This window comes from Lytechinus pictus, chromosome 3 (genome assembly GCF_037042905.1).
Source record: "Lytechinus pictus isolate F3 Inbred chromosome 3, Lp3.0, whole genome shotgun sequence".
Classification (NCBI taxonomy): Eukaryota; Metazoa; Echinodermata; class Echinoidea; order Temnopleuroida; family Toxopneustidae; genus Lytechinus; species Lytechinus pictus.
The window spans coordinates 7,354,173-7,582,197 of record NC_087247.1 but is presented as its reverse complement, the minus strand read 5'-3'; the positions used below and the strand labels follow the sequence as shown (position 1 = coordinate 7,582,197).

The 228,025-nt window shown below is 35.9% G+C and overlaps 8 protein-coding genes across 10 annotated transcripts; 4 read left to right on the top strand and 4 right to left on the bottom strand.

The window, feature by feature from the left end:
* Nucleotides 1–10,772: 10,772 nt before the first annotated feature.
* On the bottom strand, nucleotides 10,773–11,513 carry LOC129255956 (allatostatin-A receptor-like). The gene has a single exon (XM_064097931.1). The coding sequence runs from the start codon at nucleotides 11,511–11,513 to the stop codon at nucleotides 10,773–10,775; it is 741 nt and encodes a 246-aa protein (XP_063954001.1).
* Nucleotides 11,514–13,006: 1,493 nt separating this feature from the next.
* Nucleotides 13,007–14,041, bottom strand: LOC129255958 (trissin receptor-like). The gene has a single exon (XM_054894272.2). The coding sequence runs from the start codon at nucleotides 14,039–14,041 to the stop codon at nucleotides 13,007–13,009; it is 1,035 nt and encodes a 344-aa protein (XP_054750247.2).
* Nucleotides 14,042–47,193: 33,152 nt separating this feature from the next.
* Nucleotides 47,194–62,889, top strand: LOC135153790 (uncharacterized). The gene is made up of 4 exons (XM_064097930.1): nucleotides 47,194–47,199; nucleotides 48,738–48,780; nucleotides 54,070–54,282; nucleotides 55,075–62,889. Exons 1-4 carry the CDS (start codon nucleotides 47,194–47,196, stop codon nucleotides 55,200–55,202), a joined length of 390 nt encoding a protein of 129 aa, XP_063954000.1. The 3' UTR covers nucleotides 55,203–62,889.
* A 3,584-nt stretch (nucleotides 62,890–66,473) lies between these two features.
* On the bottom strand, nucleotides 66,474–70,565 carry LOC135153789 (uncharacterized protein K02A2.6-like). Its single transcript, XM_064097929.1, has one exon. The coding sequence runs from the start codon at nucleotides 70,563–70,565 to the stop codon at nucleotides 66,474–66,476; it is 4,092 nt and encodes a 1,363-aa protein (XP_063953999.1).
* A 695-nt stretch (nucleotides 70,566–71,260) lies between these two features.
* Nucleotides 71,261–88,280, top strand: LOC129255961 (uncharacterized). The gene is made up of 10 exons (XM_064097928.1): nucleotides 71,261–71,275; nucleotides 75,299–75,431; nucleotides 75,762–75,907; nucleotides 76,706–76,795; nucleotides 77,337–77,394; nucleotides 79,402–79,662; nucleotides 79,887–80,147; nucleotides 80,842–81,105; nucleotides 82,538–82,660; nucleotides 84,785–88,280. The coding sequence occupies exons 1-10, from the start codon at nucleotides 71,261–71,263 to the stop codon at nucleotides 85,162–85,164; spliced, it is 1,731 nt and encodes a 576-aa protein (XP_063953998.1). The 3' UTR covers nucleotides 85,165–88,280.
* Nucleotides 88,281–95,552: 7,272 nt separating this feature from the next.
* LOC129257907 (rootletin-like) lies at nucleotides 95,553–173,099 on the top strand. 3 transcript variants are annotated; one of them, XM_064096259.1, is made up of 56 exons: nucleotides 95,553–96,009; nucleotides 99,670–99,784; nucleotides 102,213–102,386; nucleotides 103,064–103,170; nucleotides 103,840–103,977; nucleotides 104,934–105,082; nucleotides 105,711–105,741; nucleotides 111,380–111,452; nucleotides 113,643–114,014; nucleotides 114,515–114,577; nucleotides 115,195–115,225; nucleotides 115,743–115,867; nucleotides 116,695–116,743; nucleotides 117,664–117,683; nucleotides 118,698–118,734; nucleotides 119,840–120,027; nucleotides 120,919–122,873; nucleotides 123,529–123,610; nucleotides 124,187–124,361; nucleotides 125,137–125,269; nucleotides 126,216–126,296; nucleotides 126,794–126,892; nucleotides 127,494–127,578; nucleotides 128,331–128,444; nucleotides 128,917–128,943; nucleotides 129,228–129,323; nucleotides 129,793–129,897; nucleotides 130,700–130,834; nucleotides 131,454–131,533; nucleotides 132,018–132,102; nucleotides 140,379–140,435; nucleotides 142,051–142,170; nucleotides 142,749–142,795; nucleotides 143,273–143,372; nucleotides 146,586–146,600; nucleotides 147,277–147,402; nucleotides 147,761–147,823; nucleotides 148,749–148,952; nucleotides 153,360–153,479; nucleotides 158,556–158,627; nucleotides 159,501–159,599; nucleotides 159,937–159,987; nucleotides 160,961–161,034; nucleotides 162,318–162,387; nucleotides 162,778–162,876; nucleotides 163,682–163,763; nucleotides 164,270–164,298; nucleotides 165,309–165,368; nucleotides 166,790–166,858; nucleotides 167,449–167,505; nucleotides 168,058–168,147; nucleotides 169,625–169,708; nucleotides 169,985–170,079; nucleotides 170,413–170,533; nucleotides 171,965–172,010; nucleotides 172,398–173,099. In XM_064096259.1, exons 1-56 carry the CDS (start codon nucleotides 95,795–95,797, stop codon nucleotides 172,535–172,537), a joined length of 7,329 nt encoding a protein of 2,442 aa, XP_063952329.1. In that variant the 5' UTR covers nucleotides 95,553–95,794; the 3' UTR covers nucleotides 172,538–173,099. The 3 variants fall into 3 exon arrangements, with proteins under 3 accessions (XP_063952329.1, XP_063952327.1, XP_063952330.1); XM_064096257.1 differs by lacking the exon at nucleotides 146,586–146,600 and adding an exon at nucleotides 144,993–145,040; XM_064096260.1 differs by lacking the exon at nucleotides 146,586–146,600.
* On the bottom strand, nucleotides 169,976–206,193 carry LOC129257908 (tRNA (guanine(6)-N2)-methyltransferase THUMP3-like). The gene is made up of 9 exons (XM_054896345.2): nucleotides 205,912–206,193; nucleotides 196,739–196,816; nucleotides 192,812–193,392; nucleotides 191,003–191,072; nucleotides 188,396–188,517; nucleotides 187,121–187,208; nucleotides 183,042–183,055; nucleotides 177,269–177,392; nucleotides 169,976–173,981 (listed from the first exon to the last, which is right to left on the bottom strand). The coding sequence occupies exons 1-9, from the start codon at nucleotides 206,191–206,193 to the stop codon at nucleotides 173,778–173,780; spliced, it is 1,563 nt and encodes a 520-aa protein (XP_054752320.2). The 3' UTR covers nucleotides 169,976–173,777.
* A 2,582-nt stretch (nucleotides 206,194–208,775) lies between these two features.
* On the top strand, nucleotides 208,776–226,526 carry LOC129256565 (uncharacterized). The gene is made up of 11 exons (XM_054894736.2): nucleotides 208,776–209,077; nucleotides 215,860–215,911; nucleotides 218,204–218,341; nucleotides 218,751–218,872; nucleotides 219,763–219,892; nucleotides 220,655–220,693; nucleotides 221,161–221,342; nucleotides 222,009–222,071; nucleotides 223,008–223,077; nucleotides 223,575–223,847; nucleotides 224,404–226,526. Exons 1-11 carry the CDS (start codon nucleotides 208,934–208,936, stop codon nucleotides 224,784–224,786), a joined length of 1,596 nt encoding a protein of 531 aa, XP_054750711.2. The 5' UTR covers nucleotides 208,776–208,933; the 3' UTR covers nucleotides 224,787–226,526.
* Nucleotides 226,527–228,025: the final 1,499 nt, after the last annotated feature.

The following is a 228,025-nucleotide window of genomic DNA, read 5'->3' as shown; positions in this document are numbered from 1 at the left end:
TGACATTGATTGATTTTTAAAGAAAAAAAATATTGAAGAAATGAATGTCAACTGTTTCTGTACTTTACTTTTGAATAGAAGTGAATTACACATTTTGATAGCACAAGTAGCTCTCTCAAATTTTCTTTCTTTTGGTTTTTATTTGACCAGAAAACCCTTTGTCAAGCCTGTCAGCAAGGGGTACACTGTAGTGCTATGAAAACTCCCCCCCCCAAAAAAAAAAAAAAAATAAATAAATAAAATGAATAAATAAATAAAAGTAATAAAATAGAATAGAATTAAATAAATGAATAAATAAATAAAATAAATAAATAATGAAAAAAGGAAAAAATCTAAGAAAAAAATTGACAAAAAAAGAAATAAAAATGAAATGAAAAATTATTAAAAAAATAAAATAAAATAAAAATACAAAAAAAATGAAAATAATGGAAAAAACTTGAATAATGAATAAAAAATTAAAACAAACAAAACAGCAAGAACATAAAAAACAACAAAAAACTAAATAAAAAAAATAATGTAATTTCAATTTTATCTTTTTGTCATCATGTGGACATATTTGATGTAGAATTAACATTCATACATTATCTTTTTTAAGTGCTTGGTGTAATAAAATATAACTCTTTTTATATTGTTTCAAAAAGGATATTTGTATATTTAATTCAACAAGGAGAGATATTTCTGAATCGGATATTTTGATGAATGATCATTTAATTCACCTTGCATGTCGATATGCCGTAAGTTCTTCTTTGAAAGTCAGAGAATTGACATTCAGTATACATATTTCATTTAGGTATGGATTGTTAAATAGATGTAAAGAGCACTTGTGAATATATAGGTGTGTTTTTTTAAGTCATGAATGTGTGGAAGGTTTTCATCATAGCACACAGTAGCAGTAGAAATGTAGTTGGACCTACTCTTATGTTTATATGTCAGGATTATTTTCAAAATTTGTTCAAATTTATTTGATTTTTTCTGTTCTTACTTTGTTCATACAAAATTCCTATTTGTGTTTTGTGTTAGTGTTTGGTAGTGCATTTGATCTTTGATTCTTCTATTGTAGTTTTGATTATTCTTATTCATGATAAATTTATAATAGTTGGCAGTAGTTGTAGCAGTTGAAGAAGAAAAAGTAGAAGTTGTTTTGAAATTTAATTGTTACAGTTTTTTTTTTTTTACATTTGTTCACCCCTTTTGAAGAAAAGTCAAAGCAACGGATCCTTCCACGATCAGATAAATAGAAAAAAGGGCATCCTGTATTTGCTTGTCATCCTTCTGCTGAAATATATAGCATTGCGATGTGAAAAGGCATTATGAAATACTAATCTGCTGGCACAGACAGTTGATGTGACCCATGTGTGTTCTTTAATGGACTATGATATCATTCCGTTTTCTCCAAGGGATTCGTGTCGAACTAAAAAGGAGTTGTGCTGGCCACTAGAATCTTGTTTGATTTTATTTCACTGCTGCTGGATGGCTTTAATACATGTGTAAATGCATCTCCTGTATCAGCTTGATCGCATTTCACAGTTGAATACATGCTTGCATGAATTCATATTTTATTTGAATGCATTCTTTCCTTGAATGCTTGCTTGAATGCATGTTTGATACATACGTTTTCTGCTAACAAGCCTAAATTGCAAAGCATTTGAAATGCATGCCTGACTGAATTTTTGAGTCACACTTTAGAATGCAGATGAATGCATTCTGTATTGATTGCATACATGATATGATTGCATAAAAGAGATCTTACTTGAATGCATGTCTGAATACATGCATGATATGATTGCATAAAAGATTTGCATGTCTGAATGCATGCAATCCAAACGTACATCAGTATTAGCCAGTGGCACTCTTTTCCTCTTCAACCTGTAATCAAATTTGTGCTGGTCACTTCGCATACACAGGTAGAAATGACATTCTATCTCTTGTCTTGCCTAAAAAATGTGTTCTTGATCACATGACAAATATACACTTTAGTATATTATGTTACAAGTTATAACGACATTCTTTTTTTAGATTCAAGTTTGGTTGATGTTATCTCTTATGGGATATTCTTTGTTTGTTAATTTGTATGTTTGTTTTGAACAAAAATAAAGTATTAAAAAAAAGAAATCTGAAACCTATATTGTTTTATTATTATCACTGGAAAGGATGTTTATTCCCCTGAAGATTGCGACACCTTTGTTACAATATACATAGAATATAGAATGCTCAAGGGGACTGGTACACAAAACTTTAGTGATTAATTGCACTGTTGATTTGTACACTTGACTGCAGATAACAATCGATGCAATCAATCATAAAATGCAACCCTATGATCAATCACAATGCTTTGTTTTACAGGGCCTAGAATAAGAGGTATTGTTCAAGATGAAGGAGAATTGAAAAATGTAAGAAATTGCTGATGGGCACTTGGTGTCACAGGTGTAATACAGAAAACTGTATATGCAGGAGCCATACACTTTGGAAGTTGCAACTTGGTGTGCACCCACTTTGTTTACCTGGTTCCATGACATTTGCTCCGGCGGCAATTGCTCCGCTGTTAATTCCACACACTAATGGAATGGCCAACTTCAACCCTGGTGGGTGTTTCATAAAGCTGTTTGTAACTGAAGAGCGACTTTAAGAACGACTGGTGAACCTTTCTTACGTGCGAAATAATCACAAATGAACATTTAAAGGTCAAGTCCACCTCAGAAAAATGTTGCTTTAAATCAATAGAGAAAAATCAGACAAGCACAATGCTGAAAATTCCATCAAAATCGGATGTAAAATAAGAAAGTTATGACATTTCAAAGTTTCGCTTATTTTAAACAAAATAGTTATATGAACGAGCCAGTTACATCCAAATGAGAGAGTCGATGATGTCACTCACTCACTATTTCTTTTCTTTTTTATTGTTTGAATTATACAGTATTTCAATTTTTACGAATTTGATGATTAGGACCTCCTTGCCTGAAGCACAAAATGTTAAAATAATGGAATTCCACGTGCTCAGGGTGGAATGAAACTTCATTTCACATGACAATGATGAGAAAATAAAAATATTTCATATTTCATATAATAAAATACAAAAGAAATAGTGAGTGAGTGATGTCATCAGTTCCCTCATTTGCATACCGACCGAGATGTGCATATAACTGTTTTGTGAAATGAAGCAAAACTTTAAAATGTCATAACTTTCTTATTTTACATCCGATTTTGATGAAATTTTCAGTGTTATTCGTGTTGAATTTTTTTTCTTTTTATTCAAATCAAGTTTTTGTTGGGGTGGACTTGTCCTTTAATGGTGAAGATCCTTGACCACAATAAAGGATCACCAGTCGTTCAAATGTACAAAAAATATTTATGAAACGGCCCCCTGGATTTGTATACCCTATCCTAAACCTAACCCTTACATGAAACCCTATTTAACCCTCGCCCCAACCCCATACCTTAGAAAAAATTAAGCCCTGAGCAAATACGGTGTCACCATCCAATTTCCCTTTGGTTACAATCTCACATGGTGTAATCCTAGTTCATCTACAACCTGTTCTTCAACTAACCATTTGGTCGAGTGACACTCGTCCTATTGTTCTATCACCACTTAGTGTATATAATTAGATGAACTAAAATATCATTTGACAAAGAGCAGAAAAGTGAGCACATGTATAGACGGAGTAGAAACAAGACCGTTCGGGCATTATACTAAATGAGAGCGCAAGGGAGTAGTAATAAACATAGATAGATAGAGAGAAAGAGAGAGAGAGATAGATAGATAGATAGATAGAGAGAGAAAGAGAGAGAGAAATAGATAGATAGAGAGGGAGAGAGAGAGAGAAATAAATGGATAGATAGATAGATAGATAGATAGATAGATAGATAGATAGATAGATAGATAGAGAGAGAGAGAGATAGATAGATAGATAGATAGATAGATAGATAGATATAAATCATAAGAGAAAGCCCAAACAAGCCTAACACAATATCAAAATAATAAGATCTAAAATAGGAAACTTATGACATTTCTAAGTTTCGTTTGATGATGTCACTAATTTATTTAAATTTTCAAAGCTTTTTTTAAGCCGTTCTTCACTGATTCGCAGTAAACTGAGCAACAATGACTAGACATGTTCCATGAAGAATCAAACCTGATTTTACCATTATTGGAAGAACAATAAATATTTGTATTCATACATGTGTGACATCATTAATTGTATACTCATTAGAATAATTATTTGCATATCACTATTTTGTGCAAATTTAATGAGCACAACTGATATATGTCATAACTTTTTATGAAATTCCCAGTGTTCTGCTAGCTTTCTCCATCTTCCTTTCTTCAAACCTTTTTTTTTTGCATGGACCTAGCCTTAGATACTGAAATGAAAAGACGCACATAAATAATTCGTTTCAATATCTGATTATTTAATCACCATAAGTTTGTGTTTCTGCATATGCTGATACGTGCAAATTATACAAATTTCTTTAAATAAAATAACAATACGTTTCTTACAGTATTGAGCACACCTTATACAATACATAGTGAAATTGAATCAACATGGGTCTTTTGAAAATGTAAACCGATTCGTCTTGCAAGCTGTTTTTTGCGTAAAAGAAGATAATTTATGCACTGACGAATCAGCGCTCTCAAGTGTTTGCATTTATCTATTGAAAGTATATTTTGTTCTTCTTTGGTAACCCCACACAAGTATATTGCAGCGCACTGAAATAAGATTCATCTATAATATAATATTGGACTATAATTGCTGAGAGCATTCACTCGACATAAAGGAGAGGGTAATTATAATAATTTAAAAATAAATCAAACTGTCGCGTTGTATCAAGACACGACATCAAACAATCATTGACCACTCACGTCACCAATTCCACGCCTTCAATCAAACAGCGAGCGTGGAACGAAATGTGTTTTTGAATTGAAGCGTGTGTGTCTCAGCCAGTTTGACCAAAATAAATCATAGTTTGCTTTCCTTCATGATAAAGACAGGCCTTTCTCATCTTCGCCCCCAGTTCTGTCAATTTAATTTTCTCATCAATCACCAGTCTTTTATTGTCGATATGCATGATATGTGTCTATCAAATATGACTGCTCTTTTATCACAGACGGTGTATAATAAACAGGGGGAACGATCTATCACGCCTATCGAGTTTTTCTTACAAGAATATATAAAATGATATCAAAGAAGATCTGCATTATTACTCAAAAGTTTCGGCGATCAACATCAAACGCAATTTTACTTCCTTCAATCCAATAAAATACCACTTAAAATTATACTTTGTGTTTGAGCCTCGTCGCCTCATTAAGCATGGGCAAGGTGCACTTAGCAAGCTGGACGTGTAATCATTACATCCATAGTGTTTATTAATCTTACTCTCTTTTAAAATCAAGAAAATAACTCAATATGGTTGATGACGCAAACCCATGCATGGACATTAAACATAATGTGAGAGGCTTTCTTTTATTTGATTTCAATATATGTATTTTTCATATATATATATATATATATATGTTTATAATCATTAATGTCCGAGTGATCACAAATAATGATTACCAATATTATTCTTACATTTGCACGTTCAATCACAAATACTTGGAGTGTTAATAAGAGCGCTTTTGTTTCCTTGAAACATTGTTAAACAAATTTATGGTTTAGAATTTTAGACACTCGATATATTTATGGTTTTAGCATCTCATGAAGAAAACTATAAAAAAAAACTAATAATATTACTATTACAGCTCACTTCCCATTATTCCGAAGCACAATGAAAGCCAATAAAATCAAGTAAGGCATATGTCGTATTTTCACTTCTAATTTCACTTTTAAATTGATCAAAGGTATTATTAAACCTAATCCACTTCAGGTGAATTACTTAATTCGATTAATTAATTCATATTGTATTGATCTTATTTCAACCAAATGGGATTATTAGTGATTTTAATCACAAAATTATTTCGTGCATTGAAAAAAAAGATATACATCCATTAATTCAATCACCTTCTGAAAGATATATGTCTGCAAATTTCAAGGTAATTCACTTGTATTTGGAGGTTTCTTGGCTTTACTAAAATCTAATAAGGATTTAGAATATTTCATAGCCAAGAAAAAGAACAAACTTCCTCTACATTTCAAAAAATGGAGATTTGATTTCAATGATTGAAATACCTTTGTTCTCTCTTTGTACATTTTTAATGCTGCTTTGTGTAATCGTGTAAATACATTGTAAATATTGTATATATTGTTTTGATTTCTGTAACTATGTTTAATTCATCAATAAAAATTGAAAGAAAAAAAAAGATTCCTAGCTGTAATATTATTCTTCATTTGTACACACTGATTGCATGAGCTCTACATATACTTTATGCCCACGCATTACAATATTCATACATTTTTAAATCATAGAATGAAATAGAAAAAATCGACTATTTACTAAAAACTTAAGACAAAGCGGGTGTACAACAATCAGCAATTTTTATAGCGAAGAAAATGAATAGGTCTAATGTGGTTATATACAGTAAAGCCGTGCAGGAGTGAAGCCTTGCAGTAGGCCTATATGGCAGAGCCTGGTTGGTCACGAAAGTCACTTCCAAGAACTGTAAATTACCCTTACTTCTTCCAGTTCTTACTGTGGTAGATCGAGGGGCACGAAATCGACCATTCCTGCCTCAAAATGCAGGCGCGGTTCTGAAATTTTTCTATATAGGCGGGGGAGCTTTGGGGACTGTAGCCATCCCCCCACAAATTTTCGACCACAAAGAAAAAAAAGGACATCTTTAGGCCCTATTTGCGTATATATGTAAATAATAATAATAATAACACATATGGTTTATATAGCGTCTTTTCCATTTTGATTAAAATAATGCTCAAGGCGCTTAAAATATAGCAAAACATAAAAGTAATGAGAGCTAAGAGAAGTACAAGAAAGGGTTAATTACAAATGAGGAAGAATGTATTGAGTAATGCAATATTTCATTCAAATGTCGTCAAGAGCTTTAACATTTAAGCTTTTACTATTTAATTTCGAACATTTTCTCGCTCGGTAGCTACAAGCTACCTCGCAAAATAATGGGGGGGGGGGTGAAAAAAATCAAAATCTTGAAGTGCGTTCAAAACTTGCAAATTTTGTATGCCTGATGGGTGTTAATCATGTAAATGAAATAGTTATGATGAAGATTCTAAGCATTTTGAATATGTGTTCCTGTTTTATTTTAGTTTTTGTTTTTTGCTTGGTCGCTTTGGAGCCAGGGATGGGGGACTAGCTGCTTAGTCAGATGAGTATAGTCTCCCACTAACACATATATTGCCCAAGATTTCCATTGTATTGAAAAAACCAACGTCGAAAAATTATCAAGCCCCCATGCAGAAGCTCCCTCAAAGTTTTCAGTCTTGAATCGCGCCTGCTATAAGGGATGAGAGAATTCGGAGAAAAAAAAAATATAGGATGAAGAAAAAGGGTCGAGGGAAAATACTAATTTAAAAAAGCTGCAGTTGTTACCCCCCCCCCCCCCCGTTGCATACGGTCATGATGAAAGCTTATAGATATCAAGACAAACGACGTGATCATTCATCTGTAAAGATGTGCCAAATTCGTGACGAGGCCTTGCGACTTTAGATTTGTCTAGTTACAGAGATGTTTTCGCTTCTGTCTGAGAAATCTTCTAAAAATGATGGAGCCTCCGAGGAGCCGCAAGAATATCGAACATGCTCGAGTTTTATAGACTTTTTAGAGACTCTACAAGTCTTCGTGATGTCTCCGACGAGACATCTCCATCGGATGCAAAGATAATTATAGCGGAGATCGGCACGGGACCAGGGGCCCGTTTCATAAAGGACTTGCAACTGTTGTAACTTTGCCATTATGGCAACTACCATGGTAACCTTGATTCTGATTGGCTGATGAGCCCTGTTTCCATGGTACTTGCCATAATGGCAAAGTTACAACAGTTGCAAGTCCTTTATGAAACGGGCCACTGGAGAGCGTTTCATCAACATTGTCATGTGACAAGTTGTCAGATCTGACAACTTTCTTGATTCTGATTGGCTGAGACGCACTGTTACTATGGTATCTGTCGGATGAAACATCCGACAAGTTCTTTGATGAAACACTCCCCAGAAATCCTAATGAGACGTTGTGTAGACGTATTAGAGACATTCGATCGCGGCGACGTCTCCAGCTGTTATTTCGGCCTAAAGGAGATCGACGTCCCAGACGCGGTGAAAAGCCCTCTGTCCGACAGCCACGGATGTTGCTGTAAAGTCTCAACATAGCTAGTCTTTGCGACGTCTTGGAATCATCTCTGCAGACGTCGCTAAAACAACTTGGAGACTTTGTAGCAATTACCGAGACTGTCAGGTGAAGTGCTTTTTACCTTTGTCTGGATACTTCATGGAAACGTCTCGTTGATTAGGCCGAAGAAACTTTTATGTTGGAGACGTCTACGCGACTGTAGTTTCTGAGACAGCACAGGGAACTTCTGTTTTGGCGCGATTAGGCCCCGGATTAGGCCTCTATGCCTATTTCCAAAACTCATTTACTTTGTATAGAACCAGTCTGAGTGACACTCACCAAATTCATATCCCTTGAAACTAGTGTCCTGACCCCTTTTTTAACTTTCGGTATTGAAAAGTGTAAATAAGATGATTACAGCACATAAAAAAAGCCATGGCAACAGTAATAGTGTAGAACATTCCTGAAAAACCAACACGGCCTGCTAAGTTATAGACAAGGTAGATGATTTGATTCGGAGTCCAACAGACGGCAAAAGTGATGGTAACCTTAAACAGGCTCTTGATGATGTTCTTTCTTGCGCGGTCCTTGTAACTTGGTACTGGCACCGCCTGTCGTTCGACTTCATTGCTCGCCTGTCCTTCTGTTTGGTTTTCTTGAGGACGATCCGGCTCGTCTCCGACACTGCTCTTCATGGCTAAAGCGATTCAGCATGGACGGAAAACAAAAGTATCAGGGGAAAGAGATATACTGACTAAGAAACGCGATCACGTGATGGCAAGTCTTTCAGACGCCGAAAACAACATTTGACAAGTCGCGCCCACGATACGAGTTGTAAACCAAGTATAGATCTGAAATCCGTATCCAATAACCCAGGATAGAATCCCGGGGATCTACACTCGCCTATTGGTGGTGATGTTGAGCTTGTATTTAATGGGATGCAAGACTGCATATAGTACCGCTCAAGGTTAATGAACACCACATTGAAGGTCGCGCGACTACTTACCCCAAGAAGACGTACCTGTTTTTTTTTCAACCACACAGATGATGAGGCTGTTTTCACTCATGGGTATATAGTGGAGGTACCCACGAACGGAACACAAGAAGAGATGACGTACAGCAAGTCGACCAGAGACCGAATTGCGATGAGAAGATTGGCGACACCCCGAAGTTCTTTGACACTGCCTATGACAACAATAACCAATAAGTTTCCGACTACACCTACTGCAGCCAAGATGGCCCACACCACGTCTAAGACAAATGCCCTTCTCTCAGCAGCGATGGGCGATGGCGTCGGAGACACCTGGTTGTACCAATAAGATGAATTCATTGTATCTTACCAATTCAGAGAAGTACAATTGAAGAAATATTTTATGAGAGGGGGTGTTTTTACAACAATGGTATAAAGGATTGTTAATAGATAAATTCTCTTAAATGAGATATATAGGTGAAAGTAGTCACAATCGGCAACGGTCCAAATTCATTAATTGAAATGCAATGTAAACGAAATCCTCCAATATTTTAGTGTCCTGACTTTATATATATGTCGGTTCAGCTACATCGCATCTCCCTGCTGGGGTGATGCCAAGTATTAAGCGCAATATAGAATTACTTAATACTCGCCAGTAACTAATATGTTGGTGAATCGATATCCGACCCAGCCCCCTCCCAGATAATTATGAAGTCCAAAATCAACCAAGATTCAAACCTATAAATGGGCAGGTTTCCCCATTATCTTTCGTCAGACTAATCATGGACCTACTATTCCATGGACTAATGTTCACGTAAGCTTAAAATTGATCATCCTTTTTTTTTAAGAGCGTATTTATCAATCAGGTATCATTCGGGGTATCATTGTGTGCATATGTATATATTCGATTGAATGCATCAGTCTATACGTAGGCTTACAATGAAAGTAACGTTTATGTCAAGGTCATTGCAAAAGGACTTTCAATCTAATGTTGAAATCTATCATTAGACTCTTCTTGCTTTCCAGAGGATAATTTTGATTTTTGATTTGACTTTATTTTACATATTTCACAAGTACAAAACAATATGAAAACAATATCAGAAAACTCATGAGAATACAAATCAGACAAGGCATATCAATTAATTCAAATTAAAGAAAATAGCGATTTGGAATTAAAGACAATTTAAAAGAGTGAAATATGAGGGAACCTGCATAAAAAAAGCAAAGCTTGTTAAGTCTGCAGGATCCAGAAAAAAATATCAGTCTTAATGAGTAGGAGAGGACAGGTAAGTAAATTAATTATAATAAAGTAATGCCAAAATGTGACAATTGTGGATATGTAAGGAATACAATAAGGAATACAATACAATAATTGTAATAATGATAAATATTGTGAATCAAATTAAGAAGAACCAATGTCCAACAGATGAGGAGTTTAATCTAATCATAGACATTAAAACAGTTATACTAATGGCAACACGATCTTTCATTATTGAAAATCTGCCTACGTTTGGATGATGTAACCACGATGGATTACGATCTAACCATTTCAGATTCTCCGGGATAATTCAGAAGCTCAATTACTTTGGGGAGAACCATTCTGATCATTAACACTCGCCAGATCTACACCTTTTGAAATCAGTGCCCTAACTCCTCTCTGAAATTTGCGATACTGGAAAGTGTAAATGAGAGGATTACAGCACATATTAAAAAATGCCATGGCAACAGTAATATTGTAGAACGCTCCAGAGAAATCAACATGGCCTCCTAAGTTGTAGACCAGGTAGATGATTTGATTCGGGGTCCAACAGACGGCAAAGGTAATGGTAACCGTCAAAAGGCTCTTGATGATGTTCTTTCTTGCGCGGTCCCTGTAACTTGGTACTGGCACCGCCTGTTGTTCGACTTCATTGCTCGCCTGTCCTTCTGTTTGGTTTTCTGGAGGACGTTCCGCCACATCTCCGATCCTGGTTCCCATGGCTGCGGCAATTCGAGCATGGACGAACAACATGAGTATCAGGGGAAAGAGATACTGACTAATAAATACAATCACTCCAAGTGCAAGTTCTCCAGATCTCGAAATCACCCTTTCACACGTTGTGCCCACGACACGATACATGAACCAAGTATATATCTGGAATCCGAATCCAATCACCCAGGGTAGAATAGCTATCTGCACTCCCCTCTTAGTGGTGATATTGATCTTGTATTTAATGGGATGCAAGACTGCATAGTACCGCTCGAGATTGATGAACACCAGATTGAAGGTCGACGCAAGTACTATCCCCCAGAAGAAGTACCTGTGTTCGAAAGTCATGCAGATGAGCTTGGAACGGATTAATCTGTCCTCGCTTAAGGGTAGTGGAGGTACCCACCAAAGGAACACAAGAAGAGATGACAGCAGGTCGATGAGAGACTGATTTGCGATGAGAAAATTGGTGATACCCCGAAGTTCTTTGACACTCCCTATGACAACAATGACGAATAAGTTTCCGACCACACCCAGTGCCCCCAAGATGGCCCACACCACATCTAATATAAATGCCCTTCTCTCAGCAGCGATTGGCGATGGCGTCGGAGACACCTGGTTGTACCACTAAGAGGAATTCATTGTATCTTACCAATTCAGAGAAGTACAATTGAAGAAATATTTTATAAGAGGGTTTTTTTTTACAACAATGGTATAAAGGATTGTTAATAGATAAATTCTCTTAAATGAGATATATAGGTGAAAGAAGTTACAATCGGCAACGGTCCAAATTAATTGATTGAAATGCAATGCAAACGAAATCCTCCAATATTTTAGTGTCCTGACTTTATATATATGTCGGTTCAGCTACATCGCGGCTCCCTGCTGGGGTGATGCCAAGTATTAAGCGCAATATAGAATTACTTAATACTCGCCAGTAACTAATATGTTGGTGAATCGATATCCGACCCAGCCCCCTCCCAGATAATTATGAAGTCCAAAATCAACCAAGATTCAAACCTATAAATGGGCAGGTTTCCCCATTATCTTTCGTCAGACTAATCATGGACCTACTATTCCATGGACTAATGTTCACGTAAGCTTAAAATTGATCATCCTTTTTTTTAAGAGCGTATTTATCAATCAGGTATCATTCGGGGTATCATTGTGTGCATATGTATATATTTGATTGAATGCCTCTAGACGTAGGCTTACAATGAAAGTAACGTTTATGTCAAGGTCATTGCAAAAGGACTTTCAATCTAATGTTGAAATCTATCATTAGACTCTTCTTGCTTTCCAGAGGATAATTTTGATTTTTGATTTGACTTTATTTTACATATTTCACAAGTACAAAACAATATGAAAACAATATCAGAAAACTCATGAGAATACAAATCAGACAAGGCATATCAATTAATTCAAATTAAAGAAAATAGCGATTTGGAATTAAAGACAATTTAAAAGAGTGAAATATGAGGGAACCTGCATAAAAAAAGCAAAGCTTGTTAAGTCTGCAGGATCCAGAAAAAAATATCAGTCTTAATGAGTAGGAGAGGACAGGTAAGTAAATTAATTATAATAAAGTAATGACAAAATGTGACAATTGTGGATATGTAAGGAATACAATACAATAATTGTAATAATGATAAATATTGTGAATCAAATTAAGAAGAACCAATGTCCAACAGATGAGGAGTTTAATCTAATCATAGACATTAAAACAGTTATACTAATGGCAACACGATCTTTCATTATTGAAAATCTGCCTACGTTTGGATGATGTAACCACGATGGGTTGCGATCTAACCATTTCAGATTCTCCGGGATAATTTAGAAGCTCAATTACTTTGGGTAGAACCTGTCTGATCATTAACACTCACTAGATCTACACCTTTTGAAATCAGTGCCCTAACCCCTTTTTGAAATTTGCGATACTGGAAAGTGTAAATGAGAGGATTACAGCACATATTAAAAAATGCCATGGCAACAGTAATATTGTAGAACACTCCAGAGAAATCAACATGGCCTCCTAAGTTGTAGACCAGGTAGATGATTTGATTCGGGGTCCAACAGACGGCAAAGGTAATGGTAACCGTCAAAAGGCTCTTGATGATGTTCTTTCTTGCGCGGTCCCTGTAACTTGGTACTGGCACCGCCTGTTGTTCGACTTCATTGCTCGCCTGTCCTTCTGTTTGGTTTTCTCGAGGACGCTCCGCCATATCTCCGATCCTGGTTCCCATGGCTGCGGCAATTCGAGCATGGACGAACAACATGAGTATCAGGGGAAAGAGATACTGACTAATAAATACAATCACTCCAAGTGCAAGTTCTCCAGATCTCGAAATCACCCTTTCACACGTTGTGCCCACGACACGATATATGAACCAAGTATATATCTGAAATCCGAATCCAATCACCCAGGGTAGAATAGCTATCTGCACTCCCCTCTTTGTGGTGATATTGATCTTGTATTTAATGGGATGCAAGACTGCATAGTACCGCTCGAGATTGATGAACACCAGATTGAAGGTCGACGCAAGTACTGACCCCCAGAAGAAGTACCTGTGTTCGAAAGTCATGCAGATGAGCTTGGAACGGATTAATCTGTCCTCGTTTAAGGGTGGTGGAGGTACCCACCAAAGGAACACAAGAAGAGATGACAGCAGGTCGATGAGAGACTGATTTGCGATGAGAAGATTGGTGATACCCCGAAGTTCTTTGACACTCCCTATGACGACAATGACGAATAAGTTTCCGACCACACCCAGTGCCCCCAAGATGGCCCACACCACATCTAAGATGAATGCCCTTCTCTCAGCAGCGATGGTCGATGGCGTAGGAGGAACCCGGTCGTACCACAAAGAGGAATTCATTGTCCGATGATTGTCCGATGAGTGTGTAACCAATTTAGAAAAGAACAATTTTAGGAAATACCTGTAAGATGTTAATTAATTACAGTCGGAGTAAAGATACTTGACTGGATGAATTCTCAGGAAAGAATCTATCAGAGTAAGAACTTTCATTCGGCAACGTTTAAGATTGATTGATGGATTTATCAAAATGCAATGAAGATCAATGTGCAACAGTTCGATGATTTATATACACCCAAAGACAAAGCACTCTTTTCTTTTAGCTAGTTTCTTAATTCTTTCACTTTCGTTGAGGATTACTGATCAAAATGCGTCATCAGTTTATACACCCGGAATGTAATAACCTGTACATCCTCTAACGTTCACAGCATAAGTCATACAAAACCCTCACTACATCCATAGCAACCATCGCGTATACACCAAACAAAACCCAAAGTACACATTATTTTGGGATTAAGCTGCCAAGCTACTAGCACAATTTGGCCTGCGAGGTCTTTATTCAATGTCGAATATTCATTAATATATTTGAAACCACTTTGTCATACAAATAAAATGTTTCACAAACATAAATATCTTTATCAGGATTTTTAAGATCATCTTCATCTGCTACACTTGCTTGACTTTGCCGACGTTGCCGTATGAACAAGATTTACCCGCTCTTATCCGTAACGCTGGAAAATAAATACAATAGAGGCAAAGGGTTTCCCTATATCTTGAGAACTTGCTTTTGAAATGGGCTGTATTATTCGTCCGCCGTCGCTTTACTTTGATTCTTTAAAACCACGAATTAACGTTCTGTAAACCTTTTACTTTTGTGAATTTCATCTATTTATCTTTAATCGGCATGTTGTAAATATTAATGGGTACGGACAAAGGTATTCCTGAGTCAAAGGAAACTCAAATTCTTTAATACGTTTATTCTACAGAATGAAAGCTCATACGATGTTATTACAAGGCAAATTGTACACACCATCCTCTCTTGTAAGACGATGGAATTCTTAAGTAAGTAGCAAAACAATATTTATTCAATATATGATTATTAATAAAGACTTCGCACAGGAGGTTTCTTATGAGAAACATCTATTATAGTAGACCTAAGTTTTGATATAGAATACTGTAATCACATTTTCGTGCATTTGCTTTGTTACATTGTACTTCATGAATTGTTGTAAATTGACCATTTCAGCGTGTGCTGCTGATCCATTTTTATGTGCATATATACCAATAAATAAATAAGTGAATAAATAAAAAAATGAATAAATAAAATCACTCCAAAGGTGACGAACATCACAGGTCCTTCATTTTAAAGTTTTACTTATTTATTTAGGCCCTATTCAATTACTTTGGTTTAAATTTTCACCAAAAAAATAGAAGTGACCTATGGTCTGACTCTCGCCTTGTAATCAGAATCTCACCACGGCACCATGTTACGGCACATTTTGGTAAATTACCAAAATGTGCCGTACACCAGGGCCCGTCTTACAAAAAGTTACGATTGATCCAATCAATCGTAACTCTATGGAAATCCATCAGTGTCATAATTTTTTTCTATAGGAGATTGGTACAATGTCCTTTGTAAACAAAGAGAAGCACAGTGAATTTTCAAGAAAACAATGAATGCATGAATATACATCATAGTAAGAAAATATTTTGAACAAACATGCATAATTCATGATGACATTGCTGGTCGTCCATAGTTACGACTGATCGGATCAATCGTAACTCTTTGTAAGACAGGGCCCAGTATAACTTTGTACTATCTCCCAGGGCAGACGAGAACATGAAGTCCCTGGGATGTCGATGTCGTTGGCTTATAAACTGCCTTGGGGACTCATTGCTAGAATACTCGCCGAGGTGTAGAATATGGATACGGGCAGGTCCATGATAAGGGCAAGCCAGAATCTGACGTTCGGAGTAATATCTGTAAAGCACATGACAGGTCGCGTGGTCCAGTGGTTAGAGCATTGGACTCATAATCGCAAGGTTGTGAGTTCGAATCATCACTCTGCCATTGTCTCCACTCTGATAAAAAGGCCCGAGAGTAATATCTGTCGTCTATAAGGTCAGCCACTATGACTGATTAACATAGACGTAAAAATGTTTCCTATAGGTAATTGGTTATATACCAGCTTGGCGTTTACCAGCAAAAATGCTGTCCTGCCGAGTTCCTACGGGAGTTACCATAAACAGAAACAGAAACATTATTACACTGTGTTAATTGATATTGAATAACGGAATATATACTATTGCAGCCCTCCACTGGCTTTCTGATAATTGTAAAATATAATTGTAATAAGTATCAAGTGTCAGTAGGCGGGTTCATGAAACGATGTTAGTGTGTTAATTAAGAGCCATTCCTTTTCTGAAATCAATGAAGTGAAGTAGAGAGATGCACCACCACACCCCTCTGATGATAGCTGAAGCTGTCACCTGAAAATGGCAGGGTCCTTATTTGAGGTGTGCGGCCCATGGGCAGTGGACGAGTACGGGGATACAGGCGTCCCTCATCGATTCTACTGCTGCCTTGAGACCAGCGGACAGATTCATTTTATAAACCAAAGACTGCAGCCCAATCATAGATTGGACGTGATTAATGCGTGACGGTTTCGTTAGATTTTTTTGTCCGTCGGAGGGGAGGGGGGGGGGGAGACAAGACCACACTCTTCCATATATATTTACACAATGGTCAGGGAACGTACCCGAACAAACGCAGGGAAGCAGGAGCTGTCTCCTTCGTCTAGAGTTCTTGAGTCCCTCCTATACGATGTGTTAAAGGGTTAAGATCTTACGATTTTGAAATATTTTGTATAGCTCTGCACTAAACAAAGTCTATCGATACAAATCGTACGATCATCGTAATAATACATCATATGATTAGCAGGATGTATTCACCCTATACGGGCATTATACGATGGTCATAGAGACGTATACTTAGGGGGCATTAGTGCTATTTTCAATGTTCAATTAGAATGGGTAGAACTCGTCTGCCCGTTCACACTCACCAAATCCATACCCCTTGAAACTAGGGTCCTGACACCTTTCTGAAACTTACGATACTGGAACGTGTATATAAAAGGATTACAGCACATATTACAAGTCGCCATGGCAACTGTAATATTGTAGAACACTCCTAAGAAATTAACACGGCCTCCTAAGTTGTAGACCAGGTAGGTGATTTGATTCGGGGTCCAACAGACAGCAAATATGACGGTAACAGTAAAGAGGCTCTTGATGATGTTCTTCCGTGCGCGGACCCTGTAATTTGGTACTGGCGCCTGTCGTTCAACTTCAATCCTCACGTCCTGATGATCCCTTTGGATATCTTGAGTCTGTTCTTGCCCGTTTCCAACCCTGTTCTTCATGGTTGCAGCGATTCGAGTATGGACATACAACATGATTACTAGAGGAAAGAGATACTGGCTAAGAAACACGATCACGCCTAGGACCATTCTTCCAGATCTTTGAAACCTCCTTTGGCAATCCATGCCCACTAGGCGAGTGCTGAAAAATGAATATATCTGGAATCCATACCCCGTCACCCAGGGTAGAATAGCTATCTGTACCCCTCTCTTAGAGGTGATATTGATCTTGTATTTAATGGGGTGCAAGACTGCGTAGTACCGCTCGAGATTGATGAACACCAGATTGAAGGTCGACGCAAGTACTGACCCCCAGAAGAGGTACCTGCTTTTGAAAAACACGCAGATGAGTTTGGAACGGATAAAGTGTTCTTCGCTGATTGGTAGTGGAGGTACCCACGAAAGGAACACTAGGAGAGATGACAGCAAGTCGATCAGGGACTGATTTGCGATGAGAAGATTGGTGACACCCCGAAGTTCTTTGACACTACCTATGACAACCAAGACAAATAAGTTTCCGACTACACCTACAACTGCCAAGAAGGTCCACACCACATCCAAGATGTATCTTTTGTCAGCCAGAGATGGTGTCGAAGGCATCGGGTCGTACATTAACGTAGAATTCATTTTCAGTTTATTTGCTCTATACAATTTGAGTCTAAGGAGCTACAGAAAGAGTTTTTTCTATCTCGAGCCAAATAGGTTCTTGGAAGAGAATGGCCAGATTAATTTCAGTTGACGTTCTTTACGCAAGGACGATGGCCATGATGATCATGATGCTTGTAATATAGACGCTCTTCGACAATATTGATTTTTCTTTCTCCTCCCATTTCCTTCCCTTTCTCCTTCTCTCTGTCTCTTTCTCTATATCTGACTCTATCTCTCTCCCCTTTAATTATATATATATCTCTCTCCATCTACCTCACTCTATATAGTATTTTTGTATTTCTCTGTATTAGTCTCCTTAACAACCCGCATAGAGTGGTAGACCTAATAAAGCAAATATATTAACCATTGTGTTTTCATTTCTTATATCTCATTTATTCTTCGCGATACCCTCAAACGAAGTACCAGGCGGTTCTTCGATTTCATTAGCTCCATTGTTCATTCATGATTATTCACATTGCTACATTGAAACTGAGTTTGCTCTGTAATTTTCAGAATTAACAAAAAGCAACTGCAATTATTTGAAAATGAAATCGATGTGCAACTAGCTTTCACCGCAGAAATTGTATGAATAAAGTAAAAGTATAATACTTTCGTAAAATCGTTGCGTCTATTGCACCCAGGGGTGTTGCTACAGGGGACAAGGTATGACCCCCTTTCACTCTTTTTTTCAAAATAAAGGAGAAAAGGTAAACTAAGAGAAGAGGGGGTAGGGAAAACAGGAAGAAAAAAAAAGATAGAAGCAAAGAGAGCATGAAAGGAGATATTGTAACCCTACGATAACAAAAAAGGCATCATCTTCCCACTCTCCCCTTAAATATTCCCTGGCGCTGCCCCTTACTGTATCTTTGAAACCTTGTCGTATAATGCAGATTACTTTACAAGGGGCCGCGGAACGGTTTTCAAAGTGGGGGGCTGAGCCAAAAGTGGGGGGGCTGACCATGCAAAAAATCACAATCATATGGTCATTTTTACGTTTTTGTACACGGTTTTGGAAAAAAAGTGGGGGGCTGAAGCGCCCCCCCCCCCTCCCCAGCCCCCCCCCCCCCGCTTCCGCGGCCCCTGTTAACAGCATTTCGATATTAAAATTCGAACTAATATCTCAGATAACAATTATTTTTATTTTAATATCTATGATTACTATATCAATAAAATAAAAATAAAACCAGGCATGTGCATGTATTTGTATTTTACTTGCAAGAAGTAGCTGAAATCACCCAATGACCGCAGTGACGTCTATCAGTAGACCTATTAAATGAAATTGTCTGAAAGAGTTGAAGCAAATTAGGTTTTTATTTCACCAGATGGATTCAATGCGCAAAAATTAAAGTATATGGAATAATTATTCCGATGTCTCATACTGTCAAGGGGAGTTTCTATTTTTGTTTCTCTTCTTCATTTTTCTTAGATGAAGCGAAGTTGAAACTGGATTGCAGACATGATACACAGCAGGCTACATCTTTCAATACCATTCAAAACACTCAAAGCAATCAACAGAGTTTCTTTAAAAATAGACCTTGAATTGTGTATCACCCATTATTTACAGCGAAGCGTCAATATCATTACACTTGTTGTGTTCGATGCTCTATTTGCTCTCTGTAAAGAGCTTATAATACTTCATTTACCTTCATTTTGGGTTAGAATTTAAATACATCTCATTGGCGGTGTTAGACGGTGCTTGGCTTGGCGGTGCTAGACTACACTGATAGACTTCATGTATTCCCTATAGCTTCTGTCGTAGCGCTTATCTGAATTTATGACATAAACTCAGAGAGGAGTCGCATTTGCATGTCCACTTCCTGAACAGTTCTTTAAACCCCTTCTGAAATCTCCGATATTTAAAAGAGTAAATGAAAGGGTTAACACACATATTGCAGAATGCCATAGTCACAGTACAGTAGTACAACGACCCCTGAAGTTCAACTGGACCACCGAGATTAAAGATCAAGAACACTATTTGATTGGGGGTCCAACATATGAAGAAGGTTATTGATACGATCAAGAGCGTATTGATGATGTTTTTTCGCGCTCTATTTCTGTAAGACGGAAGGGCATTCCCCGGGGCATTCCCATTATTGTACATTTGCTTAGTCTTCTGACGTCCAAAATTAAAAGTTCTTTGGAGTGTGTTCCCGGTAGATTCGTCACTTGCAACGGTACCAGACGACGTGGTTGGACCGGAAGTCGTCACATTAGACTCCATCGTAGAATGTGCGTGTCCTGATGACTGCAAGGTAGTATCTTCTGTCCGCTGCTGGTTGACTCCATTTGGCAAAGACACATCTCCAACACGAGTACGTAGCGATATACAGATACGTACGTAGGCAAAGATGATGCAAACCAGAGGAATTATATACTGTATCAAGAACGACACGGTCCCGACAATAGCATACTCGCGGGCGCTGTAGATGGATTTACAAGTACCGTCCTCAACCTTGAAGGAGAAAATTAGATATACGTGGTTCGCAAACCCGAGGATCCAGGGGACAATTGCAACAAGAACTGACCTTTGGATGGTCGCGCTCTTTCGGTAGTGAAGAGGATAGATAATGGCGTAATAACGCTCGAATGTGATCAAGACCAAATTGAAGGTTGATGAAACGATCGTAGACCAGAAGAGAACTTTGCTGTCGAAGAAGATGCAGATAAAAGCGCCTCGTACAGGTTGATTTTCATGGACAGGCATCTGCGGAACAACGCGGAATATCAGCAGCATGATCGAGGCCATGAGATCGATCAAGGATTGGTTGGCAATCAGTAGATTGGTGATGCCGCGGAGGTCTTTGACGCATCCGATAACGGCCAACACCAGGGCATTGCCTATGACACCAACAATGCCCACAGTGCTGAAAACTACACGAGGAACCAGGATATCTACAAGACTGGTGCCCTGGGGTTGGGAATAGTTACTTCCAAAATCGAGAGTTGTATTCATCGTGGAAACTGTACGTTCACACCTTGAATGAGAATAATTTCTATAGGGTTATGTTGATATCAATCAAGACATGGAAAGACAATGCGTCTCCAAACAATCTATCCTCAATCGAGATAAGAGTTAGAGAGTCGCCAAATTATCGATGAGAGGGTTTCCCTCGAACACTTTCAGTTGCGGTGGACAACTATCCGACGACCTTCTGAAGGAACATTGAACCCCCTCCGAAGCTAACAGGATTTATATATCGAGTCGTATCATGAGACAACACTTCAGTATTCATAAATGCATTTTGTGGGGTTGATCATTTTAATGGGTGATTATGAAAGGCGAGACACGCCTCCGGTATGAGATTGTCTTTCAGCAAACATGAAAATTTATATGATCGTGCATCTCTTGCTCAGGCTTTCCGGGGAGATGTTAGTTCAGATAGCTGAATGATATGTGCTAGGGAAACGAAATGCAATTAACATGCTCTTGGGTTATTACTTGATCGAATATTTCAATGCGTCCAAATCTACCGAGATTAAAAATACATTCGTTTGCTCATGTATATATTCTCTCTCATCATACATGTCATACATTGGAGATTAATATCACTAGACATATTGGTATCTCCTTTTTTAAAGCTGTCTGCATGAAAGCAGAAGAAAATGAACTGAACGTCATGAGTTCAATCTCTCACAATCTCCTTTAAATTTCCATTTTATTGAATGTATGATGTGTGTAACAATTGCATGTATTAGCATGATTAATGTCTTTGACATCTTGCCATTATTCAAATAAAAACAATTTAACAGAGAAGGCACACACTTCCTACAATTTCTTTTCTCCAGAAATATAGTTTTTGTCTCGCCTGCATAGCAGAGCGAGACTGAAGGCGCCGCTTTTCCGACGGCGGCGGCGTCGTCAACATGAAATCTTAACCGAATGTTAAGTTTGTGAAATGTCATCATAGAGTATATGGGCCTAAGTTCATGAAACTTGGACATGATGCTTATCAGGTATAGTTTGATGTCACATGACCAAGGTTAAAGGTCATTAGAGTCAACGAACCTAGACCATGCATGTTGGGGGAATCAAAATCTTAACCGAAGGTTAGGTTTTTGAAATGTCATCATAACTTAAATAGTATATAGGCCAAGTTCATGAAACTTGAACGTAAAGGTAATTATTACCAAACACCCTGCCTGAGATTCAGGTCACATGACCAAGGTCAAAGGTCATTTAGGGTCAATTAACTTTGGCCACGTTGGGGGTATTTGTTGATTTCCATCATAACTTTGGAAATTTGTGGATGTGGTTCATGAAACTTGCGCATAAGAGTAATCAAGTATCACTGAACTTCCTTTGTGAGTTTCAGGTCACACGACCAAGGTCAAAGGTCCTTTAGGGTAAATTAACTTTGGCCATGTTGGGAGGGGGGTTGTTGATTTCCATCATAACTGAAAGTTTATGGATCTAGTTCATGAAATGTGGATATTAAGGGTTATCAAGTATCACTGATGGTGTTTAACAAGTCTTTGGTCATACGATCGAGGTCAAATGTTATTTAGAGTCAGTCATCATACTATTTAATCATCAGATGAATGTGTTTTTTTGGTGAATGATTATTCTACAGTCGTTTTCAAAGTCAACACTTCTGCTGATATTGAATCGCGTATTTATGCAGGCGAGACAGCCAGAGGCTCTCCACTAATTGTTTAATTGATCCATTGTCCATGTTATGGTAGTTGGTATACTTTCTTTAATCTCCCTTTTAAAAAATGAATTTGACATAAAAATATGAAAATGGTTGAGGGGTGATATCAAATGGAGTGGTGACATGCCGGGTGAGTCCATGGGCGGAAATCCCAGGGGGGACAGAGGGGACGTGTCCCCCCTACTCAAAATAGTAGGGGGGACACAATATCAAATGTCCCCCCTATTATTTTTGGTCTTTTATGACGGTAAGAAATACATCATTCAAAATCGAAATAAAACATGTTTTTTAGGACGAAATGACCTGACTTTTGGAATAATAACCTTTTTTTTTTTTGGCTTGTCAAATCTATTTTCGTCGAAATTACCTTTAATTTGGGGTGATAACCTTTTTTTTTTGCTTGTCAAATTTTCCAGCCCCTTGTCCCCCTACCTTTTGGGAGAGATTTCCGCCCCTGCGGGTGACATGTCACTGCGGCGCCTCTCACGTTGGATATGCATTTCTTTCTCAAACTTTACTAAAATATTCGTTCTAATATGTTTGAAATAAGTATCTCAATCAGGTTTTTCACTGGAAATTAAATTTCCCTGTCTCATCCGAATCTACTGTAACATAATAGGGAGTTTTCGCGCCGAAAATAGAAAATGTATTGTCAAACCGTTCATGAAAAAAAAGCAACCAAAAAGTCTTTGTCGAAAATTGGTGAATCAACACAGCAGTTTCGTCCTGGGCCCCGTCTTACAAAGAGTTACGACTGATCCGATCAATCATGCCTCTATGTTAAATCAATCAGTGTCATAATTTTTTTTCTACGAAAAACTTGCACAATGTCCTTTGTATGCAAAGAGAAGCGCAGTGAATTTTAAAGAAAACAATGAATGCATGAATATACATCACAGCTAGCAAATATTTTGAACAAACATGCATAATAGATGTTGGCGTTGCTGGCCGTCCATAGTTGCGATTGATCGGATCCATCGTATTAACTCTTTGTAATTCGGGGCCCTGGACTCTGGAAAAAATGACATATTTTCAATTTTCCGACACTGAGGACGAAACTGCTGTTCCGGTTTATCGATTTTCGACAAAGACCTCTCAGCTATTCATTGGGATTTGACTTGCATTTTCAATATATTTACTGTGTCCTTGAATTCGTTCTGCGAAAACTCCCAAATTACTTCTTTTTTTTTAAAGCTCAGACCCTTCAAAATAATGTCCATCCATCAAGTTCTCAGCGCCCGATCATACATGCATTATTCAAGTAAATGTGCACAGGTCAATCCAGAAATAAATAATTATCATCCACCCTCTATCCCCCCCCCCCACCTCCCCCTCCCCCCCCCCCCCCAAAAAAAAAAAGAGCTAAAATTTAAAAGGGAGTTTCAGTCTTAACAAAAAAATAGGCCCTTTAACTAGACAAAATAAATAAAAAGCGGAAACAACCAATATTGAAGAATTCCGCATCTTAAACAGTTTCGTTTATAGAACCTCCATATCAATGATGTTTTCACTTGTATCAATTATTCATTCATTATTGTGATATTTATATGTTTGTTTGTTATTTATTTATTACTAGATGGATATAGCCATAAAGCTGCCCCACGTGTACATATGTTAATTTTTGAATTCATAAATTCGATAAAGTTTATATTCTTTTTGTATGATATTGATTACAATTCACTACTGTTTATATGCAAAACGGTCCAATATCCTATCACGATTTATAAGAGATCAGGCAATTGCAGTTTGGCACTGCATGAACCCTGGATTTCATGCATTTGAAATAAATCCAGATCGGTTTTAGTGACTAGCCAAATACTGGATTTATTTTCAATCATAAAAGATTGAAATTTAAAGCTTAAAGATTTGATTTTAAATCGTTTGAGATATGAAAATAAATCTTAACGATTCACATTGCATCCAGAATTCATCTGGTGAAAGCATTAGCCGCAAAACTTGTTAGATTTATTTAAATCTTTGCATAATTAAAAATATATATTTCAGCGCTGGTTGTCAACTCTGACAATTTTAGTTCTTAGTTTTGATTTACTGAAAAGCACTTCTCCACGACTGCCATAATAAGCATACTGTCGAAGAATGACAGCTGAGCCGACAAGCTTCATGAAACCATGGAAACGATCGATGCCCAGATTTACCGCCGCGCCGTTATTTGTTTCGTTTCTTCTTATCGGTCTTTATATAGTGCATTTATCTTCGTTTGACACCATCCATATGAACAAACTAATAAATTTTCACAATTATCTCTTGACGATCATAATTTCTCTCCTTGTGTATATAGACAGGCGTGCTCTACTAGGGTCGGTGCAATGACAGTGGCAGATCTACGGGGGCCCCTTGGGCTGCCAAGTAAAAAATAATAATAATGTGCTTGATTATCAAAGGTGGTAAGAGTGTCGAGTTTTCAAGATGGAAAATCAAAATTTTTAGCTTAGCGCTCGCATCGATTGTTGAGTTATATACCCATCCTGCATGTTCATCATGATTTCAAACATACTTAGAATGTCCAGTTTTAGGATTAAATCTAATCTAAGTATAAAAAACAGTTCGCGCTTCGCGCTTGCATAAATTGTTTGATTAGATACCCGTCCTATTTATGATTGGAAAAAGTGGTTAACCTTTCCAGTTTTCGATCAGAATCTCAAAAACTTTCTACTCGCGCTTCGCGCTCGCATTATTTGATTGGTTATTTTATTTTTTTTATTACAGGGGTAATAGAGAGTTACATATCTCAGCTTCATCTTCTTTTTGCACTTCTTCCTTATTTAACCCCTTTTTTCATGATCTATTTCTCCCCCCCCCCCCCCCCACCCTTCCTGCTCTTTTTAACTTCTCCCACAAAATTTCTCGAAAAAATTAATCACAGGGGTCACGCCCTCTGTTCCCATGTGAGCACGGCCACCGATGGAACTCGCAGAAAGCAACTTATTAATTAAATTGATAGCGTACTTTAGGCCTATCGATTTCAAAGTAAAGGAAGATTTAATAGACGGTTGAGGGTGCTTAAATAACACGTGAAGGTAAATTGATTCAATGCACTAGATACGTGCAAAAAGTAGATAAAATGCAATGAAGTTTTGTGATTCCTTATTACAACATATAACTTTTTTGATCTTCGTGGTTGGAGAAGTTGAAAGGTAATTGATACCCACTCGTGTCATGAGTGAACATTTGCGTATTAAGTAGGCATTGAAATTAAAGAATGATTAATAAAAGGCTAAATTTTCCTCTTTTCTTTTGAAACCTCATACATATTTGTAACAGAAAGAATATCATATTTCTCATTTGATAAAAGAAAATATGTATACGGCGCGCCGTTTCTTCCGCCTTTTTAACTCTCCTGCTTCGAGAACTCATGACCTTATACGATGAATATTGATTTCCATATTGTCTTCGGAAGAGCATGCGGAAAACAAAATGGATGAAAATGACTCGATTGGATTTGTTTTGATTGAAAAGTTGAAATAGAAGTAAGACAATTAATGTTTCAGGCCATAACAGGCAGGATAAAAGGCTTCCTTTTTTAAGTGCATAAGCCATTTAGGGGATCAGACACAATTCAATACAAAATCAATACTTGTCTACAAAAAAAATGACTGGAAAAAACTTTTATTTCTACGGGTTAATTTTTTTTGTTTTTTTAATAGGAGTAAGCGAGAGAGCAAAGCGACCGAGCTGGTCACAGAAGCACTTGTTATTATCATTCCCTTATAAGATTGCTTTTCGATAGACATTGGCTTTATTGTTCAGCGATGTATTATATGTAAATAGCTTTTGTTGTTGTTCTGCTCTGAAGCGCCTTGAGCATCTTATCAATTCAATTCAATTCAATTCAATTCTTTTATTTCATTTCCATTCAAAAAACATAATACAAAGTAATATAAAGTAATACAAATCAAGTACAATTTTACAGAAGGGCATTCTTACTTCGTAAAAAAAAAAAACAGTATAATATAGAGCATAAATGGAAATGAGGGGGATCCACTAAAAAGCAAAGCTTGTAAAGTGTGGATCCCCCTTGGAAATGAAAAAAGTATAGTCGACTTATTCTGATATGCGTACATAATTATATGTATTACAGGAAAGAAAAAGAGAACAAAAGAAATCATACGGATGCAAATATAATTACTGAACTAATGCAAAGCTTTTCACACAAAGAGGTCTTCGTAGTAAAGGATGTGTTGCGCAAGACAGAAGAAAGGAAAGAAAGAAAAAAAAACAGAAAGAGAGAGAGGGGATGACAAGACATATAAGACAAGACAAAACAAAAGACAGGACAGTACAAGACAAGATAACTACTTTATAAAAGGAGGAATACTAAGAATGGGAAAGGGCTGACCACGAACCAGCTTGATCTGGTGAAATGACAAAAGATGATATAACTGGACAATATCAGATGAAAAAAGATAAAACAATAAAAGTGAAAAATGTAATGATTAAAATCAAGATAATGAAGTGTTAGTTCCGTTGCGAAGAATTATAGGAATTAAGCAGGATAAGTTTGAGTTTATGTTTGAATGAATTTAAGGAGACACTGTCTTTAATATTATTAGCTAGTGAGTTCCAGAATTTAGGACCGTTGAAAAGGAATGTATTTTTGGCCAGTAAAGTTCTGTAAAGTGGAATGTGAAGTTCGTCAGAGTGTCTCGTGGGGTAGTTATGATAAAGATGGAAAGTGCGCTATACAAATCTCTTGTATTATTATTATTATTATGAAAAATAACGTTCTTGTGCATTTCACATGGATTTTTTTTTAATAATGAAATAATGATAATAAAAACAATATATTTTTTAATTTGATACTTGCTTTACATGAAGGAATGATTCTCATAAAATTGCTCAAGGCCCGGTCCCACTGCACTTACGGATGCAAAGCGGATGAAAAAACGTTTAAAAAATCCTGCCATCCGTTGTGTACTCATTGCATGTACGCTCTATCCATCGAGCATCCGTCCAGTGTGATTTCATCCGCGCAAAAAGTGTTGAGCTGCGCAAAACTTTTAGAACGGATGAACTTCCCGCTGTGTACGGTGTCAATCCGCAACATAAACGAGCAACAAACGTCCCATGTCCGTTACCATCCGTTAAACGTCCGCTGTATCCTCTCTGCATCCTCTGGGCATCCTTGCCCCCCCCCCCCCCCTAAAAAAAATACCGCGGCTGAACAACGGAAGGGGGATACGGTACATGAAACGTCAGGCTTAAGGCCTGGCTGAGGCTCAATCACACCTCTGCGTCCTCCGTTGAGTCCGAAAAAAAGTAAATTTTCCTGCAGATTCGCGCGGATCTCCGCGGATCCCTTTCCATCACCATTTTTTTAATTATATACCTATGGAAAAAGATGCGGACAATTACGTATATATACGTCTAGATGCGGATTCTTGCGTCCACTTGCGGATAATCTTCCGAATTGATGCGTTATTTGTTCTTTCGACTTGCGTATAATCTTCCGGATGCTACTGAACACTTGCGGATATTTACGGACAGGTGCGGAAGGTTACGGATTTATACGAATAATTACGAACAAGGCTCGGAACATACCCTGCCCAAACAAAGTATATGAGAAAATAACATTGTACCTCCATGACCCTTCAAACGCAATATTTTAATAAAATTCTGAACTAACTAAAAACAAGGTAAACATTATTTCCAGTTCAAATTTAAAAAAATGGCAAAAATAAAATCACAAATTGACAAATATGTAAAATATTACAGTTAAAAAGGAGGAAATTTAAGTGTAGAAATATGCATTTTCACATAAAAGAAAGAAAATTAAAAGGACAATTTTTAGTCAAAATATATTATGCACGTTTTTTTTAAGAAATGGTATGTTGGATATGTCGTAAAGGTATTTTTAATGCAAAAACGTACATAAGAATAGTAACTCAAGTACATTTCTTATTTTGTTTTGGTCAACAAACTATTGATAAATCTAGCCTTTGCCAAACACCTACATCCACAGACAGCATATTGGTCTTAACTTTTTCCTGCCGTCATTAATATTGATTTTGCTTGTTTTTACTGTTTTCCTTTTATTGTTCATAATATTAATTCTTTAACATTTTTCAATGGATGTGAATGAGATGAATTTCAACTTAAATTTGAAAATTTCCCCAAGAAGCAAGGTGGTAGGGCTAGGGGAAGGCAGAACGGGGGGGGGGGGGGGTGGGGCCTCCCTTCGGCCGTAAACGGACGCGATTGCCCGCAGCATCCGTACCTGTCCGTTAACAATTCAATTTCAAATCAATTTAAAATGGACGTACGTGTTTGTATACGAGTATTTGCGGGTAATTGCGAATACTTACGGTGGACGCAAATGGATGCAATGCAAACATTTTCACGGATAGTCTGTGTCCAAGCTGTACGTAAGTCCAGTTAGAGGGGCGGATCCAGCTTCCGCTAATAGGGGGGGGGGGCCGAAATATTTTTCACCAAATATTTTCCCCGATCGGCCGCTCAAAGTTGATTTTTGTTTGTTTATTTGAAGGAGTTGTCCCAGTGGCGTAATCAGCCAAAAATTTTGAGGGGGCTCGATACGGCGTATTGCGCAAAATTAAAGGACAAGTCCACCCAACAAAATGTTCATTTGAATAAAAAGAGAAAAATACAACAAGCATAATACTAAAAATTTCATCAAAATCGGATGTAAAATACAAAAGTTGTGACATTTTTAAGTTTCGCTTAATTCACAAAAGAGTTATATGCACATCCTGGTCTGTATGCAAATGAGGAGACTGATGACATCATCCACTCACTATTTCTTTTGTATTTTATTATATGAAATATGAAATAATCTAATTTCTCCTCTTTGTCAAGTGAAACAACTATTAATTCCTCCATGAACATGTGGAATTAGCATTGTTTAGTACTATATGGTTCAGTCAAGTTGGTCCTTATTGTCAAATCTGTAAAAAATGAAATATTGTATATTTCAAACAATAGAAAACAAAAGAAAAAGTGAGTGAGGGACATCATCGACCGTCTCATTTGCATGTCACTGAGATGTGGATATCACTGTTTTGTGAAAAATAAGCGAAACTTTAAAATGTCATAACTTTCTTATTTTACGTTCGATTTTGATGAAATTTTCCGCATTATACTAGTTTGATTTTTCTCATTTTATTCAAATCAATATTTTTCTGGGGTGGACTTGACCTTTAATAAGAAGTTATGAGCGAGCAAAAATTTTGACATTTTTATTACAAAAATCAAAGTTTGTGATAGAGTTTTACATAACAATTGGAAAAAAGGCCTATATTTCTTTTTTATCCCTTTCTTTATCCCTTTCTTTTCTTGGTCTTGACAAATTAGGAGGGGGGGGGGTGGCAAAACGCCCATGTCTTAACAGTACTTTCTTAGCTTTATTCTTATAAAACAACATAAAAGTGTAATAATCTCATAAGCCCTTTTTAGATAGAGCGAGCGCGAAGCGCGAGCTAAACATTTTTGGAGTTTCATGTATTTTGTCCTGAAAATTTAAGATTCTGGGCAATGTTTGTAAACCTGGACAAGATGCGTATGTAACTAGATAATTTTGAATATTGGTTCTGGCTTGATAGAAAAGGGACCTGTTAAGGACGTTTTGCAGGTAGCCATTAAGACGATGCATATTTTAACTATTAAATAATGCGAGCGCGAAGAGCGAGCTGAAAATTTTTGACATTCCGACCTAAAAAACAACATTCTAAGCACTTTTTGTAATCATTAACGGTATAGGTAAATAACCAAACAATTGATGCGAGCGCGGAGTGCGGCGAGCGGAAAAAAAATGAGATTTCAGAACTGGGACACCCTATTCATGTTTTATAAATCATGAAAAGGGATGGGTAATTTGGTATCTTCCTACATTAGTAATGCGAGCGCAAAGCGCGAGCAGAATTTTTTTTAATGTTCTGATCTGAAACTGGATGATTTTAGCACGTTTTGAATAAAGATCAAGCTGCGTAAGTCAATAAACATGTGTGCGCGTGTTTTAGAGTTAAACGGAATTTGTTTAGGAGAATTGTGAATTGGATGTGGATAGCACTTAAAAAATGATGCGAGTGCGAAGCGCGAGCTGACATTTTTATTTTTATTTTGACCTAGGACCTGGACATTCTAGGCCTAAGGACATTTTGTAATCATATGAAAATGATGACTATTCCTCTCCCTAAGCGCGATATGAAACTTGTCGATATTCCTTTCTGAAAAAAGGACAATTTAGTTATTAGGAATTCATGAAAATGTTGTTATCATATTCATTAATAATAATAATAATAATAACGGCATATTTACCCAGGGTAGCCACTTCAGTTCCGAAAACTGTTCTCCCAGCGGGCCCTGCTATTATTATTATTATTAATGTAATAAGCATAATGAGTGAGTAAATTTTTTGACATTGAGGCCTGAAAACTGGATATTCTAAGCACTTTTGTAATCATGAATAGGATTCATGAGTTGATATATTTGTAAAAATTAATGCGAGCGCAAATCGTGAGACGAAATCTTTGATAAACTGTCATACAAGGGGATTTTAACTAGTTTGATATAGAATTAATATTTAGAGAATCTTATAAACAAAGACAATAATTATGTAGGCCTTCTTGGCAAATCAAATAATGCGAGCGCACAGCGCAAAAAGCTGCAAATGATATTCACAACATAAAACGGACATAAATCAATTTATAAATCAAACAAAATAATGAAAGCTCGATGTCCGAGCTAAAATATGCTTTGTATAGTGACTTCAAAACTTGATATTTCAAGCTACATATCTGCCTATTGAGCATGATGGGTATCTCATCGAACCGGCAATGCGAGCGCGAAGCGCGAGCGAAAATTTAATATGGTTGCATGAAATGTTTTTTAAAATCATTTTACAAGACTTCCCCTGACCTTATTTCATTCACTCGTCTCCCATCTCTTATTTTTTCTTCTTCTTTTTCCTCCTTTTTCCCCTTCTTTTTCTTTTTTTCTTTCTTTCCCCTTTTTTCCATTTTTTATTTGCTCCGCCAATAGGGGGGGGGGGGGCCCTCGGCCCCTTGGATCCGCCTATGCAGTTACAATGACTTGCGGAAGTCAACATCCTGGCGTGGCGACTCCCTGCGAAAATGTGAACATTTTAAAGTTTCGCAGGGTTGGCGCCGTAAGTCTGCGTCTCGATCACTACGGATCAGCTACGAATAGTTACGTCTACCTACGACCCTGCACTGCAAAAACTCCGGTGTTGATTTAACACCAGCCCGGAATCTATATATGTCCACACCAGAGAAGTGTTAAACAACACCAGTTTTGTGTTGGTCTAACACCAGATAGGTGTTTATACAACACCAATTAGTATTAAATTAGCATCGGTTTGATTCCAAACTGGTGATGTTTCAATATTTCTCTGGTGTGGACATATATAGATTCCGGGCTGGTGTTAAATCAACACCGGAGTTTTTGCAGTGTGCGGATAGCTGCGTCCATGTCGCGTCCACTAATCCGTATCTATTCGCGACGGACGTAACTCAACGTAAGTGACTGTGGCTTTACTTGGTTTTGCGTCCATTCTTCCTATATTCCTAGTCATGCCTGCGGAAAGGGTGATAAACATGCAAGAGAGATAATTTCGGCCCGGGCCCCGGTTAGGCGACTCATGTTTTATAATTTACATAAAAAAGGGAGATAATTTTCTGACTGTTCTACAGTTGTTAAACTTTTTTTACAGTCTTGCAAACCGAAATGATACATGCGTTTTCTTTTATCATGATAAACGTACATTATTTTAAGTGCCGTGCAATTGGTGAACATGGTGAAGCACAATCACAATTTGGCTTCTTCAAACACAGATTTGTTATACCGAGGTTTTTACCTGACTGCTTAGAAAGCACGAATGCATGTGAGCAAGCAACCAGGGGACCGACGGCTTAAAGTCCTCTCCGAGGGACCTGGCAATGAGGATAAATGCCTTACCAAAGGGCACTATAGCGCACCACTTGGGAATCGAACCCGGGTCACCGGAATCCGAAACCCCCGCTCTACCGACTGAGCTATCGATCATATCAATATTTTATTTTTTATGTTGATCTTTTTATAACTTCAAATTAGTTTTTATTTGTATTATTCCATGCACTTGAATTTTTTTCGTAAGGTTTCAGATTGGTTGGATCATACCGTTTCCCTCGTTTGCATTATTCTTGCAGAGCAATATGATATTATACACTAAAAAAAATAATGAGGACACAAGTCATTCGAACACTTTTGCTTCTATTAGACGTAAATGAATATAGCTGCAGAAATGACATTTATATACACCTTTTTGGCCAAAAAGGGAATCAATGACTGTATCGTTCCCTATGAAATTTTTTTTTAGATACTTCTACCTTCATCCTTTGAATTTTCGCATATCTATATTCTATTCATGTGCACATTTATTGTTGGAATATACAATTGGGATTTTTTTGAAGCCTCTCTTGCCTTTTAAGAGTTATATGTTAATAAAATAACCATAACTCTTACCAGACGGACTCCCAGGCCCCTATTGATATTTGAGTGACCTTATTCATTATGACTCCTGAACTTCGACTTGACTATTTTAACTGAGAAGCCTAATTATTTGAAGTTCGTATTATTTTGGGATTATTTTCTAATTTACTATATTTACGGGGTTTTGAGCTGTAACATTCCCTTTATCGAGAGAGGGCACTCGACATAATTACAGTTGATCTCCCACCACCTGTTGTCCGGATTTGGCAGCGAAGTGGTAAAATTTTGGAGCTTCTGGCAAAGTAAGTTTGAGTTGATAGGCAGAAACAGTCGCTGGTGCGCGCGGTGAAGTCCTTCGACTTCACATTTATTTCCTTTTTAACTTAGTAAGCTCGGTGGAATTCTATTAAGTTGAAAATACGATGAACTGTCTATTACTGGCCGACATCACTTTGATCAGGATGTGAAGTTTTGAGAGATATAGAAAAGTCTCTGGATCTGAACGACACCAAAAATCTTCGGTTCTCGGTTCTCCATCTGCCATCATGCGGCTTCCCCTTACGCCGGGACCACCGGGGTGGAGCCGCTCGTGTTCCGTGGTTCTTCTTCTGCTGGTGTTGGTATTTTGTTCGTCAGGGGATGCTTGCTGTCTCGAGGAACAAGGCCCAACAACGGATTGTTCTTTTTCACATGGCCAGGTTTGTGCCTTCTTCTACCGTTTTTTTTGATGGAGTAGATCTATTTGATTTTTTTTATTAAGAATTATGAGACCTAATTTCTCATTGCAGCAAGTAAGTGAAAAGAAAACGCTAATTTAAGAGTGAGATGAAAATAAGACTCCATATTTATTTGTAATAAATAACCAATAAAATAATACCAAATTTTATGTATAGGCCTATAATACCACAATTTTTATTTTTGTCCAGGACCAGGTTATTTAAGAAAATTAAATTGAATAATGAGGCTCTGAGCATTTATTTCTAAGAGTAAGAGGAATCCACTGTGAGGTGTTTGTCACAAAGGGATGGATACTTTCTTGTTCTTTGAAAATGATAGATTTTGAGAAGTGTTAATATATTTTTGAAAAAAAAAGTTATTTTAATTTCCCTGACATTTCTTGATGAATACTTTTGCAAAAAGTAATACATCAAAATTTAAATGTAGGCCCCCGATTTCTAATTTCCATGCAGTCAGTGGAGGTTAAAAATCACAACAAAAATCAAATCAATTATAGTCATCAATGACAACTTAAAGAAGATAAGTCTTATTATTTCTTTGTTTTAATTCAGTTTGCAGTAGCACTTTCAAATTTTCACCACTTTGCTGGGTAGAATGAAATGACTACAAATCGTATACATATCATAGATTACAAAAGCAGGTAATTTGAGCATTTGCTGATTCAGAAATGGCTAAAATATGTCAAACTTTATACAAAAATCTAGTCTAAATTCTTTTATAAATATATTTACCTTTTTTTCAGTCATTTACTCCAATCATACTTTTTAATAGCTCTGTCCCATATCAAATTTAATTTACATTTTTGGTCTTATATATTTGATAAGAAATCAAAATAAAATTGTGAATTTATACTCTTATATTCATTGAATTTCACAGAATGAAAATTTTCTATTGAAAATCGGGCTTAAGATGTATTTGACTCACTGATTTACACCATCATGCATCAAGCTCACTTAATGGGAAAGTTCACCCTGAAGAAAATTTTGTTGTAAAAGTATTGGTGAAGGTTTGAGGAAAATCCATTAAAGATTAAGAAAGTTATTAGAATGTTAAAGTTTTGGATTTGTGACATCATAAACCAGGTTACATGTATATCATGACCTTGTTCATTGAATGAGTGTCATAAACATAAACATAAACGAGCAGCTGCCCCATATGATATGTGAATATGTGATATGCATAAATTTCAATTTTTTAATGGTTTGTGGTGACTTATTTTTGTTTTCAATTGATCATAATTATTGCAATCCTAGAAATCAACCCCGTGTTCTGGTTTTGGTTAAAATTTGATCGTGTTTTTTTTTTTTTACATTCTGTTCATTTGATATTACTTGATCATTAAAGCAAGTTCTAAGTCTTAGTTTTAAATTTGTTGGAAGTATGGATTGTTGTTATTGGCAAGGGGGCAAGAAAATATTTATATTTGAACAATACATTCCTAACCATTTAGATTATTAAAGTCAAACAGAAAAGCTGTGTGTCAGCTGACCAAAAGCTAAGTATTACATAATAACCAGTGAAGTAGTAGGCTATATGTACTAATGATATAACAAAATCATTTTTAGTTAGGTCTTAGTTAAACATATATGACTACAACTTGAAACCTGGACAATCCGACAAGGTCCATAGATTTTTATTGATTTTTTTTTTGGGGGGGCAGGGTTGGCACGTTTTAAATGGTGTGTTTTAAAACGCGTTTTGAAACACCTCATAGACTTGTGTGTTATAATGGTCATGGACGTGATTTTAGATGATTTTTTGTTAATACTTTCTTTTTTTAAGTGGTAATGGTATATTATTTTCTTCTAACTAGATCTCTTTCTCAAAACTCCTCTTTTTCTCCTCTCTCTTTCCCCTTATTCTCCCTTTCTCCATAATCCCTTTGTCATGTTCCTTGAAATCCTCTTGTTCAATTGTGCACATCAAGATATTCTCATTATAACAAACATCTGAGTGTTGTGCTCACTATTTAGACAAGGAAAGAAACACTATTTAAAATAAGCTCAAATGTGTAATAGTAGTACTTGAATGAAATGGAAGTGTTGCACAAGCACAATAATATTTTACAAATAGACTGTAAAACTGACATTGTATTCTTGAGGTACAGTTGGTACACACAAAAGCAGGTAAAATTCCGGCTTCGTAAAGATGAAGAAAAGTAATTTAATTCAGTATAAGATAGTCAGCTAGCAAACCTTAAAGGACAAGTCCACCCCAAGAAAAAAAATATGCGGAAATTTTTTTCAAAATCGGATGTAAAATAATAAAGTTAAGACATCTTTAAAGTTTTGCTTAATTTTGCAAACCAGTAATATGCCCATCTTAGTTGGTATGCAAATGAGGGGACTGATGACATCACTCACTATTTATTTTGTATTTCGTTATTTTCTCATTGTCATATGAAATAAAGTTTTATTCCTCCCTGAACTTGTTGAACTACCATTGTTTTAACATTTTTGGTTCAGTCAAGTAGGTTATTAATTATCAAATCTGTAAAAATTGAAATTGCATTGTTCAAACAATAAAAAACAAAAGAAAGAGTGAGTGAGGGACACCATCAACTCTCTCATCTGCATAGCACTGAGATGTTTTGTTATTACTGTTTTGTGAAAAATAAGCGAAACTTTTAAATGTCATAATTGTAACTTATTTTATATCTGATTTCGATGAAATTTTAAGCATTATGCTTGTTTGAATTTTCTCTATTGATTGAAATCAACATTTTTCTGGGGTGGACTTGAACTTTAATCCTAACAATCCCAGGGGACCGTAATGGCCCCCTGAAAAATTTCTCTGATAAATCCATAAGCACGACAGGGCCACGCCATATTGTTCAAGACTATTTTTGGGATGCATGCATGGGTATGCGATTATGATATTACACAAGTGCATGTCAGGCCCCGAATTGCTCAATAACGTGATTTCATAAAGCCATTTGCGAATTTTCCGCCAACATTCATATCTGTATCAATATTTGTAAATGATTTGAAAATGATTTCCATTAAAAACGATTAAGAAAACTAAACTAACCAAAAACTGTACATAAGAAATATTTAAAAAAAGTTAAAACAAACATTAAAAAAACATTTTGATCAGAATTCCTCAATTAAAGAAATAAGCAGTTCAACTGCTTTATTTATTTAGATTTAAACCCAAACTTGTATTTCATGCACTAAAATTGGTATTGATTAAAATGAAATAAAGCATATTGATTAAATGAAATTAAGCTTTGAAAGTCCATAGTCTATAGATAATGCCATTTTCTTACATTGTGCAAATTCTTCTCACCCCCTAGACTCAAAAGTACATGTACATGTATGAGGAATACACTTATGAAATGTCAACTTTTTTGCATTCAATTTCAATGATTTTGTAATTTGGGGGAAAATTTGAACTTTTCTATTGGAAATTCAGTAACAAAAATCTCTTACTTACTCCAAAAATGTATTTATTTCATCGTTCGTTGGAAAAAAAAATGTTTTAAAACGATTTAAAATGTTTTAAAACAATAAAAAACGTTTTTTTATTTTGTATTTTTATAAAAACGTTTTTTATTACAACCCTGGGGGGGGGGGGGCATGTTCAAAGTTTTAACTCTATTTTAATGTAAATTTCATGGTGTTTTGAATTTGAAGTGACTTAAGTTTGCCAAAGAAAATTGGGATTATTCATTCCATGTCCATTTAGAGCCTCGAGATCTTGGTTTAATTTTAATGACCATGATGAAACAGGGTGGGCGATGATGGATCGTGTCATCATGATCACGAATTGTGAATCATTTGAAATTTTTTATCTTATCTCTTGCTTCATATTTGCCTGCTTTCTTTATCATTAGATATAGCCAGACAATTGTGATACTTAGTGATTGGTTCTTTGTAAAATATTTGCTCTGTCTCTACATTGCTCAATGCTCAAGTACTTTATTTTGATTTCAGAGTTCAACAATTAGAATACAATCAAGAATATTTGTGATTACTTTGACATATTATAAAGCTCTCCCTTTCATTCCTTTGCTTTGTAAGTACAAAATCCAAAACAATTTGCATTGAAATAAAATAAACTTCTTGGAGATAATCCAATTGATACCCACAGCATAATTATGCTGATTTTCGGGTGAGTGGTGAAAAATTTTGAATTCAAGCATCAAGTCAACGAGAGTCCATGCCAAAATGAGTGCACCAATTCTATTTTAGATCAGATTTCAGTTTTAAATGGGTACTCCAGGCTGAAAATAATGAACAGAAAGAAAAATCAGACAAGCAAAACACTGAAAATTTGATCAAAATTAAACAAGGAATTTGCATTATTCCAATAAAACAGTTCTAGGCATGTCTTAATGAATATTCAATGAGCAAACTGATGATGTCCTATCCAAATTTGTTCTTTTGTATTATATTAAATTAGGTTTATCCAAATTTTTTCCTTCAATAACTAAATAAAATGGATTGACAACTGATTTAGTGCATGAGATATTCATTGCTGCAACTTATTTCATTACAATGGAGACGTATCATTTACACAATGTTTGAAAATATGAAACAATTATGATTTTATGTAATAACATAAGAAAAAGGAAAGTGGGGATGTGACAATCAGCCCACCTAATGAATATTCATGATGATGTGCATATACATGTAAATGTTTTCACAATATATTGCTAAACTTTGAATTTCAATAAAAGTTCTTCGCTATTTGTTTTCAGATTTTGATGAAATTTTCAATTCAATTCAATTCAATTTATTCAAATTCCATTCAATAAAAATACAAGATACAATATCAGAGAAATACATAGTAACAAAACAATTAAACAAACATAAATATAAAATGAAATTTGGGAGACTGCAAAAGACCGAAAGGTCTTGACGAGGCAGACCCCGAGTGCCATCATGGCAATACATATATTGGCATAGGTTAAAAATAATGACATGAACAGGATGAAAAAAATATAAATACAAATGTCCTAACCCCCCCCCCCTCCCCCATCGGGAACTGGAAGCCAGTGTAACAATATATAAATTATCAAAATACACTTTAAGAAGATTTATGAGTCATATGATGATATAATGTGTTTTTTTAGCTTACGTTTAAAAGAATAAAGCGAAGAACATTTTTTGATTTCACAAGGCAGCGAGTGCCAAACATCAGGTCCTCTATGTCTAATGGATTTATAAGCAAGTACTGTTTTGGGATTACTAAGATGAAAATTGTTAGAACCTCTGGTATTGTGTTCATGAACCTGGGTATTGCGTATAAACATTGAATTAAAATTGCTTGGAACCAAGTGATTAGTATAATTGAACATAAAATTTGCAGTTTGTAAGATATTGATATCAGATATTTTTAATATGTTCAGTTTTTTGAAAATTGGATCAGTATGGGCTAAGTAAGGAGAACCTGTGCAAATTCTTATGGCTCTTTTCTGCAGTAGCAATAAGGAATTAACATTTCTTTTGGTTCCACAACCCCACGCAATATTAGCATAAGATAAATAAGATAATATGAAAGAATTGTACAATAGTATAATAGACTTTGGCATTAACGTATCTTTAAGTTTAAACATTATACCAATAATTCTAGAAATATGAGTTCTTAAATGCTGAAAATGCAAATTCCAGTTTAAATGTTGATCGAGAACAACGCCAAGAAATTTAACATTAGTTTTCCTTTCAATTAGGGTATTGTCTATTAAGATTTGGCACTGGTCTTCCATAATCTTTTTGATTGGGTTGTGAAATATAATATAATTGGTTTTACTGAGGTTTAGAGATAACTTATTACATTGTAGCCAGTTGGTTAGTTTACGTAATTCTACATTGATAGTGACGAACATTTTATTAAAATCATGATGAGAATATAACAGTGTCGTATCATCTGCAAATAACACATAGCTAAGCATTTCGGAAGAATTTACAATGTCGTTCATATATATTATAAAAAGAAGCGGCCCAAGAATGGATCCTTGTGGGACGCCACACTGGAGTTCTAAAATTTGTGATTTATTTAAGTCGACCTCAGTGTATTGAATTCTGTTCTTTAAATAATCTTTGAACCATGCAAGAGGCGTACCCCTTATACCATAACGTTCAAGTTTATGTATTAATATTGAATGATCAAGCGTGTCGAACGCTTTTGAAAGGTCCAAAATAATCCAGTTATATATTGTTTTTTTGCAAGGGATTTGGTTATTCTATCATATAAGTCCAAAACTGCTAATTCAGTTGAATGTTGTCTCCTAAAACCATATTGGGCGGTGCAAAGTAATTTGTTTTTGTCTAAAAAATTATATACCTGGATATGAATTATTCTTTCTAAGATTTTAGATAAAGAGGGTAAGATAGATATAGGTTGGTAATTTTCACATTGGATACGATTTCCCTTTTTGAATATTGGTACGACCCGTGCTAATTTGAAAGAATTCGGATAGCATCCAAGAGACAATGATAAGTTGAAAATATGACATAGTGGATCAGCTATAAAGAAAATTATTTGTTTTAAGATAAATGAGTTAATATCGTCATGACCACAAGTTTTGGTATTTTTAAGGGATTTTACTATGGATATAACTTCGTGTGGTCTTACGGGTTTGAAAAATATCGAGTTTTCAGCTCGTTCAGGTAAAAAATCTTTAAAAGAGAGCTCATTAGTTATAAAAGTTTTTGATAACGTTGGCCCTATGTTTACAAAATATTTGTTTAAGATGTTTACAATTTTCTGTGGGTCACGTGTCTTTTCTTTTTCAGAGTACATTTCTTTTGTGAATTCTGTTCTTTTGCCCCTACCTAAGATATTGTATTTTTGTATATGTATATGTATGTATATTTTCAGTATTTTTGCTCTGTGAATCTGTATTTTCGGCCCGGAGCATCCCTCTAACTTTCGATGACATGTGGAGATTTTTCTCTGACAGCAGTACATGAAAAAAAAAATGTTTGTGAGTAGGTACAATGATTGAAGAAACAATGAAAATTTATTAAGAAGATTTATGAAAATGATATTTGCAATTAAACTTTATAATTTGATTTTCGTAATCATCTCAATAAAAGTTTTCTACTAAATTATATATAATGTAGTGTGTTGATCTGTCTTGGCACCAAAACAGTAGATAATGGTGCTGTAGAAAAGGAAAATCCATTAAAAAATAGGAAATGCTGCATGGCCTTGGACCAAAAAAAGGATGAGAACTCAAACAAATTTATTATTCTTCAAGCTTACAAAATGAAAATTATTATCCATGTAAGGTGTATAGTAGGGATGCATTGGTAGATTTCATTTGAAGGAAATAATCCAAATGAAATTACTGATCTTGACCATTCTAGGTGATGCTTATTTGCTCTATATGAAAATTAAAACTAGAGCTGTAAACAGGATTTTAATGAACTGTTTGATTTAGCTAGAAGCTTTCAGTATGAATCAACATTAAGGAGATTACACTGGCAATGATTTTCTTGACATTAAGTTATTATTTGATCTCTGAAGAAGAGGATATTTATTGAAGAAAATATTAAAATCATAATATAAGTTTCCATTATGCAATCTTTGTTCTTTCATAAAAGTAAAGGTATATTTCAGTTTTCATCACAATACATACTGTAGAATGAGTGGCCATGCATAAAAGAGGTTTCTTTGCAAAAGCAAGATTTAAACATATAGTTTTAATAGTCAACACCATTAAAAAAAAACTTCCCCAGAATTATAAGAAACTTCTTTCACATTGCTTTCTGCCTCTGGTATTGTTCTGATACTTTGTTTATCCCAATAAATGCGAATAAACTAAGATTTTGAACAATCACAGATAAATCTTCAAAATTGAGATGTAGAGCTTGTAAAGAGCATTAAAAAGTATTCTTGCAAACAAAATCTGCTTTGAGCTTAAAACTAGATATAAAGCTCAATTGATATTTGAGTTGGCAAGGAAAACAGTATATTATATTTGTTTACTTATCTAATGATTATAGTAGCACTTAAAGAGTTTGCCATGCTTTGATGTGGTTTTAATAAAATGTGTTTTTATTAAAAACAGAAAAGTAAAAGAAAGATATGAAGGTTTAGTGAATATCCATCAAATGAGATTTGTTTAGATTTTTTTTTTCTGTTAACATTCAATGTGTCTCATGATATATTTAATAGGCAGATAGAATAATTTTATTTTATCTGAGAACATTGAGTGGTGATTTTTGATTTGTGGAAAAATAATACATCATAAAGAGTGAGAAATGACAGTAGGACTTACCCTTATTTAACCGGGGTGGGGGGGGGGGGGTCAATTTGACCCTCCTAGGTGAATTTCATGATTTCGCTGCGGCATGAATTTTTTGACCGCCCCTCTCGCTGACTTTTTCCATTCTTGCTCATTTTTTTAGACCAAATTTGCGACGCTGGAGTACGTTGTTCCAAATCGAGTCCACTGTTTTGAACAGTGGATTCATCAATTCAAAACAGTGGACTAATGAATAAAATAGCATGCTTAACCATGACGACAGGCATCAATTTGCGACACTATGACAAGAACACGCATCAGTCTTTGACATTATTCAATGTAAATTAAGCGTAATTTGTAATTGTACATGAAATTTGCATAAAAACTACCTGGTGATTCCCTCATTTGTACTCAAACCAGAATAAATGTTTTGTGGAATTCAACAAAATATTGTCATCACTTTCTTATTTTACTTCTTAAATTCGTTATATTTTTCAAGATGTTTCCTGTTTGATTTTTTTAAACAATTTGTGTCAGGTTGTACTTCACTTCGCCTTGGCTTTGATAGATAATAATAGTTGATAATTATATTTAACAAGTATGTCAACAAGTATGTTGAACAATGTCTGTCGTAAATGATGTAACCAATAAATATGTTTTGACTACAGGTACATGTATACATGCATGAACTTATTTAGGTCTTTCACCAGTGACCTCATTTGTAACTAGTATAAGGGATGGCATGGTTGGAAAGACTTGTGGGAGTGTCATGCCATTCTGTTCTTATTAAGAGGGGAACAATATCCCTCCTCGAACACAGTTCACAGATCTATGATTTTTAGATTTTCAAAAGAATGGACTTTGGATCCATCTGTTTATTCATCTAATTCATTCTTATGTGTATATGCTGGCCCAAAATACCTGCAGATCTTCTACACACGTAAGCTAAAACATGATTTTGGAAAACGTACAAAATAAATCATAGAAAGTTTGATATGAAAGATGTGTTGAAATATCGAACTTATCCTCGACACATGATAATGGTGTGGATCTTTCCAGTTGGTTTGCCTGGGGACCAACGCCCATGGCCGTGGTTACCATATTTCCATGCCCAAAAGCACCGAACAAACATCGTTTTGTGGTGTGAACGAGGTCATTGTGAAATTCCCCCGAACTTTTCAGTAGAATGTTGATTCAATATCTGTATAGAATTTTGTTACCTTGCCTTGTTTACTGTTGGTGGAAAATGAAACTACATGTACATCTCTTCCAAACAGAGGGTACAGCTGTTTATTTTTTTCTCTTATTACTGTACTTTCAGTGGATACAGGTGCTGATTTCATTTTGGTGATGCGACTGATTTCGGTTGTTAATGTTGGGCCCAATTTTTTAAACTGTCTCTGCAGGTTGAATTTAATTTAATATTAATTTATTAATTAAATGTGTTAAGTTCAACACAGATTAACATCATGGGTTGTCCAAGAATTTTGCCCTTAATCTTGTTACTTAAGAAATAAGTCAATATTCCTTTGTTCCCCCCATCAGTGATGTTGACTGCCATTGAATAAATGTGGTTTGTCCAAAAGAGCCAATAATATTGAATAAAACTTTTTTTCATGTAAGATTGGATTTATCGTCCACATGAAATTAATGGAATTTTTCATTTTTCATGTTTTTTTTAAATTTATTAGATATGAATAGATAAAAAATGCAAGTGTCAACAGGTACAATATTCTAAAGCCTACATGTATATATGTGCTTTTACCGGACAATTTTAATGACTGTTCAGCAAAAAAATATATATAAAATTTAGGGACTATCGAAAGTCCCATATTTAAGATAGTTGTTCGTGATAGTCTGGGGGTAGCAACCTCTACCAAATGCTGATTAACAACCTAAGTTTCACTTTAAGGGGAAAAAGATATTTACAGTTTTGTACTTTTGTTACCTTCAGGAGGTTATGATTGTAGTAATCGATTGTCTTTTAGGCACTAATCTATTCACAAGACTTTGTTATGGCTTACTCACCAGCTTGTAGCATGAGATCATCATGCCAGCATCGTCTAAAGATCCCCAAAATATTAGAAGCCTATAGTATTGTGGATGGGCTTTCTCTGCTGCAGCACCATCTCTGGAATAAGTTTTCAGATGTGCAACATACATTAACTTAATTCTTTTCTAATAACTTTTATGCAATTCTTGACTCGACACTCATCCAAACTATTTCATACCTTTTATGTTCCTTGTGCGCCTCAGAATAGAATATTTAGTAGATACATGTATAGGCAATGCTACGCGTATATAATAAACACCTATTATCATCATTAGTACTAGATCATCTTTTAATAATTTTGAAGATTCATGCTGTAATTGTGAATATTGATAGATGATTCATGCAATGGGCTAGCCAGTTACTTAAAAACGTTTTATTAAACAAAACACCAAGTGTGTCGCATGGGTTTAGGAAATTCTGTCATTGATTTTTAAAACTTAAAGTGAGATTTCTCTGGTAGATCGATATAAAAAAGGGAGGGTGGCGCTGAGAGAGTTTGTGTTAGATATGTTAATATGTTTAGGTATGTTATCGTCATAACATACATTATATTGAAATTATTATATAATCTCTTATAGTATTAATATGCTTTGTACTAATAGTCAGTAAACTACCAGCCCTTATGAAATACCTGCATGCACATGACATGTGTGACAAATGGGTAGGGTCAAACGTCAAAGTTTTCATGGTGATAGTCAGAACATGTTAAACCAATTATAGTCAGAATATGAATATGTAATGGGGGGGGGGGGTTGAGCGGACATTTAAGTCACCCTGCCATCTGCCATTGTTGTAGTGATACCATGAGAGAGACACACACAGCCTATAAAAGTTGTCAAAAGAGGAACTCCCCTGTTGGAATTGGAAAAATGGATTACCTTGTAGATGTACCTATCTGTTTGCCATACAAATACATGTCCCCTCTTCTGAAAACAAATGGAATGCGAGTCCATGCTCTTTAACTAGTCTTTTTAGTCAGACCTTGTATCATGATTATGTAAAAATATGTATTTAAAGCCTTTGACTGATATGATTTACACGTATGCAACAATATGAAGTGCATCAAAAAATTTAAGTTAGAAATAAGCATACATGTAGAGTTATAAGGTAAGCTTGATGCTTGAGCTCACAATGAAAGGGTCTGATTTTTTTAGACAATGATTATTGATTGAGGGGAATTCCCCCAAAGAGCGGACAGGCATGGGGTGAGCGTAGGACTGTAGTCTGAATGGAATGGTCAGTCTGAATTGAATGATCAGTGTGAGAACCAACACAAAGAAGACAATCATTGAAGGCCTATTTATTTTGAATTCTCATGTTATAGGCTTACATGTATATTGTATTCCCTCGTGTTCTGATAAAGTAGTCATGATATTTTGTGTTTCTTGACGTGAACTTATGGAATGAATGAATGGATTATTGAGTAAATAATTGAAGAATGAATATAAGAATGATTGAATGAATTGATGGAAGGATAGATAATGAATGAAACATTGAGTGAATGGAAAAAGGGAATGGATGAAAGAATTATAGATGAAAGAAAGAAAGACAGGTTATGAATAAGTGAAATGAAAAAAATTGAGTGAGTGAAGGAATGGAAAAATGATTGATGAATAGATTATGAACAGATAAAGTGAGTGGATGGATGAATCTATGAAAGAAAAATGGAATTAATGATTGAATGAATAAGTGAGTGAGTGAGTGACTGAATGACTGAATAACTGACTGACTGACTGAATGAATGAATGAATCAGTGAGTGAGTGAATGAATTGAGAAATGAATGAATGACAGCAAGGTTATATGAATTAATAAAGAAACATATCAATTTACCTGATTGATAAACCATGGAGAACCACAAATTCTGAAATACTTGCAGATTGAATCATGCACTCTACTACAATATATATATTTTTTTTTAGTGGAAATTTTTGTTGCAGAAAAAGTATGTTGCTACATAATTTATGAAAACTATTGCCTATGAAATGTGTACACCATGCAGTAGTTCGATTATCGCAATATTGACACAAGACATGTCATTTAAAGATACAATATGAATGATGATGCAAATATTTGATTTTCAGTGGTTTAGATAAAAAGTTTGCATGTATATTCAAAAGAAGTCATTTGATGCATGAACAGAGATCTTTATTGCAATGTGTTTTCAGGCTCAGCAAAGTTTTACTGAAGGTGAACAAAAAGTTGAATCCAATAAAAGTTTCTTTACTTCCAGGGAAAAATAAAATATTTTTTTCAGGGATTTTTAAAAATTTAGTTTCCCAGCCTGAAATGTCTATGCTGTATTATAGTTTAAAGGCAATTTCAGGAATTATTAGCCACTCCTTATGTCAGATTAATGGAAATCATTATCATTATTCAATATTTTTCTTTTTGGCAAAGACAATGTATGACTGAAGGAATTAAAAAAAAAAAAATTTGCATTTAGTTCTTTGAACAAATAACGAAGTTATTGAATTTTAAAGATTTGCATCGTTCCTGTGAAACAGTTCTAGGCATGTCATTAGGTGGGCTGATGATGTCATATCCCCACTTGTTCTTTTGTATTTTATTATATGAAATTAGGTTTATTCAAATTTTTTCTACCAAGAACTAAAACAATTGGATTATTTCATCATAATGGAGACATATCATTTATACATGTTTGAAAAAATGAAACAATTATGATTTCATGTAATAACATAAGGAAAAGGAAAGTGGGGATATGATATCATCCGCCCACTGAATGAATATTCATGAGGATGTGCATATAACTGTTTTCACAAAATACTGATAAACTTTAAATTCAATAACTTTGTTATATTTGTTATCAGATTTTGATGAAATTTTCAGCATTTTGCTCAGTGAATTTTACTCTATTTATACAGATATAAATATTTTCAGCCCGGACCACCCCTTTAAAGAAGATGTATTACAGTCCAACCAATCACAAACTGGATTTCAATGACTATAGAAATGGGAATAAAAAGTAGATAAAAAAGAGCCCCAAAATCAGGCTGCTTATTTGCTTACAGTGGTTTGCACTATAATGAAGGTTTGTTTGGAAAAGATATGTTGTCACTTTGTGTTTCTCGTTTAAAATGTTTAGTTCACATTTATTTGTATTCAATGTATTTGAAATCAGAACCATAACAAGAAGAATAGAACTATGGGATGAATGGGAACAATATTTTGGAAACCAGTTTCAACATTTTCCCAGGAATGGTACGACTATTCTTCATCACTCTTGGTGTGTGATTTATAAGAATATAAACAGGCTAAAATGGAGATTTGAGCTTTGAAGAAGTTAACTTGTAAAACATGTTGATTTTTTTTTACCCCGCAAGTACAGGTTAATATTTTTCCACGGCTCATTACCTGATATATTGGTTGTACGTATGTGTTCAGATTCTAATTGTTTTAGTTTGTTCTGGATTATGTTACTTGTCACTTTTTTTTCTTCTTTTTCTTTATCAATGTTTTATTTTTGTTTGTTTGATTACGATCATGTCTAATTATGTAAATATTGTGATTTTTTGTAATTGATTATTTATGAAAACAATAAAATCATAATTTAAAAAAAAAAAAAAAAAAAAAAAAAGAATATAAACAGGCTAGAGAGTAGAAATTGCACCATTACTCTGTCATATTATTTTCACAGTTCATGTCCTTTCTGTTCATTCCCATTGGTTTCAATCTTTTCAACCTGATAGCCCTGCCTATGCAAACTGAAAGGGTCTGCCACACTTTAACCATTTGGTAACAACACAAAATTATTTTTTCATATCAAGAAAACTGCAAGAATTTTATTTCTTGATAATTTATATAACTTAATTCTTTATATTAAAATCATAGAAAATATAATTAAATGTATACACTGTTAGAAAATTTATCCTTAAAATAAAAGAAGTTCCTGCAGCAGAGTCCCGAGAACACCCGTAATCTTACCAGATTGCATAATCTTACATTATATCATGTAAAATTACAGGAAATTGGTATTTGGTGTATGGAACGTTACAAATTTCCCCCTTTTTAAACAGACCTGTTCTGTTAAATTGCAGAAAATTTTTTGTTTTATGAATTTACAGAATGATTCCGTGATTGCTTTCTGCAAAATCATCGTTTATTTTTCTGTAAAATCAGGTTTTTTTTAACATTGTAGGCGTGGCAGCTCAACAGATGATGATTAAAAATCAGTCAGAAATGTCAGGTCTGTGAAATGGCGAGATGTCAAAGTATTCAGAGGTTTTTTTTTCAGACAAAAAGACATTTTGACCTTTTTTTATCATAGACTATACTTCATGAATAAGTTGACTAAATTATGTTTTCAACAACATGTGGTGGGAATCCATCATTGAATTGCTGTTAATTAATTTTTAAAGTTCTGTAATGTTACATGTGGGCATATTTTTCATTGAGTGCCATTTTAATTTATGAGATCTTCTTTAGTAGTAGTTCAGGTGATTCCCCATAAATTATTGAAATATATATCCTTGATTTCGAGTTCGAGATTTGAAATTTCATGTCGTTTAGAGTTGGGAACTAAAAAAATAATAATTTTTTTCTCTCTCCTGTGAATTTTCTTTTCTGCAGGATTTTGTCGACTGTGAAATTGCAGAGCGTGGCTACTTCTTTGGTAAGTATGAAATGATAATTTATCAGAAATCAAAGAAAAAATGAAAGTAAAAATATATGTCTGAGTTTATCTCATTGCATTTAGGGTATCTTTTCCCCCACATTGGTCCTGATTTTGGTGTGACTCCAAATATTCCTTGGTATGATATACATAGTCATATAGGGTTACATTATTGTAATTAGAGATACTTATTTACAAGAAGAGATGTCAAAGAAATTTATATTTGACCAATGAGGAAATAATGTATTGCGAAATAGTTTTGAAAACTTGTGGTCAAATGTTTGTATAACAGTACAGTTGAGTGGTGTCGTAGTGTAATCGATTTAAAATAAGCAGGATTTTGCCCCCAAAAAAGTGTGTCCTTATATGGTAGTAAAAAAATGACTATTTTGTTGTTATAGTGTTACATGTAGCAATTTTCTTTCCAACTCATTATTTTAGATATTCTTCAAACTTCATACATCAACAGCAATACTAAGTGGATGGTAATGTTAGAAGCAATACTTTGATGTCACTTTTCACACTGTACACTGTAACTTATTATAATCAGAGGCCCATATAACACAAAGCTTAGCAATGATCATACAGCATTTTTCTACGATTTATTGATTGCACCAGGGATGTGAGAGGGAGACACGTCCCTGATTGCACTGACTACAATATACAATCAATCGTGAAAATCAAGCGTACAATTAATCGCTAACCTTTGTGTATACTAGACCCAGCTCACCTTTTTACACCCCTTCCCTATCCCTCTATAGGCGGTACTGCACCAGCCAGAGTTTGCTAAATATCGAGATTTTAGCCTGATCGTTCCTCTTAGCGATTAATCTCGAGATTCAAGAAACCCCGTCTCCACCATCACAAGAAGAGCGATTCCTGCTAGAGCGAGGCATCGATGTATTATGGTGTGACGCCATGAATGAATAACCCCGAGTGCATCTGCACCTGCGAATTAGCAGGATAATTCGTAAAATAGCGCGCTACATGTATTTTGCAAATAATGCGCTATTTTGCAAATAATCCCAAGTTGACTTGGGATTGCAATCTCAAGATTAATCCTGCGAACTAGCGCGATAATTGCGTCTCCATTACAAATAATCTCAAGATTGTTCAGATCGGGATAATTTGCCGGATCAGAAATAGCGTGCTAATTTGAAGACTCGGGCTGGTGCAGACGGCCCTATTTTCATTAAAAACTGCAATGTATGGAGGTGGCTTGTAGTGATATTTTCCCTTCTGACCAGTGACCACAGAAATAAGTGATATATTAGAAATATTAATTTTATTCTATCAGAATTGAAAACAGATTAAGTGTTACATTGTAAAAATTCTTTTTAAAAGGGAAAGTCCAATCCAATGAAATGTTTTTTTTTTAAAATAGAGAAAAATCAAACAAGTATGACAAGTAAATTTCATTAAAATCATATGAAAATAAGTAAGATGTAACTAGTGAGTTATGGACACAGGTACACGTCACACAAAATAAGCATTATACTATAGCATTATACTTTTCTCTTGATAGTACCAATGAATTCACTGACTGAAGTTCTGAAGAATCAAGTTTTCTGGATGACATCTGATTAAGGCATTATCAAGTATTTGTAAGAATATTGAATGCTACAGTTTACTTAATTTGTTGAACCAAGCAGAAATCAGACATTTTAAGTAAGGTTTATGTTTGGTAGCTTAAAGCTGTATTGCTGTTGTATTTTTTACGTAGGTGAGTTTTAAGCCTATTAGTAGAAAGATCACCTCTGTCAAAGAATTGAAGGTGATTGAGAACCAATCCCTAATCAGGAATCCCCTCCATGTATTTTAAATGATGCACCCCCACACAAGCAAATTATAATTTGTAGTGTTAAACGCACATATCAATGGTCTCTGGGTCCTAAATACACTCTTATGTTTATATGTGACTAACTTTTTTATGGGTCATATAAGACGTAGACAAATACATTTAAGTGGAAGTTGATTCTAGAAAAATGATGATGTTTGCATATCTCTTTGCAAATACACTAACCATGTTTTCCACCTTATTTTCATTTTGATATCAACCACAGGCATTCGGTATAAGGCCACACTGCATGAAACTATATATATGTTGTAGATTTGTGTGCAAGGCACTTAATGTTTTTTTTTTTTTTTGCAATAAAATAAAACAAAACTTGTTGATGTTGTTTTGAATTTGTCAACAGTTTGGTAACTTGCATGGCTATGCAAAATATTAAAATTTGTTTAAGTACATATACTAACAATTAAAGCAATCAAGATTATCAAGTTGATTACATTGATCTGCAGCATAATTTAGTTTGGGGTTTGTGAAAATTTGCAGTATTACAACAAGCAAACTTTATTTTGAGAAAGGGGAGACGGTCAAGAGCCTTCTTTGAGCCCCTCATATTGTGTACGGGGGGCCTTGAAATTATGATATGAATTAAACCGAAAGTACCAGTGATGGCTTTGTTATTTCACTCCCTCTGCAAATAATTGACATTCATGCTTCTCTGATCAAAACATGAAACTGAAACATGATACAACTTGTCAAAGCTTGACTTTATATCTGTGTAAACATGGAATTTATTTTTCATATTTAGTTGATTAGTTCCCATTCTCGCAAATTACAAGAAACAAGCTTTGATAGTTAGAGCTACCACCAAAGTGCCAGTAATACTGAGTTTAATAGTGTAATCATGAACCTACATCAGCTGGTTCTTCATTAGCCTGAGTTTGCTCAATTTCAAGATTCTACCTTATAATTTGGATGAAGAAGTATGAAGACTGCAAGTTTTGCTTAAATACTGACGCTTGAAAAGCACAATAAATGTCTATGCAAAATAAGATATTAATTTTTCATATCTAGTTGATTAGTTCCCATTCTCACAAATTACAAGAAACAATCTGGTACCATAGTGCCAGAAATTAAATTCTGCACTAGTATTATCATGAACCTACATCAGGTGGTTCTTCATTTAATAGCCTGAGTTTGCTCAATTTCAAGATTCTAGCTTGAGTAGTCCAGGGGGGGGGGGATGTCTCATAAAGATTTAAGTCGGACTAAAAAAGTACACTTATATTCTCTATTACATGTGATACACACAAAACCGTATTGGTCAAAGGCCGTGGTCATGGAAGCCCTCTTTAGTTTTGATGGCCTCAATGCCCCATCCCGTTGGTCTTGGAGATTTGTTTTTTCCTTTTCCCATTTGTGCTCTGTAAAAATAGGAGTGTACCCTATAGAAAATTTACATTGCCCTTTGGATATCAAACTCATGGCCTGTGATACACAACGGCACCACCACTGCAGCACACATCCCATGAGCATGATTTGACCAATGCGGTGATGCTTTAAATACCAAATGGAATTTTGGTCATACTTAAAGGTCAAGTCCACCCCAGAAAAATGTTGATTTGAATAAATAGAGAAAAATAAAACCAGCAAAATGCTGAAAATTTCATCAAAATCGGATGTAAAATAAGAAAGTTATGGCATTTTGAAGTTTCGCTTATTTTCCACAAAACATTGTATGCATAACTCAGACATACAAATGATTCGGTCGATGATGTCCATCACTCACTATTTCTTTTGTTTTTCATTGTTTCAAATATACATTACCGGGTATTTCTTTTTTTACAGATTTGACAATAAGAACCAAGTTGACTGAACCATATAGTATTAAACAATGCTAATTCCACATGTTCAAGAGAAATTGATTGTTGTTTCACTTGACAATGAGGAGAAAATACGAATATTTAATATTCCATACAATAAAATACAAAAGAAATAGTGAGTGGATGACGTCATCAGTCTCCTCATTTGCATACCGACCAGGATGGGCATATAACTGTTTTGTGAAATTAAGTGAAACTTGAAAATGTCATAACTTTCTTATTTTACATCCGATCTTGATGAAACTTTCAGTGTTATGCTGGTTGGATTTTTCTCTATTTGTTCAGGTGGACTATATGTTAGGGTGGACTTGTCCTTTAAATCTTTGTGAAACACGCCCCCTCCCCGAAGTAGCAGGATAATTTGAAAACTCCTGCTGATGGAGGTTGGCCTCTCAAGAGCACCTGCCTCGTGTTTACGATGATAATCATCTAATAACGCACAGATTAGTTAATTAATGAAAACTGAAACTCCAGTTCAGTCAGCTCACTTGGAGAGCATCACAAAGGCACAACCTTCACCTGTCGTTTTGAAACTGAAACTTTATACCAGCAAGTTGTTTTGTTGTCTATTGTTTGGTTATATCCAAGCAAGCAGTTATTACTTTCGATTAGGTAGTCGGATGTCTTGCAGTAAACACTATTTTTTCAAAAAGAATTATGCATTGTGTGCAAGAAAGGAGAAGCCTTGATTGACATGCATTTCAAATGAGAGAGAAAAATTTAGTGATAAAAATAATCATTGAAAAGGATATGATATTGATGATGAGGATGATGATGGTAATGATGATAATAATGATAAAAACAATATTGAAATATAATAGTAGTAATAATTAATGATTATGATAATAAGGACAACAATGATATTAATAACAATGATGATAACAAATGATGAAAATTTAATAATGATAGCAAAGATACACCAGAATACTTTCGGGTCATGTGGAAATGAAGAAAGCACTTTAAATTAATTAGTATATAAATTTTATTCATTTTAAAATGATAACCATATGAACTGCATATGACCCATCTACTTGTATCTTTAAAGATCTAAGAGGAATTTAAATTTGAATAATGTCTACAGATGATGAGCAGAAAATCCAGTGGATGGCTTAATTCCTTCTTTGAGAATTGACTAGATTACCCCATTCTTCCTTTGTGAGATTGATAAGAATTTGTAATTATGTTACTTGATAAAAGGGATTACTCTGCTGTAGTGCATTAAGCTACATCATGATCTTACATTTTTTCAAGGATGTTGTTGTATGGATAACATGATTACTCATGATTTTTTTTCTATCTAAACTCACCAGCTTTGCAGAATTTCCCCCTCGCAAATATTACAATGTATGTCAAATCACCTGTGGAAGTGTTCAAGAAGAAGAAGAAGTAATGATACTACAAGTCGTGGTAATAGTTCATTTCAGTTAGTAAACATCAATGGCTGTTATGTTACTATTTCCCATGATGTGTTATGTAATTCATGTCTCTGCTGTTTAAACATCGCATTGCCGGGTTTCAGGGCCTACTACACATCTGTGAAATTAAGAATAATCTAATATGTGTTATGATTTTGATTATTTTACTCTTGAATTGAATTTGTCTGCATTGCTTCCTCAGACACCTGTCCCGATGAAGGGATAGCACCCCTCGATGACTTACCAAGGCCGGTCGACCCATTCAACATAGAAACTTACTTCACCTCCTGCCCACCTTCTAGCGATTACATGTACAAGGAGCCCCTGGCTGCTTCATCCTGCCACACCCCTTGTAGTCATGGCAACGGGACGGTCCATGCCGGTCTCAATATCACTTTCAAAGCAGATCCATGGAGTGAGTTCAAAGAGGAAGATTAAATTTGAAAGAGCATGGGGTTGATGGGGTGAAGGAAAAGGAATAACAATATGAAATTGTACAAGATTAATTCTAAGAACGGGGGGGGGGGGGGGGGGGGGGCATTGACAAGGTGAATCTGACTTTTTTGATGGCACATGATGGCACATAGATAACGACACATTTTGTGTAGTTCTCTTTCGCCTTTCCCACTATCTCCTCTCCAGACTCCTCTCTGTTTTTTTCCTCTGTCCCTATATATCTCTCTCATTCATCCATTGTCCCACCATCCCCTCTCTCTTGCTGTTGATGAGGTAATTTTAACATCCACTTCGCAGACACTTTCTGCAATGTTGAGAATCTATTGAAAATGCCTGTCAAATCACAATGGAGAGATTACCTGTAGAGGTCATTGTCGATAGTTGGTGGACCGGTACAGCACATCGTCTTAAGATTCGAACCCGACAAAAATTTGCAAATATGTCGTAAAAACGCTGATTTGTTATGAAGGGCTTTTGAAAAAAGATTCTCTGCGTTATACATTTAGAGAGCATCTGCGTAGTGATTTCTGATTTCGCTGCTATCTGACACTCATCCCCAGTTGTTGACCACAGCAAGTATAGATTTTTTTTTAGGGGGGGGGGGCATTTCATACTATTGGTTTGGACTAATCAGAGAATGTGGTAATGCCATTTTTGAAATGACAATTGACAATTCTCATAACTGCTGTCCTATGGATTGTATGGGGTATTTCTTATTCAGAATGTATTTGTAATTTTTTTTCTTTTTCAGCTTCTGAGCATTTGCAAGCCATCACGATCTCGCTGCGAAGTCATTCAAGCGTTCACCACGTACACTGCGTCACATTCCGATTTAACGGAAATGGACTTTCGCAGGCTGCATTGGAACAGGTATATTGATTTTTCTTTATTTTCTCATGGATTCTTTGTAGACGATATCGTTGTGTCAGTGCAAGAACACCCTTGACACCACGCTTTTGCGCGTGAATGCAAAAACGCCCCCTGGAAGCACGCGAAAATGTGTTGCTACAGGAGTTCCTGCAGCGACGCAACAATATCTTTTCTTTGCATCTCCTTTTCAACTATTGTTTTCATCATTTAAATTAATGTAAAATGTGGAAAATATAAGTGGATGATGATACAGGAGAGATATGTATTTTTACATGTATGTTTACTGAGGAATATTCTATATAATTCTGCTCGGTGAGTTGTTAAGTGATATACCTTTGGCCAATCTGTTGCATAGGCGACAAACACTTGTTTTGCCAGAACTGCATGTTGGGCTGGTTGCTATGTTGCTGATAAACAGAATGAGTTCACCTTTGAAATGAATTTTCGATGGAGTTCATTGTGGGTGGATATTGGAGCATCAGGCTTGAATGGTTTGGCTTTCAAAACACCTTAGTGGTGATTAATCATTATTATTATAATAAATATAGTGCTCTGTGGGAATTGATAGCAAAGACATGGATTTGGGATATTTTTATTTTACTGAATTATTTTCTACATGTGAAAGGCAGGGTTTGGGGTATGATTACTTTCGTGAAGAACAATCTAATAGGCATTGGTGATTGTTCATTTTAATAAGGATATCCTTATAAACAATGATTTGTGTATTTTCAATGAAAATTTTGGGCAGCGTTTCACTCATTTTTGGTACTTTGGTGGATGGAATTCTGGGATATAAATTACACACAAGATGGGATGATACAAGCATTAAATTGCCTGTTAAACTCAATCTGGTCAAAGGAATGACTTGGGTCATTGATAATCACTCAGTTATTTGTGTGGAGATTAAATCCTGTAAGAATTGATTTTTTAAAAATATTTTTGATTCCCCCATTTTGTAAGGAATTTCACAGAATAGATCTATTTTACTCCAAGGTCTACTATATAATGAGAAGGCGAAAGGCAGTGTTCTTTCTAACATCTGTGAATACCGTTTTGATACAGTGGTTTATATTCAGAAAATAATTTCATCATATATGTTGAAAAAAGATTAGAAAGAATATTTCATTGACTCTATTAGAAAGAATATTTCATGGACTCGTTTGACCAGTCTTGTGAGGAGTAAAACATGTTTAAATAACATGAAATCATATTCAATTGTTTCTATAAGGCTCCACACTAACTTTTTTTCTTGGTGGCCCAATCGGTCCATCAAAGCAATAAATTTCATATTTTTGGTGGCCCGCAAAGAAAATTTAGTGGCTCTAACAAAATGTAGAAAATATTACAATTTATCAAAACATTGGTAGCCCAACAGGGCCACCAAGTGTTGGCATTTACAGAATATTGGTGGCCTGACTCTCATTTTTGGTTGCCCCGGGCCATTGCTAATGTTGAGCCCTATTATAACAAACAATGATTTAAATGGTATATCTATTTGAAATCAAACTATTGGCCTATATTTCACACACAATTAAGGTTTGGAGGTTAGGATTGATAATGGTATGTTGATTAAAAGGGGAATCGTTACTATAGTCTTCATTTACAAAAAAAGAAAATGGCTGTTTTATCAGAGATGACCATTGGTTAGTCTTTATTTTATTTTCCTGCTTTTTCTATATCATGTATATTTCCTAGAAAACCTGTCCCCCTTTCCTCCACAGTCCCATAGAAACAAATACCCCCATAGATATTATCTCACCAAATAATACACATTAATCTGATTTTCCTGCAATTCATTCATCAGGATAGATATAACATGCATCATGTAAATTTATGTAGAAATCCTTGTCCACTTTCCCTCCATAGTCCTATAGAAACAATGAAATACCCCTTTACGCCCCCCCCTAGTCTGCAGACACAGACCCTGATTGAAACTTTGATCAGCAAGTGTGTCTCCACGCAAAGACTAGCAAATTCAAAGCTTGCTGTTTCGGGCCTTCTGTACACAAGGCATGGGTAGGCTGCACATTCAGACCCTTAACTCGAGTGAAAGGTTTGCACAGCAGACTACCCCCCCCCCCCCGCCCGATATATCTCACTGAATAATACACATAATGCAATTCATCTTGAGAGGTATACAATACATCATGTATACATAAATCCTGGTGGGTGTTTCATAAAGATGTTCGTAAGTTAAGAGCGACTTTAAGAATGCCTGGTGAACCTTTCTTATGCGCTTGATAAATTAACAATGAATATTTAATGGTGAACATCATTTACCACAAGAAAGGATCATTAGTCGTTCTTAAAGATAAATTCCAGTTGTGGGGACGATCTCAAAAATTACTTTTCACAGAATTTAATATAATGATCACCAAAGTGTCTGTTTGTATGAATAAAAAATATGTGCCAAAGGATTCTGGAAGAAATTGTGTAATTGCTGAGAAATAAGCAAAATATTCCAGCAATAATAATACGCTGTCCCACGTGTGCCTATCTGTGTTGGCGATCTTCAGTGTGATCGTTTTTTAGCTTAGATATTATGATTTCACAAAGTTCAGTTTATGTAACTGTACCAGATCTAGATCCACGATGATATAGTAATACTTAATCTTGGTTTTACAGACTTTCTCACGAATCAGTATTTTACTGCAACTATACTGTCATTTAGCTTTAAAGTCGCTCTTAACTTACAAACAGCTTTATGAAGTGGCCCCCTGGCCTTCTTTCCCTCCATATATACTCCCTAGATCAATCTCACCAAATAAATCTGGGTCGAATTTCATAAAGACTAATGATAACAAATGAACAATTTCTATAACAATTTTACTATCAGCCAATCAAATTGATGGATTTCAGTAGCTTCAGACTGTTATTGTAAATTTTTAGTATAACAAGTTTTATGAAATGAACTCCAGGGGCCGGTTTCATAAAGGATTTACAACTGTTGTAACTTTGCCATTATAGCAACTACCATGGCAATAGGGCTCAGTAGCCAGTCAAAATCAAGGTTACCATGGAAGTTGTCACAGTGGCAAAGTGGCATTAGTTATAACTCTTTATGAAATAGCCCCCAGATTTAGCTGCAATTCGTGGTTTTTAAAGTGATAATACCTCATTTGGGCTCTCAAAGAAATGAAAACTTTTCATAGTAGAAATAAAATAAAAAAGAATAAGAGGAAGTAAAAAAATCATCTCAAACAATTTCATTGCAAGTTTTGTCCTGGTTTTGAGTTGGAGTCATACATGTTAAATTAAGAACTGTTTAAAATGATTCAATTCCTCAATAATTCTTTGCTTTTGGCCAGCCAACAGTGAGTTCTATAAAATCAATCACTGGAAATAGTCTGAAGTAGAATATAAAAAAGGTAGAAACTCACATCAGGACTCTAAATGGAGTTTAATTCATTACTTTATGTAATGCAGGGAGTGGCTGTCAAATTGTAAAGTAAAATGCAAATAGAACCCATTTTTTAGGGGTTACATGTACATGGCTAGTGAACCGAAAAACATGAGTGAAATAAAATGAATATGTCAAAGGTCTAGATAAACTTATTATTATTTTCTGTTTATTAGGTAAACATGATTTTGTATGACAGTGTTAACAAGCACATCTTTCATGTGTACTGTTGACCAAGTCGCATCCTGTTTGAAAAATACAGATTTGCCCAGTCATTGTGGCATTGTGGATGGTTAATAGTAAATGAGAAATATTTGCTGATTAATACATTTACACTGCATACAACTTGTATAGTTCTTCAAAAAAAGGTGATGTAAATGAATTGCCACAAATTCATCAGGTCCAGCCATTTGTTCAGCAATGATAATAAATTTTATTTTACAAAATCTACTGTACATTAAAAAATGTTATCAACAGGAGAAGTTAGTTCAAACAGTTATAGAATTATTCTCCTCTTTAGTCACACGGAAAAATGGGTGGAAAAAAATGGAAATGTTTCTAAATGATGAAATTTTCTTAAATTGTTGTCTGTCCCTAATCCCCTAAAAAAAAATGGAAGACAATGTGTCTATGAACAAGAACTTGCTAAAGTTGAATGATACGTGTATTTAATCTTCAAATTATTTCATTGATTTCTAATTTATAGTTGTTTAAAAATAAATTAAATACTGATTAAGTTGTGAAATGTGAAAGACAATGGGAAATCATATAAATACTTTTCTAATGAATTCTCTCTATTTCAAATCCTGATACATGATTGTTGGACTCAGGGGGAAAAATCTTAATATTTGAAGTAATGATGCTACGATTCCAAATAATGTTTCTCATTTTCACCGATCTTTATTACCTGAATGTAATCAAATAAAAAGGAGCTACTCTTGTCTGGGCATGGGCAAGTGGGCTTGCAAGTAACAAGGCTGTTAATCTATTTAATCTGAAGTTTATTGATTTCAATGTCATATCAACTTACAGAAGTCCTTTCCATATACTACCTTCTTAAGCACCATTCATTTTGATCTGAGTTGTTTTAGTTACTCATTAACTATTAACAGGACTGAATGTAAACACAGAGAAGCAGTTATGTTGTCATGTTAATTTTTTTATAAGTATAAAGAGATTTTATAAAACAAGTCTAAAATGATTTAGAATCCAATCCAATTCAGGATTTTGTAGAGTGCCAATCAGAGATGCTGATGAGACAGCAAAACCACCAAGACTGAAAGATTATATCGTAATACTGAAGATATGAAAATGTCTAAAAACAATTTAAAGGACATGCAAATAGATCAACTTTCCAAGTTAAATTGTTAAGGCTTTTAACCCTATAGCACCTGAACCGCCCGAGACCGCCCTTCCTATTACACACTGAACCGCCCTTAACCGCCCGTACGTTTTCTTTGCGCTATAGTATCTCTTGTCTATGATTTACCGAGGTAATATTGCGTGTGCATACCGTATAGGTTGGCTGCTATATAGATCTGCATAGAAAAGTGTATGCTCCTATTGAGTATAATATAGAAAAACCGATTGACATGCATCGGTGTGTAGCAAGTTCCAGACTGTTGCGCAGTCGATCTCAGCAAAGATGGCTGCGTCCATGTCTCGGAAAACCACTTACTTTGCCGAAGAAGCTCGGGCGTTGCTATATGTTCATCAAAACGTTGGATATCACACAGAGTGACATCTAGATGTGAGTTGGAATTAATTTTTGACATATTTGATCCAAGATTTGGCGAAAACTTTTGTATTCTGTCAGTGCTGCTTGTATTATTCTCCGCAGGCAGCATCCCTAGGTATTCTGGAAGATGTGTAAAAATGGAACAATGTAACCAAAATGACCTCCATTTTTTAGTGAAAACCTTTATTCATTTATTAATTATTTTTTTGAGGGTGGGGGGCTTTTCAAATTTCTCGGGTCCAATTCGACCTCCATTTTGTAGTGAATATCTTTTTTTTTTCTTTTGCTTTTCATATTCACATCAACACCCCCAGTAAAAAAATGTTCCCTGGGCCCTGCAGTCCACTGTATGTAGAGGAGTAAAATACCAAATGACGCAAGTGTTGTGTAGAAGTCAGCGATTTTTCATTCACGATCATTTGAATCATTTTCTTAAAAAAGAGTGAATATCAGATGATCTCTTTCACAGGTATTTCCATGGAATTCAGACGTAATGAGACTTTATTGTCTTTATTTTTATCAGTCTTATGCTGGGTGATACCACTATCGAGCTAAAGGTAATCTTCAGACTACTAATTAATCTGATTGCCAACAAAATGGTCACATCCGTTAAACACTATTTCCTGGAAACGTTTAACTATTAGGTGGTCATTATTTGGCAAGTAGGCCTGTCTTTTGCATCTATCATAGGTGCTTTCATACCCACCCAATAAAAAGAAAGAAATAACTGTAAATTATTAGAACTTGATCAGGTCTCAAAATACTTGCATGCATTCACACCTGTCTGATTGCAGATTTAGTTCTCATCATAAAGCAATATGAAGTTATGCATTCTCCATACCCTACATGTAAATAAAAAAATATGCTTTCGCACTGCAAAAAATCTTGTAATTTTGAAAAGTCTGTCTGATTTGTTGGTTTTTTCCTTTGGAGGAATTTACGAGTACTTGTATTTCATCCTAGAAAATTACCAGGGCCCCATCTTACAAAGATTGTAACTCTAGACTATAGAAATCCATCAGTGTCAACTTTTTTCTACAGGATGTCTGCACAATGTCCTTTCATTTTTGTAAACAAAGAGAAGCACAGTGAATTTTCAAGAAAACAATGAATGCATGAATATACATCATAGTTGGAAAATATTTTTAACTAACATGAATAATATATGTTGACGTTGCTGGCCGTCCATAGTTGTGATTGATCGGATCAATCGCAACTCTTTGTAAGACGGGTCCCTGGTATTTTTATGCGATTGGGTGGCTACAGTGAAATAAGATGGGCTTGTTGAATGTGGCAACACCACATGAAACTGAAAAGATGTGTTTTAAAGGGGAATCCAACCCAAATAAAAACTTGTTTTTATAAGAAAAAGAAAAATCAGACAAGTTGATAGGTTAAATTTTGAACAATATTGGACAAACAACAAGAAAGTTATGAATTTTTAAAAGTTGTAAATATTGGTAATCACTATACTCATGGAGACTTCAAATTGGCCGCATATGGGATGTCATAGTGATGTAAGGCAAGGACTACTCTTCAATGTACTCCAATACATATTATGGCTAAAATGTCGTTTTTCCCAAAAGTTTATTTCAAATTATATTTTTCTTTCATGAGGACATTAAACAATATACAACCTGGGTTATATTTAGATTACTGCCCCAGGGGAATGGGAACTTAAGAGAAAACCACAAATCCCTGATAATAAAGTACATGGTCTATGGGAAAGTTGTCCTTGCCCCTTGTCATCATTTACTTACCCAGTTGCCAATTTGAAATCTACATACTATTAGTGATCTCAATTTTAAAGCAGCTATAACTTTCTTATTGCTTGTCCGATTTCTTTCAAACTTTCACCATTCTTTTTAATTTATTTTTCTCCTTCCCAACACAACATTTTATGGCCAAGGCTGGATTCCCCTTTAAAGATTTTTTGTTACCAGAGAAATTGGATATAAACACCTGTTTGATGTTGTTTATCATATCATGATCATATCCTTTGTAGAAATAAAATTTTATAGTGGAGGGGGAAGACTTCCCTCTGCCATTCTAGGAAGTCCACGCTTTAATATCATTACTCTGCCAGCATTTCGAGATACCCAACTGGCTGATTGGGTGAGATAGATCATAAGGCGGTGCTGCACCATCCCGAGTTTGCCCAATCTCGAGATTTTAGCCCGATCAGCCCTCTTCGCGATTAATCTCGAGATTCAAGAAACCCCGTCTCCACCATCGCAAGGAGAGCGATTCCTGCTCGAGCGAGGCATCGATGCATTATGGTCTGACGCCGTGAATAAATAATCCCGAGTGCAAATAATCCCAAGTTGACTTGGGATTGCAATCTCGAGATTAATCCAACGAACTAGCGCGATAATTGCGTCTCCATTGCAAATAATCTCAAGATTGTTCAGATCGGGATAATTTGCCGGATCAGAAATAGCGCGCTAATTTGAAAACTCGGGATGGTGCAGACGGCCCTATAGAGGTGGTCAGTAAGCTATCATTGAGCTACCATATGGTCAACCAAAATGAACATGATAGATCTCATGCATGTATTTTCCTAGAAAAAAAAAAACCTCTTTGTTAGCAAAAGAGAAATATGACCATGGTAGGGTTTTGAATATCCTGTTCAGTGTTTTATTGTGACCTTTGCAGATTATTCATTCTGTACATAGGTGTGTGTAGTCTACAGTTGCAAACCCTTATTGAAACTTTAATCAACAAGTGGGTCTTTGAGACAAGTCTAGTCCCAGTCATGGTCTAGCTAGTCTGCAGGCACAGACCCTGATTGAATCTTTTATCATCAAGTGGGGCTTCTCAGAAGGATAGGACAAATAGATGTTGCCATTTCCGAGGGATCTTGTGTATACAAGTAATGGCAGAGACCTCAGGATGCATAATTTACAGACCACTTTTCTAGATTGAAGGGCTTGCACAGCAAACTAGCAGTCTCTACCCCCCATGTACCATTAAACTTATATGGCAAGGACTTACTTGTATGTTTACAACTTCTCACAATTTGTTGTAATTTATTGGGATAGGGGGGTAGAAAATCAAGTGCGATTAGTTCCCTTTCTGCACCATAAAATGGTGATATTATTTTCAGGATTCTCTTTCATTGATCCTCTTCCCTTTCTATGTTGCTCTTCTTAAAAAATGGAATCTGTAGCTTCTTAATTCTAACAAATATAAAGGGGGGGGGGGCACTCGACTATGTTATTGTACACCAACTGCAATCCCCAAAACATGTAATATGGGGGGTTACCTCTCAGGCCCATTTTGCCTACAACCAATTTTCTTTTATTAACATAATATGCAATTACCCATAACAAACATGTAGACAAAATGGATATGAGACAAATTGCAGTATGTTTAGACAAACTTCTTATTAGATCTTGGGGCATTAAATCAACTTGAGGTGGATTTAATGGATTTCAGACCAAATGAAACATAGATCATTAGAGGTAGTATAATGTAGACCATATGAAAATTAGACAAACTGGCAAATATATAGACAAACTGGTAGTAGACCAAGTGGTGCCCAAATATTTTGAAACCTTGGTCTGTAATAGCCCGGGGGGGGGGGGGGCAGTCAAATATATTGCTGTACACACGTGTGACCAAGGAATTTCCAAACACCCCCTAAACGAGTTTTTCTCTGTGGGCAAAATAACCCCCTAAACAATTTTTTTTGCGGGCTTTATTTACACATTTTGGCCCCTAAACAAGTTTTGCCAAAATATGACCTCAGGGGGAAAAACTTGGGAAAAAAAACATACCGTATACACGTTTGGCTAGTCTTAAGAAAAAAAAGCTTTGGAGAAAAAAACATACCCTAAATACGTTTGACCCCGCGATTGACCATTGACCAGTCTTTCAAAACCACCCTTTTTCTTGGAAATCGGTGTTTTTGATACCCTTAACGAGTCCTCGCGCGGACCGCGTCCAAAACTGAAAAAACACCCCTTTAAATCCGTTTTTTGGTCACGCGTGTGTACAGCAATATCTTTGACTGCCCCCCCCCCCCCCCTGTAATAGCTCCATGGTTCGTGTATGTGGATGTCTGCTCTCATTTTAGGTGGTTTCAAACCGCCTCGATCACAAGAATCCCCATTAAATTATGAGAACTTTTTTAGGCTGAAAAATACCCATTAATTATTTCTGCATTCACACCGCCCTGAAACATACCCTTCGGGATAAGTTCCTGAAGTTACGAGCATGCGCAGTATGGTCTGATAAGCAGCAAGGCGCGAAATTCAAAATCACTAGCCCAGCAGCAACCCATGCACGGCGCCGCACCCAACGACACGCTGGGCTAAAAGTTCCCGTAATTTGCTTTCAGACCGCCAAAATACCCACGACCTTGGAAAAATCCCCGCGAAAGTTCTCGTAATTTCGCCAAGTACCTACTATTTATTGAAATATACTGTGTATTTCCAACAGATCATAAACATCAACTCAAAGATACATCATACAAACATCAACTCCAAGATACATACTTGGTAGGCCTTTTTATTAGTGTGTTTATGAATATCCAAACATAAAGGAAAATATCTCCAGATGTTACATCCCCCTTTTTTTTTAAGAATAAGAGTGAGATAACCTTTCTAATTTATATATACCCTTGTGTGCACCATCAGGCAATTAAACATCCATATGAATTGATTTTTACCATATCATTACTATGGTTGTAATAAAACTGAACAGATATCTATGTGTAATTTGCATAACTGACTTCACATTAATTATGTCCTGTATAATAAGCAACTGTTGTTATACACTTCTATTATCATAATTCACTCAGTCGGTACTAACTTGTGTAAAATGGTTCAAACACTGTTTTCTTCATAACTTTACTGCAAAGATGGGATATTTGGTATGTGCACTGGTTAATTTTTTTTTTTTTTTTTTTTTTTTTTTGTACCTTCAGTATCTAAAACTGAATAATAACATGTCATGCTTTTCACATGGTTATTCTGGTAACATTAAAGTGTCAAACAACTTAAACACATACATGTACAACATCTGTCCCTTAGGTAAAAAACCACAACTATATCAATTCTTCACACATGTCTAATTTTTTGGCAACTATTTAAAAGGAATGCATACACAACACTCTGACTGAGAAGTACTTATTCTCTATTTATGAAAAAAAAATAACATCTTCACAATTCTCGCTACCCCAAATAGGAACAAAAATCTCATAATGCGCGAGACGAGATAATTTTCACTCCGTCGGGTCGTCATCACCACTTCCGGTTTAGAGTCATGCTCGCGCGAGGTTCGCGATACTGAGTTTTCCACCACGCTGAAATCGATGCCAATCAGCGTAATAAGTCACTAATATGTACAGAGTATAATACTTTTTATTACATTTGGTCAGTTTTGATTCCATTTGAATTATAAATAAAAATAAAAAATATATTTCACGTGAGAATAATTTTTATTCATGCTTTTATTTGGTTATAAAAAAATCAAACAAATAATGAATATCTTAAAATTTTGCATTTAGCGACCGGCCTGACATCACGATCGTATTCAACTGGACACTAAATATATTCAGCATTCATTTCGTTCAATTTTTCGTCGACCACAAAATGGATAAAAATCAGTTTCGGAACTTAAAAAAATCTTAACTGACAGATGAATACCATGCAATGGAAAGCGTCAGGCAGAATTAGTGACTTTAGCAGAAAAGGCTGTAAAACTGTTAGTGAAAGAGAGGGTTGTGATCACGAACTTTCCGAGCGAAAGCTACGTTGTGTTGTTGTGCATGACGGCACTGTTGATCTAAATGGCAAATGCAGTGCGTGAGACTTCCGAACAGGAAGTTGTAATACCGAAAAAGCTATCCCATAATGCAATGCACGTTACAGGGATTTTCCCGGATCTCGGCGAAATCGCTATTTGGGGTAGCGAGAATTGAGAATGGTCACCTTTGTTTCAGAGTACACAAAGACATTAAAAAAAAAGAATGTATAACGTGTAACATTTTAAATGTTATTACACGGATTCCACATTTTGTAACTTAACACTGCATCTTGAATCACATATAGTGTACATGAACATAGTAATATCAAAGGACATTTGAACATGAATAAAAACCAACACATGAACATCACTGTGTATCGAATATGCAAATTTACATGGTAAACCTGTCTGGGGGTCTGATTAGTCTTCCAGACCTGGTCATTTGCTGGTGTTTGTTCTCTACAACTTTGGGATCACGTGGTCTAGTATCACGTGACTGCTGTTCATGTGTCTGTTCGCGTTGCCGCGTTTCAGGAGTGCTAGCGTAGTGGGGGGTTTCATCAAAAGTTACGCGTTTCTTAGCTGGCTCAAGATCGCGAATTTGTTGTCGATTGCGACGTAGCTCACGACCATTGGAGGTAACGACCGTATACGAACGAGGCTCATCACAACATTCTTCAACTTGTCCCGGAATCCACAAATGCGTGCGTGCATCTTGGACCATAACGCGTTGTGAGGGTCTCAACGGCTGCAGATTGTGTGCAGATCGATCGTGATACGCTTTCTGTTGATCTTGTCGCTGTTGTAGACGCTGGTAATGTTGCTCCTTGCGCGATGATGTGTTGTGTATCACTAGGGGCAGGTTGCTTTTGAACTTCCTACCACAAAGAAGCTCTGCTGGACTAGGCAATTCGCTGTCGATTGGGGTTGTGCGTAAACAGAGAAGGGCCATGTTGATATTCTGCTTGCACGATGTCGCTTTCGCTAATGTACGCTTGATGGTCTGTATTGCTCGCTCAACGAATCCATTCGACTGAGGAAAATGTGGCGACGATGTGACGTGCGCGAAATTCCAATTGCTAGCGAATTCCTTGTATGCTGAGGAGGCGAAATGCGGACCATTGTCACTTACAACCTTCTCGGGTATGCCATGCTCAGAGAAGATTTGTTGCGTAGCTTCAATGACAGCTTTGCTTGTACACTCGACGGGCATTCTGCGAACTAATGGGAACTTTGAGTAATAATCTGCTATGATCAGGTACTCGCGACCTTCGAAATGGAACAGATCTGTGCCTAAAATCTGCCAAGGTCGTGTTGGAAGCTCGTGAGGGAGTAGCTCCTCCTTAGGCTGTGATCTCTGGTGCTTTTGGCATGTCGCGCACTGGTTTACGACACTCTCGATATTGCTATTGATATTCAACCAATATACACAATCGCGTGCACGTAGCTTCGTTTTCGTAGAACCCTGATGGCCTTCATGCAACTTTCCTAACACATACTCATGCATTGACTTTGGCACTACAACACGGGGACCTTTCATGATGATTCCATCTTCAACTGACAGCTCATCACGGAATGACCAATACGGTCTGAGCTGAGATGGAAGGTCCTTCATACGCTCTGGCCATCCTTGGCCTATGATACATTTCAACTGCGATAGTGTTGAATCCGTGTCGGTTTCTCGCTTAACATCTGCGATTCGTTGCTCTGTGAACTGGATGTGGTTGATTTGCATGTCGAGTGCGATATGCGTGTTGTCATTTCCTGGAGACCGCGACAGACTATCAGCAATTGGGACTTCCTTCCCTGGGCGGTAGATTAAGTTAAAATCGTACTGCTGGAGGCGTAGTAACATACGCTGTAAACGCGGTGGCGCTGAGGTAAGCGGCTTCTGGTGGATCATTTGCAACGGTTTATGATCGGATTCGACTGTGAAATGCTTACCAAAGACATACATATGAAACCGCTCACATCCGAAGACGACCGCGAGCATTTCACGTTCAATGTTGGCATATCGGGTCTCAGCATCACTCAGCGCTTTTGATGCAAACGCGATGGGTTCTCCATCTTGGAGAAGTGTAGCTCCTAATCCGCGAGATGATGCGTCTACCTGTACAATGCTCTCCTTGTTGGGGTCAAAGTAACGTAGGGTAGCACTCTCACAGATCTGATCGCGTATGTCATCCATAGCTCGCTGATGATTCTCAGACCAAACGAACTCATTGTCTTGCCGAAGAAGCTCACGAAGATCTGCTGTACGGCTAGAGAGATTGGGGATGAACGGGCTCAGGTAGGTAGCCATCCCCAAAAATTCCTGGAGTTGAGTCTTGTCACGTGGAGTTGGCATAGATCTCACTGCCTGGACCTTTGCTGGATCCGGATGGACACCATGTTTGTCATAGACCATGCCAAAGAAAACGACTCGTTCCTGATTGATGGAGCACTTATTGCTGTTGAATTTCAGACCTGACTTTGCTGCAACCTCCATCAAGGCGTGCAGATTTCTATCATGTGACTGCTGTGAGTCCCCGAACACGACAATGTCATCTGCGATCCCGATGACGCCAGTGCACTGCTCTAGGATCTGGTCCATTCGGTGCTGGAACACATCTTGGCTCATCACTAGGCCAAATGGCATACGCTTGTAGCTATACCTTCCAAACGGGCTGTTGAACGTGGTCAGCAGTTGGCTTTCTGCATCCAAATGCACTGACCAATACCCATGTTTTGCGTCCAGTTTGCTGAACACCGTGGCTCCTGTGAGCTTGTGCGTAATTTCCTGGACGGTAGGTGTAGTGTGGTGACACCGTTTGATTGCACTGTTCAAGTCCTTTGGGTCCAAGCATATGCGTAGCTGACCGTTTGCCTTGCGCGAGATGGCTAGACTGCTGACCCAGTCGGTGGGCTCAGTGACTCGGCGAATGACACCTTGTTTTTCCATGTCATCGAGTGCAGCTTTCAGCTCGTCGCGGATATGGATTGAGCACTTACGGGGAGCATGCACCACAGGATGGGCGCCATCATTTAGTACAATGTGGTACTCTCCAGCGAAATCACCGATCGCGTCAAACTGTTGCGGGTATTGCGACTTCAGGTCAGCTACCGAGCGGATGGGGTCACGCTGTGTGTTGTCTTGTACACTTCGCGAATCTATGGAGAAAGTGAGGGCCACCAGTTGAAGCGCTTTTGATGTGCGTAAACCGAGAATTGCTGGTCTGCTGGTGTCACAAACGTGGAAGTCAGCATTAATCCACCCAGTGTTACCATGACGACAGGGTAATGTGACTGTTCCATAATGTTTAATCGCCGTTTCATTGTATACTGTCAGGACACAGCTGGTATCCTTTAGATGGCCTTTTCGGGGAAAACCATCGGCATCAAGATTTGAGGGAAACATGCGGCGGTATACGCGTAGAGGTATCGTGTTCACCTGCGAGCCGGTGTCAACCTTAACAAGGAGGTTTATAATAAGTTCTTGTTCATCTTGACGGATCTGTATGCGTGTAAATGCTTCGTCATCACTTTGGTCAGAAATCGCATCAAGCGAAGTGAAGATAGCATTTAATGACAGCTGGTCAAAACTCTCACTACCTGTGTCATCCTTGGCAGGCGGTGTGTGCGCATCAGTGTAGTGCACATCACGAGTAGCTGTCCATGTATTGCGAGAAGAACTCCTCTGCTTCCCACGCTTATGCGAGATGGACCGTGTCTGTTGTCGACGTTCGCGATCGCGACCGCTTGAATCACGCTGTTGTCGACCACGAGATGCTTGCACACCTTGTTTTGATCGGCACATCTTTGACCAGTGGTTCTTCTTACCACAGCTGTTGCATGTCGTATTATACGCTGGACAAGATTCACGTGACGAGAAAGAATGGCTCCTCCCACAGTTCCTGCAATCTCGTTTGTGTTGGATTACGTGGACTGCTGGGGACAACTGCGAACGCACACCTGCGAGTTGTTGCATGTGCGAGATAGAAGCTTCATGAGTTCTTGCGTAGTCCAAGCACTGCTGAATATTCAGTTCATCTTGCCCCAGTAACTGCTTTTGGAGCTCTGTGTGGCGCGTGCCAGCAATGAATTGTTCAACGACTCTGTCAGCGAACTCTCTGTCATCGCGAAATTGGCAAGTCTGTGCATGTAGTTTCAGTTTGGACACAAAACTATCAGCAGTTTCACTCTCTTGCTGGCGAAATCTCTGTAAGTATAGGCGGGCGACTCTGAAATTGGACTTTGGTTTAAGCTGCTTTTCAAACCGATTCCACACAACTGCGATGTTCTTCCTGTCTCTTTCTGCTAAGTCCCATGAATTATACATGCGGAGGCCAGGGGTGCCCATGAAAAGCAGAATGTGATCCACCTGTTTCTCCTCTCTGACATTTTTTACGGAGAAGTACAATTCACACTGCTGTTTGAATATTTGAATGGCTCCTGGGAGATCTTCATCTTCCCAGGACAATTTTGGCACGACGGAGTCATTCATATTGACGTTTTAGTTCACCGGTCACACACAGCTGCACAAATTCACTAAGCTGCAAGCACAGAGAATGAGGCTGTAAGTACAGTGAAAACTCATCGCGATCCGTATATGTGGGACTACAGCGACGGCTCAGGCAGACATCGCACAGACATCGCAAAGTTCCTTCCCTATCATTTCACATTTCCGTAGGGCATCATCACAGTCTAATGTCACCACTAGCGGGATCAGATCCGACCGCTAGCCACCATGAAATATACTGTGTATTTCCAACAGATCATAAACATCAACTCAAAGATACATCATACAAACATCAACTCCAAGATACATACTTGGTAGGCCTTTTTATTAGTGTGTTTATGAATATCCAAACATAAAGGAAAATATCTCCAGATGTTACATTTATCGGGTATTTTCTTTCGGGGATATTACGCGTAGTTTGCTTTCAGACCGCCAAAATACCTGGTATTTTCTGATCGGGGTAAATTTCCCGATCAGAGAATACCTGGAACTGGCGAACTTCGAGGCGGTCTGAAACCACCTTTTGTGATACTACTATAAACCACTCCATGATCACCACTTGCTCTTGACAGATTTATGACCAACAATTCCTCTTTTTTTTATTGCAAGAATTGCTTCCATGCTTTGGTTCACTGAAGAACTAAAGAATATTTCTTCATAGTTGCAATGAGCATTGCGTCATGGAAATAATTGCTGTGAGTTTGCAGTAAAGCAAAATTCATAATTACCGTGCTGATGTTTCTATTGATGTTATTTCATTAAAAGAAACTTGTGCATGTAATTACTTTACTCATTGTAATGAGAATTACGTGTCTACAATTTGCGTGGTCCTATATAAGTACTAGTTAGCATGTTAAAGGAGAATGAAACTCTTGGAGCAAGTTAGCTTTTGTGAAAGCAGAAAAATCAAAGAATAAGATCAACAAAAGTTTGAGTAAAATAGGACTAGCAATAGAAGAGTTATGAGCATTTGAATGTCGAGATCACTAATGCTATGGAGATCCTCCATTGGCAATGCGACCAAGATCTATGATGTCACAGATGAACAACTCTCCCCTTTTGGACACTGAAAATATACCCCAAAATATCTTGTTTTGCTCATTCTAACCATATGACAAACGATTCATCAATTATATAATGTTGTGAAACCTCTGTACTTGTCCTCTCATAAAGAGAACACCTCACCTTGTGATAGACTCTATAAAAGTGAGAATATAAGTGAAATAAGTACTGAAGTAATGAGGGAGTTGTACGTGTGGGACATCACAGATCTTGGTCGCATTGCCAATGGGAGGATCTACATGGCATTAGTGATCTCAATATTCAAATGCTCATAACTTTCTTATTATTCATTCAATCTTCCTCAAACTTTCAACAATATGTTTCTTTGATTTTTCTCTTTGATATGGATTCAGCTGGTTTCAAGGGTTTCATTCTCCTTTAAAGAAACAACGAAACTATATTTTCATATCTCGAATGTACAGAGATAATTCATGATACTTGGTGACCCACATTTTCTTTGTCATTGAAATTTGGTGAAATATGATAACAGGAACTGGGCATAATAAAATTTGATTGTTCATTCTTAGTTGACATGCTATCATTTTGGAATGAGGACAATAGTTTTTTATTGTGTGATGTACCAAGTCATGTACCACCATGTATGGGGCCCCGCAAGGGGGGGGGGGGAAGTACCCCGGGTACCAATCTCGGGGGGGGGGGGGGCAAAAGTTGAAAAAGAAGTGAAAAATAAAACCATTGAACATCCTTTAGGAACTTTATTTCGATGAAATAACGATCTCACGTCGGCTTCCCGTAAGAAGGGACTTAGGGTAATTTGATGAATATTTCCTTCATATTATGCACTTTTAGTTTTGGTGATATTTTGAGTTTTCTTGAAATTTTTGAATAATTTTTGCATCATTGGATAGCCTATGATGTAAACTATCAATATTTGAAATATATCAATAATCGTAAAAATTACTCAAGTCTCTTCTTGCAGGAATCTGAGGTGATTTTCACTGACTATTTGTTATAAATTAGTGAAATCCTTGCATCTGATTCACTCAGAGCATCTGTCAGTGAAAATCACTTAATTACTGTGTCAACTAATTAACTACACTTTTTGAAATATTGAAGCCTACGATTCATTGTGCTACCTGTAAAAAAATGATCATTTTTGGCTTGAGTGTTGGGTTTTACAAGTGTTCGAAGAATGAGGTGTAATAGAGGATGTTATCAAGGATATCATTCATCATGTCATATAGGAAGTAGTAGCACTCTCTGTTTTTCTTTTATTTTACCAGTATAATATTTCAGAATCTAACTGAATCACCCCCCAGAAAAATAATTATGAAATGCAGAGACCCCCCTCGGTATCCTGTATTGCTTAAGAACGATATCGAAATTATGTATTTTCAAGGGATTTTGAATTGCGTGTCAAGTAGTCAATATCAGTTTAATGAAGTCAAACAAACACAAGTTTGGAGCCTAGGAGCACCAAAATAAATACACTGTCAGCTGCCCTTGACAACATTGCCCATTTCCTCGAAATACGGATCATTCCTCGAGGACAGTTTGGTGAAGTCATTGCACAAATGACCACATGCAATCCACAATATCAGTTGCTAATAATAATGAGACAAAATAACAAAACATATCCCACATTTTTATGTAAGATGTTACTGTCCAGTTTATGAAAGAGAATCAGTTAAAAAGTTGTAAATTTGCTTATCAAAAACAAGATGATGTTCTAGAACTTCTAGTTGCCTTTTTTTTCAGATTTTTAAAATGTACTTTGATTTATTGAGTTAATGAACATAATATTTCTTTTAGTATGTGGCTATGTGCTATTAATGAAAGTATTCCACTTTATACTATCTTTATTAAGAGTGCTTTGGACTGTGTACTACATGTATACCATGTGAGTAAAAGAAACTTGACACCTCACAAATTCCCAATTTAAGGTAAAAAGGGGCATGAACACATAATTATTATATATGAACTCAAATAATTTGATACCATATTTATGTAGTATGTGTTAACGCTTGGATGACCAGGAGGTATTCTTTGCAGTGACTTAAACTTTGGTTTGCGCCAAATTGAGGTGTGACTGCAATGAATAAATCCAAATGTCAATGATGCCATAATCCTACAAGGATTTATTAAAATCCATTTCAAAATATCTTTTCAGTAATTTACATTATAAATGTTTGATAAACACATTTTAGTATCGATTCTCAAGTTAATATCATTGAAAATGGAGTAGCAAATATGTTCACCAACTCATGTAGGATTTTGACCTCATTGGCGTCTGGGTTCATTCATTGGTTTATTTCCAATCTAATGCCAATTCTTCTAATTACCAACTCGTCTACTATCATTTGGTCTATCATGGGGCCCGTTTCATAAAGGACTTAATGCAACTGTTGTAACTTTGCCATAATGGCAACTACCATGGTAACAGGGCTCAGCAGCCAATCATAATCAAGGTTTCCATGGTAGTTGCCATAATGGCAAAGTTACAACAGTTGCAAGTCCTTTATGAAACGGGGCCCAGGTCTAATTGCCATTTCTTCCACTCACTATTTCATCTAATAACCAGTTGGTCCAATAGCCATGTAGTCCATAAACCATTCGGTCTAATTGGATAATTGTTAATTGGGCGAAATGAAGTAAAATAAAATGGGTATTACTATTAGACCAACTGGTTCTTAGACAAAATGGTCATAGACGAACTGGTAATTAGATGAAGTGATTAATGGACCAAATGGATATTTGACAAAATGGTTGTTAGACAAAATGTTGATAGACAGAATGGCATTAGACTAAATGAAGGTAGACCATGTGATGAGTGGACGAGTTGGCAATAGACGAATCGGCAGTTTACCTATTCATTGAAGTCATGCCTTAAAACGGCGCAATTTAAATTTAACATCACCGCACAGAATACTTACTGATTATCTGAGCATGAAGACATGCAACATAAATATGTATTGGTATCAAATTATTTGGGAGAACATACTCTTTCCAGCCATATATAATAATTATGTGTTCATGACATATTTTTCCCTTAAATTTGGGATTTGTGAGGTGTCAATTTTTTTTACTCACACGGTATTTATCCTACCCACTTTTTGCTATGGATCATAACAAATCTTAAAATATTCTTATCTCTCTTATCACTCTTTGAAGTGTTGTTAACAAGTATAAAATATGCAATTGATTTTTTCCTAATGTATTTTTTTTTTTTCTACTATTTTTTTTTTTTTTCAAATGAAAGTCAGCTGACATAAATTCCAATTGATTTGGTCATTAATAGTAAAAATAATCATACATTATGAAGTTTTGCTAAAAATAGTTTTTGTATTAGATTTGTACATCAAATCAAGTTTCATATACAGCAACTACGGTATTCTATAAAATGTGCAAGATACTAGTGCAAAAATTATCCTTTTAGAGATTAATTTGTCCCTTTAAATACTGAAGCAGTTTGAACACCTCATAATCATTGAAATAATTGCCCATGAAACACAAGGTGGGAGTTCTGCTACATGAATATTCTAGATTTTTTGCAGGTGTTTTCTGCATTTATTTATAATCAAAAACATGAAATCACGGTAATCATATAAAAATGAAAAAAAAAATACATAAAAATTATCAAAAATTGTGAGATTTATATATTAATTGTAATATATATATATTTTTTGGTTTTATAGCATGTGTTTTTCTATGATGGCTTCATTGGTCTGAAACCTGGAGAACGTTATACAGTCAGCGCATTAACTCTACCGACCAGGAGTCAGTGGGATAATTATGTTTCCAAAGAAATAAGAATCCCTTGGGAGTCATGTAAGTATTGCAGGCCTATATTTTTCTCAATGAATCGATCCTCATAAAACATAATTCATTAGAAATGAAAGTGACCATATGATACAGTATTCGACAAATCGAAACACATAATATTTTAATTGGAGTTTTTACTTGTTTGCGGGGCAAAATCGTCGAAAAGGCATGGGGAAGTAGTTATAGATTTGAACAATGGGTAAAACTTGTTAAGGGTGGGCTTGTAAAACCTCAGGTTGTGCAGGTATACTGCTGTGCCCCCCCCCCCCCCGGTAGAGTAATATCAGCTAATCGAGAACTAAATCTTTTGTTCGTTTATTTCAAATGTGTATCTAGGTTGGGTGCCAGACCTGAAAATCCATGAAACACCGTTTGCTGTCAATGTCACCCTCTTCCAAGATCTGAGCTACGGGTTCCAACGTTTTGATGTCCATCTTTACGATCATACAGACAGGGCACGCTCTTTAAGCGTGGATTTCAGTGTATGTACCAGTAATCTATCTGTTTCACATAATGCATTTTATCTTCAATGTTCGCCCAGTCATCCGTCTTGATAGTTCTCTTCTATGAAAGTTTTAGTGAGATGTCATTTAAATGTTACCGTACATATAAGATCCAATTAGAAGTCTTAATAGTGGCAAATTGAAGGTTTTCTGCTAGTTTTACTTCTTAATAATGCTACACTTTACTACTACTAGTATTTCATTTTTTAATTGAAAATTATTTGATAGTTTTGTTATTTGTGAGATAATTCTTTTCACCTTTTGTTGATGTTGTCATTGTAGAGGTATTTGTTGTTTGCATTAGGTATCACGTAATCAATAGTGGCGGTAAATCAAACAAGGTTCAATCTGTTGTTCAGAAATTGTGGAGCATTAGGAAGAGGAATAAATGAAATATTATTCCTCTTGCAAATTGAGTTCCCCATGCATTTATCCTGTTGATGATATGCTTAATCAAAATCGATGGAGATTAACTTTGTCTCAATCTGCTTCTTCTGATACCTACTTCTTTTTTTTTAAATAAAAGGAAGTCGTGTTTCATTTATTTTACAGAATATGATAATATTAATGATATTATTGTTATGTGTAAGAATAGGATTCTCTGATAATAACCTAAATTTTATATATTGATTGGGTACTTTTGTTATAAGCCCTCTGAGGTGCTCAGGGAAACATGCTATTTAAGTCATGATAATACTACGAATATAACACTAATATTGGCAGCACTTGATAAAAACTTTAAAATGATATATTATTTCTTTGTAATTTTCTCTCCAGACTGCAGATATTTGCGAGATGGATGGGAAAAACGGCACAAACATCCTTTTTGAGTGCATAGAGCCAACAACAGCTAAATTGAAATTATATGTAAATACAAACGAATTTATTTCAACTTTTCATGTGTTTTTCTTGTTTTGTTAACTTAGCTTCCATAGTAATATCGCTGTGTTTGCAGTGATATGCTGTCTTTGTGTGTATAGGGTCTGTCATATGACAAAATATATATTTCTTAAGGAATTTAGTTTATTTTGGGGTTTGTTTTAACACAAACAAGTCATGTAGTTCTGTCATCAAGGCATTGGGTCCAGAAGAACCGCTTGAGGGCCCATGGCGGGGTTAGTGGGGGGGGGGGGGCATAGCCTCCTGAAACTTTTAGATATGAGGTCTCCTTAATAATTAGTCCTAAACCTGTTATTTTTATATATTTTAATCTAAACAATATAAGAATGATTCTGTAATCACAGATCACACTTTTTCATAGCAGTTTACATGCACTGCTTGCAAAGCAAGTACATGTACGCCACAAGTGGTGTACACGGCGCTTATTGAGAACCCTTGGTTTAAACTGTGGAGTACTATTTTGTCCACTTTAAAATTTGTTATGTTTATATCTTGTATATAACTTTAGGTTGCATCTGAGGAGTGCCGGTTTTGTCAGTGGAACAAGAATAAAATTCAAGTTCAAGGTAAAATTGAGATGCCCAAGTATTATGAAATAGTTGTTTCTTACAATACGTTTTTGTCTTGCATGCATAGCGGAGCGAGAATAAAGGTGCCGCTTATATTGAAATCTTAACCTAAGTTTAAGATTTAAAATGTCATAATAACTTAGAAAGTATTTCAACCTACATGTAGTTCATGAAGCCTGGACACAAGGGTAATAATCAAGTATTACTGAACATCCTGCCTGGGTTTCATGTCACATGACCAATGTCAAATGTCATTTAGGGTCAATGAACTTAGACCCTGTTGGGGAATCAACATCAAAATCTTAACCTAATGTTCAGTTTTTGAAATGCCATCATAACTTAATAGAAAGTATATGGACCTAGTTCATGAAACATGATATACATGTAAGGGTAATCAAGTGTTCATGAACATCCTATGTGAGTTTCAGGTCACATGGCCAAGGCCATTTGGAGTCAATGAACTTTGGCCATGTTGTGGGTATTTGTAGAATTACCATCGTTACTTAAAAATTTTATGAATCTAGTTCATGAAAATTGGACCTTATAGTAATCAAGTATCACTGAACATCCCGTGTGAGTTTCAGGTCACATGACCAAGTTCAAAGGTCATTTAGGGTCAATGAAATTTGGCCATGTTTGGGTTATTTGTTGAATTACCATCATACGTTTATGGATCTAATTCATGAAACTTGGACATAAGAGTAATCAAGTATCAGTTAATCCTGCATGAGTTTCAGGTCACATGACTGGTGAAAGATCAATTAATTTTGGCCATCATAATTTGAAAGTTTATGGTCATAGTGGTAATCAAGTATTACTTATCATCTTGCACAAGTCTTTGGTCACATGATCAAGGTCAAATGTAATTTTGGGCCATATGAATGGTGTTTTTGTGAATAATTATTCTATAGTCGTTTTCAAAGTCAGCACTGCTGTTATATTGAATCGCGTAATGCAGGCGAGAGTGCCAGAGGCGCTCCGCTTGTTTTTATAAACCGTTTGATCTTTCAATTTCTTTAAAGGATATGTCTGTATATTTAGGTTTGTTATGTAGACAAACTTATTTTTATAAAGAGGCCAGAGTTTTTTATAATCTAAATGGTCTTTTTTAGGAATTCTTTTGCTATTTTGATGAATGTAGATCAGTCTTATCTAGGTAAGTAATTATTATAAAGAGGCTACTTTTTCTAGACTTTATGAATTACCCGGTAGATGAAACAAGCAACTGTTTTTTTTTAACTTTGGTAGTCTTTGAATCAGATTTATCTGTGTTTTTTCTACACATCTTTAGAGGGGCATCTCAAATTTTCTAATCATCAGGGGCCTGTCTCACAAAGAGTTACAATTGATCCAATCAACTACAACTATGGGAAGCCAGCAACGTCAGCGTCTAAATACATGTTTGTTAAAAATATTTTCTAGATAGGATGTATATTCATACATTCATAGTTTTCTTGAAAATTCAGCGTGCTTCTCTTGGTTTTCCAAGTATTCTGTCCATTGCACGAATGAAAAGAACATTCATTATTTGGTTTATATGACACCTAAAATAGATTCTTTTTCATATGAAAGTTATGAATTTCAATGCAAAATATGCTAATGCAATGCAAGCTCAGTCTGTTGATTATCGCGTACATACAACATGGGCGCCGCAAACACGAGTGGTTTTACCAGGGTTTCACTGCCTCGGTGCCTGCGTGCAATGGACAAAATCGTATGGATCCGAAATTGCACGGTTGATGACGTCATTGAAAAATGGGCTGAATGATCGATATTGAACAACCAATCAAATGACAAGGATCAATCTAGGTGTCATATAATAACTCCCATGGAATACATGATTTTGATAAGCTGTTGAGTATTGTTACCATGGCAGCTACCATTTTAATAACTTTTATGCAACAGGGACCTGTTATTGTATTTCATAGAGGGTTTATTTGTCTCTTCTCTTTAGATGATCATTATTCAGGATTATAGTAAATATTTAGAGGTTTTTTTTTTCAGGCATAGCACCGACATTCACTAATTGCCCAGAACATGACATCATCAGAGAGGTTGAAATGAGGAAACCGATGATTGAGGTGACTCCCGTCAACTGGTCGCCGCCAACACCAGTCTTCCAGGGAAGTTGCGGGACTGGCTACAACAGTTCTCGTGATCCAGATAACACTGCCTTCCGAGTTGGGACGACTACTTCCATCAGGAACGTGGCATGGCAGTATTCATCAGTGTCTGAATGCACCTTCAATGTCGAAGTCAGGGCAGGTATGTAAGAAAAGAAGAGAGTGACAGAGATAGAGATAGAGTGAAAGAGGAAGTAAAAGATGGATAGAGAGAAAGAACAAGAGAGAGAAATAGCGAGAAGTTTTTAAGAATGGAAGTGATGGTCAGAATGGCATGTTAAGTTCCTTTACAGTTGTATAAAATAAGATGCAATCCAGACTTCTTCAATTTCTTTTCTTTCCTTCTTTCTTTTCCTTCATTTTTAGTTGATACTACTCCACCCAAAATCATCTGTCCTGATAACATCAGCACGTACGGTGACCCCAAGAATAAAACATTTAAAGTCAGTTGGCGTAAACCATCATTTTACGATGCTTCGGACACAGTTCTGACCGTTGTTACTCCAGATATACCTTCTAACCAAACTTCGTATAACTTTCCTGTGTTTGTGAATACTACCGTGAAGTACCAGATAACAGATGCTTACAATAATGTGGCGTCCTGCAGGTTCTTCGTGTATGTGAAAGGTTTGTAACACAAAACTTTAATAGCAATGATCATAGAACGACTCATTACGATTGATAATTACATAGACCATAATGCAAAATTGATTGTAAAAATCAATTGTATGACCAGCTAAGCTCCGTGATAGGGGACCAAGGTCATATTCTTTCCTTCTCTTATGCATCTCCTCCCAAGATTTGTGGTCATAAAATCTATTTCGTCATTGATGAATTTTCCGAAGAATGCAAATTGTAAAGCACTCATATCCACTCCATAAAATAATGAATAAATGCAAAGTTACATTTCGTTTTAAAAAATTAACAGCTATTGACATTATTAATCATAACAAAACCTCGTAATGGCATAAAGGGTCTGCCATTCACAGATTAGAAGATATATAATGTTGATTAACAATTATCCAGCAAAAAATAAATAACATGTGGTGTTCCAGAGGGGGCAGTGATAGGACCAATGTTCTTTCTAATTTGTATCAATCAGTCACTCCTTGATTTAAAAAAAAATCTTCAATAAATTACATTCATTTTGCAGATGATTTCAATTTGTTTCATATTTTTCCAGAAAATCAAAAGGAAGTATATTGTTGAATGAGTTGTGTTTCTTTAATTGTAATATCTTTTATTGTAACTTCAATCAGACTGTAAGTGAAGAAATGAAAATTTTCATTTGAATGTTTTTTACATTGTTGTCTTTAATCAGGCGATACGGATCCTCCACATATACTGTATTGCCCACGAAACATTAAGGTGAACGGACAACCCAAGATGAAAAGTGCAGAAATCCACTGGGACAGACCTCAGTTTGATGACACATCGGACACAGTCATGACCATTGTCACTCCCAATATTCCTAACGATGAGACCTTCTTTACGTTTCCTGTGGGTGTGAACACCACCGTCAAGTACAAGATAACAGATGCCTACAATAACACAGCACATTGTAACTTCTCTGTTTATATCAAAGGTCAGTTACATTTATTTTTATTGTCATTGTGAAACATTTCTTTCATTTTTGTATTCAGACATGGTAGTACAGATAATAAATTTAGTATAAAAATAATTGGCCAATGGACATTATTGCTGACATTTGTAGTAATGATAACATATTCTCATTTATTTTATTCACTCATTTGACCATAATGCAATTTATATTTTTTTGAAAAAAAAACCATATCAATGTATATATATTTAAAGTTCCTTTACTTTTTTTTTCTGGTTCTATATTTAGTATAAAATGATGGACTGATTCATTTACACCTCTTTTTCATGATTCGTGTATAACATAATTATGAGTTTTATGTTCCTTATTGGCAATAAGGTTCTTGTGTTTTCGATAATGGTATTTGTTCGCATGGCTCATTACTTTCAAATGATTTTCTAATGTGTATCGCATGTGTTTCGCATGGTTAATGTGTATCATATTCAGCGGGTAGTCCAAAATTTTACACAACTACTCCATGTTCCTTTCGTCTTCATAGGAAATCTTCTTTCGAACTAGTTCTCCACATTCCCTAAACTTTACCCACAAAAACCTTGTGTGTGTGTGTATTTGAGTTTTGTCAGACGTGTATCAATCAGATATGATTATTTACGTCTGGGACCGACCTTTAACGTCACCATCCGAAAGACGTGACTATGCAGGGCTCGAACCTCTGCATCAATTTGTAACTTCCCCGCATAGCTTGGATTACAGGCGCACGCCACAACGTGATAGCTCTAGCTATCACAGTTTATAATAATAATGATAATCCGCTTGTATAGAGCGCTTAATACATCGGAACAACGTGTCTATAAGTGCTTTACAGATGTATTATTACCTTTTATCTGCCACCCACAATTGCCCTGGGGACATGTTTCATAATGTGGTTTAGATTTAATTCATGTAATCCCTGGGTGTTTTATGATACACTTGTTCATGTTGTTCTCTTATTGTATATGATCCAGGTGTTTGATATTATTCTTTCTTTTTTTTGTATATCATTCATGTGTTTCACATAATTCTTGTGTTCAATATGTTTCCTATAATTCTTATATTTCCTGTCTTTCCGTTTTTATCTTGCGAAGAATTCATGTATTTCATGAAATCCCCTTGTTTCATATAATTCCTGTTTCATATGAGCTGTGTGTTTCATATAATCCATGTGTTCATATAAATTTTAAGTTTTTTTAGGAATCATGTCTCCTACAACTCTTATGTTCATATGATTCATATGTTGCATATGATTCTTAGGTTTTAATGATTTATTTGTTGCCTATAATTCTTATGTTTCAAGTGATTCATATGTTTCTCATGATTCTTAGCTTTGATACGATTCATTTGCTTTGTATAATTCTTATGTTTCATATGATTCAGGTATTTCATATATGTTCTCTGTCCGTTATTCCTTTTATTCCAGAGACCCCAGCTGCCTCCCCACTGGTGATTACGTTATCTTGTCTAGCGGGAGTTCTTCTCATTGTGGTTGTGCTGGCCCTTGTCTGCGCGAAAAGATATAAAGGCATGAAACCAAATGAAACAGGTGAATATATAGATGAAGCATAGTCAGTTTAGAATTGGAAGGGCGGTATCGTATCGTTGCTTGGCCCTTTAACACAAAAATATATAATCAAGTGCATAATTGAGCATAAATCTGTTTCTGTTTCTGTTTAATGGTAACTCCCATAGGAACTCGGCAGGACGGCATTTTTGTGCTGGTAAATACCAAGCTGGTATATAACCAATTACCTAGGAAACATTTTTACGTCTAGGTTAATCAGTCATAGTGGCTGACCTTATAGACGACATATATTACTCTCGGGCCTTTTTATCAAAGTGGAGACAATGGCAGAGTGAGGATTCGAACTCACAACCTTGTGATTATGAGTCCAATGCTCTAACCACTGGACCACACGACCCACATCTGTAGTATTTCATATACAAAATATACAACCATTGTAAATATCAATTGTATCTCTTTATGTAACAGGCATGTTAGATAACAAAAACCCCATGCCTTAAAAAAAATATAGGGAAATTTGTGACCCTAAAACACGTATCCATGTAGTAGATATTGTCATAACGATGTATGCCTCTGAAGCGGGATGATCAAGTAATCTTGCCTTTTACATGTGGCTTGACTCTTTTTTTTTTGATAGAGAGGTGAGATTAAGACTGGGTATGACCTGACTTACTTTCTTTTGGGACAAAATACTACATTTCCCCCAAAATATGTGATATGAGGTCTTATTTTGGGTATCTTACAAACATGAAATAAAAACTTCCTGAAGACAATCCAATGCAACAATGTTTCTGTTATTAATCGTGGTTCTATAGCTTTACTCTTTAAAAAGGCCACAATTAATACTACTCTTGCATTAAAAGAACAATTGTGATAAGGGTAAGGACCGTTACATACTGATTTTCCACCTCTGCAATTAAATAAGCCATTACTTTTCTATATCACGTTTTGCAAACTGTACAATTTGATGATCAGGATTGATTCATTAATTTGGAAATTATGTTTTGACGAAGCATCTATTTGACATGGGGTTTAGGTTGATCACTTGTACATCAATTAGTAGGTCAGAATTTTAACAATTTAACAATGTACATGTATCTTAAATAGAAATATATATATTCAAGTTAAAACATTTGGCACCTTACGTAGCAAGAATCCACTCTTACGGCGCCAAAAATCTTTCACAGCAGCTTGTTGACATGGTAGTTTTCGTTGGATGGCGAAGTTACTATAATTCCGATAGTAAGCAAATAATCACCGTTGGTTAAGGCAATATTTCACTTACGAGGCAAGCTGGACGTAGCTATCTTTCCAAATTGAAGCTGAGGAAAGACAGCATGTGCATTCAGCTTGCCGAGGAAGTGATAGTTTGCCTCGACACCTGAAATCAGGTGGTGATTATATGCGTTATATTTCGCATCAGGAACCAATATAAATGAAGAAACCGATATCGATACATTTCTGTAAGAAGAATTTTGGGTTTTTTTTATATAAAGGTTTTTTAAAAATCCATTAAGACGATTAAACGCATGTAAACTGCGCACAAGAATGCGAGATCTTGCATCAGCAAGATATATTGTGGCCTCAAAGGAATTTTAACATCACGACAAAACGCTTGTATTTTGCGCAAAGTTTACTGCTAGCACGTATGTGCACTGCGCGCCCCCATCTAGATCTTGCGCGATCGTCACTGCAGGTGATAGAGAAAAATGGACAAAAAAATCGACTGGCAATGATCTCTTTATTTCACGAGTACCGTACTTAAACTAATTCATAACGCATTATGACCCCATTGGTTGAAAAAGATCAGCGAAACAAAAAAGGTCCATCCCTGCAAGTGATCGATTGAGGGGGAAACTATTCTTTATCATGTGACCTACTTCTGGCCAATCCTATAGCAAGATTCTTAGTATGCGGAATATAAAAACTTTATGCAACGGGGCCCTGGATCCTTTTGAAGAAATGTTAGGATTTAGGGATGAAAAGACTACTTATGCATCCTGCTGATGTGGCTCTGACTTACGCTATTAAAGGTGCTTGATTTGTGTTACTGCATGATCAATGCATAAGAGATCAAGTTTCTAGTATAAGTGAATGGTGAGAACAGAGAATTCTTTTTAATTCATTATTCATTCTCTCTTATAGGATCCAAAGAGAAGCTTGAGCCAAGTGAAGTCACATTCAAGCCTGTAGACCCTCTCAAACCCTATGGTATTGATTTGGAGAGTCTCATCAATTGTTCTGGGAGTCAGCTGTCAATAGACAGGAGTCGCAAAAACATCTACCCCTCCCAGGGACCCCCTGAACGCCGTAGATCTGTCCCCGAACTACATGTATCCTCTGGATTTTGTGAAGATGAATTTATTCCCAGCTTTGGACACCCTCATCTTGAGAGTGTGACAGAGGAATTAGAGAGGGAACATCTAGTGTATAGACCCAACGAAGAGGATCGATCCTCCAACGGATCAAAGTATTCAAGCTCCTGCTCCGATGATTCACCGGTCTCACTGGAATCCACTTGTTGATTCTGCTATTAACAGCATTGAGTGTATACAAGTCCTGTTGCGGAGGAAGCAGTATGGTGTGAACAAAGGATAGTATTGACACATCACAGACATCTCATAGTATTCAAGCAGAAATGATAGTTTCACAATCCTGTCAGGGTACTCTTCTTTCAGATGATTCACATGGACAGGTCCGGTGTATGTACTGTACAATGCCATGTAAAGACTCCATGATATTTTCAGTCAACTCGTTGGATATACACAGGCTCAGTCTTGGTCTCTGATAGGATTTTAAAAAACAAACAACGGAATCTCCTTTCACCAAAGCTTGATTATCTAATGTCCCGAATGAGCACATGCAATAGAATTACAATGTGAAAAAAAAAATCAACCGGGTCTCCATGTTTCTGAGCAGGACTCCAACATGGTAGAACAAAGTTGAGAGATGAGATTCTCCATGTGAATGGACGTTACAATATTGGGACCAAGAGATCACAGTATTCAAGAGCCTGTGGTGAGTTCATCATCATCTTGTCACATTGGAGAAAGAATGACCGATTCAAGAAGAAGTGAAGTCTTCTTGTTTCTGAACAGGATGTCACCTTTGGAGAATAATTTGCAAGATTGTCAGAGTCCAGAGAGAACTGTATGTGGAATATTGGGTCCACATGTTTCTGAACAGGGTATCTGCATAGGAGATTAAACTTTTTTCTATCGCTATTTATAGACAATATAGGGGAACAGCTGATTCCGTGAAATAACCAGCTGTTTCTAAGCAGGATGGCAGTGTTGGGTGAAAGGTTTTTTTTTTTATAATTAAGTTGTTTATTGTACATGGTATCATGAGAATGAAAATTCTTGTTCTGCATTTATTCTTCTGCTGTTAGCTTTCAGTCGGAGTAGTTGCTGACACAATTACCATTTAACACAAAGACTTGCATTCAATCGTAAATTTTGAACAGAGAAATTGATTGTTAGATATCGGGTTTGCTGGTCATTTACTCATGCAATAATTATCTTGATTGGTCTAGTCATATTTCAAGTGAATGTAAACCTTTGTGTAATGGGGGCCAGGAATAAAGCACTGGGGGGTTACTTTTGTAGTTTTATCATAAGGGCACAGCCTGATTCATGTTGTTCCTCTAGTCATTTGCGAGTCTGCATCAGGGGCCTGTTTCATAAAGGACTTACAACTCTTACTTTACCATTATGGCAGTTACCATGGTAACAGGGCACAACAGCCAATCGCCATCAAGGTTTCCTTGGTAGTTGCCATAATGGTAAAGTTAAAGGGATGGTCCAGGCTGGAGATATTTATATCTCAATAAATAGAGTAAAATTCACAAAGCAAAATGCAGAAAATTTGATCAAAATCCAATAACAAATAACAAAGTGATTAAATTTTAGAGATTTGCATTATTCCGGTGAAACAGTTCTAGGCATGTCTTTATGAATATTCATTAGGTTGGCTGATGATGTCATATCCTCACTTGTTCTTTTGTATTTTATTATATGAAATTAGGAGTATTCAAAATTTTTCTACCAAGACCGTAAGCAATTGCATTGACAACTTAATTATTAAGTGCATTAGTTATTTACTGCAACTTATTTCATCATAATGGAGACACATCATTTACAAATGTATGAAAAAATTAAACATTTATGATTTCATGTAATAACATAAGCAAAAGGAAAGTGGGGATGTGACATCATCAGCCCACATAATGAATATTCATGACGATGTGCATATAATTGTTTTCACAAAATATTGATAAATTTTAAAATTCAATAACTTTGTTATTTGTTATCTGATTTTGATGAATTTTTCAGCATTTTGCTCTGTGAATTGTACACTATTTATTTAGATGTAAATATTTTCAGCCAGGACCATCCCTTTAAAACGGCCCTCAGGCACTGTCAGACCAAGGCAAGTGAGGTAACAGCATTACATAACTGTTACTGGGCAGCAAAATGGATTCCACTTTGGATGATAGACATAACCTGTTACCAGCTCCCCATGACATTTGACACTATTTGTAGAAAGTTTTTAAGAAACGATTGTTTTTGTTTTTTGTGAAGTAAAACCCTTCATCCGTGCCGTTATGCTTTGAGCTAAACTGTTTCTTCCAGTAGGCCTACAGGAATCTGTGATGTTTTTCCTTATTCAGATTCATTTAATCATAGATTTTTCTCTTTACTTTGTTTCCATGGTGATGCAGCAGCTGAATGATACGTTACCAGTTGTGTGACCGATTCATGCTGTCATACTTCCCTACGGAAATTGATTAAACAGGCCTTTTAAGACTTGCCATTTTATGACAAAGAACTGTAGAGTGTATACCTCTGCTTTTCTTAATGCGTCAAAGCATGACTGGTGTATGATATATAATGGTTGTTATATATGTAAACATGTATTTATTTTTGTTATAAAGAAAGGCCCATGTTGTATGAAGCATAAGTAAAATGATGAATGTGTCAGATTATTATAAATAGATGATTTAGATAGGATGCATAACCTATCCACAAAATTGTTAATTCTTTTAGAGAAAAATCAAGATTAAGTTGTATTCTTCCAATTATTAGACTGTCTTGCCATGACTCCAAGAATATATTAGTACCTACGGTATATAAAATGATTGTATGTATTTAGCAAACGAATTAGCAAATAATCATCAAATGAAATGCATCATCAGATTTTTCAGAATGATTTCAGTACATACCTCTATGATCGATATTTATAGTGATATTCTACTAGGTCTTTCATGATTGTTGCAAATGATTATCAGTACTTTCTTCGTCATCTTGTTCTCTTTCCATGATTATTTTTATCAGTACAACGTTGCAAACGGAAGCCATGATCTGTTTTATTGAATTATATGTTTTCTAATTGAGCAATATACATATGGAAGATTGTAATTATGATTATATTGAATGTACCTTTACTATTGAATTGAATTTGCATTAGATTTAGATGAAATGGCGCTAGCGATGTGAATATTATAAGATAGAGACAATTAATACTTATTTTTGTAAAAAAACAAAACGGAAATAGTGTTTGATACCACAGAAAAATAAACAACCAAAGTAATCTGGAAGCTCAAAATGCGGAAGTGGCGTTAAAATAATTCTGACGATCAGAAGAGAATGGCAAGCCATGGAACTATGCGCCAGTCACTTATATTGGTAAATCACTGAAATGCTAAAAAATACATTTTAGTCTGTTACCATGACTTATGCAATAATTATTTTGATTTTGTATTGTGGATGCAAAATAAAGACTAGATAGGCCAATCAATCAATCGAACAATTAATCACATTTTGATCACACTGTCTTTGATGAGATTCACAGGAAAATTTACTTCTCCAAAACTCTCATGTTTGGTATCACCATTATTTTTTCTATTTTGATCCTTTATCAGACATTGTAAAACTCCATTTTGTGAATGGAGTGAGTACTGATGGTAGTAGTAGCTAAAATAATCACAAAATGACTGATCATCTGAAGTATGTTAGATGCTGCTTTTATATATTACCATTGTTAATATTTGATTCGTATTTTTCTTATGAGTATTAGTATTTGAAATATACCCTTTTAAGGACCAAAGCTTTTGACTGGGAAAATTTGAATGTAGTACTATATTTTTTACTGAATGTCATCTTGTTCATATGTATTTGGAATTTTGGAAATGTGTTATATTTTCTATATAAATGATCATGCATAATGAAAATACTCACAACATGTTGACAGAATCATGATCTTTTTCATTTGAAGGTTTTGAATGTTTCATAGAAGCAAACAAAAAGTAATAATAATTCCATATGTACTTCATAATATATCATATGAATGAAAATTTGATTTTGAAAGGATGAGAAAAAATGGTTACATGGATTATGTTTTCACTCTGTTATATCATCTATTGTTATATTTTTGTGAAAATATCATTCTTCTTCTACATGATATTACTGTTATAATTATCATTGTTGCTGGTGAAGTTGCTGTCATCATCATCATCACCACCACCACCACTATCATCATCATCACCACCACTATCATCATCATCATCATCACCACCACCACCACTATCATCATCATCATCATCATCACCACCACCACCACCACTATCATCATCATCATCATCATCACCACCATCATCATCATCATCACCACCACCACTATCATCATCACCATCATCATCATCATCACCACCACCACTATCATCATCATCATCATCACCACCACCACTATCATCATCACCACCACCACTATCATCATCATGCACCACCACCACCACCACTATCATCATCATCACCATCATCACCACCACTATCATCATCATCACCATCATCACCACCACTATCATCATCATCATCATCACCACCACCACTATCATCATCACCATCACCACCACTATCATCATTATCATCATCACCACCACCACCACTATCATCATCATCATCATCATCATCACCACCACTATCATCATCATCATCATCATCATTGCTTTGTTATTTTTTTTATCTGAGAAGGATCAACTTCAAATTTGGCTCATATTTGCATATTGGAGGGACAGTCATCTCCTTAGAATTCCGGGTCTTAGGGTCTAAGGGCACAAAGGTTATTGCTTATACGGGGGAAAATGTGATAAAGTAATAACTGTTTGACGGATCAGTTTGGTGCATGTATGTATTTTTGGAGTGCCGGGCAGTGATTTAATGTGAATTGGATGTCGCCAGGTAAAAACAGTCGAGGAGTTCATTTATCACTGTCACAATCACATTACATGACAATTATATATCCAGCAGATAAAATCAGAAATGAAATTGACAAACTGATGAGGTAATAAAAGTTTCTGTAATTTTAGAATTTAGGTGTCCAAAATATTTCAGATTTCACAATTAATGGCAGCTGGAGGCATACATTTAGACTGTACAAAGTTATCTCTGTAATCGGTCCCATGACGTTTGCTCCAGCAACGGTTGATCCACTATAAATTTCAACCCTGGATTAAACACTATAAAACCCTAATGCAACCATAGCCCTAACCCTACATCTTATACAACATAAAGCCCGGAGCGATTGTCGCGGGAGCAAATTTTGTGTGACCCTTCTCTCATCATCCTCATGATAATCACCTTCATCATCATATTTACACTGTTGTAATAGTCATGATACCGGTATGTACTGTGTTTTCATTCATTTTTCAGCTCAGGAAGCATGGTTGTCTTTCATTGTAATACAAAGTCATGTTAGGATGTTAATGCTTATATATTAATTGTAAATAATATACACTACCAGTCTTATATCAAAAATATTTTTTTCCTAAGGTAAATAGTTTAATTTTCATAATCAATTTTTAGAAGAAAAAAAAATAGAAAAAAAAAATTTCAGGTACCTTGATAAAATTTTTAGTATTTCAATTTATTGCAATTCATATTGTTTTATCTACATAGCAAAAGTGAGATATATGCACTGCTTCTTATTACTATGAATTCAAAATCTTTGTTTTTTTTCACATTCCATGAAGTTCGTATCTGAATATAAAATGATATGTGACACAATTCAGGTCACAAAAATGTCAAATATCAATGAGGGGCAATGAGTGTAGATAAGATTTGACCTACACCGTTCAAGTTTTCTTTTTCAGAAAATTTTTATTTTTTTTCTATACATGTATATACTGTATATAACAAAATATATATGATGATAAGAAAAGCCTTGGAGATCAAGTTGTCCACACAGAAAACATGGAAAAATTGTAGTCTTTGTTACCATATCTTTTTGTTTTACTAAACAACTGATACAGAAAACTCCCTTATTTGATGTATACATATGTATTTTTCACAACAGTTCACATATTTTAACACTGGATGGTTAAATGTTTGTAAAATTATTCAAATGAGAATCAGTTTTTAGGCCTACTGGCTCATATTATGAACTCTGTTTTGAGTTAATCCCTGTTCTTCATCTGTGATAAGTTCATGGGTCTCCAAAAAGTGTCAACAATTTGTGACACTGACTGTATGTTTTGTATGTTTAGTTGGCTACTTTTATAATGATATGGGAAACATATTCATTTTCATTAAAAATGAAAATAATTATAATTATTTTGACTTTTGAATGCCAAATTTGTACAACTGCTGTAACAAGATGTGCACCACTTGTTTCTGCACAGCAAAAACTGTGGTGTTCACCTGTACATAGAGGACCACACCAGTTATTTTACACCGGTGTTAAATTGACAGTGTTAGTTTAACACCTACAGGTGTTATTACAACACCTTTGGTTGTTACATTTACACTCTTTGGTGTTCAATCTCTAGGGTGTAATTTTAACAACTCAGGGTGAGGTCCTCTATTAACACCAACTGGTGTCAGTTTTAACACCACAGTTTTTACAGTGCACCCATAGTTAAACCACATAATGGTTTAACTTAAACCAGAGTTCAGAATAGAGGCCACTTTGAATTGTGGTGAGGCAAAATATATATGTTTGTAAGCATAGTTTGTTTAAATTTGTCTGAGGTGAAATATCACCCTTTTCTGTCATGTTGGCTCATATTCTGTGATATTTTCATAAAATGTATACGATTGGTAATTTATTATTATTATTATTATTATTATGCCTTTTATTATTACAAAGTGTTTTATGTTAATTCCAAACCATTCCATGCATCTTTCCTGTCTAAAGATAGTGTCTAAATTTATGTATCGTTAGGATTAATTTCAGAGAAACTGTTGGTGGATGGTCCATTTTGATTACTGCTATCTAGTTTTTCATGGAAATATTTTATCTACGTTCGTGTCATATTTGTGATGTCTGAACGTATCTGTTGGCAGTATAATGGAAGCTGTGTACAAGTTAATAATTGAATAAAACAGATAATTCTTCTAAACTTATTAAAAACAGAGTTTGATTATAATTTTCTCTGTATTTCATGAACAAGTGTGAGTTTGTCCAACAGATATCTATATGAGAGAGAATTTAGTAGACCATATTGAGGTGATAAAAAGAAGAGAATTATGAGAGAGAGAGAGAGGGAGAGAGAGAGGGGGAGGGGGAGCTCTAACACTCGGAGTAAGTTCAATTTTAAAGACATTGGTGAATATGATATTGATCATAAAACATGTGAAGTTGCAAGGAAACCATGGTAGAGCAGCTAAGCCCCCCCCCCCCCCTGGAGTTTGCAGGGAAAACAGAAATCTAAACATGAATGCTCGAAATAATTATGCAAATCAAGTGTGTCAATTAAATCTTAAAAATTAACAAAATACATCTTGGCTTTTATTCTGATTGAAATTGTCAATGTTATAATTGTAGAGGGCTAGTACAAACATAACCCCCTCCCTGTCGCCCAGAGTACATACTTGTAAGAGTACGAGTCGAAATTGATTCCAGATTCAAAATCAAAGTTTATTGATTAAAATTCATACAAAAAAAAAAAAAAATTCTCAATTTGATAATTTGTGACAAATGAGGTAAATATCGCAATTCTGTTTTTTTTCACTTGAAGATAAAACCCATTTTCTAAATTCTTTTTTGTTCCATTTCATTTCATAAACTATCTCAACACATCAAGACCTATAAGTATTCTGCAGCAAAGATGCTTTTATTATTTTGGCCATGGGTGGAAATCCCAGGGGGGATCGACGTGTCCCCCTACTCAAAATAGTAGGGGGGACACAATATCAAATGTCCCCCCTACTATTTGTGGTCTTTTATGATGGTAAGAAATACATCATTCAAAATCGAAATAAAACATGTATTTTAGGACGAGATGACCTTACTTTTGGGATGATAACCTTTTTTCAAATTTTTTTTTGCTTGTCAAATTTATTTTCGTCGAAATGACCTTAAATTTGGGGTGATAACCTTTTTTTTTTTTTTGCTTGTCAAATTTTCCAGCCCCTACCCGGTTTTGGGAGAGATTTCCGCCCCTGATTTTGGCCCATGCATAAAAATGACAAACATTAAAACATAAAGCACACATCACAATAAATAGGAATTATAAAACAAAAATAGATACATATATTAATTAAAAGCTAAAACGAACAAATACGGACAGTAGAAAGTCTTAAAGACAAGGCAACATAATTATGAAAAAAATACATAAGTTTGGCATGGCCAAAGTTACATGTTTGGCCATTGTTTTGCTGGCTTGAAGTATCACTTATATTATACATAAATATCTTCATTTTAACTTTCTTATTCTGACCTGGATGGAGTTGGGGAGGGAGACCTGCGGGTTATGGTTATTGAGTTAACTTTTTCCAGGCCCAAGCAGCCTCTTCAACTCTGAGTCACATCAAGGTCTAATTTTCTATATCGTGCATTGTAATTCTTGTTCTTCTGATTGACTCATTTTGTAACTCTGTATTCTCTATGTATTCGAAATGCCAAATAAAATAATAATGTAATTATAATAATAATAATTGTTATTATGATGATGATGATAATAATAATAATGATAATAACAACACCAATAATGATAATAATAATAATGATGATGCCGGCGATGATATGATGGTGATGATGATGATGATAATAATAATAATAGCAAAAATTATATGATAAAAATAGGCCTACAAAACAAAATTTAACATCAGTATAGGCCTATAAATCAACAGATTGATTGATTGATGAAAAAAAAGGGGGATCATGCACACATTGTGGATAAAACATGAACACAGTTTGCTAAAATTTAAAAGGTTTTTAAAAAGTTTTATCGACATATGATAAAAGGTAAACTACGTAGGCCTACATCAGGGTCAAAACGAAAAGGGCACCTCTCAATCAAGAGGGCTTGCGTGAATATATTCATCAGAAGGGATATATGGTACATTCTCCACAAAAGTGCACCAATAGGATTGGACAAACTTTCAAATTTTGACATACGAAAATTAATTAAACTCATTTGAATTCAGAAACTTTAATACTTCGAGAACACATAACAACAAACGGGTGATTTTTTACCCCAACATATTTTTCAAGAAATAGCATTGAACTTGAACACCTTTTTACATAGTTTTTACCACCCGTCAGATACGTTACCATTAGGCCTTAGACAAGAAAAATCGCTGTGGATGTATCATTTGTGGACCAATAGTATCAGTAAATATTTCAAAGTAAACGTAACTAATATACACACATGATTAAAAAGTAATTCTTGACATTTGATTGGTCGAGATGTATCAAAATGATAGATGTTAGAAGTCTGTAAGTCAAAATCAGCGCGAAAAAATAGTATATTTTCAGATAAAATACATAACCTAAATTGCAGTTCATATCTCTAATACAATTTGATCTTAAATTGCTTTGAAACATTAATAAAAATCATACATACATACTGAAATTATTAAAGAATTTCATTGTAAGAACACTTTACTACAGATTTCATACATTCTGAATTACAAGAAAAGAGACAATTGGTAACGTATCTGACATACTTCCACAAAATTTCGTTTACTGTGGTTTATATCTCAAGATAACGATAAACTCAAAACTTTGTGTCTGAATATATTCATTATTATAGAGATTCAGTATACACTATTTGTATTTATATAGTCTTGAAATGGACTTCATTCACTACACCGAAATACAGATCACTGCATTATTGTCTTCGTTCTTTTTAGGGCATCATACAAAAAGTAACGTATCTTATCCCGGTTTGGAGACACCTTCGCTAAGACCGCAGGAAAAAATATACATAAGTTTTTTCGCTAAGCAATATGCTTTTTTATTTAGGCACCGAAGGCACTATAAATTAGTGGACAAAACATGAAGTTCGGATATTACGGTAAAGAGCGGGAGTATGAAATATAATCACACAGGTCGCTGGAGACATGGGTAAAATGAGCATATATATATTTTGTGCTGTCGTACATAATTTGTTCATGAGGTGGGGTGACCTCAGTTGATTTTAATTTTACTCAACATATTCTGTAGTATAAATAAAAGTAAAAAAATTGGTTTCCTGATGAATTAAATTATGGTTTATAGCCTAGAGAAGGTTGGAGACACGAAAATGTCCTTTGGTGCCCCTTTTCGGAGAATGGCAAGCTTTTCACTCGGCAGAATGCAGAGAAAAGAGAATTAGCTGCAGATATGCAAACAAAATCGACTAAAAAGAGCAAGACCAGACACCGCCCCCCCCCCCACCCCTAAACTCTACTCGAAAACAATCACTTGTTGGTCCTTTTCCCGAAAGAAAGATTAAAGAAAAGATACAAAAAGCCCCTGATTTCACCCCCACCCCACACAATGCCCCATCCCCTGCCTCCTCAATGCACCCCCGGGCAGCATCGCATATCGAGGAATGTGCGACCTTTGACCAAATGCGATGAAACGTGAATAGCGTTCGTAGATACGAGGGATAATATAGCGCCTCTTTCGATGTGCGTCGAATTACGTCGATTTGTACCATTTGTACCCACTGGACAGCCAATCACGCTTTGCGTGATAATATTTTTTTGCGCTATGTATCTAAAGAGAGCAATGGACTGTGATTGTTTTGAATTGGTAAAATTTTGCCGGTGAATATTTGACTAACGTTTGAGCAAGATAACATGATGTAGCATAGTTCTTTTGGAGACAGGAAAGGCAGATATATGTACAGGGATATATGTTAATTTCGTGGTACTCTGCTTTGACAAAATGAAGAAGTTTTTGAAAGGCAGCAAGAGTAAAACGACAGCCCCTGCGGCTTCGGCTAAACAGTCGGGAGCGGAACAAGCAGCCGAAGCTCCCGGCTACGTTGTCAAAGAGAAGGACCTGTCCAAATTGCACAAAGCGGCCTGGACCGGTGATACCATCAAAATTAAGCAACTGACAAAGAAAGGCGATGTGAATGTTCTGGACAAGGAAAATAGGTAAATCGGAATGTTAAACTGTTTGTCAACTTCAACTTGGCCATGTTGGCTAGAGCTGGCCGCTGGCAGCCCTCTGTTTCGAGGAGTTTACTTAGCTTTAGGTTTTTTTAATAAAAATCTTAATTTTTTTTAAAAATTTCTCCTCTTAGTCTTACACAGTCACAGACGGCTCGCGATCGTGCAGCCACCATTAACGTTAGGGGGTTAAAAATGCGAAATCTCCCTGACAGAGCTCATCGACATCGATTATTGACTTTATTTAAAATAGGGCAAGACTTCCATCTGTCCCCTCCACTAAGTATATAGCAACAGTGATAGACCTGGAAACACGACTGCATAAGTACCGTAATTGCATTTTTCCAGAAGATCCGGTAATAAAGGTAATAAAGGTAATAAAATTGAATAAAAAAATGTGGAGGTTTATCAAGAGAAGTTGGATACATAGGCCCCCTACCAAAATATGACTTTATTCCATCAAAATTTCGAGTGTGTGTACCGGTAATTCCCAATGGCTTCGGTTTATTTAGTCAGAAAAATAATTACCCAATTCTCTTAGAAGACTAGTCGTAATATCGGTTGATAACCGTTATGAAACCCATGGCTTAACAAGTCCTAAAAAAAGTGCTAGCTCAGTGAGTAAGGCGACAGACTGGAGAGCCTCGTTCTGCAGCGAGAGGTTCGAATCTTAGTTCCAACCGGAAGTAAGAAGAAGAAAAAAGAGAACGAAAGAAGGGGGTTTTGGAGATGTATTTCTTTTAATTAGTGAAGGGGACCAGCTTGAAGGGGACATATGGAAATCTTTCCTTTCATAAAAAATATGTAAAAAGAACTGAACCAAAATAAAGATTATTATTCCGTTTTGACCTGAAATACACCAAAACGGGAAAAAATAAACTTTAAAGGAAAAAAACAGTGACTTACTTCGACTGTCGTGCAACTACCACTGGCACTTCCCTGGTTTATCCAAACTTAATTCACAAATATATTGCCATTGAGTCCCTGTACAGATAGAGTTAGAACTTTGGGCTCTGTAATTGGTGAGTGGAGCCAACAGAGTTCAGCGGAACAACCAATACAACAGACTGAAGCTTTTGGTCTACAACATCATAACCTTGTTCATTGAATTAGTGGCATGCTGAGAGAAAAATAATAAATGATCCTGCTTTCCTTTGGAAATTATTTGAAGTCCTGGTTTAGACCACCGATGGGTAGCCAGGAGGCTCCTAGAGAGTAAAAGTAATTGACTAACGTATGTTTACTCTCCACGGAGCCAGGGATTGCGCCCCATTCATGTGCGTGTACCGCGAAAAAATCTGAAACTTTCGCCCCCAAGATTTCTACTTTCCTTCTAAAAGATCTAGCCCTAAACCATGTACATGTAAATGGAATACAACTTCATTTCCGACATTTCTACGATATCAAGTTAATTTTTAAACAAGAATTCATTAAAAAACGAGAAAATTTTTATGAAAAGACGGGGGAAACTTGCTCGATGTTTATGCCGCCATCTTGTTTCTTATTGTTCTTCGCCAACGTTACAGACGCTAACGTTGGTGAAGAACAATAAGAAACAAGATGGCAGCTGTCTCAGTTTTCAAAGATTTCTCCACACAGGAAATCTATGAAAATTCATTCACCTGTCGAGTGCCGACATCAATTGAGTGCGCTAGTCAATGAAACTGTTAAACATGTCAGGTTTCAACTTTCAAAACAAGATTATTGGAAGATGGCAATTCGTGAAAAGTAGACAGTGAACTGGGGGAAATTGAGGTCACTGAATCTATTTTTAGCACTCTCAATCTCCGTAATTAATGTACAATGTATATATCCCGCAGGGGTAAGTGAAAAAAAAAAACTCCCTATAAACAAGGAAAATCTCATTTTATCAAGACAGGATTTGTTCTGGCTTATGAGCATATCCTTGTTTTCTGGGACAATGCCAATTTTTGGACCAGTGCCTCTACTGTCACAGTTCTTACAAAATCAACTAAATTAAGAAATACCACCAGAAGGCAAGATCCTAAGAAGTTAGAGTCAAATTTTGCAACGGAATTGTCAAGTAGGTCAAGGGTTTTGGTAATAATATCATGATCTCAAAACAAATGCTCGCTCGGCTGAGAAAGTGTCATAAAAAGGTTGACCTTAATTTGGGCATGATCGTTTTGCAAAGTATTAGAAAAGAAGTCAAGTAGACGAAGGTGGACCAGTCAGTGGACTGTACTTCAGAAGAAGAAGAAGAGGTAAGAACTAAGATAATTGTATCAGATGGAGGTTACAAATAAATGCCATGAAATTGGTTTGTATCACAATTTACTTACTTGTCTGGAGACCTCTGCTTGCAAACTAGTGATTTCTTGAAGTTAGATTTTCTCAGAACAGATCTATGCAAAAGGTACAGTAACACACTTAGCTGATGTTTTGCCAATTACTTCACGAATGCTGGCTGGTATCACAATTTATGTACATTTTACTTTTCTGGAGACTGGTGATTACTTGAGCTTATTGAGAAGTTCAGTTATCTCGGAATGGACACAAAAGGTAACAAAATTTTCCAATGTTTTGCCAATTATTTCACAAATTTTATTTTAAAGAAAGTTACCATACTAAGTAATTTTGGGTTGCTTTTTCTGTTAGTGATATCATTTTTCAAGATGTTGATTAGATATTGAGATATTCGACCATGCGCAAAGTAAGGTACCCGTAACACTCAAATTAACGTCACACCACCAAACTTCATAGAATCTGTAGAGATCCAATTTTACATATGATTTTGTGCAAGAGGATTATTATTAGAAAACATTTCAAATTTGCTAATTACATTACTGTCAATGAAAAAAACTTGACCACTTACAATACTTTAACTAGGATGATATTTGGAAAAGCACATTAAGCTGCCCTCAATGCTATTTCCTGCAAAGTTACCCTCTCTTCATGGAAACACCTCTCTCAGCTGCCCTCTCCAAATCAGTTCTTCCCCCTAGGTCTCCCTCCTCACCTCCGTAAAGCTCAGATTGCAAGAACTCAACTGCTCACCCAACCACCCAAATTCTCCTTCTCATCCCTCGTCCTCTTGCCAGACCCTACCCTCACCCTCACAACTCTGAAATCTGCTACAACCCTTGCCCTTCACTTCATTCTTCAAATCCACACTGTTCGTGCCTCTATATAACCCAGACCTGAAGTTCTACTTGACAATTTGACTCCTATGCACCTGTATGTGATTTTACAGCTGACTGCTATTGATCTCTGTCACCTATTGGAGGAAGAAGAAGAAGTTACATTTAAAACAACATTTTTGCCCATTTCGACCATTTAACCCAAATTACGCTCGCCTTATGACATGTGACCAGTAAAGTTTTTTATGTTTGCTATTTCAAGAGTACATTGAAGAGGCCATTGTATAGTGCTGTATAGTCTTTCCATGTGTCAATTGAACTAAAATGCAAGATCCAATATACATTTGTGATGCCATTTTGACAAAAGAGGCAAACCCCCCTTCCCCCCCAAGAAAACGGTCCTATGAGCTTGGTATGAAACTGTATCAATGCCTCGCAAAGTTTCTAGAGACTTCAGCTTTATTTGCAAGGGCAGTTCTACAAGTACACTGTATGCATGCCACTTTTCAACAAATTTTTCTCACACTTTTTTTATTGATCACAGAACTCCCCTTCACCTGGCCAGCAGTAAAGGTCACATTGATGTGATAGATGTGCTGATAGCATGTAAGGCAAAATTGAACATGTGCGACAATGACCAACGGTCACCCCTGATGAAGGTAAGCGGAAATTCTAAACTCCATTGATAACCAATGAAGAAGTCAGGCCCACCACACTTAATAAAAAAGCTGTATAACTTATTTCCAAAATTAATTTATTCTTGTAAATGAAAATATATCTCTTCATTACATAATTTGTAATCCATTTTCCTTCATGAAGATGTGATGATAAAAATGATATCGTACGATTGACATGAATCCATTAAAACTCGTAATCATTTGAATGATGCTTTTACTAATTTTCAAGACATGCATCTCAGAACGTACAGAATTGTTCTATAATCAAGTGTAGAATAGAAGATGGTTCAACATGGTAAATAAAATTGGTCAGTGTTACTGTGTGCCCCAGTGAAAATGCAGTTGTAAACAATGCTTCAAACAAGATAAACTTAATAAAAAGCATAAATTTACTTTTTATTATTTTGAATTGGAATTTCTCTTGTTTTTTTAAAGCAGGGTTTTAGATGAAATTATATGCAGATTATGATAAGGAACAAACTACTGATTTTTGTCTCACCTGCATAGCAGAGTGAGACTATAGGCGCCGCTTTTCCGACGGCGGCGGCGGCGGCGGCGTCAACACCAAATCTTAACCTGAGGTTAAGTTTTTGAAATGACAGCATAACTTAGAAAGTATATGGACCTAGTTCATGAAACTTGGCCATAAGGTTAATCAAGTATTACTGAACATCCTGCCTGAGTTTCATGTCACATGACCAAGGTCAAAGGTCATTTAGGGTCAATGAACTTAGACCATGTTGGGGGAATCAACATCAAAATCTTAACCTAAGGTTAAGTTTTTGAAATGTCATCATAACTTAGAAAATATATGGACCTAGTTCATGAAACTTATACATAAGGTTAATCAAGTATCACTGAACATCCTGCATGAGTTTCACGTCACATGACCAAGGTCAAAGGTCATTTAGGGTCAATGAACTTTGGCCGAATTGGGGGTATCTGTTGAATTACCATCATAACTTTGAAAGTTTATGGATCTGATTCATGAAACTTGGACATAATAGTAATCAAGTATTACTGAACATCCTGTGCAAGTTTCAGGTCACATGATCAAGGTCAAAGGTCATTTAGGGTCAATGAACTTTGGCCAAATTGGGGTATTTGTTGAATTACAGCCATAAATTTGAAAGTGTGTTGGTCTAGTTCATAAAACTTGGACATAATAGTAATCAAGTATCACTGAACATCCTGTGCGAGTTTCAGGTCACATGATCAAGGTCAAAGGTCATGTAAGGTCAAAGAACTTTGGCCACGTTGGGGGTATTTGTTGAATTGCCATCATATCTCTATAAGTGTATTGGTCTAGTTCATAAAACGTGGAAATAAGAGTAACCAAGTATCACTGAACATCTTGTTTGCATTTTATAGTGTTCATTGACTTCATTGGCCCATATTCTGAACTGGGGTTTAAATTAAACCGTGGTTTAAAATTGTGGTTTAATTATAGTGAGCCATTGGGGCACAAATCCCTAACAGATACATGTACATCCAATTTATGAACTCATTTGACTCTCAAATTGTTCATAATTGTCTAGGGATGATAACTGAAATATTTTGAACTATTTTTCTTCATTATGAAAGCAAAAGGAAACAAATATGTAAACATAAGAAATATGCAATAATAAACATTATTTTTAAATTTTTGGCTCCCTATAATTTCAACTCAGAGTTAGTTTGTGGTCTACATGTCGACTTCAGAATACGGGCCATTGTGTTCACCCTGTTAAGCATGCAAGTTAACCACAGGCAGTTTACATAATAATTGTGAATACAGTGGTGTTCAGTCCTAGAAACATATGCAAGGTATCAGTCAATCAAATTTTAAGTGATATATTTCTTGTTACTTAGGGAATATTGGATGGCCTTGAGTGGGATGCGAAGAAATATTGTACGAGCTGAAGGACAATATTGGATGAGTCGGAGACGAATCCAATATTGTTCTTCAGCGAGTAACAATATTTCTACGCCTCCCACGAAAATTGGCCATCCAATATTATTATATAGATACCTCCACAAAGCTTAACAAAGTAATGAAGCAAAATCTTGTGGGCGGGGCAAAATATTCATTTTTCATGGTTTTCATAGGCATGCACGTTAAAAATCAGTTTTAATATTTTGTCTCTTTGAAACAACCTCGTCACTCAGACGTCAAGAAATGTCTGCGCCTCTAAAATCCTACATTTAAATAATAATTTTCAATATTTTGCACATGAAAAAAAACGGTATGAAAAATGGGTTTCCTTTTTTACAGATATATGTCCTGTACGTGTATAACAAAAAAAAAGTCATTTGATAGAAATATAAATAATCATGGTTTATGATTTGCTATGTAATTCATTGTATCTATAGACAAAGGAGTTAACTTAACAATTTGTGATCATCTCTTTGATATGTTTTTTACTGGCAGGCTGTCCAAGGTAACTTTGGAGTGTGCGTGGAGACTCTGTTGATCAACAAGGCAGATCCTAATCTGGTGGATAAGAATGGTAACACAGCTCTTCATCTGGCTGCTATAGGAGGAGCGCAGGATCCCACTCTCTTTCTCCTTGAGAATGGAGCGATGGTCAATGCAGCTAATAAGGTTGGTCGGATATGGATCCTTCCCTTCATTTACATTGTAAACTTTTACTTTTGAAATGCATATATCTACTAGATTGTTTGGGGAAAAGTAATAATATTAGTATTTTATTATTATGATTGTCAATTAGATTGATACAATTCATGTTTCTGTATTTTTTTTACATTAATTGATCGGTTTATTTCTTATTAATTGATTAATATTTTTTATTAATTCATTTATCAATTAAGCATAAACTACACATGTATCCAGGATTTTATAAATTGGTGTGTGGAGGGGGGTGAAAGATATTTGGTGTGTTGGTAAGTTTTGACAAACAAAATACAAAAAGGGTCCCATTCTTTTCTTCCACAAAAATCTGGACATAGTTTGTTTAGGAAAGAAAAAGCAATCATCTGACTTCCTCTCCTTTCAAAAAATATTTTCATTCTCAAAAGTGATGTACTTTGCATCCCTTGCTTTCAAAGGGAAAGATGGGCACTGTCACTTCATAAAGGGGCACTTATCACAAAGTTGGGTCTTCAGGGTTCAATTGTGGCCAAAAGCTGAAAAGCAGGGGAAAGGGGGGTATGCACATGCCCTCTGTGCGCCCCTGAGACCCATGCCTGTATAAAATGAGAAGCCCCTATCTTGATAATACAATTTGACCTCCTGTGTTTATTTATCTATTTTTGACACAGGATGGAAGTACAGCCCTCCATCTAGCAGCAGCCAACAAACATGATGAGATCATTGAAATTCTCCTTAATGAGGATGTGCATGTCAACGCCACTGACAATGAAAACAGGTTTGTCGATGCAATTAATATCTCTTGAAACTTCCTCATACCATCTGCATGACGAGATGGTGGGATATTTTGTCTTACCATGTCAATTTAGTAGTATTATTTTGTCCACATGATGTGATTCCTTATTTTTCCAAGTTGAATTTACAAAAGGTATGTGCCATCATGATGTAACTCACCAGGAGGATATATAACTTATTTTTTAAAGTCTTCTCGGCAAGACAGATTATATCACGAACTGTTATAGTCACCATGGCAAAATAAAATATCCTGCCATCTCGTCAAGTTGATGGTATTTTGAAGCTTCCTTATACTGTATATTTCTTAGTCTCATGATGAATATAATGGGTCAAGAAATATGACATGTGACATGACTGTTTGGTTGGTAATTAGAAAGCTTACTGTGATTGGTTACAGATCATTGTTGTGAACTATGCAAGAATGCATGATTTTGATTGACCATTGCTAATTTGTGATTTATTTCAAACATTTGTGTAATGTGAAGGAAATCCCAATAGAAATTACAATTTCAATTACAAACAGTGCATTAGATGACATTAATATGTAGTGTCAAGCAAATCATTTTTCAGTATTTAAGTTTAATGCTATTTTCCAGAGTCGTACTCTATTATGATTGACATTTTCATTGTGTTTTGATTGACTGATTGATAGGACTGCATTGATGTGGGCGTGTCAGACGGATCAGATAGGCGTGGTCAGACAGTTGCTGTCAAACAAGGCTGATATTGATGTCAAGGACAGTAAAGGATGGACGGCCAATGACCATGCTATCATGGGAGGATTCCATGGGTAAGTGGACTTTGATGCAGACCCAGGGGCCAGACCTGCCAACCAGTACGTTTTCGGCGTATTTAGTACGTTTTTGCAACGAAAATACGGCAGTAGATTTTTTCTTTAAAAAATATGTTTTTGTAAAAAAGATCAATGTAATTTCAGGCAACTTGTTTTTTTTTCAATCATTTTGTTAAAACCAGGGTGAGATATACACATGTTTCAATGTTTTTTTTTTTCATCTGCAAGAGCAGTGCGCATTTTAGCTTGCATGCAGCTTGAGCGCCACGATGAGCGAGTGCGCCACGCATGTTATTATGAAATACACTTTTTTGTGGGAAAAATACACTTTTTTATCACAGAATACACTTTTTCATTCCCAGAGGTTGGCAGGTCTGAGGGGCTCGCAGCACCAAGTTTAGTGCTAGTGTGCAAATGAGTTTTGATGAGTTATTGTACATTATATCAAAATCAAAATTGTTTTATGATCATTTACCAAGCTTTTTTGTATCAGGGGTGGTATTCTGGAACACTCTCATAACTTCAAAAAGCTGTAACTAAGTTACGTATGACTTTTCTCACGACTGAAAGATGATTTTGGGTGCAAAATCAGATTCTCATTCATTTTGATTTTTTATCAGCTAAAGTTGAAATCTGACGTTCGTATTTAAATTATTGTTGTCAAGAAGCAACTAAATGCAAATGTTGCTATTTCAAAAAAAAAAATCATCATTGTTAAAAAAAACTTTAACGTCCGAGGCACCATTTCAAATTGTCGTTCTCTGACAGTTGCCATAGTAACAGACAGTCAGAGACTTGTACTTCTCAGCCAAGCAAATATGAGCTGACAATATAGTCAGTCAGTACTTATAACTTTCATGAATCACCCAAGGTCATTGTTCCGCCATTCTATGTCCAGCAGCTTCCTGAAACAGTGTGTGTGGACAATTTATTTCTGTTTATTTTTTCCCCAGATGTTCTCATCTGATAGATGAGTATATATCCAGTAGGAGACCGGCATCTGTTCTGAGATCAACTGGAGGAACAGGGGGGATGTTTGGTTCTACAGCAGGGACTGATGCTCTAGGTTTCTCGTTAGGAGGACCGGCCATGGATGATTTTGGTATGTAAGATGTAATCTGTACCATTCATACCATTTGGTCCACTTCTGCGCTTAATTAACACCACTTGGTCCATATCCATTGATCAAAGTGTACCGCACCTAGGTTTCGTGCAGCACAATATGGATTACTTTCTTGCTGAAGTTGGATTTAAACCATGACTCTTTGTTTAAGAGACACGAATCATAACCACTACACCATCAAGATCCTGTACAAGTTATGAATGGTTTACTTATCTCTCATTATTATCCTCATGGGGGAAGTTCAAGAAATAATCTGGTTTTAACTTATTGTAGTAAGAAATAACAAAATTAATAAAATTGTTTTCGCTACTGATGTCATAATTACTTGTCATTTGCAATTTATGATTTGAAGTTCATCTGTATATGGCTTTGCAACCAGGATGTTTTGATGTTCATGAATTCACTATTATGCATCATTTTAAAGAACATACCAGTCAGCCTCTTTGTCAGCAAGGTATTTTTTAAATGTTTCTTGAAGCACTTATTTGCATATGAGGCAAACAAATCCATGGATTGGTATTTACATGCAATTGAACTTTCAACTTATGGTAAGAGGAAAGCATCAATACTTGTATGTTTTTTCTCGTTTTATAATTTTTTGTTATAGATGATGAAGATGAAGATATGTCAGAAGGAAGGTTAGTATAATATTTTTGCATTAGTTTTATTTTGTGTAAAATAAACTAGAAGAAGATACTGTAGTTGAATATAAGAAAATGCACTGAATCTTTCCAATACCCTAGATGAGAAGAAAATACAAATAGTTTGAGCAAGTATGATGTCGATTTCATCCTCTGATTATTGGTTTGAGAGCGGTGTTGGCTCAGTCGGTAACGCGTTTCCCCGTCGAACCAAAGATCGTGGGTTCGAGTCCACCCCGGGCGGATGACTGAAGCCAGTGCGTTGTGTGTAAACGTCTCTCCCATGTTTCATAGATGCAGGCTATGTTACAATGGAAAACACTCCGTCCCTCGAATAGGACGTTAAATGGAGGCCCCGTGTAGAGGAGAGTAACCACCTTTGCACGTTAAGAACCCACTGCAGTATTCGTATAAGAGTAGGGGGAAACCCTGGTGTAGTGGTCCACCTGCATTCCCCCCAATCAGTTATATCGGGAGGAGAGACCTGCGAGTCATAGTGATTCAGTTCGCTTTTCGCCTCCCAGGCACAGGTGACGCCAAACAAATAATAATAATAATATTGTCACAATGTTTTATGATTCCAATTTTCATTTGCAGTAAAATGCAATACCCCTTCTTTTTTGCCTTTAATGTAGATGAATAATGATCAGAAAGAGAGAAGAGTCGGTGAAAGGATACTTTAAAAAAAAAATCTTAACAAGGCTCTCTATCTTGCTGCCAGGTTGTGACAGCCTTATAAAACATCATTGACACACTCATCCTAGAATCTTCATTGCCCTAATATCATTCACGTAAATTGTTGACATTCAATTTCCTTTTAACCATATCCATGTAATTCGCAGTTGAGTGTTCTCAATATTCAAAATTTGATTGATTGTTTTATTTTTACAATAGGGAATGTCCACCCTGATATCTTGTTAGTTTGAATGAAAGCAGAATGAAATAAGTATGACGAGAATTCAGCAAAGAATAACATATATGAACTTATGATGGCACATGCAGGCATTCTTATTTTGTAATGGTCTGATAAATTTTCATGCAATTGTGATGTAATTGTGGAGTTATGGAATTTGTATCACATGAAATATGGGGGAGCTGCTTAGTTATTATTATTATAAGCACTTTGTGCATTCTTATCATTCTGTTTTAGGTCCAGTTCAAATCTGCTCCACTTTTCTCTTTCTTTATATTTGTTATGAATATCCATTTTCTTTGTTTTACACTTTTTTAATTCTAGGTCTCTTTTCTACCATGACTAACCATCTATCTTTATTTCACCAGCTCAGGAAGATCAGGCTGAAGGCCCTCAAGATCTCTTTTCACCAGGACAATTACAGATTTTATTCCCTCAATCGCATTATACCCACAGGCCTCCAACTTCATTGCACTCCCGGTCTCGGTACGCTCTCACCTGAACTTCGCAAACGCTGGAACCAGACCTTACATGGAGCTTCAGTTCGACTAATTAACATTCTCTCTGAACAGTGTGTTGCTTCTCTTTGATTCTTTTTCAGCTGACATCAGTAGCCTGGAAGACGAACTACGTTCTTGTTGTACCCACACCCAGTGGCTTCAGTATAATAATGAAATTGACTCTGATCTCTCTAAACACAGGTCTCTCCTCACTGAACGCAGGAACAATAAAATAGGCAACCTCACAAAGAAGCGACAACGGTCAAAAACAGATTTAGACGACATACCAACAACAATGATGCATCCCCCCATTTGGTTGTTAATCTCTCATCCTCCCCTCTCTCCAAAGCAGAAACCTCTCTTCTCTCTAAAGGGCTCAAGTTTTGCCCCACGCCACCAGAAGTTGACCAGATAGCTCTCTGCCAAGACCTCTCTACATTCTATCGCAGGATACGTCTCAAAGAGTTCTTTTTAGATGCACCCCCTTCTGATCCCGAGCCCTTCTACAAGAAAAGCACATGGACTCCACCCAAGAATAGAGTTCCTTCCCTTGAAACTTACATTCAAGCTGTCTCATCCCAAGTTCGCTCCACAGATACCCTCGACAGCAGAGCACATGACAACCTTCCTCGAGAAGAACGCCAGGCTCTCTCATCACTCAAAAACAGGTCCGACATCATCATCAAGCCTGCAGACAAAGGATCAGCCGTCGTCGTTATGGACCGCCAGCAGTACATCGATGAAGCCATGAAACATCTCAATAATCGATCTCACTATGCACTCCTCGATTCTGACCCTACTTGTAATTTCTCCCTACAGATCCAATCGACACTGAATGACTTGAAAGAACAAAGCATCTCTCTGAGAAGGCCCACAAATTTCTCTCCCCTACTAATGCTAAACCTGCCCGCTTCTATCTCCTCCCCAAGATCCACAAACCTGGCAACCCCGGTCGACCCATCCTCTCAGGAAATGGTTCCCCAACAGAGAACATTTCCCTCTTTGTTGATTACCACATTAAACCCCATGTCTCACGTGCACCCTCTTACATCCACGACACTCCAGACTTTCTCAGGAAACTAAATGACATCAAGGACCAGATACCCGAGACTGCGATCATCGGCACTTTTGATGTTTCTTCACTGTACACCAACATTCCCCACGATGAAGGTATCCAAGCATCATGTGAAGCCTTGGCCGCCAGTGGCCATTCCAGTCCCCCCATATCCGATATCAAATCTCTGATGTCTCATGTACTAATGAAAAACAACTTCACATTCATGGGCAAGCACTACCTACAGATATTCGGTACAGCAATGGGCACCCGGATGGCTCCTTCATTCGCCTGTCTCTTCATGACCAAGCTGGAACAGCAGATGTTAGATTCAGCCCCCTGTCGCCCATGGATTTGGTGGCGTTACATAGACGACATTTTCTTCATCTGGACCAGGGAGAAAGATAGCCTCCATACATTCACTGACCACATCAATTCCTTCCACAGGACCATCAAATTCACTTCTGAATACTGACAGAATACCGCTTGTGACCGCCTTCCATCCCAATCTACCCCCTCTCCGTAAAATCCTGTGTGATAACCACCACATTTTACACACTTCTGATTGTCTCCAACAGGTCGTTCCCGATACTCCTCTCCTAACATACCGACGCCCACCCAATCTCAGGGACCTCATTGTTCGTGCTGAAGTGCCCTCCCTCACTAACCATTCTTCTCCCATACAGCATGGCACCTTCAAATGTACCAGCAACAGGTGCATCATATGTGAAATACACATTCATGAGGGCGACACTTTCACCAGCAACTCTACCAGCCTTTCTCACCAAACCAAGGGCAACATCACATGCACTACCACTAATGTTGTATATCTCATCACTTGTAGAGTTTGTAGGGTACAATTGAATACAGAGGGGAAACCAAGACCACACTCAAGAAACGATTCTACGGGCACAGATCCACCATCAACACAGCAAAGCTGGACACTCCAGTTGGCCGCCATTTTAACCTTCCCAACCACTCCATCACTGACATGATGCTACAGGGCATCGAATCTTTAGGTACCCGTCCTGACTCAGTCCGTACTAGCAGAGAGAAGTTCTGGATGAGACGGCTTTGCACCACCCAACGTCATGGCCTGAACATCCAAGAGGGGAATGACTGATTAGTCTTTTCTATATATATATTTTTTTTCCCCCTCAGCTCTTTTAGATTAGTTATATTATAGTTTCTTCCTCTACAGGCTCAGCTCAAATTTTTGCTTTCCACGTTCAGGCAATGTAATATATATATATAATTTTTTTTTAAATACATTTTTTCTCCACTCACCTCTTTTGGATTTACTACATACATGTATTTATTTTGTTTAGTTACATGTACATGTATGCTGTAGTTTCGTCATATACATTTCCCCCTCTCTCATACCACCTTGGCTTCTATATTTACTCAATTCAATTCAATTCAATTCAAAAATGGTCTTTATTGATAATCAAACATGTTAATAATCATACATGAAAAAACAGCAAAAGCTGGAAATATCATGTTTACAAGTTGGTGTTGGCACATTATTAAATACATAGTAAAAACCACAGTAAAATACATTAAAAAGGCTATACATTCAAAAGTTAATACAATTTAAATAAAGCATAAAAGGCAATGAATGAATGAATGAATGAATACAATATGATAATGGCAGACTTGAAGGAGAGGAGACTGACACTTATTTAAATGACAAAAATAATTGTATGGTGGGGTGGGGATGACCATTTTGCATTGCCTTTCCTAGTCGACACACTCATCTTTTGTTGAGTATGTCAACCAAAAAAGGCAATGGACTGTTTTTAAATCTTGTTGTTCTTATTGGAAATTGTTGATAGTTGTTTGTACGACGAAGAGATATGTTTGTATGTTTTTTCCGAGGTAGCCATGTCTTACACAAAGGATGAGTTGAAAGTGATTTTGCAAACTTTTTACACAGTGTCAGTCTTCTCTCATCAAGTGTTGGTAAATTACATACCTGACATGCATTTGTGTATGTGATGTAATTATGTCCTAAGATAATTTTACATACTCTCCGTTGTATTCGTTCAATAGTATTATTTTGTTTTACTGTAAGACTGCTATGGAAAACTGGAGCACAATATTCTAAAATTGGTCGTATATAACCCATATATATTGTCACCAAATCCTTCAAAGGTAAATTGAACTTTTTCAGTTTCCTTAACATATATAATTTTCTATTGCACCTTTTAACCAAGTCATTGACATGTAAATTCTACCCTTTTAGGCAATATGCTTCTCCCTTTTCATATATACATGTCTTATTTCTACTATATAGCATTATGGTTTTTTCCCCTCACCCCTAGCGGATTTACAATACTAGTTACACTATGTATTTTTATATATGTGTATGTTTTTTTTTTTTTTTTTGCTTTATCATTTATACTTATATGTCTTTTGCACATTATCAGTTGTTCCCCTTTCTTTCCCTTTTTTTCCCCCCACTCTTATGCACCAGTTTATTATGCCTTTCTTTGTAACCTGTTTGACCCACTTCTCACTAATTCTCTTGTTATTCATCTCTTCCTCACACCCCCTATCACTGTTTTGTTCCAGATCCTGTTTGATGTTGCCTGCCCAATTGTCTTGATCCCTCCCAGCTTAGGGTCTTTTACTGGCCTTACTTACACTGACTTCCCTTGTGTCTGCCTACTCCTTTGCTGTCATCCCCTTCTCTAACCTGATTGGTCATCACAACTCTCTAATGCCCTTTTTGTCTCCTTGTTTCTAGTGTTGCTGTTGCATGTCTATGGTCTATATTATGTTTGTTCCATTTTATATGTTTGTCATTTTGCCTCTGCTAGGATCGAAAGCTTAGGCCCCTTTTGACTCTCTTATTATTTGTTTGGCGTCACCTGTGCCTGGGAGGCAAAAAGCAAACTGAATCACTATGGCCCGCAGGTCTCTCCTCCCGATATAACTGATTGGGGGGAGTGCAGGTGGACAACTACACCTTAATTGTGACTTCACAAAAATACAATTAAATGAAGATCCATAAATATGTTATTCTATGATGGATTTTCACCTAAACTTTGTTAATATGCTTCTATTATTTCCTTTATATAAATGAAAAACTTGTTGATATCAAGGTTAATTCTTTGTTCAATTTCCAGTTCGTTTTTTTTTTTTTTTTTTCCGTCTGATGTATAGATCAGCAGCCGATTCATGGGCTGCTTCAGCATCTGAAGTTGAAGATCCTCCTGTCAAGATCAAAAGCAACAAAGTAAGTTACAAAGTTTATTAACCTCAGACCAAAATCTCTTGGTAGGGGTCACACAAAATATAATATCTCAGAGGGCATAAGGGTTAGGATTGTAATTTTTTTTTGTTAAGAATAATGTAAAGATAAGGATTATGGCTTGTTTAGTTTTGGAAGATAGATTTTATGTTTGGTTTAATGTGCAGATTTTCCATTGGGTCAATTCTCGACGGAACAAATGTCACGGAACCCTTGTTAGATGCCGGCTGATTTAATGTTTTTTTTATGAATATTTATATGAGATCTTAAATTGTAGGAAAGACAGCAACAGTCATGGTTAACTTTTAAATTCATTTTGATGTTATATACCCCTTGTATGTACATGTGGGAAAAATATGAATTGAGGAAAAATGCCTCAACATATACAGTGTGGGGGAAAAGTAGACAAAATGGTCAGCGGGAGTATCTATGTGTAGTCCCATGCATGGATTTTTGTGAGCAGTGCATGCAACTCTCAACTAATCAAACTTGCTTCTAATCATTTTATTAATTGCACAATTCTACCACATATACTGATTACTAGGTGCATGATAATCGAATAGATTTATTGATCCATTTGATTAAACATCAGAAGTAAACGTGATATATAAATGAGTACAGAAGTGACAATCATTAGATTATAAATGTTTTTTTAAATGTAAAAACTTTTGCAATATATTTTAAATCTGACAATAATGGAGGTACTTGTATGGTAGTGCTGTTATCAGTAAGAAAATTTTCTGTCGATATATCGTCTATCCGCCATTTTGGATTTGAGGATACTGCAAAGTCTGCGATATCGTGCTGTTACATCTTCAAACGTAGAGGGCAGCAACACATGGCTGCTTCTACGTTAGTTGGTACTTGTTTTGGTCGCTAAATTGAGTTTGCGCTTGTGATTGTTTTCGATACGATCGAGTGCAGTCACGATGTTTGGATTGTAGCGAAGTGAGATCGCGTTTTGTGGCCAGTAAGTATTTGTATTTTGTTGAGATTTTGGAGTAATTTCTGTTGCTGTTCTGTGCATTTTGAGGGGGAAAAAATGCTTTCCTTTTGAAAGTCACTTTTCATTTCAAAAGGCCGTTTCCGTGAATTCTGTGCATTTTCCGTGATCGCGGAAAATCACTGTCCCTACATAATAGCGAGTACTGTCGACAACAAGAGAAAGGTTCTCGATATATCGCATAAGTGGCAAAAACGTGCATTTATCGACAGGACTAGCGATAAAGAGGTTACCGATAACAGCACTAAAGTATGGATTTTGACTGTGTGTAGACAAGGACCCATCAAATAAGAAAATTTCATACAAGACCTAAACTATTATACATTGAAATTGACTGTTGATTAAAGGGAATAAAAACTATGAAAATAGAAATTATGAAATGAAGAAAGATATATCTCTGCTGGACCAATAACAAAAGATCCACACAAACAATGCTCACTCAAGCAAAACATTAAGCACTTGATAATAGTACCTGTTGAAGTCCTCAGATCCTTTGTTGAGTGTTATTCAATGGAGTGTGACTGGGTTGTAAATGCTCATTCAAGCCTTAACTAATTGTGCCATTTAAGTAATAATTGCTGAAAGTAATCTTAAGATCCTATGTATATTCCACTTATTGGTACATGTCTTGTTCCTATTTCTGTATCTCTTCAGAGTTTTATTGCAGTTTATTGCCAGTCAATACCCATTCTTTGCTGTTGTGTGTATGTGTGCCTGGGCATCCAGCTCTGTACTCTCTCTTCTTTACAGCTCTTTAAAAACTATGTTCATTTGTATTTTTCTTTTGGCCTGTACTTCATACAGGTAAAACTTTGGGTTATGCACTTCCGTAATGGGACCAGTACAAGTGAATGCGATTATGCCGAATCTCATTGGATCAAAGAAATTTGTTTGACTTAAATAAGCGATTGTTTGATTTATGGAACATTGACTTGTGCAGACCTAACTTGAAATGTCAAATGTATGCCGCATTTAAATTATAAAAATATTGTTGATATGAATGTAAGTATTCAAATATTTGAAACTAGTTGTAAAGGAGTAACCAACATGTTATCAGAGAAGAAAGGAAAAGAGATGCTGAATATTGACTATGATTGTGTGACTCAACTATACAACGGTTTGCTATTTTTTTTTCAGGTTAGTAAACTATCATACTTTCTCTTTTGTTCCAGCCTAGCAAACCCATTAAGTTGACCAAGTTCATGAGCCAAGACTCCGACAATGAGTCCATCCACAGCAACGCCTCTGTCCACTCCACCGCCTCCAGGTCCAGGATTCCTCGAGCCAGGTCCAACTCCAAAGAGAGTCTGCGCAGCGCCCGTTCCGTCCGATCCGATGTCAGCGCTGTGAGCGGCAGCAAGATTCCGAGGTTGAAGTCTCCGGAGAAGGAGAGGAGGAAAGGTCCGCCTACTTCTGCATCCGCATCACCTGGGAAGATACCATTAAAGAGGAGAGACACGGAAGAAGATGAGAATGATGTGACTCCAAGAGGAGATGCCTCGGTTACTCCTACTCCAAGGGAGAGTGTGATCTCAGCAGCAAGGGTAAGATCTTTCACTTCCTTGCTCTCTTTTCATCTATTTTCATCAGGGATTTATCCAAGCCCAGCCTCTCTTAGGTAAAGATAGCTGGCTGAGTATTTCTTCCATCGACCAGAAGGTGTTTGATACCTTTTTACAAATTTACCAGCCAGCAGTTGCTTATAGACCCATAAATACTGATGTAAATATTCTCAGTGGTAGACTTGGAGAGGAGTGTCTCATTTATTTATTTTTTCCTCCCAAGTTTTGTGTGATGCTTTGATTAAATGGAGAAACTTCAATTCAGTTCTAATTTAGATGTTAAGGTAAAGAATGAAAGATTTTCATTAATCTACGATTTGATTCAAGTTTTATTGATTGTCTTTGAGATTGAATAACTTAATTCAATTTTCACATGAGCATGTATCTTGTATTGTCAGAATGGAATGTCTGACAAAACAAAATTGCATCTCCTGACAATTTATAATTTCCTTAAACCTATTTATATTATTCTTTTTTTACAGACTATAAGTGATTTTGATGATGACGATGACCTGTTTCCTCCTTCAGACAATGACAGACCAAAGGTAATATCATTTAATTTTTTTTATTATCATTTTAAGAGTACTTACTTATATTTCACATTATTTTTGTGATAAAATTGAATGTGATCACAAAATGCCAATAAGGCTATTTGAATTTTTTTGCTTCAAGCAAAAATTCAAAAAGAGAAAGGAAGTAATAAGAAACTGATATTAACTGTTTGTTTGAATATATGATGGGCAATATAATTTTGTTTCAAAGTTTTAAATTGACCAGTGAAGAGCAATAATAATAAAGTGTGTAGTCAATTATGTCATTTGAATTCACACTGTTGCATGTATGAAATATATGTCTAATTATGTATAAATATGATTTGCAGGGTTTCGTTCAAAACAAGCTGAACCACTTGATGTGAATTATTGTTAATTTTGACATACAACGATGTTGAATCATACATGAGTAATGTGTGTTCTAGTTGATGTTCAAAGTTCCTTATTTTATCACTTATTCTAAACAGGTAATTTTATCTTAATTAAAAGTTATATTTTGTACTATGTGCTGTCAAATTTTATGATTAGTGGATTTATATACATAATTGATAGATATCCAAATGTCTACTTGTTATTAACATTTATGAATTCTTTTTTTTTTCTTCTTATAGCTGAGTCTTGGTGGGAAGAACAAACCAAATGGTATGTAGTTAAATGTCATTTATTATTATTTTATACTTCTATTTATAACACAAAATAAAGGGTGATATTTATAAGAAGCAGCGCCCTTTGAGAAAGAATATTTTCTTGTGAAATAGTGGAATATAATTATCACCCTCATTATTTATAGTCTTGATCTAATGTGATATATGACAGATTATGTGCAAAATTATATGAAATGATGGAATATACTTGTGCCTTAGTATTGCTGTTTTGGCAAGTTGGGAGGTTTCGCTGTCATGACCCAACTAACAGAATATGAATAAGTGTAATTGTAAATCTAAATTAATAATTGGATTTTCCCCTTGAAATATATATATACGTTAAATGGTATGTAAAATAATAATATATGTAAAGTGATACCTGTATATCCTTGAACAATAAAAGACTGAATGGAGTGAGCCATGTGGAAATGCATGATATTACCTTCCCAAACCATGGGCGATTTGTAAATTCAAGTGGAAGTATTTTAACAAAATTGATAATATTGCTTGTTTAGTTTCAGTAATGCTGAATAATCTTGGCATGAGCGACCTTGAAGATGATGATGAAGAGGAGGAAGACGATTCTTGGCTGACGGATGCAAAGAAAGATAAACAGGGCACAGTCAAGAGAGGAGTAACGGTAAATAAGCCTAAGCCTTCATTTATCCACCCCACCCCAATGATCCTCCAATTCAATGTAATGTCTATTGAAAAGAACACATTGTCCCCACTACCTCCTGGATTAATGTGATTTCTGAGTTTTGTAATCCTCATATAATAATAATAATGATAATAATAATAATTAGACTTATATCGCGCCAAATCCACTCTGTAGAGTGCTCAAGGCGCTTTTTAGGAAATCATAAAAGAAATTAAGAAGAATTGAACAGAAATGTTTTGAGGTAATGTTTGAAAGTTTCAGAAGTCAAGCACTGTTTGATGTTTTGAGGGAGGCTATTCCATAGCTAAGAGGATGAGTAAACAAATGATCTTTCACCCCATGACATATATGTTATAAACAGGGACTAACTGGTACCAGTAGGCCGTGGTTAACCAGGGGCCCTTTTTCACAAAACTCATAATCTAAGCTTGTGGGCATCTCATTGAAATGTGAATACTTTTGTTTAAATTGAGAGTAGACCAAATAGGTTTAGTCAATATGGTATAATACTGTCTCGGAAATAGACCAACTGCTTGTATACCAAGAAAATATAAACCACTTTTTCTAATGCCTTACAGTGATGGATGATCTCAAATGAAACCTTGCAGAATTTAGTCTACTGTAAGTTCAATGTTTTATTATAATTTCTTCAAGTGTTTGGGCTCAGACCACATGAATAGTAATCTTCACGATTTAGGCCTTGAATCTTTGAAAGCAACTTGAGTTAAACTGAATTGTGTGCTCTTTCTTCACTTTGTGAAACCAGGCAAAAATTTGTGATTTTATTTTACTTTGGTTTTTTGCAGCCTGTTACACCAGATATAGCAGCTGACAAACCCCTTGAGGATGAAAATGGTAAGCGTGTATACATTTCAGTAAGCATTCATATTTTTCTAATGAAAAATAATGTAAACTGCAAATTACAATTCATTTCGTGAAGGAATGAATAGGTCGAGGGCATGTCTTGTTCATTAGACTTTAAATTCTTCCATATGTGTGGATGATAATAAATCTGTGAGTGAATGAGTGAAAATGACACACATCTGTTTCTTACCCATGATAGGCAGTTTTAGTATTGAAAGACCAAATTAGAGGTGGGCTAATTTGGTGCCTGTTTCATAAAGACTCACAACTATCAACATTGCCATTATTGTAACTTCCATGGAAATCTTGATTTTCATTGGCTGCTGAGCCCTGTTACCATAGTAACTGCCGAAATGGCAAAGTTACCATAGTTTTAACTCTTTATGAAATGGGCCCCTGGTCCGCAAAATTTTAAGTTCTTCCATACATGCAGATTATGAACTCCTTTAATGATATTGATAGTGACTTCTCAATATACTCAATGAATTAAGCATAATTACACGCGTGAATTCTGTATAACCATGATTTTAGAACATATATTTAGAAACCACCTTTGTGAATTCGGGCCTGTAACATTCTTCTTGTTCATCAGTGCACTATTAAAAAACACCTATGTCAATGCCTATTGTGGTTATTATTATTATTAATGAGGTGTGAAATTGAACTATATTCCATACATTTGGATAACTTTCAGTCCATTAAGTATACTCCTTGCAAACTAGTCATATTTTTTTCAAGCAAAATGGATGCCAAAGCTCTCTTTTGATTACTTAACACCCTTGGAGCTTGACCTGTATTTCTCTGGTACTTGACGAATGAATTTAATTTGAGGGTCCAAATTATAATTTCTTTTTATTCTGTAATTCATATTTATGTTTTTCCTCTTTATGTCTGTCTTTTTCTCTCTTCAGAATCTGATTGGGATTCAGATGTAAGTATTGCATTTTAGTCTTTTTGTTCAAGTAATCTGTTTTCTCTTTTATTCTTATATGTATAATAATAACAATTATAATAATAATAGCTGGATTGATGAAGCACTCTTTGCCTGAGAATACAAAGCGCTACTATTATTACACCAGCTTTAGCTGCGCTGCCCATATAGGTGCTCAAACACTCAAGGAATTTCTTAATACCATGTACCCATTCACCTCACATGGGCTGAGTGCAGTACAACGTGGGTAAATTTATTGCTAAAGGAAAAAAAACACCAGAGCTGGGAATTGAACCCACATCCCTCAGATTGAAAGATGAGAGTCATAACCACTAGACCTTGAACTATTTGTAATAAATAACTGTCTCTTGAATTTTAGTAATAATGTATTTCTGAAATAAGTAATCCGGGGGGTGTTTCACGTAGATTTTAACGTCTAAATAAAAATCACATTCGAAATCTCAGTTTGTACAGTATCTAACCCATCACTGTGTTGGGTAGCTCATGCTTAGGGGATGAGTGCTAATCTCATGTTAAATATTGCATCTCTGTATGCTTAATTATCAGCTTTCAAAAGATAAGATTTGGGACTTTTTAGTGGATCATTCCATCCATTAAATTGGCATGTTAGAATCTGATGTTGTCCATTAAAATATGTTCTCCTCTTTCTGGGCAGCGGCATATGAAGTCAATGGGCTTTTTGCCAGAAGCGTCAATAAGCCAAGAGAGGGATGTCAAGTGCTGGCATCTGCGTGTGCTCTTTCCTTCTATAGCACCAGTAAGGGCCACTGTCTCTAATGCGTTTTCACAGAGAATGTGGCCCAAGAAGCATATTTATTGTGTTGCTATAGTATGGACAAGAACTTCTACATAGCTAACACGACCAGTCAATGAAATTGTCATCATTCTGTGCAAAAACCATATTCCAACAACTTGTGTCATTATGACATTTCATTTGATAATCTAGGCTTGATTTCTCATCATCATTATTTATGTAATCTGTTTTTTTTATAGGACAACTTGCTACCTTCTGAGGGATCCAATACAAATGGTAAGTGAACTATATTTTGAATAATGTGATGTATAAAATCTGCAGTCTAGCTATGGGTTGGCAAAAATATCTTTCCTAAATCAAGAAATTCTGATTTTACCAGAGTGTGTTCAGTATGTTAGACGGACATTTCAAAAAAAAAATTCAACTTTAAAGCCTTGGTTAATATACACAGTAAATCTGTTAGATAAAGACATGGGAAATTAAAAAAAGACATTAACTGTATATATATATATATATACACTATTACTCAAGTGGACATAGACAGTTAATGTAAATGTAATGCCCTACTTGGTGGTGTTTCCTCAAGCTGTTAAGTCGCGCACAAGTGGTGACCTGTGGAGTGTTTCATGAAGAAAATAGTCCGTAATTTTCACTGACTTTCTTGATCTGAGCCAATCAGATGCAAGAATATCAGTAGCCTATATCAGTTGTCTATGAAAATCACTGAATATTTTTCTTATATGTATTTCCCCAATCTTAGGATCAAATGAGAATCGTAATCATTTTGATCCCCATCAGCTGATGTTTAAATCCAATCTTTGTAGGTCTTGTTAACTAGCATCTGAATGCAAGTTTACAATAGACCTTATGCATTGACGTCATCGCACCGCCATCTTAGAGGCTGACGACATTGCTTTGCATGCGTTGTTGATCTGGAGCTAGCGCATCTCTGACAACACTGTATGCGCATATTAATATATCCTCTGGGGAGGGCGCTATGAGATTATGACATCATATGCATATTAGATATTTGATTTTGGCATATAGGAAATTAACTCAACCTATATTTAAATAGGAACGATTGGGTTAGATAATTATTATAAGAACGGTCCCACATAATACAAACATGAAAACACAATGCTGATTGGTTCTGGTTGGTATTTTGAACAAAAGATCAATAAAAAAATGATTTTGATTGTCACTTAGTGCAAGTTGTCCATAAGTTTTTGCACAAATTACAAAGAGCTTTATAAGATACCACCCAGGTTAAGTTGACAATGTTAATTAGCAGGCAAATTCAAGGTATACAGTTTTCATACTTACGTATATGACGCCAGATGCCATTAAGATAGTCCTATCTTACTAAATGCTCTTTCTGTAGCTGCAGCAAAGCAGACTGGTGCTGAACCCATTCCGGCAAAGAGGAGTAGTACACAGGATGTAGGAAAGAGGAAGGAAGGGAAGGTACCAGTCCAAGCAAGCCCTGATCAGAGTGGAGATCAATGGGATACAGACGAGGAGGATGAAGAAGAAGAAGAGGAGGAAAGTGAGTGGGAGAAAGATAGCAAGGTGAGAACTCGATTCTTATTCCATTCAATTGTTGCAGTTATTTACTATCAAAACATTATTAAAGGAAAGTTTAGAATGTAGGAAACTCTTTAGAATTACATGCAAAGGTTAATGGGAGTTGGAGGAGAAAGAGAATTAGGGGAAGAGGAGGAGGAAGGGAGGGAGAAGAGATGAAGGGGGAAGAGGAGAAGAGGGAGGGGAGGAGGAGGAAGAGTGAGGAGGCAGGAGACAAGAGATGAGGAGATGGAGAGAAGGAGATGATGTTACAACATTTTGTGAATTAAATACCAGGCTTCAATAACATATCTGATGGGAAAGTTAGCCCTTTGACATGTTTGGACTTGAGGTTACTTGATGTGATATGTTGAAAGAAAGATTTTTCTTGGATTTTGAGGTAGGAGGTACCGTCAGCCCAGCAGCGATAAGAAGTTGAATCGTTTGAAAATTTACAAGTTTAGGTTTTCAGGCCTGCCAACTACTCCTGTTTTCCAGGAATTACGCCGTTTTAAAGATATTTTATCAATCAAATAGAGGAGCACTCCGTTTTTCCATTTATTTAGGATAAAAAAATAAAAGAGCCCATATATGTATATGTATGTTGGGGTTTGGGTGTAAGAGTAATACGGTTTTTCAACACTTGTAATTTCTTAATGTTTGATATAAGATTGCTAAACATATTTTAATTATTAAAAAAAGTGAGGGAGACACACCTGACATCAAGCAGAAAAATTTGCGCTGTGCGATTAGAATTCCTTTTTTTCATTTGCAAATGTTGGCAGGCATGGGTTTTTAATGTACCAGTAATACTTCATCTTTAAGTTATGGAATTTTTATGTTATTTCATGAATATTCCATTAGAGTGTTAACTCTCTTCTGTTTTGTTTTTCATAGGTCAATAAAGAACAACAGCGAATGGAAGAGGAGAGACAGAGGCAGTGGGAAGAAGATGAAAGACGGAAGAAAGAAAAACTCTTGAGAGAGGCAGAGGAAGAGATCCAGAAGGAGAAGGAAGAACTGGCCAGACAAGCAGAGCTGGAGCGACAGCAGAATGAAGAGGAGAGACAGAGATTAGAAGAGGAGAGGCAGAAAGTGGACCAAGAGAGGAAGAAAGCCGAAAGAGAGAAACAAGCAGCAGAAGAGCAGAGGATGAAGGAAGAACAGCTGAAGCAGAAAGATCAGGAGGAGAAGTTGAAAAGAGAGAAAGAACGTATGGAGGAAGAGCTTGCAAGGGAGAAGCAGCAGTTGGAAGAAGAAAAGATGCGACTCGAAACAGAAAATGCGGCACAGGAAAAGAGGAAGAGGGAAGAAGAAGAAAGGAGGGAGACAGAAAGGAAAGAACAGTTGAGGATGGAGAGGGAGAGGATGGAGATGGACTTGGAAAAAGAACGAGAGAGGATTGAAGCAGAGCGGAGGCAGGTGGAAGAAGAAAGGAATCGAGAAGCCCAGAGGAAACAAGAAGCCGAGCAAGAGATTGCTGATGAAAGAGAAAGAGAAAAGAAGCAACTAGAAAATGAGAGGAAAGAAGAGCTGAGCAGAATTGAAGCTGAGAGAAGACGTCTCCTGGAGGAAAAGCAGTTAGAAGAGAAGAGACAGGTAGAGGAAAAGAAACGGTTAGAGGAAGAAAGGAAATCGAATGAACGGAAGTTGGAGGAAGAGCGACAGAGGCTTGAAGAGAAGAGAAGACAGGAGGAGGAAACCAGACGAAAGGAACGTCAACAATATGAAGAAGAGAAGCAACAAACTCAACTTATGCTCACCGCAGAAAGGGAAAAATTGGATACTGAAAAGCAAAAACAAATAGAAGAGAAGATTAAGATTGATGAGCTCAAGAAGCACTTTGAGATGCTGCGAAGACAGCAAGAGGAGGACAAAAAGAAACTGCAAGCGGCAAAGGAAGAAGCAGAAGAAAAACAAAGGTTGGAAGAAGAGCGGCTCAAGAGGGAAGAGAAGAGATTGGAGGATGACAGGAAGAGGCATGAAGATGTCCGGAAACAGCTCGAGGATGAATTGTTCAAAAAGAGATCAGCTGGTGAAGCCGATGATGCGGATCGTCAAGCAGCAGCACACCATCTAGAGGATGAAAGGAAGAGGCTGGAAGATGAACGGCAGCGTATTGAGCACCAGAGGAAGGAGTTTGAGGACCAACAGATCAAGGAAAAGACCAGCTTATCAACCTTGGAGAGATCCATGAAGGAAGAGAAAGCAAAGCTTGAACAGAGTTGGAGGGAGCTTGACCAAAAACGTCAAGATATGGAGAAGACTATGCAAGAAAAGTACAATGATAACCTGAACGCTACTGGTGACCTTGAAGGGCAGTTGAAGAAGGAGGCAGAACTAGCTTCTAAAGCCAAGGAGGAGCTCCAACAAGAGAAGCAGAGGCTGCAGGAAGAGCGTGAGCAACTCATGAATAGGACCAGGGAGATGGAGCAAAAACGGAACGAGCTGGAGGAGATGAAGAAAATGATGAGACTGAGGATGGAAGAACAGAGGAAACAGCGGGACCAGAGCGTTGCACGTCCTGCAGAAATGCCTCCCAGGAGACTCCAGGAAACTGGTGGAGATCACAGCGTGGACCAGGCCCTTAACCTCTACCAGCAGAATATCGAGAGGCGGCTGATGGACGAGGAAAGGTCGGATACTGTCTCATCCATCAGTCAGTTTGACGGAATGATTGATGAGCTGACCCATGAAATGGAATCGATGAAGATGGAGAAGGATCAGATGGAGATGACAGATCCTGTTCTCTACAGCTCCATGGGACAGAGTATGGGAATGACTGCAGGAACAGATGGTACCTTCATTAAGTTACATAATACATCGGAGCTTGGACATCACTCGGGTATTGTGTAAGTTACACTTATACTTGTTTAATGGCATTACACTGTGTTGATGTCGTAATCCACTCATAGATATTAAAAATAAATCTTTGGCAATTACTGTACTTTAAAGAAGGGTACACTTTAATCTCTGAATATTGTTGAATAAAATAATACTTGAACAATTGCCAACAGTTATCAAACTCATAATTGTCACTTGTTATTTTTGTTTTGATAGAAAGCTTTTATGATCAACTATTAAAGTTGAATTTACATGTTTGATAGTGTCTACATAAATCTTGAATACCAAGTCATTAGAGAGGGCTTTACATTTATTGGTTCTATGGCTTATACACTCATATGTTTTGTATGACAGACCTTAATTGTCAATATTTTTAGGACAAAGTCACTTTTCTACATGGCACATTACTATGTTAAATCACAAATGGAAAAATAAAGAGGGCACATTTCAAAGGCCAATGAGAGGAGCATTGAGGCCGATCAAAAGGGCCATCCATGGTCATGTTCTTGGATTAATTTAAGCCCTTTGTATGTTATCTTATCAGATGCTCTAAACAAATTTAGTTGACATTTCAGATCACAGGATATCTTCAACTGGTTATTTTCTGTGATTCCACAGAGATAATTTTTCAATTTATTTCTTCCTTTTCTCCATTTTCTTCAGACCCCAGTCTAGACCACTGATGAGCTCCTTACCACCATCTCTTCTCAATCACAATGCAGCCAACTCAAACAAGAAGCAACAGGTTAGTGAGAAATTACTTGAGGATTTTAGTTTTCTCACATGCAAACTGCATGCATTAGTTTTTCAAAAAATAGATCGCGAGTGTACCCTCATTTCATCTTTATAATGTATCAACTATAAATTTATTTAATTTTCTTTTCATTGTACTTTTTCATGTGTCTGTTCTTTCTTTCTAACTTTCTTTCTCTTATTTCCCCCTCTTTGTGTCTCTATTTGTCTACGTCTGTCTATTGTGTTCTCTCCAGCTCACTGTCTCTAGCCTATTGTCTCTGTCTACCTGTCTGTCTGTTTCTGCTTTTCTCTTTTTGTCTTCTTGTCTTTTGTCTAAGGTTTTTCCTATCTCTTTGTCTATCCCTCTATTAGTGTCTTTGTCACAATCGCTCAGTTTAGTTGTGTTTTTTTTTCACTCATTTTTTCCACACACTCTCTCTCTTTATCTCTGTGTGTTTCGGTGTCTGTCTTTTTATCTCTACTATCTTTGTCTTTATCCATCTTTCTGGCTCTACCTCCTTTCTCTCTCTCTCTCAGCACCTGCCAAACTGTCTTATCAATACTTTCTCTATGTCTTCACTAACAGCCTGAATGGATGGGCATACTCAACGAAGGAGATGGCCTGGATTACTCCAGCAGTGAAGAAGGCAATGGATCCACAGCAGATGATGGGGGGCAGCTTGGCACCCTACCTCTCCTGGCCTCCACCCCTATTGCACCCCTCACCGGCGTAACGCAGGGGTCACTGGATACAACTCTAGGTGTGTAGAGTCATAATCGTTAATTTGTCACTCTTAAAACTCACTCTTGAAGGAGGGTTAATTCATTTAAACTATTTGAATTCATATAATAAAAGAAGAATAAAAAAACAACCCAGATCAATAAAAGTTTGAGGAAGATTGATTGAATAATCACCAAATTATGAGCATTTGAATATTGAGATCCTCCAATTGGCAATGCAACCAAGGTCTGTGAGACGACACATATGTAACTTACCAATTAATTACTTTAGTTCACATTTCTCCTAAATTTTATCTAGTCTATTGCAAGAATAGGTGTTCTTTTTTATGACAGGACAAGTTATACAGGTTTAACAACAATGTATCATGGATGAACTGTTTGCTCTATCTTTAGAATTAGCGCAAAAGAGATGTTTTTGTAGAATATTGGGTTTCCATCAGTTAATGTATCGTCGCTGATTTCAAAATATCTTGATTCCAGGGGGGTGTTTCACAAAGATTAAGTATAAATTAGAGTCACACTTAAATGCCAACGGGTATATGATATGTAATGCGCAATCTTATTGATTAATACGCAGTAGTCTGCGTCCTCTTGGCATGATCTGACCAGTACAGTGATGCCTGTTATAACGCACGCAGCTAGGCATTTAAGTGCGCCTCTAAGTCATACTTAAATCTTTGTGAAACACCCCCCAGTTTACATACTAATACATGATTTTTTTTAATAGAAGATTGGAAATAAAGAAGATACAATAATAAAAAATCTCAACTGAACCTGTTTTTGTTTGAATATCAGATGCAGCAACCGTAATGCAGTTTCAGCATGCTCTGCGTGATATGAGACGGCGAGCCGACCGTGAGAAGAGTTCAAGGCTGAATATGGAGAACAGGTGCAAGACACTGCAGAGTGAGAAACAGGATCTCTACAAGTAAGTATCCATCTTCATCGACTGAAGATGTTGATTTTCAATTCATGTTTTTCTTGTATAATCATGCAATACATGCAGAAACCTATTTAGATCTTGAAATTTAAGTGCTGAGGGGCATTATCATCTTTTGTATTTTGTAAATAATTTTTTTTAATCATCGTTTCCACTTCCAAAAGTGGTGCCACCCCTGCAAGTGTAGGTTGTCTTTAGTGGCAATTTGTTGCAGGGGCAGATCCAGGATTTTCCAAAGGGGGGGGGGGGGCACATTTTTTACAAGCCCCCCCCCCCCAAAAAAAAAAAAGTCTTCACTTTCAAAAGGGAGGGGCACACTTCTGTTTTAACGTCATTTTTACCTTACAAATTTTAATTTTGCTTCTCAAAAGGGGGGGGGGGGGCATGGGCCGGCTGTGCCCCCCCATCCCTGGATCCGCCAGTGATTTGTTGGTATCACATAGAAAGACGAAATGCCATCACTGAATGAAGAAATGCATTTAGCTATTCTGCATCAATGTAATACACACAATCAGCATTAATAAAGAAGCTTATGGTTCACCAAGTCAGTCTTGTAAGGTCTCTTTTGATGACTGAATAAGGGAAAGTTGATGGGAAAGGAAAATGGAAGAGATTGAGTTGTCATTGAATAGTGAGAAAGAGATGGGTGAGAGAGGTAAGGTGAAGTCCTTCTAAGGACTGTAAACCAGATGAGATGGGATGACTTGGAGCAGAAGTGCAAATGAGATGAGCAGTCTCGGTAGCGGAGTGTGGATGAGATAGGAGTCTCAACTTTCTGACTAGCTTGAATGACTGCCACTCTCCTGATGGCCTTTAAAGAAAAATTGCTGTTTGTTAAATGCTAAAAAGATCTTTATCTCATGACAAAGTAGTGCAGTTTAAATAACTTTGATTTGGAATCTATCATATCTTATATTTCATTCCTATCAAACAGCAAACTGATGGCAGTTAGTGAGATGAAAGCAGGACTCGAGTCCAAGATACTGGATCTTGAATCCCAGATTAGGAATTACGCGTAAGTATTGATACCATTTATGTACATGTCTTTCTGTCTTTTACCTTTAATGTTTCACGATATGTTTTTGACTAATTTTTCAATGATAAATACTTTGCTGTAATGTTATGCCAATGCATGAATTTGTAAGCATTTACTAAGTGTATATTTGTATTTATACATAAAATTACTGGGGTGGTCATTTTATTATATTCAGTTTAAGCTCTTTTTAAGATTGTTTCCAACTGGCAAATATGTTCAACACTGAATCTAATTACAGAGCTGCCAGCTAGTTCTGATCTTAAGTATTTGGTTCTGAAAAATGAGAAGAATACTGATGGTTTCATGCAAATACTGATTTCAAAAGTTTCAGTTTAATGTGTTGTCCTATAGTATATCTTTGAAAATACTGATTTCCTCACCAAAATACCGATTTTCAGCTTTTAGAAATACTGAAATGTTCTGTTCAGGTTGGCAGCACTTTGATTATTGAATTGCTTATATTATGATTTGTACAGGCATAGATTGGACCAAGAGACAGAGAAGCATAGTAATGCCGAATTGATTTTGAAGAAAACAAAACAACAACTCATCAAAAGAGAAGAGGCTTTCACTAAGTGAGTTTTTTATTACAAATTGCAATTATCATTTGCTGGATTATGCATTGATCTCATTGTTATCATAATCTCATTAAAAATGTGAGTTTTTGAAAACCGGTCACTTTCAAGTAATTTATTTTAAGGGCCAAAATGTGATGATTTCATATCTCGCAAATCTGATTTGTTTTCTCCTATAACCTGTAACTATACAGATGTGACATATTGGAGAATAGAACAATGAAGAAAGTTTGTCTTACATATGTCAGTAAATCCCTTATTCAAAGACATCGTAGCTGCATTTTTTCGTTATTTAATTTGTCTTTGTCATATTTTGTGTAATTCAATATATTTACTTGTTTATTCATTAACTCTTGTACTTATTCATGTACAGGTGTATATTTTCAATTATATATGTATGTATTATATTATTTCATTCATTTATTTATGTATTTATTTAGCAAGTTATTCTTTTATTTTGATTTATTTGATTACTTCAAGGGGAGGTAATGCTGTATAATAGAGGTGTAAGTTAGGATACATGTACGTTACAATAATTTAGAAATAAGTTATTTATACACACTAATTTTTTCATTATTATTCATTCACCCTACATTATTAGGGAGGTTGAAGCTAAGCAGAGGGCTGAGCTAGCAGCAAGGACTATTCAAGTGGACCTGAAATCAGCAGCTAATCTCATCAAACAGGTAAACTTTAGAAGATAATAATGTCATCAATGTGTGTTTTTTTCTCAAATGTTAATGCTATTTAAAAGTATTGTACATGGAAATGTGGGTAATCTTAATTCTTTAATCTTGAATATTGAATATGTTGTAAATCAAATTAAGAATGTGTGCATTGACCATCCTCTATTGTTCATTTTTCTTCAATGTTCTTTATCTCAAATATTTTTTTCTTCTGAATTCTGAACACCTCAATAAATGAAGTTTAAAATCTTGCGGATCAAACTACTTCCTCAGTTTCCACCCAATGCTCATGAGACCTAGCACATGAGATCTTGGAGTGAAGAAGTACAAGACACAATTTGTTGTTCGATACAAAAGTATTGTCTTACCATTATTATTGTTATTCATATACTGCATTTTTCACAGAATGGCACAATGCATTTAGAAGATGAAAAAGAAAATGTTTCATATATTTCAAATGAAGTGATATTTTCAGTCGTAATAAATTGAGATTAAACTTTGATATGTTGCAATTATAATAAACCTTAACTGATTCACAGATTGAAACCATAGAAAGTATAGGTAAAGGGGATTCCTAAGATAATATTTATTTTTCTGTTCTTTTTACACGAAAAAGAGAGCTTAGTCTGATCCAGGTGTCCAATTCCATTTTATTTCATTGTTTAAATCAAAGAAGGATGAGGGATATGTATTGTATGAGAATTTACCAATGAGCTTTTATAATGATTTTCCACATTCTATAATTTATTCAGTTGGAGGAAGAGAGAGATGAGCTGAGGAAGAAAGCAATGAGCGAGAGGAATGCCAGGCTGATGCATCAAGATATTTTACAAGATCAGGAAGAGAAAGAGAAGATGTTTAAAAATGTAAGTATTTGAGATGTAGAATTTTCTAGCATGTTTAAGTCTGTCTCTGATCTTTAATCCCTTCCCTTCTTTTTAAATGCTGCAAAATGTCAGATCCAGTTTAGATTGTTCAAGTCAACTGAAAAGAAATATGCACAAGTCAATCAGATGTATACAGACCTTTAGAAAATAAAGATATATATCTTTTGTGCTTTGAAGGTCCATTTAAATAAAATTTTGTGTATATTTCTTACTAAAAGGGAAGTCCTGTTGTGGGATTGGGAAAGATATTTTTAATAAAAAAAAAAAAAAAAAAATTAATTCATTTTATGTATTAATTATCAATACATTCCCCCTTTTTTTTTTTGGGGGGGGGGTAATGATGGTTTGATATATGATTTTATGTTTCGTGTACAATCAAAATGCTATTATATTATCAGCCAGCAAGGATATACTATATATTTTTTTATACTTTCACCCATTTTCTTTGCAGGAAACGTCAAAGTATCATTATCAAAAGGTAAGTCAGCAGTACCATATCTTCAGTTTTTGAAGTATATATATATTTGTATATATTACATGTGTCAGTATGTAATATTCATGATGTCTGTTCCCAGCAGATTCCTTCTATGGCGGAAGAGATAGAGGGGGGGGGGGGTAACATATGCCATACTTGTTTTTCCTTTTCCCCCTTTTTAGTATTTTCTTATTAGCCTATTGTTATTCTCTTCTGTCTTGTTAAAATAAAAGATTGTGTTCTTTTAAATGTTTAATTCCCTGTGTATGAATAATCTCTCCTTGCAGGCAGAAGCAATCTCAAGACTTGAGGCGGCCGATGAGAGCCGGAAAGCTGCTCTCTCTCAGAATGACCGGCTCAAGGGTGACTTGTATTCTTTGAAGGTATGCCTATTAATCCTGCCCTTCCCCTCTTGAATAAACTTGGGTGTTGTGGCACGCACCCGTAATCCAACTACATGGGGAAGTTAGGAATAATGCAGAGGTTTTAAAAAGAATATAGCTTATATCTTTAAAACAATTTGACATTTTATCAACAACAGCTTCCTTTGATTATTCTGAAGCCAGGACTTAAAGTCATATTGGTGATTAAAGACTGGTAAAAAGTCAAAGACATAGTAATTGGTATGAAATTACCTTCAAAGTCAATAGTGATCTTAGAAACTCACAAGGTTTTATCACCTTCCCCCTTCCCAGTGAAAAATGTTTCCATAATTATAATATTTTACACTAAAGATAATCCTAGATGTGATGAATCACTGTTGAATTAATATACATGTATAGCTATTACAGTCATCATTATTCTCATACCATGCTTCTGTTATATCATGACTTGTTTCTTTATTTTGTGCAGGTTGAATTAGAGAGACAGAGGATACATCACCATGACAACCAAGGTTTGCTAGCGACAGAAAACCAAGAACTCAACAGCAAGATTGAGGAACTCAAGTCTGACATTGTGAGAAATGAGATTGTTATGCATCTGTCATGTAAATGTAAAAGAACTTGCATATTCTGTGTACACCTATATGTGTTAATAGTGCATAGCTCTCAGTATATTAGGCCCCAAGACACATCTGCATAGTGAACTATGCACAAATGGGCCTACAAAAGCCTTTAAATCTTGATACATGAATTAGAATGGTTTGATTAGGATATGAATGCTCAGTTAATAAACATGTTTTGGTGGAGGGTTCGTTTGTTTTTATTATTTATTTAAAACAAAATCAAATTTATGATTCTTCAGAAATATTAGAATTCTCTGTGTAGGTCCTTTAATTGCTTGTACTTGGGAAAAATCTCCCTGAATTCTTTATTTTTATTCTTCTTGACAGAAATATATTAGTTTGATTATAGAAAGTTACAACTGAATAATCCATATTTTGTTTCATTTATAAAAGAATTGAATCCTTTTTAGTGATTGGTTCAGATAGTATCGTATGAATTTGATATGAATAATGTTGAAAATAAAATGCCCATCATGAAAATTTGCTGTGCGGTCACATCAATGATGGAATTTCTTGTAGGATATTAAGGGAATTATTCATCCTCGGGTCAAGCTGGCAATTATGAGGGGTTGATTAGTAATTGCCAGTCCAACCAAGAAAAAAGAATTCCCACTTTATTTCTCAGCACTTGGTACATTTGTTTATAAACCCATTGCCCACTGAAATGGGTATCCTGTGTACAGAGCATGCAGGAATTGCAAAATCAAGGGTTAATTCATATCTACCCTTGCTTGCTTTTTTTTACACACTCAGCAAGTTAATGAGGAGGCCCTAGCCCATGCTACCATGGCTTTCAATGCACAACTAGCTGCTGTGAGAGCTGAGAATACCAAACTATACTCCAAGGTAGAGAAAGGAGAGACAGAGAAAGACAGGCTACAGACCGAGGTAAGACTAATTACCCTTTCTAGATATTGAGTCATAAACTGTCACATAAGTTAGTAAAGTTATAGGTGGCAATATCAACTTTCTTTGCATATTTGTGTAAGTAATATTGTGTGGAAATTTTGTTACATCTTGTTATACCAAAGGTTAAAATACCTCAAAGGTTTATTATTCCAAAAGTTTGTTAATCTAAAATTTTGCTCTTCTGAAAATGAAATTAGGTTCGATGTTCCAAAGGTTGTTTAATCCAAAAACAAAATAAGGTTTGTTACTCTAAAAACTAAGTAATATCCTATAGTCCTATTGAAGTAAGGTTTACATTTTCTTAATGATACAGATATAATTAACAAGAAAATAATTAGCAGAATCTGCATTTTTTAATGATTTTAAATGAGTGTTTGAAAAATCTTCCTTTTTTGGGGGTATTAATTTTTGCACTTTGATGTTTGGTTTATTAATTCCCTCTCATCCATGTTATTACCTATGAAATGACTATGCACAAGGTCCTTTGATGATAATCCCTTTTTAACCTAAGGTAGTCACTTCTGCTTTGGTGCTCATTCATCAAGCCCGGCACAACAAAATATCGTTAATTGTGTATCTCTTGTGTTTTGATTTAAAGCTTTCTTCTGCCAAGAAACTTGTGAATACCACCAACATCGAGCTGGAAAAATCACAGCTGGTCAGAAAAGAGACAGAACGGTAAGTGCATGGTTGAATTACGCTAAAAAAAGGTTTGTTTGCTGAAACCTTACTGACCCTACTAAAATATTCAAAATTCTTCCTTAAAATTTGACAAGATGTGGACCAACCTAATTTTTTTTTTCAAACAAAATCTAATAAATATGATATTATATGAAAACTAGTAAATGGCACATTTGTTCATCATATTGTGAGCAGAGGGCACCTGTATTGTGCCGACTCTTGATCTCCATTTTATGTGTGGCATGCGCACATGCCTGTATGATATGTGAGGAGAGTCTCCACGAGTAAATCTACATGTAGGAGCTTTCAATACCAAACCATAATATAAAAAACATGCCTCAGAAATGTTATCAGTAAATTCCACTATGTTACAAAACATGATTCTGAGTGAAAAGCGGTGTGCATTCTGTATGCTAGTGATATGTTGATTACTTTTTAAGTAGAATTAAAGATTAATTTGACTCAATAACTTTTTTTTCAGTGAGTTGAAGCGAAAGGAAGAAGAATGGAGTAGATCAGCTGAGAAACTATACATGGAGATCTCAAGCTTGAAGGAGAATAGTCAGGTAATTATTTTTGTTTGAAAACTTATCTGACTGAAATATAAACTGCATAAACTATAGAAAACCCTATGTGTTGTTAATATCATTATTATGAATACGGCCATTTACTTCATATCCTGTATTGTTTTAGATGTCTAATTTCTTTTGTGCACTGTCATTAATGTCATTAATGACTGTTGTGTGCACTTCATAAATCTTAAATTATTATATGCAAAGTCCACATGAAATAAGGTAAATTAAATTAATGCCTAGTTAGGGAAAGCATCCATATTGTATTGGCAGCATGCACCCGGCGAGCACACCCCCGCTGCGGTAATTAGTGAACAGGATGTATCTCCCCGCTAGACGCAGCTAGCGGCGGCGCTCTGCTCAGATTAAAGCAGATTAACAAGAATCTAATCCTAGATTTTATCCTTGCAGCTTCTCGCCGCTTCTCGCAGCTTGCACGCGGCCAACTTGCAAGCGAATACTCGTACTCAAATGATGTGCTTTTTTATATTTCCGTTGGTGAAATGTGCGCGACCGATGCGGCGATTTTTCTTGTCCGCCCGACACGAAATGGAGGTATTAAACTATGAAATATTGAGCTAAAAAGACTCTTAGATTTTTAGCAAAATACTTCTTGTACGTTTCGAGGTGGAAAGATTCATATTGATATGAGTTTTATATTATTTCCCTTGCGTAATAATTATCTATTTCTTCCAAAAAAGTACAATCATCACTTGTTTTTAATCCGACCCGACATGAAATAGGGCATAGAATCTTCTAGCAATGTAAAATTATCGCTTGCGTGTTTGTTTGGGTCCGTTTTGGCACGAAATGAAAGTATTAAAGAATGAAATATTGAGCTAACAAGTGTCTTAAAAACTTTAAAAAATATTTCTGGTACGTTTCAATGTGGAAAGATTCGTATTCATGTAATTAAACTTGCGAATTAATTACGTATTTCTTCGAACAATGTACGATAATCGCTTGTTCTTGAATTCGACCAGACATTTAATAAAACAAAATACATGGAATGTTAATTGATAACACGGGTCGTAGATTATTCTAAATATACTTTTAAATAGTTTTAAGGCGGGAAGAATCTAATTACCTTTCGTAATAATTTATGGTATTTTCCAACATTGTACGATTATCGCCTGTGTGTTTGTTTCCGCTCGGGCACGAAGTGAAGGTATAAAAGAATGAAATGTTGAGCTAAAAGTGTCTTAAATGGTTGAGAAATAATTCTGGTCCGTTTTTAGGTGGAAAGATTCGTATTCATATAATTAAACTTGCGAAATAATTACGTATTTCTTTGAACGATGTACGATAATCGCTTGCTCTTGAATTCGACCAGACATTTAATAAAACAAAATATATTGGAATATTGACAGATAACACGGGTCCTAGATTATTTAACGCGGAAATAAAATAACTATTCTATTCTTCGAACAATGTACGATGATAGCTTGTTCTTGAATCCGACCCGACATGAAATGAAGCAAAATATTTGGAATGTTTTTAGATAAAACGGGTAGCAGATTTCTAAATAGTTATGAGGCGGAAAGCATCTGACTGCCTTTTGCAATAATCTACGGTATTTTCCAACAATGAACGATTATAGCTTGTTTGTTTATTTCTGCTCCGACACGAAATGAAGGTGTAAATGTGCGAAATATTGAGCCATAAACTGTCTTATAAACGATCTAAGAAATACTTCTAGTACGTTTCAAGGTGGAAGGATTCATATATATCTAATTGACCCTGCTTAAAAATTAACTATTTCTTCCACCAATGTACGATAATCGCTTGTTCCTGTTTTAGAATGATATAATTCACCTTGCCATTAATTTGATGGTTCAAATTACAAAATTTGTGATTTTATGCCATAATATTTCATGCAAAAGTATTCAAGTAATTTCATTTCATTTTTACATAATCATTGAATTTGGTCGCAGCAGGTGAGTATAATAGTGCTTCTTCGCAATTCATTATGACTGTTTTCATACACGTACATGTATACACAATTAATCAATTTAATGAAAAACGCTCAAGCGCAATGAAAAGAGCAGGATCTTTCGCAGAATATTTATGTCCGCTACGCCCATGACCCTTCAATGATAATTAATCAATATAATCTAAGTCGGATACTTTCTTTGAAAAGAACTCGCCGCGCATTATATGGTGAAAGCAAAATGACGCTTTGATCTTTAATGACTTAAACAGCACCTTTGTTAGGTATTTCTTAATCATGCAGTTAATCTTAAAAGGGGATAAGAAGGAACATCCTGTGGAGTCTCTACTTTTTTGCCCTTGGTCGGCGAATTCATGTAAAGGGGGGGGGGGGGTCGAAACTTATTAGACCTATAAAATCCCGGGCACGTTGAATCAACAAAGTATATATAGCTCTATGGTATTATTATGTACAATTATATTTTTTAGGGCGGTAATGTCAATAGGCATCCAAACAGAATACCTTGTTAGAAGGCGGGATTACTTTGATTCTAACTTACCTTTTGTATCGGCGTGGGGATACAAAATCTATGCAAATTGTTAACATAATTAAAAGAAAGATAAACTTAAAAATAGGGGGGGGGGTATAAAACCAAGTCCATACTCATGTGGGCACTTATGAGTGTAACTCCTAGATTTACCCGGGGCCACAATGCCTTGCCGCCTTTTCAGCTACTTTAAGAGATATGCCTCATTATATTGCTATATAACTAAGATCAAATTTCATTTGGCCTTTGTAAATGGCGCAAGAACGAGAACACGACACGAAGTGCGCTTGAATTTTCTATAAGGCAGATCCTTGACAATTTTGATAGTTTTGACAAGTGAGAACGTTCGTAAATAATCAAATGAAATAAAGCTTCCATTTGTTGGGGGAGAGGGTGGGGGTGAGCAGGGAGGTACATGTATGGCAATTTTGTGTCCTCTACGCTTAACTGACTTTTGGAAGGACGTGTCCCCCCCCCCCCACCACATGTTTGATGTCCAACTACCCAAAACATATAATGTCGGCTTAATTGGTCGCTATTTTTAAAATCCCGTTCTTTAAATCTTCATGTTCTATTTTTCACATTTGTTTTTTTTTAACATCCTTTAATTCATTCTATTTGCTTTTCTCCGTTTTCACACTTTCTTTTGCTCTCGCGATTTTTTAAATTACATTGAAAAATTATAATTACCCGAAACACTTTTGAAATATAATGTTCGTCTGTTTATTGCGTGCTCATTGTTCATAGTTTCATGTTGGGGTTTATTGGAATAACGTCAACCTGGTCAGGCTTCCTGCTTTCACTCCTGTTCAAAGAAATCTTGTAATAGTTATTTTTGCCAAGAAATGCACAAAGATCGTCCAGACAAAAAAAACCGAGATGCCAACTGTTTTCAATGAAGCTCGGGCTCAATGAATTCGATCATGAGGACTAATCACTCCTTTGTGAAACGACGAAGTGCCAGTTGCTCGAACTTGTCACAATAGCTCTAATTTCTATAGGGAATTAAATCTATTGTTTCTTCGCATTTTATCGTTGAAAGGATAAAAGCATTGCAGCTCTAACTTTGTTGACAAATTAGATACAGGAGAAAAGTGACGCTTTTTGGACAAAATTGTTAGAGATGTAAAATAATCATCAACAATTGCGTATGCATCAATTAACTAGAAATGGCACGAACATGGCAATGATTCTGCATGGAGTGGAAATAGAACATATCGTCCCTTTTTCAGTCCACGTTCATTTACCGCCTTGTGATGTGCATCTAGAGCAATATAAAATTCTGAACGCAAATTGTATGAATATATGCGGATCATTATTTTATGTACATTACTATATTTTTAAATCCCCTTGCCCGGCATCCGGGGTAGGAGGATGGGCGGCAGCAGTGTAATTTTGATTAGGGGGAGGAGTAACTTTTTTATACTTAATTTCATATCGGAACAAGAACAAGCAATGGTTGCATCTTGTTAAAAGATGTCGATATTATAGCGTAGGGAGAATTAGATTCTTTCCGTTCCAAAACTCTTCAGAAGTATATTTTTGATAATTTAAGATCTTTATGAACTCGATATTTGTCAACTTCATACCGCCATTTTATGTCGGGTCGGATCTCTTTCCGATTCGAAACCTTTTAGAAGTATCATCTAGATCGAAACTCTGTATAGGTATATTTACGATTTTCTTGAAGTCGACCATCATTTTATAACGGGACGGATCAAGAACAACAATCGTATATTGTTGGAAGATATAGATATTCATAATCCTACAAAAATCAATTATTTCCACATCGAAAGTCTTCAAATATATTTTTATTGACAGAGGATATCTTTTAACTCGATATTCCATACTGAAATACTTTCATCTCATGCTGGATTGGATCAAGAATAAGAAATTTTGCGACTTTTATTCCATTAAAAAATGCCTTTTCGACTTTGTCGGGAAAATTAGTAATTTAATTTTTTTCGGACAAAACATAGGTTCGTCCATCTAGGGAAATATCAGTTATTAAAATCGTTTACACTCAAATTAAATTTCAAATCATGCACGATCGATCGTGCATTAATTTGAGATGTTTGTAACTCCATTTCATTTGTCTTTCCGATATTGTCGGGGAAAGTGTCATTTATGTTCTCAAAGAACATGAATTCAGTCCTAAAGATATATGAAATTTATCTTGAATTGTTTGCACCTCAAAACAACATCAATCGGAAATGATGGCGAAAATCAAAGAACGACAGAGATATTCCATGCATCCAACAATCTAATGGAATTGGTTCGCGAAATACGCAGTAGCACCCATTCATCATGTTCATAACAAAATATAGAGGGTGAAGAGTTTCCTCATTTGAATAACCACATGCGCACAAAAAAGGATCGTCACATCTATCAGTTCCCATTATTTGTATAAAGGCCCTAGCCTATTTATTCACAAAATGTTGCTAAACTTAAAAAATAGACCTAAAATGATACTGGGTCATCAAATATTGCAGTATGGAAGTTACAATGAGTATCATACAGTTTCCCTTTTTTTCATAAGTAAGATGTTTTGTATGGGGATGTCATCTGTGGATCCCAAGCGTTTTCTTTTTCTTCATTCAATGTTTCTTAATAAGAAAAAAATGGACTACTAAACCGCATATCCGGTTTGTTATTATTGTTCCTGCTCGAAATGATACAGAGCGATCAAAAGACGGCGTTTGTCTAGCTTTGAAAGTTAATGATAATGGGCGATAATTTGCATTCGACCCTTAACGCCCCCGCAATCCCTCCCCCACTCTGCGTGTGGTCTTTAGCGTCACTAGGGAATTGTTAGCGCACTATAGGAAACTGGTGGATGAAAGGCTGATCGGATTTAATCCCGTGCCTAGAAATACAGTATTGAATATTCTTGATACTGAGAAGCACTGATTTTTATGCCGAGACTTAAACCTCGGTCACGTTTGATCTACGGCAGCCGTAAAGCGAATAAAAAACAGCAGTTTATTCATTTTTTAAAATACAAACCATGTATTTGCAGCTGGTTCAAAAATGTTAAAACGGCTGTTTTCGACTCGCCGTACAGCCGCTGTAGAGCAAATGTGACCGAGGTATAAATAGTAGTGCTGATTAGTGGCGTATACCTAGATTTTTCAAAGGGGGTGCAAATTCGTCCGCCCCAAAATTTGACAAACAAAAAAGGTCTTGAACCACAAGTAAATGACATTTCGCGCCAGAAAAAAAAGACAAGCAAAAAAAGGTCTTCACATTAGGAGAGGGGTCACTTATGGCCCGTCAGGTATCACTTTTGACTCGTCAGGGGGGGGGGGGGGGGCAGGGATACGTCACTTGCATGTGCTGTGACTCGTCAGGGGGGGAAGTCTGCCCCCCCCCCCTTATTTGGTACGCTAATGGTGCTGATCGTTGACTTTGGCCGGTTTATTAGGTCCGGTAAAAGGTAAGGGTTTGAATAAAAAGAATTAAACGTCTCAGATTAATTGAAAATCGTTCGGGACAGAAATTATTTCAAAATTGTTTTGATTTGGAAATTATATTGAAATAATTTAATTACCTTCTAGAATAAACTCTCTCCTAAAAACCCTCCTAACCCTATAGTACAATTCACGTCTCTTTTCAATTAAGTCAGAAATCTAAATTCTAAATACATTGGATAATGGTCTCAACGTCTCAGATCAGCTCATGAACGATCGGAACGTATTTTAAAATTATTTGAGGTGGAAATTATATAGAATTTATTTCAGATACCATAAACTATTTATCCTGAAATAAATATTATTCGCTTATCTTTCCAATAAAGTCAGAAAGGGAAATACGTTGAAATAAAAGTACTCGACATCTTAGATTATAATGCACGATCGTTCGAGACGTATTTTCGAAATTGTTTTGAAGTGGAAATAAATTATATAAATATAATTAAAACCTCCCAATGTAAACTCTTATTCTCCTGAAAGAAATACAATTCGCGTATTTTTCCAATAAAGTCCCACAGAAGCAGATTGCGTTCCCAATAATTTTCAAGAATCAAGAGTGCCTACAATATCAAAAATTCGGCAAAAGTTACAACAAAAAACAAATATACCCAAACAAATTATATGATGTCAGAAACAAAATCAAAATGTCAAAAACATAAAAACAAAAATAACATAAAAGGAAGTATATCAAATTAACATAAAAAGGAAGGCAGCATGATGTCAAACAAAATAAAAAGAAGTAGACATTTTGTTGATTTGCGATTTAGCGTGTTGAATGATTTGGCATCATTATCATTCTCCAAAACTTAGTCTGCCGTTGCTATCATAGTTCGCCCTAATTTAGTTACATTCGGGCATCATATTCATATTGTCTCATTTTATCTGGCCTCTAAAAAATATTAATATCTTCCCATGGCAAAGATGAATAGGCCACTCTATTTATACGCTCTTGGTGGACATTATCCGGCGAGTTGGATGATATAGGCCTATTCATACCAAGATGTCTCAAACTATGGCCTCAATAGAGGTAAAAACTATGCATGGGCACCATTCGTGCAACTGCTCGATCATTAATATTCTTTTAAAACGAACGGTTGGTCTTGCGCTTCTTGATTTTCATGCTCAAGAATTAATATTTTTGTTGTCAGTGCTAAGAAGCAATGTTGACGTTCGGATAAAACGGGATAAAATAGGCGTGTAATGCATTATCCATCAGTATCCGGCCCCAAAATCATACGTTAAAAAAGTCATTAATTCAACTTATTTTTCATGTGTGAATCTTCTGTGTCAATCTCAATTCACAAGCTGCAACATTTTCGAAATCGGCAGTATTTCTATCGATAGTGTTAATTTTCAGTTCAGTTCGTTGACAACGGAAACTATCAAGAACTATCGCGACTTTAATATCGAGATCGAGAATTGTTGTCATAATCACATCGTGCGCACGTGGTTGTTGATCTGTACTCGGTCGCCATGCGACACGATGCGGCCGAGCATATACTAGCTAGCTGTAGTCGTTTCCAATATAGAGCGTGCTTGCATGCATGCTTTGCTAGGAACATAAAAGAGGAACGCCTTTCATTATCATGCTTATAAAAATAATAAATCGAAGTAAAACAGCACGACAAGTGGAACTAGCTAGAACAGGCACCACGACGTATATGTTAACTCTTCCAGAGTGAGCCGCGGAATTATTGAAGGCTAGTCGTGGCTGGCGCGGGGTACGTGAGATTGCCTTTGCGAATTTTGATAGAAATGGGGAGCAGCGGCAGCGCTTGAGATATCTACAGCGCAGCTAGCGGCAGCGAGCTGCCGCTAGATACAGCGAGCTGGGGATTAAATCTCTAATCCAATGGATTATAAAGTATGGCAGCGAGCGGCAGCAGGCACAGGGGGAGCTGCGAGAGCGGATGTGAGTTCTATTGTGCTTTAATTATCGCAGCTAGCTGCCGCTGGCCGACGCTATTATCCCGTCTTAGAGTGTGCAGGCGTACGCTCGCCGGGTGCACGCTGCCAATACAATATGGATGCATTCCCTTAGTAGGTTTAATGATATGACTAACATGAAAGCTTTTGATTTGAAAACAAAAGATAACTAATTGTAATGGGGGGGGGGGGGGTTCTGCATCAACTTGCATTACTAAATACAAGTGTGATTTTTTATGCTTTCTCCTGCTGAGTAATTCCCGAGAGTTGACAGCAATGTGTTTTAGGGATGTCCATAGAATCTATATTTAGAAAATTTATGTTCATTTTGCTGAATGTTGTCCCGTATTTATCTTCCAATTTGATTATCTGCACAAACAATATATTTTTATTTCAGAGTTCAACAAGAAAGCTAAGCAGTGCAGAAAATAAGATTCACAGATTGGAGAATGAGGTCAGTTTGTTTTCCAAGAAAAGATATTTAGACATTAATAATTATATTTTTCAAATGCAGTTTTAGTATACATGTATGATTCCAATTCTTTACATGTTTATAAGTATTTATATTTACCTTGCAATTTCAGATAGAAAACCAAACATTATTTTGAACATTTATAATGTTAGGCAACCTGTATAATACTTTCACACTTATCTAACAAAACCAAATGAAAATCTGTAAAAAAAATAAATAACCTTCCAAATCGTTGCAAAAAGTTCAGCTACAGCTTCATTAGAAAGTTTGCAGTCTTGTTAATTACATTATTAATTACACATTCCTTGTTTACAGATTCTTTCCTGAGGAATAACTCAGCCAGTGATATCTTGTAGATTACGATTAAAGTTACCGTGTTTACACTTAATCGGCTTTTGCATCAGCTTTTTCATAGCGTGTAAACGCGATTAACTTGCATCGGCTCGCGGTTCAGAACCGCGAGCCAATGCAGAATCGGCTTTTTTACTACTTGTAAACAGAAAGCCGATTCTGCATCGGCAATTGTCGCGTATTTCATTTACTTTACCATTGTGACGTTATTGTAAGCGCACGGATCCAGCGTTGTCTTTATTATGACGTATATTGTTGGTGTGCGTATTATTTCAGTTTTTTGACACGCGAGCCGATTCTGAACCGCGAGCTGTAACAGCGTGTAAATGCAGTGCAAGATAAACTAATTTAAGCTGATTCTGCATCGGCTTTTGGTTCTGAACCAAAAGCCGATTAAGTGTAAACACAGTAAATATTGCTCAACTTGTCAGTTACACACCTGTATGAGTAAATTTCACCTTGGTATTTCCTGAGTAATTTACAACCTGTCAATTAAAATTAATCAACAAGCGGATGACCTATTTTCTTCTTCCCATGCCTTGAGAAAGCAGAATATTCTTTTCTCTGCACACATCTTAAAGGGGAATCCAACCCAAATAAAAACTTCCTTTTAGAGGAAAAGGTGATAGGTGAAAGTTTGAACAATATTGGACATACAATAAGAAAGTTATGAATTTTAAGTTGTAAAAATAGGTAATCACTATACCCATGAAGACTTCAAATTGGCCACATATGTGATTTTACAGTGATGTAAGGCAAGACTACTCTTCCATGTGCTCCAATACATATAGTGGCTGAAATGTAATTTTTTTAAGTTTTACTTCAAATTACATTTTTCTTTCATGAGGACATGAAACAATATACTACCTTGGTTATATTTAGATTACTGCCCCAGGGGAATGTTTACTTAGGAGAAAACTGCAAATCCCTGATAATTCAGTACATGGCCTATGGGAAAGTTGTCCTTGCCCCTTGTCATAATTTACTTACCCAGTTGCCAATTTGAAATCTACCTAGTCTTAGGGATCGCAAATTTAAAGCTGCCATATCTTTCTTATTGCTTGTCAAATTTCTCTCAAACTTTCACCATTCTATTTTATTTATTTTTCTCCTTTCCAACTCAACATTTGTGACCAAGGCTGGATTCCCCTTTAAATAAATTCGGACTTTTGCAACTAATTTATGAATGTTATATTTGACAATTAATGTGTTATTTGTAATTTTTTTATTTGTTTCCCAATGATAGCTCCAAGTGGCAACTGCAACACTGCGTGAGCGTTCAAACCAGCTATCTGCCCTCAAGAGGGAGCTAGAGAAAGGTGCTACAAGTCAACAATCCCATGATGCAATGCTGCAGAAAGAAAGGGTAATGCTTGCCCCTTGATAAGATTTGAAAATCTGGATTATTAGGTTACTGGTGCCATCAACATTTCCTTTGTAAAATTTCATAATCCATCAAAGAAGTTACATTCTTTTTGGTTTACAGTTAATTGTGACTTTTAAATTCAGAATTTTATTGCTAATTAAAATTCTTAGAAATAAAGTATTGGAAATATATATATTTTTTTCTCCATCAGCTGTATAAAATAAAAGAGGATTTAGGGGTGCTCAAAATTGAAATTATTTTTCCAAAGAATTATGCTATTTTCAAGAGGGTGGATTTCACATGATGGAGTTCCATACTGTTCAGACATGATTGACTTTGAATTGATTATATTGAATAATGATAATATGGACATTTATAATGCGCTGATATTGATCATGAAAAGATGCTCATGGAGCAGTAAAGAAAATAAAATAAAGGGAAACTTATTAAAGGAGGGGGAGAATTATGTTTACTTAAAAGCTTGTATGAATGTGTTTTAGTAGTTATGAATGTGGTAAGTCAAAAAATATTGAATATTAGTTGACTATGAATTATTGTTCTTGTTTTAATTGCTTCAGAATGAGAATGCCAGGCTGTCTGCAAAGATTGAGACCCTGACTGAAAAGTGAGTATTAGATATATTTTTTATAAATATTAGGTGTTATATATTGAAACTAGATGTACAACAGCAAATAAATGTGTGTACCCGTGTGTACTATCAAAATGGCACATCAGACCGCAAGAAATTGGAATTTCAGTGATTGTGGTGCACATAATTCTACTCAATGCCTTGCTATGTTAAGGAAACTAGTAAGCAATTACAGGTAGATACATGTACATTATTGTATTTGATAGATAATGAAATCAGTGCTGATTTTGACTGATTTAAAGCATTCTCGCAATAAAGAAACTATAAAGCCCATAGGTCCTTTTAAAAAGACAAGATAAATATAGTTTGCCCATATTGATGTACATGTGCATACATAGCTTTATACGTTCATGTGCTATCATGCCTGTTATTAGTATAATAATACTTTGGCTGTTCCGTTGTACGTGTTTCGATAAGATTGTATGTTCGTACATGTTCTCATTCCTTGTTCAGGTTATCTGGTTCAAAAGCACAGGTGACTTCGCTTCAGCAAGCCTTGGACGCCGTCAAGAATGAAAACAGAGAACATACACGGGAGACTGCAAATGCTCAGGTATGCCAATGAAGTAGTGAGGATGATGGCAATGATTGTGGTGTTGATAGTGGTGAAGGTGGTGGTGGTGGTGTGGATGGTGATAGTTGTTGAAGTGGTGGTGGTTGTGGAGGTGGTGATGATTGTGGTGGCGGTAGTGTTGATGGTGGTAGTGGTGATAGTGGTGTTAATTAATGGTGATGGCGATCATGGTAGTTGTGATGGCTGTAGTATTAATGGTAGTCGTGGTGTGATAGTGGTGTTAATGGTGATGGCGAAGGTGGTGGTGATGGCAAGTATGATGATAGTGGTGGTGTTGTCTATGGTAAGGAGGTTATGTCGATGGTGGAGGTTGTTGTGTTAACTTCCTGGCCTTTGGAAATGTGGATAAATTACTGTGATCATAATTCTTACATAAGTTTGTAGACCAATTCATTACAACATAAAACATTTATATTTTGATTACCAAAAATTTGTTATTCATCATTTTGTTAAACATGATTTTTTTCCAATTAGAATGTACAAATCCAGAATTTGGTTTTATTGATACCAAACTAGAAATGAAACCAAATTTTATAATGAATCATGAAGTCAAAATAGCAGTGGCATTTTAAAAGTGTGTTCTAGTTTCTTATTGATTGTGTCTGGTAAACATCATTGATAAGCTTTTTATGATGAATAGTGCATATTTGAAGATTGTACAATGGAATGTCTTGGAATAATTCATAATCTTTCAAAAAATGATATGCTTTAGAGAGTGCACTCTTGTCATCTGTAATGTATTCTTAATGCATGCAATAGAAAAATTTGTCCGCAGAAGCAAGTTTAGGATGTGCTTTAGCATGTTTCATTCATGTCTTCCTTTTGATAATCATAAATTAATTACATGTAGTTCTTGCTTTAAGTCGGTAAAAAAAGATATTTGTTTGTTTTACCCACATAGAGCTTGTAAATCACGTCATGATTACAAATTATCTTTCAATTTCAAAGCACAATTGTTCTTTTCTGTCAAGCAAATTTAAAATCAAATGCTTTAGCTGGAATCATGGTGCCTTTCTGAAATAACTTTTTGCTTGCAGATCTTCAATTTCTATTTTGTTATCATTGATATCCATGTTTAAAGCATAAAGCAAAGTAGTATCATTAATATTTTGTTGATGTTTTAACCTCAAATAAGATCGTAGTGGTTTATTTCACTAGGCAAATTCATTATCGTGTGATCGGAGACTGCTTTGTATCTGAATGTTAGAAAAATTGAAAATACACCTTGGTTGTTTTTTTTTGGGGGGGACACACAGTTCAAATGGGATTAAAAGCAATCAATTTTAATAGAAGAACCACCTGTCCATAAGAACCAAAATTTGGATTGATAATTTTTTATATTGAAACGTGTATTACAGGAACCTATCTGTAAAGACCATTTGACGATAAACAACATAATTTGGGGCCCTCCAAATAATTTCACTCCTTGAAATATGTACTTCATGAGCCATGGACCCGTCTGTAGAGACCACCTAGTTTAGATTCAAAAGACCACTTTTCTTGACTCACTGGTTGGTCTTTCCTGCTTTTCTTGTCTCCCTTGGGCAGTCTCTATGTACAGGGTTGAATGTATTTCTGAACTTGATTCATTTCCTCTAGGATAAGCTGAATACAACTCTTACCACTATGCAGACGGAGAATAATAGGGTAAAATATTGTGCACTAACTAAAAAAAATGAGAACAACATTCATCTTGTCAACTTTGATCATGAATTAATAATGTAACATTTTCATTATAATATTATAATTATGATGTGTCCTTTTATATTTCTAACCAAATTTCCATGATGTATCATAAAGTTGTCATCCATTCATCTTATACTACTAACTACTGCTGGTGCTGCTTTTACTACTACTACTACTACTACTACTACTACTACTACTACTACTACTACTACTACTACTACTACTTCTACTGCTATTGCTACTACTACTACGACGACGACAACTACTACTACTACTACTACTACTACTACTACTACTACTACTACTACTTCTACTACTACTACTACTACTACTACTACTACTACTACTACTACTACTACTACTACTACTACTACTACTACTACTACTACTACTACTACTACTACTACTACTACTACTACTACTACTACTACTTCTACTAGTACTCCTAGTACTACTATTAATAATATCATTGCATGCTTTAGAGTAAGAACCAGCTTGGTTGTTGTTAACTTCATGTAAGTTGTTGGGTTTGTTTTCTTGATTTAAATCTTTAGTCATTGTCTTTCCTGAATAGCAGAAGCAAGACATAGGCACCGCTTTTCCGGTGGCAGCATCAACATGAAAATCTTCACCTAAGAGTTTGGTTTTCATTAAGGCTATTGAAATGTCATCATCATTATTTTTAAAGTATAAGGTCATGTTTCATGATACTGGATTTAAGGATATTCAACTACTGCTGATCATTTGGTCTAAATATCGGGTCATAAAACCAAGGTCAAAGATCATCTTAGGTCAATGAATTTTGTTGCTGTTGCGGTACCAGCATCAGAAATTTCTTTCAAATGTAAAAGATTTTGAAATTATACTATTCTGTGAACCCTGGACACAATGATTATCAAGTATCAACAGTTATAATCAATAAAATTTCAGATCAAGGTCAAAGGTCATTTTAGATGAATTTACAGTTCTTTGATGAAAAATTATATTTTGTTCATTATTTCAAGTATTTCAAATGGAACTTTCAGGTCAAGGTAAAATGTTATCTGCGGCTAATTAACCAACATTTTTTTATTTCAAAAAGGCAAAAACAAAATATATATAAAAAAAGACACACTATACTCTAATTTGAAAATGTATTTATCTTGTATTGGTTTGATATCCTATGAAGTATGTATCCATTGAGTATCAGCAGTTACATGTATATGAGTAAAATGTTACAGGAATAATTTGTCAAGTACATATGTTACAAATATGTGTACTTGTTTTCACACGCAAATTATACAAAGGGTAAATACAAAAAAGGGGACACTGTATGCTATTTCAAAGTCCTAGCTGCCAGGACCCGGAGACTATCCCCTTATTCATCTTAATTTTCGTGTTCCATCTCATTTTGTGTGTCTGTTTACGTTCATGGCTATGCATGCATCATTTACAATAACTCCCATCTTCCATTTCACAATGTGTGCTTTGTTTTCCATTCATGCATGCTTCAAATAACCCACCTAGATGTCAATTGAAGGAGTGAGTGAAATATTACTGTTACTTTGCTGTTTTCATGAATCATGATTTACATCTTGCTTTGTCTCACTTTTTGCATATTCAAAAAATATTTGATAATTTTATATTATTTGTCAAGGTTAATTTCTGAAATTGAAATTATGTGATAACTATTTCTGTTTCGCTAATAAATATGACATTTACATGTGTTTTCAATGCACAGTTGTTTTGAAATGTTTTTTTTTAACATTCTCTCCTTTATCTTTACAAAGTGCATTATGATCATTACTGTTAATCATTGTCATCATTAAATGTAATTATAATTGAATTTAATTCTTATTTTTTAATTGATTTTTTTTCAATTAAAAGATATACAAACAAACCTAACAAAGCATAACATTAAACCATTATACAAATTGAATAATTAACAATTATAGTTCTTATGAAAGGAAAAGTGGAAAAGCAGTATGTTTGTTGCATTGGGTCATCAATATGATGTTCATTCCAGTTTAGCCTTTCGGACTCAAGGAAGAATTATCTCGTCAAATGTCTTTGTTATTATCACTACTTTCATTTCATTATAATTGTCATCATTAACTTTATTTTTATTATCATTATGATCATTATTGTTGTTGTTATTTTCCTTATTAATTTTCATTATTATTATAACACCAAGTTGTCCTGTTTGTTGTCACACTAGGCTCGTACCATATGGGAGGAGAAACATTCAAACATGGCTGATACCATGACTCGGGTGAAGGAAGACTTCCGTCAGTCAGAGCATCATAGACAGCTGAGGGAGCAGGAACTCAGACAGATACAACAGGTGAAATTTAGTCTTGTGGTAGTTGTAATGATATTCAATATCAACTATGATAATGATATTGACATAGGGTACATGTATTTATGTCGCACACATATCCACCTTGTTATGTACTGAAGATGACCCAATATTTTCATGGCTAAGCTTGGTTTCTGATTCCAGTGCTTAGCTTTTTGAGGAATCGTATTTTCCTTTCTATCAATATCCTTGTTATTTAATGCTTAATTCCTGGATTAAATATAGTAATTTATGCCATTCAAAAAGTTAGTTATGATGATGATGACGGAAGATCTTTCTGCAATTTTTCATACTTTTTATGTTACAAAACATTTATCTTTCAATATGGCTTTTAACATTGCAGGAATTAACAGAGGCTTTGAGGAAGCAATCTATTGCAGAAGCAAACCTAGAAATTCGCAAAAAGGTGAGAATTTACTTTTGAGTAAGGTCCATGTTCTTTAGGCACATTTTGTATAAATAACATTGCACACAAATAATATGTATATCAGGAAAGGCTAATTCACATCTTTTTCTTATTGACTCCTTGCTTTTTTGTGGATTCATGATAAGGTACAAGAATTTAATTTTCAAGTGAACTATTGATTTGCTTTGATTACTCCATTATCTTTTCAACTCCACTACCCCCCTCATTTGCCTTTTGTGCAAAATTCAATGCTGATTAATGCATCACATTTGGCAATTAGTAATATTAATATTTGATATTCATTCCACTGGCTGCATTACAGCAGTACATACATTTTATAAGATGAAATAATATGAAGCATATCACACACAAAAACAAAACAAACAGGCAAACATAAAACCCTTTCCAGGATTTCAATACATAATTGATGGTGGTCCCCATTTTGTATTGTTGCTCTGACTCAGTATTGAATGTTGATGTTAGTAACATTTATATCATTATCACCACTGGTATTGTATTATGTACTGCCATTGCGGCAGATTGTCTGGTTTTTTTTTTTTTAAGTTTAAAAAATCTCATATTTTGATCTAATATAAACTTGTCTTATTGGTATCCTGGTGATTAAACGTAGGATTGTCTCCAAAAAACTTTTGTACACACTTCTATGGAATACTGGGTTCATCTTACTTCCATATTTATGACAAGGATGATGTACCAAATAATTCATTAAACTTCATGATTTAAACAAAATCATCCTATTCTCAATTCACAAGCGTATTTAAAGGGTTTTTTTTTAAATTAAAAACAAAATTTTAATGGCAACTAGCGCTCCATACGAATGGTCTTAGTTAACCTTGGTTAAATATTAATACTGCTCAGAATATACTAATGAATTTGTCTAAATCTTACATATTTGTATCTTTAGGCTTTGGAGGACCAGCAAAGGGACAAAGAAGGTGTGAAATCGGAAATGAAACAAGTCCAGGACCAGGTTCTCATCATGCAGCAAGAGAGAAGGACCTTGGAGACGAGGATTGAAGAACTACAGAATGAACTGCTTCAGGCGGAGAGGAACGGCATGGCAACCTCACAGCAACTTGTCTCTACCAACAAGTCATTGCAGAAACTGGTGAGTTATGTGATTCTTTGATTATTTATGCTGCTTGTGCATTTAAAATGAAGGAAAACATTGTGACATTTCCAGGCTCAAGGAACCTTAACAGCAATCAATTATTTGTGTGATTAAAATTCATAGGTAATGCTCAGTATCTAATTTGTTAGTATTTTGTTTTATCATTTTTATGTGTCTCCACCCACTGTAATTGTTTGCCAGTAGCGTTATGTTTTCAGGGAGTGCGTCTTGTTTTCGTTCTCACGATAACGGTTTCAGTAAATTAACTTCAATCTTGGTTCAAGTATTCATATAGGAGTGATAATGATCTGATTAGTGTTGTGGGTATCAATGTCAAAGGTCGCGGAGGTCATTAATTATCTAATTATCTAAAGGTATTTTGTTCTCGCAACAACAGTTTGAGGAGTCATTGGTGGGACAATGATCTGATAAGATTTAGGGGTCATGAGGTTAAAGGTCACAGGTTATATGTGAAAATATATCTTTCTCACAGTAATTTAAGATTCTTTTGAGGGATCATCTTTAATCTTGCTTCATATGTGAGTCAAGATGATCCGAGTAGATTTGGGGTCACAAGGTCAAAGAGCATTATTTGAACAAATAAAATGAGAATTCATGTGAGTACATGTACTATAATCTTGGTCTGACAATGACTGAATCATAAATTTTGATTGAGTGCAGTCAAGAATCCACCTAGATTTAACTGTTGCTGTTTTTTTTTCTTCAAATCTATATCTTCAAACTGTAAAATAAAGCTTAGTGAGTGATCGTACAATCGTTTTTCATGGTCCATTGAGTTTGATGCAATTATTTGTAAATATTTGTTCTGTGATCAGTTGTTAAGCTATATGTTACGAAGCCGAGATTGCATCATTTGTAAGATTTCTTCATGTATGTGATGACTTTGGATGTTTTTCATTTGTGTTCTTCATCTCCATGGATGTGAAAATATGTCCCTTTAATCAGTCTGAAAGATGGATAATTTATTGCACAAAATAAACATAAAATCATATTAAGTTCCCCCCTAAATAACCCCATCAAATCTTCCAGTATAACAAATCATTCAAGTTGAAACCAAGCATGGGATATAGCTAGGGTTGTTAGGAAGTATTTTTTCAAAAATTAGCAACATCTGTGACTTAACGGCGGAATGAGCACAACATGAAAAAAAATGACACTTTTCAAAACTGCAAATCTGCGTTTTAATGATTTGTTTTGTGAAAATTACAGTAATGCTTGCTTTTTTTTCCTTTTTTTTTTGCAGGATTTTTTGCATTTATTGGAATAATATACAAAAACAAATTTACAGTGTGTGAGACATAATCATAAGATAGTATAAAGTATATAAACAAGTGACAATCTTATATATAGTGACTGGAGAAAGACATAGATACAATATAGAAAAAAAAACTTAATGAGTAAAATGCAGAGGCAAACTATATAAGCAAATAAATGCTTGAAGCATAGCAGCCAAAAAAGGGAAGGCTACATGGAAACCTAAGGAATTAATTGTGTCTGTAAGAAAAAAAAAAGAAATTGTAGAAGTTGAAAAATGAAGTGTGTGCTAGTGGGTGCAAGTGCAGGTGAGAGATTTATGAATATCTGGATAAAAGGTATTTTTTCAATGAAGCTTTAAAAGAAAAGACAGATGCAGTGAGTTTAATATGATTGGGTATGTCGTTCCATATATCTGGGCCGTGGTGTCTAATTGTTTTATGTGCTAAAATTATTTTCGGGTTTGTCAAATGAAAGTCTGATGAGTGACGTGTAGGATATGAATGAATGTCCCTATTGTACATAAAAATGGCAGATTGTAAGTAAAGTATGGATATCGTTTATTTTCAACGTTTTGAGTTTCCGAAAAATGGGATCACAGTGAGCTAAATATTCCGAGTGAGAGCAAATACGGATTGCCTTTTTTTGGAGGCGCAGAATTGAATCTATTTTCATTTTATTGCTATTACCCCACAATATATTGCAATATGTGATAAAATAAAAGAATTGTACAACATAAATAGTGACTTTGGGGAAAGACAATATTTGAGTTTATATAATATACCAATAACTCTGGCAACTAGCTTTCACGGCTTAAGGATCACAAATTAAAGACAATATGAGTAATTTTCAAATTCGCAAGAGTGATTTGAATTCATTTCAGATGTGATCAAACATAAAGTGAAATGCAGTTTAATAAAAGCATTGCCAAGGTTGCACCTTGTGCCATCTTGTCACATCCCTTTTCTTTCAAAGTAATGCTTAGTCAGGATTCCATTCATGGGATGTTCAATTAGGAGGTATTCCTAAGATTATGAATAATTATAACACACATTCATAACAATAATGTGGTAACAACAATGAAGATAATGTAGGCCTATACAACCAATAAAATTCCTGACCAACATTACAGTCTTTTTACACCAAACACAACACTTCCATTGCACTAAGTGACCATGCCCAAGTTATCTGATCTGGGGACAGTAACACAAAGGTTAGCGATTGATCGTAAGCTTGATTTTCACAATTGACTGTACATTGTAGTCAATGCAATTAATCGTAGAAAAGGTTCTATGATGATTGCTAAGCTTTGTGTTACGGACCCCAGGAGAGGGCAATTGCAATTGGCTTGTTGGAGGTTGGAACCTCTGTCAAAGGGGTGACTCGAAGGATGGATATCAGCCCCAATGCCATCAGAAAGCTGCAGGGAGACTGGTCAGATGAGGGATATTGCTTTTATTGAAAATGCGTCATTTTCTGTTTGTGTTGTGCTCATTCAGCCGTTAAGTCACGGATACCTCAAATTTTCGAGAATATGATTCCTAACAACCCTAGCTATATCCCATGCTTGGTTTCAACTTGAATAATTTGTTACACTGGCAGATTTGATGGGGTTCTTTAGGGGGGAACTTTATTTTGATGTTGTGTTTATTGCATCAGCCATTATCATTTTCAATTTTAATTATTTTAATTATTTTGATTTAATCATCATCCTATATCTTATACGAAATAAAGCCTGGAGCAGTCGCTCACAGTAAATGTATTGAAAATGCATGACAATGCACAGCTGGGAGGTCTTTGTAAGAAAAAAATTGGTGAACCGGAACAGCAAATTTCGGAGCTAAAAAAAATTGCAAATATATCCTGGACAAAGTACTGTTTTGATTGACCGATTTTAGACAAGACTTCTTGGTTGCTCTTTGTCATGAAGGGCTCTCAACAATACCTTTCCTCTGTTCTTGAAAGCGTTCTGCGTCAGTGTTAAAAACTCCCTATTGTTTTGGTATGGGGGAAATTCTTGACTGTTTACATGAAGAAAGGTCATGGATAGCAAATAAGCAACAGTAATAGGGAAACCTAATTAACATAATTTCATTTCGAGTCGAAAACGCAGCCCCACTAGCATTACCAATTTATGCTGGCGAAAAAACGGCCAGCATAAATAGATAATAACAAGACCAGGATACAGTGAAAAGGTTAGGGGTTAGGAATGTTGTATTGTCTTGTGTTGTACATGGCATTTATGATGAGGTTGTGTTATGATGTCATAATATTTGTTACATGTATCACTGTAACCTGGCCTTGCTCGCTCGACTGCTTCCACTAGAGGCATGGGCAAGCCTCCCTATATACCTGTCCAGAGGATAGGTGATTTTGGTCATAGTTAGTAGAATTAACCATTCCTGGTGGAAACATGCATTAAACATTAGCTAGGTGACCAATGAAATATCAGACTATTCAAGTTCCTCATGCATATTCAGATTTGATGGATACAGAGGGTAGGGGTGGCCAAAAGAAAGAATTCCAAGCCTGGTTACCAATAATGTAAATGTATACAGATATAGTAATAATGATGCATTGTCTCTCAAGAAAAAAAGGAAGCTTGGTAAACCAGATGGTCTTTCATGTGAACCTTTCAAATTATCATCTCAATGGATGTTGGACTGTATTGTAGATGCTGCATTTTTGTTGTTTGGCAACAATGGTGCATATCTGCACCTTGACAATATACACAGTGAATGTTCTTCAGAATAGGTTTTTGAATAAGTAGAAATTCATGAATAGTGCTGTTGCTAAGTCATTCAAAGAATGGGTATGCTCTTAATCTGTTTGTAATGAATACACTTCAGTACTTAGAAAGAATCTAAATGTAATGTCTGGTGGTAAGCTTCCATGCTGTTAAGAACAACCTTTATTGAAATGCATGCATTTTATAGAGAGAAGTATTTCATAGATGGATATTTTTTCTTGTGGACCAAGTAACTAGTTTTATGCCACTCGAGGCATGTTTTCGGGTCATCCATCTGTCCCATTTTAGTTTGCGATATTAAAGAAATGTTTAAGCAGCTGCTATCTGTATTACCTCCTCGTTCTACTCTCCAACTGTAATGAATTCCTTTTTTTTATCAGAGTGAGCTTGAGGAAAGACTTCGTCATTTTGAGGCTGAAAACTCTCGTCTTGAGATCGTTGTGAAGCAGCTTGAAGAGCGAAGTGAGGGTCTCAAAACTGATCTCCAAGAATCTCAAAAGGTAATACATCAATTGATATTGATGGATCGGGGAAAACTTGATTTGACGCACTCTATACTGATCTTGAATATTTTGTTGGATGAATTGAATTTGAATTTATTAACAAACTTCATTCACTTGACATGAGCATTTTATTTTACAATACAATGATAACATGGATGTATAATATTAGTTCATTAAACTACTTTCTTTTAAAAATAATGGATTTGTTAATACATACCTAATATGCAATGCATTTAAACCCATGCAATTAATTTTTTTCATGTTATAATTGATATTTTAAGGGGGTGGAGGGTACGGAATGTTAATATTTTTGGAAGGAGAGCTGATTTTCCTTCTGCTGTTCATGCCAAATTACAGATTTTTTTATTGCAAATTCCAGGGGTGTTGAACCGCTCTTTACCCTCTTCTATTGTTGGTAAATTGCACTTGGTCTACTTTCCATGTCCCTCGGTCTAATCCTTGTTTGTCTACTTACCATTCCGTTTCATTTACCATTTGTGACCAGCCACCCCAAAACCATAAACAAGTCGCCCAAAATGAATTTTAAGAGTTTATTCTACCGGAAGTTTAAAAAAGCACAGCCATAGCTTTAAAATGATTTATTAAAGATTGATCAACAATTACCCACTGTAATACGTGATTGAATGCAGAAGAAACAAAGGCTTCAGAAAAAAGGAGAAAACAACGTTCGAAGATTGTGTTCACTAAAGCATGAGTGCACACGGGGACATCCCGATAGACCGCGGGTCCGATAGTCCGCGGGTCCGATAGACCGCGGGTCCGATAGTCCGCAGTGTGTGTAAAATTATGATCAGATATATCAAATGTCATCGAGAGGTCCAAAGGTCAAATGATACGAGGCCATGGGGTTCTATCAGGTGCGGATCCATGGAGGACCGAGGGGGAACTGCCTCACCCCCCCCCCCACCCCCAGCTCAAAAAAAAGAGGGGGAAGAGGGGAAAAGGGAGAGAATAAAAAAAGAAAGAGGAAGATGGGAAAAGAAGAGAATAGAAAAGAGAGTAAGAAGGAGAAAGGAAGAGAAGAAAAAGGGGAAAGGAAAGACAAAGAAAAAAGGGAGAAGAAAAGGGGAAAGAAGAGGGAAAAGGAAGAAAAGAAAAGAGAAAAGGAAGAAAAGAAAAGAAAGGAGAAAGAAGGAAAAAAAGAGGAACGAAGAGAAGAATATTTAAATAGAGAGGAAGATGGGAAGAAAGATAAGAAAAAAGAGAGAGAGAGGAAGAGGGGAAGAAGAGAAGAAAGAGAGAGAGGGAGGAAGGGGAGAGAGAGAAGAAAAAATATTAAAAGAGAAAAAAGGGAGAAGGAAAGAAAAAGAAAAAGGGAGAAGTAAAGGGGAAAAGAGAAAAAAAGTGGAAGAGGGAAAAGAAAAGAACGGAGTAAGGAAAAGGGGGAAAAGAAGAAGAAAAAAGAGAAAGAGTAAGTGGGAAGAGAGGAAAAACGAGAAAAGAGGGAAAGAAAAGACAGCAAAAAGATAAGAAAAGGGGGAAAGAAAAGATGGGGGAAAGAGAAGAAAGGGGGGAAAGAAGAGGGGGAAAGAAAGAGAGAAAGAAAGAAAGAGAAAGGAAGGAAGGGGAATGAGGATAAAAGAAAGAAAAAAGAAAGAAAAGGAGATGGGAAACGGAAGAGGGAGATGTTGACCTGGACGTCGATTTGATGGCGCCAAAATGACGTTCGAACTATGGGGCGCCGAATTGATGTTCGATCTAGCGGGGCACCAAATTGATGTTCGAACTAGGGGAGCGCTAATTTGAATTTTGACCATAATGCGACAAATACATGTTTCAGAGAGGGGAGGGAGGGCAAAGTTATATTTCACATGATGGGGGCGCCAAGTTTATGTTCAACCGAGGGCGCCAAATTGACCTTGAACTTAGAGGGCTTCATGCAAATTCATTTTCGACCGGGGACGCAACATTGCCTGTTTATAGTAAAATTTATGTCCTGCCAAAAAACTTCAATTAATGCGGCTGAATTAAAATATCCCGTTTTTACGAAAACAGAAAAAAAAATGTTTTCGAGTTTTAAGTCTGTTTAGCGAGATAGATACCCTGTTCAGGGTCACAAAAAAGGGTTATTGTCAAATTTAACTCGCGCTACGCGCTCGCAATATTTGATTAATGAGGTATGCATCCTCTGCTTCAATCCCACATGTAAGTGTTAGTGTTTTTCAAGTCAACATACATAGGTCGATCCAGGGGGCAAAGATTTTGCCCCCCCCCCCCCCCCACGGTGGCGCAAAAAGGGGTAAGAAACAGAAAAAAGGAAGAGAAAAGGACAAGCAATTAGAATAGGAATTATACCTTAGTCCTTCTTAAGTCAGTATATAAATACAGCTCAATAGGCTGATATGTAGTTTAAAATATCAAGTTTTGATATCAATATACAAAACATAATTCAGCTCGGACATCGATCTTTCATTATTTTATTTACCAATTTATGTTTTAAGTGCTCTGGAAAATGTCCGTTTTATGGTTTGAATCAACATTTGCAACATTTTGTGCGCTCGCACTATATGCCAAGTATAGGCCTATGTATTGTCTTTTTATATTTCATATAAGATTCTCTAAATATACCTTTTCAGGTGTCTCGATTATAAAAAAAAATAATAAAGGCCTATGAGCTAGCGCTGTGCGCTCGCGTTTTGATTGGTGAGTTATGTATACCTATATATTAATTTTATAACAAACTACTTAAATCCCCCCATTAAAAGAAATATCCAGATCGCGATTTGCGCTCGCATTATTTGCTAAAAATATATCAACCAATGAATCCTATTCATGATTACAAAAATACTGAAAATATCCAGTTTTCAGGCCTCATGCACTGTCAACAAATTTCACACACTCATTAGGCTTAACAGATTAATAAATATGAAATAAAATTTGTATAAATTCATCATAACTAAATTGTCCCTTTTTCAGAAATAAATTTTTAGGAAAACAAAGAGAAGATAGTCATCATTCTTATATGATGACAAAATGTCCTTAGGCCTAAAATGTCTCGATCCTAGGTCAAATAAATAATAAAATATCAGCTCGCGTTTCGCGCTCGCATTATTTATATAGTGCTATCATATTTCCCTATATACACAGTGCTGTAAACAGTGCTTAAATTGACCCTTTTCATATCGGAATTTCAAATATTATTTTCAGCTCGGGCTCTGCGCTCGCATTATTGATTTTTATGATGAAAAATGAAATGTATTCAGATTGCCAGGATTCTGTCTAACTCTAAAACACGCGCACACATGTTTTTAGGATACAAAGCTTGATCTTATTCAAAACGTGCTAAAATTATCCAGTTTCGAATCAGAATATCAAAAAAAATTTGCTCGCGCTTTGCGCTCGCATTATTATTGTAGGAAGATACCAAAAATTACCCATCCTTTTTCATGATTGACAAACATGAATCGAATGTCCCATTGGGGGATTTGAAATTTAATCTTTTTAGGTTGGAATATCAAAAATGTTCAGCTCGCGCTTCGCGCTCGCATTATTTAATCGTTGAAATATGTATCGTCTTAATGGCTAACTGCAAAACATCCTTAACATGTCCCTTTTCGACCAGGCCAGAACGAATATTTAACATTTCTGCTCGGCTTCGCGCTCGTGGTAATTATCTAGTTATATACGCTGTTCAGGTTCACAAACATTGCCCAAAATGTTCAATTTTCAGGACAAAATACATGAAATTTCATTTTTAGATTACATAGGGCTTAAGAGATTATTACACATTTATGTTGCTTATAAAGTAAAGCTAGGAAATGACTGTTAGGACATGGGTGTTTTGCCCCCCCCCCCCCAAAAAAAAAAAAAAATAGAGAGAAAAGGAAAGGGATTAGGATGAAATATAATATTATTTTCCAAATATGATGTCAAAATCTATCACAACCTTGTATTTTTGTAATAAAAATGTCAGCATATTTGCTTGCTCGCTTCGCTCACTGGCAACTTCTTATTAATTTTATGCGATACACCATATCGAGCCCCCTCGAAATTGTTGGCTCATTACGGCACTGGGACAACCCCTTCAAAGAAACAAAAAAAAAAATCAACTTTGAGCGGCCGATCGGGGAAAATATGGGTGAAAAAATGGCCCCTCCCCCTAATGGCGGAAGCTGGGTCCGCCCCTGACTTAGGCTTTCAGGATATAATACATGATAAATCTAAAAAAAAAAATCAGATCGCGCTTCGCGTTCTCATTATTTATTTAGGCCTTGTGAGATACCTCAATTTGTTTTTAAGAATGAAATATCAGATTTTCTTTGACGTCTACCCCCCCCCCCATTTCATTTATTTTTTTTAACTTGGTGCCCTCATTTCCGGGGGGGTAACAGTCCCTGACGATAAAATATGGGGATAATATTTTCCTTGAAGTAGATGTCAGGGAGCGATTGTCCTTTGGGTCATCGTTATAGAACCCCAATGGACTGGTATCATTGGTCTTTTGACCTCTTCATGGCATTGGATCTCACTATATCCTGACCATAATTTTACACACACCGCGGTCTATCGGACCCGCGGGCTATCGGACCCGCGGTCTATCGGACCCGCGGGCTATCGGACCCGCGGTCTATCGGGCTGTAACCGTGCACACTGTGCAATTTCAAGTAAATTTCCAAGCAGTCCACAAAGACTTGTGTGAAACAATTGTCTTCTAATCAACTTTACAGCATAAAGAAGAAATCATTCTTAAGATAAGCTAATTTTTTTTATTTGGCTTTTTTAAAGAGAGAGAACCTTCCCTGGCGACTTAGGGGTGGCTGGTCACGTTTGGTATATCATTTTGTGATCCAAATGTTTATTTGACAAAGTGCGTAATTAATAAGCACATAACCATTTTGTGATCCAAATGTTGATTTGACAAAGTGCAAAATAATAAGCAGACAAAGTAAACATTAGGTCATCAGAATAAGGGAAGGTTGGACCAAATTGATAGTTGACCAAGTGGGGATGATCTGAAAATAAAACCATCAGAACAAATGATGTTCATGAATGGTAATGTCAATTATCAGTAAATTTGTCTCAATATATCTCTTTACCTTTTGGTTCATTCAGATTCGCAGTGGTCTTGAAGCTCTAGTAACAACTTTAAAGACAAGTAATCTGCAAATCGAAGGCAAACTCAATGTAAGTTTAGATCCATCTACACATGTATTTATGTCTTTTAAAAAGATTTTTCACGTTATATCAGTTCTGATTGCTGGCAGTCTATCCTTCCATGAAGGGCCTTCAATTAGAATTGTGCTACTCTATGTAAAAAAAAAAAAAGAGAAAATCAGATTGAGTTTACACTAGAGTGGAAATGAGAGTTAAAGTACTCACAAGTGTAAAGGATGGGTTTCCTAAAAAGTTTTTATTTGGTGCTGATTATTACTAATAGATAAATGACCAGAGGTGCACCAATGTATCCATGAGCAGTGACCTGTACTTGTGCTAAATGAGTACATTCCCTGTTTTAATTAAAAGGAGTGCATCTTCTAGAAATTTGAATTTTCCATTCAGATGATTGTTAACAATGAGAATTTCAAGTTTGCCTGATGGAGAATTTGATTTAGCACTGTTGAAAGGGTCACCAGTTGTTCAAACTTGTGAACAGTTTTATGAACTCATGTTTTTTATTCCCATTTTGATTTCTTATTTTCAAATTCTTTATATATTTGAATCAGAATATCATATTGATATCATGTGAAGAATAAATCATACTTAATTGTTGGTCTGTTACAAAAATGGTTTTTGTTCAACTTGCTCATACTTGGGTAATACCACATGTGAGCCCATTTATTTCTTCATCAATTATGTATGTTGTTGAGGATGATGGGGATAAAGGTCACGTTTTTGTTCATATTGCATATTTTATTGGTCGCGAAATCAGGTGAGACTCTTTTTTTCCCCTGTTCTTTTTCTTTCTTGTAATTAATACAGAAAACAGTACAAAGTCCTCATTAAGCATGTTATTTTGTTTGATTTCTTCTTTTCTAATCTAATCCATCCAATGATCAGGAGGAGTTTGCTGCCAGAAACATCTATGCAAAAGAGGCTGAAGAACACAAGGACTTATGGGAAACGGAGGTCAAATCAAGGTCAAGGATAGGGATAAGGGTCAGTATTTTATCCAATTGAATTTATTTCAATTTGCAATAAGACACTTAAATACACATTACAACATTAACAGCAGTACAAGTAAGATAAGATTTGCCCTAATGCTACATATATTATTTTCAAAACAATACATATAATCAGACACAGTAAACGAACAAACAAACGTAAGCCAGTTTCTAGTACCAATGAATGTTTACTGATATTAATTTTGTCTTACAGAAATTTACAGAGCCCACATTCAAATTAGGTAGTGATTAAGAATTACCTAGTTCAAAAAGTTTGAAGCACCCTGGTATGTGGTTTTAAAATTATGCAGCATTTTTTACCATTATAACAGATTTCACAGCTTGAGAAAGAGAAGGCACGAATGCAAGCGGATGTTGAAGAGGTGAGATAATGATCATTGAATTTATATCATTTAACATATGATGGTCGTTAAGAAACAAGGGAATATGATTTTTAACTTTCACCGTACAGCAAACATTATGAGATATCACAAGAAATAGATAAAATTAGAAAATTTATATGACAGGATGTTGACCCAGATAGGTTAAAAAAGCTGGATATCTGTGTCCATTTGATTTGGATGAACAAAATGAGAATGTGTATTTTCAAGGAGTTTTAAGATATGGAGAACCATCCAACACTTTCCCTTTATAGCCACTTTGATTTTGCAATGATAAAATATGTTACACATGTGTTTCATTGCAGATTGTAGACAAAAGATTCCTGCCTAACTACCGAATTACAGGCAAATTACAAAAGGAAACATGCTTTTATAATGATAATTACTTTACGCTGCTTCTGGTCGGATAACATGAGCAGACACATTGCTCACTTTTACAGGGGACAGCAAAAATAAATGTTGCAATATTTCTTGATATATGATTTGAAATTACTCGACTGGCCGCAGTTCTGACACATAGCATCACAAATTGATACCTTCCAACAAACTAATCATGTGATTTTTATAGTGTTGAATTTTGTAAAATGTGATTTTAAATTATTCGGTTTTATCACATTTTGAAACTGTTATTATTCAATATTTCGCCCAATATCAGGACATAATACGCCTTTGATATATATTTCATCATGTGTTCAATATCTATGTTTGTGCTCGAATAAAAATGGGAATATCCCACTTATTTCTTTTCGCCACAAATCAATTTTTCCATGAAACTAGCAGCCTCACAGGTTGCCACCAAAGGTTACATTACCTGTGTATTCCTTTTGTACTTCTTTAGTAATTGGAAGCCATTTGCATATCATTGTCACTCCATTCTTTTTACCTCCATGGTATTTTGTTATAATTCATGCTTTGATTGATCATTTTCTATGTTTGTTTTTTTTGTGATGAGCAGGAAAGGAGACAGATGAGAAAAGGTTCAGAATTGAAGAAAAATCTTGAAATCAAGTATGATTCTGAGGTGGAAAAGTAAGTATTTGAAATATTGTTAAAGAAATTATTATTTCTACTTCAATTATTGTTCATGTGTACATTTCCTTTCCTTTCTTGAAGCACCATGAGAACCAAAAGGTGATACTGTGCGCTATATAAGTAGCCACCATTATTATCATTCATATAGGTTTCATTTTATGTTCAAGGACTGTTAAGTGACACTGGTATTATGTTGACCTTTTTTTTGCTTTGAGTGTAGTGTTTGCTGAAAACAAGCTGCTAAAAATAAATGATCTTTATCTGTTTCACTTAGGCCAATTCATGTTTAAATATAATAATAATTCACTTTCTCACATATTTGATTTAATGTTCCCTCAAAGTCGTTCATTTCATCATTACCTTACAAGACAGTCTAACGAGTTTCATTTACCTCGTTTTAGAACACTGTTAGCTAAAAAAATCATTTATGATGGCTCGAGATTCTGGAACTCCCTTACTGAAGATATCATTTAAAGCCCATCCCTCCGTTCTTTTAAAAAGAAACTTAAAAATGATTTTCTAAAATCATACAGGTCATTATTTCCTAAATTTTGAATAATCATATCATTAAATTCACAATTTCATGCCTCCGTAACATATTTTCTTTTCTTTTTTCCGCGCGTTGAAGTCCTGCTCTATTATCTTTCTATATCTCTTTTCCCTTTTATTTTCATATCCCTTGTGTGTGTTTCCATTTTTTGTTCTGCTGTTTTCTGTTTTGTCACCTCTGTGTTCGTCTTCGTAGGCAATTTTAAAATAATTATTTAGAGGGGTCCACACAATACAAGTGCTGCTTTTTAGTGGATCCCTCCATTTTCTCAGAATTTTATTTTATGTTTATGATATTTTGCTTATATATAATTCTCTGTTTTGTTTTACTTATAGAAAAATATCATATATTGTACATGCCTCAAATTATATTGTCTGTACAAGTGCATTGTAATTATTTCGACCACTTCACTTTTTTCTGTTGAAAATGAAATTAATTGAAATTGAGTTTAAAATATTAGTTGTGTAATGATAATATAGGAAATTTAATGTTATTTTCATTGTATCAAACTGTTATGAATGAATGGTAATTCCCAAACATTATTGGTCCTCCTGATCCCTGTGACACAAGCTTAGCAATTGATATTGATTGTAAATACTGGCAATGTAATCAATTTTCCCCAAAATCAGTTTTACCATCAATCACTTAACCTTTGTGCTAAGGATCCCTTGTGAATTTTTATTAATTTCTACCCCATTGTATGTCTTGATTTCTATTTGTTGTTGTGTAGGAATAGGAGATTGGAACAGGAACTAAACTCGGCCAAGGCCAAGATGAAACTCATGAGGAGAAAGTTGAAGGTAAGGAATATCAACAAAATGCATTGGTCACAAGGGGTGTTATTGTTATAGCCATGGTTTAGTTGCCTCATGAATTTGTTTACTTAGACTGTCCACTACCTCAGGTGTCTAGAAAAAGTGAAAGCCGAATTGCATTTCAGTTTTCAATGAGTTTTTGTCGTGCTTTAGTTAATTCAGCCCCTAAGAAAGAATCTCCAGTTGTATGCAAAGTCGCTTGTAACTTACGAACGGCTTTACGATTTCCTCCTCCCCTCCCTGAATTTTCTTTGCACACACGCACTAGAATGAATAAAATTGAATTATCTTTCAAGGCTTATGTGTATGTACTGTCCAACCCACTATGTTAGAGTTGGCGGCCTCTAATGTTGAACACTTTCCTTTTTCGAACAGGAACTGGAAGCCCCAGAGCTTCGTATCAGCACACTGCAGTCCGAGTTTGAGAGAGAAAGAATTAACATGGACGGGACTATGGCCAACATCAGGAGACAGGTGAGTCTTTGGTCTTTCCATTCAGCCCAAATAAGGACATGGAAGAAGGGAAAGGGGTGCATACGAGGGATGGGGGAAGGGAAGGAAAGGAGAAGGTAAGAGTAGGGGCAGAAAAAAAATTAGGAAAGGGAAGGAGGGAAGTGAGAGTCGATGGAAGGAAAGTGGTATGTGCAAGGGATGGGAGGAAGGAGACGTGAAGGGAACATGAAGAGAGTGGCAAAGTGTGGATTGACAAGGCGTTATCCACACTTTGCCAATCACCACCCAGATGTTCAATGGGCACCCGGTAGGATGCCAAAGCTTTTGTAGTATGCCTAACAATTGAGTCTTAGAATGCTCCCCAGGGAGTGGAGAAAGTGCATACATTGTGTGCGGGCATGTCAGGATCCGATGACCAGGGTAATAATATAAAGCGCTTAGAAACAAAGTGTAGTAAGCGCTATATAAATGTAACTATTATTTATTTTATTATTATTGAAGAGATGGGGCAGGAGAGTGAGTTGGGAGAAGGGAAAAGGCAGCGAGTGGGAGAGAGAAGAAAGGAGCAGGTAATGAGGAAGGATTTGATGAAGTGAAGGGATAAGCAACAAGGGGAAGTTAAAGGAGGAACATTGTGAAGAGAAGAGAGTTGGAGAGGGGGAAGGGAGGGGGAAAGGATTACATTGGGAAACCGTACAACTAGAGCTTCACAACAACTTTACCAAACCCTATAGTTGAAAAAATGGTTTTAGTTCATGGTTGTACAGAGTTTTTATTCAACTTTAATAAGGGTGTTGACAATTTATGCTGTTTTTTTTTTTTACAGCTTGAAGATGTGAATCAGCAGCTAGAGAGAGAGAATCTTCTGAGGATGGACCTCGAGAAGGACAATAGACGACTGCTACAAGGTGAGCTACAATGGATGAAATTATTGGGGCTTGGGATGATTTCTTCCCAAATGCCCAAAAGGGCCCTGGAAAATGAAAAAGAGCCCCCAAAATACCCATTCATTGCCATATTAAATCATATCCAATAATTTTGAAAAGAATACTCGACTTCCCAACCTCCACTTTCTCGCCTTTCCATTTCAATCCACTTTTATCTCAGTCCCTCCTAGACTTGACACATGGTGTACCGTAAACCACTTCCGTGATTTATCCAATGTTACAGATTTAAGTATTAGGCTGTGAAAAGTAGCTCCCAAAAATAAAATGAAAAATTTGCCTGGATGAAATTCATAAAGGTGGTTAGAAATTAAATAGACCATGGACTTTAATAAGGCAAATTTAGTTTTCTAAATCTTTCTAAATCTAGTACTGTTATGTTAATATTTTATGCTTTTGGTAAAGTAACAGTATCTATTTTTGTTATATTGATATAAATTGAAAGTTGATTATATATATATTTTTTTCAGAGATTAATTCATCCAAGAGTGCATTGAAGGTAAGATGCTTTACTGTATTGGAAACTTCATGTAAATTATTCTTCACGACTATGCAGTATCAAATACGCTCCTGTCAGGTCCCTTCGTTCATCCAACTCTGGTTTCTTAGTTGTTCCCAAATCTGCTATGACATGGGGGGCACAGGCTTTTGCTCATGCTAGCCCTGTTCACTGGAATGACCTTCCCCTGGTTATCCGTGAATGCACTTCCATTGAAACATTTAAACGCTACCTTAAGCAAATCTGTTCAATGCTTCCTATTCTTAATTGTTCCTTGATTTATCTCTGTATTTGTACTGTCCTCTCTCTCTGTCTTTTCTTTTACTGCCCCTTGGGCACTCTGCAGAGTGGATTTGGCGCATCACATTTTATTATTATTAGTATCTGTCCAAAGGCATACATACCGGTGACTCTGCCTTAGCCAAATTTCTTGGGAATACAGAAGTATGTTCAACTATAATAGAACATGGAAACGTTTTGCATACTCTGGTATGAAATTGTTGTCAGTGCAAGAACTCCCTTAACACCACTTTCACACAATGCTCACACGCACACACAAAAAACGCCCTTAGCAGTGCTCATAAGTGCATTGCATAAGGCGCCGTTTCTGCAGCAATCCAGTGCGCGAAAACGTTTTGGGTGTTCTTGCACCGACACAACAAAATAATGCCTCGATTTAGGCAATTATTTGACTTTTGGGAGGTCTTTTATGCAGTTTAATGCCCCAGACCCAACCCATTTGGGCCATTAGGGTTGGATAGTAGCTGAATTTAATTTGAAAATTGGGTTTCATTACTGTATCAACTAACAAAGTGCTCTTTTTTTTTTTCGTTGTTGTGAAGGGGCAACCGTTTTAACAGTGAATTGTGAAGCCAGTTGTCGGTATATTCAAGCTGTTTCTGAAATTAATAGTGAGACAGGCATTCTGTCTACTCTAATCCACCAGTCATTTAAACTTTTATGTATACAATTATTTAGGCTATTACTATACGTATGTTTTTTTATAACAGAATAAAGACAAGTTGGAGAGATCCAAAAGGAAATTGCAAGATGAATTGTCTCAAACTAAGGTAAGATTTTTGAAGGTTTGGTTTTTCTCTGTGTATGTGTTTTCATATTTTCTTATGGACATGGATATCTGTCTTTCTCTCTCTTTCATTGTCTCTCCGTACAAACTCCACCTCTCTCTCATTCCATCTCAAAACATTTTCATTCATAAATCTATGCCTGACCATAACTTTCATTATGTTAATCCATTCCTCCAATGCAAGAATCTTTGAGCAGAGCTGCCAACCAGTGCAAAAAAATAAGTATTTGACTTGTGCAAAGTATAATATGACCTCTTCAAAAGTATGATTTGGGGCCAAAAAGAGCTTCGTTTGTAGGAAAAAACCTACTGTTGCATGTAAACTCATGAAAGCTATTTAGAATAAAAACTGATTCGAAGTACGACTTACACATTTAAAGTTAGTCTAGTATCGTGTACATTGTAGAGCAAAAAAATTGAACATCTGCGCTGCATGAGAATTATTAATGACAAAATGAAAAAGAATAAAGGTTAATAGAGAAATACTAATTTTACTCTTCCAATAGTTGGCAGCTCCGTCTTAGCTTTATCTTGAGTATCTTTTATTTACTTGCTAAATTTTCACCATTTCATAACACCTGATCATATCTTTGTCTCTTGTTCTAGCTACTTTTAACACATCAGTCCCTTCCTGGTTTAGCAAGAACAAATTCATTTCAGGTCTGTGTAGTCTTCATTGTGCACTATTCTTCTTTCCATAAATTTGTCATATACCCTGTAAGAACGCTTTCTGGAATGCATCAGGGCTCCGTCTTACAAAGAGTTACGATTGATCCAATCAGTCGTAACTCTATGGAAATCCATCAGTGTCATAATTTTTTCTACAGGAAATTTGCAAAATGTCCTTTGTAAACAAAGGAAAACACACCAAATTGTCAAGAAATCAATGAATTTATGGATATACATTCATATCTAGAAATTTTTTGAACAAACATGCATTTCACATGTTGACTTTGCTGGCTTTCCATAGTTGCGATTGATCAGATCAATCGCAACTCTTTGTAAGACGGGCCCGATTGTGGCATTCCAATTTCTGTATAAAATCTAATGAATATAGTTGACTATCACTTACTTTCTGGCTTTATACGTGTATGCATTTCCTTACTACTGTATTTTTACATTTTAACAAATCCCCCAAATTGTCTTAAATCATTGTGATGTCATAACGAGTTCATTACGATGCCATGGGTTTGTACGCAAAACCCAGGCAACTATTTGATGCTAACTTTTATTAGGAATCTCATTATTGAACAACAGCTTTTTGTCACCTTGCAATAAAACAAATGTTGTGCCCGCAAAGGCCTTTCTGTTGATGACGTTTTGATAGCTGTTTTGTGTTACTGAGAACTTTTTGCTGTTTTAACCAGTGCATGTTTCTGTATCACATTGCCTTTTGCTTTTCAGATGTCAATGCAGCACAACTATGTTGAAAAGGGAGAGCTGGAAAGATATAAGCAAGAACTTGATGCAAAGGTACGTCTAATGTCATATTGAGATTAAACCTGTATAGTAATACTTTTAATGTTTGTCATTGATCTCTTCCACTAAACCTATGAAAATGATTTTGTGTTGCAGTTTATTGCGAAAATGTATTTTCTGCAAAAATAGAGATTAAAACATGATAAATAGGTCACATTCTCTGCCTCAAATAGACAATAGTATGTCATTTCTTGTATTAATAAATTTTTGAAAGAATGTGAATTAAGATATCAAAATCTTGCCAAAGAATATTGAATGATATATTTTCCACCTTTTTTACTTCAAAATCTTGCATTACAATATGTAGTAAAAATTGTAAGCAAAGGGTTTTCAGCATGCTTGGTCAGAGTGTATCCATCTTTATTTGATGAATTTTTGTGATCCAATGTGTGATTGATTCATGTCCTTTACCAAATGATCTTTTCTTTTTTTTGTATAAATTAATTTTATTGTAACTATATTTCCAAAATGTTGATGCTTCATCTCGGGTTTAATGACTGACTGATTTTATCTATTATGCTCATGTAAGAGATTTTTAGAAAATCTAAATTTATATCAATTCATCTTTCCTCTCCCATCAACAGGCACGGTCCGAAATCAACCAGAAATTGGAACAAGTAAATTCGTACCTGGAACAGCAGGTAAGTGTCAAATGAATCAAATTCGGTACCAGAACTAAATTTCATACGTTCTGTACTTCCTAACTTCAATTTGTCCTCATGGTACAAGAAGCAACTGAATAAAGGTGGTTTTAGCTTCACGTCTAGAAGGTTATAAACAGAGAGAATGTCCAACGCAAAAACGAGTCTTGTGTACACTGCCCAACTATTGCAAAAGGAAGCAAGTGACACATCAGTCAAATTTGAGTTATTGTTGTTTCTGAAATACCCGTTGTTTCACGTTCAGGCAAACTTTAGGGAAGAAATTATCGTTTTATGGAAAGATAAAATTGTTAAATTGCATTGACACCTATATAAATGATGAACACACATTGCTCATTTACAACAAATTATACTTTTGTAACTTGCTTCCTTTTGCCAAAGTACAAATTAAGCTATATAAATGCATGGTCTTATTGGTCATGGGCACTGTTTACTGCGTTTTAATCAAAATGATCGTACATGTAAGCATCGATCCATGACTTATTAAATCTTTCTGGATATGTGAATACATCCATTATTTTTTTCATTCAGAGTGCAGCTCGAGATCGACTGGAGCAGATCAGACAATCGGGAGAAGAGGAAGCCAAGAGAGAATCAGAGGATACCATAACCAATCTTAAGGTAAAAAAGGAAAAAAAAGAGAATAATTTAATAGTTGATGCTGGAATGCATTTAGTAGCACATCAGATTTATTTGTTGTGTAAATGCAAGAATGCCCTTAACCCTAAAAAGACTGGGGGGGGGGGGCTGATTCAGCCCCCCCCCCTCGACATTTTTCGCGATAAATCTGTAACACGAAAAGCTTGAGCCGCGCCGTTCCTTGACTTTTTTCTTTCAAGTCTTGCGCAACTTTTGAGACCAAATTTGCGACGCCCGGGTACGTGGTTCCAAAATTACGCAACTTTTTGTAAGTGCATGTCGACCCGAAATTGCTAAAAAACTTGAATTTGTCTACAAATCCTATGCAAATTGTGTTTTTAGCCAAAATTCATAAATGTATCATTATTTTCAATTTTACTAATCAAACTCAATTAATTTCATCTTGTTTATGGTCAAAATAATGTAGCGGATGATTTCCGTTAAAGTCGAAAAACAAGGAAATACATAAGAAATTTTAAAAACAATAAAATACATAAGAAAAGAATTGTGATATTGAATTTATTTAAAATTACATTTGATCAGAATCCTTCAAAGAGTCTGTGAATAAAAAATTAGCAGTTTAGAGGCCTTATTTAGTTAATTAGAGCCAATCTTTGATTTTACGCATAAATTAGCATAATTAATGAATTATAAGATTTTTCGGAAAATTTGATCCTACAGTCTTGGAGATTATGCCATGGGTAATGCCCGTGCCAATTTTCGTCGCGATCGCGCACTCGACGGCCGAGATAATAGGGGGGGGGGCTGAATCAGCCCCCCCCCCCCCCCCCCCCAGTCTTCTTAGGCATCAAAATAGCCCAGTCTATTTAGGGTTAAAGGACAAGTCCACCCCAACAAAAAGTTGATTTGAATAAAAAGAGAAAAATCCAAGCATAACACTGAAAATTTCATCAAAATCAGATGTAAAATAAAAAAAGTTTCGCTTAATTTCACAAAACAGTTATATGCACATCCTTTTCGGTATGCAAATGAAGAGACTGATGACGTCATCCACTCACTATTTCTTTTGTGTTTTACTTGTCAATTGTTGTTTTATTACATGAAATAAATTTCTCCCTGACCATGTGGAGTATTATATGGTTCAGTCAAATTCGGTCTCTATTTTCAAATCAACATTTCTCTGGGGTGGACTTTCATACGAGTCGCTTCATTCCTCTCTCTCTCAAAAGCTATGTGTTTCAATCATTTTAAATTACTGATATTGGATACTTTTTCAGTATGTTTTGCTTTTCCAACTATTTCTCTATTATTGGGAGGATTTGTTCCATTTAAAATTTATGTAATTTCAGCATGTTAGTGTCTACTTTCTTTTGGTTCCTTTGTTTCCAGGAGTAAAAATGTAGTCTTCTGGGTGTTTTTTTTTCAGAGTTAGAGAAAATATTTAACAAATGAAGTTCAAGATTAAGCAACTGTAGACAAAACCATGTTTTTTTCACAGACAGAAACAAGTCAGCTTAGGTCCACCATTCATGAGCTGCAATCACAAAAGACAACACAGGAAACAGAAGTGGCAAGGTTAAAGGTTAGTGACATTTCAATTCAGTTACTTTTATTGTGCAAAAAAAACGAGTTTTAAATACAATGCATCAGAAAACACATTTTAGCAACAAATATTTGAACATTATGATGCCATGGTATAGGAACTGTTTCACAAAGATTTGCGATAAACTGTCCTTGATTATGATTGGCTACCTATCCTGGTTACAGGCAGGTGTTTTATGTATGTGCTCGCCTTAGCAAAACTCTTGTTCTTCTTTTTCACAATATGAAACTTCTTTGTATCTTATCCTTTGATCAGGAACTTCATCGTCGAGAGGTTGAGACTAGAGAAAGGCTTGGAGCTGACTTAGAAAGGACTCAGGACAGACTGGTTGATCTCACATCAAGAATGACGTAAGATACCTGTTTTCATTTCATACATGGTCTCTATATAACTATTTTGCAATGGGAAGGGGACTTTCAAAGCTAAATTCATCTGGTTTAACACATGACATTTCAGCCACTTGTCTCAAAACTGTCATGAAGAAAGATTTGTATCATTATGATTATTTTGTTCATAGAAAGTTGGACATCGTAGCAGTCATACACAATAACATCAATCGTAGCAGTCCATCAGATATGTATTGCATGTTGCTACCCATGTAGTTAAATCAGATTACGAATAATGTTCAATTTATCATAAACTTTGATGCAATACTTGCAATTTTTAACTGATTCTCTCCCCAGCATGGAAAGGCAAAAACCAAAGCATACAAGAACTAGCAGTCTTGACCTCACACCGTCTAAGGTATCGCCCAGAGGGAGAGCATCTAGCCCTGTCACTGGTGTGGATCCCATCACAGAAAAGGTTATTAGCAATTATCATTTATGCCATAGTCAAGCCAGTGAATCTGACTCCATGCCATTGGAATGAGTTTAGGAGTGTAATGGGCAGAATATTTCATGAGGTGAAAGTTGAAATGATCCATTAAACTAGGTGTAGCCGAGTTGAATAGATTATTCATTATATCACAACTACAAACAGATTCTTTTTCATATGAAATTTATGAATTTCAATGCAAAATGTGAGCTTGGTCTTTGATTATTACGTATAGATACAACATGCGCGCTGCAAAACACGAGTGGTTTTACTCGAGGTGCCTGCAGTCAATGGACCTCATGTACCTCCCCCTCCCCTTAGTCCAAAATAGGCTTAAGAAAGGAAAATGTCTAGAATAACATACTAAAAGTCCTCATAAGCAGACCAATATGCGTCTAAATTGGCCGCCAAAGCCTAAAAAAAATCCACAATTCTATTGCTTATGTTAGAGTCTTTAATTCTGTTTCCATTGTGGTGTCAAGGGTCAAATAATACATCACGAGAAGATAAAAGGACACTCGGTGGTCCAGTATGTCCAAAAATCAAAGATGCGTGAGAGATATTACTAGTATTTTGGTGTCTATAGTTTCACGAGTCAAATTATACTTTGGGACCCTTCACAATGATATGCAATTGTCTATTTTGCTATTTTTACTTAAAAACGGTCATACTTCATATCCACCTGTGAGAAGTGAATTGGCAAATATAAGTAACAAGGATGTTCAGCTTTGTGCAAAAATCCAAGGGGGTAAAATTATTGAAAAATGCCTGTTGTTACCTGCTCCTGAAACCATAGGATCAGTTTTCCCCAATAAGCGTTGATACCGCAATTCTTGGATTTTTGGACATACTGGAGGTGTCACGCGCGTAAAACATTCCCCATAGACTTGTGTGTTAAAATGGCACTTTTGAAAAATTCATAAAAAATAAATGTCAAATTAGAGGGTGTCAATATATTATTTGGCTCTATAAACCATGGTTTACACACCACATAACTCTCAGGTGAAGTATGTACATTTTCAGTAACAGCAGTCAATTAAGACTCCATTTTGGATTTTTGGCCATGCAGGACCACTGACTGTCCTTTGATCCTTTAGACAATGGTTCTGACACCAAAATCATATATCCCAGGCAGCTATGTTCATTTGTAAGTAAAAGCATCCATTTTAGACTCCATCTTGGATTTTATGACATACTGGATGTCTCTCAACCTGTCATAATGCATTATTAGACCCGTAACACCACTGAATAGAAACATTAGTAATCGATGAATTGTAGATTTTTAGGTTTACTCTTACCTGTATCAATAGCTATTTTTACACCTTTACATCTTAAAATATGCACCAAAATTGGATGTCTAGACCTATCCTGAAATATCAACTTGTTCAGCCCCTTGTTACTATTTTAATCTATTTTCAGGTTCGATTAGAATTGGATAAGAGCATTGAAAGACATCTGCAAGCAGGTGAGTTGACTAGTATAGTGAATGTTGCAAAACATATGGTTTATTAACATGAACAGAAGATAAAACAAACTCACAAAGTACTCATCTACAGGGGTTACAATTTATGGAATTGTTTCAAACTAGGGAGGATTGACTTAATCCAAATAACGTAGAATTTCATGAAAGGAAATAATTAGGATTAAAATCAGTCACTCTCATATGCAATGCTATTTTAGGGCATGCAACAAAGTCTCGTATTTTTGTGAGCCACTCAGTTGTTTTTCGATGTTGTAAACACTTTTTTAAAGATGATGGTAGTTTTGTTGTAAAAAGAAAATTTTCCCGGCAGCGTAGTGGGCGTCAAAATTCATCTTCTTATTGACATATCAATCCTTTTCATCTCAACAGCTCCCAAAGAATTTGGTTCTTCCTTTCATTCCGAGCGAGTAAGCAGAGATACCCTCAACAACTCACTTAGTGCAGGCTCCTTCGGTCTGTCACAGAACAACAAGTACATGTCGGTCCTAAGGAAAAATTATTTTGTTTAGAAATTTCTTGGGACAAGCAATGTGTGTTATTTAAGTTCATTTGAGAAGTTGGCTTATTAAAAGTATCTTTGAATCATTAGTCAACCCTAGGCATTTTATTGACGTCATAGGCTACGTCCACTTTGAACATGCCATGTATGAAATTATAGCTAATGGATGACTGGGCATAGGTTATAAACTGCGGAACATGTTTTAACCCTTAACAGGCTGGGGTACACGATTCCGCTTCAAAAAGGTTGTGCAATAAATCTGATGAGAAAGTTTTTAGTAAATTTAGTGGATTAGAGCATATAGTATAATTCATATGAAATATTATTATTTTACCATACAGCCTTGTAGATTAACAGTAAAAAAAAAAAGCCTGGTCTATGTATATAAACTGAACCATGAGTTTATTTCCTAAGGTGTTCCAATTAATTGTAGGCCTATATGAAAACTGCTTTATATATCTCTTGAAATTTTGAAGTAGTTACGCCTATTAAATTATCTAGCAAAATTGTATGTATTTTAGGAACTGATGTGATGCTAATATTTAATTGAATAAATGTACTATGCACCTTGATTGAAGTGTGTGTTTTTATTTTACCAATGTAGCACAAAAAAATTGAAATATCATGGGATGCATTTGTATGACCATATCGAGCAAACATCTATTTCAAATTCAAAGAAGAGGTTGTGATGAATGCTACAAAGAATATTTTCACCAAATCTAGGAGCTTTATTTAGTGTATTAGAGCAAAAAGTATGATTTATGCATAAATTCATATAAAATCTCATTATTTATATATATTGGGGGTTGAATCAACCCTCCCCAGCCCCAGAACAGCCAAAAAGCCCGGTCTAGTTAGTGTTAAGCAATAATTGAAAGGTATATGGGGAAGCTGCCCGCATATGACGTCATAAAATGTTTTACATATTTCACATTTTTTCCCACGAATCAGGCACGATATTCTTCTCTGAAAAATAGCCAAGGATTGAGGGGTTAGCAACTCTTGCATAGTAAGAAAACGAATTTTCAATAGCAGCAGTGCTGACTTTGAAACCTACTATAACTTCTGAATTCAGTAGGGAGAACATCATGCCTGACTAATATATGTAATGACTTTATTAAACCCAACTTATCGTCAGGGTGATCTACCCCATCACCATCGTCAGGGTGATCTACCCCATCACCATCGTCGCTGTCTTCACTCGAGCAAGCTGTGCCGGTGGATGTTCTGTTTGTTGCCAGACTCCTTAGTTAAGAACTTTGCATTTCATCATCTTGCTCTGTACTCTCATCCATTCCTTCGTCTACATCTACTGCTCCATCTTGTCCGTCTGTCTTGTTCCGACGTTGTTTAACATTTGGCCTCTGGAGAAGATAGATGCAGGCCTTGAGTCCTCCGTGGTTTATGAAGTAGACATGTTTCTTGCGCCATATGTGGTGGCACCGCTGCAGGGTCTGGTGGGGTAGCATGATGGGGAAACAAAGAGACATTCGATGAGGAAAAAAAGGTGGCCATGCCCAAAATCAACAATAAGTCGCCTAGCCCAAAATCAACAATAAGTCGCCTACAATGCATTTTGAGATTTTTACAGAGGGGCAATTCCATAAAATATGTACGTCCGACCCCCTACATGTGGGACCTTCATGAAATTTTCAGTCTGTGATTCCTGGTTCCTTTGACAGTCTGTAATGACTTGGTCAGTCTACGAAGTGAAGTAATAACCCTCATACTTGATTGAATACAGAAGGTGATCACAGGCCTGCCAACTACTCCTTTTCCAGATTTTTTATTAACCAAAAGGAAGAGCACTCTGTTTTTCGAATATTTAAGATTAAAAAAAATCAACCCACTTCGGGTCGGGCAATTGCAAAACCCGACCATTCGAGAAAAGGACCCCCTAAATTCCAAAAAGGTCGGGTCTATGTTTTGTGAAAAATCCTCGGGTAAACTGGACATGTTTCGGGAAATCAGGGGGTCCTTTTCTTGAATGTTAGGGTATACGCGATTGTCTGTGATCTACATGATAACCTGCGATGGCATGAGTATTTCAAATTAACTGGTTTCAACAAAAGGCTTTATCAACTTAATGGCCTGCGTTATTGTACGTAGACAGATCATTCAATTTTTATTTTTGCACTTCCACTTGGACAATATAAGTCTCGCCTTCACCTCTGGTGGCGAGACAAAAAGTAGTAGTTGGCAGGCTTGTTATGATTTGTCAATTTCACTTTGAGCCCAGTCTGGGTCTTGAAACAAAATAAACAAGGTTTGAAGTTCAGGGTTCACTCAAGCTATATACACTATACAATTTCAGTGAAACTTCAAAGAAATGGTGTCATAAATAATTTTTGGAAAAACTCAATTTTTGCCAGTATTACATTTTGAAGACAAAATTACTATTTAGGGTATTTACAAAGAACCTTCCCTGGCAACTTCTTGTTGGTTTTGGTATGGATATCTGATAATCTCCAAGTTTATATCTCAATCGAAAATACAAATTTAAATTGACAATACATCATCTTAATATTGAAACAATGCTAATTTGTTTCCTTTCCTTCTTTGAATAATTTTGAATAATACCTTTATTAATTTGAATGAGTAAATTCCAACTGCACTCATGATGGAGATGTCTCAACAATAATACATCAACTAATACGGCAAAATTAATGAAAAAATCAAAAATGGTGCTGAGTATTGAAGACAAGCTCAGAATTTTTGTCTTGTACAACGTAAGGAAATAATGAAGAGAAAGCAAACTCAAAGCGAAACGGAAGCTAAAATGAAGAAATGGCAAGAAGGTTTTGACCTCTGACGAATCTGGGGCAGTATTCTGAAAACCGTATTAGCCACAAAAAAAAAAGTGTTAGCTAACATGATTGGTTTTCTGAAAATCATGTGGCCCAAGTGGTACCACTGCGCAACCCTCACATGCGGTGTTAAGGAGGGGTTAAGTTGGGGAAGGCGATGGCTGAACTTTAATACGCACATAACACAGAAAATGGAGTTATTGGTCAAGTAAAAAAAAGTAGAAGGTGATGACTTTACCTTTGACCTTCTGGCCTCAAAATCAATAGGATTGCTAGTATCATACACACCATATAATATGAGCCTAGGTTAAGTTAAACTGAAGTTATCGCGATTACAAGGAAAAATTAATGGATGGACAGACGGACATGATACCATAATACATCCCGTCGAGACGGGCGTATAAAAAGGCACTAACACCAATCAAAATCATTGAATTGTTAAGAATATGGGATTGGGGAACTCATCTCTATCATATTCACAAAATTTTTACCCTTTTTAAATGGTTATAGTTCCAATGATTACAAATTTCTAATGCTTGTAGGTTATCCTTAATCTATATCTCCCGCCAGTCAATCTACTAGCATATGTTTTTTTTTTTTTTGGGGGGGGGGGCAAAAGTGATCGCTCTACGCACTAAATAAAGAAAATTTGCGGAGCGCACCAAAAAAATACAATTTTGAATGTTAAATAACTTTTCCGGGTCAGGTTTAAAAAAAAAAAATTCATTGCATATTTATTTTTTTCAAGTTTTCAAAATTATTGGATTGGGGGCATATAGATATGTTTGCCCCCCCCCCCACATTTTTATGGGGTGATATCCTCCTCTGCCCCCTCCACAATCGATCGAAGCCTCGGTCTCTTGTCACAATTACCCCTTCACCTACATGTAGCTCTAACTTTTAATTTAGCTGTATACGCTTACAAAATTATGTCACAATGTAGGTTTTGTGTCACCAAGCACGCAACTTGTTTTTTTCCCTAAAAATTATGCGCGATGCGTGGTATGTGCCCGACACATACATGTACCACATAAATATGGTATTAAATTATTTGGGAGAAGATACTCTTTCAGGCCATAACTGTGTTTATGACATATTTTTTCCTTAAAATTGAGATTTGATTGGATTAAATAGATGCAGAGTGGGAGGAGCTGAAGATAACACGAAATGCAGAGTGGGAGGAGCTGAAGATAACACGAAATGAGAATATCAATTTGGGGGTATGTTAGCGGCGCGTTTAATCAGAGAGATACGGTAATACAATATTTAACACCAAAGTTAACACGATTTTCAGAATAACGCCCCTGGGCTTAATACAAAACATCAGTAAACTACCGTGTGAGTATAAAAAAAACACCATGACACCTCATAAATCCCCAATTTAAGGAAAAAATGTTGTGAACACATAATTATTATATATGGTCCAAAGAGTATGTTCTCCCAAATATTTTGATACCATATTTATAGGATATGTCCACTTCATGAGTTAGTAAACATATTTGCAAATCCCTTTTCAATGAAATTTGATAAACAATCCTAACGTAATTTATTGAAAAGGTGCTTTGAAATTGGTTTTAATGCAAACCTTGTAGGAGTATGACGTCATTGACATCTGGATTCGTTCATTGCAGTCATGCCTTAATTTGTCACAAATCAAAATTTACATCACTGCAAAGAATATCTCCTGATCATCCAACCGTAACACATACCACATAAATATGGTATTCAATTATTTGGGAGAAGATACTCTTTCAGGCCATAACTATGTGTTTATGACATATTTTTTCCTTAAAATTGAGATTTGTGAGGTGTCAAGTTATTTTTTTACTACTCACATGGTAGTGTACTGATGAAAACAAATGATGGAAATACTTTTCAACAATTGCTCAAATTTGTTTAATTTCATTTAATGATAACTTTTGGATTGAACTAACCTGAACCATACATTTCTTGTCTTGCGTTAAGAGCACGGCACGGCCAGTACCAGGCCGACAAACTCTGGCCATCTCCTCCAGGCATTTATGATACAGAGACCAGTTATTCCTTCTGCTACCAAGCCTGTAATAATAAAAACAAAAGGATGAATTTTAGTTCCTAAGTCACTTATCAGGGAGGGGGGAGTGCAAGTGGTATACATGTATCTAGCAAAAAAGGGCTCTCAAATCTCTGATGCTGAAGGCAAGCATGAAATTTGCACCTCCTTCCACAGTTCCCAGCAATCTAACACTAGAGTTTCAGGCCAAAATTCTGATACTGGTTAATCTTTTGAAAAATTATAAAAAAAAACGTCTCAACCCAAACTTGATGAAAAGAGTTTTATTAAATCATGGAGCTACATGTATTGAATGGTTAAAACATTGCATTGTACATTATTTTTCGACATCATAATTGCTTCAATTTTTCTTTAATATTGGACCCTATTTTTTCCCCCAATCGATTTGCTAAATTCAAATTACTAACCATAAATATATTTGTTGGTTGGTTTTTTTTTTTTTTGGGGGGGTAAATCTTCAGAAAATGCATACTGTTAAAATTTAAGCCCCCTCTTAGTTTTTAGCCCAATGTGCCACAGTATAATTTCATAAATATGGTAAAATTAGGGTCAAACGTTCAATCTACATAATGAGTATTCCCAAGCAAAATAAACTGATGTTTACACTGACCCCTTCAACTTTCAATGTACTTCCCGTTAAATAGGGAAGCTGATAGTTATATAAAATTTCAAGGCTTAAACACATAAAAATTGACAAATTATTTGGAATCAAATTTCTATTCCCATTTCCTGGTTGGCACTTTAAGATAAGGACTTACGCCAACAGTTTGAGGTCACAATTAAAATACTATCTTTTAACTTCCTCACTCTAGGAACACTAGGGGAATAACCCTATTAATGATGTCCAATGATAGCCAAAATTATTCATAAACATTTCAGAGCCTAACTTATTACAATTTCCTTTATCATGATTATGTGATCACATTGGACACCATGCTCCGACAGTCTCGCCTGTATCACACAATCCAGAGATGCCAACCGTTACGTAATATCAATCAGATTTTTCGCTCAGTCATTCAATCAGAAAGTAAACACTGAATTTACATCAGAACACATCTCATTAATATTGGGTTGGCAACTCGGCACAATCTAATATAGCAGCAGTGCTGATTTTTTTAAAACAACTAGATGAATAATTTTTCAAAGAAAAAAAAACATTTTATTAGTGGTTATTCATCCATAACCACTACATTATCATAAAAATTCAAAAAACATTTATACCATAAAAAGATTTGAGAAAAGTAGACTCATGTCACTGCCTTAGGCAAATTGTGTTAATGCTGAATTAAGAAGTGGTATAACATAATTCGAGGGCGCTGAGTCCAAATATGTTGTTTGCCAACCTTGCATTTAATGCTAAAATCCTCAAAATGGCAAAACCAATATGGCCGCTATTCTACACCCTTATTTGCTCTATTTTGACCCCAGAAACTTACAACAAAAATGTTTTTCGTACTGTGTGATCTCAGAAATCTATCAAAATCCGCATCCAGGAAAGTGGTTATTTTCAAAATGGCGTCTAAGATGGCAGCCATTCACTGAAAATTAACATAGCCAACTCTTTATCCACCTTACACAACTATTTTTGATGCACATTCAATGGTGTAGGGGTAAAAGGTCTACTGATACAGGTAGAGTGAAAATAAGCACGCCAGGGTACCTGGTTATCCAAGATGGCGTCCAAAATGGCTGCCATAAGCCTAAAATTTCACAGTTTATCTGTTACATATTTTTGTGTCTTTAATTTGGGTTATATTTAATGGTGGTTTTAAGGGTCGAGTAGTAATTTGGGGCAAGTTGCAAGGAGAGTCAGTCACTATGTCCAAAAATCCAAGATTGCTTTAAAAATCCGAGCCTAAAATGGCTGTTGTCTAAAACCCCTAAAAACATCTGCCTGGGAAATATGATGTTGGTGTCTAATCGATGGTTTAAATAGTCAAGTAATACGTTGGGACAAGTTACAAGGAGAGTCAGTGCACTGTTAGAAAATTTATCCTTAAAAAGAAGTTCCTGCAGCAGAGTCTCGAGAACATCTGTAGTCTTACCAGATTGCGTAATCTTACAGGAATTGGTATTTGGTGTATGGAACCTTACAAATTTCCTTAAAGAAAACACCATTTTCCCCTTTTTAAACAGACCTGTTCTGTTAAATTGCAGAAAAATTCCTCTTTTTATGAATTTACAGAATGATTCTGTTATTGCTTTCTGCAAAATCTTCTCTCTTTTTTTTCTCTGTAAAATCAGGGTTTTTTTTAACAGTGTGGTCCTGTATGTCCAAAAATCCAAGATGATTTCCAAAAACGGAGTCTCAAAATGTCCGTTGTTATGTTAAAGCCGACAGTTTGTTTAATAACCGCCTAGAGAATATGATTTTGGTGTATAACCTGTGGTTCGAAGGGTCAAATATTACATCGGGACACGTTACAAGGACAGTCAGGGGTCCCAGTATGTCCAAAAATCCAAGATGGCCTCCAAAATTGGAGTTTACAATGACTGTTGTTACCGAATAACTGACATATTGTTTCATATCCGCCTGGGGTATATGATGTTGGTGTTTAACCCATGGTTTAAAGGGTCAAGTAATACATAAGGGCAAGTTGCAAGGACAGTCAGTGGTCCACCATGTCCAAAAATTAAAGATGGTTTCCAAAAAATTGAGTCTAATGGGTTGTTGTTACCTAAAAGCTTTTGTTTAATATCTACCTGGGGTTTATGATGTATTACCTTTTCTTTAAAGGGTCAAGCAATACATCATGTACATTAGGATAAGTTACAAGGACAGTCAGTGGTCCTGTATGTCCAAATATCCAAGATGGCTTCAGAAAAGGAGTCAAAGATGGCTGCTGTTACTTAAAAATGGACATAGTTCATTTAGAATTCACCTGGGAGATATGATTTTGGTGTCTACCCTATGGTTTCAATGGTTAAATAATACTTTTGGATTAGTTACAATGGTATGAAACAGTCCACTGACAAACCTTGAAACTTTTCCAATGTACATGTATATTTCTTCCCTTGGAACCATTATTTTTTCTTTTTGGTAGACCCCAAAAATTATGTTTACCAGGTGAATATTATATCATTTTGGACCATTTCAAAGTTACAATATCCTTTATTGACGCCATTTTGAAAGGTCGTCTTGGATTCTCTGACACACTCACTGACTATCTTGTAAACATGTCCTGATGCAATTTTGCCTTGAAAGCTTCTTAATATAAACTTATTTGTTGACACTGCAGCAAGCAATAGATTATCTACTTTAATTTTTTGGAGTTGATAGTCCAACGACTGCCGTTTTGGACGACATCTTGGATTTCCAGGTACCCTGGACATTTTAACCATAGCCTCGATAAAGATTTGATGTTGACTTCACCGCCGCCAAAGTCATTGCCGCCGTAGGAAAGGTGACGTCCAAATGTCTTGCTTCTGCTATGCAGGCAAGGAAAAATCGGCGAACACTGAGTTAAAGTTATGTGATTTTGCCAGCATTTCCCAAAAATTATCAAACATTTGGCCTTTTTATTAGTCAGTCAACAGCTGTGAATCACGGCAGCCATCTTTAATCGGCAGCCATCTTGGAATTAAAGATGGCTGACTATATTATAATCAATGGGATGCTTTATGTTTGCAACCCTGGGTATCAAAAATATAGCATAGACCCACATTTCTGAAATATAATCACCGGTAGAAATTGTTTAATAGGGGTAACCGCATTAAAAATGCCGCCATTTTTTTTTGGACAATTTGACAATGAAAACGTTGGAATCAAGTTTGGCAAACAGTATTTTTGGATTCAGCACTCCTGAATTACCTTAAAACGATTGATAAATCAGCATTAACACAAAATGCCTAAAGAACTTTTTCTGAGCACATTTTTTTAAATCTGGACCTGACTATAATGACCTTCACCATGTAACCTGTAACACAGGTATGTACATAAGTGTTACTTGATTAGCCTAATGTAACATGAAATATTCACATACTTTTTAAATTTTAGGTAATGAAACATAACCTTGGTTTTGCAGGCAAGACACTCATATAATTAGATTCAAATCTAATTAGCATAAATTGCTTTTGAGTTGAAAACGCAGCCCACTAGCACACTATCACCTATTCATGCCAGCCAGAAAAAAGGGCTGACATAAATAGATAATAAACAAGGCCAGCATAAAGGTTAGCTGGGGTTATGATGTTGTAGAGTCTTGTGTTGTGCATGTTTATTGTTATGTTGATGTGCATCATCATGTAATGACATCATCATCATCACATGAATAGTCACACATTCCGTTAGATGTGTCTCTCTACACTGGCCTTGCTTGCTCACTGCCTCCAGTCTATGAGCAAGCAAGGCCTTTCTTATATACTCCAACAAGTGGCAAGCAAACTTTTTGACAGTTAAAGAGGAAACCACCACGTCATGGGTTAGCTTTTAAAATCTCATGCATAAACATGATGTGTGACAATAGACTTTAGTGATATCATCCAATAGGCAGAGGGAAAGTGAGAATCTTTCATCATGCATTCATGAATATAATTATATCAGGAATTCATTGCATCCATCTCTCCTCACAAAGACTTGAATTCATGACCAATTAACAAAAGGTATTCAAACATCAAGCCTACAATGGCTAAAAAAAATGCAAGAAAGCTACCTGCTGGTTCTTTGAATGTCAATGCTTAGTATTCTTCTGTTCATAAAAGGATTTCTTCTATTCATAAAAGGGTCTATCTACTGAAAGTACTCAAAGGAAAATGCAGAATACAGAAGAGGTGCATCACCTTCAGGAATATGGCTAATAATGGTGGGACACTAAACCTCAATGAATGGGATAATTCAGGACTGTTGCTAGGTTGGACAATGGCCCGCATTCTCACATGTCGTGCATACCTTCGATACATAAGATGAAAGCATGGGTCAGGTGAAGACATTCATAGATTAGCCATTAACCCACTGCCCAAATATAGCTTGAACATGGTTTATAGAAATGTGTATCATACTCAACAGGGATGGAGTGACCCCCCCCCCTCCCATGATTCTTCATAAAGTGAAAAAAGGAGGAAAATTCTGTTTAGAAAAAAAGGGAAGAAGAGTACCAGATAGAGATCTAGGTCATATGCATCTACTCTATATTACCCAAACCCTGTAATTCAATAGCCAAAATAATCATGTCAACTCGTCCACTGACTCTTATTTAATTGACCTTTTGTCCTTGATCATGTGACCTGCAACTCATCATGCCAAATGATTAGTAATACTTGATTACCCTTATGTCCAAGTTTCAAGAAACAGGCCATATTATTATTTCTAGTTATGATATTTCACAAAAACCTTGGTTACGATTTCAATGTTGATGACACCTGCACCATCGCCTCGGTTCACGTTTCATGATTGGATAGTTTTCTCAAACAATCATAAAAGTTGGGTTTCCTTTTGTATTGATACACCCCCTATACAATGCTGCACTCCACCCAGGTGAGGTGAATGGGTACCCAGTAGGATTTATTCCTTGACCCTTTAGTGTTGATATGGCGGCTCAGCTACAGCCGGAGTAATAATGTGATACCAAGTATCAAAGCGCAGTTGAGTATATGCACATAGTAACTGCGCTATATGAATGGACATATTATTATAAATATATTTGACTTAAACTTACCTTTTTCCAAATGGCTGTCGGCATCAATAGAAAATGAGGAGGAAGCAAAAAGGAGATTTATTTGATATATCTTTATGATACAACACATTAAAACAAGAGTGATGATATATCTCATTGAAAAATAAGAATATATATTGGATATGAAGGTACATGTATATGGTACATGTAAATGTACTGTGATTTAAACAATGTAAACAATCAAACAATTGATCCGTGTAACAAGAAACTTCCTATAAATCTTGTACTATCACACCTGAGCTTTTAACCTGCAATGTCAGCGTACGTATGGCAAGCCATTTTTTACCTGGATTCTTAAAATCATGAATTGACTCAAGAAACTAGAAAACGGCTTGCCACACAGACGTCGACATGCACTGGCAAAAGTGTCCGGGTATAACGGCCCCTTTATATCAATTCTAAGATTAATTGTATCTCTTCACATTGCAGGGCACTGCTAATATCAGAGAAAATGTTAATCCATGATATATTGATACTCCTTTACTAAGAGGAAATATTAATAGCCCATTTCATTAAAAGTAAAAAGTTGTTAGGTACTGAAATGACATCACTTGATTTGCTGACAGCAAATTTGTAATTGAATTCCAGCTTTTGTTATAACAAACTTAATAAAACAAGGTAATTGATTTTCAAATCTATGGAAACCTGCTATGACAAGGAAATATTGACAGTCCGACATATATACACTTGGCTTAAACATTACATAAAATTGAGAGCTCAGAAAAACACAACAGAGGATTTGAATAGAGAAAAATCAAACTAGCACAACGCTGAAAATTACATCTAAATCGGACGTAAAATAAGTTATGACCTTTTAAATTTTTGCTTATTTTTCACAAAACAGAGATATGAACAACTCAGTGACATACAAATGAGACAGTTGATGATGCCCCTCACTCACTTTTTCTTTTGCTTTATATTGTTTGAATTATACAATATTTCATTTTTTACATATTTGACAATAAGGACCAACTTGACTGAACCATATAGTATTAAGCTAGGCTTATTCCACATGTTCAGGGAGGAATTAATCGTTGCTTCATGATAAATGAGGAGAAAATTAGAATATTTCAGATAATAAAATACAAATAGTGAGTGGGTTACATCATCAGTCTCCTCATTTGCATAGCAACCAGGATGTGCATATACATGTAACTGTTTTGTAAAATTAAGTGAAACTAATAAAATGTCATTAACTTGCTTATTTTACATCAAATTTTCATGAAATTTTCAGTGTTATGCTTGTTGGATTTTCCTCTTTTTATTCAAATCAAATTTTTATTGGGGTGGACTTGCCCTTTAAACTACTATAACACCCTTATACCAGTTGTGGTAACAATCTTGACATGAGTTCGAACAGAATCCAATAAAATGACCACCAAAGTGTAAAATAAGCATGGAATTCCATCAAATGTTGGGTATTTTATGAAGCAATATTTAATAATACTGTCCAAAATATGCTTTTCCATGTTAGTAATCATCAGGATTATCGGTTTTGAGCTAAGATTTCATGGTTTTACAAAGATAAGTTTACATTAATGTACCAGATCTAGATGTACGATAATATTTTGACAATTAACCTTGATTTAAAAGACTTTCTCGTGAAACAATTGTTTGCTGCAACTACTGTCTTTTACCTTTAAACTATAATCCAAAACTGATCCTGACTTAAGGATCATACGAATCAGGAAATCAAATACCATCTATAAACCACTACTTGAAAATGAACTATTACAAGCAATAATAATAAGCTTCTAACCATAGATAGATGCCTCTGCCTGAACAAACAAAACTCAAACCGCAACGCCCACACAAAAACAAAACCCAACAGAAGGGTGAGATGGGGAAATAGAAATAAATATTGAACCTGACGTTATCTGCATTTCCTTTCATGCATGTATTGATATTTGTGAATGAATGACATTATAAATGTCAACAGGAAATAGTCCTTGATGTAATCGATGCAGTTCATGATGGTATTTCGGGGTTAACCAGAGGTCATTCAGCAAAGTCACGTTGATTTCGAAGGTGTATGTATTACACACTAAGGCCCGCATTCCGAACTCGGGTTTAATTCAAACCCTGGGGTGGTATTCTGGAACACTGTCATAAATTTTTTCATTTCTCTTTGAGATCTGACACCGCTATGATTGTCACAAATCGGTATTCTGAACATTGTCTTTTCCCTGTCATATCTCTCTAAGTTTCCACACATCTATTCGGAAGTAAACCAATCAAAATCACTGTTAGTTCCTAATGGGAGTCCTTCTAGCCAATAGGAAGGCCCAGTGGCAGGTAGGGTGTATCCCCAATACCGTTGCTGGCATCGCGCAACTACGCACATATTGATGCGCTTAATTACAAAGAAAGACAGGGAGCTGTGAAGGATTTTAGAAGAGGAGTAGAAAAAGAAGGAAACAGAAAAAAAGAAGGAATTAATATGTAGGGCCTTACTAATTGTAGCATGAAAAAATAATTTTGAAAATTGTCATGGATGATGAGTGAAACTAATACCACAATCTAATCTAAATCATTATATGCTTGACATTCAGTCGGCAGGGTATCGGGATATTTGGTACTGAAAGATATGACAAAATTTGTGACTGGTACCCCCTGTCATAACTATTGTCATATCTTTTGCTTGTATAAAAGGATTACGTGCATTTAAAGTCGCATATTTTTAGTGCGCGCTAAAGAGAAGAGACAGAATTTATGACAATTTTTGTAACAAGTTATGACACCCACCAGAATACCGATTTTGTCATATCTCTGAGAAAAGATAAAATATGAAGAAAAGACAATGTTCAGATCACCGCTCCAGGTTTTAAGTCGTGGTTTAACCATGGAGAGCCAATTGGGGCACAAAGCCCTAACAGTACACATTCAATTTATTAAGTCATACAGTTGTGCTCAAAAGTAAGTGAACCCCACCAGAAAGTGTGCTCCTTCATGCTAAGAGTTGAATGTAAACAACAACACTACCATGCTCGGCAAGCCCAGATAAACAAACTTTATTGCCTGTAATACTTTATCACCTGACTTCACAACTATATATCTAAAACATGGCAGAACTTGGACACTTTAAATATATTCATATTCTGGCGGGGTTCACTAACTTTTGAGCACCACTGTAAGACACCCAAATTGTTCATAATTGTCTGGGAATGATAACTGAATATTTGTTCTCATTATGAAGCAAAAGGAAACAAAATAGTAAACATAAGAAATGTACAATATAAAAATAATTTAATTTTTGGTTCCCCATAGGTTTAGCACAGAGTTAGACCGTGGTCTAAGTTACACCTGACTTCAGAATACGGGCCTTAGGCTCCAGAGCATTCAATGACAAAAATATATATCAGCCAATCAAAATCATTGTTGCATCTACACTGTTCAAAATTCCCATTAGTATATCCAATCAGGTTGGTGTGAAAAATATGCAATTAATGCAAACCCTTTGAAGAAACCCCATGTCTCACGAAAATACAGATTAAGGAATTAGATTTCTAAAACCTCAAAGTATACCCAAAATGCAAGTGGATTTAATCGAGGAGAGACAAATCAGACAAGAATACCTTCACGACCATTTAAAATTTCATCAAAATCTGAAGTAAATTGGAAAGTTTATGGAAATTTGAAATATTATCGTATTTCCATAAAACAAAACTTCTACTCATTCATGGGCGGTATGTAAATGAATAAGCCAGTGATGTCACAAACTATCTCCTTTCTTTTACTTTATCATATAAAACAAGATTAGGAAATGTAAAATATCTCAGAATTCAAAGAGGGTCTCCAAAAGATCACAATAAAAAATGATCTATGAGGAATCGGTATAGGTAATAATGGAATAGTTCATTTCAATGAACTTCAGTGTTCTGCTTGTTTGACTTCAATCTGCTTTTTTAAATCAACTTTATGCTGGGGTAGGCTTGAACTTTAAGAGGATAAAGGATAATACTTTAACCATACTGAATGCAATCTCAATTTAAAAAAAGGCAAACATCATTGCATATCCAAAATTCAAAATCACACTATTTGAGGAAATGTTGTGAACTCACCAAATCTGTGACAAAGACATCTACTGAGGCAGATTTTAGAGGTAGATTGGTTACATCCCACTGTAGAACATCGTTTTCAATATCAGGTCTGTTAGAGCAACAAAGATAAGCAACAAAGATTAATTATCACCATTATCCTTACCATCATCATCATCACCATAAAAAACATAATTATCATCACCATCCTTCTTCTTCATCTTCTTCAAGCTACACTGCCTCCTTCAATCCTGAAGATTATTGCAGTATTGTAGTACCGGGGACCGGCAGGTGCAATACACCGGGTGAACACCCTACTCTTTGACGAATAGTGTATTGGTTTTAACGTGCATAGGTTGTGACTCTCCTATACACGGGACCAACATTTGCGTCCTTTCCGATGGACGGAGTGTTTTCCAACAGCATTCACACCCGCACTGAACACAGCGGTGAGGCACGTTAACACACAACGCTAGCATCAGTTTTTTTGTTAGACGTCTTCCGGCATGCTGCGGGACTCGGACCCACGCACGTTGAGATCTACGATCTTTTCCGGAACAGGCGCTCTAACCGACTGAGCTACACTGCCTCCCTATGACCTCTACATCACAATCATCATTATCACCATCTTCATCATCATCATCACCATCATCATCACCATCATCATCGCCATCATCATCACCATCATTATCACTATAATCATCACCATCATCATCACCACCATCTTCATCGCCATCTTCATCATCACCATCCTCATCATCGCCATTACCATTATCTATTTCATTTCAAAATCATTTGCATTGCTCAAGTCAAGAACAATTCATCAACAATTCCCAATGCTTTTGCTCACGAAATTGAGAATTTACTTCAAATTCCTTTTTGCTCGCCATGAGCTAGCACTTGCTTTTGGTTTCAACAAACAGTCACACTGGAATCCAACCCTGTGTTACAAAATTTTTTCTCACAAGCAATTGCTTATTTTAAGGCATATTGATTCAAGCATACAAGACTGGCACAAGACTAGAAAAAGCAATTGTTACTTTTCATGCTTTTGGCCTAATGTCATCATCATCATAATAATAATAAAAAACATAAATTTATATAGCACAGCTTGTACATGTATATGTTCAGCTGCGGTTATTCAGAGCTCTTTTTTACTTAGTTCTATGTGTACACAGCAATTTTCTTTAATAATCAAAGAGACATGTCTTCAATTTCGATTTGAAGAAAGTAAGTGATGGAGAACTTCTTATCATCACCCCATCATTGATGCTCAACTATTTTCTGACAACCTCTCACCTTTCTATACGATTACTTCTCCTTCTTTCGGATAGTGAATCTAAGTTAGCTTTTGTTCTCTCTACAGCCACGTCATTCATATCTCCAGCGACTACATGACAAGATTTCCAATCTAGCAAACCCTGTAACACAAATAGAAAATAAAAATTAAGAATTTTACAGTAACCCTCCATTATGAAAAAGACAAATATCCTCATCAGCGATGTCCTCAATGAGCATTTCATGAAACACAAAGTCAATCACTTTCACCGACTATTGTTATAAGCTACTAGAAAACATTGCATCTGATTGGCTCAATGAAAATTTGTCAGTGAAAAGCACTAACAAGATCCTTCATGACACACTCCATTGTTTTTCATAAGAATTACTATATACCTCACACTGAGATTCTATCACTGATTGGTCAAATCTACATCATGTGACATGTTATAGTCCCGTCTGTCATTTTCTCTAGGTTTTGACTTGCTATCAATTTCTATTATCATTCATGTGGTAGAACAGGTGAACCCTTGAGGGCAGGGCCACGACGAGAACTATGAGCAGCTGCCTGCTGCTAGGTCAGGTCCGTGCCGTCCTGTGGAGGCTGACCAGCAGCAGTGCAGTGCGTTTATTAAGAGATCTCGCGAATCAACTTAAGACAAGTTTCACTAATGGTCCTATAGTAACACCACTAGCCTTTGAGTCTATCTAGACAGATCTTTGCCACTGCCGATGAGGCATGTAAAATAAATATGGACTATGTATTCAGATGATGGTGGAAATCATCACTCCCTTGGTGCTTTTCATAATAGCCCTTCTATCACTCCTCTGCCAAGGCCACGGGTGATAGAAGGGCCAGGATGAAAAGCATCTCGAGATTGATAATTTCTACAAATATATTTTATACCACAGCATTATCAGGTGATCCTCCATGAGCCTAAGTTTGCTCATTCTCAAGATTCCAAAATTCCAGCATTCCAAAATATTAATTCTGAGATGCCAGAAGCCTTTTCATCTATAATTCTCCATCAGCCCAAGTAAGAGAAATTCATTCACTAGCTTGGAATGTGATTTGGGAAATTGTTATGTGATGATAAGACATATCTCACATATATTAATATATCAATACTTTTATAGGAAGTATAACAGGAGACTATATGTTTACCAATTCCAACTTTCTTAAGAAAGTATTACTCATTCTTCTTCCAGCTAAACTTCTGACGCACACACATTTTATGGGTTTTTTATTCACTACATTTCATGTTTCTTACTAAAAGGTCCACTCCCCCAATTCAGAATGTTTTGGTCAACCTGTTTGGTTGTAGAGAGTCTTGACCAGACCAATATAAAAGGGGTTCGCATCTAAACCCAAATCAGATTGAATAGAGATTGGGGTTTAGATTATTACAGATTGCTCAGAGATTGGCTCCAGCATGCAGATAGTAGTAGAGATCGAGTTTTAGAGCTCCAGTAAAGTTACATTTATAATGCATCAGTTTGCAGAGTATATCTTCATCTTCAGAGTATAGTCACCATCAGACTTCCTCATGTTCCTGTATTATTTGTCATCATCATCAACTTATTTATAATGTTCAATAAATGTATATATGAACTGTACATCCTGCATTGCGTTTTCTTCATTTAAGACTGGTTGAAAGTTTAAGTGCAATAGATCCAAACGACAACACAACATAATAATTTATCTGAAGACAAAACCTCAGTATGTCTTCAAGTGGGAAATTGATGAAAATTATAAATTGTACAGAGACTTTCATTACAAATGATCTCAAGATTATTCTACTCCAAGTGCACCTCTTTCATGAATTTGGGAATGTAGACCGAATGCAGATTATTTCTATTCATGAAAAGTTGAGGACAAGAATAATAAAGATAACCTGTCGCTATCAGAACGACTCAATCAATAATATGGACTATTTCTGATTTCATGCGCACAATGTTTATTGCAAGGTTTGTACACGGTCCTGTTTAAGGGTTAATTCATGATAGAGGTAGTAGTTTGCTGGATCACAAAACAGTGGGACGATATAAAAACGATTGCTGAGATAGGCAGCCCTCTAGCTCCAACTGACATCATGTAGGGTAGTATACAAAGAAAGACATGAAATATTATTACCCATATCATACATCTGAGCTCGTCATTATTACTGCCCAAGTTTTGACAAGACGTGTAGGTCTAAGTCAAAGGAGAGGTCTAAGTCAAACAAGCTTTCACCGTTAAATGCCTACATCCAAGGTATTAACTCAAGGTACATGTAAATGTATAATGAAGTCATACTGCCAATGATGCTCAAACGGCATGGATACGTCCCAAGAGATGAGACCTTATAATTATATCACTACGATATAGCTCAGAGCTCCCAACATAAACAAGACACAAGATTACCATGTTATAAACGGTAAAATATTCGAAGATTTTGCTCTTGATGTCTTAGAGTTTACAGTAAAAAATATATTGACTGGATCTACTTCTAGGGAACATGAGAAAATGTTGCCCTTAAAAGAACTATAATTGTCCTCATCAAAAGACTCAGAAAAATATGATTTTTCCTATTGGGAAATATAGTTAATATTCCCCTCAAGACCAGTCAATATTATTCAGATATTTACCTCAAGAGGGATACCACCCACACCACACATAGGATCAATGATAACTTCTCCTGGTTGAGGTTGAGCCATTCTGAGGGGAGAAGAAATCAGTAAAACACCATTATCATAACCAACGAAGCAGCTTATAGCTCAACTTTGTTTACAAAACATATGTTTCCAGTAAAATGTGAACAGTACAAGCCATGTTTTTATTAAAATTATACAACAGTGATTTCATGGAACATATCACTGCCTGGGTGTCACTACATGCTGAGAAAAAATAGAGAAAGAAAGAAGGAAGGAAGAAAGAAAGACACTTTATTAAATTAAAGCTCTTATCTCGATCAATAAGACAAACAAATATTCTGGTTGTGAGATAAAGTATGGAACAAGTGGAATGCCTCTGGCCGTCTCACCTGCATCACGCGATTCAATATAGCAGCAGTGCTGATTTTGAAAACTACTATAACTCGCACAAGATGTTCAGTGATACTTGGTTACTCTTATTTCCACGTTTTATGAACTAGACCAATACACTTATAGAGATATGATGGCAATTCAACAAATACCCCCAACGTGGCCAAAGTTCTTTGACCTTACATGACCTTTGAACTTGATCATGTGACCTGAAACTCGCACAGGATGTTCAGTGATACTTGATTACTATTATGTCCAAGTTTTATGAACTAGACCAACACACTTTCAAATTTATGGCTGTAATTCAACAAATACCCCAATTTGGCCAAAGTTCATTGACCCTAAATGACCTTTGACCTTGATCATGTGACCTGAAACTTGCACAGGATGTTCAGTAATACTTGATTACTATTATGTCCAAGTTTCATGAATCAGATCCATAAACTTTCAAAGTTATGATGGTAATTCAACAGATACCCCCAATTCGGCCAAAGTTCATTGACCCTAAATGACCTTTGACCTTGGTCATGTGATGTGAAACTCATGCAGGATGTTCAGTGATACTTGATTAACCTTATGTATAAGTTTCATGAACTAGGTCCATATATTTTCTAAGTTATGATGACATTTCAAAAACTTAACCTTAGGTTAAGATTTTGATGTTGATTCCCCCAACATGGTCTAAGTTCATTGACCCTAAATGACCTTTGACCTTGGTCATGTGACATGAAACTCAGGCAGGATGTTCAGTAATACTTGATTAACCTTATGGCCAAGTTTCATGAACTAGGTCCATATACTTTCTAAGTTATGCTGTCATTTCAAAAACTTAACCTCAGGTTAAGATTTGATGTTGACGCCGCCGTCGCCGCCGCCGCCGCCGCCGCCGTCGGAAAAGCGGCGCCTATAGTCTCACTCTGCTATGCAGGTGAGACAAAAACTTAACCTCAGGTTAAGATTTGGTGTTGACGCCGCCGTCGCCGTCGCCGTCGGAAAAGCGGCGCCTATAGTCTCACTCTGCTATGCAGGTGAGACAAAAACTGTTTCAAAGGGAAAATATTGATTATAATAGTAAACGAGAATTTAGGGATAACCAAAGAACAAGGATGAATTAAAACCACGAATAATGTCCTTACTCACAGGCATGTGCCACTATCGCCCCAAATTGTCAAAATGATAGTAAGAAAACGAGCTGTGCATTAACAATTATACAAATTCAACACCTGGAAAGAAAAGAATGTGGTCCCTCTCTTTCCTCAATCACCATCACGTCGCTTGTCAGCCCTCATGAAGTTTATCACATTCTATCCTAAGATAAAGTTGACCATTCCCTTCAAAAGTAACTAAAAAAACAACTTTTCAATTTGGCAGGTACTTGGGGTTCTCATACAAGAAAAGAAATACTTCACTAACCGAAGCATGCAGTATGCTATGGTTGACTTGAGAGTTGTTATACCAAAGTGAGTAATGTTCCTTCTGTGCATGGATTCCTTGGTCAAGCTTATGGACACCATGGTCGAGTCCTCCTGGATATTGACCACCACCTCAATGTCATAGTCCTTCATCTTGACAGGCCATCCAAAGGTCTCATTGATTAAACTACCCACCGCTGGGGCAATGTCCCGAGAGTTGAATTTGTGTTTCTCTCCTGTGCGTGTACAAGTCACTCGGAATGTTGGACGGTTTGCAGAGCTTGTCGATTCTCCTTGAGGAACTCCTCCTGATGATACTGCTTCAGATGGAGTATCAGCTAGAGGCACTTCACTCAAAGATGATTCCTTAGGAGGCACTTCTCCACGACTGTCATCATTCTTGTCCTTGATGCCAACCTCTGGTGCTGTCTTGGCATCTAAGTATTTGGAGGATGCGGAGGGTAGTTTTCCAGGAAGAGGGTCCAGGCAGAGTTCAGACTTTGTGAAATTTCTCCAGGTGTCCAAGGCTAACTTCCAATTGCTTTCAATGATTTTCTTACATAGGTCATCAATAACTTGTTCCTAGAGGAAAAAAAATTAATGTGAATATTGGTTAATCTTTCTTAAATTTGTATTACCATTCAATGAGGCCCAATGATAAAGCATCTACCAGTTTATTATTTGCCTCGATTCAAATTAAATTCCTTTCTATTTGGGTGCCCTACTGACCTAGCTTTTGCTTTTATGGCATCCTAATCACTGAAACTGCACACAATATCATTGTTGTCCATGTATGATCTGTATTCATTGATTTGATTTGAAAAGATTGAATAAAACAGAATGATTTGAGATGAAATTAGCCTTTTTTCAATTGGATTTTATTAAGAAATTTTGCATACAATTTTTCTTTATCATACTTCCTCACTGGATTTCCAAAGAGAACAAGACCCTGATAATAGAATTATTTATTTATGAGAAAGCAGAAAAATATGAGAAATTGAAATTAGACCAGACTGAAATTTCTTTGTAATTGTCATTACGAAGAAAAATTGTTTTTATTTCAGAAATTACGACAAGACTCAAATTGGTGGTTTGACATGTTGATTAAGATAAAATTTACGCTTTTTCCCCAAACTATCTTCGAAAAGTGATTTTCCGTTATTTTTCCACACAAACTTGACAAGTTATCTGTCTTTCTTTTCCAAACATAATCTTTATAATTTCCAGGCTTTCATAAAACCAATGACCTGTATGAACTTGACTTTAGATAAACAATGTCTAATGGTATAAACATACGACATCCTAGCTAGACAACAGCTGCCTGAATTCAACAAGGTCATGAACCTTTAACAGATAGAATGATGATAATTAATGTGGAGAATGTTGACATCTAACAAACGACATGGATACACTGATTGTAACCTGAATGTAGAATATAGATTAAAGACCTTGACTGGACTGTGACATTCATACAAAATTTCAACTTGTTAAGTTTATTTAATTACTTGAAAATCTTACATTGCAGACCTGTATTTTCTTGTTATTTCAATCAAATTATTGAAAATATGGATTGTCAAACAAAAATTTTGAATTTACAGTCATTTTTGTAGGAGGTATGTAAATTTGTTTAGTTTGAAGATACTTACCAAATTTCGATCAAATTTTCTGGATTTTATTGTAAGCTGAATGTAGGATATAGATTAAGGACCCTGACTGGACTGTGACATTTATACGAAATTTCAACATGTAAGTTTATTCAATTACTTGAAAATCTTATATTACAGACCTGTATTTCCTTTTTATTTCAATCAAATAATTGAAAATACAAATTGTCAAACAAAAATTTTGCATTTACAGTCATTTTTGTACCATAGGAGGTATTTCAATTTGTTTGAAGATACTCGCCAAATTTAGATAAAATTTTCTGGATTTTATTTTGAAACATCTTGATATGTCATGCTAAAATTCATTTATTTATTTATTTATTTATTCATGCATGTTCACAATGTACAATGTAAAAGAATACACAGATAATATATAAATATATATGAAACACAAGTAAATAATGAACATACAAAGGTGTTACAACATAAGCTAAAAGCTTGATTGGTTGAAGCACCTTTAAACTGGTTTTGCATCCAAGAAAACAAAATAAAAATGTAAGAATAAGGAAGAGAGGAAAGAAAGAGAAGAATGTAAAAGTGATAGACTGCCGAGATATAACAATTAAGTTTCAAATTGTTATGAATATATGGTATAGTAATTCAACAAAGTTAAATTCTTAATCTTCAGTTACAAATAGAAGAAAGAAAACAAAATACATGTATACATGTACGTTACTAGCACTTTACAGATTCTGTAATTTTGAAAGGAGATTGTGCTTTACAGCCAATTTAAAAGAATGTGAGGTTTTCAAATTTCGAATATTATGTGGAAGAGAATTCCAAACATCTGAACCACGGTGTCTGATTGATTTATGAGCTAATGCGGTGCAGGGATTAACCAAATGTATGTTCGATGACTGTCTTGTGCTACATGTATATGAATGGACAGTGCTGTTAGGCTGAAACATTGAAGAAAATGAGTCAGGTAGCATATTGGCATTAAAACGAAACATAAATAAGGCAGTTTGCAAAAAATTTATATCTTCTACCTTCAAGCACTTCAGCTTTACAAATAAGGGATTTGTATGGTCTCTGTAAACCAGACCCAGTACATATGCGAACTGCTTTCTTTTGCAGGAGAAATATATTGGTAGTTGACACTTTAGATGTAGCCCAAAGAACATTACAATATGAAATATGTGGCAGTACAAGAGTATTGTATATCATCAATAATATCCTATCATTAACAAATGTTTTTACCCTATATAATACACCAATATTTCTAGAAATTTTGGTAACAATATGAGTGACATGATCACTCCAGTCTAGTTTCTGATTAACATACACACCTAGAAACTGTGTACACTGCCTTTGTTTTATTTCAACTCCATCTACTTTAATGCTTATTTGTTTGTTACCAGTAGATTTCCTCCTCTTGATTTTAATTTTGATTCAATTGCCATTTGAAAATGTAACTTGCATTAAGTTGCATAACACAAGAGTGTGATTCGCTAAAAGTTGAACCAATTATCATAATTTTATTATACAGTAAATTTGGCAAAATTTCATCCAAACAGAACATTCATGGTCAGTTACATCCCATATCTTAAAAACAAAGCCCTGAGTTTTAAAAGTCAAGTTCTGATTGAAGATATAGGAACAATTGATACAATACAATTCAAAACGATGTTATTTTCCATTGACTATTCTATTTCTACACAATGTAGAAAAGGTGATGAATGCAAAACAAAACAATCTGACAAAAATAAAAGGTTTTGCACTTTCTAAATTATGGAGCATTCAACTTTCATATTGGTGGTTTAGGCATGGATGTTCATATAACTATTTGATAAATGTATGCAGCTGTTGGCTTTGCAAACTTGTAGTCCATACACCAATAGAGTACCGAAGTGTGACGTCACTATGTCATGACAACAAACCGGCTGGTTCTAAACAGAGTCGCAGCCGACAATCGCCTATACAGGTATACATTTTGTATTTGCAAAATTGCTGATGTGTTTTGTCCCTGTTTGTTACCATCATTCTGAGAGTCATAACAGGGTGCTATTTCATAAACCTGTTCGTAAATAAAGAGACTTCAAGAACGACTGGTGATCCTTACTTGTGGTAAATGGTATAATAAATCGTGAAAGGATCACCAGTCATTCTTAAAGTCGTTCCTAACTTACAAACAGCTTTTGTTTAGAACCAGGTCGCCAAGACACCATGGCAACTGACGTCATTGCTTCGGTACTCTATAAATTACCCAATAAATTACCTAGTAAATAAATAAATTAGTTAATTAACCACAAAATTAGTCTTACCTTCTCTTGGTGTAAATCTACATCACTGATATGGTTGAGAACAACCGACAAGTTATCCACAGATCTTAGTTGAGTAGCCTGCATGAAAAGAAAGAAAAAAAGATTACCAGAACATTAAAATAATATTTTCAATATCTATTGAAATATCATGCAATGATAATACCAGCCCCAGGATGGCTGGTGAAAATGATGTCTAGAGAAGTGATTGGATTTAATACATCATCTGGGGGCAAGCAGATTTCTACTTCTCCCTCTTTTTGAGTACAGACCACCTTCTGGTGTACAGTGGTGCTAAAAAGTTAGTGAACCCTACCAGAAAATAAACATATTTGAAAGTGTTCAATTCTGCCATGTTTTAGATGATAGATAGATGATAGATAAATGGTATTTATTAAAATTCTCCACATATTGCAGTTAACAAACTGAATTGCATGTGAATTACAAAGCTAAAGCTAAATTATTGTTAAATTGTGAAGTCAGGTGATAGAATATCACACTCGATCAAGTTTGTTTCTCTGGGCTAACCAAACATTAGAGACCTTTCGTTTTCTGCCATGTGGACGTAAAAGATTATGGAATTTTGGGAGCGCTCGTTCAATTACAGATGCAGAAACTGAATTTGTTTTAATGTAGAAACATTTCCAAAATTTTCAACACGCGCCTGGCATTATGCTTAATATTGAGATACACAGCTCGTTCAATTACAGATGCAGAAAATGAGTTGTTTTATTGTAGAAACATGTAAAAACGTTAAGTTTTTGAGTAAAAATATCAAAAATTTTCAGCTCGTGCTTTGCGCTCGCATTAATGTTTATTGAGATACACAGCTTGTTCAATTACAGATGCAGAAACTGAGTTTGTTTTAATGAAAAAACATTAACAATATTTAATTTTCAAGTCATTTCAGCTCGCGCTTTGCGCTCGCATCATTCACTGATACCCTTCCTTTTCATGATTACAAAACTGCATAGAATGTCCGAATCAAAGTTTGACTACCGGTATAAAATCATCATGTTCATGATTGCAAAATATGTTGAAAATGTCAAATTTTCAGGTTGTAAAATAAAACAAAAAATCAATTCACGCTCACAACAGTTGCTTAATTCTATGCCGACATTCTTCATAGTTACATTGCTTCAAATGTTCTGTTTTTAGTTCTAAATCTGAAGAAAACTTCAGCTCGCTCTTTGCGCTTGTTTACTGTGTTCTCTATTAAAATATGTTTAACCAGTCCAGTTTTCAGGTCCAATATCTCAAAAAAATTCAGCTAGCGCTTTGTCTAATTGATTAGTGAGAAATGTATTATATTAATGAGTCACTCCAAACAGTTGATAAACATGTCCTTTTTCAGAAAGGTTAATTAAAAGTATTAGCTCGCTCTCACATTAATTATTATATATGCAAAAAGTGCTTACAATGCTCGCATCAATTGTTTGGTTGATATATCCACCCTCTTCATGGTTAAAATCAAGTTTTCAGGTCGAAATATAGATTTAGCTGGCGCTTCGCGCTCGCATTTTGGGATTGGAGAAATATATTCTTTAATGGATCACTGCGAACAGGTCTTTAACAGGTCTTTTTGCTGGCCAGTATATTAAAATTTTCAGCTCACGCTTTGCGATCGCATGGATCGTTTCGTTAGATACCCCTATGATGATTACAAAAGCTGCTCACAATGTTCAATTTTTAGGGCTAAATATATAAAATATTTTTTTTAATGAGCTTGCGCGAATCGCGTGGTAAATTATATTCAGGCAACATGAAATACTTTATGTTGCTTCTAAACATGAAAATTTAGTTAGGACTGACCCCTTAAAAAAAGAAAAAGAAAATCAGATTTCGGCGGCCGCGACGGGAAAATATCCCCCCCATCGATAAAAGCTGAAACTGATCCTGGGTATGACGAGAGAAAATGTCACTAAAGAGAATGTAGAACACTTCCATGGTTCGTTGCCGGACATTGGTAATCGCTACCGATATTTGTCGGTAATCAGGGCTTTTATAACCCCCTACTGGAAAAGGGCTAGCGACGCCCCTGAATATTAATATCAACAAATTCCACTATCTCATGAAGCATATTAGATTAATAAATAAGAAAATAACAGTCCACCCCAACAAAAACTTCATTTGAATAAAAAGAGAAAAATTCAACAAGCATAACACTGAAAATCTCATCAAAATCGGATGTAAAATAAGAAAGTTATGGCATTTTAAAGTTTAGCTTCATTTCACAAAACAGTTATATGCACTGCTCGGTCGGTATGCAAATGAGGAACTGATGACATCACTCACTCACTATTTCTTTTGTATTTTATTATATGAAATATTTTTATTATCTCGTCATTGTCATGTGAAATGAAGTTTCATTCCTCCCTGAACACGTGGAATTCCATTATTTTTACATTTTGTGCTTCAGGCAAGGAGGTCCTAATCGTCAAATTCGTAAAAATTGAAATATTGTATAATTCAAACAATAAAAAACAAAAGAAATAGTGAGTGACATATAACTGGCTCGTTCATATAAATATTTTGTTAAAAATAAGCGAAACTTTGAAATGTCGTAACTTTCTTATTTTACATCCGATTTTGATGAAATTTTCAGCATTGTGCTTGTCTGATTTTTCTCTTTTGATTCAAATCAACATTTTTCTGAGGTGGACTTGACCTTTAATAACTAAATAGGCCCTTGTTCAGATTGGAACATCGACAAGTTTCATCTCGTGCTTAGGAATATTAGGAAGATAGTCGTCATTTTAATATGACAAAATGTCCTTAGAATGTTGGGGTCCTAGGTCAAAATAATAATTTTTAAAAATATCAGCTCGCGATTTGCACTCGCATAATTTAATTGACGTATGCATCATCTTAATGGGTAACAATCCTTAACAGGTCCCTTTTCGATCAGGCCAGAACGTTTCATTATTATGTGGAACTCGTCCCTGACCAATTTCAAATTACAGTCTTCACAAAATCTAAGGTTAGGTGGTATCTTCTCCGGTCTTTCTCCCACTGTGTAAAAAGGGATCATGCATGCTTGTTTGGTAAGATTGTGTACAATATTATGCAGAATGCTTGTTTTGGTAAATTTTAACGAAACATTCAGTAAAATCTACAATATTTGGTTTCATTTTGCCCAACAAACATGCACATTCCGTTTTTTTTACACAATAAACTGTTTAAAGTGTCTATGTCAGGTCAGGGTTGGAAACGTTACCTGACAAATGGGTAAGGCTTCGTTTTACGTTACCTGACAAATGGGTAAGCTTACCTATTCAGGCTGGGGTTGGAAACGTTACCTAACAAATGGGTAAGGCTTCGATTTATGTTACCCGACAAATGGGTAAGCTTACCTATGCAGGTCGGGGGTGGAAACGTTTCCTGACAAATGGGTAAGGCTTCGATTTACGTTACCTGACAAATTACAAATTACCTATACATCAGATCGGGGTTAGAAATGTTACTTGACAAATAGGTAAGGCTTTGATTTACGTTACTCGACAAATGGGTAAGCTTACCTATATGTCAGGTCGGGGGTGGAAACGTTACTTGACAAATGGGTATTAAAGCTTACCTAAAGGTCAGGATGGGGTTGGAAACGTTTCCCCCAAAATAGGTAAGACTTTGATTCAAGTTAACCGAAAAATAGATAATGATTGGATTCAAGTTATCCAACAAATGGGTAAGCATATGTCAGGTCGGGGTTGGAACGTTACCTGACAAAAAGGTAAGGCTTTGATTTACATTACCTGACAAATGGGTAAGCTTACCTATGTCAGGTTGGGGGTGGAAACGTTACCTGACAGAAAGGTAAGGCTTCGATTTACGTTATCTGACAAATGGGTAACCTTACCAATATGTAAGGTCGGGGTTGGAAACGTTTCCTGACAAATAGGTAAGGCTTTGATTTACGTTTCCTGACAAATGGGTAAGCTTACCTACAGTATATGTCAGGTCGGGGGTGGAAAAGTTACCTGACAAATGGGTAAGATTTCGATTTACGTTACCTGACAAATGGGTAAGCTTACCAAAAGGTCAGGATGGGGTTGGAAAAGTTACCCGAAAAATAGGTAAGACTTTGATTCAAGTTATCCAACAATTGGGCAAGCATATGTCAGTTCGGGGTTGGAGACGTTTCCTGACAAATAGATAAGGCTTCGATTTACATTACCTGAAAAATGGGTAAGCATACCTATATGTCAGGTCGTGGTTGGGAACGTTACCTGACAAATAGGTAAGGCTTCGATTTACGTTACCTGACAAATGGGTAAGCTTACCTAAAGGTCAGGATGGGGTTGGAAAAGTTACCCGAAAAATAGGTAAGACTTTGATTCAAGTTATCCAGCAATTGGGTAAACATATGTCAGTTCGGGTTGGAGACGTTTCCTGACAAATAGGTAAGGCTTCGATTTACATTACCTGACAAATGGGTAAGCATACCTATATGTCAGGTCGTGGTTGGAAACGTTACCTGACAAATAGGTAAGGCTTTGATTTACGTTACCTGACAAATGGGTAAGCTTACCAATATGTCAGGTCGTGGTAGGAGACGTTTCCAGACAAATGGGTTAGGCTTCGATTTATGTTATCTAACAAATGGGTAAGCTTACCTATATGTCAGGTCGGGGGTGGAAACGTTACCTGACAAATGGGCAAGGCTTCGATTTACGTTACCTGACAAATGGGTTAGCTTATCCTATGTCAGGTCGGGGGTGGAAACTTTTCCTGACAAATGGGTAAGGCTTCGATTAACATTACTTAAGAAATGGGTAAGCTTACCTATATGTCAGGTCGGGGTTGGAAACGTTTCCTGATGGGGTTGGAAAAGTCCACCCCCGACCCTCAGGTCGGGGGTGGAAACGTTTCCTGACAAATGGTTAACGCTTTGATTTACGTTACCTGACAAATGGGTAAGCTAACCGTTGTATCAGGTCGGGGGTGAAAACGTTTCCTGACAAAATAGGTAAGATTCACGTCAATTTACGACATAAATTATGGACAAGCTCACCTGCAATTATAGGCAAGGCTTTGCATCGATTTACCTTACCTTACTAGGTAAGCTTACCTAGATGTCAGACCAAGGGTGGAAGCGTGACCTGAAAATACGTAGGCCTGGACCTATATGAGTATAGGCTTCGCATTGATTTACGCTGAAAGGGGGACATTTTAAGTTCTGGGGGGTTTTTTGGGGGGGGAGGGGGGGGACTATAATGAAGAAGATATGTATTTTGCTAATGTAACTTTTGATATCCAGCACCTAAACTTTTGCAATAATGAGAAGCGTATATTGGCACTATCCCGTTGAAACAATTAAAGTTCAGCATATTCAGCGCATATATTGACATTAAAAAAGAATATGTAAAGACCAATGTTATCCTCGGGCAGATTTTCTTTTTTATCTTGCTATAGAATCTAAAGGCAATGAGAGCGCCAGCGAAATTTTAAGTAATATAAATACCTTTGTCTTTATTTTCTAACGATTCCCCTCCCCTTGTTTTATTCAATATTCTTCGTCCTCTTGTTCCCTCTTTTCCTCTCTCTTTAATTCCCCCTTTTTTCGGGGCCGCCATTATAAGGGGGCCGCGGCCACTTCGCCCCCCCCCCTTGGATCCGACCGGCTTTGCCAATTACGTCAGGTACTTTAATATATATAAAATGTATGCCAGGTACCACGTTTCCAACACCCGCCTGATTATATGATCCAAGTATATCAAGAGCATGGCTACCAATTCTGTCTGAGATACAGTTCTCTCACAAATTATATAGACAATTAGATCAATATATTTGTATACCCGATTATTATTATTTTATGAATAATTATGCCAATTAAAATGGAATTTATATGATCAACAACATATACATGTAGCATTTTTTTTATTCTGTTTTCATTTTTGTTTGTTTTTGTTTAATCTACGATTTTGTTTCTTGTTATAAACTGTAACTTTTTGTTTGAACATTTGTAAAATAATAATAATTTTCTTTGATTGTAATCCTTTTTTGGATATAAATCTTTAAAATAAACTTGAAACCTGGTACACCATTATTTCCTTAATTAATCAATTATCAATTACTATTCGAATTTCTATTCCTTATATTCCATTCAAAATAAATAGAGATAATTAACAGGCAGGGGCAGATCCAGAATTTTCCAAGGGGTGGGGAGGTGGTATTTTGTTTAGAAAAATTCTTACAAGCAAAAAAAGGGTAAAGAATAAGGGTCACATCTCCCAAACGAATAATTTGGCAAGCCAAGGGGGGCAAGGGCCGAACTTGATATTTACGTGCCCCCACCTGTCTGCCACTGATTACAGGCATATATGATATCTTCCATTCCTATTCCCTTTTCTCTAGTCTTTCCTCTCAATCTTCATCCCCTTCTCTCTGTTAAAAGTACATTTTATCATCATTTCTATATTCACCATAGTAGATCTAGTTATTTGCATTGAGGCTGGAAAGAGGCTAACCGCTTTGGCATATCGCGTCTTTCTATCGATCGGTGTAATTGAGATTGCAACGAGCTTACCCATATGTCAGGTTTACACAATGGTCACGCTTGCCCTATTGTCAGGTAACGTTTGAATGCCTGAAAATCTTTCCCGATTGTCGGGTAACATGAGCGATCTCTCCATAGACCGCACCCGTAACGCTTACCCATATGTCAGGTAACGTAAATCGACGGAAAGCCTGACCCATTTGTCAGGTAATGTTTCCAACCCCGATGACTGCAGCTGCACCAAATTTCATGCTTCAGTCTAGACCAAAATTTTCGGTCTCTGTTTTATTGGTTGTTCCGCTGAACTCCGTTGGCTCCACTCACCAATTACAGAGACTGAAGTTCTAACTCGATCTGTAGAGGGACTCAATGTTTATGTATTAAGTTCTGATAATAAACCAGGGAAGTGGGAGTTGCGTGGCAGCCGAAGTAAGTCACTGTTTTCTGTCCTTTTAAGTTTATTTTTTCCCATTTTGGTGCATTTCAGGCCAAAACGGAATAATAAGCCAAAATATAAAAAATTTCTCAGGGGGGGTCACTTCCGTTGACGAGTAGATACCATGCGCGACCATGGGGTCTCGAAAAGCACCCTAAACAAGTATTTTCCATATTATGAAAATAGGCCCCTTAACAAGTATTGGCATGTGAAACCCTACCCTTAACCACCCATGGGTTCATTTCATCTTGCGTGCGAAGGAATATCAAATGTACGCGACACATGCAAATCTTTAATGGGCTTTTGCCCAAATAAAAGATCATAACACTAAAGTTAGAATTTCACATTGTGCTATGACACTTACCTAACCATATGGATCCTTTGGTGACTTCTCTTTGCAGTTTGTTATAAAAAAATGTATTTTTCTTGATCTTCACGTGGATGCCCTTCGATCAGCGATGAAATCAATTTTGGCCTAAAGAGGGTGCGCGATATTATTCATAAGCCAGTTTGTTTACAGTTCTGAAGCTTGTAGTGCTAGCTGCATTCTAGGCGCTCAGCATTATTTTCTTGCTTGTTCAGTCCACTTTCATCATCATCTTGTCAAAAGATGGTGTACTTCACCTATAAGTATATACATGAGATGCAACCTGTTGATTTTTTTTGTACAATTTCCTATTATGCGCCGATGACTTGAATCGAGACTGTTAGATAGGAAAAATTTGGCGCAAATATTCACTACTGAATGACATGCGCCGTATAAGCTATAACAACAACAACATTCGCATTTCGATTGTTGTTTGCGTAATTTCCACCGCAGTATTCGGACGGACGGAGTATCTTGGCCAAAATTTGGAGGTAAGCGTTCAAAAATAATTTTTATAAATAATTTCGAATATATTTTTAAAATCAAGTTAGTTAATAGATGAAAGTTATGTAGTGAATAAATGTAGGTTTTGGTGTGTTTTATTCCCTCACATTCGTGTGATTAATGAAAACGTCAAAATTCATTGTCAAATCACATGCGTTGTGCAAGGTTAGTATAGCTAACCTCGCATGCATGTGTGAGTGACCCTTAACAAGTATTGGAAACAAAACGATACCCTTGGCAAGGGATTCCCTAAACAAGTATAACGATATTTTAATTATCATATGTCGCGGACGTCGGTTTTACCTTTACCTACATGTACTTCAATGGGCACAGTGGCAAATTGTATAGAACGGATAGCGGTGCGTTCAACGCTAGCGGGCGTGTACATTTTGCTTATTACATGACGTCATCCAGCCACTGCCGAGAGCCAATATATGAATGAAAATATAGTAAGCATGCGCAGTGCAAGCCTTCCATTGCCTCACACAGTATTCCACCTAAACAAGTGTGCGATTCTCTATCACCTCGTACCAAAATCAACCTAGAATTTCACTTTCCTATATTTTATATGAATTTTGAAAGGTCTTCTCGCAGGATCTATTTTCTCACCGATACCGCACAGGTAAGCGAATTTCGATTACTTCTTACTTTTCCGTCAAAATCTTACGAATAGCGTCGATACGGCATCGTGTTCGTTGGAGTTTGTAGAGTCAATCGCAACATGCACTAAGTAAATTGATATCCGGGTTTCGGAGTGTCGCATGAATATGCATGAAATTGCCGAGTCTCGATAATTTTTTATCTTGGATACTGGAACGATCTGATCACGAACCAAGACCATTCCCCGCGTAGACAATGTGACCGGATATCGTTATCGATACTTTCGCACGCAGTCCGAAGGAATTATTTTGGCGACCACGTAGTCATGACGTGATCTGCACGATTGACCAATCTGCGGTCTCCCCGATTTGCTGAGCGGAGACGGTCTATCCGTTGTACAGTCTATGGACAATTTACCAGTGTGTTACTGTTGGGTTTACGGCCTCACCTCACACATATCGGACTCTAAACACATAGGGGGCAATAAGTACATGTACATCCTTTATACAACATTTCAGTCTTTTTATACCCTCGCAAATTTGACCCTAAAAACGCATCTTTCCCAGCGAAATAGATACCCTTTTTTCATTATTTTAGTGTTTTTGACACCCTTATTTACGTTACTTGTCCTAACTCCTATCTTGAAAAAGACATCCTTTTTACATGTTTTTTGGTCGCGCATGGTATCCACTCGTCGATGGATGTGGCCTCCCCCCCCTCCCTTCTTTCTTTCATCCCCCCCCCCCCCCCGGCCCCGGGGAAAATTATTACCATACCTTTTCAATGTCCTGTGCAGGAAGCTCAAATATGATTCGTCCTCTGAATTTCTTGACGGTTCTTGAAAGGGACCTGGAACCCAATTTCTCAACACATTCTTGGTTGCCTAACTGTTCTAAACCTGTATTTATAGTTGCGCATACTGTAGCAATGTTCATATCTTCTGCTTCTGATTTTTCCCCCATCTTTCTTTGGTAGGTGAGACCTGGCCAGAGTCCAGTGCAGTGCAATGTCAGGCTGTTAATCAATATGCGCAACTGTGCCGCTGACCGTGCATACATGCGTGTAAAATCGATTGCGTAATATTAGTATGGATGCGTTCAAACGGAAATTAAAAGGGAAATATATTCTTATTTATATAGTTGGATTAATGAAATTTTTAAACTTAATCATATACACAAAAGGAACTACTTGTATGCAACAGTATTCGCCAGTCGTATTGAATACGGGGCTATTATTTTTGTTATCCAATATTCCCTACGAAAACGTGTGCATTGATGGGAATATACGCCACAGGGGCATCTTCTTCTTCTTTCCTCGGTTGGCAACCAGTCACGATTGACTTTTTGCCACAGCTTTTGTTCATTTTCAATAGCTTATTTTTTTTTTCCTTTTCTTTTCTTGTTATTTTTCTTTTCTTTTCTTGTTATTTATCTTCTTTTTCCTCTTATTTTTTTTTTCTCTATTCTTTTTCTTTTCTTTTCATCAGACCAATAAAGATTATTCTTAAAGTTGCAGGAGAAACACAACATTTGGGGGTTCATAGCTCTACAATTAACCATTCAGAGAATTAGCCTTCAGCTTTAAATCGACCAAAATAATGTATTCTGAGATTCGTCTTGAACCCTAGCTATGACTGGCGTATATCATCGACAGATAAGACATTTAGAGGGAAGAAGGATAGCTAATGGATATAATTCCTTTCCCTGACGAGTTTCAAGTAATTTGAAAAAAAAAATCGAAAATGGGTGCGGGGTTCATTCATGCCCACAAGCCGACACCCCTCCCCCCCCCCCCCACTCGCCCGGCCCCTCAAATTTAGGATCAATTTGGAGCCCCTATGTACGTTAAAGATGAATTTGATTGACACTCTCTAACTCTTGGCGTCCCCAAGTTAAAGATTAAATTTGCTCCCAAATTATAACTTGTGGTCATTATTGGTACCCGCCAAGTTCAAGATCGAAATTTCGTCATCCTCCCCAAATTCTAAGTTCTTTCTTTCATCCCTTTTTCTTTTCCTTTCTTTCTCTTTTCCTTTCTTTTTCTTTCCCTTTCCCCTTTTATTTTTCTCTTCATTTTTCTTGTTTTTTTTTCTTTCTTCCTGTTTTTCTATTTCTGTCCTTCCCCTGTTTTCTCTCCCTTTTCTTAATTCCCCTCCCTGTTTTGACGTCTCTAAATTTCGCCTATCCCTTGGACCACAGTTCTCCACCCATCCCCATCAGGATGCGCTTATATGGAAGCTATAAACTCCTATCTCAAAGCAGACTGCAGTGGATCCCAGCATACAGCAGTAGAAACAGGGGCGGCGATCCGGGGTTCGGGGGTACAATGCCCCCCCCCCCCACTTTTTGAAGCACTGAAAAAGTACCCTTTTTACGTAAAAAATGCCCCCTCACGAACGTGTAGTTTGCCCCTTTCACCTGAGAAGGACCCGCCTTTTATTAAGTGCCCCAATGCCTTCTTGTAACTGCCCTTTCTCGAATCAGTGCCCCTCAAGGAGGTGTTCTGCGCCCCATTTATACCCTAGAAAGACCCATTTTATGACGTCATCAAGTGCCCTTTTTTACCCAAGAAAAGTGCCCCTGACGAATGTGTTCTGTGTCCCTTTCACCTGAGAAAAACCCGTTTTATGTGGGAACGAGTGCCCTTTTGAAACAAGAAAACAATATTCTCATTTATGTTACTACTTATGAAGGAAAAAAAACTAATAAGATTAATCTAACGTGCCTAACTTTCACGAGTCATGTGAGTGAGGCAGATAAGTGGCGTACAGATGGGGGGCCTTGGGGGCTCTTGCCCCCTTCCCCAATTTTTCACGACCAAGAAAAAAAGGAAAAGGAAAGAGAAAAGGGTGAAATATGATATTTCAAAATCTATCACAAAATTTGATTTTTGTTAAAAAAATGTCAAAATGTGCGTGAGAGAGTGTTTGGGTATGTGTGTGTGTAATAGGGCGAGCGCATCGGTACGAAAATGTAATTCCATCATCAAAATACCAGTGCGCGAGCCGATATGTATATTGTATAATTTTATCTACCCCCCCCCCCCCTTCTAGCCGATATATGAATAGAGCTCGGTATTTTTAATTTGATGTAAAAATAATTTTGTTTCTGTTTCACAGAAACAATTAATCTCCATGATAACCTTAAATCAGTTACTGGGTCATGTTTTTTTATAGATTTTTTTGTAGAAGTATCACTACTTCACATTATGATTAAATAAGCCTATACACAAATTTACTTTGTGTGTTAATCTTCCTTTATAAAGTATTCGTGAATTTTTGACACCATATTATGGCACCAGTAAAGAAAAAGATTTTTCGCTGCATAAAACCCGCTTTTTTATATTGATCTCGAAAAAGATGCAGCTAGTTAGCTAGTGGAAAAAACTATAGGCCTACTAAGTATCTATAAGAATACATAATGTATTTTGTTTGTGTTGGGGGTGGATTTTTATATTTGTATATTGCCATGATCCACAGGCTTCACAACTCTATTCAGTTTTTTTTTTTCGATTTCAATTAAAGGGTAACCACAAACAGCAACACATTCGTTTTCCCGATGGGTTTATACAGCGCGCATACTTTTCCGGGATCGTTATTCGTGGAAACATATATATATATTTCCTCTTCCTTTTGGTTTCTGTCGACTACATGAGTATGCTCAGTAAGATAGCAAGCTGGCGCTGCTCGCTGAGGAAAGTGTAACTTTTATGGTATAAGCCTATACCAAGTTTGCTTTGTTGTTCATCATGTAGCCCCAGTATATTGGAAAATAAGACGAACATAATATACTTGCAAAGATGGCACAACTGTTTCTATTTTATCTACCTCTATTATCGGTACTGATACCTTTTTATTTTTCATGGTGTATGACTGGAACAGACGCTCTTAAACACGGTGGTCTACGATTGACTTGCACGAGTCCTTGTCAGCAGAGTCAAGGGGTAAGTTTTGAAAGCCATTTTAGGGTTTTGTTTTCGAGTTTTGCCGTATGTGACTTCTTTTAAATCCGTGTCTCCTGGGAAAAGTCTCGGGGGGGGGGGGGTTAGTTCACATTTGAAAGAATAATCATGCCAGGTGCAGAGATTATTTTGGCTGACATCTTATGTGTTTTAGAATACTACAGAGGTGTGAGACTTCAATTTCGTATATTTTCCTCAGCTTATATCTTCAGCTATATTGTGTACTGTGTTTTAAAAAAGATACAGGAGCCCAATGTTGCAATATTTTCAGTTATTTTCATATGTAGTCACTCACGCCCCTGAAACAAAGATGAACATGAATTAGTACTTATGATCTAAGCAAAGACACTCAATATGATAACTTATTTACTTGTGTTGTTAATTTAAAGAAAAATTGTCTTTCGCTACTACCTAATATTCTGAAAATTCTATATTTTTGTTTTACTTCACAAGCATCAGACTATTGTTCTATTTTTTGTACAAGACAGCAAACATAGGCCTATAATGATGATGATTTTGCACTATTATTTCATTAACTTGATTAAGATAAGGGTTCCTAAAACCAATTCGTCTATGCTATAATTATCTAATTTATACGTGTTTATGTACTCATTTACATTGTATGCATTTTTGATTTGATTATAATGTGATGAGTGGTTTTGAATAAATAAACTTGAACTTAAATATTATGATTATGGTGAAAAGACACTCTAAAAAACACTGAGTGAGAATTTACCCAATATTGGGTAGAAAGGGACCATGTTTGCTGGGTAATTTTCCCCCATATTGGGCAAAATGCATGATTTAAGGGTTAATTTGAACGCAACATTGCATAAAATTTACTTTTTTTTTTTGGGGGGGGGAACAAGCATGCATGATACAATTTTACTCAATATTGGGTAAACTTTTTTAGAGTGCAAAGATAAAAAAGATGATGATAACGAGGAGGATGATGATTATTATAATTTCAGATATCATAATTATGGTTTACTGTATAGCATGATTTAGTACTATCATTATAGTAATAATATGCTAATAGTAGATGTGGTAGTAGTAGCCTTAGTAAGTAGTAGTAGTAGTAGTAGTAATAGTAGTAGTAGTAGTAGTTGTAGTAGCAGCAGCAGCAGCAGCAACAGTATAGTAGTATAGTAATAGTAATAGTAGAAGTGGTAGTAATATTATCATTATTATTATTAGTAGTAGTAGTAGTAGTATAGTAGTAGTAGTAGTAATAGTAGTGGTAGTAGAAGTGGTAGTAGTAGTAGTAGTAGTAGTAGTAGTAGTAGTAGTAGTAGTAGTAGTAGTAGTAGTAGTAGTAGTAGTTGTAGTATAGTAGTAGTAGTAGTAGTAGTAGTAGTAGTAGTAGTAGTAGTAGTAGTAGTGGTAGTAGTAGTATAAAATAAGAAGTAGCTGTAGTAGCAGCAGCAGTGGTAGTGGTAGTACTAAAGAAGAAGAAGTAGTAGTAGTAGTAGTACAAAAAGAAGAATTAGCAGTTGTAGCAGCAGCAGCAGCAGTAGTATAGTAGTAGTAGTAGTACTAGTAGTACTACTAGTAGTAGAAGAATAATAAGAAGTAGTATTCTTAGTAGTAGTTTTCGTAGTATTCGTAGTAGAAGTAGTAGTAGTAGTAGTAGTAGTAGTAGTAGTAGTAGTAGTAGTAGTAGTAGAAGAAGAAGAAGTAGTAGTAGTAGTAGTAGTAGTAGTAGTAGTAGTAGTAGAGTAGTAGGAGTAGTAGTAGTAGTAGTAGTAGTAGTAGTAGTAGTAGTAGTAGTAGTAGTAGTAGAAGTAGTAATTGTAGTAGTGTTTTATTTTCTCCCCTTTTTATGCTAGCTGTCGCCGAAAATGTCACTTTACTGTGTACAAGAGTTAATGCTCTAACAGGTTCCCAGAGAATGTATATTTGATCTACCTCATTTTCCCGATAGCAGAAAAATAGAGGCGTTTATCATTATTATTATTATTATATGATATTTGTAAAAATATACATATATATATATGTTCACATTGATGACTATAGACCCATATCGAAATTTTCTAGTCAAATAGCAATGTATCGCGAGTTTCTACCTATCAAAATATCTCTCGGTCAAGTACAATTTTATATAATTCGCTTTTATTTTCTGGTAAACAAAAAATATTGGGACATTTTCAACCAATATATGAAAGGATTATGATGATTCAATACCCCCCCCCCCCCTGTACTGCATTTTTTTTGCTTCAATGTAATTTTTATTATGATATTGTTATGTATTTTAACTAATATTTGTAAATGTATTTTTTTAATATTGGTTTGACCCCTTATAAGATTAGCTTTCAGCTGAAAAGAGTATTCCACCCATGAGCTGATGAGTGGATATATATAAAATAAAATGAAATAAATCAACATAATTATAGAACAAAGTATAAATTTATGTAATAATTATGTGTTTACTCCCATTTAAGGTTGAAGCCTTTGACATCTATTCACATTCATAACATGCCTAAAATAAATTGATATAGAGCTCTTATTAAACATGATCTATTGAATAAGTTCGTTGCTGCAGTTTCTATTAAGGTCATGTTGTATTTTATTACAGTATGAGAGTTTTTCATTATGACTTTTACTTTCAGTGCAAAACTATTTCATATTACACTGGGTATCACTCTTAAATTCATACATCCTATAAATGTAACACTCTGATACGAAACGGGGGGGGGGCTGTGCAATTAGGGTGAATACTCTAATTTTGCAACCTATTAATTCATTAATGATCAATCTCTATTTCGAGGAAAAGAAAGTCGGGAATATTCCCAGGCAAACCTTATTTCAGACCCTTGCCTTTGTTAGACATGCAAAACTTCTCTAAACCAGGAAGTGTGTCTTTTAAACTTTATGTGAAAAGAAAAGCATCATACCCGTGGACTTTAGAATATGACAGGAAATAATTTAGAGTGCAATGTATTTGGTTTTCCTGCTTTAATACAGGTATGGACATGCCATGCAGGCATAAAACTATAGCAATTTTTTTCTTCAAAATTCCATCACACGCTCCCAGTAAATTTTTGTGATTTCGTATACAGTCAAAGCTGTATAGTATTCGAGATCACGGATTGAGACTTATTACATTAATTTTGGAGTAGGATTGTCAGATTCTGTTGCAAATAATATTTGCATAAATAGCTTAATTCAGTGTAATCAGTTAATCGGAAGGACATGAAATAAATCAAAGTTTAGAGGCCTGTAAATAATATATATATTACATGTACGTATATGGACAAACTATCGCGGATATCTGTGGTGTTTATCATAAATGGTACAACTATAATTGTGTTTTCTGAGGAATACAGGAGTTCCATTGCCATTGTTCGAAGTCAGAGGCCCGTTGCAGAAAGAGTTGCAATCAATCGCAACTCTAAAAATCAGGCGTAACTTAATTTTCAGCCAATCAACAGCGCGCATTTGGACTTGCGATTGATTTTTTTTACTTGCGTTTAAACGCAACTCTTTCTGCAACAGGCAGAAGGACGGATAAGTTCTTAATCAAGTTCCAAATCCACTCGAAGTAAAATACTCTATTAATTCTTGTTCAATCCACACATTCTACCTATCACGCAATGACATTTGCTTTAATAAACCTTTATATTTGTTGTATATATATATTATTGTTCAATTTGCTGTTTGTTTCTCAGTGTATTTTTTTATAATTTCAAACAAGATACTAGAATACCAATGAACTATTCTTTTATTGTAAGGTTATTTTATCAGTAGTTTTTTTTTTTGATATATAAATGTTAAAATATCTTTCTTTCCTAATGTTGATTCACGATTTGTGCCTTACCTTTGTATGACAATTTAATTTCTTTTAATTTTCTTGGGAAAATTTAACATTTTCAACATGCAAGCTGCCTGTTTGATGTTGTTTTTAAATAAACCAAATTATTATTCAATTAGCTCAATTCAATTCAAGAAATTAATAGTTCGCTTTTGCAATTATGATTTGAAAAAAACTGACCTTGTCAAATATGTCTTGATAAGATGATCGTCACAAAAATGTGCTTACCAATCATATTCCTCAAGTTATAACCAACCCTGGACGGACATCATATCTATGACTAGCTAAACTAACAAAATATTCTCCAATTTTTTTACATGTTAAGGAAAATGAATGTATATGTTTAAAAATGGAAGCTAAATTTAAAGTGACTTGTATTTCTTCGTCAAACTGAAGAGTATCGGTCACAACATACTATTCAGGTTCAGATTCAGGTTTTTAAATTTGTCCTTCAATTGCAAATATATAAACTAAAAGTAAACATTCTAAAAACGATCAAAACTGGCAGGAAAGAAGGATCTAATTGAGATATTAAAGACAAGGTTGACATGATACAGTCAGTGTATGCATTGAGGGTGCCAGGGTTCACGGCTAGCTACTTCTGAGATTGTCGAATAACACATGGAGGGTCTCGTAACACAAAGTTAAGCGATTAATCGTATGCTTGATTTTTACGATTGATTGTACATTGTAGTCAATGGAATCAATCGTAGAAAAATGTTCTACAATCATTGCTAAGCTCCACAACACTTACTCTAATAGTCAATTACTATCTTATCCGGTTAGTCTTTTTCACTTCGTCTTCTGGGGTCTTCTTAACAACTTTACTTTGTCAAATAAAAATTTGGCTCATAAACAGTTCATCTAACCATGCAGTATATCTTACCATATCGAGTGATGTTAGACCAAGTGAAAATAAGACGAAATGTGTAAAGCCTATCTGGAAATAAGGCAAAACAGTCAATGGTCTAAATGGCAATTAAATCCATGTTAATAGACGAACTGGTTGTAGACGGACTGGTATTAGACCGTGAGGGGATAGACGAAAGAGAAAGTAAGATGTAGACCAATCGGTATAGTTCACCACCGGGCTTGAGAGTTAGTAAAAATTGGATGAATTTGTACATATTTCACTAAATGCAGACCTTGAAAATGAATATTGAATATTACCTTAAATGTTCGCTTATTTAAGCATTAGTCATACCTTACATAAAAAGTCACTAGTATATACTCGGATTCGGGTTGGAACAAAGGACTTCCTGAAACTTGAGACAGAACAGGGCAAAGATCCAAGCTGTTTCCTTATCTTATGAGTTGAAGTTATTGAAGAGAGTTTGGATTCAATTTTAAAATTTTGTAGAATCCTGTTTGCACATTCATCATTAAGACAAGTGTTTTCACCTTTCACGATATACAGGGGCGGTGTCAGAGTAATTTGATATGTGGGAAGGGGGCGAGGAGGGGAAGGCGTCCTTAATCTGCTGGCATTTTTCTTTCGATTTATAGATAATGTACAGTTACACGACTTAGACATCCATACTCTCCTTTCTTTTTCTTCTATTTCCCCCTTTTCTCCTTTTTCCTCTCATAAAAAATAAAAATATCAAAAGATCATAAGGGCGGCGGTCGCCCCTTGCCCCCAGTCGCACCGCCCCTGCCGCTATGTGACACCATCTCGTTTTATTATTCTCCAGTATCAGGATAATACTTTCCTATCTACCCGCACAATCTCAAACTACACACTCATAAAGGTAAAACATGAATTTTTGGGGTTGTTCATTTTTTGGTACCAAAAAATCGTTTTTATATCATTTGCAGATCTAAAATTCTTTCAGTTAATGTATAAGAAAAACATTTTGTTTGACCCTTTGAGAGTATGATGACCTCGGATTAGGGTATATGGAGCTTTGTTTTAGTCGTTAGTGAAATTGTAAACTATTAGATGCTATCATTAACAGTGATATCTGATAATAAATGTGAAGAAAATATACTTTAATAGGAAACGCTTTATCTGTTACCTTGTTAATCAGAACTACTAAACTTAAAAACTTACCTTTTTCAAGAGAGCTTCAATAAATGAGTCACTTTTTGTTATATAATTTGTATAGACAGAAGTCATATTTTCTAACGCATTTAAAACTTAATTATACTTTCTTGTTTATTTATTTTGTTAACTATTTCACCATTAAGTGTTGCAATGCTCAGTTTACAGGAATTGTGCAATATAAATATACAATTATTTTAAATATTATTTCTAAACTTATCTTTGTTCACATTCATAAATATAATCTGCTGGGGTGTTTAATTTTTTTTTCCACTAGCATACAAAACAATATTGATTTTGACAAAAATAAAGAGTGTAACAACAGACCCAGGAAGAGCAAGCATAAATAAAAATGTTTGAAACATTGAATAACTAATTCGCTGGAGTAAAGCATTATATTATTGAAAAACATAATGTGCACCAGTGTACCGTTCCTAGAGTGTATAGTACAGAATATCAATATTCTTTGATTTTATAAGCTGCAAATTATGTTCTTGAAGAGTGCTGAAGACAAAGTGCAATGACATTAACAAGAAGAGAAATCTTTATTTATTTTGGGATGCAGAAGACACACCTAAAATTCAATCTCTAATATATGAATGCTTACTTCCTTAAAAAAGTGCGCAGGTTGATAAAACTAATGTTTGAAATGAAAGCATTTCCATTTATAATTTATGACAAAAGAGCAGTGCATGGTGACGTCCCAAGAATCCCTCGCGGCCGGGAATCGAACCCCGGACGTTAGTGATTTTACCAGGCACCTTCATCGACAGGTACATCTACCCCCCCCCCCCCCCGCATGCACAAGAATAGCGGTATAAACTAATATCCCATTCATCTTTGGAAAGGTGTCAAGTTGCCCCTTGATTTTCTTTCCTCATCATGTTTATATTGTTCATTTTATTACAGGATGTTCCTCGTATTTCAACTACAGTTTTACCACCTTGCGATATAACTCCAAGTAAGTCATAAAATACACCGTTTCATGTTCCGTAAATAATACCAGGTTTTCGTCTATTTATGAATGGGAATGTTGTCACGGAAAGCACACGTTCGTTAAAACTGATACATGCACTATATCTAATCTCTTAATTTACTTTTACTTTCTGTTTAAACAAGGCCAATCTATCACGTGCAGACCACACATCCACCGATAGCTTTCTCGCGATTGACCTGCACATTTTTAGTACTTAATTTTAATACTTGTAGTACTTTTAGTACTTTTTAGTACTTTTATTACTTTTTAGTACTTGTAGTAATTTTATTACTTTTTAGTACTTATTTTTCATCCTGGGCCACATAACGTTGCAAAAAAAAAACTTTTACCTGATAATAAAATAGCGTTTATGGTAAACAATTTATAACACACTGGTAGCTCCATAATGGTTGTTTTGATTCATTTTTACTATTATATTTCCTTCTGTCTATACTTTTCGCATGTAGATGTCTAACCAATAATGTAATTTTCTTTATGAGTTATGATATATCTTTCTCACCCTTCTCTCTCTCTCTCTCTCTCTCTCTCTCTCTCTCTCTCTAATCCCTTTTTTATTTCATTTTCTCTTTCTCTTTGACTCTTTCCTTCTCTTATTTTATTCTTCCCTCTCTCGCTGTACATCCTTCATTCTCTCTCTCTCCCTCTCTTTTCGCACACACACACCCCACACTTACACACACACTTACTCCTTCGTTTTCCCCCCACACACACCCATACACACTTACTCCCTCGTTTTCCCTCACTGTCTCCAGTAAATTCTGTAAAAAAAAAACTTTTCAATAAACGATATTCTTTTAAAACAATGACATATGATACGCTATTCGTTCACAAGGTTTCAGTTTTTACTGGTCAAAACACTCCCTACATGTACATCCGGGTATGGGTCGAATTTAATCGTCCATATTTTTTATTAAAGCTGATTTTAAGGATGTTAAGTGAAATGACGACTCGCTATAAATGGAATCAAATGTAATCATTTCAACACAGTGCTTCAGGAGTCAGTAATTAGAGCTACATTGATTACATGGAGTAATCGGTCTATTGTGGTTATGGAGATGATTTAAACTAGCAAATTTATTTCTAAATTTGGATATATAATATACAAAACATAATAGTGAATTGGTGATGTCGTCGGTTTCTTCATTTGCAAATCATAAAGAGTACCATATCTTTCATATTGAGTTTCCTTTTTTTTACGTAATTTCAGAATTGATTTCATAATCATGATTGGTGACCCGAGTAAGAACAAAAAAACGGGCGGTACATTTTTTTTCCAAAAAAGTCATGGTCGTACATTAATCGTACATCAAATGAATAGATTTTCTAATTAAAAATACCGTCAAAGTAGTATCCATTAAATTCTAATTTGTGTTTATGATTTTTCTAATGACACCTATACTTCCTGCATGTCCTAAATATAAGTTGGATTTCAGCCAAGGAAAACATGGTAATTGGAAGTAATTTGAAAAACAAACAAACACGCAAATCAAATGGAACATCTTTTGAAATATGTTACATACAGGGATAGGTTAGTAGATCACAGTTGCCATAGTATTTATTGTATTTTTGTTTTATGTTTGTAGATTAATATACTTAATAGATTTGCTTACATGGGCAGTCGTCCAACTGACCATTTGTTTCATTTCAAAATGTTGGAAAATAATTAAGCCCAAGGATTATTAATTGTTGGATCTAAACACTAAAAAAATAATGCCATTACACCAATAATAAATGTGTATAGCTGGCTTTCTTGTTCGGCGCAACCTCTTAGTCAATGTAAAGTCTCTTGCCTTGCTGATTATTTCGTACTTGTCAATTGGTGTAAATTCTGACCACTTTACTTTAGTCCTGATTTGACAACTTCTTTTGAAAGTAAGAACACCCTAACCAGAATATGAGAAAAAACAGGAAACGCTCTTAACCTGGCAATCCCGTTTATTTTCCTTAAAGAGATAATTGTATCATTTTCAACGCAATTGAATTGAATCAGATTTGAGATATTCAGCGTATCATGCATCCTTTATCAACAATCTACTTGAATTGTGTAATTCAGAGTCTAATGTGTCCAATATTATTTGTTCAGAAAGTTTTACTTTTTTCTCTCCTAACTACAGACCTCTTAACTGATAAGAAATGTATTAATTGGGTGATGGGATCAAACGTTGGCTAACATTGATTACAGGTATGGTACCAAGGTAATTTAGACATCATTTCTCACTTATTCCGCTTAAGTTTTTGCTTTCTTTGACTTTGTAGGCTGCAATGATCGTACTACCGTACTGAGAGACCAGGCCCCCGGGGGTCCTCTCCTGGTTAACATGGCTGCTTCGGCAGTCATAGGACCAGATGGTAAAGTCTATCTCGAGATGACACACCAGTGGAAAGCATCTCAAGGTAAAAATCTATTTATAGATAACAATATAAATAATGATAATAATCTTTGATGTTATCATTGATACTTTAATTTTGATTGTTATCATTATCTTGGCAGCGGGCCAAGATTATAAACCTGTACGTGCAGTGTGTGTGTTTATATTCATCAATTAATGTGTAATGATTACCCCGGAAATATTGAAGTTTTGATATACAACATTAACAACTACTACTACTACTACTACTACTACTACTACTACTACTACTACTACTACTACTACTACTACTACTACTACTACTACTACTACTACTACTTCACTACTACTACTACTACTACTACTACCACTACTTCTATTACTTCTACTACTACTACTTCTTCGATATATGTTGTGTACTCGAAACGTTTATTATTTTTATTTTATTTTTACAGATCGCATCGGCCTTCTGACTGGCTTTGTTATTAGTGTATTTTGCAGCAGTACTGCTTGTGCATCGCAATTTTTCTGTGTCACCATTTCTTTTAAAAGGACATTGACCATCGAGGATGCTTCCGTAAGTCATCTGTTTAATTTTCATTCGTAATACCCCCGCCCCCGCCCGCCCAACCTTTAAAAGAAAACCCTTTTTTGTGAGAAAACTTGATTATGATTTGGTTTCAATATATTCTCAATGTAATAATTAATTAATCTAATAGTTCGTTTCTTAAATTAATGTTGTGGAATAAAAATCGTTTTTTTTTTCAAGAATGAGTTAGTATATGGTGGGAGGGATGTATGAAGCAATGTGTGCACTTGTTCGCCTTGGCTATGGCAAATTAATGGTCAAGAGTAGACAGCTGTCTTCATGTGTGTCTTATTTCCCATTTATCAAATTAAAATGCATAGAATTCTTAGGTCGTTCTATAAATCATTTTTTTTACGATGTATTTTACTCATTATTAAACATACAAAATGGCATGTTTACTTTGTGATGTGAATACGTAAGCAGTATGAAAAATAGAAGGAAAAAAATCTCATATGATGTAACATTATATATATATATATATATATCAGACATGAAATAACATGAAATTGATAAATGACTACTCAATACATGATTACCGATAAAAATATTGAGTATAGAATTGGGGCACTTTCAAAAGCATGGAGCTTGTCGCGGCTTGCTCTTTGAAAATGGAGAGAGAAATTAAGGGGGAGAAAGAAAACCAGCAGAGATCAATTCATCTGCATTAAGTGAATATACACTTAGTCTAGGAGATAGGGGGTCGGGTGCACTGTCTGTAACCATCTAGGAGGGTTCTCCTATTATCATATTTCAAAGAATATTAAAGAATAGTGTGGATGCTCGATTGCTCATGCATGAACTTGATCTTAGGGCTGAATGTGTCTTAACGATAAAAAAGTGATTATATTATGTTATTGTTCTATTCATTTACCAAACAGTCTAACTTTTCAGTGAGCTGTCAAAACGGAAATTTTTCTCAGCCTGGTGAAAACTACAACACCATCATCCGGAGCATCCCAATGAGTAAAGATGATTCCAACAGAGAAAGTATCAGTACAACACTTCCAAGTATGTCATCTAATCGCCTCAAGGAAAAATAATGATATTTTGATTGAATATTCAAGTAATTCAACAGCATATCTACATTACTTGATCATTTCCTATTTAATTATTGTCAAATTAATATGATGGGATTTGGAGAGAAGATGAAAGAGAAAGTCACTACGATAAAACCAGAATGAAATATCTATACGATGTATATACAGCGACTGACAGTGTGCGTATTGATCAACTTGTAAATGGTCGAAGATGAGGATGTTTGTGTGTGTGTGTGTGTGTGTGTGTGTGTGTGTGTGTGTGTGTGTATGTGGGTGTTGTGTGATGGTGTGTGTGGGTGGGTGTGTGTGTTTCGGGGGTGTGTGCTCTGGTGGATATGTGTTTATGCGCGCGCTTAACTGAGTATGTTTCAGTAATTCTGAATATTGTTTAGTGTACTGTGAATAGGTCTATATAGGTTGTCGTAATTATTTTACTGAGTCATAGTCATGCTTTAAATGGACTATTTTTTCCCTCCTGAAAGATTGCCGAGCATAGCAACATATATGATATGTACACTGGACTCTGAGTATTGTAATTCTATACAGGGTGAATAAATTTTTGTCATTGTAAGACTCGAGAAAAGAAGTATGCCATAAATGTGCCTACGAACCGGCCTTATTGATTCATTTTCGGGTGATTATTTGCATAAAAACGAAACAGAATAGATCTCAAGATGTAAATTAATGTAATATATTGGATACTAAAGTGTGAGACATATTTTTCTAATTTCAGGTTGTCAGCAAGAACCAGCGGTCTCTCTTTGCAATATTAGTAAGTTTGTGTGCAGTACTTTTCTGTGATTTATTAAGTTAGTACTAATTTTGGTGGCAGCGGTGGGATGAAGTTTAGATAATATTTAGATTTGACCTTGAACTTTTCTGTTGCCAAGTTTGAATGTTTGAAATAATTGAAACGTTTATTACGGTAAAGGTTATACATGTTATACATTTTATGAACAGCTATTATACAAAAATTATTGAAGCTCAATATTCCTACAATATATCTTATCACAATGTTGTTAGATTTAATTGTAATAACAATGATGGGAGGATGTCTATCATCTATACTGACAAAAGTGAACATGCATAGGCTACATATATTTATGAGAGGGAGTTGCTAAGACATGCGTATAATTGGAACAGAAGAATTTGATATGCCTTTGTTGAGGTTTCGTAACTACATGCGTATATATTACATTTGTCAATATTTCATTTTTTTTAAATAATATATATATACAGACACTCCGGAGGATTGGATACCGGTGTATAGTCCAGAGATCAAGCAGATAAGCAATGGTTCCGTAGTCGTCTCATTTTGGCCCAGTAGTGTGCAGGAATACCCGGGGTATAATATCTATCTTCAAGAAATAGGTGTAAAAGAACGCAGAGTGGGACACGAATTTGTCACATTTTTTGATTCAGTGAGTATAAATTATGTAACCAGCAAAAATATCTTAATTTATCTTTCGTAGATCGTAACCAACTAAGTGACGGTGCTTTCGGGAAAAAAATCATTTTAATACCTACATGTAGGTACACCGAAAAATCATATCTTATTCACTAAGACATGTATACTCAATTTAGTGCAAATACAGATGCATACTTATGATTAAACAGCACCAAGGGTGTACTCATGCAAGGGTGTACTCATGCAAGAGATGTGCACATTATGCAATCTAGGTGAAACTTCCTAGCAGTCCGCAAAAAATAGTTTCAAAGAAACTCTTGTATCTTGTCTTTTATTCAACTTTAAAACTTTGTTCCAATTAGATTTTCTGTTAACTTTATTCGTGATGAATAATCAGATTTTATTTTAAAAATAGGAATTTTAAAGAACAGACATTATATCTTCTTAGTAAGATTCAATCACTTATTTGGATATTTCTATTTTTGGCTTATGGTTAATATCATAATAACCAGTAATATAATTTGTCATCATCATCAAATCGCTAATATATTTTGTTTTATGTTATGTAACAGAATTATCAACACATTGAGAACTATCATGACTGTTTAGTTGCTTCATGAACACAGAACTTTAGTATAATTGCTGTAATTCAGTTGTATATTTATGATTGATTTTTCAGCAAAGGGATGGCAAACCTTTTGTGTATTTTGACAACGTACCTCCAGGAGTTTACATTGCTATGGTGAGCATTGAACTGTAATTTCCCTCCAAAAATGGGTAGGTCTATTATAAACGAGCTTTTACAGGAACAAATGGACACCATGGACATACCCAATTATTACAAATTAAAGTCAGAAAGCTGATTTAATAATGGGCCCTTTTGATCAAGTTGTTTCTATTAGTTGAATAGTTTTCTTCTGCAAAGGCAAAGAAAAAAAATTATGAATTATCATTGAAAAAAAGTATAGAAAGTGAATGTCTGGAATTACATACCAAGAACTACACCTACACCAAGGAAAGAGCCCAAACAGTGCCATGGTCTCTGTCGATCTTATATAATGTTATGCGGACTAAAGCCTGTATTAAGTTTGAGTAATTCTTTAGATTATTAATTTCCAAGCTACATGTCAGATAACAATAATGAAATTAAATGGAAGAATACATCATGAAAATACATTGTAAGGAATTAATTCAAGTTCAACTTGAAATTGGAATGCGAACTACAAATTTTTATTTGATTTAATCTTTGGAAAAAATTACAATTTTCTCAAACAATCAGTCAAAGTCACTACTAAACTTTCGTATGGTTGGAACGTTAGAATGTTCCCTGCAGGAAAGTACCACAGTGTGACCACAGTGTTTTAACATGGTGGATTATTTGCAAATAATAGAGTAACAGTGTGAAGAGATTTTCACACTGTGGACAACTCGGCATTCACACTGGTCACAGCGTGTTCACACGGTCGACTGTGGTGAATATGTGATTCACATCGTTGAAATGTTCAAATTAAACAGTGTGAAGGTGAGCTCACACTGTATTCCACACTGTGAACACACTGACTGTGGGACACTGTATTCTCCCCAGTTTAGGGATAGTCTGATATGATTCATGTCACTGAACCCTTTAGACAGGCGTTGTGATTTAATGTCAAATTATGCTGTCTTACGTTATCGGTAGATCTCTATTGACGACAACGTTTGTTTTGATTGTACGCTCTTCGAATCAGACAACAACCTCACTGTATTTGGTAAGTTTCGTCTTCAGGTAGATCAATTCCTCATTCAGGGATGCATTTCATGAACTTACCAGTCAGTAATTTTTCACTGACTATTTTTTATAAGCTACTGAAATCCTTACATTATGTACATCTCATTGGCTCCGAGGAAAATTGCCAGTAGAAATGACTGACTATTCATTTCATGAAATGCCCCCGACAACTTATGTCAGAGGCGATATACAGTATCATTGGCGTGATGGAGCGAGAAGACCACACAGGCTAGGGCTGTGAAATTCTTACTACTTAAACAATGGACCTAATTATAATATGCATTATTTTGTTAATATATATATCCACGGCCCATTCGCTCGCCCCCTCGAAATGTGTTGGGAGTAATATCGGCCTAAATGCCCTTTCCCGGATTTGACGCCAATGCATGCTCAGAAATATCATCGTTCATCTTCATAATTTCAGTTTAGTTATTTGCCACACTCAAGTTTGATCCGATTATTTTCCCTTTTTTGCAGCTATGCCCACTCCCGCCCCCTCATCGCCGCCGACAACGCCCCGGGACCCCGAAGAGGTAAAAAGCACACCCGAGAAAGCCAGATCCCCTATCCCTATGGCAGCCCTGGCCGGTGCTCTGGGAGGAGTCCTTGGGGTGATTCTCATCATCTTTCTGATATCACGCATGCGCAAGAGGAAATCGGCGCCTACTTCCCAGTTTAGTGGTGACGAGAAAGAGCTTGGCGGAGAAGACAAATCAACGATGCTACACCATCGGAACAATTTGCCATACGGTATGACAATTAGGGGACCAGTGAGGGTTTCATGAATGATCATTGATCTGTACTGACAACTATTATAAGTTACTGAGATCCTCGGCATCTTATTGCCAGAGAAGATTTGTCGAAAAAAAGCGTAGCTGGAGGGTTTCATCATGGACCTATAGGTCCATGGTTTCATAAAGTTTGTAGTGACAGATAGTTTTTTTATAACTTATCAATCACTGATAGTTTCTATGGTAGATTCATTTCCAGTCAAACAAAACCAAGGGTTTCACCCGTGTAATCGAATAACATTTTCTCCATAATAAAATAATTTCGGTTAAACACTATACAGTAGTTACTGACTTCCTTTAATATGTCTAATTTTTCTTTTTCTCAAACTTTAGAAATATATCTCACGACAATCATAAAGAAACATTCCTTGGCAATCTTTTGATTTTTATTTTCTATTCATTCTAATCAAAATCTTTGTTAAGAAATCCGACTCGACTTTAGCCTTTAGGTCACGGTATTCACAAACGTTGAGCTACAGATTGATTCAGGTCTCTTTCACGTCTTTTCCTTGTAGATGATTTCGACTCGATGACGGAAACAGGCATCATAAGCCAGTGGCCTCCGGATGACGGCCACGGCAGTCATCTCTTTGGCATCGTTAACCCATCAATGATCCCTCCCATCATCCACAACGAATGGAAACACACCAACGGAAGGCTCGCACAGGAGAGCGAGTTCTATGCCAACACCATCGGTTACCAGCGAGGGGACAGTATCAGCAAGGTGGCCGTTGATGTCCATTCTGCTATGGATCACCAAACAGTTTTCAAGAACAGTCTTGATCCTCAGATGGAACAGCCGGACTCCGGGGTGGATTCCATCTATTCGGAAGGAAACCTGGAAGATGGCCAAACTATGTTTTCGTTGGCTTTGACGAATCTTGGTGAAGAGGTATAGGTGTCGTTGTTTAACAATTATTGGTGGGTACTACACACCCCTGCTTTAGTCAGACGCAGACTTTGTCATCAATGGAAACTTGAATTTGGCAGGCTGTTGAGCAGTGTTGCCATGGATGCCACAATCGATGACACATTTTCAATTGACTGATGGTAAACTGTATATGCAACGGGGTACAGGAGACTCGAGCACGAGAGTGAGTCATTCTTTACCATTGTGAGGGTAGAGGATCAATGAGATTTGAGATGATGTACATTCTTCTGCGGACCACCAAAATGTTTCCAAAAGTCAGTTTATGACAGAGCTCTCCATCCATCTTATCTGAAAGATGGCTCCACGTTGCCTGAGTCCTTTTTGGCCATAACCGCCCCGGTTCATATTGTTAGTTTAAAGTCAAACTGAATGGAAATTGAAGGGAGACTTGCGCAGGATACCAAAGAAAGGATTGCACCAATCAGTCGATATATGAACTTGTATATTCATCCGGCCTTGGACGTCCCAACAATCTCTCATGGAGCCATCTCCGTAGGCAACAAAAGACAGATCAGCATTTGTTTCATTGATATTCATTTATTTTGGGTGACAAGGTATAATGTAAAATGTACTGAAGCGATGTCTTACATGATCACGTTTCATCTAGATTTAATCCAACCTTGACCGTTTTAAAACCTTTTTTAAAATCCGTCGACTTTATGGAAGCACCAAATAGTACATGATTTTTGTTGTTATTATACCAGTCAAGGGTTAAGTAATGAGCAAAAAAAATCCGAAGGGCGTTTTCATTTGTAATTATGAAGAAAATTATAGTCATTACAATCAAGACTAGTTTTTTAATATATATTTATATTTTTTTTAAGTTAATAACATTTAATTTTAGAAACCGAAACAAAATTGTACAAGTTCTTTATGATTAACCTTAATCATTACCCTTGCAGAAAACAATATTACTATACATGAGCAGACTGCCATAATTTGGGTCAATATCGTTGGAAGTTTAAAAAAATAGTGTTTCGATTTCGTATCATCATTTTCAGAGGCTGGGCAGCGTCACGACATTTTTAAAGAAGCGCCAAGACAACTTAAAATGACGTCATTATTTCTTTTCATTTTAATTTTGTACTTTCCTTCCTTCTTTCAATCTTCTCATTTCCCTTCCCTTGTTAAAGGAAATCATAGGGTCGGTCACCACTGCCCTACTGTAGCACGGTCCCTGGTGAAGTTTTTTTTTTGAGGGGGGGGGGGGTTCAAGTTCAATACAGAAAATTAACATTAATTGATTAATAGTATTTGTTTATTTTTTGAAATGCTATGGCTATGGACCATAAATAAAGGATAGTATCAGGATCACAGTGAAAATTTTTTGTGAAAGGATTTTCGTCTTTTATTTTTTTGCCCCCACCCATAATTCGGCAAATTTAATTACATAAGCTTTAGTTTTGTAGATTTTTAAGTGCTTACTAATAAATAGATTACAGGAAAGAAAATGTACATTATTTTTCTTATTCAACTTGAAATACTACAGCCTCAAATGTACATCATATACTTTCAGTCAGAAAACGTCTGATTGTTTTCATAACTCTGTAATGGGATAAATCTACAAGGAAAGGCATGGTCTGCTGTTGGAGTCTCAGTGGTTTATGTTTATTACCATAATGAGTCGTAAAATACACTTCTGGTATAGTGAAGCAAAACAGAAACTATTATCTTGCGAAAATAAAATGATATTTCATATTATTATAACGTACAATCATGTAAATCCATAAGGAGGGTCTATATCGATATTAACCAGGAAAAAAAATGTAGTACAGTACTATATGGGTCTTAAAGTTTAGCTAGATGTTTTGTAACATATCATCTTGTGCTTTCCAATTGAAAGTACAGTATGTTAAAGGATATTTCCACCACAAACAATGAAAGTTGATTTGAATAAAAGAGAAACAATCAATTAAGCGCAATGCTAAAAAAATCATCAAAATCGGATGTAAAATATGAAAGTTATGACATTTTAAAACTTTCACTCAATTTGCACAAAATAGTTAACTACACCCAGGTCGTGTGTATTTTATTCAAAATAATAATAATAATAATGATAACAATAATGATGATGATGATTATGATAATGATAATAACAATAATAATAATAATAATGATGATGAGGATGATAATGTTTCTATAGCGCCTTTTCTTGGAAAGGTACAAAGTTACCGATTGGTCTACATCCACTTCGTCTACAACCACTTCGTCCACTACCCTTTTGGTCTAACTGCCATTAAGCCTATTTACCATTTTGAGTAATTTTCAGTAAGGCTATATCAATTTCGTCTGATATCCCATTGGTTTTACCCACTTAGTCCATATGAACAAAATTTCATTTAACAGTAAAAAAAATAATAAGAAGAAATAGACAAAGTGAAAATTAGGCTAATTGGGGTATTAGGCTAAAATGGTAGAGAGCTTAACTGGAAATTAGTCAATATCGGAATTGGTCTCAACTGTACGTTCAATTCTATTTCGTTTTGTTTTATTCAAAATGCGTGTAAGTTACTTTGAGGTTTAAACTACAAGGCAATTCAATTCGATTTCAATTTGATAGTCTATGATATACTTAGAAACATTTTCTCCATTGGCTTTTGCATTGAGAATTAACAGAAAATTTCACACGACATAAGATACATCAATATAGTAAATTGATTAAGCATTAAACAGGATTAAACTCATTGAGAGGGGAAAGCTTTATAAAAGTAATGAAGATATAAAATAAAATAAATAGGCTGAATATATATGTATACAGTGTATGCAAATGTGCAATGCCGTGAAACATTTTCTTCGCTATGTTTTTTTCGTCGATGAATTACAGTGTACATTGTGAACAATACCTCTCGTAGAATAGCTCCAGTCATATTTATTCATTTTTGTTTCGCTTGCAAATGAGTCATTGATGCAGTTCGTAATTTTCTTTGTACTTTGTAAATAAACAAATCATGCGGTGCATGTAAAATGTTTGTGCTATTTTGAAATAATTTTTTGAAAGAACAATTACTTTGGCATTTATCAGTAGTCTTCATATTGTTGGTTGAAAAAATGCATAAACCTGACGAGTAGCAGAAAGGGGGAGCGGGTGTGTAAGTGGGTAAGGTGTGAGTGTCTGTGTGGGAGCAAGGGGTTCTTCCTGAAATGTTTCAGACATTTCTTGTACTAGATTTAAGATTATTTGTCAAATAAAATCTGTAATCCCCAGA

Coding starts and splice junctions, on each gene's coding strand:
- LOC129257907 (XM_064096257.1), top strand. CDS start 95,795: ATGAAGAAGTTTTTGAAAGGCAGCAAGAGTAAAACGACAGCCCCTGCG. Junction 115,868..116,694: donor CAGTCAAGAGAGGAGTAACG/GTAAATAAGCCT, acceptor GGTTTTTTGCAG/CCTGTTACACCAGATATAGC. Junction 162,877..163,681: donor TGGCCAACATCAGGAGACAG/GTGAGTCTTTGG, acceptor TTTTTTTTACAG/CTTGAAGATGTGAATCAGCA.
- LOC129255961 (XM_064097928.1), top strand. Junction 75,432..75,761: donor AAGAATCCCTTGGGAGTCAT/GTAAGTATTGCA, acceptor ATGTGTATCTAG/GTTGGGTGCCAGACCTGAAA. Junction 75,908..76,705: donor CTTTAAGCGTGGATTTCAGT/GTATGTACCAGT, acceptor TTTTCTCTCCAG/ACTGCAGATATTTGCGAGAT.
- LOC135153789 (XM_064097929.1), bottom strand. CDS start 70,565: ATGAATGACTCCGTCGTGCCAAAATTGTCCTGGGAAGATGAAGATCTC.
- LOC129255956 (XM_064097931.1), bottom strand. CDS start 11,513: ATGACTTTCGAACACAGGTACTTCTTCTGGGGGATAGTACTTGCGTCG.
- LOC129255958 (XM_054894272.2), bottom strand. CDS start 14,041: ATGAATTCCTCTTTGTGGTACGACCGGGTTCCTCCTACGCCATCGACC.
- LOC135153790 (XM_064097930.1), top strand. Junction 48,781..54,069: donor AGAGCGTGGCTACTTCTTTG/GTAAGTATGAAA, acceptor TTGCTTCCTCAG/ACACCTGTCCCGATGAAGGG. Junction 54,283..55,074: donor TTTCAAAGCAGATCCATGGA/GTGAGTTCAAAG, acceptor TTTCTTTTTCAG/CTTCTGAGCATTTGCAAGCC.
- LOC129257908 (XM_054896345.2), bottom strand. CDS start 206,193: ATGTATGCACGGTCAGCGGCACAGTTGCGCATATTGATTAACAGCCTG. Junction 191,073..192,811: donor ATAGCATACTGCATGCTTCG/GTTAGTGAAGTA, acceptor TTCTCCCCTCAG/AATGGCTCAACCTCAACCAG. Junction 173,982..177,268: donor ACAAGAAATGTATGGTTCAG/GTTAGTTCAATC, acceptor CTACCCCACCAG/ACCCTGCAGCGGTGCCACCA.
- LOC129256565 (XM_054894736.2), top strand. CDS start 208,934: ATGGCACAACTGTTTCTATTTTATCTACCTCTATTATCGGTACTGATA. Junction 209,078..215,859: donor CTTGTCAGCAGAGTCAAGGG/GTAAGTTTTGAA, acceptor ATTTTATTACAG/GATGTTCCTCGTATTTCAAC. Junction 223,078..223,574: donor CAACAACCTCACTGTATTTG/GTAAGTTTCGTC, acceptor CCTTTTTTGCAG/CTATGCCCACTCCCGCCCCC.